Below are 288,358 nucleotides of genomic sequence, written 5' to 3'. Positions count from 1 at the left end.
TTGAAATATATTTATATTAATTGGTAGCAATGTGATTTAAACACTAGATATAATTTGAATTTTCACAGTACAAAAGCATTATTTGAAGTTTTTAATAAATGACATGTTATTTGCTATAAACACTCTACAAGAAGCCACAAGCCTGTATTAACTTCAAATCTTTTTAAATTAATATCACTCCTATTTATTGCATACCACACTAATAGATAATAAATTCTCACAGGGGAAACACTAATTTGCAAATTAATAACTTACCTCATAAGTCACATAAACAACCCTTTTATTGTTGTTTCATCCTTAGAACTCATTGGATTTGACATATGAAAAATTTTAAGTAGCTTTTATAATTTTGTTTGACCATAGTTTTAAAAATGATAGGAAATAATTTCTTAATGAATTCAAATGTAGTACATGGGCAAAATCCTGATATACATCAACAGTTACTCACAAATACACAGTAAAATGCATCCTAAATATATCTCAACAATAAAAATGGTCCAGAAAACATAAAATCTCTAAGGGGGTGAATATTCTAATGTGCTGTGCTTTTAGTCACATTACTCAACCAAACTGTGACTAAGACAAATCTGCCCTGTGCCTCTTCTAAGAAATGACAAATGGAGTGGTCCTTTTCTAATCAATTTATGGAACTGCCAACATCAATAGAGCTCCTGCTTTCATCTCTGGTTACACAAGAGCTAAAGTTGTCCAATTTTTTTTTTCTGAATTGCTGTAAAATGGACTTAAAACACAACATTATTATGAGGCTGCCCTGATCTGCAGAAATGGTTGTGTTTTAAAATGACAGGAGTCACACTGAGCATCCTTGGCCTCCTACAGCCTGAAGACAGAACTCTGTAGCTGTACCTTGAGTGCCAGACTTGGGATCTTTGTTTTGGTCTCATTACAGAGACAGGGAGCTCCCTCCCTCCCTCCCTCCCTCCCTCCCTCCCTCCCTCCCTCCCTCCCTCCCTCCCTCCCTCCCTCCCTCCCTCCCTCCCTCCCTCCCTCCCTCCCTCCCTCCCTCCCTCCCTCCCTCCCTCCCTCCTCCATCTGTGCAGATGTGCCAGACCTGAGCACATATTCAGCTCTTGATTTACGGCACACCACCCTGAGGTTGCTGTTGACTCTGATATCAGAAGAAAGTCTCAAAGCTTCAGTTTAGAGATTTTGGGGATTCGATGAGCTCAGCCTACAGTCTAGGATCATAATAAATCTCTAAACTAACAGGACAGGATGTTCCGGCCACAGCTGTAATTTTGTAGTGACTCAGGACAACAAAATGAGCATGCACATTTAGCATAACCTGTTATTGTGTCCTACTAGAAGTGAGCAGCTTTTTTGCTATGTACAAGGATTGGCAATATTAGTTCAGAGCCTACAAATGGCTAACGTGGTTGTACAACAAAACATTTGGTTACTTTTTATATTCCAAAGAATATTGTCAATGGCTCAATTTTGGTTCCAATTCTTTGTAATTGGTGTAAAGGCCATGAACAACTTCTTTCACATCTAAGTTGACTGAGTACACACTCTGTAACTGCTGTGTTGAATTTAATATTCTCTAATTTTATTTTCCTTCTTCCACTAAGACAAGCATTTGCAACATCTAATATTTTCTTTGGAAAAGGCTCTCCTTCACCTGAAACTTTCCTCTCTATGAACTCGGATAATTATATCCTTTTCAAAATATGAATTTTTATCATAAGACAAAAAAAAAATAAATTTAAGTCACAAAAAAAAAAAAAGTATATAGCATTTTGGTGCAATGAGTTTTCCCACAATGAGGGATTCTTCTACTGGATTTTCTTCACCATGTGCTACCATTATTATGATTTGTAAACCAATGCTTATTCAGACATGTTTTCATTTTTGTCTCAGAAATGTTACCATAGTTGAAACATATCAGTGGGGAACTACAGATGCAGTATAATGCATTTTCAAAAGATTTTATAAACATCACATATCAGGAAAAACTATCATAAAACTATACATTCATTTGTCCATTTGTGCACAAATTTTAAGGAACAGAACATGAAAACTTGCTTATTTTTGCTAACTATGAATATTTGCCCTTCAATATATGAGGTTCTTTGCTTCGATTCCAGCCAAAGTAACCAGCCTCACTCACTAGGTATGTTTGTGGCTTAATTACAGTTTCCTGCTGGAATTACTGAGTTGGAAAAGCCTGTCCAGAAAGTAGAGTGTGCATGTAAATCACAGACTTACCACCTGACCTTGGACTGAATATGTAGGCTGAGATCCTGCCCTTCAGAATTCTGTCAAAGTCCTTGCACCCCTTACTGTCTGCTGTTGGGAGTTTTAAAAGCGTATAATTAAGTCATTTTTGGGTTTAACCTCCTTGTACATTTGTTTTAGAGGCTGAAAATAACATAATTACTGAATTTAATAGGATGTTGTGAGGAGAGATACGAAAGTTGATATGTCTGAATATCTGTCTTGAGGAACATAAAAGAATCTAAGACAACTGGAGACCATCCAATTTAAATCTTGGATCTTCTAAGATCATAGACAAGGTAAGTGGAGAAACGAAGAATATGGCGCAAATTGCACATCTCTAATAATATCAGGATTTCCAGGTGTGAGAGAAAGAATGGGTGGTTTAGTGCCACACTCTGATTAACCCTTATCTCAGCAGGGCTTGTGCTCTCATGCAGTGCCACAGCAGGAGAAGAGAACTGGAGGGATAATGAAAACTGGAGCCCTTAGAGCACAGCAGGATGGGTCAGGACTGTTGTGTCCCAGCCCAGGCTCCAGGCCAGGGGCTGGGGGTCTGCACCAGGGGCAACTGGGGACACAGCAGCCTGGGATTTCAAGGGGTATAGTCCTTCAGGACCAAGCAGCCTGTTCCTTTCTATAACCTACAAGAGAAGATCCTTTCCCCATATTCACATCAAGGCTTTTCCCCCCTCTCTATCTAGCAGAGGGATCAGGAAAAATAGCTGGATGTTTGATCGAAGTCTTAATTGCAACATAAAACCAAACTGATTCGCAGTTTTCACCTCCTCTGCGCTTACTACTTTGCAAAATATAATTGCTGAAGTGGCATTTCATAAGAGGATTCTACCTGTGACATTCAGACATACTGGCGTTTGAAAGAGGACTAAAGATAAACAAAGGCAGCTCACAGAATGTCTCTGGAACTGCACAATCTGGTCACTTTATTATTTACCCATCAGTAGAAGCAATGGAATAAAAATAACCCTAATCTGAGGGGGAAAAATTTGTTTATAAAAATCTGATTGTCTCCTCTTGAACTCTTACTTCCTGCCAAGCACTTAGTTTATCCCGACAACTCTATCCAGCATGGGTTTTTTAATTCTGGGCACCATGCACCAGAGCTGCTATGACAGAACAGGGAGGATGAAATGAGACACACAGTCCAACAGGCCACAGTATTTTTCAGAAACCTAAAGGTTGTGCCATTATACCACGTTTTGAAAATAAAAGTAAATAGCCAGTCTCAACAGGAATATGGTGACTGAGTGAACCAGCATAATAGATGCTTGAACCCAAGACCCTTTACTTTGTAGAACTCCTTATTAGCTAATTTTCCAAGCTATGGACATAGAGGAAAATGAATTAATGCTTCAATGTCCTGGAAATCCCATGGCTTTAATTTTAAAATACTGATTCCACAAAGTGCACATTCTAATGATGTGGTAAAAGTGGAAATAACTATAAAACAGCTCCTCATTAATATTAGAAAGGTAAAAAACCAACAAACAGAAGCTAAGGCAGTTTTTCTAAAAACGTCTCTCCCCATTTGAATTCAGAATTAAACACAGAAAGCACTCCAGTTGCATTTTTGCTATATCCTCACTTTCTCCAACAATAAGAAAGTGAATATAATCATATGTGGCAATAAAAAGGTTAGACAATTTCAGGCAGTGGGACTCATAAAACAAAACCACTAAAAAAGCCCAACCACTGCACAGTAAAGATATCTGCTGTAGCTTTTAAATTCTGTTCAAGTACACCAGTCTCAGCTATGCCATGTTTCGGAATCTGGTGCTGTCATTTTATAAATGAATAAAGTATATCCCTATTCCTCATCATGAATCATCAGTTTGCATTAAAAAAAAAAAAAAGGGAAAATAAAGCAGAGAGTTTAAAGCTTAAGGGAAATAGGGGGATGGGGGCAGGGAGGAACATCTTGAAACAGCCCAAAGAATCTTTGATGTTTATTGTGAATTGATCCTGTGATTTTTGAATTGCATAGGAACATCAAAGTATCTTTTAAAAATTTATTTCAATATGCTTGAATCAGACCCTTAAAGCCTTGTCAGATAATTAATGCTTTGCAATGCAGTTAGCAAATTTTTTGAGCTTTATTATTATTTTGACTTTTATTCCTTTTTATTGGCTAAAACAATAGCAGATCACTGTTTATATTGCTAAATCTTGTAAATTCAAACAGAAAGACATATATTTATGATGGGGTTTTCTTTTTAAAGCAACCTTTGTTTTCAAGCCAAATTTCTGTGGGTTGCTACTCAGCACATTCCGAATAAAGTTAGATCCTCCCACACTGAAAAGATTCCAAGTCAGGCAGGCAAAATTGATTGCCTATCATTTTTAGCATCTTGCTTCTCAATATTGAAAAGTTTGCACACAGTCTGCTCGATAACTTGTCTCTGAAAATTAGGTGAAGCTTCGGCTGAGAAAGTGATTTGTTTTCGATGTGGAAATAATTAGTAAGAGGTACTAACAAACAAGAGAACTTTTCTTAACTGTACATTACTAAATGCAATTTAGTTATAACCAAGTAAGAGTCTTTCCATGCATAGGCTTTTGGTGAAAACACAAAGCTAAGCAGCTCACTTGAGACATTTACATTTCATAATGATAAAATAAAATGGAAAATGTACTTTTTCAACTCCCCATAGGTTTTCATATTTGTAAAAGTTGTTTGCTCAGCTAATTTTATTAAAGGTCTTTAGAAAATACTGAATCCATAATTATGTTTTTTGGCTCTTTTCTTGTGAAATGGTGGAAGAGTCAAATTTTAATATTTTAAAAAACTAACGTTTACTATACCTTCATCCTTTGTGCCCAAATTTAGTAGTAGTTCTGTCCATTAGTGTATATTAATACCAGAATGTATTTCATTGCTGCAGAGGAAGGATTCTGCATCAGTTCAGAAATGTACTTGAACAGGGACAAAGTTCCTTAAGATCCAGGATATTGCATCAAGAAAACCAAATGTATAAAGTGAATGGTTTCCAGTTAAATAGGGGGTAATTTTATGGACGATACCCAGTGGGTCAAACTCAGTTGTGTGTTCCCTGAATTCAGGGATTTATGAATAAATAATTGAAGCCCTGTTGCACCAGCAAACAGATGAAATGATATAATTATACTCATCCCTTGCTATGGCAGAATACATGAAAATGTTCTATGGGTCTGATTGTAGGACACAAGATAATGGATCAAAAGTAACTTTTAAGTCAAGAAACAAATCAAATAAACCACTGCAAATACAGGTCAATTTTAGGAGATATGCAGGAATAATGAAGTATAATACAACATCTCTTTATCCACCAAAATGGATCAAGTAAGAAAAGTAACGTGAGTATGTTGTGATTATACCATTCTCAGAATTTGGGATGTCACTGTCAGTTTTCATACAGGTGGGGTCTTGAACCTGTTTTTAAAGATGTTTTTAATGAAAAATTGACCCACTTTTAAAAACATCAGCTCCAGCCTCTCTGGGGAACTGAAAGAAACAGTTTCCACTGAAGAGACAAAATAGCAGTGCATTTAAAGACTACCAATCACTGAAATTGGAGACATCTACAGATGCTCTTGGCAATATTAGCCAAATATGTTAGGTTTATGTTTACATCCCTTCAAGGAGACAATGTTCTGGAAGTATCATGTCATTGATGGCTGTTTCTCTTGCCAGGAGAGTAAATAAAATTTTCTGGCAGGAATTGCTCAGCCCCTGAGCTTCTGCTTGTTAGTCCCCTCTTCTCGTGTTTTTATCTCTTTTCTTAGGTCTGCCCTGACAAAATATTTAAATTGAGGTTCTATGTGCATTTTTAGTGTAATTTTAAAAATAAACAGTATATTTTTTTCTTCATATAAATGCATGCAGCTGTATTTGGAACACACAATAAGGTATTTTTTTCATTCTTTTTCAGATTAGCTTTCAGGTTTACAACATATTAATAATTTAAACAGTAGAAATCAGAGTTTAGAGAACAAGAAAAAGAAGGCTATAACATGGCAAATATCAGAGATCCCAAATTCACCTGTTAAATAAGAAGAAATTTACAATAGGCTGACATTTGGAGGGCAGCCTAAAGGGCAGTAAATTAAATTAATGAAAGATTATGAAAGCAAGAAAGACATTTAGAAGTATATCTGGAGGCTGAGAAATGATGATGTTGGTCCTTCTAGCCAAGTAGCAGGTGAAGCAACATGTGGTGAAGGAGAATTTGGACTTCATGGTGATTATGTCTGTGAATGAAGCAACTGAGGTAAAGCTTATAAAACAAATGCATGCTATGCATTGTATGAACTGCAAAACTAATTTCCAAATTATAAACCCCCATCAAAACAGCATTACTTGCTGTTTAGCTCTAAAAAAACCCTTTAGCAATAAAAGCCCTTAAGCTCTCAATTTGCTCTTTCTCTCTCCCCATTTTTTCCAGAAGTGTATAAATACATTTGATAATTTTCTGGAAACTTTATTCTCTTTTGCACACTCAGATTTAGTTTGAGTAGAAGTGCTTTATGGGGTAAGAGAATCATGTGTGTTGACCAAGATTCCACATAATTTTACATATTTCAAGTCATAGTTGTTTGAATCCCAGCATTTTTCTATATATCAAAGAACCACTTCTTTAACTGAAAACCTTTGGTAATGCACATAAGGTACCCTAGTGAGATGTTGATTCAATAATTTATTCAATTAATAACTAATAAGTTATCAATGGAGACTTGCATTCAACTGCAACATTTTTAATACATTTTCAAAAGAAGTTAATGTTCTTAAAACTTTCAGAAATGATGAATTTTGTGTCACCTGCCTTTCCTGGTATTTAACAGCTGTGGTGATTATTCAGTATGTTAAGACACACAAAAAAACCCCAAAAAACAAACCATAAAGATTGTTCCACTGGAGCCTTAAACTGATTTTTTTTCTTTATGAAGGAGTGCGTTAAGAAACCCTACACTAAAACTTTATTTCTAGATTTTTGTTTTCTTGAATCGTGTCTAAATCGGTGTGGGGTTTTTCTTAAACATAATTAACACATGACGCAGACCTTAAAAGATAGTGATGTACTCTGAATTTTTGTTCCTTTTGAGAAGCTTTTTCCTCACAGACCATGCTTTAAACCATGCCACCTTTAATAAAGTTATTAATTCCAATTAAGACTCCTATCAAATTCTGTTTAAAGCCATCAATGGTAATATAGTTCAAAAATTGCAATATCAGTGTAGAATGAATAAGAAAGAAGAAATAAAGCTTTCTTCTATTTTTAAATAAATATATTTTAGCAGTTGGGATTCAGGTTTAAAATGATACATTAATTTTGCTAATAATGACTGCATTTTATCTACTGTGATCTCCTTTGCTCTATAGTTGATTTTCTTGGCATTCAAGTGGATGATCAACCTGAGAAATAATGGCAATATATCCAGAAGAAAAGTCAATAGAGCAGCTTTATCAAAAGTTAAAAGCTACTTTTATAAAAGCTACTAATGTTACAAAGAAGTAGCAGCATTTCAATATGCATGTGATCCTGAGTCACACCATGAGGAGAGTTCAAGATTAACAGAGCACAGACACACATTCAAAAAGAAAATGAACTGGCTGAAAGAGGAACAGAGCAGCATCAGTCAACACAGCAGCAGGAAAAACAATTTATTGAAGGTACAGCTGCTTCTCCAGCACGTATTTAAAGGACTCCTCCAGAAGAGCATAATGGGAACGGCTCCTCTGAAATAATTAAGCTCTGTAGCAGCTCATTAGTCAGTTGAATTATTTTCTACTGGATTACATAAAAAGATTTCTTAACAACAATGTCATTAAAATGAATTGAAAAGGAAAAGCAGAAAAGTCAACCACAATGCAAACCTGGTCTTGAAAAGAGTGTCGTGGGAGCTGCACTAAAGACTGTAAATAATTTGAACATAATAAATAATTAATTTGAACATAATAAGTGATGTTTCCTCACCATCTCCTATGATTTCATCCTTTCTGACTTCAAACTAACCTTCATTTATGTTTGAAGTGCTGGTTTTGACCTTGGCTTGGAAAGAATCTTATGATGGATTATAGACAGTATCATTTATTCTAACTTCTGGTTTTCAGAATTTTCTGATGTAGCTGCTGCAGGCACCTGCAGCACATTGGGCTGTGTTCTCTATTGCCACGCATACCCCACAGGTCTGGCAGAAATAACTTTGGGGACTCCTGATTTCAGTGGGAATAACTCATGTTTCTCCATCTGTTAAGACAAAATTAATATTGCCATGTGATACTGCACTGAAAAGGAACACATGCACATTCCATGGTGGGAATAAATGATTTTTGTACAGCTCAGGAAAAGAGGAAAGGAAAGTTGACTAATTCACAAAACCAATCAACTACTATAGATAACACCGGAGACAGATAGTGAAAGTGTTACATTTCCTCCTGGACACCATTTGGAAAGGTTTGTATTTCAATTTATTGAATTTTACTTCATGGACATTGTAAAATTTACAGTCATGAAGCAAAGATTTCAAAACCTCCTTGTTTTCTTAGCGGGCTGAATCACTGCACTTTACTGTACAGCTCAGATTGCCTGAACAGCCTGGTCAGGGCATTTCAAGTACCATGAAAAGTGTCTGGTTATCCACACTACCCCCCTTAGAGCTCCACACTACCACATCTGAAACAGTTCTGATGCTTGATATCTGCCCAAATTACTTTACAGGTTTCAGAGGAATGCAGGCATATTATGCCCCATGTTCAGCAAAATTCAAGGCTGGAAGACATTTAGAGAGATACAAGATTCTTAGGCACTGGAGGCAGTTCTCCATGATTTTGAGGTTTCCTCCATTTAATTTTAAAAAAGAAAGATGAAGCATTGTCAAAGCAGAAGGAAGCACGGGCACGGGGTTCCACAAGTGTATTTTCTTAGTCCCTAATTTCATATTGTCCAGGCAGATAAAATAAAGATTAGGTTTATTAAATTTGCAGACTAAGAGAGATTGCCAGTAGATAGGAATATATGCTCAGAACTCATATTGATCTCAACAAAAGGGAGATTTGGCCTGGAAAAGAAAAATTCTATTCAAAAGAGTAAGATAAATACCTAGCAAGAATTTTAAGGCACATTAAGGTCAGTGTGAGCATGAGTTCTGCAAAAGATGTTAAAGTGACTATTATGGAGCCTTAGCTAAGTATACGTCATGATAATGAGTAAAATCAGTCACTGTATTAGGACATAGAAACAGATCTGTATGAGGCATGAAGTTGGTTTTCTGCTCTTGTACTGACACTGAAAACACTCCAGCTAATGCTTTAGATCTGATTTTAGGCACTGCCAGTTGGAATACCAAGAAGAGAACAGGGATAAGGACACAAAATTTAGAAGCAGGTCCTAAATGTCCTAAATTTCTTCCAGAGGGACTTGAACAGATATGAGAAAAATATCATAAAAGGCTTCATAAGAGTCCTGGGGAGTGGTAAGGAGCAATCTCTTCTTGTCACTAGGTAAAAAACAGAACAAGAAATAATAGCAACAAATTTCAGGAAGGACTCAGGTGAGACATTGGATAAAAAGCAGTCAGGACAAAGTCTCCAGGAGCCTTCCTGTACAGTTGAACCTCCACTCACTTACAGAGCACAGTGACTGACACAATCTGTGAGGAGCAACACAGCCCTGCCAGCACCGTCCAAACAGGGAAAGAGAGGAGACAAGACAACCTTCTGCTGCTTGTCTTTTGTACTGAAACTGAGTTGTGACTGAAGAAACGTGTGATTAAACCTTGTTCTCTTTAATAGGGGGGGCTGGTGTGGGAGAAGGGAAGAAAACCCCTAAAATATAATGAGTATATGAGCTCCTCTACTATATCAACATGCACAGTATATCCATACATCTGCAAACAGACATCATCCTTAGTCCTGAAAACTGATCTCAGGACGTGAAACACAGATTCCAGGGTCACTTTTAAGTTTCTTGTTTTAATTTTAATTTCAGAAACCTTGTTAGAATGATTCATGAATGTCTTGTGATTCTGAATATTTTTGCAACATTACCATGGTAACCTGATGTGATAGAAGCAGTGAATATAAAAATATATTGAGACATCTTTTAAGAAAAGAAAAAACAATGAAAATAGAATATAAAACAATTGGAAATTATACACTTGCAACATTATATATGTACTGAAATTCAATAAATGGTTCTTGTGGAGGCACTAACGATATATTCTTCTACCGCTGAATACAGGTGCAAAATTACTTCTCAATATTGACACCAGTTCAGGAATAACTGGTCGAACTGAACAAAAAAAAGCATTATTGACAAGGAAGATGGCTGCTGGTTTCTGATCACCACTGTGAAAGAAGCCTTCATCCATCCTTCACCCTCCTTGCAGTTATAAAATAAAGATAACCATTATTCTTACTGCTTAGCTCATTTGGGGATTTTTTGCTTGCTTTTGGGGATTAATGTTTGATTGAACTTCCCAACTTCCTCAAGAATTACTCTTTCTTTAAATTTCACTATTTATAAAAATATGGCTTAAGCTTTTTTTTTCTTCCCCTGCTTCTTCTCCTTTCTTATGCACCATTACTCAAGTTGAAAACAGGTGCTGCAGTTAGACATGTTAGATTTAGACAATTCAGAATATAAATGGCTGACCATCTCCCTTTAATGTCTTAATCACTGTCTTCTGGATTGTGGCTCCCTCATTTTGAATTTAAGAGGTCTCCATTTATCCAATTTCTCTAAGAGTTATCAAAAGTACTACTGAATTTCAATATCTCTAATCCTTCATTTTCTTTTAATTTCCCTGAAATATAAAAAACAGGCACAATTCATTTTCAAACATACCTCTTGATTTGGGCCTGATCAGACCAACTGTCTCACAACTACTTCACCCTTCCATTCTCACCTAATTCCGAAGTGGTTTTGTACCTGGATACTCAGTTTCCACTGTGAGCTGACTTTGAGTTGAGTCAGAACAAGTCCAGATAGGGAGACAGGAACTTCTATTACCTATACAGCCTGGATCCTTTCTCCTGTGAGAAAAGTGGTGGTTAAAGTAGGGAAGGAAAAGAAGAGCAATGATGTGGATTCAGAGACCTCCAACAGTTCTGCATCGTAATTGCAAAAGGACTTGAAAGCTTATCTATTAACCACAGGACAGGTAGGTAAAGTTCATTCTTCCTTCCGATAATTATTTCTAAGTAGTGCAGAGTCAAAATGTATTGGAGTGGTAGAATTACATGATGCTGACAAGTTTCTTACGTACTAGACACTTGGTGAGCATGGAATTCCCTCAGGAGGTAACTCCCACCTTGCCCCTCTTCCAGATGGCTCCATCCCTTCTCTGATGTGCCTTAGGGTTGCACTGAATTAAACACCAACATGTTATGCATGAATTTGCTCAAGGAATTTCTTCTCTGTTCATCAGTGATGGTTAATTGACCAAGAAATTTCATCTGTATATCAAAAAAAGCTCAAAAATATTTTTCCAGAAAAGTTTTAAACTAAAAAATATTAATTCTAGGATGACTTTTCATTTTGACTTATAAGGCTAGTTCACTTTTCGTGTGAAACAATACCATTTGCTTTAAAAATATAGTCTGAGTTTGCAAAAATTCTTCAATACTGTCATGTAAAGAGCTCAGCATTTACAGACTGCTTTCTAACAGGTGTTTTTGGTAGCAATCAATTATTAATAATCACAATATTATCATATTATTATATTACATAAACTGATGTGAATCTTTTGCTTTGGCAGAAGCAGAATATCATGAATCCCACTGAGTTGCTGGAAGCTTTTAGGGTCACTCAGAGGAAGCAAGAAGCTCCTTGAAGATCTGCCTGCTACTTTTGCACTACTTTTTATGTTATTTATATGAAGTCATATACATGAAGTCAGTTTACTGACTTCAGAGCAGAGATACATACATACTACTGCATTTTCCTGTTCCCACCTCTCCTGATACACAGGACAAAACAAAAGCCTTTGCTCTTCCTGGCCTTCTGTGTCCCAAACCCAACCTGATTAACTGGAATTACCGTTTTAGGGGTCTTTCAGGATTTCTGTATGGACTGGAAAGCTCTGTGCATCAGCTCTACCACAGGAGTGAACAACTCCCCAAATACCTACCCAAATATCTTCTGCTTCTGAACCGCTGTTAACAAAAGCACCAACAAATCCAGAACACTTCTTACATACCACAGTCCTGGAATTATTATAAATCCTGTCTTAATTTAACAAGAGTTTATCTAGTTAATCACAACATCATGTCTAGAACATTCTCTTTTCTAATATATTACAGCAGACATCTTATTTTCTTACATGGCTCCAAATGGCAAAAGGGAGGAAAGCACCTCTAGCTGCAAATGTGCAAAGCCATAAGCCATAAGCAGAGAAGTGTGCCCAGCCAGGAATAGGTATTTTAACACTGCACTGCCTGTAGTCACGAAACTTTTCCATAAGTTACCATAGTACTGCAAAAATACTGACTTATTGCCTTCATGACCCTTTTACTCGAGGCCTCCAGGGTCACTAATACTGCTGCTCTGACTGGAATGTGAACTTTCCCCAGCTGTGGCACAGGCTTTTCAACTATATTTTCTGCACACCTGGCTGTTTAGTGTCGTCTCAGCTGTGTCAGTGACACACATATCAGAGCAAAGTGTTGTAACAGGCAGATCAAAGTGAAACAGCACAATGGACTCTGGAGTAGCACCGCCGTGCTTTCACTAAAGGTTCAGGGAATCTCCTGGCAGATGGAGGCAAGTATACTCACATTATGGCAATTCCATTTTCCTAATGAGGCCATTGCAACAACATCAATATAGAGCAGACCAGCTGGCTGCAGTATCTTGTCATCTCTGATTAGGAAGGTGCAAAAACATCCCTCCTGCTCTCCTTTGTCGCCGTAAAGACTTCTTGTTCTCACATAGGATGAGCTAGTGGATGGCATGTTGTCTCCCATTCTTCAGATGAGAGTTTCTTTATTCCTCTCTACTCTTAACTAAATAATTTCATTACTGGAAGCTGAAATTTCTTTTATTGAAATACAATTAAGTGAGAGGTTTTTTTAGAGAATACTGCCAAAGCTGTTTTCATCGAGTAGAATTAATCAACATTGTTCTTTTTTGTGTTTCAATGGGAGATTATTAGCTGTATGTAGAAGTGTAGCCCCTCAGTCCCCCCAAGGGCCTCAGAAGAGCTCTGAGCATTTTTACAAGCTTGAAACTTGCCTTTAGCCCAGAATAAATAGGATGAATATGAATTAAACATAGACTTTTCCCACATTGCACCAAACAGGCTGTATCTGGTGAATGGGGTAGCAGACCTGTCAGCTGGACATTTCAGCACAACACTGTTGTTACCTCTACATAAAATCATGTTCATAGGAAATGAACTTATTAGAGATACAGTCAGCAATATTTTCTCGGTTTATTTCCAATTCATTTCTTAGTTAAACTAGATTTATAACATATATAACCCATCCATAATGTGCACCCTTTTTTATTGTTTATAAAAAAATTAAGGAGATAAAGTGCATTCTCTACATTATTCGTATCTATCAGCATGCCCCCAATTCCCTTAATCTCCATTGTTAACACTGTTATAATGATAAAACAATAGGGGAACATCTGGTTGGATTTTTGAAGCAAATAGCAAACTAGGTTTAGCTTAGGACTTCTAAGGTGCTACCAGAAGGTGGAGGATGCACTGCTGTCCTCATGTATGAATGTATTGAATTTTCACTGTAGGAGAAATTTCCAATCACAGAAATCCCAAGAAGCTCAGGCTGATTACAGTTTGTTTGTTGTGCTTGACACCACAGGATAAATGAAAAGCTTTTTGGAAGGATACCCATTCCCCCTGGCATAGCATTCATTTAATGATGTTCACAGTTATCTTTACAGCAAAGATACTGGCTTATTATGAGCTATCACCGAGCTTGTGGTGCCATGGCTCTTGGAAGAAATTGCCAAAATTGATACAGACTGCATCAAAATCAAGCTGTGTAAATTAGCTGTGTAGGGAGTCACAAAAAAGTGCATGTTAGGAATGGAGCTGGGGACACTCAGTCTGTTCTGTATAGCACAGATCAGTATGCAGTCACACGGTAAAAGAGGAATACAGGGTTTTCACACAGATGTGTCCATGGCAACTGACAGACTATTTCCACTTGTCTCCTAAGATGTTTCCAGCATAAAGGACTCCATTAAAACTCACAGATAAATCCACACTCAGAAAGGATACCAACCAAGAGTCTTTGTTAAGCTTATATTCTGTTTTGACAGGGGCATGGGACTTCTTTGTTTCTCAAGCCAATTACCAGTCCATTTTTATGGCAGAAAAAAAAAGGCAAGGTTTTCTATACCCAACATATAAAAATACAAGAATTTAAGAATATTGTAAAATGATATTAAATTTAGATCATTCTGTACTCACCCTCACAGTGAGTTATGACAGAAGGTTGAATGTCATCTATGACCACCAAGAATCAAATAAACAAGTAGATGTTGGAACCCTTGACTGGAGCACACAAACAAAAAGACCCCAGAGCCTTTCTGGTCCTTCCCTGCCTGAAATAGCTGCAATGTTACAATGCCCTTGAAATAGGTTTCCCAGAAGTGATGAAAAAAGCTGAAAGAACGCTGAGGAACAGCATGCTATGAAAAACCTGTGATCATTAGATTACAAGGAAATTAAGCAGTTCAAGACAGTATGAGGAATAAATCACACTGTTTGATTTTTCGATTAAGATGGCCATTGAACAGAACCATTGCAATGGATCATAATATTAAAGGAAACTCAACATCCACTTCTAAAGCAGAATATCTATTACAAATTCCTACCATGAATATGACACATCATGCAGCAAGTCTTTTTTTTGGTCTATAAAAAACCCCCTTGAAATTTTTACCCAGTGTAGCAACTTTTCAGGGCTCTTCTGATTATTTTTATCATGGAATGACCTGTCTCCTCTTCCAGTTCAACATTGCTTTCACTGAAAAACAAGCAACGTATTTCCCATTGAAAGTAGAAATTATTTTTTATGGCATGGATCTTTCATTATTAGTTTTTATTTTACTGGATTTAATTGTTTTAATTTTAAAATTAAAAATTTTATTAATTAATTTTTATTTTAACCAGAATACTTTTTTTTTTTTTTTTTTTGCCAGTCCTTACCTTTTATAATAAGCTTTCTGACTTCTGACTCACAACTGTTTGCTGATCAATCTGCCCCTCCATTCCCTACAGGCTCTCTGCATAATTGTGTTAGAAATTGTTATGAATAGTTGTGGGGTTTAGATAAGTCTCTGCCTTTTGCCCAGGCCTCTGGCAGCAGGCAGTAGCTTCATTGGGGTGGCCAGCACCCCAAAACCCATTCTTGTACTCAAATTCTTTAATAACAGCTGATTCAGTCTATTATAGAATGAATTATTTATTTAATAGATACAAAACTAACAGACATAAGATAAAACAAACTAATACTACACAGGAATAAGGACAAAAGGAAACTACTAGTAGATATATACAGCGTGAGGTTAGAGGTACCATTAATTTTATAACTAGTGAAGAATATAACTTAGGATTCAATGTATCTTGCCATCCAGTTTTTGGTGAGGCACACATCAAGATCCTTTCCCTCAGTTCCCAGGAATGTAGCCATGGAATCTGTGTCCAAACTCCAGGGAGAAGTGTCCCGCTTCTTCAGGGTGTGTGTGTAAGAGGCATCTGCCTCTGTGATAACTCATGTGTCCTTTATAGTTTGTAAACAGTGTCTCTCATTCAAGAATATTTCTTTTATCTCTGCCAGCATCTGCTTTCCAGACTAAGATATTGGTTCTTAGCTGGGGCTGGAGCCCTTTTGGTGGCAGAGATGACCCCTTTGGGCCTTTTACCATGAGTTCTCTCTTCCATATGCACCAGCTATCTGTGGTAGAGAGCAGGGGAACACATCCTGCCACAGAAATAAGCTCGCTTTTGGAGAGAATGAAGTGGGGGCAAAGTCTATGAAGCAAAAGTAAACTGTTTATTTGTACTGATTCAGCTGAGCCAGCTGTGTGCCTCTCCCCCCCAAGCAGAGCGCACACACCCTCCAACAAAACAGCAATTTTTTATACCCTTTTGCGGCCAGGGTGGTCCCTTCCCTCTTTCCCATCCGCTGGGTACTCAGGAAATTACATTCTCTCCCGAGCACCTACTTCTGTGTTCCCTCCCCTCTCGTCCCACTTCCTTTTGGTCAGGTCTAGAACCCTGCCCCTCTCCCAGCTCATGGCAACACCCAACAGATTACCTGGAACAAATCCAGTTATCTATGTGTAACAACACATAGAATCAACAACTTTCATTCTTTTACCTAACAACCTTTTGGCTGCACCAAAATATTACCTCATCTCTCACAACTGTAATATTTTTCTCTTGAGCAGTCATTCACCCAGTAGGTTTGAAACTATTTCCTGCAAGAAATTCAAAAGTTTATAAAGAAAACTCTGGGAAGCTGTGCAATATTGATTAATAACAACAACCTCAAAAATATCAAGCCTCATTGACACTGAAGAGTTTGAGCTCTTCAGCATAGCTGAATTCTCTGATGAGCTCTCTTAATTTCTCAAAGCTTGCCCTTTTGAAATAATTAAAAAAACTGTAATTACTAATCCACTTGGTTTATTTTTCTATTAATTTGAAATGGACTTAACTCAGGGTCACTCAATCTGGAATAATTTCCTGGGAGCAGCTCTTTTCAGTAAGTTATCTCCTAACATTCAGGCTGCAAAATTATCCAGCCTGTTCTTGGTTCGATGGTTAGTAACAAGTCTGTCATCTGGCATAGTCAGAAACTCATGGGACTACCCAATACTGTCAGTATTTTGTCTCCAAGCTATACAGAGGAAAATTAAGTGTCCCACAGTGAAACAGTGGCATTTCGAATAATCATTTGTTCGTACTAATATTAAATTAGTCCTGAAGTTGTATAATAAGAATATATCAGAGATATGCCTGTGGCGTATTTCAGAATTATAGTTTACAGGAAACCTAAGCTTGAGGTTTCAGTCTTTCAGGCTCAATCTAAAACTCGGTGTATTTAGTGTCCAAATAAGTCAAATGGTCATGAATATTCCTCATCTCAAAAGACATCAAGCAAAACGCACCCGCAGGATTTCTTTTCTTCTTATCGTTTCTCTTGCTCATTTATGGTTAAATAGATTGAACACATTCTGATGTTGTGGTCTGGCGTGTACCAGTTGAGACTTCTGAGTCACAAACTGGAGGCAAGATATTTAGCAGTAATTATTAATAGACTGTCAGTGAAGCCAAACCATGGAATCTCCCATTCACCTCAAAGATATCTTTTCACTGTCATTTAAAGTCACAGGTCCCCTAAATTTATCATACATTTGTGAGCATACAACAGGGAAAATGAGAAAAATATGTGTCTCTGAACTAATTTCACTATATTTCATCTAGAAAATTACCCCTTTAGTGGATAAGATATATTTTTCCTATGACATTCAAGCAGACTCATACATACTAACTGTATTTGATTCCTCTGCACCAAAATAGTCTCCTAATATTCATAAAAGCCCCTCATCAGACTTGTAGGCCTTTTCTGTCATGCACATTCAGCCAGGAATCAGATGTAATAGGAATAGTGCCTTTTAATAGATTTTTAAAATTCCTTTGGTACTTTTGAAAAATCCTGATTTAGTAAGTCCCCAGCCCTAGTCAGTCTGATTTATCTTGATGAGAATACACACATGCTAAGGGTACCAAGCTGAAAAGAGATACAAAATTATACTGAAAACCTCGATGTTCCCTTAGAGAAGCTTCTTAAGATAACACTTCTCCATGTGATAGAATTGCTAATGCAAGGCTTTCACATGATTAATTTAATGAATATTAAAACCGCTTTATTTTCATCTAGTTCTCATTACTTTCATAATGAGATATTTGCATGCATATGCATTTGTGTGTAGGATAATGTGCTCCACATCATGACTTAAGGACAGATAAAATGGTAGAATGCGTATTCATGCTGTACTTGTTCAAGGTCAGGTCAAATATGATGGTCTGGATGTATGAGCAGGTTCAACAAGCAATGGAAAACAAACCAAGACTTGCAAAAGAAAAAATGAACTAAAGGAAATGTACAAACATATCAGAGTCAGTGAAAGCACTAAGAAAAAGACCTGTGGCAATATGAACAGTTATCCTTTTGAATGACCAAGAGCATAGTTGATTAAGACAGAAAACTTTTTAGTATCTATTATTTTGAGTGAGATTTAAAGTTAATTATTACCCACCACTTTAGTCCCTGCAAATCAGTACAAAACAGCCTGTTGTGTGGCTTGTTGCCTCTGCCTTATTTAGGAGTTAAGCTGCTTTTAAACACTTTTCTTTTTTTTATTGGATTGTCAGTGTTCTTCAGCTTTGCATAGTAAAGCAGGTTCTTTTAAACCTATTTGCATTTAATTGTAGGAACACAAGTAAGTAGAGCTTAACTTTTTCTTAATTAAACTCCAAACAAAAAATCATCATTACTACAATACCCTGCAGGGACAGAGATTAGAGACACATACCCAAACCTTAAAATCTGTTTTTGTGCCTGCAATGCGATATTTACAAAACTATCAGAACAGTTTGTGTGCTTGTTAAAAAGGCAAGAATATATTAACAAATTATGTAAGAGTAAGTACTTTATGCAGTTCCATGTTCTCTTCCCCAGGGAAAAAGATCGCCTGTCAGGAAGCAGCAGACACAACCAACAGTTATATTGCCCACATTACTAATGAAATCTGACCTTGAGTTTATCCTTCACTGAGTCAGGGATCATCAGCACAGTCTGCCACTCGATGCTGGTGATCCTCCCATGGCTTGAACCATCCCTATTAAGTCTGCCCAGACCTGAGGTATGTGTAGAACAAACTGCCAGCACCAGGCACAAAGTCCTATCTTGCTGATAGGCAACTTTGGCCATCTGTGATTAGAAACAAATTCAGGACAGGAACAAAAGGGTTTCAGATTTATTTCTGCATCGCCTTTGCTTGGAGCAGTTCAAAGGGACGTGTTCTACTTTTCAGTATCGGAGGATGAACCTGAATCATAGTCTGAGCATTTCAGTGTGGGCCAATATAATGAAGACAAGAACTATAATTTATATGGTGCATGCTAAGAGTGGCTGCCAGGCCAGTCCAGAGGACCACTGACTTCCTCATTACACTGCATCTGTTTGGCCACGGACACTTGAGTGCCCAGCTTGAGGTGCCCTGGTCTACGATTAATTTCTGGGAACTAAAATAAAATAAATACTAATGAATTTATATAGTCATTTCACCAATATTCCCACTGAATCATTGAGTGCACCAAAGATTTCTGAGTATTTGTTAAAGACTACAGTTTCTTTGTTTTTAATTTTCTTCTAAAACCTGAATCATAGAGCTACAGGTCGCATTTTCAAATGTTCATTACCACTGAGATGTCTATGATCTTACCTGTTTTTCATTTTTATTTATTTTTGGAAAGTTGATACTTTTAAATAGCTAACAGTACCCATACTTGAGTTTTAAGGCAAAAAAAGACATGCTATGAGTGTCTGTGATTCAGAATTCACAGGATCATAATTAATCACATTCACTGAAGTGAAGGACTCGCCCTGCAAATAATACCTCTTTATGATGGTGTGTGAGAGGAAGAGGAGAGAGACAGACAGGTGGATGCAGATTCTCTGACTTGAGCCAATTGCAGAGAGTCAGGAAGCACAGATGCATGTTATAGGATTTTCCTGTGAATGTTTTAGTTGTGAACTGTTAACAATTGCAGTCTGCCTGCTCAAATTAGTCTTAACGGTCACTTGAGATTAACAATTCATGAAATAGCAATTCCTACCCGTGACAATCACACATGAACTTTAAATCAGATTTTTCCTTTCACTTTTAACTTCTTATTCTCTAGAAATGCTTCTGGGTATTGTATTCAATGCTAATTAAAGAACACAGGTATCATGCCTGTCCCAGGGGATAAGCTTTTTCCTTTGGGAGACCTTTTGCCATTATTTGTGAAGAGCTGAGTTGATTGATATGACCTATCCAAGTGAGTGATGAATGCATATATTTATTAAGTTCCAAAACAACACCACTCTTTGAAGTTTGAAAACATCAGAAGACAGGATTAGAACAAATTATTACATTATTGAAGCAATCTGATGTTTATAAATGCAGGTAGTCTCTTTGTCAATAGGCAATTTCTTCAAAACAGGTGTTTGATTTCAACTAGAGAAAAATCAAAAATATTGCACTTCTGGGAGAAAAGCAAACATTGTGGGAAATAGGAAAACCAAAGCAATCAATTCACTGCATGTGGTACTTGTAGTATCTCATCTGCAGACTGTGTCTAACTTAAGCAATAGGTAGAATGTCTGGAGAAGAATCCAGGGAATGCAAGAATAATAAGCAACCTGGAAACATAAGAAATAAGTATGGTTTGAAGAAATGGAATTTGTTTAATATAGGGAGAAGAGGTGAAATATAAAACTTCATATACACAGCAAGTGCCTGAAAAGATGAAGAAAATAATCTGTTCTTCCTGTCAACACCGATAAGATTAAAAAACACCCCAAAGGTCTTTAGCTGGACAGGGAAGACAGCAGGGATTGCTAAGCACTGAAACAGATGGACCACATGGGCTGTGAAATTATCCCCCAGCTAGCCTGTTTGGGTTTTTAAAGTAAAACTAATGAACAAAAGGATGGTTCTTCTTGGTATTAAGAGAAGCAAAAATAACCCTATAAATGACACTGCTTTAGTATGTTCTGACAGTAGGACACGATGGCAGTGTGTGTGTAGGTGTTGTAACACTCAGATATATAGGACAGCAGCTTCACAAGTTTTCCATTGTGACTGGAGCTATGTAGTCTCCACCTGGTAGTTCTGAAAAGATCACATAAATTTGTGACCAGAAAGCAAAATACAAATGATTTTTGTTGCTATTTATTGTGAATGTATAAATATTAAGAGAAGAGGGAAGCTGGATTGCAGTGACTGAGTTGCTACGTTTATGTGGTTTCCTATTTTGCTTTATTTCATATTGCCTTAATCCTGTGTAGTGTCATTCAAGACAATTTGATATAATCTCACCTTTTTTTTTAGTATAGATTCTGTGTTATGATATAGCTAAAGAACATAAAAAAAACTCCAACAAAAAATAAAAAAACCACCCCAGACTACACTTAAAAACCCTCACTTTTTTAACATTTCAAAACAGTCACATACCTGATTAACTTCAATTTTTAAAGATCAGTTCTGCAATGGTACCCTAATGATGCATTAATGAACTACATGATCAGAGAACTCAAACATCTCCCTGCAAGTGTGAATTTCCTTGTGCAACTCTCACCCTAATCATTCAGGAAGGACAGACTCTATTTTCATGCCAAAGGTGCAACTGTTAGAGGCCTTAGGCAATACGAGGGCATTGATGGACATCCTTGCTGCAGTGAGGGTGGCTGTGACAAATCTTTGAGTCCCCTGACTCAGGGTGAGCATGGCGCGAAGAAAAAGGAGCAGGAACAATGGAGTACCCTAAAAGAATATTACTTTAATGAGAAATAAAAATAGGAACGATGCCCAGAAATCAAACACAGTATAGGGACAAGCTCCAAAGACCAGAAGCAAGTGAGAAGAAACAATATATAGTCTTGGGGTGAACATTCTAGGAACAATACCATATATAGAATATAAGTAACCAATAGGGGAGTAGACCTTGGACTAATTAACATAAAAACTCCAAAGGCTCTTGGGAGGGGATCTCAGGCTCGCCCTGAGTTAGACGAATGTTTCCCAGGGCTTGAAGCTAAGGCTTGGCTGGTTAGGGGTGAAGTTTGGCTGATCCTATGTCCCAGTCAGGCTGACTCCCACACATCCTCAGGATAGACCCATACATTCTCCAAGGTCTTGTTTTCCAGGCATTTTAGCCCCGTTTCATTCAACAAAGATACTTTATTTCTGCTTTATAATCCCAACTGCTGCCTTAATATAAGGTAGTAGGATATAAGGCACAGGCCTAGAAGTAAAGGCAGAGGAAAAGTGGGCTATTCTCCAGTCCAGTCTACAAAGGGATAGGACACAAAAAGGGTAAGGATATAATGCTTTCTTTTTCACATACTTACATCAGTGGGACAACTTGTTTGCCAGCATCAGACAAAATGTTAAACAGCCTCTAATAATCTGCTTCTTAGACAGGAAAAAGAATGAGACAAAGAGATGTATGTTTCTAGAACATATATACATGTAATGCAGGCTGGAGTAAGAGTAGAAAGTGGAGCCCTCTGCATGCCCTGACATTTGCTCAGCACAGTGGATTAGACCTGACTGGACAGAGGAGAAGGCAACTTTTAAGGAAAACACATAAAGAATATGCTTCTAGTCAGTGAGTCAGTGCTGTTATTTACTGGAAAAAAAGAAAGAAAAAAAAAAGAAAAAAAAAAGACACCCCCTTCCATTTTTTTAGCTCACTGATGATTTTTAGGCAATTAATAGCTTGTTTTAACACAAAGCATCCTTAACCTCTTCCTGACCTGGGTAAAGACTTATTTGTTCAGTGTCACTGATGTGGGGGGGTTTGTTATTTTTGATCCACCATCAGCACAGGTCCAGTCAGGACAGAATACTTTGGAATTTCACTTTGGCTTCCTGGAAGGTATTACTAATCAGAACTGAAAGAGAAGACACCAAACTTTTTCCTCTGTTATCTGGATAAAATGAGCTCAGTAAGAGAAACAAAAATTAATTTCACCTTAAAAATGCTTTTGGGAAATGGAAACTTTGATTCAAAGTGGCAAGTCTAATAATATTTCCCGTTTTATTTTGAGTTTTCTTCAGGTTGTGAAAAAAAAATTAAAAAATAAAATGAAATTATTTGAGCAGAAGGAAAATAAAGAAACTTAAACAGAAGAGCACAAAACAGAGGTTATAACCAAGCAAAAATATGAAATTAAGTATATTTTAGGTACATTTAGTCTTTCATAACAGTAATTAAGCCTAGTAAACTTTTTGGGGAATAGATTTTTAAGCAGTTGCAAAGCAGATTAAAGTTGTTGTTAGCCACTTTTATATGGCCAGTATTTTCAGAGACAAGGATCAGAGCAGATTTTAAAGTTTACCCCTACAATACCAAATAACCCTTTCATTTCAGTGACATATTATACAATACTTATATAATACCCATCAAAAGAATAGAGTCAGAGGATTTCAGGTTCTGAAAATTGTGTTTCATTCTGCTCTAGGAATTTGTCATGTCAAGGAGAAAAAAACCCAGAATGTTTCCTTCTATGTACTACACATCAGAGTATCTTTCCTTGGAAAGCAAATCTGCTTAGTGGTAATCAAGTCAAAAACAACATTGACTAAGTTATATTTAAGGACACAGCAGTCTAGGATAAGATTTTTCTCACATTAATCTGAGGGTACTCTAATTTGACATCCTTTTATTATTCAAGGTGATTGCTAAAGTTAAAAAATAAAGTAGATATCTTTCTCCATGTATAGATATGTTTCCATAGAATGACATGATGTTTACAATTTTATGTGTCCATCAGAAGCAAGAAACAAGAAGAAATAAGGAATAGGAAATTTAAGGCTCCAGCACTCTAAGGGCTAGCTTTTTAGCTCCTGTATGTTTATTACTTTCAAACTTGATTGAAATGATGTAATATCCAGTTTCCATATTTTATTATTTTACCCTACATACCTTTCACTCAAGTGACTGACCATAATTCCCTGCAGTCATTCGAATAATGAAAGAAGTCTCTTTACATGATTTCCTCCATAGATAATTTAATATTCAGAAGACCTAGATAATATAAATGATTTATATTGTGAAAGTGAAAGGAAGACGCCTTTAGTTCTGTTCAGAACTGAAATTTTCAGGTATTTTTAACAGTGCCTTATTATATCTTTAATATGCTGACCCATTTTAACTTCAGATCCATTGGCAGAAAATGAGCTTTTGGCGAAACTAAGAAAGAGGTGAAACTAAATTATAACTATTATGTAATAATATTGTCTGGTCATAATGCACTTTTTTCATGTAGGTCTGATTTCATGAGGGCAACTTGATTAATATATGAATGGGAAAGAAAAGGGTTTCCATAGAGTTGAAACTGCAGAATTAAATCCTACTTCCATGGAATTTAATGAGGCCGGAATTTCATCTCTGTCCTTACATTTTCAAAATGAACCTTCTAAAAATATTTAAAATATTTAGGCCTGTTGAAATGCTGGGTCTAAATGCACAAAAATCTCCTCAGTACCTTGAAAAATGCAGCTGTGTTAAATTCAGGCTATGAATCCATTTTAGAAGGAAAAAAAAAGCATTTACTGGTAGGAAAGGTTTTGGACCTAATATTCTTTCTTAGATTTAACAACATATAATAAGGTGATAAAACTTATGGAAATAAAAAGCAGTGGAGATGGTGTGCAGGAAGCGATAATGGAACTCTAATACTGGAAGGCTTCCTTGAAGTAAGTTCAGGGAAAAAAAAAATCTGAAATGGACAATTTCATCATATACTAAGGAAGAATAGGAATAATCTTGGCAGTTCTCTCTTATGAGCTCGACTTCAAGTGGAAAATTTTCATTTCATGTGAGTCAGAAATGCATGTAGCATCTCATGTTCTTATCTTTCATTGAATGTTTGCAATATTTGAAACTCTGGAAAAGAGAAAAGGGGAGTTTTTTGATTGAGTACCCTAGACAATGTCAACATTTCTTAGGAAAAAAAAAAAAGCCAATGCCAAGAACTGAACAAATTTACAATATGTGAGCTACTTTCTGTGAAAACCCACTGCAATTATTAAAGGTGATAAATTAAAGATAAAGATATGGTGTATTAAATATTTACAACAAAATAGGAATTATGATTTAAGTACCTGGAAATCCAGGAAATCAAGACTTCTTTGCAGCTACTTAAAGACTTTTTACTAGACTATAAAAGAATATATCACCTCGATATATTTCAAATTGTATTTGATAATTTGATACTATAAAACATCTAATCCAGTCAGTATAATAACTGAGGTTTTACCATACATAAAGGAAAGAGAGGGGGGCAAACCTCTTGCTAAGAATCCTAAGGCAGAGAGATTGTATTTAGTAGTGAAGATGGTTCACTAGATCTCTAGAGCAAACTTACACCCAATTTTTTATTGTGCTTCCCATTAGGTCAGATTACATCTTGGTCCCTAGGCTCCATTGTCTTTAGATTTTCTATTTTATTAAGTGAAGATAGCGAAATTCAGCTTTCTAGTAGTAGACTGGCAAAATACTTAATATTTTGAGCCTGTTTTAAAGGAGATTTCTTATAAAGCAGACAGTTTTTCTATTTTTTTAGTTGACTGTCAGAAATGTTTTGGAGGCAACAACTTATTTTTTCCAGTTTTGAATAAGTGAAAAATTTTGCTGAGGAAAATAATCACTGACTTTTAAATGTTCTTCTTCATAATGTGAGGAATGAAAACCTTCTAGTCTGAGTCTGTGCAAGGCTGTGTCCTTTATCAAAGTGTTCTTTATCAAAGGTCTTCTGATGTCCTTAACACAACATTGGGCTACATAATGTACTTGAACAAAATGAATTCAAGGATTTTCATTTTAAGAGTACAGCCTGGCCTGAGATCATACAACTCCCAAGATGACTCTTTATTGCTTTCATCACTATAGAATTCATTTGTTGACCAGGGTGAATGAAAAGACTCACAATCTATGCATTCAGTTTAAAGGGTGATGGTTCAGACTAGCAACTTGTTCCCTGGCCAAGATTACAGACATGGATTCCTGGATTCACTGTTTTACATGTGCAATCCTAAGAATTAAAACATGCTTTTAAACGAAATCACTCACATCACTAGGGGTTTATTATCTTTAACTGTTTGCCAAAATGTGTGGGAAAAAAACATTACATAAAAGGCTGTTGAAGAAAGATTCTATTTTCCATGTCAAATGGGTACAGCAAGGTACTGAACATGGTGTTTTGGATGAATTCTATTAGCAGCATCTTTCCCAACCTCCTCGAGCAACTGCACTTACCACTGATGTAGTAAAACCTGTAAAACAAATTGGAAGTAACTCCTATTTTGTACCCATCGGTAAATTACATGACATTTCTGCCAAAAAAGCCTCACAAGCTGCCATACCAGCTGGAAATCCTTCAGTTTAGTATAACAAGTGCAACCCTGAAGAGCTTTTATAGATATGACTAATTCAGTTTATCTTCATTCTAAATTAATGCATTGGGACAGCCAATAGTAAAGCTATTAAAAGACTGAAATGATGGTGTAATTGTCAAAATTTCTCCCTTAGCCAGCATTTAGAAAGACAGTTTTAGCTACATGGGTTTCCAGTCAGTAGCAGAGACAGGCATACATTACATTCAAAGTTACATGAGTTTTTTGGGGACGAGAATTGAGGAAAACAGTGTTACACACTGAACAGCACTTTATGCATGCACATGAAATTTATTTAACATGACAAAAGGGATGACACTGAAATTAGACAAAGAAGGCCCCCCATCAGGCAAAAGCCTGTCCAAGCAGATGGGCTTTCCAATATACTTGAAGGTCAGGAGATTCTAAATCACCGAGTGTGTCAGTAATCATGATGGTTAATAATCTCTCTCTGATGTACCTACTGGATCTAATCTGTACATATCTCAGCAGTTAAAAGATAGGAAAGCAGCTGTCCAAGCAAATTGAAAAAGAAACTCTTTTTTTTTTTTTCTTTGGAAAAGAGGTAGATCCTCTTTCCTAGAGAGAAAAGAAATCTTGTTGGCTCCATTTGGATCACGGTAAATAGGGAGGTTTATTTCCACTGTGGTCTTTCACATAAGCAATGCTATGAGAATAAATTCTCAAAGACAACAGGCTGCCTTGGCTTGAAAGACAGGTGTCTACCAAAGAAGGCGGGAACCTCTCTTGGAATAGAAAATATGACCCCCTTCCCTCTAAATTAGTTTAACTTTGAAATTAAGGGGCTTTCGGGCAAAGATTTGGGAAAAGGAATAGCAGCGCTTCGCTGGTATCTGTGTGTATAACGAGGCAAAGAGAGTACAACAATGGTACCAACAACAAACCAAAGCAGAAACCCACCGGGAGCCTTCCCTGCGCTGTGCGGCCGTTCCCCTCGGGTGCAGTTCCGGTCACGGCCGCCAGGGGCGCTGGGGGCTCCGGGCCGGGCAGGGCGGTGCGCTGGTTCCCCCGCGGCTGCAGGGGGCGCTGCGGCGCGGGCGGGGCCCTGTCTGCCCGCGGGCAATGGCGGGCGGGCGGGAAAAGGGGCTTCCCCTGCACCCCCCGGGGCGGCCGGGCCCTCAGGATGGCGGAACCGGAGCGGGGATGGAACGGCACAGGCACCACACCCCGCGGGGGCAAACAAAGCGTAGCAGAAACTCCTCAGCCACAGCAGGAATCGCGGGGGCTCTGGCAGACACGGGTATCTGGTTAAAGTGTCGTGCAAAACCTGAAGTAGTGGCAGAAGACAGCAGCGCTGTGCAGCAGCAGCCAGGTTCCACAAGCAGCCGTGAGAAGCTCCCTCAGAGAAGCTCCCTCGGGTTTTCCCCTGGGGCACCCCAGTGGATGGTGAGGGCCCTTTTCCAGTGAGGTCAGTGTTGATGAGGTCCCAGTTCAACAGCTGCTCTTACAAGCAAAGGCTCACCCACCACAGGAGAAACATTGGGAGGACAAAAGCTCTGCGCTGGCAGCAAATCCTCTGGGCAGCAGCAGGCCATGACCAAACCCCACCTGTCTCCACTCCAGTACTGAGAGGGAGAGAGAGCAAGGAGCCCAGCCCCTCACCCCCAGCCAAAATCTCAGGTTTCTCTGCCCTTCCCAAGGGAAAACCCCTCTGCTAAGAGAGTAGCCAGCTGCACCCTCACCCCCCTCCTCCTCCCCCCATCCATATCTTTTGTTCTCTTAAGTATCGGTCATTATCATCTCTTGGGCATCAAATGGAACAAAATTCCCTGAAAGAAAGAAAGGAAAAATCTTAACCCTCAACACATGCAGTGGATGCTTAATCCCAAATAATGATATCAATATTATAGTTTAAATAAATAAATAAAAATGCTATGTGTTTTTGCTCTGATACAAGTCTTGCATAACAGTAAAAAAATACATGACATTAAGTCTATGCTAAAGCTGTAAATAAAACCATAATTTAAGGTTTTCATAGTAAAGTTTTCCAGGACTGGATAGTCAAAAGATACCAGAAAATTCACCTACTGTCTAAGTTGTAGTGGTTGATAAACGCTCATTCTTCATGTACCCTTTTTAAAAATCTGTGTCTTCAACTAAATTTCCTTTCTGTATTTAGTTTTTTTTTTTTTAATCTTGTGTCTTAAAAGACTGCATTTGAACAAAAGCACCTACACCCACTGATCTCCTGTTTTCAGTGAGGTTCTCTTGACTCTTAGTCTTTGCTCTTGATTAATCTGTGTTTACTTTCTCTTTATCCACTCTTTCTCTCCTCTCCTTCTTGAAATGGTCTTCCTTTGTTTCGGAAGAAAAAAAGAGTTCATAGAATGATTAAAACCCAGCCTGAACTCTGATAAATTACCATCATCTAAAACTCAATGAAGAAAATTTTAATCACCTGGAAACACTCTTTCTTACCCTATTAATCAAGCCCATTCCTACAGTGTGGTGAGAACAGAGAGGGAAACTATTTCTGTTTCTTCACTGTCTGAAAGGATATTCCCCTCCATTTTTTCTCTTAACATGTTCCTCTTTATGTCACAGGGGATCTTTGAATCTACCATGCTTAACTTGGACATGTTAAGGAATGCACACACGCTCCCAGCCACTCATCCCCCCAACATGCCAGATGGAAAATAAGGATGTAGTACTTAAACACTGGACACAATATGACTCACTCAATCTTCCTAGATGTTTACCGTCCCTACCAGACCTTATTTCCTGATTTCTTGCCTACATCTCAAAGCTATAGTTTGTTTTGAGAACCTGAATGACTGTTACCAGCATTCTTAATAGGACCTTGTTTTGGGATTCCCTTTACCACGCTAACCTGTTGTAGTAGCTCTGCTGTCTGTTTCTTTGTAAAGAAATACTGCAGGGATTTATGTTTTAGAATAATGAAAGATTCCTCTCTGCATACCCAATATCACTACAAGTCAGTATAAGGACTGATATTCTTTAAAAGACTCATCACTTCTGTCAACTCAGCACAAGTGTGTAGTCAATATTATAGTTTCAGTGCAGGGTTTTGGTCAATAAAAAGTTCGTTTTTTCATTTTAACAAAATGAAAAGTTTTGAACATTAGAGAAATAAATAAGAGAGCTGATGGCAAAACAATATGCATGTTTAGCACTTCTAAGACATGTTTATAACTTCCAGTCACCCAAATGAAAAAAAAAAATACAGAAAAAACAGAAGTGTGAGGACCAGGGTGACAAGTAACTATACAGGAGATTGTACAGCTGAACAGTAAATGGATTGGAAGCTATTGTGGTTTGGACCAAATCTGGTTAAAAACAATAGTAATTCATTAGGTCAGTTCCACCATCAGATGCACCATATGGTCGTACAAGCACTTGTGCCAGAACAAGTGAGAAGGCAGCATGGAGACAGGGATTAGATGAATGGAAGGATACTGTGATTACACCTTTCAGGGACAGTGCTGGATTTAAATGTTTGCAAAACAACAGAGTAACTAGACCGTGACATTTCAACTCAGAAAAAAAGCAACTGAGGAGAAATATAAAGATGGCAATACAAAAATTTAGTAACTCCTGAATAAAATTTCGTGAAAATCATGAACTGAAGGCAACAAATTCCTACTTCATTCTTCATAATGGCTGTGTACCAATTTAAAATTATCTGACTATGCTTTCTGTACAACACAAGGAAATTATTCAGGATTATCTTAAGTTAATTACAATGCGTTAATTCAGCTACTGAACAACTTTTTTACGTACTGGAAATTTTTATACACAATTGCCTTCAGTCTCAGAGCTGAAGGACTCTAAAGTCTAAAGGACTTGAAGTTTTTTCAATAATTCGATCACCTCTGGGACTAAAAAGGAAAAAGTGGTTTCAATTCTTTTTCTATAAAATTTGCTATTTTTAAAAATATTTGCATTTTTTGATCTACGTCTTGTATTTCTACTTTTCTGCCTTCTTAGATCATAGTGAATGAAATAACAAACTGGAATGGATAACCAGAAACTTATAACAGATACTCTCTGCAAATTTCTTTCAAGTTCAAATACTGACAACTTTCTTTTATCCTTCCTCTACACAGGGGTAGTTTACATTTAAAGTTCCATCTATGACAGGTTCCATGAAACACACAAAGGTGTTTAAGCTTGAATGTATTTGTGATGTCTATTAAAATTTGAAACTTGTTTTTTCTTTCATTTATTACAGTGCTTTGTTTAGTTACAGATGATATTAACAACACTTTTTGATATCATCCTCATCCTAGAACAGGGTAAAGACAACATTCCAGTTTTCCAAGATCATTATGTCTCCAAAAGCTTAAAAGAGAAACACGTCTTCAAAACGGAAACATAGGTTAGAAAGCAGTTGATGATGAGCAACCCTTATAAAACACTGCTTCTCACAGAAGTTCACAATTAATGACAGTTCTAAATTTAGATCTGAGTCTTGATATCCATTTTCCTTGTAGTGTTCCAGGGATATTTTTGTTCTTGAGGGAAAATAAACTCACAGCCCATTTTCAAGCTAGCACATAATCCTGTGGCTCTCAAAGAATATAAAATAAACAGCACTAAATCTCCTTCAGTTCTTTATCTTTCCCACTTCATTAAAAAAATTGCTTCAAGTGAAAAATTTAATAACTGAGGTTCTTTGGTCTATGAGAAATTACATAACAACTCAGGAAATCCATATGGCCAAAGTTTCAAAGTTGAACCACAGTTGAATTTGATTCACCAGAGATATCTTTAAATAAAATTAGTGAGAGAAAGATTAAGTATTCCAAAGGGCTATTTCTGCTTGGTATGATTCATGCTGGAAAACAGCTCACTTTTAAACTAATAAGGCCTAGCACAGAGCCTGGTGAATTAGGCCACCATCCTGCTGAAGGAAGGCCCTGAGTGGCTGATCCTGATGCACCTGTATATTTCTGTTACAATCTCAACAAAAAAGGAAGGTGAGCCTTATATATTAAGGCTCTATTAGCAGGAAGTATTTTTCAGATTATTGCAGAGTGTCTTAGTGAAAAAAAAATTTTGCTTTTTTGATTTGCTTGACAAGTCTTTAAAACCTGTCTAGGGATTCAGGGGCAAGTGTTGCATAATACAGAAAAAATGCAAAAGTCAGCATTCAGAAGATCCAGTAGCAGACTGGTGTGTGCAAAGCTATAACTAAAAAATTGGTTGACAGTGAGAACATTCAGTTACGGGAGTGTCACACCTTCACCTGTGTGACAGCCACTTTTGTGCTCCGTGGATCTTAGTCCTAAGCAAGCTGCAGTCCTGAGATGCATAAATAAAATCCAGAAAGCAAAAAAAGTGAAATGTTCTTGGGTAATTTTTAGTTTCTTTTTAAATACTAAACAGCATGTTTCGAGCTTCAGTCTGTGTACAGTGAAAACAACTGACTGAATTAAATCAAGGTGCATTTTATTTCTAAAAAAAATCAGAAAAATTCCAGGGTCACTTAAAAAAGTAAAAAGAAGAATAGGAAAAAAGAAGAGTAGGCCTGTTACCGAGAATTAAGTGATAGGATCATATTCTCTTGTCATTTTATGTGAACAATTTTCAGCCTCTGCAAGTTTTTATAAATGAACTATTTTTAGTCTCCCTTGACCTGTCTAGGGAATAGATGCTGCTCTCCGTTGAAAGGATAATTTGTATTAAAACATGCAATCATTTTGCACAGCACTAAGGCCTCCCCACCTCTTACTTCATGTTTCACACACTTATACTGGCCCTTCCTCAAAAACCTCTTTTGAATTAAACACCCAGATCTTAAAATCTCTCTCAGAAATGTATGCAAGAACGAATTCCTTGGCAACGTGAGTCACTCCAGTGCCTTAGCCTCATTAGTAAGCAAGGCAGATGTCCAGATACCAATGCTGTCTGTAGCACATACATTTTTATATAATATCTCATAATTTATATATAAACGTACAATGCCTTATCCTGGGCATACAACACCAATTTTTGGTGAAACATTACTAAGATTCACTCAGAAGTGTCCTGTTTATTTTAGTCCACTTCATGGTTTTCTTCTTTAAATTTTGCCATGAATTATGCTTATTTAGGAGAAAGCAACCCCCCTTTGGGATATTTTCCCCTGAATGCATTGCATATTATAAAATGTCAGTGGCAGAATCTCTTATGGTGTAGCAGTTGACAGTCTGCATACTTTAATCAAGCCTTAAAGTTTTAATTATACTGTTAGAGGCACTGCATTTACATTTATTTTCTTTAATAAAGACTCTGTGGGAAATTAAATAAAATAGAAGAGGAAAAGGTAGAGTTCCTTGGGAAAAAAGAGGAGGGCACTCCTCGGTTTCTTAAACACAGACAAATCTGGTCACTGTCACTATGAAACAGTCATTAAGTGTTTTAGGTTGGAAAAGACCTTAAAGGTCATCAAGCCCAACCTTTTTAACCCAGGACTGCCAAGTCCAGCAATAAACCCTGTCCCTAAGCTCCACAGCTACAAGACTTTTAAACATCTCCAGGGATGGGGACTCAATGACTGGAATCCTGTTCCAGTGCTGGACAACCCTGTCAGTGAAAAACATTCCTAGTAGTATAGACTAATAAAACATCCTGAGTTGAAAGAGATGCACAAAGATCATCAAGTCCATCTCCTAGTCCTGCACAGCACACCTCAAGAATGCCACCATGTGCCTGAGAGGGTTTTCCAAATGCTCTGTGACCTCTGGCAGGCTGGCGCTGTGACCACTGTCCTCAGGAGCCTGTTCCAGTTTCCAGTGAAGAATCCATAGTATCCAATTAGAAAACTTCCTCTGGCACCACTTAAGGCCATTTCCTCTTTACGTCTTGAACTATCACTTGTGACTTGGGAGAAGAGACCAACAACCACCTGTTCACCACCATCTTTCAGGGAACTGTAAAGAAGGATAAAACTTCCTCTGATATTCCTTTTTCCCCATGCTGAATACCCTCAACCCCCTCAGCCATTTTTTGTAGGACTTACTCTCTAGGCCTCCCCCAGACCTGCTGCCCTTCTCTGGACTTGCCCCAGCAGCTCAATGTCATTCCTGAATTGAGGGGCCCAGAACCGGACACAACACTCGAGGTCCCTCCCAGTACAGGGGGACAATCCCTGCCCTGGTTCTGCTGCCACACTATTGCTTATGCAAGGCTGGAGTCCAGCCTGGAGCACTGCAGGGTGTTGCAATGACCCAAGAGCAGGACCTGTCACCACTGGTCTGAGCTCATCAATCTGGCCTGTCCAGAGCCTTCTGCAGAGCCCTCCTGCCCTTCAGGACATCAGCACTTCCACCCCACTGGGTGTCCACTGCAAACTGCCTGAGGCTGCACTCAAGCTCTTATTCTGGATCATTGATAAAGATGTTAAATAGGACTGGCCTCCACACTCAGCTGTGGGGGACATAATCATCTGACACCAACTGGATTTAGCCACCACTCTCTGGGTCTGGCCATGCAACTTATTTTTCACTCACTGAACAGTGCACCCAACCAAACAATGAGCAGCCAATGATATAATTTGGTGGTTTTTACACCAAGGAAGAGAAAAATGCATGTTTGGTACTATTAAGTATAATGCTTTTGGATACTGTAACTGTTCTAATAGCAGGACCTTTAAATAAAATTCTCCTCCCTACCCATTTCCCTTTTTTCTGTCTTCTGGCATTCAGTACTGGGAGTGGGTAGCCCCATGCAGTTGGGAACTGTGCACCTGAACAAATACAGCTGTAAGAACAGCATGTGTCTTGACCTATTTAAGCTCACCTTGAACAATGTTGAAGCAGGGGATTTTAGCTTGGGAAATATAAAGTCTTACCAGATGCCTGCTTTAGGAAAGAAAGGCACCATTATGAAATATCTGTTGGACTTTGAAATTGATTAAAGAAAAAAAAAAGCAGAAGGGCCCTGCTGTCATCTATTGAAATAGAATCTCTTCTCAGAAGGACGGCACAGTTTCTCATCGAAATTCATTTTAGATTTAAATGTTATGCTATCATCATTGAAGTCACTATGTCAGATCCTGTTCAATAGTATTTTATATATATATATATATATATATATATATATATATATATATATATATATATATGTATTTCATTAAATAAATTTAATTCATGATCTGTTTTTGATGGACTGTACTTTTGGGTCTGAGTTCATAATTTACCTTATGGTGTTTTTTTTTTCCCCCCAAGGATGAGCTCATTAGCCATGGGGTTCCTGATTTCATTCCAAATCAGGTAGTTCTTTCTCTACAAATTCTCTTTAATCCTCATTTGGATGCACTGTATTTCTCTCCCTAGTCTCAAAGTACTATTTGTGTGGCATTACTGTTAGAAGCTTTTCCTCATTCTTTCCACACCATAGGTATCAGAACCGTAAGAGTGAGAAGAACAATCTATATGGGATGAGTAATGGCTGGAAGTTAGAGATACAAGATACATCATATATGGGACTATTAATGTATGTCACAGTAGCAAGATAACAGATATTTTGATTAAAATTGCACTTAAATACCAGATCAGGTCTCTTCACAGTTGTCTTGTTTGACTGAGCAAACAAATACAGCACATATAAAATGATTTAATCGCCCCAAACCAGATATTCCAGCTCAAAAAAGGATTTAAATGTCTAATACATAAATTACATGGAGTTTAAACTCCCATATGCAAAGACACAGTCTTGAAACTATGCCCTTGGATTACACAGACTCTAGGTAGCATAAACTGAAGAGAGAATTCAGTATAAAAGTTCTTCAGAAAAAAAAAAATCTAACTTCTCTAAATGATGACAAATAATTAATTCCTGGAAGAGTTAAGTGTTATGTACCTACCTCACTGCAGATGACTAACCTGCATTTCTCTGCCTCTCCTTCTAAAGAACTTGTGCCAGAAGGTTTTAAAGCACACTGCAGACTCATTTCTTCTTATAAAAAAAAATTCCATAAATTGTTTTCTTTTTACAAGATGACTAGAAAAAGAGTGAGATTTTCCTTTCCCTTGCTTTTAGACCAAAGCTCGCTCTTTGGAACAGTGACCCAGGGTTCATTCTCTTTCTGCCTTTAAAATGGTGTTCAAACCTATGTAATTACCAGATAAGAACATGCACAGAGGTAAAGGCAGAGGTGCTTTCAAGCTTCCTATGGAGGCTGTGGCATTTTCCATATGAGAACCAGGCACCACTCGTTGGGTGTTTAGAGGAAGGAGAAAGGTTGAGTCGTATTCCCTGACCTAGGAAAAACAGCAGGCAACTGGGGAGATGGATTTCCAGGCTGACCTACAGAATAAAAAGGCAAATGTAATTCAAAACATTAAGGAAGATATTTGAAGGAAAAGGGATCCTTGTTTAGATGAAATCCATCTCTCTTCTTTTACTTTTTGTTCAAATGGAACCCATTCCCCATCTTATGCTGATTCCGGCAGCAAGTACAGTGCGTGACAGTGCACTGACTGCTTATGTAACATCTGATCTACAACTGTTCCTATCTGGAACACAGGTGTCCTCTTGTGATATTTTCTTGGCTAGACAGACAGCATGTTAATTTTTTTGGACATCATCCACAGCCATTTCATAAAGACAATTGTACATCTTCTCTGCCACTAATTATAGTAATCATCTTACTTAATAACAAGCCAAGAGCCTGCGCCAGAGGCTCAAAGCAAAAAACTAATTTTGCCTTTACTCCCAACTCCCAATTCATGCTACATTGTTCAACCTTGTCTCAATTAAAATTTGTCTAAATGTTTAGTTGGACTTAAAACAGAGGAAGTAATAATATTTCCTTCAAGATGTAGGTTGCTTCCTGGCATAGATTGTTAAGCAATACTGTATTAAAGTGTGAAGCAGAACAAGCAACATTTTGAGGTGTTTATTTTCCAATACTATGTTTACAAAAAAATACTCTTTTTTGTTAAAAAGTACCTTAAAAGCACTGCTTATCTCAGTGACAGCATTTAAAACAGCCCTTAATATTATTTCAGTTTTGAGATGAGAAGGAATAAAAAAGTCAGTTGTGCCAGCAATGTAATTCAATAAAGTGTCAAAAGTTTTATGAATCTGTTTGATATTAATGCTCAGCACTCTGAGAGCCAAAGAAATGCAACAATGGAATTAAACTGATGATGGATATACTTGGTAAAACCCCTGAAATAATGACATTTTAAAATGAGTAACATTCAGAAAATTCTCACAGAAATGATACGACTGATCTGAAATTTAGCTATGACGTTGTGAACTACAATGTATGCAGGAATATGTCAAAAGTTGGAAATTATTTAGAAAAATTTGAATGGTGATAATATAAAATATTACATAATTACTGTCTCCTGTAAATTCCTTATGTTATTTCCTGTATTTTAGGATAAATATACTTTGTCTGACCTGTAGGTGTCATATCCATAGTCTTCTTAGCTTAGTTCTGTTCCATACTGAATCAATTATAAACATTTTGTGGGTTTAAAATTATTTATACCTATGCAAAGGATACATTTTTGAGTAGTATTGAATATATTGCCTCTGCATAGACTATGAGAAAAGGCTGAATTTTCTGTAGCCTGCTTGAGCTACATTTCTTTGTTTACTAGGTTAGGAGCTTAAGTTTTGAGCTCAGAAATTATTAGTTAGACACACAGTGAGGGACTGATCTGTCTTAACTCAGATATCTAAGCATCAAATCAATAAATCTGAACCAGTCACACCCAGTCCCTTTCCTAACTGAAAACAGGCATCTTTAAATGTTTTTAATTTGATCAGATAAATTGCATATCTATCTTTCTCTCTCCCGCAGCCCAACAGTTTTCAAATAAAGGAATTATTCTTGAAAACTAGACCTGTGATTGCCTTAAAATTATTAAAACTTTCCGTGTCACCATTATGCAGTGCTTTGTTCACAGCTGAGAGTGCAATGAGAGCAAGAGTTTCTTGAAGGATAGTGTGACATCTCCATATCTTTTCTATACTCTTCAACGTTAAAATCTTGAACTTACTAGCTTGTAATGGAACTTCAGTTGTCATTCTCTGTTTCTTCATAGCCTTACTGTCCTTAAGTGTTCTTGAGAGATTAGGACAACCTTGAGAACAAAAGAAAAAGCAGAAGTAATTTATTGCAAGCAGTACAACTGCAGAGGGTTTTATGTTGATAAGGGAATAGCCCTGGAACATGACAAATGCAAATAAGGCAGGCAGTAACGTACTGCATGTTTAAGAACTACTTATATAATAGATAAACACTGACGGAAATTATTTCATATTGAGCATGGCAGCTTTTGATATATTTTGTGAACACCAAAATGCTATTCTTAGAGATGAATCACTGCTTATCAATCCTCTGTCCCTCAACATATAAATACATTCATACATGTGCATTTGGAAAAAATTATTAATAAGAACAAGCAGAATCAATTGAAAAAACCTATATATTTTTAAGAGAGTGTGCTTGTTTTCAGTCAGACAGCCAGCTCAAATATGCTTCAAACTACTGCAACCACAAGAGGTAATCAGAACAGTATAAGTAGAGGTAGGCAACTTCAAAAACATCCCCCATAAATTCTATGAAGTTCTAAAATTAAAAGGGGAAAACATGAATGTTCAGTAGCTTAGGGTTTAGCATAGGGAATACAGCTTTTTATTGCTCATGCTCCACTGAAAACATTTCAGAACTTTCAAGTGTAGCAAGGCATTTCATGTAGCTAATGGACAAAGAGGGTTCTAGTCCATCCAAAGTGGTGTTAAGCAAGCAGGAATTAACACAGAATAATGAATTCAACATTAATTTTTCATCTTTTTACTCAAGGATCAGATCTCCTTTTGCCTCCACCTGACTGTTTCATTGTAGTATGCTGGTCTCTGCCATGTCCAAAATTTTGATATGCAAGGAAGCAATATTCTCTAAAAAGACTTGAAGCTTCCATTGGTTTGCCTGTTACAAAAATCTGCAGGGTGGAAAATAACTCCCACAGGACACTTTCTTCTTTAGAACTTCTACCTCTAAAATGTTATCCTTTTTGCCTTGTTCATCTTGAGAGCAGAACTGCAGAAGATGTTAAGGTATACAATTAGTCACTTCTTCAAGTGATCTGGCTAACAGAATAGGAGACATTTAAAATGTATAAAATGCACAAAAATGTCTTTCAGATATGCTATGAAAAAAGATTGATTGTCATCAATGAAATTTGATCCAAAGTCAAACGTTTCGCTTGACAAAACTGCCACGGAAGAAACATACATTTGAATTTCTGTGTCTGTCAGTGATAAGTTCACAGTGACATTGAACATCTTACCCACATCAGTTAGCTGAAACTCATGACACTTTCCCTGCAAAATCAGGAAGGAATTCAGCTTGAACATTTAGTAGATGTGGAAACGAAGAAATTTTGTATCTGGTCTTCCAACTAAAGATGAATTGCTCCAGATTTTTGCTTGAACTGATGACAGAAGTATTTGTCAAAACATGAAAGAGTTTTCCACCATCTTGTTCAGAAAAAGTTATACCTCTGTAGCTATTCCACATATTTCTATTTGGAAGTCAGCCTAGTTAATCCTATTTTATCCAAAGAACTGATTTGCTCAAATCTGTGGTTAAGTTACTGGCATTTGTGACAAAGTAAGAATGAAATCTTTGATCTTTAAAATAGAAAAATCTTTGTTCTACTGGCCAAAGATTCTATTTCTGTTCCTTACAAGTAAAAATTTTTTTACATTTTCATATTCCTGTCTCTATTATCAAATAATACCAGATTTTCTGAATATTTTTAAATTAAAATTGCTTTTTAAAACTGAGTTCAGCTTTTCAATCAGAATGAAATTACATATTCTTTAGCTTTCCACTTGGTATTTAACAGAGACTTTCCTAACTTTAGATTTTCTAATTATTTTTGCCTAGTGAAGCTAATGCAGGTTTGTACAGTATATGGAGATATTTCTCTTTGCTCTACAGTCTTGGACCTCAACGAGGATGTTTTCTAGCAATGCATCTATCAGAAGTTTAGAGACTTCTTTGCCAAAGAGCTGCCACAAGGTACTAATGCACAAAGAATTCCAATGCATAAACTATTGAACTGGGAAGAATTTGTTGTATTTCTCTCCTATTTCCTGGTATAATTCATCATGTACATCTTTACCATACTTATTTCTATACACTAGAATATATAAACTTTTCCTTCTCTTCTTAAAACAAGAATATTTTTGTCTACTTTCTGACAGTATTTGGTTACAATTCACTCACTAACTTGGAAGTAATGAGACCCTGGAAAAATTTTATGCACTCTCTCCTTTTGATTTTCCTGTTTTGATATTTGTGGGATTTTAGCTATGCCACTGCTTTTTTTCCTACCTTGTTTACAGTGAAGTTGAATGTGTGTGTGCTGGTTTTGAGGCTTGAGGTGTTGGGGAACATGGAGCCCTGGAAATGACTGCTGAAAATGCAGAAAACTAACTTGAGAATTTAATCCATTTTTGTGCTGAAGTGAAAAAAAACTCTTAAAATGATTTTTGGGCAGGTGTGCAGTCTGTGAAGAAATTTTCTTCATTCCAGTCCAACATATTTCCATACTCTAATGTCTGTGTAAGAAAGCTTATGTTGAACAAATTGTGGCTATTGATATTTGTATTCCCCACACAGTCAGGGCACCCACACTATCTAGCTCATTACTGAAATTGCTTTAGAATGCCTTCAGTATGAAAGGTGTTATTATAGTATCAAATTCTACTCTAGTCTGAATTTCAAATTCTTGATTAAAACAACGTTTTGGGCTAACAGGTTCTCTATTAACATCTCACCTATATACTTTACACTGAATAATTCCAAATTATTTATTACAGCTAAGGAAGATTAAGGCTGCTTAAAATAATAATCTGCTATTACTGCTTCAAATGAGATGTTTATTGCAACTGTGGATTCAATATTATAAAATATTATATTCTATCAGCTACTGCCAGTGAAAGAAACTCCTAAACATCTGTGGGTAGTGGTAGCTATAAGACTGAGGTTAGCATCATACACTGGTATCATTAGTCCTTTGAATATATAAGTGAACAATAGATCAAGAATTAACTTCGTCATTCATAGCAGAAAGGAATAAAACTCTGATTACACACAGACTGTCTTAGAAGTAAGTATTATATATAGTTACAAATTCAAGAGATCTCAGTCCTATCCTTACTTTTACTTGTGGGAATCTAATCAGATGCACAACCTTAATACATATATGCCCATTAAGGCAAGCACATAGATGGGTTTAAAGGAATTGAAAATAAATTCTGGACACAGAAAGGCATGGCCTTTTTGTGCTCTTGTTTCCATGATTTAGCATCTCTTTCTGTGGCTAGAAACAGTTCAGTACTGAGGGAAAAGACTCCAGGCTGGGTCAGTGCCAGGCCTGGGTGGGACAGCCTCAGGGCTGGCTTGTGGCCATGTCCTGCCACAGATTGCATCCCACTTGCAAAGCGTGGCCCAAGAGACAATCATGGAATCACGGAAGAGTTTGGGTTGAAGAGATCTTCAAAATCATCTCATTCCAAGTCCCCTACCATGGTCTTCAGAAGTTCTCCCTTATTGACAACACAAAGTCTCTTATTTCTAGGTAAAAGCAGATTTGCAGTATCACACAGGCAGGGTGATGCACCCCACAGAGTCATGTTCTTCTGTGTAGGTGAAGCTGTCAGAAAATGTCTTGGTTACATGTTTGGATCTTGTCCATAAACAGGAAGCCCCACAGCCTGGAATACAGAAGAGGAAATCACTGAACCTGCTTCAGAAGGATTTGCTGCTCAAGCCAGTGAGTAGGCTGAGACAAAGACAGCTTCAGAAGGGATCTCAGAAATTAGGTCAGACGCAGTTACCATCAGGGTATGCCAATCCCTCCAAGTGACTCAACCGCGTCTGTAAACTGCTTTATCAAAATACGTCTTTGACATGTTTACACACAGGAAAAATTCTTTCTACTATTCATACGGTTGATTTCTAAAACAAAGAAAAAAATTGTAAGGTATTTTTCTCCTCTCCCTAACTCCCTAAGTTCTGCATAGCAGTTAAATTCTCAATGATTCATGGTCCCCAGGCAGGCACCATCTCCTCAAGTGCCAAGTGCTGACCATGCCTGTGCCCTGTCTTGCTCTGAGTTTCCATTGAGTCTTGCTTCTATTTTGGTCTGAAATTCCAGTGCAGCCATGAACTGAAGGAAACAAGGCCAGATGCTCATTGTGCAGCCCAGGCACAAATTGCAGTCCAAGACAGGCCCAAAGGAATCAAAGCTGCTGCTCTGAGAAAGCTGGGAAGGAACCAGCAGTGAAATGTAGTGATAGAGAGGGAAGTGCTGTGATCTGGGAAGGAGGGAAGACACACAATGCATAAGCCACCAAAGAGAATATAATGAAATACTATGATGAAAGAAAAACTGGTGGGCTCAGGACACCATGACCTGGACAGTGATTCTACAAAGGAGTCAATAAGCCTGAGAAACAGAGCCCATAAATAAATAGGTAAAGGAAATGAAGCAAGACAAGCTGAGAAGATATTCCAGAACCAGAATAGGTTGGACAAAAGTTATGCAAGAGAAAGCAGGAAAGCCTTTGGCTGCTAGAGGAAATTCTTTGGAGTCCACATGGAAGCCAAGATTCCTGACACTTATGGTTCTGAACACTAGCATAGCCATTAGCCTGCTGCTCCTTCATCACGTTCAGTGCCAATGAGCACTTATCAGAGCCATTACTGCTGTCAGTTATTTCAGTTCATAGGTCAAACACCTATTGGGTAAATATAATGGGTTCCCTACATGCTAATCTTGTATATAAAATTAATATATTTTTATAGTTTTAGTGCAGGTTCTGTGTGTACAATTTTTATGTTATTTTAGTAAATGTCTTGCCTATATACTCAGCAATATAAATGGCTAGAAATGAGTGAAAGCAGCATGCCTTTGAATTTGAACGTACCTGCTTTTGAATTGTTGAGTAGGATTGACCAAGCCCCTGTTGTTTCGTGTTGAAACCTGTTGGAAGGTCTGCATAAAACTGCAGAAATGGAAGCACTGTATTTAATTCCTTAATAAAACGTCAATTTAAAACTATGAATGAAAAAGGCACCTTCCCAGAGGGTAATAGGACTCAATAATCTTTTAGATAACCATGTGAATAAGCTACAACAATCTGTCACAAATTTCCTACATGTCCAGTGAACCCTCGAAGCTAAGCCTACTGCTAACAAAATTCCTTTGCTGTGGAGCTCAGCTCCTACACTGCATTCAGGAGCACATGTGGGCAACACATGGGAGAGACACTACATTTTAGAAGGCAATCAAGAGTCAAGGTTCCTGTGTCTGGCCTTGCCGTCTTTGCCATTCTTATTTGCTTTTGTGATACCATTTTACATTTCATATCAGAGAGACAAGGCTGAAATCCCCCTGTACTGACAGGCAGCCCAGTATCACGTATCTCAAGAGTAAATGAGGTGGGTAAGTGCCTGCACTGAAATTAACTCAGAGGTTGATGGTGAAACAATATGAATGCAATACATTTTATATTATCTGTTTCAGGTAATCAGTCCTTCAAATCCAGATCATGCTAATTTTTATCACTTATTGGGTAATTTCTAATGTATTAAAACTTCAAAACTATCCTAATCTGTGTTTCATCCTAATCTGTTTTAGTCTTGTGGTCCACATATAGGATGAGGGCCTTTGTTTTATATTCCCTTTCTTGTCCAGCTGTGGAGGGCAGTGACAGGGAGGCTTTGGTGGGTGTCTGACATGCAGCCAGGATCAACCCACTACAGGAACAAAACTATTACCAATTATTGATATTGATCTGGTTGGAATAAACTGTAGAAAGAAAATAGCTGAAGATTACACTGTGTAGAAGGAAGCAGGGCTGGAGCTGTATTGCTGCAGACATTAGAAATTTCAATATTCCCACTGTGTATTACAACAAACTAAAGCACTCTCAAAGCTTTTCCTGACAAAGAAAAGAGGGCAGAAGAGGAAGAAAAGACCAAAACTACATTTTTAGCTACTATTTGGATGTTCTCTTAGGCTGTAGGGAACCTGCATTGTGGTTTCCAATCTTCTGTACTGAGAGCAGGAACTTTGAAGATATTTTTCCTTTCACAGGCACTACAAAGACTGCGGGTAAGAAAATCCTTTGTTTTGCTCAGAATCAGTCTCTTGGTTGAACAGAAATTACCTTCAGGACAGAAAAATGGTTCTTTGTAAAAATAAGAAAAAAGTGTATTCCAGTAGAATGTTTTCTTTTTTATGAACTTTTCCTTATTGAAAATATATATAATCAGAAAGTTCCTACTTACCTCTAGGAAAAAAATTTTTCTTCATACATTTGTTTCAGTTGCAAGCTTTGTCACTATAATTAAACTATTTCTTTTGCAAGATAAATCTCTTTAAGAAACTAGCGCTGCATTTGCATTTCTATTAAATATTCTATTTTCATGTTATCTTGAAAACACACTGCTTATATTAACAGCATTTACTTTTTCGACTGTTTATTTTGAAGGCATAAGATTTTCTCCGTGCAGCTATCTATGAAACTTTTAGTAAGTAATTCAAATGTTTGGTTATTAAATGAAACCGTTTCTCATTTCAATTTAGAATTCAGTGTTTGTTCATTTCTCTGGTTCAGTGTTTGGAATCAATTTGCTCTGTGCTGACACAATGTTTATTTTAATGCTCAGCCTTAAAAAAAAGGTTTCTGCAACCGTAAATCTATAAAATGAAATGTTTATGAATGTAACCTATGTTCCAATGTTTGCCTTCTTCCAAGCATGAATGCAAAATTCACACTTTGAGGATCAAACTCAAGCAGTCCAGCTGACAAGGTGTAATATGACAACTGACTTACCTTTCCACCCACCTCAAGCTAGGATACTTGAAATGTTAGTGGGGTAAGAATGCCTAGACGTAAAAGCAGGGACAAAGTTATTCAAGCAAATTTCTACCTTTATTCTTTTACAATGTAAGCAAAACTAAATTGTCAAATTACTGTCTGGTGTTGATTTATGAAGACAGCCACGTTCTTTTTCTAGGCTTTTTTCTTTAGTCATTCAGATTTTTGCAAGATACCCTCCAGTCAATAAAATTTTGTTTCGTTGATTTTCAGGAATTGTTGTCTTTCTTGAAAACACTCAGTTATTTGCTAAATAATATATGTGGCAGAGTTTTCTCTCCACCATACTAATAAAGATTAGAGGGAAATAGAGCTCCTGTGATTATATTTGCTTGTTAGAGGATAATATATTATAAATCAGCAGCAATAATGGCCTGTTACAAGTAAAAGACAATAATTAAATGACCACTTTATGACAAAACATTCCCAAAACCATGAAAACTAATCTCATTAAGAAGCATAAACTAAAAAAAAAGAAGAGTAGAGCTGCATATGCCAAAGACTTCACATGATTTTGAAGTCAATATATAAAAGCAGTTGCAAAAAAGGAATTTCGTACCAAGTCATTCACAAATTTAAAGGGATATGTTGTCATGTATTAACATAATTTGTATTAACTCCTGTTGTCAAATATGAATAAATGTCAATAGTCATCTAAGTATTATGTTAATACTTTAACTCAGTCCCTGCGCCTTAAAAAACTTTATAAAAAAAATCAAGTCACTTTGGCCTAATTTACAAATAATAATAAAAAGAGCAGACAAGATGTTGATGTCTGTAAACTGGTGTAATCTCTCTGCAGGATGGGAGATCACACTATCACACATCTGAAGATGTGGCCTTTACTTATTTTCCTCCAGGAACTGGGTGTGATTTACCTTGTTATGATAAACAGCAAAGATGTCTTGGGCTTTCTGCTTGCCAGATGCTATTTAGAATTCTAGAACTAAGTCAGAGGTAGTTATTGGGAGAAAGCAAAAAAGGACTAAGCTAAGAACAGAGATAAAGCTTCACACAGAAAAGGACATTTCTGTACATGGACGTGCAGTTAATCAGCTGTTATGGCCACCATGTCTGACAAAAATCTTAAAGCTAAGACATCCCAGGAGACTAAAACTCTGAATCTGTGGAAATCAGGTAGTGATGAGAGGGAGCAGAAAGGTATTGGGGAGTTTGTGGGGCTCAGAGCGGAGACTCCCCTTATGTGTCAGAAAATGCACTGTACTCCTATCCACAGCAGCTTTAGTCCTTTCACATCATCTTCATTTCTGTAGAGTAAAAAAAAATACTTTGATTTGAAAAGGTTTTGAATGTTCTTGATCAGGTATTTGCTTTTAAATGATAACATTCATAATTGCTACATGTACTTTGTACTTTATATCCAGACTTTTTTGTCTGGATATACAGGACAAGTTCCATACTGTATTTAAATGTAGGGTTACTGACCTACAGAAAATAAGTTATGTTTATATTTTATCTACCATGATTTATAAATTATTTACCATGAGAATTGCTCTTCTTGGCAACAATACCCATTTATTGGTGTAATAAAACAGCTCAGTGTAGAATAAATCTCTCAGGGCAAAGTACAATCATAAATAGGATAAGTATTATTCAATTTACATAAACTAGTCCTATATTTCTGTCTCTCCAAATCCAGTTTTTTTCCTTTAGATTTAAATAAGGTGTAATTTTACTCTAAAATATATTCTAACTTTGTGTTCACTTGAGTAATTTTTTCCTTTATGGCCAGTTTCAGTGAAATCTTAGTGCTCTACAGATCCTTGTGATTTTTCAGGTGAAAATTATCTTAAATGCCAAAAACTCTTTATGAGGTTTCAGTTGCAGCAATATTATCAGCAGCAAATCAAAGATAATCCAGGAAATTCTTGTCAATGATCTGGTCTCCCTCAAAGGTTTTTGACAAAAGGTGAAATAGTGAAAACTTGAAAATTAATGCAAAGTATATGTTTTAGCACTGCAATGGGACTGTTGTCTGCCTCGTTCCAACTGCCATTGTAACACATCATTTTGGAATGACCAGACATCCTGCAAACTGTGTACAAAAGGCCTCTTACCTCTCAGATAGCAGTAAGCCCTGAACAAAAATATCAATTACTTCAGGGTGGGTTTTTTTGCTGGTAGGGTTTGTTTTGTTTTTAATTTTTAATCAAAGAATCTTCTAGATAGAAATCAAGCAGATTAAATTACGGGCCCATTATATAAATAAAGTTCCATTAAATAACAAAAGCTAAAACGAAAACATAAATTACTGTAAGGCAAATCTGTCAGTCTTTCACTGCAGGGTGCCACTTGAATGTGTGGCATTTTAGCACCATGTTTGATTCCGTATAAATGTTTACATTTTTTGTTCCCAGGAGACAGAAGTTTCCCTACTCTAAGCAAAACAGTAACTAAATCAATATTTTTTAAACATATCAAACACAAAAGGTGCTAATGTTTAAGGGGAAGGGAAGACTTTGAAAAAGGAGAGGGGTAAAAATTAGTTCTACCCTTCTGCTTGGATTTTTGTCCTCCAGCCAATGTCCATTTTTTAATACCTAGTTAAAGGCTTCCCACTGCTGTTTATGCCTGGACCACCTGTTCCCATAATGCACTTAAATCAGCAGGGTTTGGCACTGCATTAGACACTTCATAAAAACACTAGTTCAACAGTAGGCATTTAGGGTGACCAGTCTAGATCCCATGATCTGAGTGCCATTTCACTTCCATAAAAACCTAAATGGTTATAGTTAGGAAGAATTAATTTGATTGTAAGCCAGGCTGGTGGAAGTGAAGGAAAAGAGACTTCGAAGAAAAGCCTCAAGTATATTTGTAACATGAGTGTTAGAGTGAGGGAAAAAGGGACAATGAAGAGTAAGGAATGTAGACCATAATTTCTGCAGTTAAAGGAATGTAAATGATATTGAATAAAGAGAAGGAAGAAGCAACTTGTCTATTGATAGATTAGAATAGGAAGAGCAGGTGATAAATCATCTCACATAGAGAGGTAAATGAGTGGTGTATAGAGGAACAGAGACAAGAGGAGAAGGTGAAGTGGTAGGTGACATGGAGATTAAACAGGGAGGTTAGTTAAGTAAATAATTATTGAGTGCCAGTTTTAAAAAGTCTCTGAATTTTAAATTTTAGTTCAACCTTCACATCCAGGCTCTCACAAAACTTTAGTATCCATAGGTATATATTCATGTCTGGAAGGAAAAAGTAATGAAGCACAGTTACAAGTCTTTTCTGTTTATCTCATAAGAAACTTTTCTAGCTGCAAAACTGGAGCTTTCTGGTTCCTTTAACTTCCTCTCATTGCTACAGACATTAGACTGCCTAACAGCTGACATGTAATGGAATTAAGGTACTATTGCCATTCCAGGAGATGAGGAGGAAAAGGACATCCTCCTCCTTTTCGAATGAAGAGCTTTTCATTCCCTCCCATTCCAGTAGCAGCCTCAGGCTTCTATCATTTGACTTTTCATGAAGAAAACACTTTATTCCAGGTCTTGGCACTGTGGTGTCCTTTAACATTCAGTCCATGGGGGTATTATCCCACACATAACACCTCACAGAGGGATATTCCAACCTTTTAAGTAAACAGCACTAGATCTCAAACATTTTATCCACTAAATCTGAAATCATTTTTTACATACTTTCCCAAGTTGGAAGTGAATGTAGACCCTGACCAGGTCTGCCCTCAGTGAATATTTACTGGTAAAATGAGATGCTTGCTTGGATAGAGCCAGCTTTCTCTGAAAAGAACATGATACTTAGCTAAGTTAGTTCTGGAACTTGAAGAGGCGTTGAGAGAGAGGTTAAAAAGTCAAAGTAAAAGGTTTCTTTGTATGAAGTTCAGGAAGGTAGAAAAAAATATTAATGATGAAATAGAATAAAAAGGTTTTATGAGCCATCTTGTACCTGGTGAGGCTGATACAGATCCAGAGCCAACAGTCTAATAACCTTCTTGCTCATTCACTCCTCTGTCTGTACTTGGAGCCTTACAATTATGGGTAAATAGGTTCATTACAGCTGGGTATGCAAAGAACTGGCTCAGATCCACGGTCCTCAATGTTTTCATAATGTACTTAATGCTTTCTTCATACACTTTAAAAGCTTTTGTAGCTCAAAGATTTCCTTATCCATAGTGATTTGCAATCCAGAAGATAAGAGAGTTAAAATTTTGATATTTTAAGACAGTTAAACCCAGACTTTTTATCCTAGACAAAGCAGAAATCTAACTTTTCAGAAAACTTTCAAGGAAACTAGCACAACATGAATGCAAAGTATTACAGTAATGCAATTCCTCCTTCAAATACACACCTTCCTTTGGGATTCTGCCCATGTAAATACCACCATGTTTTCTGTTTTGTGATTTCACCATGCATGTGAAGTGGATATTAAGACACACTGCTGAGTTAAGCAAAAAAAACCTTATTTGACTGAGGGACAGCCAGCACACAGTCTCTTCTTTTGCCCCGCCATAGAGGAGTTGGGACTTCTGCCCCTGCCTTTCCTTTGGTCCACAGCCTTCCACTAATTCTGAACATGTGCATATTTCCTACACTTTTTGACATCATCAAGCTGGCAAGTGTCTCATCCAATTTGCTGGAGCAAACCAAGGTGCTGGCATGGCTTTCTTGAACGGTAAATATCATCACTGAGTGTGTAACAGCTGAGAATGTTGCCTCTAGCATCTGCCCACTGCTGCAGGATTATCTGGCATATCCACAATCTATCTGCTAGCAGGAAAATAAATAAAAAACCAACCAACAAACAAAAAACACCCCCCAAAAAACCAAACCAAAAAAAAAAAAAAGTGCCACAAAAAACTCCAAAACAAAATGAAAAAAAAAGAAACAAAAACAATACAGACACAAACGCAAGCATTCAACTCAAAAGGAAGTTGTCTTTCTTTAATCAACACAGAAATATGACCATATCTGCTTCAAAAAGTAAAGTTAACAATGAGATCACTTATGCAGCCCACACACTGCCTCCTGCAAAGCAGCAAACATGATACAGATCCAGAGGAAGAAATTCTGTCAAATTTCATGTGGTTACCGTTGCTTGGGAAACCACTTCCTTGGTAACTACAATGCATTCTCAGCACGACTCAGTATCAATTTCTCTCTGTCTCTGAGAGACACAAACCTGCAGTATAGTGTGAAGTGAGAACAAGAAAAACAAAAAACCAATAACAAGAAAACCAACCTGAAGAAAAAAAGGAGAGAATGAGCAAAAGATTTCTTGTTGCTGTTTTTTCAAATGTGTCTAAATGAAAAATAATGTAATCAGAATTCTCTCTGGAAGTTGTTTTTAATATTGTTTGGAGGAGAAATCATTGATATATGTCAGAAAGTGTGTCTTGATTCATAAGTGTGAGGTTGGAGACAGGTTACTGTGTGCCTCTGGAGAATTGGCACTGAGCCTGCTATGGAAACTTGGCTTTCACTGGTGTTTTCTCTGTTCCACTTTGTCAGGACATTTGTTGCTGAATCCACACTACTGGATGCAGTTTAAGAAAAGATCAGTAAAGAGTAACTCAATAGTATTTTAAACATAATTTCTAAATAAAATGTTTGCAAAAAGAAGATATAAACCTTAGAATCCTTTCCCATACTGCTCCAAAAGAGTGGCTTGGGGATACTGCTGCTAAACCAGTGACAGTTTCCTTACTGCCAAAACACAGTGACCTTTCTTTTAGAAGTATTGATTTGAGTTTTTACATAGAATTCAGATTTTGGTTTAGTCATTGTTTCACACCAAAATCTTATTTTCTGCTTACCTGGACCTCCAACTTCTCTTTGACCACAGGCATATAAGCAGCTCAGCACAGTTTTTGTTATTGAACTACATAAAAGAAATTTAATTTTTATATGAAACAAATAGAAGAAATTCTCTAGTTATAGCACTGGCAATCTGGGTTTTTTTTTTTTCAGTTTGTCTTTTTCTGGGCCTTCTATCAGAATCATTATTGTGTTATTCCAGTAGTCCAAATTAAGTAAGAGGGGAACAGAGAGAGAGGAAACACTGAGAATTAATGTCATTTTAAGTGTCCTGTTCTTACAGGTAAAGCAGACTCACCAGCCTGTACAGTCCATAAACATGTGTGCACTGGAGGTTTCTTTTAACACAGCTGGAAGTGATTAGGGTGGCAAAAAGGAGACATCATGACTTCTCTACTTCTTCAATTTATATTAAGTAGTTTAGGACAGAGTGACACTAAGGAAGGATGATAAATAAGTAAGGATGCTAGAGAAATCATTTAAATCACCCTCTTTCTCAATGCAATGAGCTACTCCTTTTATGTATGTCTGTTTAAATATGTAGATTTCCCTCTGTACAGAGACATAGACTCACTTGCCTTTTCAAGGACAGTAATAAATTAGTTTTCTACTTATTTGCAGACAAAAAAAAATCTGGTTGAAGTTATTTTGTTCTTACAGAAGGAGCATCAGCAAAAAACATTAATGGTGTCATTTTAACACCTTTAGTTCAAGCATGCCTTCCTCCCACACTCCAAATGGCAGAGGATATACAGAAAACACATCTCTTCCAGGAATTCAGGAACTTATTGAGTCAATGCAAACATTGGTGCTAAACTGCAATAATATACTCATCCAATTTCCTGGTGCTGTTTCCTGGATTAAATGCAGGGACAAATCAAGAAATCTGAAAATTAGAAGAGTTTATCATTTGTTCTCTGGAAATACGGAAGTTTGTATATCTGCTCTGGAGTATGTGGCGGTGGGGAGAGGGCAGGAGGATATCCCTGGAATACTAGAAAAGATACGATGGAGAGATGGGATAGATCTGGGTAACAACAATGGAAAGGGCACTCTCTCTTTTGGTGTTGACTACCTCTTCAAGTATAGTGTCTTAATTCAGAAAAAACAAATTAGGAAGTCCAGAGGAGTTGAACCAATATTATATTGTGTTACTATTCTCAGGCAGTTGAAATACTTCTTCACCATATGTTTATGATACATTGAGAATGAAAAACAACAGCGGGAAACGCCAAGTCTTCCACATTGCTGAGATAGCACTTAAAATGTTTTGGCAGTACTCCTTCCCCTCCCTGTGAAGTTTAGTTACTCTATCCAAAAGCACCAAGTAGCCATTAGGATCAACATTATTTGGACACTGATGCCATGGAAGCTCTAGACTTGAATGTGAAGCTGTAGGTCTCCTGGTGCATAATTACTGTTTCCAAACTATTCTTGGATTAAAAGCAGGAAGTTACATATAGGTTAGCTTTTTAAAAGTAAGAATTTGTATATTTGATTTCTCAAAGGATTCAGTTATGTCTGCAGTCTGTGGGATTGAATTAAGATAATTATTATTGCCTTTCAGGCATTTATTTGCAGGCACATCATGTTTTCTGTGAATTTTTTTAAAAGCATGTTTGCCATACATCTGACGGAGGAATTTTTCTTACATGGAATGAGTAACAGACTTCCATTTATCTTTTACAGTGGTGCAGATCAAGGTACTAACTTGTTACCTCACTGTCCAAGAGATAATAAATTTTTTTGAGATGAAGTACAGTATGATTAAACCTATTTCAAGTATGGTCTCATTACAGAATTTTGTCAGTATTTGTCTTGAGGTTTTCCAAAGCATTCTCAGAAAGCTTTATGGCTTTTAAGTATTAGAGTACATGGATAAATTTTCAAAAGAATTGTTTTCAATATATGAGGTTCCTGTGAACAATTTTTTCACAGGCAAACAAGATGTGTTGTTCAGAGAAAAACTGCTGGAATAACAGGGACCTGTAGTCAGACCTAGGATTTACACAAAATAGGAGCAAATATCCATCTCTCTTGTACCTTTGGTTGAAATCCTAATCACTGGGATATTGGTATTCTGTGCCGTTTCTCATACTTCTTTAAATATGCATCAAACTAATGAAGGGTGATTTGGAACGTCGCCCATGACGTTAATGAATCAGGAAGAGCAACATCTCAAACCTTGGGCTCCCAGCAGCCAGCCCATTGTCATTCTCTGATGTTTTCACAAACTTAATTTGCATGGTTTTAATTTGTTTCGGGTCAGAATAAAGAACAAATGTCAAACCCCTCTAATTTTAATAGAGCTTCCATTTTTCAAGCAGGCTTCCCTACCATTTCTGAAGACTTTTTCTTCAGAGGATTCACACTATCACAGAGAAAATCCAAATACAGCCCCATGGAATATAGCTCTCCTCCAAACCAGTACAAATGGGCAATTTGTCTAAACTCCGGTTAAACCTTTCCCTGAGGCTGCAGGGAGCACAAACACAGTCAGCTCCAGGCAAGGACTGATTTGCAGAGGAGCACACTGGCCCATTTAGGCCAAACCAAGACCCTCAATTTCCAAACATCCTTCTAAACCCCAAGCAAGTAGCACCTTTAAGGAATTAAGAAAAGCATCAAGGAAAGTCCAAAGAACACCAGTGGGCAGTAGGAGCAGCTAATAAAGAGGTAAAGCAGGGAAATTCCAGGGAAATATTCACAGAGTCTTAATAAGACTCATTATTTCCAGTCCATGGCCTCGCCTCTCCTGATACTTGCACTTCACCCCCACATCACATCTCTCATGTGTCCCCAGTAAAATTAATTTTTGTATTGCAGCAACTCTGTTGCCCCTTAATTCCCTTTGGATTTCTTCCCACTTACAGTGTATGTTTTATCTCCCTCATTGGATAAGTTTAAAGGGAGGAAAATGTAGTTTCTGTCATGTTGTCCTTTTCCCTTGTGTTTTTCATCCACCACTCTATTCATTATCACAACGCCCATGACTATTAGTAAGTAAAAGTAACTGGTTTTTCTGCTGTCACGAACTGAAGTGCAATTAAATTGGTGTCACTTCTAGCAGACAAGTTTTCAAAAAAAAATGGCAAGAGATTAGCTTAAAGCATTAAAAAAAAAAAGTTTCTCCCTTAATGAATAAAAATTGACACCCCAGTTGGCACAACACCCCCTGGACTGAGCCACCTGATCATTTCAGCCTCCTCTCTCCTAATCACCAGGATATTCATGTGACCACAGTCTCAAAGATCTCTTCAGTGCATATTTGTATCCCACAATTTCATAGGCAGAGTGGCTCAGACCATCACAAATGATCAAATAATTTTCTAAAGCAAATACTTTAAAGCTAATGAAAATAAGAATGCAGCTAAAATGTTGTGGCTAGCATAAGGTTATTTGCTTTTTGCTTTTGGCTTCCTACATAATAGTGCTCCTATAACTGACATTGTTTATGATACTTCTGTTAACAGTTCAAATACAACCAAACGCTGAACATCGAGCCAAGAGTCAGAGATCTTTCTTCTCATGTTTTAAAACTTGAGTGACATCATTAGTCAGGTAAAAGGAGAAAAGAAAGGATACAACAGAGCCATAAAATTATGAGTATTATGAGAAAGCTTAACAGCAATATTTACTCTTTCTTATAACAAAACGACTAGGATACAATTTCAAACCAAAATTAGAAGCAACTTCACACAAAATGAACTATGGAGATTATTGCTAATACATGGCATTGATCCAGTTTATATGGATTCACAAAGTACATCTATGAATTCATGGAATGAAATTTGGGATAAGTACAGCTTTTCCTTTACTATCCTTAAAAAGTGGCAACTCTGTGATAATGTATTGACAGACAAGGGACCTGAGAGGTAGCTAAGACAGCAGTTATTAAGATGGAGGATGGCAGTTTCCTGAAAAATCAAGTAAAAATTGATTCTTTCATGCAGCTCCTGCCAAAACAAGAGCAAACCACAAAGCAATGTGTTGCTTGTATGAAAAAACTAGCTTGAAATTTAAAGCCTAAATCCCCAGAAATTGCACAGTGCTTAAGGATCTGAGTCACACTTTTGCAGATAAGTAGGCTTTTGTTTCATGTAATGGAACTGAATGCTTGAACTCAGAGTTTTTCCTTAAATGTAGCTTATTTCTTCAAATAAAATGACTTGTTCTAGATACTACATTTTCTTAACATTGGGATGACATTCAATTCAGATTTCCACAAAATTGAGTAAAGAGATAGTCTAGTCAAAAAATAAAAGTTTTCTCTCAGTAATTCTTCTTATGCCACAGAAAAGTGACACTGTAAATACAAATCATACCCATAATTTTAGGAACTATTTGTATGAACAATGAGCTTAATTATGCTGCTTGTATTGTACTTCAAGTAATCCCAGTTGCACTGAATTTTCTATACCTTTATCAATGAAATGAAAAAAAGAAATGGGGCAAAATGGACAATTTGGGTTTGGAGCAGTAGTTTATTTTAACAGACCACTCTTTTTTTTTTTTTTTTTTTTTTTTTTTTTTTTTTTTCTTCTTTTTTTTTTTTTTCTTTTTTAAGAGGACTTTTTGACCACTGTGTGTTGTTAAAACCATCATATGCCAAGAGGGACTTTCCCCTTTGGCTGCTGCCTCAAGCCTTGCTAGTACTGCCCAACACAATGCTGCTGGTGTCACAGTTGCAAGGGCACACCACAGATCTGCACACAGCTGATTGTCCCCAGGTCTCCCAGGACACCTTCTGCAAAGCTGATGCTTTCCAATGGTAGGAAATGGCTACTCCCAGCAAAAGTGTGAATTTGAACCCAAAATTCATATTCTCATTCTCTTTTACAGTACTGAAAAGGGTCCTTTTTAATATACTTCTGGACTATTTTAAACACCTCCTGTGGAACCATCAGATCTAGTCAAGAAATTCTAATGTTTCCAAGTCTGACAAGACTTCTAATCAGATTGTTGAACTATTTTTCTATCCAGGAGTAGCCCAAACAAGAACAAAAACCAGTCACTAATTACAGTCTACATTAACCTTTACCATTCAAAAACTAACCCATGAACACCCTGCTTCTTCATTAAAATCAGCTTTAAAAAACCTTTTTTATTATTTACGAACCTCCAGGTTATGCATGAACTTTTCTGAGGTCCAGCTGATCAAGTAGAGCTTGTTAACTTCCAGACTCCACACAGCCTACAAGGTTCAAACTTTAAACCCTCAAAAGTTTTTGCCCCAGACTCCTGACATTTTCACTTCTTTAACTTCATTTGAAATGGTGATAAGTATGTACATTTCTCTGACCCTCACTTGCATACATCTTTCCCTAAAATACTGTAAAGTCAAACGAAAGTTGCAAACACCACTGTATAAACAGGGTTTTTCTATTGCAAGTACAGAAAGGGCAAGTTTAGCAAATGGCCTGAGCAAGAAAAGTGGTTGTTAGAGAATATGTCTTAGTGTGTACTTTAGTACCATTTCAAGTCTTCACACGAACAAAAATTATTTAGCCCTCCCATTTTGAAAATGTGTTTTAAATTCGATTGAATGCAATTTTTCCTGTGCATTACTGGTAACAAACACAACTGATTTAAATCTATTTTAAAAATCAGGAGACAGGACACATGATGTTGTAAAAAGATCAGGATAACCATTCTGAGTTCGAAATTTTTAATTAAAACATTGGGATATATGATATTCTCTCTCTTGAACAGTGAAACAGCAGAAGCATTCAGAGACAGTGTGGAGTCCTTCCCCTGGATTCCTTTAGTAACTCCACAATTCTCTTCTGTTTTAAAAAGAGAGATTATTATTCTCTTGAGAAGGACTCCAAGAGAAGAAGAAGGGGTAAGAGCTGTTATTTACTACTGCAAAAACTACCACTGTACCATAGCCCAAAATTCAACTAAATATAATACATGAAGGCAAGACATCTGGAGGAAGAGAACTTCCATCATCCATCTCTGCCTGTCTGCACTAGTTTGAGAACAAACCAGTGGCAGATTCCAAGTCAGAACTGTAGTTTAATAGGAAAAATAAAATAAAGGTGGACAACACTGGCATAAACTGACAGAGTCAGGATACAACCTGACACCCGGTTGGTCAGAGTGGTGGTAGCAGTGTGATTAAATGGTGGCTGCAGTCCTGCTGAAATGATAGATGTGGTTCTGTGGAAGCTGTGATCCTGTGGAAGGGTCTGATCTTCCTCTGAACGTCCCTTGGTAGTCATCAAGCTCTTGTCCTCCGGGAATGCAGTAGGTAAAGGCTACCCGTGGTGTTCCAAGCCGCAGATTATATCCAGGTAGGAATGCTTGGCTCCTCCCCCTGGGTGGAGCATCTCACAGTGGGATGATGTAATTTTATCAGTCATGCAGTGTGTCTTGATGGTGCCAGATAGCCCCCCAAAGGGAGTTATCAGGGATGAGTCATGTAGGAGATAAGGAACACTGCCCCATCAGTTTTGACAGCTTATGAAGATGGTGATAGAATATGCTCTGCGACTGAGGGACAGGACTTCAAAAGAGGGGGTGCAAAAGTTGTCCAAGCAGAGAGCCTTAAACCAAAGCTTGAGCAAAAACTGGTCAGAGGTCGAGTTGAAGTCATTGAAATCCAAACAAGTAAAGGGGTTGAAGTTTATTTTCCTCTCTGTTCAGTTTTATACACTGTTGCAGCTCTGGGCAGCCACAACCCTAAGCAATCATATCCTCGAACAGGAATTTCCCACTGGTTACAGAATTAGCCTATTGTTTTCATTGCTTAGCAGCCTTACAAAACTTACAAAATTTCAAAAACCTTGATATCTGCATATGCTGCACTTTCCCGGTTCTTTTTCATATCTGTGATTGCTTATCCCACGGATTGGGTGTTTCTGAGGCCAGGATATCTTGATCCGTAAGCTCCACTGTGCTTTCTGTTCCATGTCTCATCTGTTCTCCCATAGAATACATACTCCAGAGGGAGTTAACAGGGATGAGTCATGGAGGAGATAAGGAACACTGCCCCATCTGTTTTAACAACTTATGAAGATGGTGATAGAATGCATACTTTTGGTTACATCTTACACTGTAACCTAAGACACTGGCCAAGCACGGAAATTCAGTTTATGGCCCAGAAGAGTTCATTATCACAGTACATCAGTTCATTGGTTTTCAGGACCAAGGGTTGCCATGCCATTTTCTCAGGACAAAAATGAATTGAATTGAACAGAATAGAATACTTCAGTTAAATGGGACCAACAGCAACCATCTAGTCCACCTGCTTAGATTGTGTGCAATCACTTAAGACCAAGGAGATATTTTTTGGCCTGAAAGGAATAAATTTGCTAGTGACCATTTTTGACCATCTTAAGGTGATTGAGAAAAAAATCAAACCGGAAAATTTTTAAATTTTCTCACTTCTTTTCTTCCATGTATTCACTTATAAATTTCTACAGAGGGTAATATATTATCATCTATTTAACCCTGCCAAGAAGCCATATCAATTAATAGCATAAATGTCTTACTGTATATTTTTTTATTATAAGTAAGCTTTATGGCAGAATTCCTGTGAACATACTTCTTGTAGATAATGATTTATAGTACATAGTGTCCTGAAGGCATTTTAAGCTGAAGTCTTCTCCCTTTCTCCTCTCTAAGAGGGTGAAAATTTAACATGGAATCAGAGAATTGTGTTTGGTTTTTTTAAATGTTGTTAGAAACAGGGTGGCATTGGAAGGATTCTTACTCTTATAAACAAAAAAAGGCAAAAAGCTTTTGAAACTGTCAAATAGGGCACATTTGAAAACTATTCATGTAAACTGCCATTATCTGTATGTTAGGATAACTTGTGCTTTACAGTCTTTTCTGTCTATTTGCTGTGCAAACTGCTTTGGAGCAGAGGAAACCATAAGCTCCAGGAGCCAATCTGCCACTGTTGTCTGTTTATGTAGTCTGATAGAATTTACATGGGCTGGCAGAAAAAAAATTTGCCCTTTGCATGCTTTGTCTCTAGGGGAATTTGGAAGTATGTCCAATTTTTATAAAATAATGATAACCACACAATACACCATGCACAAATAACCGATTTTCTAAGGACTGTTCTAAGCAAGTTAAGTCTGTTGACGAACAGAAGATAGCAGATAATACTTAAAAGAAAAGGAAAACCAACCCATTTATGCATCAAAGTTAAAGTGGGTCACTCTGCAACATAAAGCACATTTTTAGTGGATATAAATTTAGCAGCTCTCTGCAGCATTATGCATGACAGCTGTCTTGTGATATTTCAAGTATAGAACAGGTCCCTGGAGACACCCTGTAATTTATAATGGACTAAACCATGATGAACCATAGCAGTCAGAAAAGGAGCTGGTTCCAATGAAATAAGGAATGTTGGTGTACTTGTCTTATAGGAACATCATGTTGAAGATCTCATCTGGGATCAGACAGGAACAGTGGGGAGGTCAGTCACAAGAAAGGAAAAAGCCTAAACAGAAAATCTCCTCTTTGTCTAGAGTAAGAACTTATGATAAAGAAAGCAAATACAAAGAATCACAATACACTTTTCCAGCAGACTAATAACTAGCAGCCCTTTTCTCCAAGTGCACAGCAAATGCCTTTCTGCTGTTTGTGCTGGCAGTGCTTTATCATAATTGGTGCAGTAACAAAATCCAGTGGTACCTGCAGGGCCAAGGGCTCTGCCTTCCTCAGCTGTGCTGCAGATTAATTAGGCCCCAGCTGTCTACAAAGGCACTCTTTATTTGTGATGTATCTGTTACTTCATTATTTCACAAGGTCCTTGCAGGTAGACTGTGGGTGTCTGTTCATGGCTATCAGGTATTATGATACCTAACAACCTGCACACAGTATGGGAAATGATAAGCAGATTAAAGGTGCTCTTTTCCAAAACAGAAAGGCGTCTTTAGCGTGTCCATTCAGTGCAGTGATCTGCACACCTTGTAATTTATGAAAATTTAGGTTAACCTCTTGCTTTTCAAGGCCGGGAAACTTGATTTCTATATCCTAATTTCTTACAAGCCTTTGATGACATGAAAAATTATCAGAGATATTATTAACATGATGAGAGTTTCACTTAACAATCTCCCATTCTGTCACTTGTTCCTTCAAAATAGCAGTTACAAAGTGCTCTAGTTACATAATACTTTGCAGTTATCAATTAATGACATAATTAAGGCACAGGTATAACAATACTATTAATGTGATAGCTAACACCTAATTCAACAATAGTGGAGGTAAAGTGTCTAGGAGAGAAGAAGGGGGATGCCACATGGGATGCAAACCTGAGGCAAGTCCCAGTCTGATAGCAGGCTTACTGTCTATCAAACAAATGCTTTTGAAAATCCTGGAACTTCTTTCCAAATTCACAATATGCAAAAACGGTGGTAATCTCCATTTAATTCCTCACAGCGAAGTGTCAGTGCTTGTACACAACTGTCATCCTCTTTCAGAGCTGGGTCTCAAACACAGAATCCAGCAAGAGGCATTCTGCCTCTGCTAGAGAATGGTGCAGGGGCATTATAGTTTGACTTTTTATGTTTTCCAATGTCCATATCATTCTGTTTCATTAGAATTAAATAAGTCATTTTTATTCTTGCAGGAAAGAGCAAAGCCAACTCTCTTCTCAGCAACTCTCAGTGTACAGATTTTGCATAAAGTGTAGTTTCTATTTCAGCAATATGCATGAGTGCTTGCAAAATCTAGGCAAAGCATTTTCATTTACAGGGCAACAGATTTGTCTTGTTATCTCAGTTTTTAAAGGACAAAGTTCTTCCCTCCCCTCCTCCATTGATACAACCACTCAAATATTTTTCAGGGTGTGCACAATTAATGGAAATGGGTGCTCAACACCTTCAGAAATCTTTTGGGCAGAGTAAAGGGAGCAGGATATGGTATTTGCTTTGAAGTACTGTCAAATAAAAAATACATTTTAGGAAAATACTAGGGAAAATGTAAGGGTTTGGATGCTGGACACCCTTTCCTTTTATCAGCATCAGGAGCTATTTTCTCATATCACTTTCCTGTAAGCAATCTGAAATGGGAAAACCCAGGTGATGGATGGCTGGACTGCAGTTAAAAGACAGGGAAACATGTTATGCCAGAGGACCAGGTAGTATTTACTTAAAAATCTTACAGCATGAGTGAGAAAACAACCTTTACTTTTCATCTGCCTGTCCTTTCCATTTTTATGTTTCTTCCTTTTGTCCAGACCTCATAGAAAAATTTCCCCCTGCCTCTTTCTCTCATCCTTAACTAGTTTGAATGTCAAACCTTTTCAGTAATCACATTGCTTTGGGTACTAATGAAGGCAAATAAATAATGCTTAACATTTCTTAAAGAGATTTAGAGACTCTTCCAAAACCAATTAAGGCTTACATTTTTTGCTGGTATTAGCTAAAGTCACCATGCTAAATTTCCAAACTTGTCTAAGAAAAAACCCATTAAAATTAGGGTTGGGGAAGGAGAAAGAAAAAGTTTGTCCTTCCTCCAGTCTTAAAATCTTCTAATTTTAAAGTATGTTATGAGTGGGAGAATAAAGAAGAAAATAAATTAGGTGATCATGGTGCACTTCATGCTCTCTTGAGAGAGTGGGAGGGAATTTGCTGGACTTCACCACACTGGTGGTTTGTTTGTTTGTTTGTTTGGTTGGTTGGTTTGGTTTTTTACCCCCCTTTTTCTGTCCAGCAATTTTTTTCCTGTCTCTTTGGCACATATTTCCAATTCAGACATCTTTCGAATGACGACTAACAACACCAGCAATAAAAAGCCCTGTTTTTTCATAACACAAAACATAAGAAGCATATCAAAACAATCCAATTTGTCTGCAAACCTTGCAGCTAAATCTCGCTGTCGTGACATGTAGGTTTTGATCTGTTTATGATCCACATTCCTTCTCCTGTCAGTGTCTTCTCACCCGAAGAAACAATTTTTTTGCGTGACATGGAAGTGGAAATATCACCCCAGTAATGGAACTGCACTGACCCTACCATGACCTCACTACCTTTTGTGCTGTGGGTTTATCACTGCACATCTTGCCCTTTTTGCTGCTGTCAAAGGACATATGACAGGACTTCATTTCCTGTCTCCTGCATGACATTGCACTCCTGTGCTTGCCTGTGATGTCTGTTCACAGCACCCTCATAAGCATCAGTGCCATGAAATGTCAACAAAGGCTGGAAGAATAAAGACTGATATGATCAGCCAGACTCTTCAGAAAAGATCTTTGGGAACGTTTAACAAGGAGATCTCAAAGGTCACAGTCTAGTGTCCTGTGGGCTTAGAAACCAGTAGACTTCAGACGTATCAACCCAGCTGAGAAATGTGAGTACGTGTGACCATAAATACCCACTTACACACAGAGCTCTACTCAAGCCCAATCTGAAAACATAACAGCACCAAAACCAAAAGTGTGCGGTTTACATGATTTAGTTTTTAAAGCTTTTATAAGGGAACTTATGCAAGCTTTGTTTCCTTGGCTATATTTTTTCCAAAAAAGAGAAAATTTTAAAAAAGTGGTCTCAGTTGGAAGCATGCCCTTAGCCATTAGAGTGTCAAAATGAATGCAGTATGTCAGCTCTGACAATCTGTCAGAAAGAGAGAAAAAAAAAAACAAAACAAAACAACCCTTTCATTCCAAGAATAAGATGTATTCAAAAGTTTTGCCCAAACATTGAAACGAGCACTCCTCCCTCCCCAGAAAACCTGGCCCAGAGTCTCAGCCAAGGGAAGAACATCTCCTTTAATACAAGCAATTTTCATCATCTGAATAGCCAACCCACATTTCTTGACATTACCATATTTTTTTTTAATATATCCGATGATTAGATTCATATGAACACCATAATAAATGAGTCATTCCAGACATCCCTCAAGAATAACAAGCATTATGTATTAATAATGTCATGCTGGTCATTAATTTTGATAACCACAGAATTTATGTTTGTGAACATACTTGCTCTGTAGTTATAATGTTGCATTTATTTATATGCAGCAGTTACAATGTGTTAGATGCCAGTTCCCATTATTTCACTGTTTCACAGCTGTTCAGTATTTGACAGATGCATAATTTCATTCTTTAAAATACTCCTTTTCCTTTTATAAATTAAGAACTGTGTTGTTAGATGATTTCTCTCATGTTTCGGTAATCTTAAATTATCAATATATATTCAAGAGTGCAAGTTACCCATAAGAAGTTGTTATTAAGGATTCTAATTTGCAATCTAGTAAATCGAATGATGGAAGAGGCCATGTTATGCAGGTCATGAAGTGTTAAGACTCAGAGTAAAGGAAATAAATTATTCAAATACCCTATAGTAGTAGCCTTATTTTTGTGTCAATTGATTTTATATAACTCCTGTTAGGATGTGATAACATAAAATGCATTTATTTATAAACACAGACAAATGAAATAGTAGTTAGACATTTTTGATTTGGAAATGACACTCACCAATTAATATGAATATTTTTAATCTCTGAAATCATGAACCAGTCTTCAAGTTGAAATACTTTGCTTCATAGCTTGTAATAATCTTGAAAATAAGGGGAAACAGTATATCACAGAGTTGTAACAAAGCAACTGTGCTGACATTTCAGTCTTTTTTTCAGAATTTTGCTCTCCTTTTCAGAAGCTTCAGAGGAAGATGTGGTATTTTAAACAGTGAGGGAAGAAAGTCATTAAGCTTCCTTTACAGTCTGGAATATTTTACTTCTCATGTTCTATGTCTCCTGACACAGACTCAGCACCCTGCACCCAGCAGCTCCTCACCTCGGTGCCATCTGTAAGACTCAAATCGTCCCATCTTCAACCTCTGCTCTTTCTCTGCAGAACTGGAGCCCTTTATCCACAGAAAAGAGAGACAGAACAGATCAATCATTAAAGCAGTGCTGTTGTGGGACTGGTACAGAGAATAGCCAGGTGGACAACTTCAAAAGGAATTACCAACTGCTGTTTGCATTTCCAGACAAAAATGAGAATTTGGCAGTTTTAGCTCTTGGCAGCCTTTTGTCTGATGGCCATTTGTTCCCTTTTCTGGTGCTCCATCTGCTCCCCCTGGTAGGATCCACCAAAGAATCAACTGCAGGAATGTGTAGCTAAAGCTACCAATAAACACCCTGTAATATCCCCCATGCAGCAATACTTGGGGTTTGGAAACACTGCTATGGATTTCCTTTTATTAAAGCTGGGACAGCAGACAAGAAAAACTATTAGACATGAACTGTTCACTCAGCTCAGCCAGCAAACAAGTGTAAGTCTGAAGTATATTTAAGGCTCAAGATTCCACTAAGACAGAAAGAAGCAGCAAAACAAGACCTGTATTAGTGGACATTTCACTGCTTTGGAGCACAATGAGAGACCCTGCTCCTAATCCCTGCAATGGCCCTGTCCAAAGCAGTCAGAGCCTCTTATGACCATGCCTGACTGCTCTCTCCTCTGCTCATCTTGAATTGTGCTTCAACTGAACCACACCAACAGGAAAATCTAAATCCACCGTCCTGAAAGGGACAATAATTTGTCATCCAGAATCTCTTCTGTTAGTGCCTAAGTAGGAAGAGGAAGGAATGAAACTTGGGACTTCTATATCCAAAGTCCACATATTCAGATTTAAGACCATTTACTGTAAAAGGAAATACCATCCCCTGCAAACAGACCCTTCCTTATTTCTGTAATGAGGACACCAGCAACTCACCATGGGTGACAGATTCTCAAGAGTTGACTCTGAGGAGGCATTACTGAATTTCTGAGATTTTTCAGCTGTTCCCTCTCCTCTCAGCATTTCCTCACTGGCCAGCACCAGGCTTCTCACTGTGCACTGCTTACACTCCCTAGACACTCCAGCCACCCAAGGCCTGCACAGGCAGATTAACACCATTCCCCCTTCCCATCCTACACCTACATTTCAGGTGCCTCAACACCCAACTTCTGACCCTTTCTGACCCAAATTCAGAGTTATTCACTTCCGTTGAGAACTGAAATCTGCAGCTTTGAGAAAAGAGCCTGCCCAACATAACACAACTACATGTACATATTTTAGGTTTTCTTTATTTATATTTTTAAATTCAAGAATTACACACTAGCCAACATTATTATATATTTACATGCTGAAACTGGCTGCAATAATTGTAAATTCAAGAAAATATCTCTTATGTGCTACTCATTTACAATCATCATTTTACTACCTCATATATCCCAGAGGTTAGCAGTCCTTTTGAGAAAGACATGAAGATCTGATGCAATGATATCCACTAGTATTTTGCATTTTCTAGCCATTGGAAAATGTGCATTATGTGCATATAAGAAAGGCTACAAGGTCATTAGTAAGGCTGATGATTACTACATTATGAAATAAATAGTACTAAGTAAAAGATAACTCAGAACTGTGCAAAGACAGTACTAACAGAACCATTTAAACACCCATGCCAATAAAAACGTGATAGAAGTCAAATCATAGGCAATTTGTCAGAATTAATCATGTTTCAAATGTTCTTTTTGTCTTCAACTGAAAGTAACAGGACAGACCATGAACCATACAGCCTGGTGAGTATCTGCCAAATGACAGGAACAGTGAAAACATACAAAATGCTATCAAATTGGAATAGATGACCTCATGTCTGAAAAACATTAAAAAAATACAACCCTTAGTATGAAAGTAGAGGTGAGATTTTTCATCATTTAAGTTTCATTTTTTTTGTCAAAGCACTTACAAAGAAAATAATTTTATATTTATGAAATGCTAGTGTTGCATATTCTTGTAGAGATGATCTATTTCAATTTTATATAACGGATATTTAAATTATTAGTATTTTTACAAAGTAGAATAGGGCAGTCTTTTTGATCAACAACATTCCATTTGCTTCTTAAAAATTTAGACAAAGTTCCTAGTGCATTTTACTAAGCTTTACCTTTGGTGTTAAGCAGAGACTTTTTAGATTTCCCTTTTAAACAATTTCTGGAGTGAAGATTCTTTGGCTTTGGGGGGACTATGCTATCTAACGACAGTCAAACATCCAGTTGGCTTTTTTTTTTTTCTTAAAGAAAAATATAAACCTACTATTAAATACCATAAGAGACAGATTTCAGAATCAGACAGATGCAATATGCAGGCTTCTGTAATGAAATCGCCAACAGCTGAATTCTCACTTACCCTGGACACCTTCACCTCTCCTCTCACTGGAGCAACATAAAGGTGCCTTTACTGTAAGTGAAAACCAGGCCCTGTTTGTTTTGGCTAATCTGAGTACTGAGTGTGTGGCCTGAACATTTTCACCATACAAAAGAATCAGCTGTGCCAACAGGAACGTTGCCACGGTGGCTATTTTACACTACAGCACTTCCTGTACTATTTTATATCTGGAGTCCAAATCTGTTTATGCAAAAGGGTGTTTAAATTACTCTGCTAGAGCACTGCAATTATTGTACTTAGTAAAAAAAAGTCACTGAACAAATACTGTATCTATTGACTGCTCATTTACAGCTTATTTAATTATTTACATAATTTTAGGACACATTAACCTAAACCATAAGTAGAATTAGCTTTTTGCCTTACCATAAAGTACAAATTAGAAGTTAAAAATGTTTAAGAAACCTGATAATATTTACACACGTTCAGCTTAAGTTATGGTTGCTCACATTGTATGTTCTATGTACACATAGCAAAATGTTTTGATCACTACTGATATAGTATTGTACCCTGGCCATCCCACCCTAGATTATTTTCTAGAAATAGTTACTATTTTTGCCTTTTATTTTCTTGGCTCCCTAAGGAATTTGTTGGTTTTGAAAACTTACTAGTGGACAATGCTGTTATAAAAAGAGAGAGAAGAAATAGGCAAGCAATGTGAGGACTAGTCTAATTCCAGATGCAAGGAGGTACAGTACTATCATCATGTCAAACAGTGCAATACTCCATACGAATCATAAGCATTGATCTGCTGATATAGAAATGCCCAGTTACCCTGTAGAGTAAGTTGTTTGGTTTTTTTTCTAAATACATTAATCTTTTTTTTTTTTTTCTCAAAAATATATTCATACACTGGTTGATGGTAGAAACAAAACTATTATTAGCTTATTCCTTTAACACACCAACATGTGAATGTGTGTGCATATATATATATATATACTCAGCATGTGTATATATACACACATATGTCCATACAGACATTTGGGGGTATGTCCATATGTACATACAGTTGGAAAATGTTTCACATCTGTTCACCTATGTTTAGCACTGTGTTACAGGATTGGAACACTCTCTAATAATTATAGTGAAAATTAATTGAGGGTTAATTTGAATGCATGTTTTTCTGAAATAAATAGGATATTTTCCCCAGGTGTAAAACCTCCACTCATTTTCTCTACGCATTGTGCTTTTGTGCCTTACAGATTTTATGTCTTTTTTTATTAGAATGTAAAGAACTCTCTGAAGAACTCTGCCACATGCTGTTATCTAGGATTCTGTTTTCCTCCCCTGGGAATGAGAAAAGAAATGGTCACAATGTCATTGCTTGAGTCTTTCTTCCCAGTCATTGAACTGCGATAGGATAGAAACATAACATTCCTTATGCAAACACAGAAACATGTTGCATGAATTTTCAGTTCTGAAAATGTGTATCATACTTACTAGCAGTCATGTACAGTATATATTTACAGATTGATCTCAAAGATTTCATTAAAACTGTGCCATGTTATAATTCCCCCATGAATTTCACAAAGATGAAAAACACCTTAATTGCTGGCTATTATGTCTAATAGAACAATAAAATGTGCAACTATAATTATATTACAAGTTTTATCTAAATTATTAACTTTGCTATTTCGTTTATTGAAACCAACAATTAACACGGTTAAAAAGAGCTAGAATATTCATTTTCGGTCAATTCTAAAGTAAAGTAAATTTATTCTAGTTTACCTGGAGGGTAGCACACATAGCAAACCCCGTTATCTCACCTATGTTGCCATCATTTCCCACTTTCACTCAAGTATCTCAGGAGTAAGTGCTTACCTTGGGCTCGAGTTATGCTTTTCCCTTGATAGTGCCTCACCAGCCTTTCTCACCCCCATCTTTTTATATCACAGTGTTAAGCCTTAGTACAAAATGGTAGAATCTTTCTCTTTCACTAATTTTATACATCACATTAATAGCCAGAAGAACATAGTAAAAGCAAAAGTGCTCCTTCCCCATAGATAATTTATCTTTCCTAGTGACACCTGAGCAGAAACCAAACATTTTCTTTCACTCCCTGAATTGCAACATCAGAGAGTATTATGGCTTGTACTGTAGCTTCAGAAAAGTGAATGTGCAGTTCCAGGATTCGATCTCTGTGGTTTTTGTAATAGCGAAGCAGCTACCAATGCAGAGAGTCAACATATTCCCTGTAAGGTTTTATATTTGATGTGTATCAACCACAGACTCCCTGTAGTCACACTCTGCTTCTGTGAAACAATAAAAGGAGCTGTCAGCTATCTCTGAAATGAAAGAAAAGCTTGTACAGAAGAATACTATAAGACTGCTTTCATTTGGGATAATTAATATAATTTTAAAGAACAGATTTTGAAGAGAAATGCTGAATTTTGATATGTTCCATTTCTTAAAATTGGGAAAAAAAATCCAACATAACTGATACCTATCAGCTTAAATCCGAAGTGCATCTACAAAGGTTATTGCGTTATGCATGAAATGCAGTCACAAATTAAGTATTTGAACAAAGAGCAAAATTTTGACTTGGAAAGTTAATCACAAGAGGAAAACCTGTCTCTACGTATTGCAGAGTCTGAGCCTGGAGGCAGTGTGTGAATGTACACAACTTCCTGGCAGGTAGGGTGTATTGCAAATCCCATTCCAGGCTCCCAAACGATCCTCTCTTATTTGAACCAGAAATAAGCATATGAAGTGCTTAAAAAAAAGTCAGAATATTTACCTATTAGCTCCCAGAACTATTCTCCTCCTATTAGTGTCATTCACGGTCAAATGGGAGGGGGGGAGGGGGGGGAACCCAAAAATAAACCCACAGAAACTTGTAGGAAAATTCCTCTTTTAAAGTAAGAACAAAAAATTATTTTATGAAAAATATTCCAAAGAATTTTTTTTTAGTGCCCTGAAAAAGACTTATACTCTCTAGTTTCTTTCAAAATTTTGTACACGGATGAGAGGTAGTATGGATGCAACAGATGTGGCTTTTGCTTCTTGAAACATTGTGTCAAACAATATTGGGATCTGATCTAGTAAAAGCCATCAAAAATTTTTAGTTTTTATACAATCCTTATGACTGCTGTTCTCATTACAGAAAAAAGTTCCACAGTGGAATAGATGACAATTTTTTTTCTATTTTTTTTTTTCTATTCTCTTTTGCCTGTAAAAATAAAGGTCAATGGAATGAAAAATACTCAACCTTTTAATCCAAGAAGTTTCCCAAAGAAAACCGGAAATTTTCTAGTTTTTCAATGGAAATCACCCAAAAGCAGGAAACATTCAAGAGTGTACTTAAACTCTTAAAGTGATGGCTATGAATTTCTTTCCTTTAGAACAGTGCATTAAGGAAAAAAAAAGTGAAATGGTATTGCCATGGTAATCCAGACTGAGAAAACACCCTGTCAGTACCTCTTGTATGGAAATACACATGCTCAGATCTCAACTGCTGAAAGAGGTACAGAACCTTTAACCAACAGCAGGAAGCATAATGCTGGAAGGATGAAAACTTGGAAGAAATCACACAACTCCACATGACTATTTCAGACTAAGGTGTGTACAATGACAACATTCACCTGCACTGTGTATCTACATATAGATATGTACACACACACACACACACACTTTCATGTATATGTAGCCTCCTGTCTCCTTGCCCCTGCACTTTGTAATTGCTCTCTCACTCTCCCAGCCCTAGAGAAAGGCAGGGCACCACTGGTTTCTTTCAGCCATCTACAGAATTACTATTTGGGCAATCAATTTTGGCACTTTGGACAGATTCCCTTTCCCCAGCACAACCCAGCAGCATCTACCCATTCAGTGCTGATGCATTTTTATACTGTCCCTACATTCCTCTATTGATCCCAAACACAGTCACTGTGACTGTGAGCATATGTTCTCCTCTTTAAAATACAAACAAACTAGTGCTTCTTGCTTCAGCTTCTGTGCAAACACCCCAACCCCAATATTATCAGTCAAAGGTTCAGTTCTTTCAATAAATAAAAGGAAATACCTGAATATGGTTGGGAAACCTCTGACCATCATCATCTTGGAAAGATGATAGGCACTACTTGTTTTCAAGTTTACACATTTAAAAAGTAAAGTATATGTGTTCCACAAGCGTGATAACTTAGTACACTCTCTTAAGTGTATATGCATGCCTTGGATATGCACTTTCCCTAGAATGGCATGTACTGCTGTTGAAATCAAAACTTATTTCTCAAATGCTGCTCTGTAATTTGTACCACTAAACTCAAATGGCCATTAAAAAAAAAAAAAAAAGAAAAAAAAAAAAAGAGACAGAAGTGATTTTCAAAACCCAATTTGCCTTTACACTCAAAATGCACTTATATTTTGATAAGGGGATATGTCCATACTGCAACTTAACATATATACGGTTTAGCAGATACAACCAAAACATAAAAACAGACCATAGAGTGGGCCAGCAACTAAGGTGTTTTAAAAGAAATTTTTGTCCTGAATAGAATTTTTCCAAGTCCCACTTTTGGCTGTACAACCGATTTGAAGAGAAATCCAGTTCTTGCTTCCTGCGTGGCTTTGTTTCTTAGTTCACATAGTAAAGCCAATAGACGATGTTGAAGAAGGAAAAAACCACGGGGAAGAATATGCGGGACCATCGATCTATGGCATTGACATCAGTCAAGTCAGGGATGGTGATTTTCAGCTGGGAAGCACGTCTCCTTAGCCTGCTCTTCTTCTGTGCCACGTGTCGCTCCAGGGCGTTGCGGCCGAAGCTGTGTCGAGGCAATCCAGCTTTCCGGTACTGGATGCTGGAAGTGTCATAGGCCAGCATTGTGCTCCTAGGGTCCCCAAGCCCCATCACAGCCTCCGAGGCAGCCATCTCGTTCTTGATTTCAAGCGTGCTCAACAAAATATTTTCATGTGGATCCATCTGTAAGAAAGTAAAGAAAGCAGATTTAGCGGGAGAGAAAGGAAGCCTGGTCAGCTGCAAACTGAAGCCATGCTGATAAGGGCCATATCTAACGTTACTAATTTATTGGATGTCAGCCTAAAAGACTCTAAGCATAGCTGTGATTATGTTTATAATCATTTATTTGTGAGCTCGGGGAGAACTAGGGCCAGTGTAGTATAATGCAATAAATGGTGTTTCCCTAGACCCGATGTTCAGCAAGCACAAGCAATACCTGGGAACAGAGAACACGCTCAGCTCCTGAAAGTGGGATTCTGCCACTGAGTAGGATATCTGGGGAAAATATTGAACTTTTCAGGGGTTTTGGAAGGAAATTGAATGGGAATCGATCTGCTTTGTTTTGTTTTTTTCTTCTTTCAAATGAAAGCTTTGGCTCTGACATAAACATTCATTATTCATGAGGTCTCTCTGCCTCAACGAATGAGACACAGAGCACTGCACAAGAGAATGCACATTTTAGGTCCCCATATTCCAAACAGGAGTGCTGGTTACATGGGAAAGGCAATTGTCTAACCACATAGTCTAACTATAGCTATGTGGAAACTCCACGCCCCAGTAGCAATAAATTTCATAAATACAGTGCATGCTGTAATAGCATGCTGCTGAAATAGCAGAGAACTGCAATTTCAAGCAAGGAAAAAGATATGCAGAATGTAATCACATCAAATGTACATTGAACAGTTGTTTCAATGGGTAGATTTAGCTACTATGCATTCTTTAAAGGCGATTCAGTGGAAAAAAAAATAATAAAGCAACATTGTAGAGAAACCCCTTAGACAATCAAGAGGATTTCAAAGATAAGGAACTAAATTCTACTCTTAGGCAATCTGGAGAAGATCTGGAGTGTGGTGGGAGATTTTAAAAACTATCCATTTATAGAAAACCAATAAAAGTTATTTAGGAAGTTCGAATTCTTCTCAGCCTTCCCTCTAAGCATGTATTTTGAATTGTGTGATAACAGATTATAATTAACTAAAAGTACTTAAAAACAATAATAACTAATGAGAGGCTAATTATATTAAATTGGTGATGGTAGTGCAGATGTACTCTGGGCCAAATAAGAGAAAAAAACTGTCCCAGAGCTCCTTTAAGAATAACTCAGCCACGTTATTAATTTATCATATACAGAACATATTCTATGATTATTATTCAAGGTGCAAAAACTGTGACTTGTGTGGATTTCTAAACAATAACGGGGTATTAGTCTATTCTGTAATATTTAGAAACTGTCAGCAGCAGGCACCTCCCTGCACTGCCCAGTGCAGGCTGGTTTTTTTGCCATTATTAAAGCCCCTATGTGATATTTACCATGGCAAGATGAGAGAACTGGGTTTAAAACCAGTTCCTTTTTAGTAGCACCCCCTGCACAGTGTTATGAACTGAGAAGTCAGACACTCACAAAGGTACTTTGGACCTACTGAAACACTGTTATTTGAGTGATTACATCTGTTCAAGTGATGCACAAAAACTAGAGTTGCTCAGATGACACATTTCCCTCTCTCTCAGTTTTTCCCACTGGTCTGTGTGAGTTTGCACCCCTCTGGTTTCATTATATTTTAGCTATAAATCAAATGTCATGACTCAATATGAATCAGAGAAAATCTTTCATTTTTGTTTGGTTTTCATCAAAGCCACATGAAATTTTTGAAATTCCTAGTGTGTTAGGGAAATCAATCTTTACATGATAAGCACTGTAAAAATGGGAAAGTTGAGCTGGAACTTAAGAAAAATTTCTTTAAGAACTCTGTAGCATGGTGAGGGAACGCTGCTTCTATCCAGGAAGGCCATCAAATCAGTTCTCATCTGCATTGGACAAAACTAAGGTAAAAGTAGTATTCCAACAAAAGCATATATCTGCAAAAGCTTTCAAATACATCCATGAAACTTCTCAAGATGGATTTCAAACATTATTTTCTAATGAGCGTATTTATTTGTAAAATTATTTTGTGATTTTTGGGCTAAAATGAAAAGGGACTCATTTTTGTTATTAAATCTCAGACCAATCAATCCCTGACCAATCTCAGGGTCCTAAAATTAAAACAATTAATTACAGGCGCCTGGCATTCATTGATCCCAAAACACCTAAAATCATAAGAGGTACGTTTCCTACGTGAGGGGTGCAAAGTCATTTGGAAACTCCATTTTCTATATTTTCATATAACCTCAAGAAAAGAAGTTTTACTTCCAGTGACATCAGAGGAAGTTTGATACAACATCCACTAATGTAATGGGTTTACCCCTTAGCCCAGAGCCTGGGTTATTTTCACCTCAATGTTGTGCATTCTAGGATACTATTTTTGGAAAGATTTTAGTGCCAAAAATTTTTTTTTTCACATCTTAAATCTTCTTAGGATGAATCTACTTTAAGCACTTTATCCTTTTGATCTGCAATGATATTAGAAATTTGAGTGCTCTTTACATATTTGCATACATTCTATGCAAGACACATGCAAGAAAGGCTATTTTAGTCTGCTAGAGTTAGACACAGACATGTTTCAGCAACATGATATCACTCCAGTCAACTTTTTTTCTTAACGCAGCAAAGTGCTGCAGATGTCTGATAATCTTGGAAGCAGTTAGTAAGATTAGTGATGCTGGGCAGAAAAAACATTAAGCAATATTCTAAACTATCTTCTAGGGAAAAATGTCTTCTTCTGTACAGATCACACTCATAGAGTTGAAGCACAGCATTTCTCAATATTCCAAGACTTTTTCAGAAGAAATAATGCAAAATACAGTGAATAATAGTGATGGGCGAATCTTCTTCAAGTGTTACAATACCCAGGTAAACACCACAAAGTTCAGCTGCTTCTTGAAAACTAAAAAAATTTTACCCTCCTGTATCTGGAATAATGAATTGACCATAAGAACAAATGAATTTTTTTGTGATATTTTGAATTTCCAACCCAAAGGAATGGGAAGGGAAGGGAAGGGAAGGGAAGGGAAGGGAAGGGAAGGGAAGGGAAGGGAAGGGAAGGGAAGGGAAGGGAAGGGAAGGGAAGGGAAGGGAAGGGAAGGGAAGGGAAGGGAAGGGAAGGGAAGGGAAGGGAAGGGAAGGGAAGGGAAGGGAAGGGAAGGGAAGGGAAGGGAAGGGAAGGGAAGGGAAGGGAAGGGAAGGGAAGGGAAGGGAAGGGAAGGGAAGGGAAGGGAAGGGAAGGGATGAAGAGAGGGAGGGAGGGAGGGAGGGAGGGAGGGAGGGAGGGAGGGAGGGAGGGAGGGAGGGAGGGAAGGAAGGAAGGAAGGAAGGAAGGAAGGAAGGAAGGAAGGAAGGAAGGAAGGAAGGAAGGAAGGAAGGAAGGAAGGAAGGAAGGAAGGAAGGAAGGAAGGAAGGAAGGAAGGAAGGAAGGAAGGAAGGAAGGAAGGAAGGAAGGAAGGAAGGAAGGAAGGAAGGAAGGAAGGAAGGAAGGAAGGAAGGAAGGAAGGAAGGAATCTAACTCTTCAACCTTTGTCAAAAGGTTCCCTGTCAGATTAGAGAGAGCTGGGAATGTTTTTTCCACCAAGGAGATTCGCCCAACGCTAAAACATGCTTTTGTAACAAAGTGACTCCTGAGATAGAATGACAGTGAACTACATTTATTGTAAACAGCACCACCCATTCAAAAGGATCCCAAAGCGCTTTACAAGCATTAGAAAGAAGAACCACTTCACTTCCCAGTGAAGCACAATCACCTCTGAGGTGAAATGTGGTGACTGACAGTGCAGAACAACACACTTTATTTTAGTCGAGGAAATGGAGAATGTTGTAGCCAATTGAAACTATGGGGTGGGTGAGTGGTGGTGGGGAATGTTGGGTAAGCAGAACAGTTACATAAATTGAGATTTGGCCAGGTGCTTGGGGTTGAGATGACCACGCTATAAAAAAGTGCCATGGGATCTTTAATGACCATAACTGGTCAAGACCTGAATTTTACGTCTCTGAGGATAAAAACATTAGAAAACAATGAAAGATACCTTTGTTGAATACATTTCTGGACAATGATATGTGCCAATTATTCTTCTGTCCTGTAAGTTAATAAAATCAAGACCAGTTTCCTTAGAGATAAGGCAGCTATTATCTTTCATTTAAAATTAAAGCACTGTAGGATAATAGTAGGACAAGTAATTAAAATATATAGGGACCTCTAAGCCAACAATTAGCATAGGTACATTCTGGCTTCAGAGGTACTATTACTGCCTTGCTCTGCTCCTCAAGGTAACATAATGTTGTGATGTAAATGTATTTTTTCCAACTGGTCATTTGACCAAGGAAGATATGATGATATGAAAACAATTATTAAAATTATTTTGGGGGGAAAGTAAGTGTAAAAGTGGTTTCAAAAGGAGGTGGAGGAAGGTTAAAAAGATCTCTTGGTGCTGAAGGATTGTTCAACCATAGAACTGGACTCTTTATGGTGAACAGGAGAGCTCAAACTTAATGGAGAAATTCCCAGGACAAGAAAGGAAGGGAGGATGAAGATGAAGAAAAAGCAGCAGCAAGTACTATGGAAATAAAAGGTGAGGCAGAAGTGGAGGAGAAATGATCAGAGCTCAGCAACCACGCAAGACACTGGGGTTTTTATAAATCAATCTTAAATGTGAATGACAAAATATATGATGAAAATGATTCATTATAGGTCCAGGTCAAATGGAAGAAAATCTGACTCTGGAGCCTTGAAAGCAGCCATGACTTTTTTGATGGTCTCAAACAAAGGGTATACAGAGGAAAGCACAGAATTGTTACCATTATATATTCTTCCTGACACCTAGAAACTCCAAAATGATGGCTTTCTTGAGGAATTCCTCTTACAATAATACATTAGCAACTGTAAAATACAAGGAAATTACAACTCCCACACACATTCACAAGGAATCCTCCAAGGATGACCAGACCTCTGAAATGATTAATTTTCAGTAAATCAGTTCCTTGGTGATTATGCTCTGCTGTTCTGCCAAACACAGCTTTATAATACAAGGGAAATTTATGCTGATGAATCGAAAAGATAAAACTTTGACACCTCTCCTTTCTCATAGAGTGTTCATTTTCACCTGCACCCTTCAACCACAGGCAAGGTCTGATGGCTCCTTTTATGGTAGAGTGGCTCAGATACTGTGTATAAAATAGACAGTAGGGACGGAATTCCTGATAGAAAAAACCTTTGAAACAAAACTTTTTTTAAGTAGAGCTCAATTTACTGCGAGTATTGCAGTTACTGTTTATGAAACCAGGCTAGTATGCATTGTTATACGCCTGAGATTTGGGTCAGGCTGTCAAGAGTGCAGTTAGAGGACAGTAAAATTATAATCTCAGGTTGCTTCACTCGGTTTCAGGTCAGAAAATTCAGAGAAACTCTGCAAATTACAGAAGGATTTTCTTCAGGTTCTTGACTTTCTAAAGACTAAAAATCTAAGCACACCCTGCCCCCCACAAGAAACATGTAAGAGTTTAAAAAAAAGGGTGAAGAAAAAATTACGAGATCTGAACACGGAGCTTTAACATTGCTCTAAATACTTGTAAATCAATTTCTAGACATCCATTTTTACCTTCTGATAAATGTGACTTGTTGACGCATCAATAACTTAGTTGCAGGTATTATAGGATTCTGGAGAAATGGTTGAAGACATGTCTTCCTGTTGGTACACATTACTTAAATATGGGATTCTTTATATAAGGCACTGAAGAATGAGTGCCCAGATAAAATGTGAGAGGGTAAAGAATATTTGGTTTGATGGCATTTTAATAAAACCCATGAAATATGGACATGTTCAAACCGCTGCACAGAATCCAATAAGCTTGAAGTTTATATTGATGTCTTCTCAAATACAATTTTCAGCAACAATTTTTTTTAGTACTGCGACATTTAGGAGGAAGCAAAGGCAGGTGACAGAAGACTTCTGGGGTAGCAATTAGCAACAGCTTAAATCCTACTGTTTCACAAGAACCAAGGTGTTAGGCAATCCAGATTCTTAGTAATACTGCTCTGATGAAGTTGCTATTTCTTTTTTAAAATATCATCCCATTTGCAAGTAATACAAGTAATTTTCTTGAAGATAACATAAATGAAGAATTCATCAGCAAGAACCTGCATTTAAGAGCTGCTGACTTCCATCTGTGATGAATAAAATCAAATTTTCATCAAGTCTTCATGACAATTTTAAGTCTCCCATTATGGTGTCTTACAAAATACAAATTAGTAGATATACCTAGCACCAAAAATCTACTACAGAAACAGAGAAAAATTGGTTATATAAGAAAGTGTCATGAAAGATGAAAAAATGCATCGAACACACGATTATCACCACAACTGGCAAAATTTTTAGGGTATGATTTGGATCTAGCTATGATTTTGAAATATGAACTAGATTGTAAAAATAAGGTTGTTAAGTTGCTCCTCTAGAACAGCTTCTGTAAAATATACTAAAGATGTTATTTTTCTTGTTTGAAGCCAAAAATATAACGTACAAAGAAGTGTATAGCACATCCTTGTCATGGGAGTGGGTGGACTGAATGGCAGTCTACCAGTTCCATCCATCTGACCATGATATACTTACTTGTCAACACATTTAGGCTTGTGGTTTTGGGGAAGACATAATTCTTGGGCCCAGCACAAAGACAAACATGTTCAGAGGCAGCAAGAGGTCCAAGGATAAAACTCTGGAGAGAAACTGCGACTAATTCAACAACAACAACAAAACTAAAAGAAAATTCCTGAGATTTTTTTCTATGGAAAAATCACTGAGAAGATTTTCTACAAAGAAAAGAAAGATGAATTTCTAATATTTTATAACAAATGTCCAAATTAAAAAAATCCAGAAAACTATTTCATATGATCATGTTCAGTGCTGATTTATAAGCCTGAAACAGAGACAACTCACAGCTATAGATGCTGCAGGGCTCAGAGGACTAGTCCAGACAATATTAAAATGAACATTCTTCTGCTTTAAAATTATGAAAAGAAGAAAAAAGCTGACTAAATTAAAATGTTCCTGCACTTGTACACTGATAGTCTGGTTTTTCTGGGAGAGTCTAACACTTTGTCACTCATTTTGAAATGAAGAAACTTTCTCGCCAAGACACGGTTAGTCATTTAAAATCTGTTTCTGAGTAAATTTCTCTATATACAAAATATATACCAATATTATGTATACTTAAAAATATTCTATTATACTTTAATTGCTTTTATGTATGCATTAATTCTAGGGAAAATAAAAACTGGATTATAGCTTTCTTCATGACATGGTGGCTTTTTGTGTCTGTACATTTCAATCAAATTTGAGTTCAGTTCGTCAAACATATTATATTTTGAATATTGTAAAATACATGGATAGAAAGTGGCCAAAAAACCCTATTACATGAAAAAAATCATAATGATTTAGGCTCTGTGACTTTTACTGTTGCATCCTTCAGGCCACAAATGTTGAGTTTCTGACAACCACATTACCAGAGTGCGGAGCTTGTTTTGAGAACACAAGCAAGGACAGGTATTTAGAGCTTTCTGCACACAGCTGCAAGATGCACTAAGTTCAGGGAGAAGTCTCAACAATTTTTTGCATGGGGAATAAAACTGTATTCAAGTCTCTAACCCTTCTTAAAAGAGGAATAGAGACATGAGAATAAAAAAAAGACATAGAATTCCATGTTCCAGTACAACCTTTTATCATTACGGAAGTAGTCTTAAAACTAGTTTCTAAGGAGTAAAAAAGATATATTCACATACAGACATATATTTTCTCTGTATTCACATATTTGAGTTTAGGCATAATCCTACTGATCTACCTACCTAGTGTTTTCCTAAGCTACACAAAACTAACTCCTGGTGTTCATCTTTCTCCATATGCAGAGTTCTGGGAAAGCAGTGGAACCCAAAAGAATTTGTGACTAAGTGAATTTACCAAGAAACATAGGTCTTCACAGGCCAGCTTGACTGTTTCACTAAATTATCACATGTGTAAGCAGTACAAACCCTAACATGCTTTAAAAAAGAAAAAAGTAAGCATTCAATCTCTGCATGTCTAAACGGATGCCTCCAAATGCATCTAAATGGATGGAGTCTTTAGAATGTGTTCTTGTATGAGTAAAGAGACTGAAAAATGGTCACTGCAACAACATTATAATAATATTTTTGCCACTTAGTGACATCCAAGTGTACATAATCCAGTGATCTCAAAATTCATGGGCACAACTAGGTTAACTTCTCTAGAACACCCTACTTACAGTTACAGCTTTTGTTTTGGATAGAAATTTTCCAGCTCCTGGCTGCTGAACTAAACCTCGATAAACTCTTTAGAGCTGACGTGTTTCAGGAAATCAATTAGCCAAATTCCCTAGCCAGACATACCTCCTGGACTGCAGCTACATACATTTCTTATACTTCTATGTACATAATTTGTGTTTTTTTGTGTCTTGTTTCTTCACAACTTGATATAATGACCTAAGCTGCACTAAGGGATTCTTTTATGAAGTAAAGATTGTTTTCACCCCTGTGCTCAGGGTCACAGGCTGCAGATGCAGTACAAAAGCTAAGGGGAGAATGTGCTTTAAACAAGTGTACAGGCACTGGTCTTACATTAATTAAATATGGCATTCAAAGGAGTGCAACTGGAGAATAAAAAAGCCTCATGCAGTTGACTTGACCTTTATTCAGATGTCATGTGGAATACCAGCACAGATCGTGGAAAATCACCTTCTGACTGCTTCTGCAAAGTGCTGTGAGCTAAAACTGGGACCTCCTCAAATTTCCCTTCTATCCAAACTCTGCTTTCATAAAACACAAAGAGGCTGGCCAAACACCCTGTGCATTGCTGACTGTTTCATATGCAAGTTGTTTCTTGAGAATGCATGAATGTAAATTTAGGAGAAAGGCTAAGCTTTTATAATCCATGCCTACTTTATTACAAGTCCTTTAATAAACTGCTGTGTAAGGAATACCTTCTGATCCTGAGTTAACAATTAGTCCTTGTGCAGCTTTACCTGTACTGCAAACAAAAGGAAAACTCTCCTTGGAGAGAAAGAAAGAGGATGAATTCTTACACTGACATCTGGACAGTGGCAGCATTAGCTCCAGCAATATAAAGCAGTAAGGATTTGAGACTGAAATTTTAAGAGCTTCCTGTTGCCTTAGAGTTTTAATATCCTGTTCAGTTTATTAACCAAGTCTGTGCATATAACCGTTTAAAAATCCTCTTTTTACCAAAAGCTTTTACATCTTCTTGTAAACATGTCATATGTGCTCACTCATGTTTTATACCAGAAATACCTCTAGTCCATAGGGTATAAAGTGCCATTTTATGTAATAGGTACTGACTGGTTTTAGGTGCCTTTGCAATAGTTTCTTCTCCCTGGAGATGCATTAAATGATTTCTTCAGATAGAAATGAACAAATATTGCTATGAACTGAGAAGGCCAGTGGCAAGCCAGCAGTAAATCAGTGGGGAAATAAAGGCATTAGCCAAGTCTAATTGTTTTGGAGCATTGCTTTAGAGCAAGGTCTATTATCTCGGGCCTACAGCCCTGCTAATGCATCTTCACACCACAGAATGAAAATTGAAGAGAGTGACCTTGTCTACTGAAAGCCATCACAAGCTGCAAAAAGCCACAGGTACAGACCAGTGCATTCACTTTGGCTCAGGCTAACACACTCCTTCATCTAATCCACCTCCCCTTTTCTAGAGACATCTATGAATATGACAGAGAAAAAAAAAATTACACAGACTCTTCCAGTTATTCCCTAGTAAAGCGGTGAAAAGAAGTTTGGGAGCTGTCATGGGAAATGTCAGCACCTGAGCTGACTGTGCCATTTGCAAGGGTGCTGCTGTAATGGTGTTACTCATGCTGTGAGGGTATTTCTGGCACAATGGACTAGAAAGTTCTCAGTCTCCCTGCTCCAAGAGCACCCCTACAGCAGACAGTGAATCTGAAAGTGGGCATCTGGGGAAGGAGGAAGCAGTGGGAGCCCCATTTCCCTGCTAGATTGCACAACTGCCAGTCCATCCTCAGCCTACCAGTTGTGTAGCTAAAATAATCAGGTGTAATCACTTGTGAAACGGGTAATTTCATGCTCTTATTTCTCTCAAAGCTCTGATAACGCAATGGAGTTCCTTTAGGGGGAAAGATCTGAGGAAAACTATTAAACTTGTCCAGCTAAACTTGGTCAGATTCCTTTCCTTGGTCAAAAAGCTGTAGGGAAAAAAAAAAAAACCACAAAAACCCAGCAGCTGAAACATCTTGAAGGGGAAGAAAGTTACCAAGTGCATCTGAGGGCAGGTTAAGCTTCTATTTGTTGTTGGTTTGCTATCTCACCTCCTTTAGCAACCCTGTGCTAATCCAGATATAACAACAGTGGGCCAGGAGGGCAATGAATTGCAAAGATATCTGTATTTGTTTAAACCTTCTTAGCTCCCTAAGCCCTTCATTAATTTTTCGAGAACACTTCTATTGTATTCAAATCTATTAATGTGTGTTTAAACTCACGGTCATATTGACATTCCATGTTCTCTGTACCCAAATTTTGGATTGAAAAATGCCATTAGTCTGACAGCTTCCCTTGTTCATGATTTGCACTATGAGCAGCAATGCACTGTCTCTTTCAGGTGTGCTGACTGAGTATCTTATGTAATACAAAGAGGTCTGAGTAAAGAATTACTCATTGTTTTAAAAATACACTCAGTATATTTTAAAAAGTGTTTGTGTTCAGAAAATAAACCTTATCCAAACATGCTAGCAATGTCACTTCACATTTATTTAAAGAAAATGACTGAATAAATCTGTATAAACAGTTTTACAAAGCATTGCATAATACGCTGACATTTTTCCCCTCTTTCCCAGAGGGGAACTGCTGTGTTACTGCTCACAATAACAGAAAATGATTGCAAAATTAAAGGTAGTTTTATTTATGTGATTTATGTTACCATGTACTTCAGGTATATTGCCTTTGCAATTGGAGCATTCTCTGTGCTTTAAGCTAAGTTGGAAACATGTAGACTTTAATGATTACTGCAACTGCATCCAATCTAAAGCCACATTTAGTGATGTATTTACATGTATTTTACATTATGCAAAACATAATGCTGCTTCTGTGAAGTGGCAACGAAATTATTTGGAAGAACATAGCTAAGAAATTCTATATAAGGAATGTTAATTTGCAATAATTAACTCTTATAAACCTAGATGATTTAACCATAAAGAAAAAAAATTAAATAACTTAGAAATAACTTAAAATAATACCTGGGTGACATACAGGTAAGAATTAGAAAGACTAGAAATGGAAGAAAGGTGCACCAAATCATTATGTGGTAATGCCTCTGTAAGGTTTGATACCTGAGTTGAAAAAAGGAAGTATCATATCCTGTTTCTAGGTAATATCCTGGTAAGGAAACTATAGGGATGTTGAAGAGAAGACTGACCAGGAGCTCCTCAAAGAGACAGATCTGTGGCTCTTCCTTTAATGAGAGTCTTCACATAGGAAATGCTCCCAACACTCACTATGACTATCACCTCTGCTGCCTGACATGTTTCAGCCTCTGATGCTGTGGAAGAGGATGGCACAGGGCTGCTTTTCCATGGGAATCACCTCTTGTCAAACATTCATTTGCCAAGAAGCACTCCTTTACAGAGGAAGAAGAGTCAGCCTTTCATTTACCATGATCTTTAAAGTGGCAGCCCTGGTTTTACCACTTTAATGGAGGTTTTCTGATCTATCCAGAATAACAAATGTAGATTTAATTGATATTGAAAAGCATTTTCACCCTACTTACACCTCAAGAGTAGTCAATTAATGTACATAGTAGTTTGGTTCAAATAAGTCGGATGAGCAACTGTAGAAAAACCAGCGATAGAATCCAATAGACATAACAGCAGCTTATGCAGCTGTTTGGCAGGAAATTTAGTAACACAGGAAAGGAAAACACATGGAAAATATAGAACTTGGCAGGTGATCAGACAGCAAATGTCTAGAAGACATATCAGACTCATCACCATAGTCAGCATCAGCAAGCCCATCTAAATCAGAGTTCCAAGATGGAAAGATCCAAGGTAAAATTATTAGAAACAACAAATTAGGAATGAATTTAAAAAGTCTTGACAGGGACATGATGAGTTAGACTAAAGGAGCAAACTGCTAAATGCAGCTTGAGAAGTTTTAAGAGTAGAATGATGATACTCACAGCCATTTTTATCTGAACTCACCGCAGAGAAAATCAAGCAAGTCCAATATGATTTAACAAGTCTGTGGCAATGCATCTGCTGGTAACTGAGTCTGAGGCTTGAGTTTTATGTTCTTTTAAATTTCTACATGATTTTATTACTCAGGTTTCAGTATCCAAGAAGCAAATCAAGATATATGCCCAATTCTTTCTCTGCCTTTCCATTATCCTAAACAGGATCAAAAATCTTTGAAAATGGAGTATATCTTATGAAATGATTCAGACTAGATATATGGAAGAATTTTTTTTAAATGAGAGCGATGAAACACTGGAAGAGGTTTCCCAGAGAGGTGGTGGATGCCCCATCCCTGGAAACAGGAATCCAAGGTCACATTGGATGGTGCCCTGAGCAACCTGATCTAGTTGAAGATGACACTGCTCATTAAAATGAGGTTGGAGTAGGTGACCTTTAAAGGTCCCTTCCGACTCAAACTACTCCATGATTTAAGAAAAACCCAAAACAACAACCCCAAACTACCATATTTTGCATATGATATAAATATGATATGAAATTTAAATAAAGATTTGGCCACAGTTTCATCTGGAACAGCCCTGGGGAAGCTCTGAAGCCAGCCTGATGGAGTTCACTCAAATGGAAAAAACAGGACACCTGAGTCCACCAAATCTCCAAGAGATTGCAATGGATTCAGCAGATACGGCAGTCATGGAAAAAAGCTTCTGTTGCACACTGTGCTGTAGGCTCTCTCATATCTTCTGAATAACACCAAGCAAAAACAGAGAGATTACCAGTGCCCATGTCCACCCTGGAATCTGTCCATGAAAGAGAATTCAACAGCATAAAGGGAGCATGAATTAACTTCTTTGATTTTGCAAACAGTTGTGGATCAGAGGACTGACCAGCACTTCTCCTCTCACCAGCTTCTGCTGATTGAAAATTGTATGAGATTATTACCAAACAAGAGTGTTTGAACTGCAAAAAAGCCAATACAGATTTTCTGGTCTATAAAGTATAAGCAAAGATGCTGTGCTACAGATAGCAGTTTCAATAATGATTTCTCCACCTGTTTTACAGGGTCAATGCTGAATGCACTAACAGAAGTTGTTTTGTGCAGAAGTTTTCACCCTCATGTTGTGAGGTTTATTCCTCATGGCATCAATCTTCTCTTGTACGGTATCTGATCCTGATAAATTCATAATATTGCAAAGAGTGATTCAAGAGGAATCTCATAATATCACAAAAGAACACTCATACCTTGTAAAATGAGACCTTCACTATTGGAGCCTAGTTAAAGATGGAGTGTTTGTATAATCCCATTTCTAAAATATGCTGGATTTTATGAAAAACTGTTTCTGAACTAATTTCAGCAGTTCAGACCCCTTTTTGATTCTTATAAATGAAACTAATTACATAATATTTGTCTCCCTTTAATAGATAAAATATTCAAGTCCATTAAATATTAATATGTTTTCTTGCTGCTGGTCAAACAACAAAAACAGCTGTCAGCTCCTTTCCTTCTCCCCAGAGCATCAGGACAAGTTATCTGATCCTCTCCTATTTGATTCCCTGTCTATTGGTTAAAGGATTGCAAACTTGGTTACCAGATCAGAGTGGATACCAGAGCAGAACTGCCACAGACTGTTAACCATGCTGGCCTAGTATATCAACTGAAGGGCTCAGTATAAAAAATACACGAATCATGTGAAGTTGTTAGTTGTGTTCCACAGTAAACCTTGTGTCAATCCTGTAAGCTGGTAAATTTCTGCAGCAGTTATTGAAATTAATTTACTCTGCTTAGTGAATTGGATTAGCATACCAGTTAGTGCTTCCAAATTCTTATTCACGATCAGCAATTTGCCACTGGACTTTGGATATTCTTTTACACAGCTGAAAGATCTATTGTATGAACAAGAGTATCGGAAACACAAGTGAAGCAGAGTGTACAAAAATATACCTTAGCTAGTGGTGGCACTCTGACGTATGGATCTTTAATTTCCATTGATGCTAGAGGAAAAACATCAGGTAAATGCAAGTCTAGTCTTACAAAATTACTTACAGGGTAGTTTATAGCATTTTTAAAGTGAAATTTAATTAAAAAAAACAAAGCCTTGAAAAATTAAATAAAAACTCACAGATTTTTTTTCATTGCTTAAAAATCACCAATAGAAATAAAAACATTTTACAGTGTCTTCATGAAGTTTACAATGCTAAAAGATGATGTGTGGTAACATAACATTGAAATTAAAGTCATCATTATGAGTATGCCTTAATTGATTAAAATATGTTTCTCTCCAATCAATAAGAAAAACAATATAAACCATTGAATGGATGAGACCTGAACCACGGCGATACAATTCTCCTTCTTAAAAAGCTATAAATTATAACCTATAAGACTATTTTGTGCTAACAACTTGTGATGGATTTTTGGAATAAAATCTTCTTCTGTCTGCAGGATCATTATGTGTGTAGGGGCTCTGAACAACAGAAATTTCACTACTAGAGCTTAAGTATGAAAAAAAAAAATCCCACAACACCCTCACCCTTCCCAAAAACCCCCCAAACCTCCAAAGATAACTCAGCCTTATTTAACTTTCCAATTTTGCATGTGTGTGAAAGTTTATACATTTCAGACTGAGAACATTTTGCATTCAGCACAGATTTGCCACTGCGTCAAATTCATCCCAAAATGGTCAAAGTGATAAATTACAAGTGCTTTATGATAAGTGCCCCATTTGGATAATGGATAAAGCTTAATGGATACTTTTCCCAGAAGTGTGTATCTTGGCAAATATCTTTTCTGCCTCAATTCTCCATCCCTAGGGCGCAACTTGTAGATTCAAAATTAAGTACACAGCACACTGATGGTTTATTTCTGAGAATTTCCTCATTCAGTCAATAGTATCCTGGCCCATTATATATTGAAAATATGCAAACTTGTCAAGCTTTAAACACTTCTGTGGCAAATATTTCTTATCCGGCTCATCTGAAAGATTTATGAAAGCAGGTTAAATTTAGGTTTTAGTTCCAATGTTCCATACAGCTCTTACTAGAATATACAGCCATCATTTTGGATTTATTCCTTTGAAAACAGATAGTACACATTCAAGTCTACATTCTGACTAAGAAAACATCTCTCAGCAAAGCTCCACTGACTGCATGCTTTAGAGACAAGTCATTCAGCTTTCCAGGCTAGAGGGCAGCATTCACTGCTGAGGTGGCTAAGAACACTGCTCTGCAGAGCTAAGACAAGGTCATCATAATTCCACTCCACTCATTGTCTACAAGAAATTATATTTTAAAGCACTGTCTGACAGAAGGGAGAGTCTGCCTTCCTGGGGAAATGCTTAAAAATTTATCCCCATTACAGTTTACCTTATTGACATCCATTCTCAACTTCTCATTGTTGGCACTGGCAGCTTTTTCTGCTGCTTTCTTTTGACGTTGAGGTCCCCTGCCAAAGAAGATGTAGTTGACCAATGCATACTCCAGCAGAGCCATGAAAACGAAGACAAAACATCCCATAAGGTACATATCAATGGCTTTCACATATGGAATTTTGGGAAGAGTCTCTCGAAGATGGGTGTTAATTGTTGTCATTGTGAGCACAGTTGTGATTCCTGGAAAAAAGAATTGACAAGTCTAGTGATTGAAATAATTTTAATTTATTTTCTAGAATAATAATTTATACTATTCAAATGCTAGAGTTGAAAAATAATTTATTTTTCCCCTGGTGGAAAAAAGATATCTCTAACCTCTGTCCAGATTCATAGAATTCTAGAAAGGTTTGACTTGGAAGGGATCTTCAAAACCATCTAGTACCATGGGCAGGGAACCTTCCACTAGACCAGGTTGATCATAACCCCATCCACCCTGGCCTTGAATGTTTCCAGGGATGGGGAAGCCCCAACTCCAGGCAACATGATCCACTGCCTCACTACACTCACAGTGAAGAATTTCTTCCTAAGATCTAATCTAAATCCACACACTGTCAGTTTAAAGGGATTCCCCTTTGTCCCAAGTCCCTCTCCAGCTCTCTTAGAGCCCTTTTAGGCTCCCAGAGGTGCTCTAAGGTCTCTCTGGAGCCCTCTCTGCTCCAGGCTGAACAATTCCAACTCCCTGTCTTCATAGAGAGGTGCTCCAGTCACACAATTATCTTTGTAACATTTCTCCAGCCTGTTAAGGTCCCTCTGGATGGCATCCCTTCCCTCCAACACATGGACAGCACCACACAGCTCAGTACCTTGCTGAGGATGCCCTCGGCCCCATTGTCCACGTTGCTGACAGAGATGTTAAGCAGCACCAATCCCTACACAGACCCCTGAGGACACTTGTCACTGGGCCCCACTTGGACATCAAACTGTCGACCACAACTATTTAAGTGCAACCATCCGGCCAATTCCTTATCCACTGAGTGGCCCATCCAACAAATCCATGACTCTTTAGTTTAGAGAGAAGGATCTTGTGTATAACAGTGTCAGATGCTTTGCACAAGTCCAGGTAGATGACATCTGTTGCTCTTCCCTCATTCCACCAGTGTCGGGACCCTGTTGTAGATGGCCACAGACTTTGCCAGGCACAACTTGCCCTTAGTGAAGCCAGGCTGGCTCTCATCAATCACATCCTTAGTTTCCATGTCCCTTGGCATAGTTTCTGGGAGGATCTGCTCTATGACCTTGACAGGCACCAATGTGAGACTGACAGTTCTGTAGTTCCCCAAGTCTTTTCTTCCCCCTCTTAAAAAGGGGGGCTTTGCTTCCACTTTTCCAGTCAGTGAAACTGCCATGGCTTCTCAAGTAAGACGTGTAGAGTTTTAGCCAACTCATTTGCCAATTCCCTCAGGACCTGAGGGTGCATCTCATCAGGTCCCATGGACTTGTGCTTGGGATCCTCAGGTTCCTCAGATGGTCTCAAACAAGATCCCTTAAGCAGATGGGTTTTCATCCTCCCAGTCCCAGCCTTTGCCTTCTGCAACTCAGGCAATGCATCTCGAGCACTTGTCCATGAGTACAAGGCATTAAAAGGCGTTCAGTACCTCAGGCTTCTCCAGATCCTGTGCATCCAGGCCTGCTGTTTCAGAGAGGACTCCCATTTTGCCTTATTGTCTTTTAGCACTGATGTACCTATATAGAAGCTTTTCTTGTTGCCCTTCACGTCCCTGGACAGATTTAGTTCTTTCTTAGGGCTTTAGCTTACCTAACCTGATCCCTGGCTGCTCAGATTATTTTTGTGCATTTCTCACAGGCTACCTGATCTTGATGCCACCCTATGAAGGTTTCCTTTTTGTCTTTGAACTTTTTCAGGAAAATCTTGTTCAGTCCTTAACTTGGACTTGGATTTTTTGCATAGTGTAAAAAAATCACACCTGCAATAAATTGAGCTCAATCAAGCAAATAGTAGTTGGATTCCATAAGTATATTTTTAAGCAGCTAAACTGCAACCTTCTGTAATGAGAATCAGTTAAAAAATTACAGGCTACAGTCACTTAATCTTGCTTTTCTCCAGCATTTTCAGGATGTCTGCAGTCTCAAATTCTTAAGGCAGAATGCTACACAGAAAGGTCTGGTAAAACTCAGATGTATTCTACAACATTAAAATGTCATATTCTCAATGGCATCTTTTATGGGGATTCACTCATTTTAGCTATACAAGAGCTGTACTGGCAGGAATCCATCTGATTTAGACAAAATTTGGCAATAGATAGAGATACTTATTTTTGTAACATGCTCCTTTTGATGAGGGGCACAGAATAAACAGACACACATGGGACTAGTGATGAGATATACAAATACTCTAGAGATTAATTAGGGAGACAGTTTTGCTTTTGGAATGTAAGGTAACTGTAAGGAAAAAAATTAATCAGACTCCTATAACCGGTAAGGTTGGAAAAGACCTTTAAGTCCTTTGAATCCAATCTTTAACTCAGCACTGCCATGTTCACCACTAAACCATGTGCCCAAGCACCAAAGCTACACATCTTTTAAATCCCTTTATGGATTGTAACTCCACCATTTCCCAGAACAGCCTCTGCCAGGGCTGGAAGCCTTTTTTGGTGAAGAAATTTCCCCTAGGATCTCATCTAAGCCTCCCCTGGAATAGCTTGAACCCGTTTCCTCTTGTCCTTTCACTAGCTACGTGGCAGAAGAGATCAACTCCCAGCTGGCTGCAACCTCCTCCCAGGGAGTTTTAAGAGGACAAAGGTCCCCCCTGAGCCTCCTTTTCTCCGGACTGAGCTCCCCCAGCTGCTCCTCACCAGTTTTGTGCTCCAGACTGTTCCCCAGCTCTGTTCCCTTCTCTGGACATGGGACACACTCTGGACACTCAACCTCTCAATGTCTGTCTCAAAGTGAGAGCCCAGAACTGGATACAAGGTTTGAGGCACAGCCTCCTCACTCCACATAAGGACAAGGGAGCTATACAACCCTAGGAAAACTTTATTTAATTCCTGAAAGGAAAAGTAATTTATAATCCATAACACAATGATGAACGTGTGTTCTGGACTGCCATGGGCAAAAGCAAACTAAGTGCATTCTTTCTGGAGAAAAAAAAAAAGCAGCAAAAGAACAACAGAATATGTTGAGACAATTAGGCTAATTTTGGTTACAATGATTATACAGTTAGTTGATTCAGACATGAAATCACTTTAATTTTTATTTAAATTCTGATGTTTTAAATGCTGATTCAAATAATACAAAGCTTAACAAGCCAAACATAAAAAGATCTAATACATATTTTTTTTTAATTTTCAAATCATGCACTATCCACTCAGCCAGAAGCTAGAAAAACCATTCAACTAATGCACACTGCATGAGATGTGTAAAAATGCCTACCTAAAGCAACTCTTGCAGCTGAAGCATCATAATTAATCCAGAAGGAAACCCAGGACAGGATAGTGATCAGAATAGAAGGCATGTAGGTCTGCAGAATGAAGTAACCAATGTTTCTCTTAAGTTTAAAGCTGAGAGACAGCCTTGGGTAGGCACCTAAAAGAGAATATTTGGTATGGCCGTAATTTATTTGCGTAATGCCTGAAAACATTTTTTTTCTGTCATTTTGGTTTTATTTTTTCATTCAACATAGAGTAAACTCAGAGCTGAGAGATCCAGGATATTCAGCTGCAGAATTTCTAGCAAGAATTGGGATTAAATAATCTTTTATGCTAAAGGTACAAAGATGCTCTAGTTGCTTATCTGCTGGTAATCATAACATTCAACAGTCAACAGCCAAAATACACATCAGAGCAACAAAGCACAGAAATGCCTCTTCCCTGACAAACTGCCAGATGCCAGCTTCAGCATAACCCTCATCCTAAACTTCTGTCCAAGAAATCTTATCCTAATCCTAAACTTTTGTCCAAGAAATGCAACACTCATCTTTTGTCACTGGACACCAGAAATATTGTAGTGTATGAAACATTTGTCAAAATGGGTGCCTAGAAATCTTCAAGTCCCACTTCTGATTGATTTTGAAGAATTTGGGATGTACAATCCCTCTACAGTCCCTCCAAAGATGATTTCTACCCATATCTGGAAAGTGAGTTTTAAAGATAATTTTTTAACACATCTAATGGGTTTCTCAAGTAGGTAGAAAGCATCTCCTAGTAACAGCCCAATCCAACTCTTGCTTCTCTTGAACAATTTAATGTGATTGAAATATATTAGCTTTTTGTTGTTGCTGGTTTTTTTTTTTAATTTAAATTTCATGAAATCCAATCTGATTTTCTGCTCCTTCTCAGAAAGCATATTTTCAGCCTTCAGAACATCATACACTTGCTAGAAAAGGCCAAACTGGAAATCCTGGAACAAGCATTTAAAAGATTTTATATTGAAGACAAAATAATTAGTCTAATACATCCCCAACTTGGCAAAAGGAACATCTAAAAATACAGAGAAAAAGGTTCCTAAATTTCCTACATTCTGGGTTGGGATTATGGCACAGAGATGTATAAATGGCTAAATCAGTTTTCATAGATAAGAGAAAATACAGCTCATTTGATGAGCCTTAACATGACAGATTAATGTGCCCTCTTCATATGTTAATGAATGATGCCTTACACACTATGGAAGCAGTGATAAAAACTCATGCTTTCCAAATTCACAGTTGTTGCTGCTCTATTTTATTTCTCTTTGTAAAAATTTTGCTCCTCAACTGCACACTGAGAATTAATCCAGTTTTACAAGTCTTTAAAAGAATTCCCCTTTTAAGTTCCCCTCCACAAACCTGTAGAGAAAACAACATTCTTGGTGATAAGCTTGTAGTCTACAATGGAGAACTGTGGCAGTTCGATCTTTGTCACTCCTGTGACTGCATTATCACCCCCACGCCAGTAAAATTCAATGTCATCTGTTGTATAGCCATCTATAAAAACAGGAATAAACAAGTGAGATGCACATCTCTGCTGACATCATGGGGAACAGTTTATTAACTCAAAACATACCCAATATATTTCTAAAACTAAACCATTTATAAACATACAGACACAGGTCATTCCAAATATAATTTCAAAAGGCAACCCTAGGTGTATTTTAGTACTTGTTTGATTCGTATTTTTTTTAAGATATATTACATGAATGTATTAACAAAACAGACCTTTAAAACCAAATAAAGACTGCACACATCCCATCTCTAGATAGCAGCTGTACATCAGCTTAATGCAACTTCTGATCCCAAGGATGAATAAAATGGCGTGAGTTAGCTGTAATTTCTGTCCCTGAGCTGAAACATCAGCACTAGCAATGTTTAGCTTTTAATTGTAAAAAACCAGCATAATTCTTTTTTTTGAAATGGCTTGAATACAGTAAAAGACAGCCACATTCAGTAAGGCTTGTAAGAGTCCTCATGGGAAGCAACTTTAGCAGATGCAACACCCATCAGTGGCAAAAAAAAAAACAAACAACAAAACACCCACAAGAAATCACTAAAGGAAAAAAAAAAAATCCTACCACCCAAAAAAACCACCCCAGAACACAGCACATGTTCACACAGTCATATAACAAATCCATGAAAAAGGAATCTGGTTTCCCACATGGCAGCTGAGCCAATCTGCATGCTCCAGAGTTGGTGTACAGAAATGATCATGAGACATCAGAAATAAATCTACTGCAAAACCAGGAAATAAAATATTCATTAATGTTTCATTATATGTTAATCTAAAGATTTTTGTCATTGAAAGTTGTAAATAAAACCAACTAAAACACAGAATAATGACCATTACTTTTTGTGCAAATTGAGATAATAAATATATAAAACACCTTGATTTTAAGTCCTCATCCACAGGCAAAGGACAAAATTGCACACTAAACACCATTTTAGAGTGCTCAAATACCACTGGATTTCTAGGAAAAATGCAAAGAATCTATAAATCTATTCCTGTGCATCATTAATTTTTTGATAATCCAGGTAGAATCCAAGTTTGAAGGCATGAACGAAATAATCTGTAAAAACACTGAAACAACTACAAAATTCTATCTAATACACACAGTTTAAAAAAGTATTTTGGTAGATACATTCCTATAATCTGTTGACAGCAATTCCAGAGTTTTGTATAAGTGACTCTTTTACTTTCCTGGTCACAAGTCTGTCTTCAGAAAAGAGGCAGACAGCCTACTCTGCCTAGCAACACTTTATGTTTTTCAAGTCTTTCTCTAGGCTTTCAGAGAGAGAGAAAAATATCTAAAATAAAGTCCAAAATCAAATAAAGTCTAAAATAAAATAAAGATGAATAATTAAATTGGCTGATCTTGAGATGTAAAAGCAACTTATTGCACTTCATGTTATGAAAAATATAAAAGAACATTCTTAGAAAGTTTAAGAAGGTTGATATTACTTTTGTAGGAGTGTCTTCATGATATTATCAAGTTTTACTGATATTCTGATATCTACCCTGCTTTCCAAAGGCAAGTTCCAGAGTCTAATGCCATTTACTGAACTTGGTGGGATTAATCAAGGTAATTTATTGAATTCTGAGATAACTAAACTACTTAACTTCACAGCTAACAAATCAATATTTTATTTTTATTTTGTTTATTTCTGAAAAAAACCAAATCCTTAAATATGTTTCAGAAGGGAAATCCCCACTTTTCTATGTAAGAGAAAAAGTTGATTTGGTTGTGTTTTTAAGAATATCTGTTAGAAGAACTTTTTTGCTGAACTGCTTATGAACAGTTTAGCCTTGAACAGTCTAATCATACCGGGGTTCACACAAGAGAACACCAGGATTTATATTCCATCTGACTGCCAAATACTTCAGCATTATCCTCTACTAGGAAAATGTGGTTCAGCTTCTCCCTGGATTCTCACAGCCTTAGCACTAAGCAAACATTGACAACGACTTCTTAGGAGAGAGGAATCCTTGGAAACTCTCACCCAAAAAGTGAGAATCTTCAAACTGAAGATTCCAAACTCCACAGCTCTGGGTGGCCTTGGGGAGAACTGAGCAGAATTCCCTGCTGCTTAAGGGACTTACACTGGGCACATGATAACCTGGAACAGGCCCACAATGACAAGACTTGTTAGTAGGTATCAATAAGGGAATTTCAGGAAGTCTCTTTAAGCTTTCATTAAAATACTTCTCTTTCTTTCCAAAAAGGATAAATTATCCCCTTCATTACAGAGCATGGAGAAGGAAAGCAAAGAATATTACAGTCATCTGCACATGAATGCTCTTGTGTTAGTGCTAAAGTACCCAAAGATAATTGGATATAAGTCTAATATCTGCAAAACATCTGCCAAAAGAGAGAATGGGCCCATTCATGTCTCTAGTGGATGTTTTACAGTAAAGTCCAATTACCTATGGCTATAATAAACTCTTTCTGCAGGTATCTGGGACTCAAAACAACCCCACTTACAAGCTAAAATTACTTAAAGATCAACCAATATTAAGTAGCAATAAGCAGTCTAGAGAAAACAATCTATAGCTCTTGTCAAGAAAAGACAAGAATTAATAAAGTCAATTCAATTTTTTTAAATTATCAGACCATGTGTTGGTAAAGTAGAAAGGAGAGCATACTAAACCCAGAAATATTCCAAGTAATCTTTGCAGGAATATGAGTTTAGCACAGAAGACTATTTGATTTAGACTGTAAAACAACTGTTGGTTTACTATATATTAAATTGTTTGTAGCTCTGCTGCCAGCAGAGAGCATCTGATTGATTGCTTTTCCCTCAATCATTATATATCATCATCAGCGCGATTTACTTCACGTTCAGAAAGTTCAATTTCTCATTTCTGTCATGCATCACACACTGGCAGTCAACCAAATCAATACATTGTCCTGGTAATATGGCACCAATCCTGAGAGAACAAAGCATTCTCGACTCCCATTAACAGGGACAGGGAGTTTATCATCGTGTATACATTGAGGAATGACAGATGATGAAGAACTGTAGAGGAAAAACAAACAACTAGTAGAACATAAAATAAAAACCCCTTCACATAGAAAGTATAAAAGCACCATTTTTTTCCCAGCCTATTCAAGACGAGTCAAAAATAGGAAATTATTCTAATACAAACAACCTAAAATGAAAGCTTAAGTGTTACTGGCTGAAAATGGAAACATTTAGACACAAGACAATTATCAGAAACACCATCCAATGGAAGAAACGAGGCAGATTTTTCTGAAAAACTCAGGATTAATCAGGATGCACTGCCCCACAATGCTGCAGTTTATACATGACAGCCGGGAGGTATTTTACATCTACACATCTACAGGGTGCACTGTGTGGGAGTTCAAATGCTCCACACTGCCGACACTATGGTAGCACCTGGAGACTGAAGATAACACATCTGCTGGTTTAATTTGGTTTTTTTTGGGGGGTGGGGATTACATAAACATGCAAAACAATGAAAATGTCCCTAAAACAAAGGGAGGATTATGAGGCCATGCCCTAATCTCTCTGCTCTGACCCATCAGGAATTTGTGTGAGCTTGGGCAATACCTGCGCACATCCTGCATCACCCCTGAGCTAAGGAGAGCCACTTCAGCATTGACAAGGAGACACAGGAGACAGAAGCCTCCTCTTGGCAACTGTCTAAATCCTACCTCCAGCTGCTAAAGCTTATCCAAATAACAGTTCCTCTAGTTACAGCCTGTGTCTGTGATTCTGAGAGCATGGAATTATGATGAAGCACAGCTCAGCTACTTCCAAATTTTTTCTGAGCAGGTCCAGAGTCTTGGTGAAAGCTGGGAGCACACCATCCCTTTGATCACCTGAGGTATTTGTCCTTTGTTCACCAATAAAAACCATGTGAGAACTCAGTTTACAGCAGATTCTGGACTTAAATACTGTCACAAAGCAACCATTTACAAGATGAACACCATATACCTGGTGGAGAATAACAGAGCTGCATTATACATGTGGCATTTTTGGGGAAAAAAGTATCAAAAATGTACATTACTATATACAAAAACCTATGGCCTCATAGATAGGGAATGAGTAACAAGCTACTTAATTTCTCCTGCTGCTATCAAATGGATTTGCTCTGCCTAGCCACTCCCAATATGGTAGCTTCCCAAAATAAAATGCAGAGAACTCATGTATGATATCTACACCCAAGTGAAAGTTTTGATTACAAATACACAAAAGATTGTTACCTAACAATCATAATACATTAATTTATATAAATGCAGGTCACAGACTTTCAGAGTAATTGAAGAACTTGACATCTACAGGCCCTGTAAAAGGAGATGAATATTAAGTGATTAATCCTGTTTGTATAACAGACTGTAGAATACCTTTAGCAGAAATATCTATGCATTTCATTTATTTTTAAACACAGAACCACTACTTCCCTCCTTTTTCAAGATTTTCTTCAGCAGTTTTGCATTTACTCAGAGTAAACAGTAAATTTTACTTTTATAAGTAAAATTACTTATAAAATCAGAAGTAACATGCAAAGCATATTTTGAAATTCCGAAGCCTTTCAGATCTCTCAAATTTGTTTCACTGCAGCACTTCACCACATCAGCCTTCACTTATTCAATTCACTTATTCATTCAAAAACATAGCCAGAAAGAGTAAGTTAAAAGTGTTTCTTGGAATTTGCAGAGATGTTTAATGCTGAGGAGAACACAAGACATGAAGTGCTGAAATCAGTGGGGTGATACAAAGGTGAGTAGGACAAACAGAGTCTGTGTGCCAGAGCAACTGGAAAAAAGCCCATCATACTTGTTTCTTTCTCCTCTTCCCCATCCCCTCTAAATTCTGTATTTCTGCATAAAACATTAAAATTCTTCTTACATTTCACTTCAAAGGGTTTTTCCCCTAAGGCTCTCAGGATTTGGATACGAAGAGGATGTACAATTTTCTGACTGCAGTGAAATTCAATTGATTTTTAGATTGAATTGGCAACATTCTCAAAAAACAATCATCTTCAAGTTGTACAAATGGCTCCTTACTGTGGAGAGTAGGGTGTGTCAAAGAAAGAGACAGAAATGTGATGTTGTAATTACTATATACAGCAATTTAAAAAAAGAAAATGTCTTTTGATGAACAAGTGAAATGAGGAAATTGATTTCAGGCCTTAGAGTAGGATTTTAATGATAGCAGAATCAAGTTGAATTTTCATGTAGGTACTTCAGGCCAATTCTTGCTTACAGGAAGCCTGGTAACTTACAGAATAGGTATCCTGGTGGAACTCATAATTTTTTTTTTTTTCCTAATGATTTCACTGAAAATCATTCATACTTTAGAACACCTCCTGCAAAATGCTTTCATAAATATATTTCCACTGCTACAAAATTTCTAGGAAAAGAAAGAGAGATCAGAAACAGACAGGGAAAACTGTATCCAGGCAATAACATTCAAAAACTTTTCATCTCCTGGAACACAGCGATTTCTTGCAATCTTTCTGCTTCCTGAGTAAGTTCAGTTACTCCCACCAGCATGAATGATCTAAAAAGTTGTTGGATTCAACACTGTGGCGATTCTGCAAGAGCTCCTCACCCAGCAGAGACAAGTGTGTGGAGCAGAATGTGCATGGTGAAGGGAAGGCAGTGGTGGCTGACTGGCGCAGGGAGGGGGCCACAGCATCAGGACCAAATTCCTTCTGGGACTCCAGGGACAACTGGGCACTCTCTGGGTAGGCTGGAGCACAGACCTTTCCCACATCCTGCAGGCAAGAAGGCTCTTCATCTTCTTCCTTCTGATTTCCATCATAATTTTTTCCTGCAGACCAAGTGCTATATTTATGCATTAAATATATCCCAGAACACAATAAAGTACAACACATCTGGCTCAGTTTTTATTCATTTGAATGGCTAAGGTCCAGGGATTTCCATCACTGTGGAAATTACGTATCTGATTTCTGTAGGCAAACAAATAGCATTAGATAATCATGCATGTTTTATACAGTACACACAAACATCCTATCCCCTATTTCTGCCACAGTTTGTATTCCCTAACCCACTTACTTCATTTAGCAGATGACCTTTTCTGAGGATAAGGTTGACAGCATTATGCCAGCACATTGATTAAGTCTGGATCATCTTGAAGGTTTTTTCAGTGTAGCATGGGTGACATTAAGCAAATATGTGAGGAAAACATGGGTGGCAACAGTTGTCAATGTAAAGTTAGAGCTAAACATATTTCTCACTTCCACTGCTACTAAAATTACAAAGAGAAAAACTCTTAATCTTTAAATTTAAAAAACAGATTAGTATACATTAGACTTCTGCAGTAAAATTTATTATTTCCCTATTACACATACCACAGAAAAAAAAGGAGTTCTGGAACATAAAAGTAAGTACATGAGACATGACAAATCTGTCCTAGACATAAAAGATGGTGGGAAGCTTCATTTGCAATTAAAAGTAGAATATGGTAGAAAACTGTGAAACTCAATATCAAGAAACCCAATATAACGAACTATTTTCTTAGATCTCAGTTTTATTGTCAGTGACAGAGAAGAACTAAGAAATTTACTTTCACTTCTCACGATGCAGGATCTTCAAAGATGCAATAGGAAATTGCAATATGTAACCATGAAGATGATACCAATCATTGCTAAGGAAAGCAACATTTGGGTGGAAATAAATTTCTATTTAAATGTGAACTGATGTAAACAGGATAAAAATGAATGCATGAATACTTAAGTGATCTATTTCAATACCATTAAATCACAAAATAACAGAACTCAAGTGAAAATAACCATTGAGAAAAGACAAGTGCAATCAGGTATAAGCAGGCAATGGGCTTTTTTTTTTTCCCCACAACTATCAACAAAGTGAAAATATAAATTATTTCCTATGTTTAAAGACTTAAGATTTTACTACATAATTCATAGGTATTTTCTTCCACATTTTAATCAATGAAAACAAGTCAAAGGTAAATAAAAAATAATAAAAATACCCTCAATATCACACTGGCACAAAAAACTGCTTACAGCAAAACAAATGTTTTTTACCCTAGTTCATGAGATTTAATCTCAATCAGAGACAAAGCCCATGTCCCAGATAGCTGAATGACCAAGACACTGAACTAGGAGATCTACATGGAAGAGAGAACTTGGAATGCCAAGAGACAACTCAAGGTCTGCTTGAACCTTCTGCAATACCCAAACCCTCCAGTTTAAAGAGCATGAGAGTGACGTGCACACACTTTAATAAACACGGCTAAAAATGTTCAACTGAACAATTCAGTAAATGAATGGTGCCTCTCATATATTAACTGGATCATTTTATAAAGTCCATAAATTTGCATAGGTAATCTCATCAACCCCACAATCAAATATGAAAACTCTTCTGTGTTTTTAAATGAATGATATGTATAAGTAATGATTCAAATAGGAAGTATTGTGTTCTTTTGGCGTAATATTAAATTAATTTGATGGAAATGTCTTAACCCTCAACCCTTTGTGTAAAACTAAACACTGTTTCTTCTCTTTAAAATTAATTATTAGCAACTGTCTTCTACATTTGAAAGACCATATTTCAGGAACAGAATTTTTATACTAAAATGTACATCCATACTGAGTGGGTGTAAATGAAAAATTATTTTCTCCTCTCTCTCTTCAGTAAGGACAAGGCTCATGTAGGGAAACCAAATACTTATATTTGCACCCATGAATTTTATCACTGCAGCCTGTACTTCATGATTTGAGCAAATTCCTATATTTTATCTCATTTGACTACATTAACTAATTTATGCATAGGAAAGTTGCTGTCCAAAACAATTTTATGTGATCTGGAAATTATGAAGGCCATTGAATATTGTCCTCTATTAGACAAACAAATCTCACAATTTACTTATTTCAGAGAAGACTTCCTGAAAAGACAGTGTATGCTGTTTGCTCTTTTGTCTGATTTAAGAATTGATCTTTTTGAAACTGGAAATAGAAATGAGGGGTATATCCAAACAAATGAATCAGCAAAGCATCATCTCCACAAGCTCAATTTTTAATACCTTAGATATGTAAGACCAAATGTTCTAAGCTTCCTGCAACCCACTATCAGCCTACATTTTGAATACTGATGTACATTAAAAAAAAGAGAAGAAAAATGAACAACATCTGGCAACCTTAACCTTATTTATAAAATTGCATTAATACTCCACTCTGCTTAATTATTCCATTGCTGTATTAAAAATTCAAAGCCACAAGGAGAAAAATGCAATTTGTAGAAGGAAGCCCTTCTGTTTGTGGCTGCGCTATTTTTCAATTTAGAAAAATATTTATTCATTGTGATATGATAGCTTGCAATGCACTGTGAGGTAATATTCTGAAATATTATTCCATCTTTGACTGAAGGACATGACAGGATCTAAAACGCTTCTACTTTTAAGTAAAGATCTGGGGTTATGAAGGTTTAGGAACACTGGTGTCACAGTCTGTCCAGCAGGAGCATGCTAAAAACTGTTATTGCCAAGAGTGAAACACCATTAGAATGTAAAATGCCCCGCAGGTTTTTACACATGTAGGATAAGGGTTGGGTTTGGACTCTTAATTGAACCCTCAGAAATTAATTTTCTTTTAGTAATGAGCAAGCTATAATTAATGCTCCTTCTAAATTCATCCACATGTATAGATTTGGGAACTTTTTCTTTCCTATCTGGATAAGTCTTCTGTCATCTACAAGTTTTTCAAGGATAATTACATGTACCTTTGATGTGGAGAACTATTTATACACTACCATGTGAATGAAGTTCATAGGAACTTTAATTATAGACCATGATATTGTTAGAACTACATCATTATTTTCTAAAAATTGCAATAGTCCTGTAACATTTCTAGATGTCCTTCACAGAGCTTGCTTGGTATCAGAAACCACATCGCAGCCTCCTTAAAATATTTTAGTGGGAGCTGTGTGCCTCAAGGCTCAGAGGACTTTCGTGCAGGAAACTCTGTTGTGACACCTCTATCAGAAAAGACAGCACAGGTTTGTTGGCAGTATCCCAGCTACTTTCCTAGCATGCTGAAAGAGGCCAGGATAAATTCTTTTGACACCCATCTCTCCTGCTTTTAGAAATGGTATGCAGAGAAAAGTTATTTGGTGGATAACAAGATGCTAATGGTTGTGGATGGGTATGCACAAGGTAGCAGGAGTTGGAAGTGTTTTAACAGGAGATGGGGACAAGGCCAAAAGAGAATGAAAGCTTCTTCAGCTCGCTGCATTTATCCGGCACAGGAGACTAACCCTGAGAGCCTCAAACACACTGTTAAGCAGCTACTTCCGTAAATCTATGGCAGATGCAACCCCATCCCACATTGTTTGCCCTAGAAAAGTTCACTTGCCCTAGTCCAGTTTAAAGTTTTGGCTTTTATGTACCACAAAGCCACGTTAAATCCTGCTGTATAGGTAATATACTGTTTTAATCAGTACCTGGTATACTCCTCTGATCTGTACTGATGTATCATACTAGGTTTCATTACCACATTTCAGAAGTTTGCAAGTTCACAGAATTGTCTATAACTTTTCTAACATTCACTTTTCTTCTGAGCTGTAACTCCAGGCACTGCTCGAGGCTATGCCTATTTCATGACATAGATGTGACTGAGACAAGATAATGCCAACCCTTAAAGGGACTTTTCCCTGCAAGCAGATTTTAACACACTGTTGACTTTTATTCTGTTTTCCTCTAGCTCTAGTATTGTAACTGTGTCAATATGCAAATATGTATTACATAAGGTTGCCTCTTGGGCTGGAAAAGCAGGATATCTGCATTAAATGTTCATTAAGAAGAAGCCAGTACAATATTTTAACATACATAAAAGGAAATCAGCCTCAAATACAAAAGTTAAAGAACTACAACTTTTTGCTGAGAGCCCCATGTGGACTGCACCTCTCTCATGCTTTTGAAATAAATACCCTTCTTCAGAAAAAAACTAAGAGAAAAACACATGAATAATACAATAATGTATAATAAACCACGCAGCAATGGAATATGTTAAAATTAGTACTTCATAATCACTATAGCTTCCTGATACAACTGCACTGAATCACTCTTGAAGGAGTTATGAGTCAAATTCACCTCCATGCTACCAAAAAAAAAAAAAATCCCAAAACACCAATGTTACTATTTTCAGATAAACCTACAGTATTCTATACCTGTGGCACAGAATCACAGGGTTGGAAGAGACCTCCAAGATCATCGAGTCCAACCCAGCCCTAAATGCCTCAAGTAAACCTTGGCACTGAGTGCCACATCCAGTCTTTTTTTTAAACACATCCAGGGATGGTGACCCCACCACCCCCCCAGGCAGACCATTCCAATATTTTATCACCCTTTCTGTAAAAACCTTTTTGCGAACAACAAATCTAACATAGTTCCTCCGCCGGTGGGCTTACTTACCAGCTGCGACAAAAACTTGTCTCAACACACACTAAAAACTTCCTGGACTGCCTCTTTTCTGCTGTATTAAGTTCCCAGCAGATGTCTGGTAGGTTGAAGTCACCTACAAGAACAAGGACTGGTGATCCTGAAACATTCTCCAGCTGCTTGTAGAATAGGTTGTCCACCTCTTCTTCCTGGTTGGGTGGACCATAACAGACTCCATAACTGACAAGGAAGTCAGCCTTGTTGGCCTTCGCCTTAATTCTTACCCACAGGCATTCAACTTCATCATCACTAGAGTTCCAACACCTATGGCACCAAAAGCCTCCCCAATATAAAGGGCCACCCCTCCAGCTCTCCTCCCTTTGCTGTCTCTCCTGAAGAGCCTGTGGCCACCCAGTGCAGTCTCCAGCCATGTGAGTCATCCCACCACGTTTCTGTGATGGTGACACATCACAGCTCTGCTGCTGCACCACGGCCTCCAGCTCCTCTTCTTTGTTACCCATGCTGTGTGCATCGGTACGCATGCACCTCAGCTGGGCCGATGGTTTCACCCCTAGCTCAGGCCTACCACCCTTGGTCCAGCTTCCAGGCAGCCCAGCTGCATCCCCTTCTCCCTTCAAACCTAGTTTAAAGCCCTCTCAGCAAGTTCTGCCAGTTCATGAGCTAAAACCCTTCTGCCCCTAACAGAGAGATGGAGCCTGTCCAGTTCCAGCAGCCCAGGTGCTGGAAACATTGCCCCATGATCAAAGAACCCAAAATTCTGCTGATGACACCAACCCTTGAGCCCCTTGTTGATAATGTGGGCTCTCCTATTCCTTTCATCAATTTTCTCCACCACCAAAGGGACTGAGCAGAGCACTGCCTGTGCTCCTGCCCTATCAACCACTCAAGTCAATGCCCTACAGTCCCTCCCTGTCTGTTCCTTATTTAAACTGCCTTTTCCTTTACACAGTGACATTCATTCCTAGCTTATCCTTACAACCCAAGGCTTATGTGCATCACACATGCCATTATCTACATTTATATTCCTAACATCGTCTTTGCTTCGGAAGTGTTATTCTGTATGTGTCTGTGGGCTTTATGAATCAGAAAAGTTGCTACTTGTAGGGAACACATTGCTTCAGTGCAGAAGCAAGAAACTGAAAGTACAGAGAGCTCTGCTACTATAAATATGAAAATTGCATTCCTCCTCTGCTCTGCAGCCTCCTTGGTGTCCAGGAAGCTGTAATGGCTCAGGAACACATCCATGGGGAAGGTATCTAACAGCCACCTCGTAAACATGGTTATCAAACCATTGTGGTGCTCCCAACTTCGCTGTACACTATTAATGTTACAAGTATATGCATGCCGTAGTATTTATAAGGAAATATTTTATTACTATTATTGCATAAAGCAATTATTTGTTCAAAGCTTAAAATGAAAGGACTCTTGTGTGGCAAAGAATAAATGTGAAAAAAAAAATCATCTTTGGAAGGCACTGAGTTGAGGACAGTGATCTCTCATATGAGTTTTATCATGTCATTGTGTCCCTAGTTAGAAGTGGGAATACTGAAAAACTGACCAGTCCCAAGTGGCTTTTAGCAACAGCCACTCTGACCTGGAACATCTCACGGAGCTCTTAGACAAATGGAAGGTATGCAAACCCGATGTTTTCCTGGGCACAGGATGGGTAATAACATCCAATTTGTGTGTAGAGTGGTGAAGCTAAAAACCACTTTCATTACCTTTCCTGTACCAAGCACAGATGCAGAAAGACAGAGTCTGATTCTTGCTTTTGAAAGTATCAAGAGCTATTGAAACAAAAAAGTGTTGGCAAGTCAATGGGGAAAGCATAGGACACTTTTTCTTCAAGAAAAGTAAAGGACTCCGTGAGTCCCAGATTAAGAACCAGAAGGATGTTTCTCTCTTGACACCTACCTGCCTCGCTAATTCTAGTAACTCCCAGAACAGAGTGGTGCCTTGCACATCCTTAAGTTCCCCAGGTCTGTTACTGACAGTAAACTTAGTCTTGTTGTACTGTCACAGCCCACTAGCTGCAGAATGAGAGCACAGGGGAAAAAATAGCAATAGTGATCAGCATAACAGCAATTAAATCTTCTCTGATGGGAGACAGGGCAGTAATGGAAAGTGGAGATTCGAGCTTATGCCACAATTCTTTATTCAGTGTGACTTTTGTCAGAGTTACAGCAATTCAGTTTTTAGACGCGAAACCCTCTTTAAGGTATCTTAAGTAATGTTTTAGTCTCTTAAAAGTGTTGATTCCTACACATTGCAGAGATTTAACAGCAGTGCTGCTGCAGGAAGAATATAATAAATACCTGGTTTTATAGATGCAGGTTATAATTGGTGCTAGGTGCACACACAGGAATTGAGGCATTTCTTTAATCAACAGCTCGCAGCCACTTTTCAGCAGATAATTAAAGTCACTTGCTGACTGAGAGCTGAGTTAGGGTAACCAAATGCTCTAGGTGAGAAGTGGGTTGGAAGGAAATCCACAGTGCACAAACAAATAGCAATCACACAGCACATATCAGGCCCTGGAGGCTTTCTTGCCAGTGTAAAAGCAACTTTACAAAAACAAACATGTTTTCAAAAGAAATCAGATTTGTTAAAGCTGAATATATTTAATAAAACTGCTTCAGAACATATAGTAATTTCTATTGCTTTGGATGGCTTGGTGAGTTGGACTTCTAAAGCATTCTTTTTTCTGCTCAGGATTACAAGTAATTGCTTTTATTTCATCTACCTTTAGCTGAAGCATTTAACTTGGACAACCAGTAATATATAGATTTAATTCATAATTTCCCAAATCACAAGGCTTTATTTTGCTTTCAGTAAAATTAATTGAAAGCAATAGTGTGCATACACCTTCATATTATGATGAAACTTTATATTTTCTAAATTGAATTAAAATTCTTGTGTGAGAATTATAATAATGGTGCTCCATATTTCTGTTATTCAAAGGGCAGCCTTGAAGCAAAGATAAATTTTTTTTTGAAACTCTTGTTTGCTTCGAGGTTTTAAAAATTATTTCTCTCTCATTATTTATGTAATTGTCAAAGCTCAAAGCTTTAATCTTGATGCTTTATTTGTTCTGCACTGTAGCTACATGTGGATTTACTGACAGTAGGGTTCATTAATGCTGGGTTTCTGATATGTATTCCTTTCCTTTCATCACTAATAGGATAGGATTTTAACTCATAAGTATAATGCTGATGGATATAATGAACGGCTTAATCAGTGGCTTCATTTTTCATCAGTGGGGTAGTCCAGTGACTTGATGTTAATGATAATGAAGTTGCCAGTGAACCTAGAGAAAAACATTAACTGCAGTCATTAAAGATAGTAGAATTGAATTTGGATTTTAATTCACAATGTTAGTGAATGTAACAACTTGCCAGATGTAGAAAATGCTCTTATTAGACAATATATCCCTTCTAGAACTGTAAATGAAGGGTAGGTTGCCAGGGATGTTTTGCATGTGTATCAAAGCAAATACCAACTTTCTCCTAAGCAAGTAAAAAAAAAATACCAGACCAATATAATGATGATTCAGTTCATGGCTTTAGTTGGTTTTTAAAATTTCTGCTGCTGGGAACACTTAAAAAAATTAGTCATCTGTATTTCAGGAGGTGTTCAAATATCTTTAGGTAAGTAAGCATCCTCATTGCTACTCTGGGCATGCAAAAGGTAAAGAGTGGAATCTGAGAAAATCTTAAATTAATTCAACTTGAAAAATATGATAGAACTGAGTTTTCTTGGTTCTGCCTACGTGGCTGGGAAGGTGCTCTTGGCTATCCTCCCAGACGGGACATTCCCAGTGAGGCAGCCAGTTTCACTCCCTGTTTATCCTCTGTTCTCTGACCAAGGGAATGACCTCAGGGTGGCTCACTTGCCATGTGCTGTGGCCAGTACTTTGTGTCCCTGTGGCCACCACCTTGTGTCCCTGTGGCCACTGGCAGGGCTCACAGGAAGCTCTGCAGTTTCACAGGGGGGAGGTGAATAAATGGGATTTAGACGGTGTGCAGAAATACGAAGATCAGCATTTCAGCGCTCCCGCAGTGCTGCTTGGGTTGGTGTAGGATTTTGGGATGAGTCAGAGACTTCTGCAGCAGCACTGGTAGCTGAGAAAGCAGCTCTTCCTCAGTCTGAGGGAAACAAAGACCTAAATACAAATGGAGGGTAGCAAATACAACATAAATTACCAAAACGTTTGTTACTGCATATTCACTTTACACCTCAGAACAGGTGTTAGCCACAGTCTTCTGGCAAAATTTTATCTTTGCTAATTAAATTCTGCACTGCTAAATTCCCCCTGTAATTTTAATTGGTTTTTGTATTCCTCACTTTACGCCATAAATTGTTGTATGAGGCTATTCTGTGCTACTAAATGGCTAAATTTAATTGGTAGCTGGCATACTCCTTAACACCTAATACATATAATGATAATTTGGGAAGTGATTTAAAATTTAAAATTTAATAATTTTTGTAGCTAAAATCAATGAAATCTTCATCTGACTAAACTCCTTCTTGGTTTCCCATAGTTTTCTCCAGTGATTTTATTTGGCTAGAAACCGTGTTAGAGAATTTTCTCTCTGGAATGTGCAGGTAGAATTGTAAAGTGTTTCTTTCTTTCTTAAAAAAAAAAAAAGTCTGTCTATCTATCTATCTATCTATCTATACTCACCTTTGTCTATGCTAGGAACTAATTTAAAAACAAAGTACTGCAGTACAAAGACTGCTAAAGAAACTAAGCTGCAATCACTGAGAAATTAGAAGTCCTCCATCCTCAGACCTCCTCCCCCTGTCCCAGTGATGTACTTGAGAAAAAAAAAATCAATAATTCAGTTAATAGAAAAGAATAATAATAATTCCAATTTTTTTTTTCTGTCTAGGAATAACCACTGCTAAGCTGGACCAGCTCTAACTGAAGATTGGAGAAGTCCCACCTTGTTGGCATTTAGACAGCTTTGATCAATATGCAAGGCTCAAATAACTTTACCATGTTATTTTTTCTCATAATATTGAATTCTTATATGAACATAATATGAATTTCTTCTTCATCCTAATAACAAATTGCCTTAATAAGAAAAGGCTTATAACTGAAATGGGGCAAGGCAGCTGTAAGAAAATTGAAAAATGTGCAAGGAAAATGCTTAAACACATGACTTTGCCTCTATTACATACTTATCAAAACCATCAGATTTCATCAATGAAAGCAAGATTTATTCATGATTTAACAGTGCTCTATCACTTTATCAGTACTCTATTACTTTAGGCTTTACCTTGGAGACTTAATATATATGGCTTTCACACAGTGAAGGCAGCTATATCAAATTCAGCCTCTTTCCAAAATCAGATTTCAGTGTCAGTGATCTCAAGCAAATATGCTCTACACATTCCACATCAATTTTAGATTTTACTCTGTAAAAAAAGTAGGTAATAGCATAATCTCATCATTTAAATTTGTAACCCCATGTCAAACAGAAAGCCTCACACAGCATCATATTTCCTCTAGATCTTTAGCCCTCAACTGTTCTGACCTCTCACCTGTGCTGTCAGGATTTACACTACAGGAGAAGGAAAAAACCCAAACAAAAAACTCCAACAAACCACTTGCAAACCCATCCTACAGATGAAAACTGGCTGCTTGCAAAGATGAGAAAATAACTGCAGTATTCAAACCAGCATGACCTTGTTGAGCAAGTTTTGCTAAAAACTCTGACCTGAGGGCTTCTCGTTGAAATATTCCAGATCTTCATGTCTCCTTGAGCTCTGCTGCTATTAATAACATGGGCAGCAGGGCTTATTCTCATCTCTGGTTTGGGGTTTTTTTTGTGGCATTTTTAGTTCTTCAAAGGAACGTCTGTTTCCTGTGACAAACATTTATTCTCATACTTGATACTCTACAGTTTTATAAGAAAAGACAAAAAATTCTCTGTCCTTGTTGGAGATTGACTGAGACACAAAAGCAGGATTTTTTTTCCTCATTGCAATCCCATTCTGACGTGCAAGTGCCCTCGATATTCAAAGTGTTTAGTTTTAGTCAGTCAACTTCCTATACAGTAAAAAATAAAAGGCACTAACAGAATGTTTCAGATAAAAGAAGGCTGGCTTGAATATTTTTGAAAATTACACTCTCTTAGCTAGCTAAATTCCAAGTACTTCTGTGTTTTGTAAGAGAAAAGAAAAAATCCAAAGTCAAAGAAATAGAGAAAGGGGACTAAATCAGGAATTCATGCATATGTTATATAAATGCAATCAGGTGGAGTGCATTTAATCCCCTGGATTTCAATATACCTGCTCTATTTTACAAATCTTGTTGGTATTGAAAATCTCTTGATTACCTGAAACAATTTGCTTTTATTCAAAATATAAACACAAATAACACTGCATTCCTTTTTAAAATGTTATATGCGAATACTGATAGGATTAAAAAAAACGTATTTTAAGTAAATGTGTTGCAAAAATATAATATAATCTGTTAATTGTGTTCAAGCAGGCCAGACGGCATATAGCTTGTAATCTTCAGGGAGAGACAAATCAGATTACTGTGCTCCCATACACTGCCTAATGCTATCAATTTCTGCTTGCAATCTGTAAGAAAGGCAAAAAATAATAATTGGAAAATTAATGTGTAAAAGTCTATAGTATTATCTTATTATGCAGTTTGCACTGATGGGGCCAATCTGTGCATGGTCTGCTTTCTCTTGGGGGGTCATTAGGTGCCTTAAACATAAAACTTGTGGAAGAGGAAAAGCTTTACAAAACCAGCTTTAAATAAAGAGGGAGTTACATGCAAAGGGCATAATGTTGATAGCAATTATTGCTGCTAACCTGGAAATAGAATTGACTTAAGCAGTTCTCCCACAGTAGTACTGTTTCCTATGAGAAGCTGTATGATATTTCACTTCTCTTGCTATGGGCAGCTTCTTCCTAATGTTCTATGCTCCTAACAACTCAATCATTCTAGATTACAACAGCTTCAACTCATGCAGCGGGTTTGCCAGAGAAACATTAATACAGTATAAAAAGAAACTATAGCACAGATAAATGTCACCACAGGTCACAGAAGTGACCAAATTAGTAGTAAATGTAGAATCAGAAATCTGTTTCCCAGTCTGGTGCTTTTCCACACCAGCTGCTCACCCTTACTGGGACACAACTCTCACAAATGGGCTTTCTTTAGGAGATACAAATTTTTGTCAACCTAATAACAACAATCAGTGACCTGATCTTTAAAAAGAAATGCACCTTGTTCTACACGTTAGAGCAGCACTCCTTAAATGGGAATTTTCATCAGGCGGAGTCTCCAGGGCCTGGTGCCAGTGTGCACCTCTTGGAAGTGGGTTACACACCTGAGATATTTAGCATTTCCTGCTCCTTTTCTTTGTAACAATTGTACTCACATATTCATTAGCATTTAGTCACCAGTTTTCTCTACAGAGCACAAATATAACTAAAGAAATACCACTCATACTAGTATGGCATGCTGTCACCCAGGTAGGCTTTTAACCCCTGAACCACACAGGAGTGAACTGCAAAGGCTCTGCTCGACATGTAGGAAACAGTGCTGAGTGATGGGCTGTGCCTAGACACCCTGGAAATCGGAAAAAAAATCAAGGAAAAAGTGCACACAATGTCAGAGACACTAAGCCTTGCTTCTGAGGTTATGGTATTAGCTCCTCTAGCCCAGATGACTGATCATTCCAAAGATTACTTTGGAATTAAGAAATTTTCTCTGAGAGAATCTAGAGATATAAATACTTATAACACATAAGAGGTTTTTTTTTTTTCCTGCGATAAAAGAAGATGACTGAAGACACACAGTCCCTCAAATCATGATTATACCTAACCTGAAACCATTCTCATTTTGAATGAACTACCATGATTAAAGCTTCTTAGGATTCAAATATATTTATACAAAGACAGGTACTCATGGGCAAGCACTGAGACACATGATCAATTGTCCAGATTATAGAGTTGCTGCCTGGATATAAAATGTACATTCCATAGACACAGAATATGAGGATTTGAGGAAATTTCCAGTTTCACCAGCAGAATAAACAAGACAGAATATATAAAAAATGTTGACAGTGCAAAAGGCCAAAATTAACATAATAAGAATTCTGAGGATTTTAACAGTGCAATTCAGGCTAGAGAGAGATTTAGCATCCCTAAATTCACAATCCTAATCTTGAGACTCAGACTAGACACCTGGACTCAATAATTCAGGAACTGGAAACAATTAACCTCCACCTTCTGGAGAAGAAACCTTGTGAGCCAGGTTTGACAACCTGATTTTTGGGGGGGATGTACAACTTTCCATTGGCCATACATGTAGACCCAACAATTCATTTAGCTTTCATTCATTCATCATACTTAGGTGATCTAAACACTAACGCATCAGAAAAATGCTACTCTGAGGCTGCTTTTGTATTTCTCTCAGCATTTAGGAGATCTCATCAGAATCCCAAAACACAAGGACATTCTCCTGAACCAAAGGATGGAATTACTTTTAATATTGGTCTCATAGGGAAAAAATGAAAAAAAAAATTATGCAGACACAGCCAAGCCACAGTCATGAAATAATATGTTCAATTTGCCTGTGAACTGTGCCATTTTTATATCTGCTATAAGCTGTGAATATTAATCGTCTCAAGAATTGTAAAGCATCACAGATACATGGAGTGTGCTGCTGGCATGTACCTGAACAACATTAAAAGGACTTTTACCCTCCAGAATCTTTCTTCTCTAAACTTCTCTAAAATAAAATATGGGAGCTCTTAAGCCCAACAGTAGATCCTTCTAGCTGAAATCTGTTTAATTCACTATGCTGTATGCATGCACTGACACAGTCTGCAGTAAGTTAATCACATGGCATTTTACCCACACAACTCTCCCTACCACATATAACAAGCCAACAGAGACTTATTGTTCTCTCAGATACAGAAAAGATTTCAACAGCTAAAAGTAATTGTGGACATGGGTATCTTTTGTGGCAACCCCGTGCTTTCCTGTTACAGAATCTACAAAACTGGGCATTGACTTCTCTCACACAATCATGAGGTTTTTTAAAAAAAAGAGAGAGAGAAAAAAGAAAGAATACATGAAAGAGGTATAATATTCAGTTGCATACATCTTTCAGGGTCCCAAAAAATCACTCAGAACAAACGTGATCGGAATACATATGTAGTAATAATTTCCATCCTTATTTAAAAGGACTGCTCTTCCACAGCAATGTATTAGACAGGATTTCCTCAGTCCTCCTGTAATCTATCCAAGATAATTATTAAATGAAAAACCTAGCTTTTAAAAACTGTCTGGAATCTATTTAGACAGCCCTACAAGTAGCCAGAATCATTTGTGAAGAGCTGAGCCCTTCCAAGCCCTCGCTGTAACAGCACGAGGAGAGATGGCAACTCTCCCTCCTGGGCACTGACCTTTCCCTGGTGCTGGAGCATCAGGGAAGTGACAGGGCTGTCGTGCCTCCCCAGGGAGCCCTGAGCTGGCAGGGACAGGGACATGCCATCCCTCCACAGTGCTTTGCACCTGGTCCCCCCAGAGCCCTGCCAGGAGATGCCTCCTCACCTCAGGCACAAAGAGCAGCAGCTGCAAAGGGCCTCTCACAGAGCTCAGCACAAGTTTACCTCTGGAGGAAAAAAATGGTAGAGAGATTTCTCCTCTCTGTCACAGTATTTGATTAATGAGTGCAAGTATTGCCACTAATGTAAAAATATGAGGAAACATTTTAACTGTATCACACGTGGGATTTTGACAAAATCGGATGGTTCGTTAGTGATACATTACAGCCTATCACATTAAAAATCACGTCCACCAAAAAAATTTGAATTAAAAACCCTTCCATAAGACAAAAAAAAATGTTTACAAATATTAATTCTGGAACCTCACTGCAACTCAAAATTTCTTTTGTAATTTCTATGAAACCAAGAAGCACAGTAATAAAACCCAGAGTTCATAAACTGCAGGGTGTTGAAATAACTTAGGACTTTTCTTCAGGATTATAGACAGAGCTTTTTCAATTCCAATTCCACTGGAAAAGACCTTCACTTGATTATTGCCATTCCATATTTCATGGAATATTCCCATGAAATTATTTCTGTCAGAGCTTTTTTTGAACAAAGTTTGTCTTTCACTTTTATTTCTATCAGGTCTCTTTCCTGGGAACACAAACTAATGCCCAGAGCAGAAGTCAGCAGCAACACAGATTTCCACAGAGCAGGCTGCCAGTCTCCAGCATGCTTCAAACTAGATGCATCATTTCTCTTCTTCATAAACTTATAGAGAAAAAAAAATCATTTGGTTATGAAACTAAGATTTTTTCTGAATCAAACTTATTCTTTGCATTGTTCTACAAAGATGGCAACTTTCATTATCCTAATAAATTAACAAGAAAAGACATCTCTGTTGCAATCATGTTACATAAACATCTCACCGATAGAGATATATCATTAGATTATATTTTAAGCTCCCATATGTCACTAGAATTCATGCTGAAACCACCTTACAATGCAATCTTTATGACAGATTTCTGTGGATTAACCAGCTTCCAGTTTTCTCTGACATTTTGTTAAAACTTTAATACTCTAAGCACTGTCGTTTGACATGCTTTCTGCCACTACTTTTGCCAAGCACAAGCATATGCTACAACACAGCAAAGGCTGCTCTTTGACTTATGTCTTTTACAAGAGAAATATCTTGCACTGACAGTGCATATTGTTTGAAAAGTACTTAGCTGAAAAACACTTTATTTTATACATGTGGGACTTTGCTTCCACATGTTTTGTTAGTTTTATTATAATTTGTTTAGAAAGAGCACGTTAATAATATAAAGCTCACTGAGTCTTTAAATGTGCCATCACTGCCTTTCCCTGTCATAGCAGAAATCTGCTAAGGTTAATCACAGGAAAAAACTTCTTTAACTAAGGAGCAGGACAGAACACAACACACATAAAATGATGATGACTGAAGACAGGAAATGGACAGGCTCTTTCCCTTTAGGGGATAGAGCACATTTCACAACCATGCTGTCAGAGGAGTTCCCTGGTATATCCATATTCGAATAAAATGTATTGTTCTCCCTCATTGATAAGGCTGAATTTTCTATTCTTGAAAAATCTGAGGTTAATAAAGATGACTTCCAGATTTGAAACTACGGATAATGAGAAGTTGCAGGGCACGAAGCAGCTAAAACTAGATTTGTTTCACTCCTACATGCTCATCTGAAAATTCCTGGAAATACTTGCTGCAATACATGATCCTCAAATGATGCAGCATGTCATTCCCTCCCTTGCTGAGTCAGCTTTGTAAAGAAAAACATTTCTTCTTCGCACTGGTCTCCTTTAGGTATCAGGACTAGCTAGAACTAATAAAGAATGATTCCTATTAAGCAGTGATATCTGAGGAAACTAAAAAAAAAAGGTGAATATCCTCCCACCCCCCCCCCCCCCCGCCGCAATTTCCAGGACATTGGAAGCAAAGTTAACAGGAATAAATTAGTTCTTAAACAGCAATCCAGAATAGTGCCGATTTCATGAACACCTAAAAGCCAGATATATGACTTTTATATGAATACTGACAAACTGAAATTGCTCAAAACCCAGCAATGCCACTATAAGTTCCTGAGGACATTTTAAATAATATTGCACATTTTAATGGGCTTTTTCTTTCACTATTATAAGCAACAGGAACAAAGAAAACACACACAGTACTGATGCAGGGTAGTAATTTCCCTCTCAGAAAAAAATCAAAATAGCCCAACCGTCAGAATCTCTAGTATTTGTCCTCTTTTAAACTTTTTTCATAGCACAAAAACTACACACACAAGGTAAGAGAGAGGATAACTACCTCCCATAGCTCAGAGGAAAACCTGAGATAAATTTACAAAGTCACAGCCTTTTATAAAGCTCAACCTGTCCTGTGCCTACAAATATTGAAAACATATCTATGCATACTCAAATACTACTCAATACGTACAGCAATACAGTTGTTATTTGCTGATGCTTGTATGCACCTGAAGAGGGAGTGTACACCATCAAAAGGAGAAAGTGCAGACAACCTTCTACTAGAAAAGAAATCAAAACAACCTTTATGATCTTGATTATACTCAGAGACACCCATTCTAGCTCTGCTTCAGGCTGGTAGGAGGAAAATGCAAATAAAGTCTTTGAGTAAGACATGTTGAGTTCTTCATCTGTTTATCAATCTTTACTTTTGGGTTTTAATCAACTGTCTATACAATGATAATTTCATGCTGGTGTATCCATCATTCATGCAAAATCTATTTACCAGCAAGGTTAGGGGCAACTGTACCTCCACAGTTCCTGTCAAATGGTTTTCCGATTGTCTTGAGAGCTCTCTTGGTGTGGACACAATGGATCAAAGTCCATTCCTGCATCTCACTCTGGTTATCCTTGTATTTCTCATTCCCACCACCTCCACTTTGAACTTTCACTGCTGCAATTTCAGATCTTCACTTCTTGCCCTGACCAACATGATAGAGAACAGATTATCTTCTTCCACTGCAGTACGTTTTGTATATTACAAGACTCACACACCTCTTCCTTAAATTCCCCTTTACCAGAACAACTCTTTCTTCTAAGTCATGTTTTCTAGGACTTGGGTTAACTTTCTTGCTATGCCTTGGATATTCTCTAACTGATAAAAATCTTCCCTGAGGAGCAGCCCTTAGAAGGACACAGCCTGACCACCACATATTGCCACTGCAGGACTGAACAGAAAAAATCAGTTATTTTACAAATAGCACTTCCATTTATAGACCCTGATGTCAGCCTTACTATTGCTGCCAAGTAATCAGGGTCACATCACAATCCATGGTATCTCCCCAAGGTTGGGCTTTTATTTTGTTTGGATTCCCACACCCTGCCCTGGGCTGCCATTTACACCTAGTTATTTCCCAGTTCTGAGATGTCAGTATCAGACATAAAATTGGGAATTTGATTTTTTTTTCAGGCCACCTCTCTAGCGAGAACCATGAAAACCTTACTCTATCCTTTCAAGCTGCACAAATGTTTTGAAAGTTCCATAATCTTCAGATCATTAAATAAAAACAGTGAAGAGGGACTTGATAAAAAATTGTTTCCTTCCTGTAAACTCAACAATCATATTAAAGTTATTTTCCAAATGTGGTTTTCTCTAATCTGTGTTTCCCCACCTTGTTAATAAGAATGTCATTCAATACAACATCAGGAATTTTATTAATGTCAAAATATAGGACATCTACTGCCTCCAGCAAACAACTCTGCTGTTCAGAAATCATCCAGGCACCACCACATGGGATCCACTCATGAACAGGAGCGTTAGGTTCAAAATGGAAAAGCAGTCACAAAAATAGGAGATATTTGCATTGGCAGAAGGGAAATACAGACAGCTGACCATTTTTGCAGACTAGAGGTTTAAAATTTCTAATTGCGCAAATAATTCTGTTGCTCATTTTAAATCGTTAACATTTCCAGCTCTCACTGTGACTGCCCAGAGGTGATTTTTCTCTGGAGACTGTGCCTCTAATGGTGCCATTGTACTGGCAGCAGTCTCAAGGGCTCCTCAGCTGGCACAGAGGCTGCAAGTTCTCCCTGTGCTGTCAGCTTTGCAAACACTCTGGTGCATGTTTTATTAAAAAAGGTTTAGAAAGGAGAGCAATCCCTTACTGATGATTCAAACACAGGAACTCAAGAGAACAAATATCAGGTTCAGCATGGAACAGTCAGTAGTGAGATGGAGTTATGGGGACACTCCCCATTATGTGGCAGGGCAGACACACTAACTGCATTGACTCCTGATATTTGTGCCAGAGCCCAGGATAGACTGTTAAAGGCAGGGAGGAAAAATCTAGAAATAACATTTCTGAGCGAGGCATGCTACTACTCCACTTAACAGAGCATGGAGGCACAGACATACATGCATTTACTCCTACAAAGGCAAGTGGTGACAGAAAACACAGACAAAGGCAATGACAATCAAATATCCAAACAGCTCAGAACTTTCACAGCCATGAAGGTTACTTGCCAATTTTCTGTGGGCTGACATCATTTTAGGAAAATACTCAAGAAAAAAATTCTTGTTTGGTCATATGTATGGACATACTTCACAGGACTTTAACGTGTCTGGAGTTATGACACAAATCAAGCAATTCAAGTAATAAGTAATAACATGGGAACATGGAAGAAGTCAACTTGGTTGTATTAGATGGATAACAACTGCAAAGCTGGTGCTGGGCTCCCATCCTGACATTGTGAGATTGCCAAACTGTTGGGCTGAATGCAGACTTTGTGGAGCTTTGAAAAAATTCTGATAATTTAGGGATGGGTGGAATTTTACAGATATGTGCAAGACTTCTAATTGTTCAAGAGGCCTGTGATGACCTTACCCTTCTTTTATATATGAGAAAAAAAGTGGTCATCTATGTTCCCCCTCTTTCAGGCACTGAACATTAATAAACAAGAATGGATATCCTCAGAAATTTTTATATTTCACTCTAACGACCTGAAAGTTCAAATCATCAACATCAAGCACACAGCAAGTGAAATGGCTGGGTTCTTTTTTAGGAAGATTTAGAGCCCTTCATGTTCAGAAAAGAGAATATTGAGACAGGCACCAACTCCAATTGACCGCCTTTTCTCTCTTAAAATACCCTGGAAGTTACAGAACTTTTTCGTTCTTTACTATCATGACTTTTCACAGAAGTCATACTGAGCACACAGACAGGTAAAAAATAGATATGGAATGAATAACCCTGTTATTGAAACATTCAACCATTAGCAAGATTTATGGAAGCACAAGCATGTGCTTTCCATAAGCCAGCATGTCTACTCTTACAAAGCAAATTTCTGAGATATCTATCTGATCATACACTTCCTAAGGCCTTTTGCACTAGTTTGAACTATGTAAAATGCAAAAATATGTAAGTTAGCTGCAGACACACAGTAAATAACACCCAAGATTTTCCTCATCAAAAACTGTTACAACTAAAGAGAGCTACTATTCAAATGTGTTTAACTAAATTGTAACATTTATTCTGAAAACCAGACCAATTTTAAATATTAGTATTTATTTTTGCATTTCATCCCTTAATTGTAATGCTGTATGGTCAAACATTGCCATATTGATAGATTGAGAACTATCAGTCAGGAAGGATTTCATGCTGTGTACACTGAGGCACTGATGCCAAATTTAGGAAACAGTCACAGGACGCAGGATCCCCTTGAGACAACACAAAGCATGAAACCCTGCCTTGTCCAGATGGCAATTGGAGCAGACTGACCTCACACCTTTGATATCTGAGTAACCATCAAGAAAAGACTGAGCAAATTTTTGTCTGAACAGTAAAAATAAAAATCTCATTTAGCCACTCTGTCCCACAGATGACAGCAGAATGCTTCCATGGGTAAAACTCCATACACTGATGATACGTTCCCAAAAATCTGGAATACAAACCCATTTATTAAAGACTCTGGGTGTCACCACACATCAACAGTATCAGACATTATGAGAGACCAGCAACACTCAGCTCGAAAGAGGTACAACACAACTCAGACTGCACATTCCAGTTGCAACAACGACTTGAGATGGGAACATCTCTTATACAAACCTCTTTAAAGGGTGAAAGCTTTTGGTTAACAATTATTTGATCAGATTTTAGTGAGTGATGAGGACTCTGAATCTCCTTTAGCTATATTGAGCAGAAAACTACATTGACATCAGCCATTCCCATCACAAACAAAACCAGAACTTTAAAGTTCTACACGCGCTGTAGGAAATAACACTGGCTTATTGATAGATCTGCCTTCTGCAGACAGCTGCAATGCAGTGGACAAAATCTAAGACAACCAAGGGGCTGAAAATAGACCAGGTTAAAGTACACAGAGCTCCACATCAGCTCATCTGCCCTTCTTTGATTCTGTAAGAACAGATGTACACTATCTGCTAATTATCTTCCTCTATGCAACAGACTCCGATATTTTGCTCGGATATTTTTATAGCGTACTTTGATATTTTTATCATGATTGGAAAAACAATTTAGATAAGGCAAGATCTAACTAAAAGGCTTGCCTAGTCATCATTCTCATAATTATTTAGGGCTTACATTCATCCTTCCTATGGAAGCAGTTTGCAATCTATTCTGAACAACTCACTAGGGATGATAGTGCTTGAGCTGAGAGCTGAGCTTCTTCGAAGGTCAGACACTCATGGAATAACCATTATGCATAAGCAAATTAGGAAATTTGGATACATATTTGTAATAACAGAATTATAAGCTCTTAATACAACGTATTGCCTCCTTTTTTATGGATTGAGTTAATTTTTGGCTGGTCAAGAGGCCTCATGTGTTGACTTGTGAACATGTGGAACCAAGACTGCTGTATTTTGAGTCCCAGCTGGAGTCTCCTTTGTGAGCTGTGTTCTACCTTCTGGTAAAATACATGCCGTACTCATCCAAATCCCTGAAGGTAAAGATGACTTTAAAAAGCCCCAAAAATGCAAAAATATTTTAAAAAAACCCCACATAGAACAAACAGCTGCTCTAGGTTGCCGTGTGTTTAGAGAAAACATGCTGCATCTCAAACCACACAGTATTTTCCCTGTAAGAGAAAGAAAAATCACAAAATTACATTGTTTCTGTATAACCTGACATCCTACTCACCTCTAGAGCAGCCATATTAATATCTCAGTATTCATTCACAATAACATTTTTCTAGTCCAAGAAGAAACAAACTCAAAGAAGTAGTCAGAGGAGCTTGGCTTGGTGGGAGGTGCTGGCTAATGCTCAAGCAGGAAAGACATGCGCCAGCCCTTTCAAAAAAAGCTCATCTTCCAACAGCAGATTTCATACCCAGAAAAAAAGTGCAGTTTTAATCAGCCTAGAGAGTTCCCTGTAAATGCAAGTCATTCTAAGATATAAAGTATGAAAACATGTACAATACCTGTTCATGTGGCCATTACAACTATGAAAATCATCCTTAAATGATAATTACATCACTGCTTTTACAATTTAATGTCTGGCAAAATTATGGACATACCATATGTAACAGGCATATTGACCTAATTTATCAAATATCTTTTTTAAAATTCCTTAAAATCAAAAGCAATTTGGCATCCAGCCATAGAACAAAGTGTCCCTGAGTACAGCTTCAAGGCCACATAAGAGCTAGCACATGTGTAAATATGTGCAAATAGGAACTCACTGTTCAGTTACAAAGACCTAGCTTCAAAAAAAAGTGACTAGAAGTCTGTTCATGGATCACTCAGCAGCACAAGTTGACAGGAATATGCACAGTACAAATACTACTTATATTTACGTCATGTTCAAGAATCTCCATCCAAAATAAAGATTTTTTAAAGTATATTTTTTAAGATATAATTTTTGTATGTAGAAACAGAAATACTAGCTGACTGACATTCAGACCTCACAGTCATTTCTCAGCAGATTTTAAATATTTTCTGTGTTTTGCTGTGTTCATAATTCCATTACACTCATAATGAAACACAGAGATACTGAAGTTAAAAAAAGCATTTTATTTTTTAATGAAAGTTAACATATAAAGCAAGCAGCTTGTAGTTTTGTAATGCAAGCAAGTTTCCCACACCTATACAATCAATTCTACAGTAGTATCAGCAGTACATAAAGGGTCATTGAAAGGGGAAAAATGGGAAAAGGGGAAGGAGAAAAAAAGAGAGGGAGAGAGGGAGGAAAGAGAGAGTGAAAGATCAAAAGGGCAAAAGAGAAAAAAGAGCTACGCTGTACATAGTACAGTATAGGGTAAAATGCTAATTTTGGACATAGTGAAATTTTCTGCAGCTTTTCTGCCATCATAGCATAATGTAAAACCCAGTTGTTTAGTACCATCTTCCCAAAAATGAATAAAATAGAGAGAAGTAAAAGATCTTCTTGGGCAGCAAGACAACAACTTTGATAGGATGTTAGGTTGATTTTGCAGGAGAAAACTGTCATGCATTTAGCTAAAGTGCTGTGGAGCTTGCAGGACTTGAAGAAAGTTGTCCTTGAAATCTGAAAGGAAAGCAATACTCTAACTAGTACAAGTGCACAGTACCATCACTACCTACCTATTCTACAGCAACATAAACAACTTACAGTGTAAAGACATTACTCTTGGAGCACTTTGATGCACATCTGCTCCCCTGTTAGCTGCATGTGGAGAATGAGAAGTCCCTTGGCATGGATGCCATCCCTATGATAATAATTCTCATAGAATAGGTGTCGCTAATGTTACTCTTTATATTTCTCTTTTGGACTGCAAAGAAGATAGAGAGGTGACGGAGGAGGTACAACTGACACTGAAGAAGGCTTCAAGCATCAGCACTTTGTTTATCTAAAAGTTCCTCACACCTTTTCTGTGTAGCCTCCCATGGGCAGCTCCATGGAGCTCTGGCTCTTTCTCTCCTTCTTCTCTCTTCCTTCTGCACTTCCAGCTGGCTCCTTCCTGTCCCTAGCACGGCCACCTAACCCTGTGTGACTCTTGATGACATCTGACCCCTTCTGTCCCTCACACGACCTCCTGTCCCTTCCTCCTCACAGCACAGCCAGCAGACTCCAACTGACCCCAACCAGCTCACTCACTCTTATCACACCCATGGCTGTGAGGGCAAGGCTGTTCACTCTTTGGTAGTTAATACAGCTGCAATATATCGGGGACAAGATCGCCTTCAGCACTATCTCCATCTGTCCTCCTACAGAGAGGGACCATGGGTAAAATTAAAAAAGTCTACTGTTGTGCTCTTTGTCCTTTATAGAATTTTCCCCATGTATTGTGTCAGGAACAGGTTACAAGCATCCAGACACAAAAAGTCCCCAAAGGAATAAAATCATAATTCACAAGCAAAAACGTAGCTTACCAGCATTTCAGTATCACTCAGGTTGTCTGTGTAACATTCGAAGATCATTCTTCCAGAAATCAGCTGCTGAAGGGATGATTGTTCCACCAACAAACTGTTGGTTCCTTGGAGTCCCCTGATTTTCACTAATGGGCTCCCATACAGTCAGATTCAGGTGTCCGCTGTGCTTTTATGAAACTTGTTCCCATAGCAGCCCACAATAGGTGTGTTTGCCTTGAATAAAGCTGTGTCTGATACTGGACAAACATCCACTTCTAACGTATGCTGACTGTCAATTAACTGTGGCTAAAAAGTGGTGATTTATCAGGAAACTGATGCATAAGTTTATGCAAAATTCACAAAATACTCAAGTAATCAACTTTGACCCATCAATGAAGTGCCTGGATTCAGCAGAATACTTGATCCCATTCATGCAATTGCAGACTCCTGCTGTTAACAAGGTGTTATTTCCAATGTTGCATGGCACCAGTACACATGATGTCAGAGTGGAAAGTTGTTCATTACACTGAGACAAATACTCACTCCCACATTGTTTTTCTGTTATATTACCCTGTTTTTATGTGAGATTATTGGCTGGGCTCAGGTAACATCTTGAATTCTGGCTGCACTGACACATCAGTCTCCAGATGAGACTGGCTTGTATGAGAGGAAATTCACATAGTGGATTGCTCTGCAGCTGAGGAATAGAAGTATGTTATACCACAAGTTCCAAATCTCTGCATTTCCAACACACTCCTGCAAAACTGACCCATACCATACCCAATAAAGAAAACGTGTATGTTGTTCAGTCATAGAATATAGAGAATTTCCTTTTAAATGCGTATAATAATGAAGATGTTACTGAGCCAAACAGCATAATGAAAATTCTGAGATCATTATTGAGGGGAAAAAAACCCCTTATTTTGAGAGATTTTAAACCATAACAAGCAGTGACAGAGACACTTCAGTCTATATAATGGGAATAGTACCTGTGTAACTGAACAGAGAGATATGGAACAGATTATACCACACCAGGTCACACATGGAAGAAAAACTCTATCGTTAACTCCTTATTAAATTACAAGGCTACTTGTACAACATACGGATTTATTCAGAGCATTCTCATTACATTGTCATTCTGTTACATGACTTATAACTTTTTCACAATGCAGGTCAGACATTGTGAAACTTAGGTTTTATTTCAGATCAGTAATGGTAAATACTTATTCCTGATTCTGTAAGGAAGATGTAGCATCCCAGGACAGGATAAATCAGACAGAAAACTTCAGTTAAACTTCTTCACTCTTATGGTGAGGCACTGGAACAGGTTGCCTGGGAGGTTTTTCAATCTCCATCCTTGGAGTTTTCTAGGCCAGATTGGACAAAGCCCTGAGTAACTTGGCCTGACCACAGACCTGACCAGGCTCTGGATGGTTGGAGGTCAGCTGGGGGGTGAGAGGCAATTATGGACAGCAGCTGAAGCCAGTGGTGCCCTTCTGTTAAATTCTGGTTTTGTCTGGTTGAGATTAAAGGTATAAAAGGAGAGTGATTTCTACAATAAACTAGATGGATGCATAAGGGGGTCTGTGTCTATTTGTTCCCCATTGCTACAGTATACTGCATTCCCTTTTAGATTTAACTCCAGGTAGCTTGAAAGCATTAAGAGACTGTTGCAGAGCTCCTGTACAATTCTTTCTTCATTTGCAAACACTGCATCACCTTGTTTGTGCTGTGAGAACTCCCAGGATGCAGGGACTTCTGCAAAGATGTATTGAGATATAATGAAAAAAGGAAAATACTTCCTTCTTGCATACCTGTAGGGTAATATATCGCGGGTGTTTTTTGAGCTCCAGTCTGAAAGCCCCAACCCCCAGCTGGGTGTGGGGGCGTGTGTTACCAAAACCTTACAAACACTGGTTCCCTTGCACACAGCCCACCCTGATCATATGCACTGATGGTGAATCTAAATTTCCTTCCCCTCTTCAGACTACACAGAAGAATCATCTACTGCTGGAGATTATTTTAGCTCTTCCTGAATCATCCTATCTCCACACTGAAGAGGAGTCAAGGATTTCCTGTTCATTTTCAGTGCATCATGCTGCTGAAATTACACCTTTTCTCTTCTCAGCATACTTGAGATGAAATTACTGAGGACAAATAAAGAACAAAGTACCTGTCCCAAGGAAGCCACACTAGAAGCTGATGGTGCCAAAATGGCAAGGGACCTGTGTGGAATTCACCACTGTTTGCTAAACAACCCACGTCTCTGCTCCACACACACTGCTGTATGAGTTGGATTGGCACAGAATCTAAATTAGGAAATCTGAATATGGAGATGATGAGCAACATGAAAAAAGGGGCACTTTGATAAGACCACCTTCTGCTGATAGAGGAATATCCTCTCTGCAAGGCCACGATGCAAAACAGACTCAGCTGAAGAGAGAAAGGGGATGGAACACACACCACGTTTGATAAAAGGAAGAAAAAAAAGAATTAACAACTTTTCAAATTCTAGTTGTCAGTGGCCCAAGCATCATGTGCTTACCTTTTCCACAGTAGTTGGAAGTCCCGTGTTGCCATGGTATCCTCCTAAGCTGAACACCCCTCTACTGGGCACGGCAGCTCCTTGCCTGGCATCAAACACATTCCCCAGAAAAGCCTTGCCTGGTCAGCTCCTGGAGCTCTCCCATTTGTCCCGTGTGACCTGATTACAGCTTTGATCGATGGCCAGAGCAGCCATCTGCAAAGTACTCAAAGCTTCAGCAAAAGGCTGCTTTGATTTCTTTTCAGTGCCTTAAAAGTACTCATAAAGTCACCTTGAGCACACAAAGATGACTTCTCTTTCTCTTGTTGATGAGCTTCCACAGATGATCTGATTAGAAAGTGGTTGGTACTGGGCCGCAATGCCACGGGGAGGAATGATACTGGTTTGACTCTGATTGTGGCTTTTTCCAGATTCTCTCACTGAATGGAAGTTTTTAACCTAGTGTGCTTCTCTGGTGGTTTTGTGATGAAGCAGAAAAAAAAAAATCTATTGATTCCTCCTGCGAGCACCCCAGGCTTTTACATAAATGAAATGTCCTGAAAACAATTATTTCTCATTCATCAGCAAAGCATTCCCCCTGCCCCTGAGTGCTTTTCCCTGGTCAGCACAGCTGCATGGGGAGCTCCCTGCCTGCCAAGGCTGAGGACAGCACGGCTTTGATGTCTTTAATGACTCTTGGTTAATACACTATGGAAAGTGTTTCTGAGGATATGCTTCTGAGGAGAAACTCAGTGCATTCTTGTTTGTTCCACAGCAACAAAGAAATCGGAAAAAAAACCCAAAACCAAACCAAAACAAAAAAACAACCCCAAACCACTGTCACAAGGCAGACCCTGAATTTTACCTCAGTATAACACAAATATAGCCAGGCCTAACATATTACGAAACAAGATAAGAAGGAATTGAAGTAAATTTTTGTCTTTATGTGCCAGCACATAATTGAAATGGACAAAGGTCCAGATGTACCAGATGAATCTTGAACAATTTTGTTCAAAAATATTCAAAAGAACCACAATAATTTCTGTTAGGCTGAGGATTTGCAATATGATATTTTATTAGTTTATAGGAATATGAAGTACTCATCAAATTCTCTTGTACTTGTTATTGCCTTTGAGCTCTCACTAGTCTTACGGATGATTAGCTGAGATATTCCTTTCAACAGTTACAATTCCAGAGAGGCAGGAAACAGCAGAGAAGTAAAATCATTCTCAAGAATCATCAGAAACTCAGCAATACATTCTGCAGTGGCAGAGGTAGGGTGCAGAACAGACAGGTATTTACTGAGTGAAGTCCATATTCAACTAGAAAAGTAAAAACTCTCTGTTGCCTGCAAGTTGGGAAACTAAAAAATTAATATATAGGAAAAATGGTTTCTCTTTGAACCCTGCTGTTCAGTATGTTGGAGAATAAAAAAAGAAAGGGAAAAGTAGAATACCTCAGAGTAGACCTCCTTGGACAAGAAAACTCACAGGTTTAGAAGCATTTTAGCAAAACTGAATATTCAACAAGCTTCTGCTTTTAAAGGACCTCAGAGTGTAATTAGTTATACATGGTAAAAAACAGGATTTCATTTCTCAAAACTGATCTTTTTAAAACTAATGGGGAATAGTCTTCTCTTATACTTTCCGCATCTCACTAAGACTGCCCTAGAGTGATATAGGAAAAATGCTGTCTCTTGTATCTTAATAATGGCATCACCCCCTCTGTGTCATGTTTTATATTTTATACACCTTTTGCACAAGATTTTCTAATTTGCAAATTAATCTATACTTATGCAAATCTAGGTTAAAAAAACCTTGATATTGGCCACAAATTTCAGTAAACACAATGACATGAAGAAAAAAGAGGTATATCTAGTTCGTGAATCCCAGTAAGACTTAGTCATCCCAGCAATGCAGAGAGATGTCAAGACCTTGTTGGCCATTTAAAAATGCTGTAAACAGAGAGAAAGGATTTGCTCTGACCCTCCAGCTTCCCACCTTACACATACAAATGGAAAATAGAAAAATACCAGGTACTTGCTATGAGTTAAAAGACACTGTTATAACAAAAAATTTTCTCAGTAAAAATCTCTGTAAGCTTGAATTACACCGATAGTTTTCTCACAAATTAAAATCAGCGTAATATATATATTATAGATAATATATATTACTTATCTACTGGTTGTGTAATAGCTGGATGCAGGCAGGAGACTCTGAATCAAATGCTATCAATGGAAATTCTACACCAAACTACAAAAAAACCAAAACAAACTAGATTTTATCCACTCTCAGTGCAAAGTCCATCACTACATTTGCTGCTTGTGAATATAAGTACACAGAATTTTAATGACAGCCTCACTCTGCTTACTTATGCATGGAAATTATTTCAGGCAACAGTGTCACAAGAATTTTAGCATATCTGTAAATTCCAGTAAAATTAATTAAATTTGGACACAAATGCACAGCATATTCTTAGATGCTTTCTCAAAAGGAAGTTCAGCTGTACTGAGATCTTACCAGACTATAGCACAAATTAAACACAGAAATCCCACATATTTCATAATACAGAACTTATTTTAAAAATACACGTACTTGTGTACTGTATATTAAAAGGTGGCATTAATCTTGAAAATTCTGATACAATCTTAATTAGAATATTAAATAACATGTTTGCAATATCGTCATTATAAAAGTGATCATGAATCTTTTTCAGAGAAAAGAAAGCTTTTACTTCACAAGTTTTATCTACATAAAAAGTTCAATGGACACCAACCATTAAATCAGTATAAATAAACAGACTGTGTATCTGCATTGAAAGTTTAACTACAACACAGTGGTTAGGAAAAAAACCCACAAAACACCTATTTCAAGGACAATTCTAACCTCTTGCCTTCACTTATAAATGGAAACAAGCTGCCACACAGTTCAGCAGTAAAGGAGGATAAAGAACTGATAATAATCCTTGTGCTCCTCACATGAACTCCAACAAGGCATTTGAATGAGACTTCTAAAGCTGTAAATTGTCCATCAAAACACAGAATAACTTTTGCCTCAGAATAACTTCTAATCCTCATGCCACAAATTACTAATCCATCTGGAAAGCTATTTTTTTTTGCATGTGTTTACAAGGATCTAAACATCATCAGACAGAAAGACAACTGGGTTAGTAGCATGGGGGGAAAAAAAAAAGCAAACTGAGCGAAACCTGAAAAAAACCAGAACCCGACAGAAATAAAAACTCTAAAGCAGTTGACGAGAGAATAAGTAGGATTTGCAGAAGTACTTACAGCTTTCAATCTCCAGCGTGCAGTTCTGCTCATCCAGCGGATATCTCCGCAGGTCCATCATACAAGCAGCTGTTGTCGTAATTCTGGGAAGGAAAGAGAAGAATTTGTTAACGTGCCTTGTGCCAATCTTGCCTTGATCACACTTTGTTGAAAGAAGAAACTGCATTTCTATATAACTGATGCTCTGCCTGGTTTTACTTGGGTATCATGTGTGCTGCTTGCCCGTAAGCAGTGCTGTCCCAGGGAGGTTATCCCAGCCTGGTGGCCACATGCAGCTTCCCCTCGACATGAGTATTTTCTGCTGACTGGCCAAAGCACCTGGGGAACCTGCCTACACACCATTAAAACAATGAGAGCACTGGGCAGCAGCCATTTGTCCAAGCTTTCTTCGAGCTGAACGGCTGACCAAATGAATTAGCTCAAACTGTAAAATCCAAGAGGATCTCCACAGTGGCACCCAAGATGGAGCAGATGGAGTGGCTACAGCACATGCAAGCACTAAGACATTACAGGATCAATGTCTTTCCAAGGTATTAATGAGAGACTGGGTGACCAACAGTTTCCTTCTCAAAATCCTGTCTCATGTATGAGGTTTACTACTGGCTTTTCATAGTAGATGTTTAGAATGTTCAATAACACTTCAAACAATTCTTGTACAATCTTTGTTCTGATAAAAAGACTTCAGAGAACTCTTTCCTTTGATAGATCTCATTATTTCTCCTTGAATACCTAAAAAGTGTTCATCAGTGGCAGAAAATTAGTGTTGCCTGGTCAAAATTCACTCAAAATTGACTGTAGCAACTACTTCTGCATGGTACTTAAGAACCTCCATAAGTATGCTTACTGTCCTATCCTACTAATCTCTTGGAGAAAAGGAACATCTTTTGGCACCAAGTTCTTTCTTCATTCCATACAGGGGTACTCACAAAATTGCTTTGGATAATATAATGTTTATAATCAGTGTGTGTTACCAGAGATGCTTCACAAGAAAGCTTTTTGGAGTGGGACAAAAGCAAGGGTAAAAAGACTCCTTTGGCACCATTCAGTGAAAGCCTTCCAGCTTTTAACAAAATCAGACTGCTGAGGAATGCGTGTGTGTTGATAGCAAATGCAACTGCAGCAAGCAGCAGCACATATTAGTAAAAAAACCTCTTGGCAGTTCATAAGGAACCTCCTGACTCCTTATTTTTAAATTTTAAGAAAAATCAAAGAAATTGCCCTGTTCCAGTATCAATGTAAGACGGATTATTTTGGGACAAACTTCAAGAAAGGTATAGTGAGACCAGAAAAGAATTACAGCCATAATGCAAATCCATTGAAATAAAATCAGAAATCTCTCCTTTCCTCTACTCGTACCTCCCTCATATTTTTAGCCTGGCTTCTCACATTTATAGTAACGTAGAAAAAGTTCTCTTTCATCTTCATAATTATTTAAACAGCAAAACTACCTTTGGATAATTCTTGGTGGTTCCCAATTCATGGTGATTAGCTAAATCAAATTCTCAAAGAAAGAGAGTGCAAGAATTACCACCTTGGAATACTTTTAAAGGCAAGAGACATGACCCACACTCTTTCAGACAGAGAAACAGCAGTTCATTTTAGAATTTGGGAACACTTAAAACAGGCCCAAAGCCTCTCCCCCAGAGCAGAGCTGTTTCAATTTTCACAGCAGGATTAAAAATATTTTTATACAGTCTGTACTAGTGCAAAAAATGTAACATTGTGTTTTGCATAATGTAACCTTGAGAACAAACAATGAAAAAGTGAAAGCTTTTAAAAAAACAACTCTGTGACTCAAGGCACTGCAGTCATTAGGGATTATACACAATAACAGGACTCTGAAGCACCACATGAAATGAAACACATCACAGAACTGTCTCTCTCATACACTCATCTTTTCATCTGCTGCTAAAGAAAGAGAAACCTTGTGATATTTTATGATTCCTAACAATGAAAATGAGTTTTCATCTTCTTCTTTTATGAACTATATTTTGAATGTTGGCTGATTATGAAGCACAAAAAAAAGCAAACCCTGAAGCATCACTAAACTGACTAAGTAAAGTATTATGAAGTAGACCTAGAGAAAACTTCATGTGTTAAAACAAGCACAGCTACACTGCAAAAAATCTGCACCACCACTGACTTTCAGGGAAAGTAAAGTTTGCGGTCAATAATTCAAAATAATTCAGATAAACTCTGAGAAGGCTGAAAATCTGCTCCCCTCCAGATCTTTGGAAGGTTTGTGATTTGTCGGAAATTCGCACTACTTTCAGAGGTCAAATGTGAAGGCCATAAAGAACTTTTTTTAAACACTTCCAAACTTAAAGTGAGGCAGAAAATACCTGTATTATAATACTATTCCAGAAGTGCTAGTAGATCTTATTTTTCAGTTTTTTGCAGGGAACAGTTTTGCAAAATTGTACAGATTTTGCTTTTCTGACAAGTTCAAGTGGGATTTGAAATTCAAAATAGCAACTTAAACAGTTCTGACACCACTAGTGAAGAAACAACAGCACTGGAAGACAGGAAAGCAATGCTAATGACGTGTGGAGATGGACAGAATCCAACTCCCTCTTGGAGCTGCAATGGCTTTGCAAAGCTGTGGAGAATAAGCAGTAAGAGAAAGTTATCTCTGCCCTGGAAGGAAGCAGCCCTGACCTGTAATTACAGGTTTACAGACATGCAGAAATGATAAGCAAGAGGATGACAGTTTCAGACAGCTCTCCTGAGTGGTTGTACAAGAACTGTGTAACACCCTCCTCTCCTGTTCTAGCTCTAACAGATCACAATCTTCTGCAGTCAAAGAGAGAGTGAAGCCCCGGAAAATACAAAAACTAATTATTTCTCTAAATGTATGCACATATATCCTGTTGAAAGCAGAGTGAGATTCTGTTTCAGATTCGTGTATCTGTAAGCTGACTGACTACCCATTAACAGCATCAGGAGCAATCCAGAGAGCTCACAAGGACAACAGACTGAATCTCTTTATCGAGGACTTTATAAGAATTCTCTGTGTGCGGTGACTGGGAGTCAGGAACTCTCTAAATTAGTTACTGAATAATGTACTGCAGCCAGACCCACTGTTCATCTTTGCTTCTTGGAAAAAGTCCTCCTGCATGACAGCTGGAAATACCTGGGGCAGCAGCAGCCAGAAAAACAAATCTTAAATACCTGGAATTTCTGGGAACAAAACATCAGTGGGATAAATCTCTCTCCTGGATGAAAGCATCGGATTTAAACATATGTCAAGGCTGATAGACATATTAACAGATCTACTTTTAAATAAAATAAATTTATTGCTAATCAAAGTTCACAGAATTTTTCCTCCTTCTGTTATTCACAGAAAAGAAAAGCTTCCCTTGCAGGTTAAGAGTTGGTTTTAGGAAACACCAAACAATAGTGACGTTTCCAAAAATTCAACATTAAATCTAAACATTCAGCTACTGAATCTTTCAGTTATAAATCAGCTATAAACTTTCAACTGTAGACAGCATATTGAGTCTAGTGTAGTTTTACAAAGAAAAAAGAACAGCTGTTTTATTGATGTTGATGTCTCTATTTGAGATGAAACAATATACACATGCTACCGAGAATCTGTAAAATGCTCTCTTCTAACACTCCTCCTCAACATTTCCTGAGTATTCCAACCGAAGTGCCAACAGCTCACTTTTCTTACTCCATTTAGAACTCATTATCTAATGACACGTAGATATTTCCCCCTTGTTTCTGGAGTGTGCAATCCTTAGGAAGGTGCTCTCCGAACGCACTAAGTGTATTTGTCAAAGCTGAAAGGCATAACCATAATAAAAGTTAAGAATATGAAGGATATGATACTAAGGCATTATCTAAATGTAATACAAGAGACTTGTATTTGTAAACTTTTGTAGCTGATAAAACACAGAGTCAGAACCCACACAGAAACTTTGACCTCATTAAGTTTTTTTGTTGCTGAGACTGTTGGTAAAAGAAGCATACCAGATTTTTAATAGGAAACTAAAATCTCTATGCCTCTGAGCTTTCTTGGGAAGATGTTCTGCATTTCTCTGCCAAAGTACAGCCTATTGTGCCATCTGCATGCCAGCAGGGAAGAGTCATGAAAAAACAGAGAAGTGGGCTCTTATTTCATGGTTTAAAACTCTGTCACAGAAGAATCAGAATTTTGCTCCAGAGTCCCACTCCATCTTCTGCTACACTGCTACATATGCAGCTCTATAAATTGTTCTTTAAGTGAGATAAAATTTCCTATGAACCTGTCATTGCGTCCAAAATTCAGCCACAGCATCATCCTAATTTAAATCCTTGCAAAAAGCACACATCACGCTGCAGTAAAATCTTCTGCTACAATAATCTCAGCTTTAGATTGAATTCATTCAAACCTTTCTCTGAAGTAATAGGCTGTTCTCTAGAAAATAACACCTATATAAAATGGCAGAAGAGCTCAGAGGAGCACTTCGCAATTTTAATATTTTATCACTAAGAAACGTATCCTTGTCTTTCAGCATTCACTTCACTTCTCCCTTTCAAAAAAAAAAATAAAGAAAAGGGAGAATGCTAAAATGCTAGAGGACTTACAGAAAATGAAACAATATGAGCATGATCAGTAGTAGGAAACAAGCAACCTTGGAATTAAGATTTAGTACATCTCCTCCACTTATCCAGAGTTAATAGTCCTTTTGCTTTACTAACCACCACTGAAAACCTGAAAGTCTTACTTTCAAATATTTCACAAAACATGTTCCTTATTCTGGCTGGGAAAATCACAGGTCTGCTTCACTCAAATAATGTCAGCATTAAAATGAAAAGTGCATTATTTCACTTTCTCTTAAAAATTTATACGGTTACCATCAAATTCACACTGCATAAAATAAATCATACATACAAAACATTTTTAAACCAGTTGTTCTGATATTACACCCCATTAAATACAGACTCTGAAACTATGGAAGAGAGCTAGAACTTTCCAAGGAGACACATGCATTTGGTGGGTTTTTAGTCAGTTCTCACTACCTAAAACAAGGTGCTTAGCTCTAACATGTAAATTACACTGTAAACATACCCTATATTAACAGTTTTTATTCCAGGAAGATAAAGTTCCTAATTAAATGAAGTCCTAGAGAAAACAGGGAATATCTTCTCCACAAAATATGCACTGCTTCAGTGCACTAATTGTGCAGGTAATACTGCATCTAAAAACACAGGAATAAGAAAGCACAAATTATCATGGGTAGAATAATATGAACTTTGTCCCTTAACACGTCTTAACAGAGTAACAACTGCAGTAGCCCAATGCCTATCTTAGGAAGAACAGTGTCTTGTTTCACCCCTGTGAAACCTGTGTCAGAATGTTCTGTTTTGTGGCCTTAGAAGTTAGCAATCCTCTCCTCCAAAACATCTGCAGGAGCCAACCTCCAGCAACCTCCCTCTGTTAGTGAGGAGCTTGTGCTCTGGAGAATGAGCTCATATAGAAACTGTAGTCACTTCATTATGTTCTTGTTCCATGGTTTCTGTGTATCTGATTTCTTCAAAACCCTCCCTTCTCACAAAATGCCACCAATCAAGAATATTACCCATCAGTTGCCTATTCCAGGCAACTGAGTGGAAGGTGTTTTCACTGTTCTGGAGGAAAAAAGTTCTACTTGAGTAAGAAACTAATGTGAAAGTCAAAACAATATTCAGTAAGAAGTTTTATGATTGCAACTTATTTAGTAATTCTTACAGAAGTAGTAAGATGAGAGCCCAAAACTCCCATTTCTCTGGCTTTTGTGAGTCAGACAGCTCATTTCCCACAGGAAAGTGTCAACAGAAATAATAAATGCAAGTGGAGTCGTAATAAGCAGAATTACTCCCAGATCCAAAAAGGTGGGGAAAAGTCGGTAAAAAAACCCTATAGCACAGACCAGAAATTATTAAGTTTCTTTCAACAACCCTTACAATAAAGCAGTAGCCCATGCAATTCTTACAAAGCATTGAAACAAAAGTAAAATGAACTCTCCTTGCCCTAAAACAGGAATCACACTTTAAAAACAATCAAACAGGGAGACAGTTAGGAGTCAGCATGAAGGTGAGCTGCAAGAAGCATAGTAGAATACCAGAGACAGGTTGTTACTACCTAACTCCATTTTTATTAGGAATTTTTATCCACACAGACTGGAATGCAAAGAGAATTGCACTGCCCCAGTGCAGGATTTCGGTTAGACCATTTACTTCCTATGCCTTTTCCCCCACTAGACAATCTACTATATACCTTTGCATTTCTAGCAGAAAAGGAAAGCTCACAAATATGTAAGTCCTTTCCTCTTCAGTCTGCTCTGAAAAACTTCACCTGAGCTAGTAATGAAGTGTTTGCTCACCTTTTCTTAACATCTTCTTCTATTTTCTGTCTATAGACAACCTGACCTTACCTAAAATGCACCAAAACCTATTTCAGTAGCATGTCAAAGTGACACACAACCATGATTTTCTCACCACAAGAGAGAATGAGTAAGGGAAAAATCCTTTTTCAAGCAGATCCACAACTCCATCATTATTGTTAACCCTGCTGCCTTGCAGTTACCACCATTGCTCAGGATGTCTTGAGTGCCCCAGTTACTGAAACTTTCTAGAGAGCATTGCACTAGGCCACCTTTATCCATGATGAAGTCTTATAAAAACGTAGATTTTTAAATTTTTTTAAAATTTTTTTTGGTTCTACTTTTCCTGATGTCAAAGAGGTTGTTGTCCCCCATTCCTTTACTCACTGAATAGGTCTCAAACCAAACTGTCATTCACCAGATACTCAGTTTAAAAATACAGAGCATGCTAAGGGATCTCCCAGAGTAAGAGCCACTGATACGTGTCCCAGGGAAGCACATCCTGAGCAGCCTGACCCACTGCAGCTGTAATGTGCTCTCTACTTGCCACAAAGAGCTCTTGCAAAATGCATCTCCTTACCTCTGGGAACACATCCTCTTTCATTCTCTCAGAAGTGAGCCACTATCAGACAGCTGTGGAAAATAATTTTATTTTTTTAAAATATCTCCCATGAGAGCTGCAAGCACATGCAGTTGCTCAGCACATCAGAAGGAGAATGATGTAGCCAAAAATCTCCTCTGTCCCCACACTTCCTCTCCCCTCATGCATCTTTGAGGCTTAAAACAGTGCCACAAGCAAAAAAGAGAATGAGAAACAGTCCCTTTTTGTCCTGCTATAGCACAAGCTGATTAAATCTCCTGTAATCTTACAGTAAAATAACCCAAATATCCTTGTAATTGACTATTGTCATAAGATCAATATCTCTAGCTTTGCAAATAAATATTTCAGCTTATTTCTTATATTCAGGGCAGAGAAAGAGACACGTACCCAAATATGTAATTTTACCCTACTGACATCCTTTCAAATATCACTGTAATATCAACTGTCAATAAAGGCCGAACACACACAAAAAAATAACACAAATGATCTTAAAACTTCAAAGCATCTGAAGTCCAGCCCTCACACTTTATGTCTACAATGCTAATGTATTACACTACCATTGGCTAGATTAGCACACTGACACTAATATCTCAGTTTGCTTTTAATTTTATTGAATGACCATTATTTGTAGTTAGTAGGTCATAATGCTTCATCCCTCTGTGGCAATAAGGGGATGGGGATGGTGAAGTGCATGGGTAGGTTGTGATGTCCGCAGCAGATTTTTTAAAACAAAAAAAATCTGCAGTGCACAAAAATGTATGTATATATGTGTGTGTATATATATACATATGTGTGTGTGTATCTCATTGCTACAGGTAAAACAGAAAGTAATATAAGGGATATTATATTTCAGTGAGAATGAGACTGTCCATGCTACATTTATCTTGCATCTACAAAGCCAATGCACATAATTTTAATTGCAAGCATGTTTGCATATTCTCACCTGATCAGCATCTCCAGGGGCTGTGTAAAAGCTTTTAAAAGGAAACAAGAAGAAACCAGCTTCCCCCACTCTCCTGCCCCTTTCTTTTGACTGCAAGATTTTTGACTTGATACTTTAAAACCCACATCTTTCAGGACTCAGCTCAAAGGAAAATGGGAACCCTCTTTTGCAATACTTAAAAGTATCTGTCTTCCTATATATATACAGTGGGTCTCAAAGTTTATGAAAGCATGATTTGAAAAGAAGAAAACAAAAATAGCTTTGAAACACACAGAACAATTCAATCAACTGTGCAGCCGTATCAGAAAACACTGTTAATTCCATTTTCTGTTCATATTCATCATGAGTGACAAGCAACACAAACATTCACACACATATATATACATAACAACATAAATAACATGTGCTTCTTCATCGCACTTGATGAATGCTCTTTCTGACTTTCAGGGCTTATCCCTGCAGCTGCATTTTCCTTTTTTTTTTTTTGCTGCCAAACACCATTTTCAATCCTTGCCAAACAGGCTAAGGATTGGGTGTCAGTGATTGGGAAGTATCTCACCAAGTTTTTATCCTTGATTTTACACAAATCTTTATTACTAATAATTCCTGAACTGTACTTCACTACTGCATCACCCAAGTCAATTTTTAGATTTAACACAGAGAATAGAAGCTTACCACAATATTAATGTCACAAGACCCCAATTAATACCTAGCACTGATCTATAATTTCATTCCTAAGAATCCAACTTTTTACCATTATTTTTCATCTAATTCTTTTTTTACACAATTTGATTTACTGATTGCTGTAGGTGTTAAAATAAACAATAAAACTGCTGTCAACACACCTATCATCTTATCCCAATTGGATTTAGATTTTGTTTTTTATTGCAAAAATTTATCATCGTATGACTGCAAAAATGTAGTAAGTATAATTGGACTAAATTATTCTTTTTTTTTTTTCCCCCAGCTCTGATGTCAGCAGATCACACACACTGCACACAGGGACATCATTGGCCAGTTTTTAAAACTCTGTTTAATTCATGCCCTTAGGAGTGTCTACATGGCAGCACCAAGGGCCTATTTCCAGATATTAGAGTGGTACAACTGACATAATACATAATGACCTGGAACATCGCACAGAATTAAAAGATCCAGTGTAGAATTACAGATAAGCCCTTGGGGGAAGGTTTTAACATTACTTTTGCAGCAACTGTTATGTCCATAGAGTAGTGATTACTGAATAGTGTCGAGTTTATCACTCAGGAATGAGAGCATTTTTCCCCTAGAACAGGGAGGAATTTAATGGGTCAACAGCACTCCAGGTAGTTAGATACCAAGAATATGAGAAAAAAAACCCAACTAAAAGCCAAAAAATATACATATAATAAACCCCAGCTTTGATCCTGGTGTTAATGTTGAGGCTGCACCATAGAGGTAGCACTTCACACGTCCTCTTGCACAAATACAGGACTGCAAGACCTGGAGATCCAAGTGTCACAGCACATTACAGGCATCAGACACTGACACCTCACCAAACTGCAGAAGGCTAGGATAAAGAGATTTTTAAGACAGAATGAATACTTTCAGTGCCAGAACTTCAATTAAGATTCAAATCTTTTAGTCCAATGTGGCTAATTACAGATGACTTTCAACTACTTTTCTCACTTTTTTTCTTTGTTAGAACTGAATTGCTCCTCCTCACCTGCCTGCCATGATCTACAGAAAGGCTGACACTGCACTGGTAAGTGGGCAGGAGACAGTATCAGCAGACAAAAAAGGACAAGCAACTGAGCTGCTAATTGCTCCTGAATTGCCTCATTTTTTTTTTCAGTGATGTTTTTATTTCCAGAAGATTTGTTTTGGTTGTATCAAGGATATCACATAATTTATTCTGCAGACTGTTAATTAATATTTTTAAAATTTGTATTATTTATCAATTAAAGGTTCAGTGCCTACGTTTAATCCTACAAGCTACCTAAGGAGATGTCCATGTATACCAAGCAGGACACCAAATTCTGCACAGAGTAAATAAGATCTGACAAACATGGACAGTAAAAATGGACATATTTTTCAGCCTAATTCACAGCAAATGGATTTCAAGTTACAAATTTCTATTATCATCGAATGACTTTAGGTAAGGCTCCTGCAGAGAGGGGAGTAAAAAAAAAAAAAAAAAAAGACAAGAAAAACACCTACAGATAATTTGTATATAAAATGCTGTAATGGGAGTTGGGAAAAGATCCTCCTTATTCATATAAATGCTTTAGGATAGGTCTGACATGGGCAAAGTATTCTGCACATTTTATTCTTAAACATTGCTATTTTTCCTGCTCAGGCTAATCTGGAAGTGGAGATCTGTGGGGAAAACCCATTTTACAGCTATTTCTGATCCTACTTCCTCTTTTCTCTCTTCTGACAGACAGGTCTACTGACATGCCCAAGCCAGTACAATTCTTTTTTATTTTGACAATGAAAAAATAAATTACTAGAATTGCCTTCTATCACATTCCAGATGTCACGTCTGGCCTCAGGTCCCTCCTCATCTATTATATCAGGTTTGTATTGCCCATTTCATATCTGATCTGTTTGGGACACCAGATACACTTACTGCTTTAATACATTATTGAAGCAGCAAGAATATTATTTTGAAAATGGGAAGCCATGTTCTCCTTGAACATTTCAAAATCATTACCTACATCAATTCAACTCAGCTTTAGGAAAGAGTTTACTGGATGTGTGAGAGAAGCATAACAATGAGTCAAATCTAATGACTAAAATTAACAGGCATCTAAGTTAACTCCAGCCATCCTTCTGGAATCCAATTCCCAAGGGCTTCATCTCCTCCTGTGCCAAAATTAGGATGCACAGTCACGACCTTTCTCTTCCTCATCTTAATTTCAGAACATTTGTAACTCTGTTCCAAACAGAAACAGGAAAACCACTCAAAAGACTTCTGACATATCAGCTGCATCATACCAGCAAAAAACTGAAAGCTTGATAAGCTGTATGACACACTGAATGCAGGAAATCTAAATAGAAAATCTGGATAGGGAATATTCAGTTGGTCCTGTCCTGTTTATGAAATAAAACCTTTGAAAGTTCTCAGTAACAGATCTCAGTGGCCAAACTCTAACACATACACTGCAAAATGCGCTCCCCCCAAAAAAAGAGTTTCCTCTTCATTACCATATTTTCCTACAAAAGATGCTTTTTAATAAATTAAATCTGTATTCCCTTAAGACAAGCTTCAGAAATCTTACGAAGGTCCCTTCTTTTCCATTCTAAAGCTAGTAGGATCCATCAGTTTCTGCAATCAAGGTTATTTGCATTTATGATGAACAAAGCCATTAGACTTGGAAGATCCGTGACTCTGACCTGCCTAGGATGACACTGCTCACAATCCCATTAGCAGATAGGGTGTGACCCGAGTCAGATTAGAATCACTTCAATTCAGATTCTTTGAGACTGAGGGTCTCGAAGAGAGTCTAAGTTCAACTGATCCTAATCAGAGTTTAATCAGGTCTCTGCTTCCCACAGGCTTATGCAGACAGTGGGTATCACTTTTAACATTCTGTGCAGCCAGAACTGCATTTTAACACTTCACACTGCTCTGAAAATTGAATCAATACAAGGCCTACATAAGAAGGATTTCTTTGTATTGTGTACATTTATAATTTAATTTATAAAACATCTGCCCCATTGTTTTTTCTGGTACCTTGTCTATACATGAAACTTCTCCAAGAAACAATTTAAAACTAGTTCACATTTGAGGTAGATGAAAAGTCAGCTGGAAAACGTCAGTCCTACCCAACACAGCAAATTTACATCTGATGAGAAATCAAATGTTTATCTCAAATATATCAGACTTGTCCAGGACCCATTCCTTCAATTCAGGGAATTTTTAAAGTGATCACTGTGTAGAAAGTACACCTTTTTCTTTCTTTCCTTTTTTTTTTTTTCTCCAATCAATCTCTGAAATTACTCCTATGCTTTACTTAAAAGTCTTTTATACATCAACAATAGGACAACACATGCTGCAACTCAGTAAATCAAATACAGAACCTCGGGAAGCATTTACTTGATTAAATGCCCAGGTGCTTTGAGGTGACTGCAAACACTGGCAATAAAGCAAAAGCACCACTGGCACAGCAGGTTCAGCCCAGAGCCATCCCCGAGGCACAGCAGGGAGACTGGAGCTGCTGTGTCCCCTTTACACATCCTCACCCACTCCTGAGCCCATGTGAGCAATGGCCATCCAGCCACAGCCCTTCAGCAGAATCTGCAGAACCACAGAAACATCTACATGTCAACACTATCGCTTACCATGGTAAAAAGTCATGGTAGCTTCCACTGTCCACCTGGCAAGAAGACCTTTTAATTTGTTTAATGTACAAGGACAACACTAACACAGTAACAAACCAGCACCCCTTCCATGAGGCAGAGTGTTCATGGGAAATATGCTGGAAGAGCTCTTTGAAAACAACTACTCAACAGCAAAGTCTTAGCAGACATGGGGACTTCAAGTTAGTGCTGCCTGCAATATGAGGTCAGAAGGAGAGGATGCTGTGAACAAAATGGCCACACTTTTATGGGTGAGCAGGTTTCCCAGGAGACAAGCACGGGATGATTAATGAAAATTATCTGTGCCATGTTTTAAATGGGTAAGACAATTCTCTATAAGCCAGTTTAGCATTTCTCATTTCCCAGTACGTGTTCTCTAGTATGTAGTTAAATGCTGTGTTAGGAGAAATATCCATCTATTTGAGTTTCACTGGGTTCATTCGGGGGTTTTTTAATTGTCACAACATATCAGTATTTTTGATACAAATTTACTTTCAGATATTTCAAGCACTGACCAGAATTCATCACTACTGTCATGCATTACCTGTGTTCATTTAACCTAATGCTAGAGCCAGTGACTCTGCAAAATCTCTCTGAGGCGGTAAATCTCATTTTTAACCATAGACCAGAAATTTAGTGGACAATGTCAGCAGTTTAATAACTCTCCTGTTAAGGTTAAATGTTTTTCTCCTGCTGCCCCTCCAAGCTGACAAAAGAGAAATCACATGAACATCAGTACTGCATTACAGAAAGCATTCTTTGGAATTTAGATTGGAGTCTGTTTATATTGTGATCCACATTTCATAGAGACAAAGAAACTGAGGCAAAAATCAGCTTGCTCAAATGGCTCCACTTTGCAGAATTTTCAACAATAACCATCTCAAATTTTTGATGCTGAAAGCATTGTGAGTTTGTTAGTGGTGCAGTGGATCTGTCTCAGCTTTCCATTTACTCCAAGTCTCCTTCTATGAACAGATTCAAACATGACTGCAGTGCCTTAAGAGGGTATTAGTAATTTCTCTGTTCTTGGAATAGCAGAGACACTCCTAAATTCAGAATCCCAGCACCTCACTCAGAGAGAAAACTTCGTATTATGCAAAGCCTTTGCATTTTCTGTTAGGTGACAGAAACCATGCTCTGGGTCAAGACTACAACTCTGTGTGGAGGAAAACCAGGCTCCTTTCAGGTTCTTACTACTCTTTAGGTCACTTCTTCATTCACATTTCTGACTGTTTATATCCTGGAAACCTTGATACATGCCAGACACAGCCCCTCTCTCTCAGCATCACTTCTTTGTGTCACTCCCAAAGGCTCACCATCCCCTGGCCCCTGCATGCAGCTCCAAGTTGAGGAGTATTCATCCCTGTATGGCCAGAAACAATAAATATGTTCTTGCTAAGGAGACACCTGTGGTAGAACTCTCATTGCTAGAAAAAGAACTGCAGCTTTTAAAAAGAAACAATCAACTTCCTTTGATTCTACCTGCAGCACGGGATCTTTCCTAAACAAAAAGCAGAATAGACCAAACCAAATTGCCCTTTGCCATTATTTGCAAATAATAATCAGGAACACAGCAGTGATATTTAAAAGAAAACAAGCCTTTAAATTATAGGGAAAATAAATAAAACCTGTGACTTCTTCGGAGAACAAATGCAAAAAATGTTTGAACACAGAAATGTCAATACTATTGTGTGAAAGAAGCAATACTAGAAAATCCGGGGAGTAGAACGACCATGAAAGATAGATGAAATCAAAGAAGAAATAAAATTTTAAGGAATTGTCTTCCTTAATTGTGCCTAAATTACTCCTGTTGTTTCTTGCAAACCGTAAAAACAAATGAATGCATGAGCAGAAAAGAAAAGCAAAACAATAAGGCAGTAGAAGTATTTATTTTCTATCTGTCATATACAAATTATACTCAAATTCTAGTAATTAAAAAAGAAATGCTTATAGTGAAACTTCAATACCTGTAAATCCTGACTTAAGTTCTGGCAAGTTTACAGACTGAAGAGTCTGAGGATTTCTTGAACACGTAAGGAATGACTTAGAGTTACCCACATAAACCTGGCACTGCAAATTTCACATGTAGCTAGTAGGAATGAAGATGAAAATTCAGTGCTCTTGGCTGTGATTTGCTTGAAGGTTTCAGGCAAAGCTTGGCACAGGTGTACTTACAAGAAGAAAGTGCACGTGCAAATTCTGCCTCTTAGCAACAAGATGTCATCATAGTATTGGATTTAAAAAGCAGGTGATGAATCACAAAGCCCTAATAAATACCAAGATGGCAATACACCCTCTTTGCACAGTGTAAATGCCACGAGAGGAGGAGATGGAAAGGGAACTATCACACAGCTAAGCCACTACCATCTGCACAATTAATACATGCTCTAAGCAATGAAGGAGTAGGAGGAAAAGCATCATCACTTATGACTATGTAGTCATTAGCCAAGATCCTCATCTTCATTAGACAAATAAATTAAAATTCACATTTACTGAAGCTATCGCAGTGGCTCCAAAACAATACTCTAAAAACGGTCCCACTGGATTTGGATGAAAAAGATGCCTTTTGAAAGAGTAGTTGGTAAGCAGAAACATGACATCAAATACACTGACAATCCTGTGCTAATAATCTAAGGCAACCCTCCCTCCCCCCTCTTCTACAATAAGGAGGAAAATAACCAGAGCACATGCTAAATTTTAGTGAAAAACAATGACTCGGGATAATAAAGGACTCTAATTCCATGAAAAACTGACTACAAAACCACCCTGCTTTCCCAAAATTTTAGAGCTTGGAGAGATTTTCATTAGAAAACTGCTAAACAGAAAGCATGGATGATCACAGTGATGAGGTAGAGTAGTAAAACTAGGGAAAGCCGGAAGGGGAGATGATAATGCATTTTCAAAACTATCATAAACAAGCAGGAAAATTTGGTCAGTGCTGACATTGTATTTGATGAATTAAAATTTGGGAGGCAATTTTTAGGAGGGGTAGGGGCACTATTTTCAATACTACTCAATATTGAAAATAACACAAAAGTTATGCTCAAGAAGACAAGGGGAATGTTTTTGCCAATGCTGACCCTTTGTACCAAGGTTGAGAGGGACTTTACCTAAATGGAAACTCTCCCATGTTCCTGGGCACAAAACATCCTCACTAAAACATTTTTAGTAGATAAATCCCCTGGTGCAGAGCTGACACCCTGTTCTCCTGACTGGCATCAAACTTTCAGAAGGGAAGACAATGGATTGTCACACTAGGCCTGACCTGCCAATGTCTTTTAAAAAGCACTTTGAGCATCATGATTTCCAGGGCTGGTAAGAGGTGCTTAACAACAAATAACTGTGAGGAATAAAACTTTTCACTGGCCCATCCCTGTCTAAACTAATGAGAAACATGAATCCTGATACCCTGATCATTTCTCTCAACTGAAACAGAATTTTAAGAGTCTCAAAGCACAAGGATCCTTTATAAACAGGGGTTTAGTTTAGGGGTTGTGCCGTGGGCACAATATTAAATTTGCCACATCCCTTCCCTATTTTGTAGGAGTGGGAAATTCGGGATTCTAGGAGTGATGTTCAGCCCTGCAGTCTCTCCAGGTTTATCAGCTTGGCCATCACATATCTAACATCAGTCTACTGATCCAATACTTTAAAAAGCAAAATGAAAACCTGTTCTTATTACATACTGCACTGACAAATACAACTTAATAAAAAAGTTATCCAAATGAAAAAAATGCTTTACCAATGCTTTTTTTTTCTTTCATATGGGTAAGTAATAATTTTCTCTGCCTATCTGAAGTTTGAGCATTGCATCCATTAGTCATGCATTTTCTAATTGCTTTATATTGATGTAATATCCACACCTTCCTCTGAACAAATTACTAATAAGGTTCTGTAATACCTGTAATGACAGGTAACATTTAATATTTACTTGCATTCTAGACATTAAACAATAACAACCCTCCATGCTCTTTTACTTGTCTTCAGTTCTGTGGGGTAGTGTTCCCCACTGCTAACAATTTCAGTGCCTTGGTTCAGGCTTACCCCTCTTTCTAAAACCAAGACAGAAAATTTTCTTAGGAATCCTATAAATCATAAATATAGATTGTACTGAAATTAAAGCCATATTGAAACAAAATGGAAAGATGAACCCTAAAGAAAATTAAAGTAGGTGAAGCAGAGAAGATCTGACCAGATAAGACAGCTGGGAGTCCATCTCCTTCAATAGAAGAAAAATACCTCCAGTACTCATGGAAACAAAATATTAACTCAGAAAAAAGCCCCAAAAAGTGCAGATAAACAAAACTAAAGAAACTACCAAAACACTCACCAACATTTCTATTTTGAGATATCCCTACACATAACCTTTTTTTCATGGTTTTGGAACTAGTGTTAAGTGTTCAGTTATAAAAATGATACAGGCTTTGGGTTTGTCTAGTTAAATCAAAGGAGGACCAGAAAAGAGATGATGACTGTAGGCCTGACTTAAATGGCAAAGTGCAACTGCTGTTGATTTCCATGAGTGAGACCCTACCTGCATCAGTGGTAACCTACAGAACCTGTGAAGGGAAAAGGTTTCCTCCTAATCCTTGTCTACAAAGATCTTTATACACCAAATCAGATTTTAATTTCTTCTAGGATTGTAACTTGCCTCCTTAGATTTTTCAGGGTTTTTTGTTTTTGTTTTCTAAGCCAACTATATTTTAAAAAACATCATAATTTTGAATACTGCAGTATAAGCATCTGGAAATTACTCTAGGACCCTTCAAGCCAGGCTAATTTTTTTTTTGTATTTGTGTTATTACAGACATATATAACTTCAAAATAAGAACACCTTTCTGAATAGCAGCATTCAACATTTTATCCATATCCTTCAGTTTTACTAATGGGCAAATAATTTGCTTGTAATTATGCTGTGACTTCTTTATAACATAAAACCACCTTCCATTAGAAGATGAAGACAGAAGGCAATGAAAAATTAATCTTGAGTATATCTTCAGTATCTCTTTCTTCAAAAAGAAATAAACTTCTCTGTTTGGTTGGGAGGAGGAGTGGATGTTTCTTTAATATGCAGCAGTGTCCTTAGAAAATTCTTTTTCAGATAAATATTGCAACTCTCGAATGCATTTCTGGAAGGCATAGCAAAGTTACATGAAAATGACTAATGGCATATCTTTCTTATAGCTACTCTACCACCTCTTTAAAAATCCAACAGCGACAAAAATCATCTTCTCTCTCTTGTACATGACATTTCTCCAGCAACACTAATGCTGTGAAACAATATTCAAAGGCATTTCAGGATAACCATAATGTAATATTTGTGATACATTCCAACTGCTTTGGAGACCCCCTTGTAGAAGCAGCCCACAGACTTGGTGTTTAAAGATGCACAGTGCTGCACTCTCAGTTGTTTGCCAAGAATAAGATATACCCTGAGATGGAACTATGAAATAAGCTCCTGTTGTGTGTAATGAAAAATAAAAGAAGAGAGGGACGAATATTCAGGATTTTCCTCCTTGCCTTCGTCTGGTTTTCCATCTCGCGCACTGATGGTCATCCCTGCTTTTTACAGAGAGAAAGAACCAAAGGGAAAACACATGAGCCATCTCCTAGAGAGTGAATGACATGATGAAAACACAGGTGATGACAACCCCTGAAAGGATAGAGCTTATCAGCAAGGTCTAACAATAATTCACCTCCTCAGCTGACCACAAACAAATGCCCTGCAGTCATATGAGTTCAAGGGATTTCTAAGTTCTTTCCAAGTTGTTTTCATCGCCTGAAATTTGTAACATTTTGGTAAAAAATCTATGAGGTACACTGTAACAAGCTTTATGATTACAGAAAATTAATGTTTTCTCAGTTTCGTACATCAAGCAGAAGCATTCCAAATTTTGTTGTGTTTCTTCCTATGCAGTATCAGCCATATTGTCTTGTTAAGGTACAAGACTATTATTCTAAAGCGCACATCTTGTTTTTAAGTTAAAAAGCCCCAGTGCTACACAAAGATCTACTGCTGATAGCTAATTTTTGCTAGCATTTCTGCCAGTAACAAATGCTGTTAAAAACCTGCACAACAAAGAAATTCACAATAGCAAAGGACAAAAAGGACAGAATTTGTGGATGTCAACACTGTGATAAAGAATATTTTCCTTCTAGCGCCAACATTTCTGATACTTACCCAGATATCTCCAAAGGGGGATAGGTTCTGGATTGACGGAAACAACCCACTGAAGTAGGTTGAAAAGTTATGATCCCTAAGAGAGAAGCCAGCCAAATAATTCTGGACCCCTTGGTCTTAACCCTACTGTTCCAGTTTCCATTAATGCAAATTAAAATGAGATCTCAGTGCTTCCCCAACAGCTACACATCCCTTGTTTTCCTCCATTCTAACACTGAAGAGAATGCACCATAACATTTTTCAATATATATTGAACAAATTTTCCATTACCACTTTAAATAGGAAAAAACTGGCACGCAACACCTTCTACAGTAGAGATATCTCAGTCTTGCAGGGATTGTTAAGGTCTATCACTACTTTTTTATGTGAAAACAAACGTTAGCTTTATAATCCCCAGTGGCTTTACAACCCTGCAAAGGGCTTTGGGAAAAGGAGATTTTTCCACATTAAAAGGTCATATGCTTTCATATGCCTTTCACTTTTCAAGATAAATTTTTGGAGCAAATACTTTAAAATGTCAGAGTTTTAATAAACAGTCGGAGACAGATCCCTGTCAGTGAATGATAACAAACCCATAAGCTATAAATATTTTTTTGGGCAACACACATGAGGAGCAGGGGGCCATTGTGCAGCAAAAAAAATTATGATGTAGTTGCCATTGTGGAAAGACAATGAGATGACTGACACAACTGCAGGGCTCAGTTCAGGACCCCTCCCTGCAAGGAAGACAAAGAGGTGTTGGAGAAAGTCCAGAGAAGGGCAATGGAGCTGGGACAGGGTTTGGAGTCTGTGTCTTACATGCAGCACCTGAGGGACCTTGCGGGGGGCTCAGCCTGAAGAGGAATCTCAGTAGACACCTTCTCTCTCTCTACAGCTCCCTGGCAGGACAATTTTAGCCAGATGAGGGTCATTCTCCTCTACCAAGTAACAAGCAAAGGGCAACAGTAAACAGCCTCAGGTCTAACTGGGAGAGATCTAGATTGCACATGAGGGAAAATTTCTTTACTGTAAGGGCTGTTAAGCATGATAAGAGGCTGCCCTAAAGAGGTGGAGACACCCTTCCTGAAGGGATTTCAAAGATGCGTGGATGTATCAGCAGCAGCCACCATAAAAAAAGATATGGTAAGCTGTTGAAGGATGTCATGTGTATGCGATATTCTGCAGTTATTGCAGTATTTTTAAAAAGGTGTTCGCAAAAATGACATGCTGTACCACATGAAGACGGAAAAAACAGTGACCTCACGATTCAGAAGCTGAGCAGGGTAAGGTACTCTGGCAAACCCTCCCTGTGAAATGCTGAATGTGGACTTACAGCCCGTATGTGAGAATCATTTATGGTCCTGAAGATGTGCTTGTTTCTGAACAGCTGCCAGAAAAGATCATGCCCACAGAATACAAACCCTGGGGATCCTCACTGTATTGATTACACCACCTTGAAACACCTTCTGCCACTGGAGCAGCATGTTCTGGGGGAACAGTCTCCAGGTCATGTCAGGGAGGGGATTGCTGAGGTCCTTTTTGTTCTGACACGAGGAACATGCCTCATGTAGCTCTTTCCTTGTGACTTGATCTCACAGTCTCCTCCTGGCCCTGAGACATTCTTGCCATCTGCTCCTACAGATGGCACATTCATGTGGATGTTAAAAAAGAGTTTTCCAAACATTTTCTATTCTCTCACTTCTCAGATAGTTCTAGACTACCAGATGCAGTAAATGTTCAAGGAATGACTATTCAGAGAGGGGAAAAAAAGCAGCAGAAAAAAATAAAATTATGATCTTATACAAGTAATTTAGAGGAGAAAAAAAAAATTCTAGTCACTGAACAGCAAGTAGAAATATGTGTGTTAGAGTCTAAAAATCACTGATAGGCATAGCTTTAAAGTGCTGTTCTGCAGAGGCTTACACACATCCTGAGTCTGGAGAACTCACCTGGAAGCACAAACCCCCAAAATTCCTTATAACTTATCCGAGTTTCTCTCCTAAGCAGGACTGAAATCTGTTCCAAGAAAAGCTCTCTTCAATTACCTTGCACATTGAAGACCGTAAGAAATTTCAATTTTCAGAGAAATGAAGAAATAGACCCAGGAGATGCAAGGAAAAAAAGAACCCAACAAAGCCCTTACACTTGAGGAGTTTAGGTAATTCCTATCTCTCAGAAAACATTTTACCGTTCTGTAAAGTTTAATAATAAAGTGGGATAAAACATCGGGTGAAAAAATCAGCCATTATCTTCCCAGAAAATGCATTAAAACATAAAGGAAATGTTTTTTGGTTGAAAAAAAAATCACCCGAACTAGATATTTAACTAGAATCAAAACTTACACCTTCAGATATGACATTTGGTAGGGAAAAAACGCAATGGCCTTTCATCCAATAAATAGTATTCTACAATGTCTTACATTAAAAGTGTAAAAGAAAAGCTCCATCTATAAAATCACAACAACTAGAAAGTGATTATGCATGACCCAGAAGAGGTATTATTGATTCTACAGAAAGTGTCTTAACTTTTATTTCTCTTACATATGCAAGGACCCCAACCCTGCTCCTACTTCTGAGATCCACCTCAGTTTTTACCAATCTTAGTAAAAAACCCCAATATGTGCAAATAGAATTTATACCTATACAAATATACTGTATTTAGTTATCAAATATATAACATACATTTAAGCATGTGTTTGTAGACACACATTTAGCATCTATCTCATTAGCTGAGTCTTGATCAGAGCATTCTGAGATTTTATGATTTCCTTCCAGCTGGAAAATCTCTCTTCTCAGGATCACCAACTGCCAGCTCAAATGATATGATCAAAGACATTGCAGAAGAGAAATGATACGCTGCTGTAATTCTAAATTATATAAATTATTACATTTTAATTTAATATTGAATGTCTGATGACCTCTATTTGTTTTTGGAATATGCAATACCCTTGGAGCAACTTAAAGTATTTCACGGTTCTCTAGCTGATTGAGTTTTTCTTAGTAATAAAGACTAAATGCCACAGTCTGTCTGTTAGGCAATAAAACTTAGAATTTTTTTCACTTCATTGCAATGTAATAATTTTGGATAATAGGGCTTTTAACGGAAAGGATTCCTGTGACTTAAAGCTTTTTTTTTTTAATTAAGCTTAATTGAATTAATTATTCACATACTAATGACTTAACAGCCACTTCATAAAAAAATAAAAGCAAAAGACCTTTCTGAATACTTACCATTCTTAAAATCTAATAAAGGGAAATAGAAAGATATCTTTGTTTTCTTTCAGATAGGGGAGATATTTAAACACAGCTACTCTCCCTCCTGCTGAGGATGAATGGTGGAAAGATGCCATATCCTACACAAAAATGCATAATAATGTATGAGTCCTTAATTGAAAAGAGATATTTATGAGAGTCAATGATCTCCTTTTTTTTTTTTTCCCAGAAATTGCATCTTTCCTGCAACTGGCTCATTTTGTGAATGGGCTGCTATGTAGAAAAAGTGGAACAATGTGATTCTGAGAAAATAAACCAGGTTTGTATCTATAACCTGGCCATCCCAAGGTGCACATGAGGGCTGGCATTTTATAATTCTTCATAATAATGCTTGGCACTTATGTAGTGTTTTATGGGATCAAAGCACTTTACAAACTAATTAATTAATCTTCACAACACCCCTGTGAGAAGGTAGGTTTTAGCATTCCAATTTACCAAATGCAGAGAAGCTGGATGATTTGTTTCACGTCCAAATCTTCAGTTCATAGAAACGGTGCTATTAGAAAAAACAGTAGTTGCATTTCTCTGCTTTATTCTTTGGAACCTACAAAAGAACTATTTTCATGAGAAAGGTAAACAGCATCTGGGTCGCACCTTGGGCTGATACCTTGTTTATTTAAAACAACAATTAATTTACTTAAGTGACATGCTGGGATTCAAGTTCCTTCCCTTATGCTGGATCTATATTGACTGTGCAAGTAAAGAGCCATGATCAGATTTCTCCTGCCCCAGGAAGTCCAAATAATGAGACTGGGGCAGTAATGTTTCCTTGTTAATGCAGAAATTCTTTGTACTTGAAATTCTACATAATTGTACAGTATTCAATTTTTTCAGGTCTTTGCAAGAGCTGCATGACTTCAGTTTGAAATGATGTTTTACTACATTTGCATTTATTTCTGCAAATTTCCAAAAAGTTCTTGCTTTGACCACCTGCATACAAGATTTAAGGGTTTTTACACATGTCTATGTACACTAACAGCCTTGAAAATCTGGACACAGAAATTGAATTCACCCCATTTCTTGTGCAAGAGTAAACAACTGCATGTCAGACTGTGAATTAGCTTTGGCGAGTGTTGGCAAAGGAAAAGTCAGTAATTGCATCTATAGGTGTGAGCGCCAGCACAAAAAAATTACCCACTTAACACAATGGAAATGCTTCTTCACAGATTGATATTCTCATGTTCAAACATGTCTTATAAAAATTACTTTTTACTTCCTCTTTGCAATGCCTATATATCCAAAATTAAGAAAACTTGTATTTTTAATTGGAGAAAAAAAAGCTACTGATACTTCAGACATCCTAATAAAAATATGCATAATATTTACTTATTTATTTTAACACATGGCAACATTTCTCTGAGATACTATTGATGCTATTTATGCTGCAGAGTACCTCATTATAATGTTTATTTCCTCTTCTTCCCTGAGGCTGGGCAAGGCCCCAGTTGGTGTGAAGTCTGCACAGCTAAGACAGATGATGACCACAAATGTGATAGAACCAGAAACACCTGCCCCCTTGACAGGTATCGTGACCAAGAACAGAGCATCCAAAATATCTTCTCCCCTGAAAAGAAGTCCAGTACTTCTTACCTCTTCTGAAACCTCAAAAGTGAGAAGGATTTCGAGAAAATCTTTTGCTTAACATGAATGTGCATTAAAAGTACTTAAAAACACCTTCTGTCCAGCTTCTGGAAATATAATACTGTAGCACAAAGGTAGGACCGGTCTCTTGCTTTCTTGCAGAAGATATTTTGGAAAAACAAGGATATTTGAAATATTGCAGGCAGTCCAATGAGTTAATTTTAATTCACAGAATCACAAAATTTTAAGGGGTTAGAATGGATCTAATGACCCTACAGTTCTAAACCCCTGCCATGGGCAGGGACACCTCCCACCAGGTTGCTCAAGCCCCCTCACACCTGCCCTTGAACACTTCCAGAGTTCCAGCTAGTCCAAATGATTGTATGATTTTAAAACTGAAAAATGGAGCTTAACTTCCAAATTATGCTTAGGATTTAATTAAAATTAATCTCTATCAGAAAAAAAAAAACCCCAAAAAACAAAACCAAATCCCCAACCTCCCAAAACAAATAAAAAAACTCCGAAAAAACAAAAAAGTTCCACAGCCGCCCCCCCCCAAAAAAAAAAAAAAAGGCATTAAAAGAAACCAGAAAACAGAAGAAAGTAGCAAAGTAAAGAACACATGCTTTACTGAAGGGTAGCTGGTGTGAACAATTCACCTCTCAAAGAACACGGTCTGAGAACTAAAGATATTTGCAAAGCAATCGCTTTTAAAATTGTCGGATTTCACAGACAATAAGCTGCCTATGAGCAGTTAAACTGCTGAACAAGCCTAATAATACAACAAAAATGCCCAAAAAATGCTGTTTTACCAGAGCAAAATGTGGGAAAACGTATTTTACTTGCAGAAGTGAAAATTTCCAAGCAGCTGAAACTGAGTGAGCAGACAGCAGAAGGCACAGCTGAGACAACACAAAATACAGTCATCCAGGACTGCTTAAGATTCATGTGACTCAATGCTGGTAGCAGGAAAGAGAGAACAAAGCAAGGCCATCATACACATAATTCTCTCATTTGTGGGAGATTACTGTGTTCCATCAGTCAAATAGGAATTACTGCTGGCTGAGTTGGATACTCAGAGTTGGTTATGCATTAGATGAATCTTGGCAAGTAAAACTGGGCTTTCAGATGGGAAAAGTCTTTAATTTCTGAAAAAAAGCTCCTCTGTTCTGCTTCCTTTTGTTTTCCTTTTGGCTAAAAAGGATGGGAACGTCATTACCTCACAGAACATGGCTTGTATCAGGAGCTCTGTATATATTCTACTTTTTTGTAAAAAACACCCACAAACTTCATTTACAAAAAGCATAAAACCATCCTACTGAAGAGATACAAAAGCATGCAGTGCTCTTGGTCATGTAATCATCAGTTCTGTACCCGTTGTCACACAGCTCTCATGTGAGGAATGTTGGGAGAAGTGTATGCAAGAGTCAGTATCTCTGTAAACAGCCTTGCAAATGGTGCAAAACCACACAAAACATCTTGATCTTCAGCCACTTCTTCAGCTGTATTTAATCCTTGTATTCTAAACTAAATTTCCCCCCTTTACTCTGACACATGGCATTGCAAGACTCTCTACCAGCAAAGAGGCAAGTTCCAGAACGACACCATAACACAGTTACACAAAAAGCAGTAATTCTAAATTGGCAAATAGAAGGATCTCACTCGTCACCATTCTCAAATCTTGCATTCCCATCCCTAGAAAAAAATTCCAAAAGCTTGGTTTTTGCAGCTTTCAGAGGCTGCAAAAATCAGAGAAGTGATATTTCCGCAGGCTTAGACAGAAGAAAGCAGAAGACAGCTGAGCTTTCCATCCACATTTTAGAACAGGTTTGATGTCAAAAGTCAGGGTAAGTTATATATATACACATATATATATATATGCAAAAATAAATCTAAGAAATAACAAATCTCATCTACTGTAGCACCCATTTCTGCTATGTGTATTATATAAACCAGATCTTTTAACACAGAGAAATTTAGTTAAAGTCATATCTTTTCCTCAGTTCTGACTGCATATCTTATTCAAGCTTTACTCAACCTACTGTTAAACTATTAGCTATCCTAGATTTGAATGTCTAAATTTACTGTTCTAAATGTTGTCATATCACAAATATCCTCTTGCAAGTCATCTTAATTTCCAACACAGTAATTTTCCCTGTAAGGACTCTTCATTTAAAACTCATGTTTACAATTTTCTACCATTTAGGTGATTTAAGTGGATCATCTATTGAATGTCCTGGTCTTGGCAGCAATGAATAATTTTCTTGACAGATGGAATATGAAAAAAAAAAAAGTGAAATAAAACATTTTCTCAAAACATAAATAGCTGGCAGTTATCCCTCAGAAATAAAAGTCCTTCTTAACTTAAAAGCAACCAGCATGTCATATTCTCTGTTAAAAAAAACGTCAAGAATTTAGTTATGCCCTTAACTAATGAAGAAGGCAGGCTACGAGAACAACACACCAACCATTTAGATGTCTCCATTTATTAACCATTTCTTTTTTTTCCTTCCTTTTCTCCCCTCTTTCAGCAAGAGCATAATCCAGGTGCTCACAAAACCGCCTCCTCGTCCTTCCTGAAATTTACCTTCCCAATGTCAAATTTGATCAGATGTGACATGCACACCATGTATGGATTCTGCTCACAAAAACAAAGAGAACAACGTTAAGGGATCACTGCTTGCTATATTAAATAGATATTCAACTACAGGGGCACAAAAGAAAGGGATGGTCATGTTTATACTGATAAGATCACTTGCAGTTCAATGAATTTGGTTGCAGCAGTCAAGGTAAATGCAACTGAATTCGCAGCAATATTTATATGTCTGTGTATATGGTGATGTTTATGAATAGATGTATGGGCAGGTAAAAAAAAAATCAGACTGATATTTAAAGGAATGTCAGTTTGGAAAAATTATTCCCAAAATAAGAATTTGTGACTGCAAGTATAAGGTAAAGTAAATTAATGCAGCAACAACAGTAGTGATTTTCAGAATAACAGTGTATAGGAGGTTTTAGATGTGTGAGAAATACAACTAAGCAGGCATTTTTTTAAGATATGAAAACTATTAATAAGCAAGAATTAAATATATCAGTACTGTGGACACTTGAAATAACAACTCTGAGTTGAATTTAGACGAAATAGATAGATAAAGTTACTTAAAGCTATTAAACTAAAACCTTAATATTAGAATGAGATCTCTGTCACTTGGTCCAGGGAAGGCAAAGGCAGAATTATGGCCAATCACATAACCCTGCTCTGTTACCACTGGTGCATCTTCCCCATCCAGCCCAGGGAATGAAAGATGTTTTAGCCAGAAAGCCTTTCTGACACCTGCTGAGCTGAGTCTGAGGAGGAGGATTTGATACCACATTTCACAAGGCTTGTCTGTGGTTCATTAAGAATCAGAACATGTCAAAAGGGGTTTTCTTACCACGTCGTCTATTAGGTATCTGTAATGTTCCATAGTCTCTAGCCCAGAGCACACAGGAAGCAGCAGTGCCCTTCACCTCTACGCTGCCAGGTACATAGTTGTCAGAGGAGGGAAGGCAATTGCAGTCCCCAATGTCAGGGCTGGCTCCGGCAGTGTGGGGTGACAATCACCTGCCCCTGCCCTCAGTGACAACTCATTGCATCAGAACATCAGAATTCACATCCACCATTCATCTTGTGCCAGCTCGCAGGGCAGAGAGAACGCTTGAAATGCACCAAGCAGAGTCTTAAAAGAGATGTAAGAATTGATAATCTCAAATGTGAGATTGCTGGGTACACCAGAATACTAGAAAATTATTTCCTAAAGTGAAATTTTTTACCTAGAAAAAAAAGTTGTCTAAATACCTTTAACTCTGGGCTGTACACAAGTCCTACAATAGAAAAAAAATCCCATTTTAGAATTATTCTAAAACCATTTTGGATAACATATTGTGATTGCAGATACTGAAGAAAATAACTCTGGGAAATAAAGGCTCAAAGCATTAATAATGATTCTTCTAATTACATTAAACTGCTTTAAGTAAAAAATAGACACAATTTCACTATATTGCATCTCATAAAAGACATTAAAACTGATTCACTATTTATGCTGAATGAAAAGGAGGAAAGGTTTCACCCAAAATAATGAAGCAGTACCAACACCGTCTCAGCTCAAAAAAAAAAGAAACAAACGAACCTCCCAAACATTAAACAAAGCATATTTCATGAAAGGTTTTAAGTTTTTGGAAAAAAAAATGAACATCAACAAGAAACCCCCAGTAAACAAAGCTTTCTTTTACTTGATTCTTCTACAGACAATTTTTTGTGAGCTCTACTTACTGTTTACCAACCCTTAAAAAACCCCAGAAATTATTATAGATGGTTAAGCAGCCAGAATAAAAAATGCCACAAATAGCAAAAAAACCATTAGCATTATTGAAGACATTAAATCTGGTATTTATTTCTAATTTGTTCCAGAAGATAATAATAAAGATTACAATTTCAGAATCTTAAATTGAAAAGTACACCAAAACCATGCTTATGTTCGCTCTCGCTCCATTAATATAAATGTGTGTTACGTAGTTGGTTCATGTTTCACTTTAAACTACAACTGCATTTCAAGGAACCAAGGATCTGTTGGTTCATTGAACAATCACAAAAACTCCAGACTTGCTCCCAGCCATAGTGCCAGAGCCTGAACTGCCCCCTCAGAAAACACAATTGGACACAACCCTCACTGGTAAATACAATACCAGCTCTGCAGAGTTTTCTGTTGTTAACCCAGACAATGCTTTCCTGCTATTTTGTTACCTACCCACACGGCATTGCCAGCCACCTTTAGCAGCTATATTTATAAATCAATTTCTCAGCAATTATTTAACCTGTTAACATCACCAAACAGACAATTTCCCAAATTTTCAGGACTTCTCTAGAGTGAAGCCCTTTTGCTGATTTCTCCAGTCACTCCTCTCCATACAGTCATACAGAACAGGCTGTAAAACATTTCAAGTCATACCTGATCTTAGTGAAAATCAGAAAGCTTATTCGTCTGGTTAGCATACAAACCAATCTAATATTCAGTCAGAAATATTTTTAAAATGTATCAATTAAACTGTCAGTTCAGCTGTCTGAACTATATAAATATTTTCTGTTTTTTCCTCTAATCCTCATTTTGTATTTCATATTTCAATTCCTTTGAAGAAGCAGTTCTAAACCAGGATTTTTAATCCAGAATGAGTATTTCAAATAATATTTACAGTCTTATCTGTTCTTAATACAAGTCTCTGAACTGTACTAAAAATGGCAGTTTATCTCAAAAAATTGTATTAAAAAAAATCCTTAGATTTAGAATACAACGTTAGAATACTTCTTTTTTTTTTTCTGGAATATTATCAGCTATATAGAATACAGCAATAAATAGAAAACCATAAAAAAAAAAAAAAGAGCAAGGAATGGTTTTTATTTTTAGCTTTTTAATCATGGTTTCAAAAAAGAGGCAGAAGAGTTAGAAATGGTTCATACTGACCTGAGTCCATAAAGGACTGTTCCATCTGGATGCAGGCGAATCATTCTGTTCTTCACAGTGACACCATGAACAAATGACTTCTTGTCATTCAGGAAATAGGTGTCGGGCACCCAGAGCTGGTCAGCTACTCTGTTGTCCAGAGTAAGGTTTAGAGGTATTACATTATAGGACAGCCTCTTATCCCTCCATGCTTGCTGGAAGTACATTGTCAAGGTATAGTCCTGTGATAAGGAAAAACAAACAAACAAACAAACAAGGTTTGCATTGAAACAGATGGCATACCTATGCAAAAAAAAAAAAAAAAGACAATGCAAATTCACATGTGTTCATTGTAACTGTTCCTAAAGGCAAATGTTTCTGCTCAGAATTTCCATAAGTAGATTTATTTATTTTTACAGTACTGAACATCTTGTATACACTTGATAACAGCAGCGAGAACAAAAAGAAGATGGGGCATTTACATTTTATGAATGACTTGGAAGTTTTCGTTTCAATATTTAAAAATAAAATAAAAAAAAATTGTAGACATTTAACAGCCTGCAATTTCTGTAGCACTTTACAAGCCTGGGAGTTCTAGGAAATAGGAACATTCACAGATCCAAATTTAATTTCAAGGTCTCCACTGTATTCAACAGAGCTCTGAATCAAGCCTTCTGTCTCTGAAGATGCAGTCACCACCCAAAGACTTCCCTAAATTAAAATCTCTTCAAAGTCTGTTAATTTTCCCCTGGGCACTGAAACCAATGGGAATTTTTTGAGGTTCCTATGCTGTACACTCTTAGTCTTAATTGTACAAATGAAGTAACTGGTTACTTAAGGGGGACAATTCAGAGAGCACAATTAGCATCTCAGTAAATATTCACAGTATTAGGAGACTTGCATTGTCTTGATTCTGGCCACCACTGTACAGTGCTTCAGAGATGCTTTGATCTCTTGGTGTTTTAAAGAATAATACATTTCAAAGGTTACATCTTTGTAAAATCTGTTATACAGATGCAGAATAATCATTATATTTAGTCAATGATAAAAAAACCCTCTACAAATTATACAAAAGATATATTGAGAGCTGTGGAGAAAGACTTGCATAAATGGCAATAATAGCTCTTATTCCCTGTTTTATATTGTAAAGGAGAGTCCACTATTTAAAGTATTTTTTATTACAGGTGGGAAAGAAAAAATTATCTTCCTGCTGAACTACTTTAAAAACATAGGCCACAACTATATTTTACAAGCATTTTCATTTAAAAGGATATTTGACATATGAACACAACACAGAAGTTCTCAGAAAATGCAAAAATAGATTTTTCTTATTCGGCAGTTTCACAGACTGAACACCCCAGTAAGAAATCACTGAAATTCGGTTGCTGTAATTATTCTCTTTACAATGTACACTGTTCCCCCTTGCACTAGGGAGAGCCTGTGAGAAATGTGGCTATTTCAGCAGAGTTCTGTAAGCAATGACACAGCACCCTGAAACTAAGTGACCCTGCCTCTTCTGCAGAACAGTGTGCACTCAGATGAATCAGTACAATCAGTTTTTTAATAGAAATATGCATTTCAGTGGTGGAAAAACTCTTATTCTTTGCCTTATCCCTCCCCAGAAGAGCCCGTGTACATGGGCTTGAACACGCCTCTTCAATTTTCAGTGAAGCAGGGAGAAATACATGTTCTGTTGTGAATAGTTACTGCATTTCTTCCTTACCAACACAACCCACAAATGGGGACAAACACTGTCCCTTCAGTGTTCCTGTCTGCACTGGTTAAAGGTCAATCCCCTTCCCTTGCTGTGCCCCTGGAACCCTGGCACCTTTGGCTAGGTATCACCACAGCGACTCTGCAGTTAGTCCAGTAGATAAACACCAAATAAACTTCCCAATTGTTTTACTACCAAATATATTCACCTGGTAGGTGTTCTACAACCTGATCAGTTTTAATGATCTGAAACCTCCTCCCCTTCTCCCCTCCTCAGAGTCAGGATGAGATTCTGCTTGCAAGAACGTTCCACCTACACGTGAAGAATTTTACTGCCATGCTTCATCACTGTTCTGCAGGATTTGATTCATAACCAGCTATCTGAAAATCTTCAGTGGGAAAATTTATTAGTCTTTATTATACTAATATATCACATCATCAAGTAATGATCTGTAGCAATTATTTCTCTATTATCCTTGGAATGCTGCATTTTATTCCTATTCCATGGAATAACCTACTTGATATACTTAATAACCTACTTAATATACTGCATAAATACATAGGACATGCTTTCCTTTTTTTACCTCAGTAAAAGAGGAAAAGAAGAGGAGGAAAAACCCTAAACATACATGGTTCATTGCATAGAAGTGAATTACATAAAACTGTAAATTTGGAGCACTGGCATTGCTGAAAGAAAAGCCAAGTCACCAGGCTGGAGTTTAAAATCAAACACACTGTGTTCCAGAAAGAGCTGGTTTTCTGACTAAAAATTATTTGTCATCTGTTGGCCCTAGTTTTCAGATGTGACTGGAATTTCTGATGGTCAAAACAGAAATCCTTTGAAATTGTCATAAAACTCACACAAGCTTTTGAATTTAGGTTTTTATTTTAAATAATTTTGATAATTAAAAAAAAAAAACCCATGATGTTCCAAGCTACATATTTCAAAGTGAAATTGATAAGATATGAAAAAAGCAAAACTTTTCACAAAACTGCGATTTATCTTAGAAGGGAAAGAGGCATCTGTTTTCAAAATCCCAAATGATAGAGTCATTCAAAAAAGATGTTGTGCTACGAAATGTCCCTAAAATATCCCAAGACCCTTTATACTTTGAGATTAAGAATATTCTCATCTAATAGGAATACTACAAGAAAAAATCTGTTAAGCTCACATTAAATATGGGCATTCCCCTCTATTCTAAGGATAAATATCAAAACAAACATAAATATCTTGTCTCTAGGAAGAGAAACACAAAAGAAGTAGAGGAATAGAAGTAAAGGATGATTTTAATTTGTTAAGTTTTAGCATCCTTTTAAATTCACAGGGTGGGATTGTTAGAAACAATACAAGTTTGAAGAGGAAACAGGAGCAAATTCATTTTCACAGCCTTGCACAAGGGACTAATTATAATGAGCAGAGAGAACTCCAAGCCCAAAGATCCTGATGATGGTGTCTGTGTAAACCATTACACAGAAAGTACAAAAGTACAGACTCTTTGCAGCACAGGCACATTGACACATTTCTTCCATAGAAATAAACAGTTTCCTCAGTTGCCCTGGACATGAAATGCTGTATAAAACTGTATTACTGTTGATAAAGTTGCAAGAAAAGCCTAGAATATAAAGAAGCAAACATATTTTCTGTAAATAATATCAAATTTGTAGCTTTCATTATTATTCCACTGTTTTCCTGGATTTAAATTTGATAAAGTTTTTGTTCTGTCCAGAGCAAAAATTTAGGCATCAGAAAATGGATCATTACCCCTATTCTATTGTGAGGAAAGAAAAGGTGCCTCCTCTTTTCCTCAACTCACCTTTCCACTTTTCCTCTTACTTCAAACAATGAACAGAAGAGCATCAAATATAAGACAAAGTTAATCTTTATGCATAATTTTCCATATGAATAAAAAAGTATCGAACAGTTTCATTAGAAATAGCATATTCATGAGTAACTTATATCCTGCACGTTAACTGTGCAGTGGTTGCCTGCAAACATTTTAGCTGCTGGAAGTGTAAATGCACAGAGAGACTTAAACTCGTACTTCGATAAATAGAAGTATCACTGACAAACATATTGTCAGTGAGTGACCATCAATTTCCGTGATGTAACAGAAGATACTGGACAGGAAAGCATGACATTTGAATACTGGTATTCTTATTTATATTCTCACATTTCATTCATGCTCTCAAATAAATGTTTAGGACAAAAGAAAAGAAAAATCAATGTGGGGCTATTATTAGTCTAAAAAGATTAGAACACAGGCCTTAGCTAAACCTACCCATAGGCCAATAACTGAGATATTGCTGATCCTCTTTTTATATTGGAAAAAGGATCAAGGCAAAAAGGGAAATACAGGTCATGAATATTCACAATGACAGTGGGTGTCTAATGCAAAAGACTCTACCAGATGTAAATTTTTTCAAAGCATAATAATAAGGTCCAATGTGAGAAAACACATTTAAAATATAGCTCACTCGTCTGCATTACACAAATCAGGACTGATTCACACTGCGGCTTAAAACTGTAACCAACACTTGTATTAACAGGGCTAGAAAACAGCTACTGAAACACTGGAAGCAATAAAGGCAGGAAACTTCAGGAGAGAAAAAAAAGCAGAAGGAATATACATTATCTAATGTATATAATATACATTCTGTATATTGTAAACATAGTATAAGACAGCCTGAAGTTGAAGAAGCTATTTACCCTTGCTCTGCAGTAATGAATGGAGAACTCATTTGTCATTTGGCTTAAGTCCACTCCTCATCAAATTCCTGGTTATTATTAACTTGTAAAAATGATTTCCTACTTTTTCCATGTATGGCTATTTTAAAACAAAATTATTTTCTTCTGAAAATGCTTGAAGCTGAAGTTTTTGCCTGAACCCTATATTTATTTAACACGTACATTTAAAAAACTGTTTGTTGATAACATTTAAAAGTGCTGATTGACAATCCTTTCAAACCTCTTTTTGTTTAAAACCAGCCACTACAACATGTTTGATTCAAAATTATCTATCTCTGTCTCTCATTGAGAAAAAAAAATAAGTTTAAAGGTCTGCTTAATGCTGGAGACACCACAAAGTGCACAAAGTGATTTATATAGAAGTAGAAACTACAGTTGAAGGAACTGGTGATACCAAAGAAATGCCAAAATAGTCATATGCCCTTTCAAAAAAAGTATTTTTCACATTCTGTAAATCTTTACTTCAAAATAAATTAAAAACGCCTCAAAACAAATAAAAAAGCCACAAACAATGACAACAGGAACCTTACACAGAATTCAAGCTGAACTCTCCCAGTCTCCCAAATCCCACTTCCCAAGCTGGCATGAAATCTGTGAAACATTAGTAATTAACTGAACTAAAACTTTCTAGGGGAGTTTTCCGCAATTGGAATTACATCTTCTCAATTTTATGATCTGTCTGAAAATGAGAAGATCCCAATATCAAGCTTACCATTTATTTTGCTGCAACTCTCCTGAAATTATTCATCAGCAATTCTCATTTATCAGCTGAACAAAGCAGCAAAGATGGGCTGTTTATCTCCCACTACAGTTCTCAGAAAAACACTGTCATAGAATCAAGCAAGAGACTTGAGTAAGAATGTCAAATGACTGTCAGCAGAGCTTGATGCCTTAGCATGAAAATTTTGATCCTGATTATATGAAATCTCTAATAAGAGACTGTAGGATTTCAGCAACAAGAGCATGAATTTGTGTCTCCAAAGAAATACTGAGGGTAGCCAATATTTATCTTATTTCTCCATGGTGATTTAGGTAATGACACAGCATCACAGTACAATGCACTGAAGTGAAATGGAGCAGTTCTGACTGATATGTTTCCTGTAACCTTAATTAGTTTAGCAAGATGCTGTGACACTTGATTTTCACTTCTGACAAGTCATCCAGACTGAAGCATGAGACTGCACTTTTCCTGAGCCAGCAATCTGCATGTCACTCCAATCAACAAGCATCTGCCATAGGTTTTTTAGCTCTCTCTGATTTGCTGTCTCTTGATAATAATAATAAGATTGATTAAAGTGAACCTGGACTGAAAACTGTAATCTAACTGCTACTTGGTTAAGAGAGTCATGTGTCTTGAGATCCTCAGATTGTTCTCTTTTGAAAGGCTCTCATCATCCTGATACAGCACTGCAGGATTCTCAGATGAATAAAGCAAATGCAGAGTATGATGAATAAATGCAACTGTACTCACTTAAAAGAAGTTATGAAAACAGTAATTTTCTGGCTCAGACAAAATTATTATTTAGTTGTGTCTTTGAAGTAAAATAAAATTTCAGGCCACAAGAAACGTCAAAAAGTTTATTTATATTTGAATTTCAAAGTTTTCTTTACTCAGGTATCTCAAGTTATTTCCCAGAGCTCACAGATCATTCACTATGTAACTGTATAATTCCACAGATCTTCAGAAAGGTGAATACCTTCAACAGAAATCGTGTTTATAATGCTTTTTATTATAGCCTATTATATAATTGCCTTGCAAAGTAGTAGAGAATTTGTTAAAAATACTAAAGAACGCAAAAAAATCATAATAATCATTAAGGAGAGTGGAAATAAACCTGTAGTTAAGAAGAAGTGGAGATCCAGCTGAAAGTTTTGATGAGAGCAGATGGTGGCTTAAGATATTGTTTTGCAGAAGAGACACAAGAGTAAAAAACCATAAACAACAACCAGAACCCTGAGTGTCCAATACTTTGGGGGGGGGGGGGGGGGGAAGGGGAGAGGCAGGAATTCCAGGGAAGAAAATAGATTAAATCTGGCTTAAATATGAGAATTCAAGTTTTGCCTAGATGCAGAACTAAACTGGCACAACATTTGAGTAAGTACTCTTTTTCCTTATGCCTTACAGATTCCTAAGTTCCTTCACATATCAGCAAAGCCTTAAAAATTCATTCAGAGACTGAAAGGATTGGCAAGTTATTGCTGCTCTGGATCATTGCAATTAACTTCTGAAAAATGTACTAAATTAGTATTAAACCAAATAGGTGTTAATCTAAACCACATAATACTTACTTTTAATACAAATAGTTTGCAATATTTTTCAAGGAGACTTATGAAAATGAATAAATATTCCCAGAATTTATTTATTTATTGTCACGCTGATGTTGGAGACAGGAATGCAAGAACACACCGAACACATCAACAGCCGAAGTTTATTGTATGGCGGCTTCCTTTATAAGGCTTTCAAATTTCCCCTGCTTACAGACATCATCGGTCAAGGGTCTCAGCTCTGCCCAGCTCAGTGGCCAGTGATATACCTGCAGTTAGGACCGAATGGGGTTGGCTGAGGTCCCTGCTTGGGTTTGATTCCAACCTATCCCCGCCTTATCTGGGGACTTGTTTACTTCTGGGCTGGTTGACTTTGGGGGGCAGCTCCAGTGATGGTTCTTGCAGCTAGGGTGTGGGCAGTCCTGGCACTCTGATGATGCACGTGGCGGTGGCTTGGGCGGCGGCAGCACTGGTGAATCTGCGCTCAATGCAAACACGGCCAACACTGGTGGCTCTGCACGTACTAAGGGCACGATGGCACCGGGACGGCTCCAGCGGTGGAGCTGCCGGCTTTTCTTGTGATTTCTGGTGTGCGTGCTCCGCCATCTTGAGCAGGCAGCTCCTGCACCATGTGGCAGCCGCCATCTTGGGTGACCCACATGATGACCGCCATCTTGGGTGACCTGTGTCTGAAGTGCATGGCATCCGCCGTCTTGGGGTTTTTTGGCGGGCTGTCTCCGTGGTGCGTTATGGGGTGCGAAGCCCAAAGATGGCCCCTGCAGCTGGGGCGTTGTTGGCCCTGGGCATTCTGAGGAGACACCCGGTGGTGCCGGCTCGGGCGGTTCTGGCATGGGCGAACCTATGCGCAATGCAATGACTGCTGATGCTGGCAGTATGGTGGGATGGTGCTGCAGGGATAGGGAGCCTAAGTAACAGCTGCCCCCACCTCAGTTTCTTGCCTGTCTTCTTTGCCTGTCTTCTTTGCCTGCACGCCCAAAATTGCATCTGCTCCCCTTGTGGCTCTGCCCGGCATTCTGCGCTTGCAGGCAGTGTCTGCGGCATCTTTGCTGTCTCTGTGTCTCGCTCGCCTTCCAGCTGCCCCAGAGTGTCTGAAACAGTTTTCCAAGGCTTTATAATATTCAGTCCGTGGTTCCCAGACCACACCAGCAAGGCTAGCAACACCTGCTGCATATACTTTACTCCCCATTTAGGTGAAAGGAGAATCCACACCTTGGCGAGGGGTTTTCTTTCAGGGAAACCCATCCTTTCATATTTCCTGGTGCTGTTCTTCTGTTTGGAAGGGTTATATACAAAGGAGCTCCAGACTTTGGTTGGCTCTTAACACCTTTTTTGGTCAGCTCTTTATGCCATTTTGGAGGTACTCCTCACTCACCATATTTTTATACAGCCTGATGGGCTGCTCTGTCTCCCGCACTCTGCTGATAGGATGGCTGTCATCCTCACACAGGGTCACCACATGTTATGTGGGGTCGTAGGTTGGAGACAGATTCACGACTCAAGTCCAACGATCATGAGATAAACAGCAAAGAATTTATTACAGCAACTCTTTTTTATAGGGGTTTTGAATTTCCCAGGTTTAGACAGCTGATTGGTCTGGGTCTTAACACCACTCAGCTCCTTGATTAGTGACACGTCTGCACTCTAGACTGAACATGATTGGGTGAGGTTCCTGTTTGGGTTTGAATCCAACCTATCCCTGGCTTATCCAGGGATTTGTTTATTTCTGGGCTGGTTGAATTTGGGGGTCAGCTTAAGACCAGCTGCACTGTGACAATTTATAAGCATAGATTACACTGATTAAACAACAATCACACAGAGAATACTGATGTAAGAGATAGGCAGTGAGTGAGAGAGCATGAGTTGAAGAAAAATATTTATAAAATAATCCAAGACATTTCCTTTAGTATTCAGCTCATTGCAGAATTAAAAAAAACAATGGGATACATAATATTTCCTTTAATAATGTGCTGTATAACAGAAACACAATTAGACCAGTTCATTTCTTTAGCTTATTACGGTCTCTAAAAGCTGCTGGTAGTTCACACAAATTTACAGGACAAAACCAGCCAGGTCTGTGCATGACATTTCCTGAGTTTATTTTTGCTTTATTTTTCTTCTAAATGAGCTCAGAGTTCTCCCTTTGTCTGTATGCATACATTTTCTCACATACTACTACTACGAACCATCATAGATCTTTATGCCGATTTTCTTGGCATTTTTGCATTGTTTTATTTGTTTTTCTTTTCCTTCTAAATCTTTTTCAAATGCGTGCACTTTGGAAACAGAAACAGAGATGTTTGCAGGCAAGGGTGATCTGGCAGTTTTCTCATGCCATTCCCCAGTCCCATGAGGAGCACCAGCAGCAGTTCTCTCCTGTTAAACACTGTCACATTCCACAACACTTCCTCCCTCTGCCCTGTTGATTCCCAGCTCTCTAAAACGGTTCATTAATTCAGCAGTAACAAACCGACACCTTGAAAGAAGCAATGTGCTCTGGAGACCACAAATCTCCTCCAGAAACATCCCTGGAAGTGTTTCTGAATCTTGGTGCAATATGCCAGAGGCTGTACTGCAAACTGATGGGTTTCCTCCCCCTTTACATATAAATCTTGTGGGAATAGACAAACCACCCTGATTCAGCCCTTCCTCAGCCAATAATCTCTTGCATACTGCAACCTTATGTACAGATTTCATGAAATTTATACAGTGAAGAGTGTGAGGATGAAAAAAAGCAATAATGTCATGTCACCTAGACCTTTTCCTGTATTTTAAATGCTCTCCTCCCTGAAGCCCAAGATGTGACAGGCTGTTTCCTCTCAAAAATGTCAAGCACTGCAGAGAACTGCCAGCACTGAAGTAAAAAGGACAATTTATTATAAATACATATCATTTCTTTCAGTGATGACAAGCCTGTAGAAGCTGGTAGAAGGTCCAATTTGCATGACAGCACAACACTTCAGCGAAGAGAATACACTTTAGTTGAGACACTGCAAGAGAATAAATGATGTATTCAGATGAAAGAAAAATTAATATTATTATGCTCTAGTAAAAGAATCTGGGGAAAAAAAACACAGGTGGAAAAAAATTGCATCTGTAATAGTCATTAATTATACTTGTTCATGGTTCAGCGAAGCCAAAACCTGTTGGAATATCTCACAGCAAAAATTTCATTACAAGTGCCTCTGTTACAAAGGTGTATTTTCCTCTAGTTCAACCTCATACTCAAAGTAAGATCAGCTGTGAGATCAGACCAAGTTGCTCAGGGCTTTATCCAACCTGGTCTTGAAGACCTTGAAGAGTGGATTAGAACAAGACATTAATAAAAATGAAATTGCTACTTGCATTTAGAAAGAAGCTCCCTATGCTTCGAAAAGGAAAACCCTAATCTAGCAGTAACTGCAACTTAATTTCAGTTTGATTCAAAATCACCACTGTCTGATTTTTAGAGCCATTGCACACGACCGCTTTTATCTGTTCTGTTTAGTGTATTATTATTCCAGTCTTTTTGTGTCATTTTCTCAGCAATTGCCTCCACTCTTTAATCTCACAACTATTTGAAACACTTAGAAATCAACAGGATTCAGTTACCACTGAGGTTTTGAATGCATCTATTGTTCACTATTTCCTATATGCTTCAACTGGCACCAATACTTTCTCATGAAAATATTCCCTGTAACTATACAGTACATGATTTTTGCCCCTTTTTTTGTTTGTTTGTTTGTTTGTTTTTCTCTATTAAACTTCAAGGTTTCCATCTGGGCCAGAGAACCTTCCATGCAATTAAAAAATTTTTTTCCACTTTCAACACTGTTAATAGATACTTTGTAAACCATCCTGATTGTACTTTATCAGACTGAAGCTACCCTCTCATCAAGAGCTACTAATGTCTCTACACTTGTACTATCAGTTCAAAAATATATTCCAAGAATCAAAAAGAAAAAAATCATTTGGCATTCTTTACTACCAAATGGGTTTATTTATTTGTCACTGATTAAATACCTCATCTCAACCTTCAAAATATGTCACCTCCTTTGTGGTTCACTATTTCTTCCAGAGTTCAAGTCAGACTTGTTCAATGACCAAGTGGAAGTAACTGTTTTGACAGCTGGACAGATCAAGAACAAGTCCGAAGAGAATATTTTTTCAAGGAATGAAAGGTATATGATTAATGGAAATGGCATGGAAAGTATTTCTTACTTGGCATTAATACAAATCCAGCCTATTTTAACAAAATAAGGATAACATTTTTTTTTTTTTTCTGGTCAGACTGCTTGTTGGGAAAATGGCAATAAAAGTATTACTGGTTCCATGCTTTTTAGCCCTTCCAGCAAAGACTCATAAAAGTGCATCAGGAAATTATTGAGGAAACATGGATCACATTTTTAACTAAGCTGCTTCATTATAATCATACTTTAAATGTATTTGACTTGGCAGACACTCTTCTGAAAACACGGCTGGGTTTTAAGCAATTTTAAGATCTTGCACAGAGCTAACTTTCAACTTACACAGCAGTTCCCTCCAGCTAATCTTACTGGAAGGCATTTACACAACCTGCTGGGACTCAGTTTGACATCATTCCATCTGGACATACAAACCAGCAGTCTGGATACAATCTTTCCTGCCTTCTCTCTGCTTCACACACTTGACATCCATTGAAATTTCTGGAAAATGAAATGCCTAAGAATCAGACCTCCATGAATACTTCAGAACCCCTTGAGAAAGGGTTTTGCTTTTTCTTCACAACTGAAAGAACACTAAACCAGTGTTTCCAAAAGTAGTAGTCATTTCTTTCACAGGTAAAAGAATGCAATGCATTTGGTTCCTTTTTTGACATGTGGACTTGGATTATTATTCTCACATCTTCATATATTTGGAAACAAATCAAAATTAACCAAGTCAATGTGCTCTGTTAGAAAGAAGTCTAAGGGCATATTCCAACTTAAAACCTGTCAATTCTTACATTAAAAACTCTCCGAAATTTGATAAAAATATGGAAATCAACTAATCCATGAATCAGAAATAAGCGCTAAATTTGCAGGAAAAACTATCATCAAACATTCCTTAAAACTTACACAAAATATGTTTTCATTCAAAAGATGACCTGGCAAAAGATTTTCAATCCCTCTTTATGACAGAACCATTATTTCCCTTTCCCTCCAATGGTCAGTAAATACCAAACATATTTTGCAGTCTTACTATTGGAATTTTGGAGAGAAATGAAAATTTTTTTTAAAAAAATCAATCACACAAACACAAAAATAATCAAAGAGCTCTGTGATGACTCCACTGAGACTGTCTTGAAAACAATGACTCATCTCCTGGCAGCTTCATCAGTCCTGATGAGTTTGTAACACTGGATTTCTGAGTTAGTTTTCTACCTTCACAACAAAGATTTCGTTAAACATTTTAGTCATAATAGGTTCAAAAAGACATTAGCTGAAGTGCTTTGCTTTTTCTCTCAAATTATTAAACCACAGTAAATAAGTGCAGGGCTGTAGCAAGTGCTACACAAGCAAAACCTCCAGTAGCTCATGTATCTCTAGCCATGACCTCATGTTCTGGATATAGTATTTCTGCTTGAGCACATTCCATATTAGCTGGGAAGCAGCACACATCGATTTGGTATCTACTAGCTAGTAGCTGGTTAATTCATGCATGAAATGCACTTATATAGCAGTTCACTGGTTTGATTGATGACACATCTATTCTTTTAAAATAACAGCATACTTCCTGTCTCGAGTCACGAAAGTGCTTTACAACATATTCTTATGTTGCTGCACACTACTTGAAATTTAGGATTTTTTTAAAAGAAACTTTTCTTTGAGATGCATTCTCCATCATGTCCAAATGAAAAAAAAAAAGCACTATAAAATTTTCCAATTATGAATTATTTTGTTTTATGTTAAAAAGTGAATTCCTAAGTAATGCACCTGCCAGAAAGGCTATTTCGCTGGTGTCAGTAATCTCTTTCTCTTCCTCATTTTCCTCCCTCCCATTAAGTCAGCAACAAAGAAAGTAAGCATTAATAACCCAGCATTACACACTACATTTTTTTTTTTTTTACCTACTGGGTTTTTCTTATCAACACTCTATTCTAGAATGCTGATCATCATCTTCCCAGAAAGTCACAGGGAAAATGAGGAAGTATTCAGATCCACATTTATAAGCAAACACAACAGAACCCAAATTTGATACCAGCATCACAGATAAGAAGCCCTTCTTTGTTTTTACAGAGAGGGCTTGGGGTTTTTTAATGTTTTGCTTGGGTTTTTTTTTCCAGCTAATCCATAACCAACCACCAGGAAGCTTGAAGCCTCCTTTGTTGTGAAACAATTAGAAAAGAAAGGAAAGAGCTCAGAATAATAAAAAAAAGTCAATTGGTAAGTGCTGCCCGATATGGTCTGCCCTGTTCTTGAGTAGAGAGTAGTTGTACAATTATTTTGAGACAAGAGTTCCATACCTAAGGGTATTTAAATTAAAGGTATAAGTTTATCAGAAACTTTGCTTGGCAAATGAGACTGGTATATGGGGCTTCTACCCATAGTTCTCTCTCTTGTTTGTAGTGCTTTCCTGAAATAATTGTTACATCTCAGTTCATTATAATAAATAACATATAGACTAGATTAGGTAAGAGTTGTAGATCTTGAAAAAAGGAATCGTGCTAGTGAAAAGTACTGGCTTTATATTCTTGTAACAATATTCTTTCTTCCCAAATGTCTAAAAATCAATTTAAGTACAAAGAGAGGAAATATAGATGTGGATTAAATCAACACAATGACTAAAAACTGTTCGCATGGATGAAACTTTCTTTGTTTTGACTTAAAATATAAAAAACATTATGAGACTAAACCATGTTTTCAAACACCAATTTGAATCATAAACATGCAAAGGAATTTGAAAATCCTATTTAATAGATCTGCCTGTTAAAAACAGGTATTTATATTTTCTCATGGCTCTATTATCCCAGTACCTAGGCCAATCCTAAAGTTAAGCAAAAATCTTCAAACAAACAGTAACTATTCATTCCAAACAGCATTTCAGAACCAGAACTTACACACTCCTCCTGAAAATGTCTTTATTGATTCTACTCAAAGTAGCTCATTTATTGTCACCATTTGCATACAATTTGGTTTGAAGTTCTGATTTATATCAATGCAAACTGTTTATGGTTTACATTTTGCTGTGTCACTTCATGCAACATTTCTTCCTTACCTGTCCCAAAGGTCTCCTCCTGAGCACTACAGAATGTTACAGACGCTTGGAGTGTGTTGTAATAGCACTGATTTCACTAATGAAAATATCACCCAGACACAGATACTTGAATTCTAACACGTGGTCTTATCTGGAAAACTGGTGCACAATTTGGCGGGTTTTTTGTTTGTTTGGTGGTGGTTTTTTGGTGGTTTCTTGGGGTTTTTTCCCCTCAGAGGGTGTGAAATGGGAAGAACAGGGAATAGAACCAACTACATACGATCCTTCAAGGTCCTTCTCAACCTGGGCGGTTCCATGAACGTTTTGAGACAAGCATACCCGAAATTAATTGCTTAATTTCTCGTATTAGACAACTTGTTATTAATGTCACCAAATATTCCAATTAAGAACTCCTCTTAAATTATCTCCTCATCTCTGCAGTGTTCAAAAAGTCAAACTAGACCTCAGCTGGCCTACGGCATAACATGATTATCCACAGCAGCTCACAATTAACGAATTACACTCTACAATGCATGCGCTCTCACACACAATTATTTAGAAACTCACTGAAACATGAATTTAGTATCTGCTTGCTTTAGCTGTTCAGCAAGGAATATTTACAACTGGAGATGCTCTCTGAGCCTGGGAGAATTAAAGACTCTTTAGATTAAATAGGAAAAAACCCTAAAATTAATTGTAGCAAAATCTGCATAAACAGAAGGCAAATGCAGTCAATACTTCATAAAAGCATTTTTCTTGAGGAAAATATTAAGTGCTTAAAACTAAGCATGTAATTTAGGGTTTTACAAAAGAGCACTTTATCAAATCAATAGGGAAGGGTCTTAAAAACACCCCAAAAATCAAAAAAACTCCAAAATCAAACAAGACAAACCAGATAAATTCACAGTCAAAACCAGATCTCTTTCAGTTTCATGCAGGACCAGAGATTTTAAGCACAAAGCTTCACACGTCTGCTAATCCTGTACCTGGTGAAATCGTGGACTCACTTCAGTATAGGGCTTGGAAAAAAAAAACCCCAAGCAAAATTTCTAGGGAGTTTTGATGCAGACAGTGACCAATTCTGAGTTTTGTTTTTCTCATAACTGGATATGCATGTGAGCCACTTAAAAATGGATTCTTCATTATATTCTCTTTGATTTTTAGGTTTTATGTGGATCCTTATTTCTTTAGATCTGTGTTCCAGACAAGCCTTTTTGTACTTTATTCCATTTCTAGTAACTTTATTTTCCTTTCTTTTTTATTTACATTGTTATCATACTTTTTAAAAACGTATCCATTACTCAGTTAAATAAACAGTAAACAACTTTTTTATTCCCTAGTCTAAGTTTATTTTAAATCTTTACATGAGTGTGATTCCCTTGAGCCAAATATGTATAATGGAATTAAAAATCAAAAAAACTACACAGCCCTGAACTTCTCTATTTTTTCTGAGAAAGAAAAAAAAAATCTCTGCACTCTGCTATATAAAGATGTGTAATTTTAAATAGCTTTTTGGATGCTTTAATCAAAAATGTACCCCTCCATATCACAGACCTCAACTTTTATGATAACAGCACATTTATTTAACTAAAATTTAACCCCCTCTTCTACCCAGATGAAGTTACAACAAAACAGACAGAAATACTAAATTACTGAGTATCACTCTTAAGGATATCGTGACACTTTAGTACCACAACATATGAATTTTCATTAATTAAAAACAAGACAACAACTGCAGTGAGTGAGCTGGGAAAAGTTGGTATTTCTATGTTATTTTTAATTTCTATGTTCAAAACCAGTGCAATCTCACAGTAAACTCCTAGTTAATAGGAAAACTTCAGTCTATTGCTTCATGCATATTTGTAGCACAATAGCAATTTTTAATATTTATCTTAGTTCAGTATAAGTAACCATTCTGCTTAGAATTGAATAGACAACAAAAATAAAGAGGTAGAAGAGGATTCCAACTGCAACCACTGGATAATTTACACAATATCCACACATATTATCTGTTATTAACACTAAAAATCACATTTTAAAAACTGAATGTTGAAATCCAATATTCCTGGCTGCCACCCAGGAATAGAAAACAGACAGGCTAATGCTAAAGAAAACAATTTTTTATTCATTTACCTTCTGTGGGAAATGAACTGTGTAGTGAATATTTTAGAAGATGAAAATTGTAATTGCGTGTGTAATAAAGCTGAAAATTAAGGAGAAACAGATGGAAGACTTAAAGTTCTTTTTTGTAAGTGATAAGAGGATGATTCATAAGTATTTGACATTAGTTAAAATTACTTTTGGAACAAATGTTTATGGAAAATGTTCTGCTTAGGACAATGTGCCATCTCACAATCAGCAGTGAATTATTCTAATGGTGATCCCTAATCAAAAAGAGAAAAGGAAATAAACTAAGAAAGAGGGAAAAAAAATCAAAACTTGTTAATTTCTCCTGAACTTCAGTGACTTGTGCCTTAAATTTCTACCTCAAGAACCGAGGCATTGTAGATCACAGTAATTCTATTGATTTGCAGTTTTAAGATCACTTTATAATGTCACTAAATAGTAATTAACTTTCTAAGGTCACTTCAACAGAATGTGAGAAAAATAGGTGACATGCTTGAGACTCACGGTAAAGTTACCACACTTTGTTGCAACAACTCCAAGGAAGCATTATTTTTAAGTCTCCATCTACTACTTCTTAATAAAAATTGACAGGAAAGCCAAGGATCTTATCCACGCTTACATGGTTGCATGACTTGAAATATATTAAGTGTAGATATTCACGTACAGCTAAATACTTAAAGTAGTAATTACTTTAAAAATTAAAAATACATGGAATAGTTTATTTTCATTAGGGTTAAGTTAGTACTATTTTAAGGTTATTATTTTACAGTTAGGGTTAGGTTAGTATTATTTTCCTAATACTGTATCATGAAAAATGCAGCTGCCATACAGCTGATGGTTTAGTTCAGACTAAATAGGCCAGAACTTTGATTGTGCAGTCAATAGTTCTCTTTGACATTAACGGATGATTTCCAGGCAGTGCAGCACCAGCCTTGCTGCAGGAGTGGGTAGTGCAGAACAAGACACAAGTGGGTTGCTGTGGTCTTTAGCAGCAGAGAATAGGTCCCAGTCCATTCTAGTGTCAGCAGTAATCATGCTGCAACCCTGATGCAAATCTGCAGGTAAAATCCAAATTATATCTGGAGCCAATAATGCAGTAAAACATCTTAATTCATCTATGAATTTTTTGCTTTAAAATATACAGCAGAGTGCTGCTGTCTCTTCACAGGATGTCCTCTCCCAGGTCACTTTCTCAATCACTCACAGGCATACTGCTATGCATAGGTATTTATAAAATAAGTTAATCATGTCGCATGTGGAAGGGTTCATTGAGCATTTCAATAAAATAGACTCTAACCTCTATTAACTGTTAATAAAATATGGAAAAATATCTACATCTTGGTCTTTCTCTTCACACTGGCCATTTAAACTGATTACTGATAATACAATAGGACCAATTTGCTCTTCAGTGTTGTTTGAAGACAGAATATAAATAACAAAATGAAAATTTCTTTCACCATTTTATTTCAACCAGCCACTCAAGTTTTGCTTCGGCTTAAAACCTAGAAGGGAGTGTCACGTGAATAATTAATATTTTTTTGACATGCTCATCAGAAACTCTGCATTGCTAGTTTGACCACAGTTATTTTCAGATCTCCTACAGAGGGTTACAACCCCAAGACGAGTCTGCAATATTCTGCAGCCAAACAGGCAGAAGGTCTGTTTGGTCAGGGGAGCTTTGATTCTGGTCTTGCTCCCCATTACTGCATACTTGGTCAAATACACCAATTATAGCAGTTAGGATCACCTGTCAGCTGCTTCCAATTTTTCCCAATTTTTTTACTCTGCCTATATGTTCCATATAGTCACGTCATCAATATAGAAAGTTTAAGAGGTTAAGTTACTCTAATAGTAACTAAGGGGAAAAAAAAAAAAAAAAAAGTCTTGACCTCTTTTCTGTGGTGGTTTGGGTTAGTGTACAATAACTCTTCAGTCTGTTTTGTTTAAGGAAGGTTTTTGGTATCAAAGAGAAAAGCATCAGCAGAACCTACACACCATAATGCACCACAGTTATACAACAGACAGACTCAAGCTCCCAGGAAGTTTTAAAAAAATGCAATATTAAGTGCACAACTTGTGATATACCCATAGAGCCAGAAAGTCTTTTCAACTGTGTAAAAGAAACCTATAGATACACATACCTAACAGAAAATTACTTGTCTGTAAAAACAACCAAATGTTAGGAATTTCTGGTTCTGCAAGACAGCATTTTCTATCTACTCTTACAGATCAACAGTAACATTATTATGCATTGAAAATATCTAAGTGAAGCACATATGTCAAATGAAAGCTCAACATTGCTTGTTACAAAACAACTGAAATTGATACTTTTTAATACCCAGGGAAATTTACCATGAGTCACTTTATTTTTTTGCCTGAAGGGGTTCAAAGATATTAAGCAATCTCTCCACACATACTGATATTTGGATGTTTCTATGCATTAATTTTAATTAGTTGTTCACATTTTGATTTTTATTTGTTCTTTCAATGATCCATTTGCCTACATAATCTCTTGTTGTTTTTTCTGTCTTCCCATAAAATGGGATTTCAATGACTATATCTCACTCTAACTGAACAGGTTATTGAAACCTAGATCACAACATTACATATGCAAAATCAGTATGAGAAAATTGAAGAAATTTTCCAGACTACAGCACAGAATACAAAGTCTGGAACATCAACAATTCAAACCATCTTAAACAGCAAGTTCCAAAATGTCAGTTAAAACACTTAAAACCCTCACTCTGTTATATGTCTGATGAAGAAGAACCAAACATCACACTAAAAGCAAGAAGTGCCATTATTACCCATGAACAGCATGCTGAAACATGGACATAATAAAATTCTAAGAAGTCACTTTGGTACCTCCAATTGACAGACTGCTTCCAATCTTTCACTGATGGATTTCACTGCACGTATTGCAGACTTATCATCTCATGTTCTGCATGGTTACTCTTTAAAAATATAGTTTTGGTATGCCAAGCAAAGTTATCTGCAACTAGGTAAGGGTACCCCACATCTGGCAAAAACCCAATAGTGATAGGACATTAACTATATTCATTACACAAAAATAAACTACAAATTTGCACATTCAAGGAAGAAAAATTGCAATGAGGCAAATACAGGAATAGATGAGCACAAACTGTGAGGTTTGAGAATATAGGTCATTCTACAGAGATCTCTGGATACAAATATAATTTCAGCCGTAGAACAGGCTGAGAAGTTTATTCTTTCTTTCTTCTTTTTTTTTTTTTTAATTTCCAAATCTGCTAGATGATTTTGCACCAATCCCTTCAATTTTGGTGAAAAAGAGGAATAAATAGGCAAGAAAATTACTGCAGAAAGTGAAAGGCTGGTATCACACATGCCATAATTCAGGACCTGAGGCAGTGAGTAATGTTGTTACCAAGACTGAAGTCCAAAAAAAACCAAACCAAAACAGAAAAGGACCAACTGAACCAGACAACCACATATCATAATACAGCTTTCAAAAAAGTAGAAGGTTAGTTGTGTGGCTTTCTAATTAAAGCTTTAAGATCCCACACACACTCGTCTAAAAGCACCATTAAAAAAAAAATCCTTCTTCATTTGTTCATGCCTTAAGAACGTCTTAGCACAACCATATCACAATGAAGGGGAAAGGCAGATCAACAGTAATTAGCTGCACGAACTACCACAAACACTTCATGTTCTGCATAGAAAGAAACACACCTGGAAAATTTCTTTCTGCAATATGTGTTAAGAGATAATGTCAATGAAATAGCGGATTCTTAGGGGATAATGGTCTCCTGCTGCTATTAAATGCCAAGGCACACCTAAGCCATTTGCAAAGCAAGGGACATTATTCCAACGACAATATTCTAGTACAAATGGCATTTCTACTATACTGAATAGGATACGTTGATTCCGTCATTTGATCTGATACCTGATATTGTGACAGACAAACAGTTGCTTAAATGTGCTGCTCTAAAGTTGCAGCGTTTGAACAGACCACCTACAGAACCTGTAGCACTTGCAACATTTAATCCAAGCACATAAGCATCAGCCAAGTCTTAAATGACATTGGTTATATATTTTTATGGCCGTTTGGCACACAGAGAAACTAAAACTGGTTCTACATTATAGTACAGCTTAGCAGAACAACTAGAAACAAAAGGGAGAAATATTTAACCTCACAGGAGAGGTACACCCTCCTGCTGGGGTTCACAAGCATTTACTAGCACATAGAAACTTGGATGTGTTTTATACCAGAAGCATGAAAGGTTTGCACCTTTAAGCTTTCCAAATGAGGTACTCTGGACGCCAAAAAGAGGGCATGGAGGACATGTGGACATCATATTTCCAAGATTTCACATATCCTAAGAAAGGAGATTTCTCTTGCCTTCAAGTTTTCCTTCATTCCTCACTCCTACACAGGTGGGGCCTCAAACCACACATAACTCAGATTTGTTCAGTCTTGGAAGCATGACTCTATCACTACTTTAAAAATGTTTGCTTTCTGAATTTCTATGCTGAGATGAACAAGCAACTCCTTGAAAAGGTCCTGCAAACCCTTCTTCACCGAAGGGCAAAGCAGATGATTGGAGTGAGGTTAACATGTCCATGAAGCGGCTGGACCTTCAGAAATCTTTTCCATGTGGATGGAGATTTTAGGATGGCCTATGGGGAAGTCTAGTGCAAAAAAAGAGAGAACATGGGCAGGGCTTGTTGGTGATTGCCTTGGTGCCTGCCCATGGATCCTACTAAGACTATACCACAGCTGTAGGTAGAATGAGCAACTGCGGCAGTGTCAGCGCACCAGGAGCAATCCTGAAACACACACAGCATGGGCAAATAGGGAGAGCAACAGCTGGACGGTGCTGCTGGAGAAAGAAGCATTTATTCCATATTTAAAAGATCAAAAGACCCTTCATTGAAAATGGAAACCCATCAGGGGTCCCAGAGCCACACAGGACAAGATCTCAGTGACAGCAGAAGCACCTTGACTCTCCTTGCACAAATGAGTGCTAGTGAAGAAGGTCTGCCCTGTGCTGCTGGCTCCTGGCACACAAATGAGGGGACAACAGCATCTCTTCTGATACACACAGTGGCCTTGGGCTGGCAGGGCACCTGCGGCCAAGAGATTTAGCAGTGTCACACAACCAGGAGCTGTGAGCTGAAGAACCCGAGCCTTTCTGTGCCCCGGTTCATAGCCCAGTATTTCAGTTCTGAATAAGCACCTCCAGATTTCAGAAAGAACTGCCAACTGGCTGCTTCTCTTCCCTAACAGCTGGTGAGCTGGTTTCCCAACACAAACTTGACAGAGTGGATAAGCACCACAGTGCAATGCAAACTCAACCGTGATTGGTTGTGCAAAAACATAACTGAAAAGCAATTTACTAATTAAAGCAAGGATTCCCCGGTGGTCCAGCTGAATAGAGAAAAAATTAAACTTGACTGTAACTCAGACACCAGGCACTTGAGAACAAAGGCTCAAAAGCTCTGTTTCACATTTTAACAACTAAAAATATCTTGAAATTTGGGAGCTTAAATCACATGCATATTCACAGCAAAACACATATACAGACAGTCATGGGAAGGAAAAACAAGACTGTTCTAATGATAATCATGTTCATTTCAGCAACTGATAGAAGACTGCTACATTATAAACTTCATGAAAATGTTGATTTTTATAAGCTTGCTTCCAATAGTTTATTTTGTTTGGTACAATTTTCATTCAGCTACTTCTAATCCACAGCCATAGATTTCATGTTTAGAATTACATGTTACTGTATAGTTTAAATTCTTCCTATTAGGAACTTCAAGCTCCATTATATTGTACAGAACTCTATTTATTGCATTATTTTTTTCTTTCAGTTTGCATTAGAATTATGAGTTATTTCTCAGGGAACTTACAAAATAAGTGAAAGCACTGAATTTTTCACACGTAAAATTATTCATATTAATCAGTCATTCAGAGGCAACTCATCAGCACCTATCCAGTTCAGACCAGGAAGTGGTACTGTGAAGGCAATATGACATAAAATCTTAAAATGGTTCTCTCAAGGTACTCCTTGATCATTTTTAATTTTTCTTTCATGTTCTAATCTGGAAGAGGACATTAGGCCCGAGCATTTTTACCCTCTTCTCTTTTTATGCAAACCTCATTTTATGGTCTAATGTTCATCCGGTGATTTGGGCATTAAACCTCAGTTACATTCCTCTACCTTCCACAAACTTCTGTGATCAGGAATAAACCAGTTAAGATATTCTGTAAGTTCACTCTATTTCCCTCCTGGGGGAAGTGTCTTAAGTACATTGTATGACTTGGACATGCCAAAATTTGCTAGAATTTGACCAGAAATTTATCAAGACTTGAATTTATCTCAGCAGACATCAAGATACCACTAAATGCTCTGGAGGTAAGCTAAAATTGCACATGCTGCATGTTTGCGTTTTTGCTTGTCTCAATAAAGGATGGTTATTTCCATTTTTGTACTCCCTAGCATAAGGTAATGTGGCAGCAAAAGTAAACAACACCAGACAGACTTAAAAATTGATCCTACAGTTCATTCTATGTGTTCCTAAGGGTTTTTCATTAATAGCACCCAAAGAGTAAAAAAAATAATTTACCTTATGTAAGGTAAAGTTAATTATCTCACATTAAAGCCCCAGTGACTAATCCATAAAACAGCTGGTAGCGTCTATTTTCAATTGCAAAACCATTGTCTATCTATCATTTTGTTTCCAGAACATTACATGCAATTTTTCTTGGTAATTTTTCCCTCATAAAAAGTTGACCCAACTGTCATCAGATAATACTGCATTACTAATGTCAGAGCTAAACAGACTCTAATACATGCAAAAAGCACCTCCTATGGTTCTTACCAAACCATTTCAGATGGTTCAGAGCATCATCTATCCATAAAATACACTTTTCCTTTCAGGTCTGTCTCATTTTTAAAAAAATTCATTGTGCATATAACACCAAAACAATTAGAAATCTTTGCTGATATTAAATAAATGAATACTGAGGGACAAAGAAAACTCTTTTGTTCAGGGATGAATAATAATGTTACTGCTGCATGACTACACTTAAAATTATTTTCATACTCATATTTCTATGGATAAGAAGAGAGCTTTGATGAGAACAAAACTTGCTCATTTTTCTAAAAATGCAATATAACACCTTTCTTTCATTTTTCTGTCTCATGTACTTCAAAAAGTCTAAAGCACTTCTGAAAAGAATAACTTAAAACCTGCCACTGCTGCAGAAATGTTTAAGTGATATTACTGGTATACTACAGAAAGAAATCCCATAATAGTAGCAAGATGTAATAGTCACAAAGGGTGCAGAGACAATGCCAAATTTTAATTTCAAAACATGGTGATATATGTTAATGAGGTACTGTGAAAAACTCCAAGTGTATAAACTTGGGGATTACCACACACCAAAGGGGAAAAAAAATCAGAAAAGAACATGTGAAAAGAAACGGGTGACCAAATTTATGTAGCCATAAATAAGCTCCTTTAATCTTAAACTCAATGCCAGTGAACTTATCAGTGTAAAAGAGAGCAGGATAATGAACCAGAAAAGACTCTTACACAGGTATTGCAGTACCACCAAGTCAAATGCCTCCCTTTTGCTGAAACTGCTCCTAAGCCGCAGATATTTCCCTCTTTTCCTCTGACCATTTTGGATCACTCCCCTACAATACAGACGCATTTTTCAGAGTACATAAAACTGTTCAGATTCTTGCTGCTTCAAATTAGGTGTGAAAATAATGTACAGCATATACATGATAATTTGGCCACTGAGAATCTATGGACGTGAATAGGGAAGTGTTCTGTAGCATTCTTAGTAATTCATAAAATGTCATTTATTCTTGTAATATGCTTAAAAGCTATCTTTGAAAGAAAATGATCCCTTGAGCAATGCAAAACCAAATTCTGAAACAAGTATTTACAGAAAAATAGCAATCAAAAAATCTTTTACCTGTCAAAATAACAGTCTCCCAGTTAATGTCTCCCTCTAACAGAAGCCTTGCAGGGCAATGCAAATCTCTAAATAACATGTTTTTGTTCTTCCCAAAACCAGATGCTCACATGAATGTTACCTTGAAGCTAAACGACTCTCCAAATCACCTAATTTTTACCCTAGTTAACATAACTGCAAATGCTCTCAGAAGTAAGTCAATTGAAAAACAAACAAAAACCCCCAAAAAGCAGAACCAAACACAAAGCCCCTTAAAAATGGTGCTCAAGTAGCTCTTGAGGTCCAGACTTCTCTACCTTGACCATACTTGTGTGGCTAATGAGTGCTGCTTTGGCTCAACAGGATATTTGTCTTTCTGAAACTCCTGCCCTATAAGCAAGACCTTCCAAAAGCCACTTCATAGCATTTATAGATAAATTACTCTTCTTAAAAAAAAAAAAGAAAAAGTTTTAATAAAACTCTGAATGGAACAGATTTTCTCAACTGCAATTAACATTCCCAGGGATGCAGGTAAGATTACATGTTTCTCACCTTGTTGAACGAGCGAGGAAGGGAGGATGATGCAGAAAGGAGGGAAACTAAAACAAGGCCAGCATCTTTATTGCTACTGAGGTGAAAAATTAATTTACTTTTATCTGAGGCCTCGGATTTGTAACTACTGCTATTCAGTGCTTTTTAATGTCTGAAACCATGGAAGAAGCGTATTGATTTCACTTAAATTTCTAATTTCAGCATTCCTCCAGACAAACAGCAACTTTGTCTGCCTGAAGATTTATCATGAGACAACAAAGAATATTACAGTGAGAAGAATGTAAATAGTTGCAAAAATGTATCCCTTTCTCAGCAAATATGGACAAACCAGAGCTAAAACTGCCAAACTACCCAGCTTTGGGCTAGGCAAAAAATATTACTTCCACACATCCAAAAACTAAAAACTACTGTGAAATATAAACTATTATAGTCTTTAAGAAATTGAAAACAAATGGTAGACAAACTTGGATAAATCTCCTGTCATTGATTTCCCTTGGGTAACATCATTAAAGTCTGATTCTTTTTAACACAAATTTCACATAGTCGTGTTCTTCCTCTACTGTATAAACTCTGAAAAAATCCTATTTTCTTCCCCCATAATAATTCTTCATCCCTTAACCAAAAGGCTCCATTAAATATCTTCTTTGTTCTTGTTCAAGCTGTCTTTTTTTTTGCTTCACACCTCCTGAAGTGCCTCCCTATACAGGTCCACTCATTTCCATATAGCCACTGGGAATCTTACAGCAAGGTGTCTTGCATTCCTTACCTCCTACCTTCTAGTAACGTAATGCCTCTTTGCATCCCTGCTGCTTTTACTAATTACTGTATAGAAATGTTTCAGTGTCTATTTAAACTCCTTAGTAGTACAGGTTAAATTGTGATGTATAATAATAGCTCTAAAAATAAATTAACTGCTTTATCCACACGATTATAGATTCATGTCTTTTCCCAAAGTCTACTTGCCTCAGATTCTTAGTGTGACAGCAGTAACTCCACAAATGTTCTTGCCTTTGGATAGTACTCTAAGACTCTCCCTGCAAATTAAAGCCCTAATAGGCTTGGATTGGGCCAAACACACAACAAAAAAATTGGCCTATGCCTCAAAATGTCAGCTACTTACCACACCACTCAACTGTGCCAAAGTTGCATCTTCACAGATTTGACCTCAAAAATCGGAAATGCTCTGCTTTTCAATTATACACAGCTTTTTCCACCAAACAGTCATCAGTTTTGCCTGACTCCCCACAGGCCACCTGCTTGGCCTCCTCATTGTGGTCCTCAGTTAAGTACCTATATGTACCTTCTAAAATAGGTCTGACGCCGTCATTCAAATCACTCTCTAAACCAACCTCCTCGGTGTAATTTTGCACTTCTCAGCATTGGCCAGATGACTTATTTCTTATCGTAGTGCTTCTGAATTACAGTGCAAAATGACCAACAGGAACACGTGCAATTATATGCACGACAGAATGCCCCAGAAATTACTGTTTCCCTCAGTAGAAAGTACAGGCATTTTACATTTTAAAATCAACATTTTGTCTTTGGTCTCAACATTCATTTTATGCAACAAGATTCAGAATATGGCAGGTAGAAGAGAATAACACACTTCAAAAGAAGAAACCCTCAGACTCTGTGTGGTTCTGACACAGATACCTGTGTCACCACCTGCTTCTAAGAATGTTGCAAACTTGAAAAGACGTGTTCATGAAACCACAGCTCTCATTTCCCATCAGAAAATCCTCAACAATCTCTCTGCTAAAAGTCATGAGTAAGAAACGGGGAATATTCCGGAAAGCGAATTCCCTGCAAACAGGAGGCAGCAGCTGTCAGGTCACAAGCCCACACAGAAGGGTGGGGGAGCAAAGGCCCCTCAGAAGGAGAGTATGTCAGAAGCTCCAAGCAAAAGCCAACTCCCTCATTTTTACAAAGGTTAGCTAAAGGTTAGCAAGAAGAAATGAAGAACCTGAACCTTGTTTTAGAGTATTTAATTCCTCCTATATACCTCCCAATTTATAAACTGAACGTGTTACCAGAGAGGAAAAGGTGGAATTTCCAAAAAATGGAACAGATCCACATTCAACACTGGAAAAAATCCTCATCTCCCAAATGTCCAGATAAAATAAAATACGAGGACAGAAAGGTAACACAGTTGATATGGACAGTAAGATCAATTATTAATACATAGAGATCGCAGACAGAACTGAGATCTCTCTCCTCACTCTCATCACATCATGAATCAGTTATATATTGCTCACAGCAACAAAATAATGTCACTAATTTGAGTTTATTTTGTTAAACTTCATTCACTTCTTTAGCTCTTGGTTCACTTGACTTCCTGTCATAAAAATTATAAGCAGAATTAAGAAACAAAGCACTTTTCTGACTACTAAACATCAGCTAAAAAAACCTGACAACATGAAAGATAGTGGCTTCTGCTCTAAAATGAGTATTTCATAGTTTTCAGACTCCAATGTTTTCATTCTTATCTCAACTGAAAACATTTCCACTGAGATACTATGCAAATGGATTGTGGAAAAAAAGAAAAAAAATTCTACCATGAGGACTATTTATGGAATGGAACCAGTCCACACTGATGCTGAGGAGGGGATTAAGGCATGCAGCTGTAGTCTGGAGGAACCATCCATCACTATGAGCCTGCTGCTTTTATATGACTCACTTCACTTATACTTTTTTTTTTTAAACTTCAAATCCAAAGTCAATTACTGAGATATTGAAGCTTTCTTGAACCACACTTTTTCACATAATTAAGGTCCCCTGAAATGACAGTGATTTTTAATTACATTGCAAATACTAGTTTGGATTGTGTTCCCAAAAACAGAGGTGATGGTTTCTAATATAGTACACGCTTCTGTCTTTCATCATTACTCTCAATCTCCAATTCAGAGCTGAGAGATAAGAAGTAATTCCTGGGAAGCCCAGGAAGCCCAATTCCCATCAGCTCCAGCACATGCCATAAGAACACTACACAGCTCTTGGACCCTGAGAACAACCCCACAGAGCTTAAAGCACAGGTTGATGAAAACAAGTCTGCTATCATTAAAAGTGACAATTTCATCAGGAGTATGGATCTGGAATTATGTGACAAGTCTAAAGTGCCAGAAGATGTTTGGAGCGCAAGAATTTTCCTGGAGATTGTTAGTTATGTTATACTGAGATTTTCATAATACATAAGCCAAATATTTCCTTTACAGAATAACAGAATATTCTGGATTGGAAGGGAGCCACAAGGATCACCAAAATTCAACTCCTGACCCTGCACAGGACATCCCAAGAGTCACACTGTGTGCCTGAGTGTTGTCCAAACACCCCTTGAACTCTGCAGGTCGCAGCTGTGACGTCCTCCCTGGGGAGCCTTTTCAGTGCCCAGCCACTCTCTGGATGAAGAGCCTTTTCCTGTTATCCAGGCTATTCCTCCCCTGGCACAGCCTCAGGCCATCCCCTCAGGTCCTGTCACTGGTCACCTGTGCTTTCCCTCATGAGGAAGCTGCAGATTGCTTCAGCCTTCTGTGGACTTACAATGGAAATTGGCTGCAGTCTGCCAGCACATCACTTGTCAGCTGCACATTGCCCTGAACAACAAGCAGGCCATTAGCTGGTTACTAATTTTAGCTCATTCTATTCATTCTCTCCTTTTTTTTATTCTTCTCTTTCTTTATTTTCTGTTACAAAAATTAATAAAAAAATTTCAAGAGGCTTATTTATAATAATTTAGGAATGCATAAAGAATGAGCTGTGTTTTAGCTAAGCAGAGCACAGCCCCACTGCTGACTTATTTCCTGCATTGCTTTCTACAGAGTACAATACATGCTTACACAAACATACAAGGCTATGCCAGTTTTTTTACATTGCAGCTAAAAGAGATAATCAGCTGGGGTAGAAAATATTCAAAGAAACACATGTCTCAGCTCAGTGAAAATCCTATAGATTGTAAATGTGTTAGACAGGAACAAGGCATACATGTTGTACCTTGAAAAAAGAATTTGATGCTTACTTCTGAAAATGCCTAGTCATATATAAAATTCTACATAAAATAATGTACTCACCAATGTAAGGACAGCAACAGTGCACAGTTCTAAGTTAAATTTTGTATTTCCAATTTTCTTATCTATGTTCCTGCACATACTCTTTCTCCATCACAATGTAATGACTCTAAAGGCTGCTTATATATGTGTGTATGATCCAAGTGCCCTCAAACCCAAACTGGAATTATTTTTAAAGTGCATCTATATTTTCTATTTGGACGATAAGACTGATAAGAGCAATGCACATTTCAATATAGTTAAAGAAGAGCAGGTAAAATTCTGCTGTAGGCAACTACATTAATTTTACACATACTCATTTCAATTTTTAAAAGTACATTAACTCCAGACAATCTGCTAAAAATAACATGGCATTGTACAACTGCAGAATATTGATAGAAAAAGCCTGACAAATTGGACAAACTCCTTTTACGTGTCCATTATTTACTCAACTGAACTTCTCATTCACATCACCATTTTTCGTACAACCTAACACACACATATAATGAAGTGACCCCAGACACATAACACCTCTTCAAGGCCAACCTGACTTGCCCTCTACCAGCACGAGAATAACCCCAGGCTGCACTAAAGAAAAAGTCTATGTCACAGGACTTAAACATCTCATATTTAGAATTTTATAAAAATAAAAATAAAAGCTCTCCTCTTTGGAGAAACAGCACACAAACATCAAAGGCATATTATTCTTTATCGCAAGTGTCACTCAAAATGTGTTGCTCCTCTGTGACAAAGTCTGCTGCAATCACACTTTCTGATCCACATTAATAACAAGATCAATAAAATTACCTTGGCCATAGAATAATGGCATGTGGAAAGCTGCTGAAGCTGAAAATTATGTTCTCCCAGCAAGTTGAAAGATAAATTAAATCACTGAACAACAATAAAAAAGCATGACTTTAAGATAATCCTGCAGAACTAAGGCTCAACCACTGTCTATCCACAACTTGAACCATTTAAAAGCAATAACTTAACTGTCATTTGCTGACCTAGATACTTGGCTTGTACTCCAGATGTTCTCACATTCCCTGCTGCTGGATTTGCTTTCTTACAGGCAGTATGAATGGGTACTCCATTAAAATTCTCAAAGCACTGGATAGTCACAGTAATACAGAACTGTTTTTCACATTCTTTCCTAATGCTCTTATCCTCCCTTTTTTTTTTTTTTTTTCTTGCACTGTTTTCATTCAGCAACAGAGGTTTGGAAAGTGTTAGGAAAAAATTTGAAACCAGCTGCTTAGAAAAAGGGGCAAACAGTACCTGGGGAAACTGTTAACAAACAATTATGTGTTGGTAATATTTAGTGCACAATCATCTCTTCTGTGAAAACAGACCGTGGAACAGAGCAACCTCTAACCAAAGTGCTACTGTCATTACTTTTTAGTTAACAAAACATACAATTACATTAGTGATTCCCTCTGTGCTACTGACGAGGGAATCACTCATCAGCATGAGCACGAGGACAAAAGTTCATCATTAGCCATTTAATGTTAACTAGTTCACTCATTTAATTTGCCTTTCAAGCTCGAGGATTGAAAGCAGAAATAGAAGAAACTGGGGTTCAGCTCCTGTAACCGAAGGACTTTTATTTATTATTTTTTACAGAACTGAGAGGAACCCTGGAACAGTATCCAGATGATCCAATAGAGGAGGCACTAAAATTGCCCTTCACAGATTATTTTATCAGCCCAGAGAATTGCATGCTGTATTCCAGCCATATTTCCTTCTCTAGCCACACACTGACATTCTACTAAAGGAGCATTTATGAAGATGCGAGAGGAAAAGGAACAGCACAAACAGTATGCAGTTGATAAAAAATGAAAATAAATTCTATCTACATGGGGAAATAGAAGGGTGCATTAGAAGAGTCATAAATGGAAAAAGCAGTATTTATCTGGAGCTGGTACTCAGTGATATTTTAGAGTGTTTACTTCTAAACATACAAATGTTCGAGCTCAATTACTACTGTATACATGTCAATAGCAAGTGACGACTTTTTAAATGCAGTCATCGCAGAAACTATTTCAAATCTTTTAAAATAACCAAGTCGAAATTTATGGATAAACACACATAAAGCTAAAGGTCTTATATCCTATCTGAAGACTGTTACAGCTGTCAAATTGATATCTGAATGAAAATAAGTCTTAATCAAAAAAAAGGGGCATAAGCAGCCAAAATGAACGGCCCCCAGAGAAAGCTGCTGACAACAGATGTCTAAAGAAGAAGGCATTTCTTAAGCCAAACCCCCTCTACTGTAGCATCATGAGACAAGGTTTCCCATTATTACAAAAACTAAAAGTACCTCCAGAAAAATACTGGGGTTACAAAACAAAACAAAACAAAACAAAACAAAACAAAACAAAACAAAACAAAACCCACCAACAAACACCCCAGAACCAAAACATGAAACAGAAAAACCCCACACAAATTTAAAAATACCAAAACTAAGAAAACGAAAACTTTCAGTTCTTAGCCATGAATCACCTTCTGCTATTGCCACACCTTAATTAAGAAGTGTATCGGTAAGATGGACCCAAAAATAAAAAAAGAAAAATCACACAGAAATAAAGAACTGCCCAGTAACAACAGCAGTGGAGCCCCAGCCAAAGAGATCATCCTGAGGATTTTGTGTGTCACTGTCAGGCAGATGATTTCCTGGGAGAACTGTAGCCACAGTTTTGGTTTGCAATGTAATGACAGCATAGCCTTTCTCAGTAGAAGAGAGGAATACTGAATAGTGACCTACAAAATTTGAGTGATGGTAACTAAAAGAAATTTACTTTTAAATGACTGCCCTCACATTTGCAGGTCTGAAGAATGAGAAAAGTTTGATTATGATTAATCATTACAAGCAGAAATACTGGTTATTTTATTCTGCCTGTGTCAAGTTAAACGGCTGTTTTTTTTATAAAAACAGTGATTTTTGAAAACTGATATTGCTTATATGCTGGAACAATTGGCTCAGCTGAGTTTCACCTGTTCACTTAAAACCTCCTCCTGTCTGCTACTCTGGTTCACCTTCAGAGAAATCATTACCCTTTTCCTACAGACAATGCTTTAGGCTGAAAAAAGGGGAAATAAAAATCTCAGAGGAAGATGAATAATTACTGCTCTCTCGAAATTAGGTCTTAAAATATTTTGAAAGCGCTTCCACAGTTGGGTGCTATAAACAGAAGAGAAGCACAATCACTAATATTACAAAACCTCTTTGCTGTAGCTCATTAATAATCCCATCTTTGCTTAAAAAGGTATTTCATTATGAAATTATTTTTATTTTTGCCAAGTTTTGCTCACTTAAAAAAATAAGTGACTAATATGATATTCTATTTTCTGTAGACATATTAATGAAGATGCCTTCAGGAGCCAGGCTGCTGTTGAGTTATATTTAGAAAACATGAGGGCAAATAACCCACCATTGCAATTATTTTCTGCTGGTGAAGACTTTATTTGAGACAGAAGCAATGTGGCAACTGTTCTTACCTTCATGAATAAAGATCTATATAAATTCTAGCTGTGCATTAGCAACCAATAATTTTAGAAGAAAAATGGGGCTGAAGGATGGGAAAATTTTCTAAGGTCACTAACAAATGACATTTTAAGGTTTGCAACCTTAAATTGAAGGTGAAATTGAAGCGTTGTTGATAATGTGGCCATTTGTGCAAAATCCTGTGTCAGCGGTGAAAAGAGGTAATAGAAGGAACAGCACCATTGTTCCATAGCACTTAAAAATATACAAGTAGCATTTTGGAGGCCCAGGCACATAGAACAGGGAGGTTTCACCATCAGAGAAAAATCTGATCTCACATAATTTATAACCACTGGATGGGTAACAGTCATATTGCTAAAAGTCCAGCAAACAAGCTAATTCTGTGAAATAGGATTAAGCTCAGAATGATTGAGAGGTCTTTCTGAAACCCACATGTTTTTTCCCAAGATTTTTAAAGTTTTCATCATATGTTAGGATAATGAAAAGCAATGATTGTCATCATATTGATAAAAGCTAAGAGACATTGCAGCTAATGCCCATTCACAATTAAAGTAATCAAATACCTTCATTCTCTCTTCCATTCTTTCTTTAAGTAGATGAAAGGGTAAATTGAAAGTAAACAAAAACTCACTGCCCTCTCCCACCTTGGCCAGCTCTAGAAGGTCAACCAGTAATTTAGTACAAGAGATTTGAAATGGGTGCACCTGAAACAACAACTGGGAAACAACAAAACACTATAACACTGGTCTAAGTCAAGAGAGAGCTCCAAGCTTTAACATATGCTCAAATTGATAAAAAATTACTTTGAGGTCTTCAGACAGGAGGAACTAAAACCTTATTTCTCTATCACACCAACGCTTTTTTTGACAGTTCATCTAAGACTCAAGTTCTCTTAATACCAGGAGTGCAGCTACACAAGCAGAAAGAGAAAAAAATAATCCAACACACCAGAGTAAAATTCTGCCCATAAAAATATACAATTCCAGCCGTTTCACTATTGTAAATTGTGAACTTACCTGTGCTCTAAGGTTACTAAAAAGTAAGTGTTGTTTAGGGGTTTTTCCTGAATTCATTGTTTTGGTTTGGTTGTTTTATATACAGAAAAAAAAAAAACAAACAGGTGAGATAAAACTTTGCCTCTCTAGAGGGAGACGTTTCCACAGCGGAAAGTTTGCAAATCTGCGCTACACTGCCACTGGTTCTAGAAACACTTTTCTCAGCAGAGAACTTCAGAAAAAAGTTTATCATAAAATACTGCATTTAGTGACAGCCCCACAATGTTTCTCTCGCTTTTTGTAGAAGCTTTTAGACACACTTGAAAATTAATCTTTTGGGGAATCTTTCGGATAGCATGGGAGCTGGATTATTGGTTCCCACTTGAGACAAAAATTGCAGTTCATCTCCTTCAAGCAAAAGATCTTTGTCATTTTTACAAGGGGGTCATTACCACAGCTTGGTGGCTGCTACTGAAATATAAAAAGAAACTGCAGCATTTCATAACCCACACTTTGGAAGCTCTTATTGGTACAAGAAAAAGTCCACAACACTATCAAGCAAAAGTAAAAAGCTGAAGTCAACTTTTACAAAAATTGAATTAGGTCTTAAATTAAGCAATTCTTCTACTGATAATATGTGATATAATAATACAAATAATTTTTCTTCCACTGCTGTCCATATATTACCAGTGATTCCAAGTGCAACCTGATTATTTTTTATTCTTTAAGATGTTTGTGACATTGGGCCAGCAAGACAAAGCTCTCACTCACAAGTCAGCACCTTCCTCCCCTTTTCCCCAGAAGAAACTAGTTCAAGTTTTACTGACCTCTCAAGAACTAATGTTTCACCTTGCAGTTCCAATTTTTTCAACTCAAAAAATTTAAAATTTTGAAAATTTTTAGTTTAGGTGCAAATAAAAACTTGCATGAGTGCTTGCCTGCAATGGTGGCAATGACACGTTTCTGTACTTACAGGAAGTTCAGGCCATCACAAAAGCAGCAAATAACGAAGGTTAACTCTGCCCATGCCAATCAGATTAAATGATAGCTGCAAATTTCTCCCCAGAGAAAGATTGTTTTTCCATCTTCCCACTTGGCCTCTAGTGTACCTGGACACTGTTTAATTCAGCATAGTCGATTATTTAAAACACCAGTTATACCCACCTTTACGAATTGCTACACTGCTCCATATTCTAAATGTAATACTCTGCAGCAAGGTAAACTTTTCTAAAAATAATACTAATCATATTTTTAAAAGTCTATGGAATATGATGACTATAATCAAAACACTTCTTAAATTTGCAACTCAGGAATTGTGAATTTTAAATACATTAATTACTTCATATTTGCTACTCATGAGTCAGCTTTGATCTGCTAAAATAACATACAAAAGGCATTCTTTGCCCTCTCAAGATTTTTATTTCTGCATTATAAACAAAATGCTTTTGTTAGTATTTAAAAATGACATTAAGATGACACAGCAAAGTAGTGTGGGTGAGAATGTGTGGGAAGCTGATCAGAAGCACAACGAACTTCTTGGATGTTCAGAGAACAGAGGATCCCTCCAGGGAAATTTGGAAAAAATATTCTGCATAGAAACAAGTCTGCCTATACATCACATTTTATCTTTTTCTCCTAAGGTTCTTTATCACTTGGAATATTTGCTGGAAAACAGATTTTCTGTCTTGATGGTTGTCTAATCTGCTACTTACAACTGCAGACATAATCCTGTTTATGACATTGCCATTGGTGACAACGGAAAACTCCCCCCACATCCACCTCCACAGAGAGGTCAGGATGATCCAAAGGACATGGTTCAGCAAAACACTTAAAAGCCTAACCTCAAGCATATGCTGATGTCTTATGGGTGTGTGTCCTCACCAAATGAGGATATGAGGACAGAACATGCAGAACTCCCGTTTGTCCCTGGGGTTGTCATTGCTGCTGCAGTCAGAGCCACGATCCAAGGGCAGTGCCAGAGAGATTAGGGCTGATGGTCAGACATTTACACTCTACAACTTCACTGGTTCTGTTTGTAAACACGCTCACACTGATGCTCAACCAGCAACTGCATCAGCCAGAATGAAATAAGAGACTCGGGTGTGTGAATAACTGGGATCTCTTACACACATGCAAGGGGAAGAGGCAGACACAGTTTAACTCAAGAGGAAATTTAAGTTACACGAAATAATAAATACTTCCTTAATAAAAATAATTGGGACATTGATTAAAACAAGCCCTTTACATATTCAAAAGCAGCAATTTTGATTGAAATCTCATATTCTCAATCTTTACTAAATAATTTCTGCCTTCATAAAGAAACAAAACTGTTATCCAGCCAGCATATTACTGGGACATAGGTGTCTACCCTAAACTCCCATATGCCATATCAAAAGTTCATACACCTTTGCATTCTCAAAAAATCAATGCAACTAAAAAATTAATCAAAATTTAGTTCTATGCTTTAGACTTTGCACTGTCATCTAGCTCACCCAAGATGATTCTGTGATTTTAAAAAGTTCATTTTTATTCATTTAACTGAAAGTAAAAAAATGATGCCAGGGAGATTTTGATGTCAAGTGATATCTCCCATTTAAAAAGAGGCAAAGTTTGACCCTGGTAGGAACCACATGAACCTCCTAATGCCATCTCAGCAACGCATTTGGTTATAGCATTCACTCAAGACCAAGAGTAAAAAAACTGTACTCTTCCTATGATTGGACTTACTGGGTTTTAAATATCCTTAAATCAAAACTGTCACCAAGGTTTTATGACTTTCCAGCCAATTAAAACCACCAGTAACATCTTCTCACTTCAAAAGAGTACCTATCGCACAGCAACAATTTTGGAGACTATTACCCAGTGCCATTTACACTTAGAGGCTGAGACATTACAAGAATCATCTTGTATTGCATTTCAAGTCACTCAAGTGCCCACAAATCTTTTAGAAACCAATGCAGAAATAGCCTCCATGGAAAAATCAGCTTCACATTTACACATTTTAAGAGTTCAAAACAAGGCTCACGCGGGACCTGAGATCACAAAAGCATTCTGCAAAACCTATGCACAGAAGTGGGTACTTTTAACAGTATATTTGAATGCAGCTGGTTAACCAGAATTATTATAGATTTCCCTGTAACTGGTCACTTGTGTCACATAATAGTAGATTAATGAAAACTGTATTCATTTCCAGGCTTTTACACTAACACAAACGATTATAGTTAAGGGTCCCCTGGCATTTCCATTACAAATCTATTTTTTGAGGATTTATATATCAGCTATAACAATATATTTTTAGCTGAAACTCAATATGAAAGGTCTCAGCTGTGCATTATTCAGTAAATGTTCCCACACCTTTGAAAAGGCTTCTTTCAAAATTAAGAAAAGGGAGTAATTTTACCTCATTCTCCTATTTATTGTGGTTGTTGAGCATTTTATTTTGAGCAACCTAAGATAGCATTTGCTGAAAGATACAAACATTACATTGTTAATTTTAGTATGGATGGACTTCCTATAAGTATCTTGCATTGCAAAATGTCAGTGAAAAAGAGCAATTGAGTAAAAAGAGTAAAACAGATTGAACAGTCACGTAAGTTTTAGGAAGATTTCAGGCCGATTAAAAGGCCTCTTTGGTCATTTCTGGACCTACATGATTAGAGAAACAATGATGAAATTAGTATAAAAAAGCTTCTTTCCATTTGTAAATGATGTGCATATTTGTTTAATCCTATTTCCCTCTTCCCTGTATATTATCTAAACAAAAAAAATTATTTTCTAATAAGGAATAATGAAAGTTACACTCCTAAATTATTTAATTTATGAATTCAATCTACTGGATCTTCAAACTATTTTTTTTTCCACTTAAATTTTATGCCTCCTTTGGTGCACATCTTGTCAAACATGGATTAACACTCTTATTCTGACACACCTGAGAGAGCCAGCAGAGTCTATTGGGTCATCAGTCCTTGGGAGAGGAAAAAGATTCCACAATGCTCTACAAGTTCTTTGGAGCTGCAGGGTCCATTAACTCAAAAATACACTTATAAAAGAAACTAATAAGGATTAGACAGTGGACCATAACAATTTCTGGACTACTGGGTGATAACTGTTATGCAAATGACAACACATCCACCCTTACTGACCAAAAGAAATCAACAGTATTTCACTACTTTCACTGTGGTTGCAATAATGTGCCGCTATTTTTAAACAATATACATTTTTAAAAGTTTATGCAGAAAATTTAAAAAGTCTGAACACTAATTTTACTCAGTCAAGCAGAAAGAATCTCTTCCAATCATTAAAAACCAATTCAAACTTCCATAGAAAAAAAAATTTATATCAATTTACAATAGAAATTAGGATCAGATTTTCCAAAGGCTTCTGCATCCATGCAAGTGAATGGTTTTTAAAAAGGCTTCAGTATCTTTTCCAGTACTTGATTACTACATTTTAATAGCTGGTTCTCACTGAGAAAAAAATGCCTTCAGTTCCTTGAAAGCAATAGGAACTCCTGGCTACTTCCCAGCTATATGTAATGCAAGAAGTAGAATGAGAAAGACTTCTGAAATCTAAATCACAAGTCACCATTCTGAGACATCCCAAATATATGAATATCCACACTCATTTCTGGAAGAGCTTCTCATCTCAGTTGGGCTTAGCATGACCTTTACTTAACTCTACACCTTAAAACAACTTCTCTCCAAGGGTTGTATCTAAAAGTAAACAACACTTAGAGCGTTTTACACATCAGGGGCTTTTGTCCCAAGTCAATCAAAACCAACTTTTTAAGGAAATTGCGATGACTAATCTCTGAAAAATATTACATTCACAAGTTTGTGCCATTTTGATGATTCAGTTTTCCCAGTTCACAAAGATCTGTACTGCACATCTGCTCAGGAAGGAACTGCTCCAGGTGAGCAGGCACGTTGTCCCTACTGGAGCCCATTCAAACAGGTTGACAGTACTTAAATCTCATGCAAATATAGACAAAGTCAGTGTGCTTAGGTAATGTCTAAGGTAACAGAAAGTCATGGCTACTCTGGTTCAAAAATATTTCCAGTGACAGAGAATGCAAAGGTTGTGTGATCAGCCTTTCACAGGCTAATTCATGACATACAAGGCCTGTTTGTCTGGTCCCCTTACATCCAAATGCTTCCACTCCCAAACACCATGGGAGGTGTTTCCATCTAGAACATTCCCTACAGCCAGGCTGCTCTGCAGCAAGGGATGCAAAACACATGGCCATGGAAAAGAGACATTCAAAAGCAGTAATAATGACACTCAAATGTAAAGGAAAATTTGAGGTTTAATCCACTGTTGCAGAGTTGTTTGGTTAATAGAAAAGCCTGTTCATTAAAGAAGAAATGATAGAAGAAACAGTCCAGAAAGCAGACACTGGAACAAGAACTTTCCACTTCAAATAGCTGGGTTTTTTTGAGTAATGCTTTCACTAGGGTGATTTAATATGGTGCTCCTGTCCAAGGCCAAGCTTTCTGTAAATTTCTTATACTTGTTCAAAATTTATAAAGCTGAGTTTGTCTTTCAACACAATCACAAAGAATCAATGGTTTGTTTATAGGAAAAATCAGTGGAAATACTCAGAAGTGACATATTTACTATAACAGCACACACTTGAATTGCAAAATGCATCTCTCAGAAGGGTTGATTTTCTCCCCACACAGTTAAATTCTTATTACTTGAAAACTAACAAACTAATCCCTCTGTCAGTATTTACAGAATAAAAATTAATAGGCCTTAGCTTTGATGGAGATATGCAAAAAGAAGCTCAAGATACACAGAAATAGCACAGTCCCCTTTCTCTTTTAAGTCTGGGGACAGGGGAAGAGCTCACATTCCCAATATTTTATCTGGCCTGTAATAAACTACATTGAAAATATACATATTCTGTATTCAGTTGCATATATGTCAATTTCTGGAATATTAAATGTCTTCTCATTTAGAACAGAACTTCTAGTTTTTACTGGGAATTAATTACACCCTTATTTGAAAAACTCATACAAAAATGTCATATGCAGTTGGTGTGATTCCAAGTCTTGGGAGGATCTTTGCATTGTTCAACTAATTTGAAAATATTTAGCCAGAAAATTTGCATGCAAAGATTTTTGTAGGGAAAAGCTGTGAAATGAGAGCACTGCTACTTCACTGGCCTTCAGACAGGCAAGGCTGCAACTGCATATATGCCCCTATGTCACTTTTCCTCCAGGGTTTGTGCTGTCCTGGCTCTTATCCACCCACTGTACACAGCATCTCTGTCAAGAAATGGGAGCAGGATGGGGATCCCTGTAGAAGCATAGTTAGAGTGATTACAGTAGAGTACAAAGGCTGATTCTGTCCTGGTTTTCTTTTGCAAACCCATAACTGACACTTGTCAATACCCACAATTCATATGTAATTATACACAGGTACAGACAAATTGCATCCACTCATAGTAGCAAATTTGTCAGTTTTAATAACTGCAGACATTTGACTATTTCTGAAGTTATCATCTCTGAAGACAAACAAGATGCCATCTTCCATGTCTTAAAAGGGGACTTATAAAAATTACCTTGTGGATGAGTACCATCCCTTGAAATGAGGGGACTGAACGCTGCTTACTTAATTCTTACAAGCACTAGCAGAGAACTACAGCATTAACCACCAGAAGTCTACTAGGAATCTGGATTACTTTTGGGAAAAAAAAAATTATTACTATACGAGACTGTACTTCAACATGATTGAATACTAAAGGTTCTATTATAAAACTTGAAGAGGGTTGCATGATGTATGAGGATAAAAAAGGGAGGGAGGAATAATAAGGATTTAGTCATGATGCACTGACAGACTTTGGAGTCACTAAGGAGCACAAATACAACCACTGGAATAGCTTAAACTTGTAACAAGTTTGTAGAGCACAACATAAAAATCTTTTATTCTACTACATGGCTCATCTATAAAGATTTTATGTGATTTTCAATCGAGGAGTTATGAAATAAAGCAGCCTATAGCAGGAGCTAACAAGTGCACTTCATGTTCATTCCCACGCATTAGCACCAAGACACTGCCCATAAAATATATTAAAGATAAATTTATCTTTTCTTCTGTGGCAAGAGCCAAAACACTTCAATATTTATAGATCGAGGCTTTCTTACAGGAAAAAACCAAAAAACCCCACAAGACAATAATTATTAATTCAGTAGTACAAATCACCTCCAAAGCAATCTCTTTAAATTACTAAAACCCATCCCCTGGTCTGCAGAAGGGAGTGATCACTTTGAAAAATCACCACTACCAACCAAACAAGATTTTTCTACTGATTAAAGTCTTGCAACACTGTAGCACACTGAAAGTGCAATCCAATTAACAAACCATTTATATTGACCTTAAAGCAAAATGAGAATTATGTCATGCTTCTAGAGATGTATAACATACATATCTTAGCATGACATAATATATATATGTATCTATACATATATATATATATATAATGTGTATCTATGTTATTATATATAACATAGATACACATAATATATATAAATATACATAATAATTTATTACTTGTGAACTATCTTATAAAAGTAGTTACAAACTCGCTATATTCCTGCATACATGTTCTAGATTAATCTTTTAATGCTGTGGCTCTATATATTCTAGAAAAACCAGCATGAAAACTTGAATCCACATGTGGAGCGTCAATAAGAAGACTCATTTTGGTCCTCAAGCATAAATATTTTCTTTGGACATAGGAGATCTTATTTATTTTCACATACCTTTAAGCTAAGAAAGGAAAATGCCTGAATTAGAGACACGTAGTAACAGAAAATGGAAATCCATACTAATGAAATTTAGTTCAGTTCAAAAATGTCATGTGATGTTATTCCAAAGAGTAACTGGAGGAAAAGGTGAAACAAGGTTTTCAGTAAAAAGAAGTTCTCACTTCTAAGACATACATCACCTGCTCTGCATTCACAGAAGTCTCTGTAGACACATTTCAGTATGAGTCAGTAATGTATAAGCACAATAATTTGACAAGAGTCAAATTCAAACTGTCTGCTGAGAAATGCAGTTTGATGTGAGGAAACATATGCATTTATGACACAGAGAAACTAATAAAACCAACTGTCTCTGGCAACAGAAGTATTTAGTCAAGCAGCACCTTCTCAGTATTCCAGTACTTCACTTTCAATGCATTTTCAGCCCTGTTCTCTCTTTTTTCTCTCTACAGAATATGTGCAGCAACATAAACAACTAGAAAGGATTAACAAAAGAAGATATTGCTGACAGAAACCATTTTCATGACCATTTTCCTCAGCTCTTTCTACACCAGTGTATATAGGACATTTTTTCCTGTTTTCATTTTACTCTATCAAGACTTTTCCACGGAGTTTTGGGGTTTGGAAGAGCTCCACTCTATTGCCTTTCCACTTAATCCCCATTTCTTTTTATATCACAAGCCATCTCTTCCCTTTACATACATACAGATAATTGAGAGGCAGCAACACAGCTCCTGTTGTTTTCTTTATCTAAACCTATTTCATAATCCAAACCTGAGCTTTGTTAATGTCCCCTACTGAAAATAACTCAAGAAAAGGGAAAAATTTTAAGAAAACCAGTAGTGGGTTTCCATTATCAAGAGCAACTCAAAATCAGAGGTCTATCATCAAATTACAGCTATTCCTGCACATTTCTGAGAATATTCTGATCTATGAGTATTACACTTATTGTTTTGTGTAACTTTGGCATAACTCAAATACAGAAGTGAAATATAATATATATTGAAAAAAACCTTCTCTTTTTAGAGCTTTGAAGCTATCAGGCTCTGCTATGTAAAACTTGGCACACACTAAGAAATAAACCTTTCCCTGATAGATGGTAACAGCTCCTTTGTTTCCCCAACTCCCTCTTGATGGAAGGATTATGCTCTCAATCAACGGTAATGGCTCCCACTAAGACAAACCAATCCATCGTCTCTAACCTCATACACACCACTGACTCCTGTGCCAAAACCTGCCCACTAAGCAAGCAAGTACTTGGAATTAAATAAGCAGTTCAGATTCCTCTCTGCAGATCCCAGTGACCCACAGAGTGAACAGTTATATTTAATTATACTTTTATCTAGACAAAAAAACCCTAGACAATAGGGATTCTGGACCATACAGTCACCCCAGGACACGTACACAACCCATTACCTCAAAAAAGTGTATATTTCCTGAGCAAAATCTGTAGCTACAGAATATTTCTCTCTCTTTTCAAGACATTCTGTACCAGAATCCCAGAATAGCCACAAGCCAAGGGGAAAAAAAAAAAAAAAAAAAAAAAAAAAAAAAAAAAAAAAAAGGAAATGTTGACCTATTTTATAGAGAATAAGCCAAGACATTGAAAACTAACTTGACCAATATTATCCATAGAAATGTCTTATCTAGAGATCAAATGTCCTCATGTCTTATCTAGAGATCAAATGCACAACATGTTACACAGAATCTTCAGGGGTGTCTAGGGAAGAAAATTTATTTCTGTACTTCTTAATGAACCTGTACCAATTTTCACAAAGAGTTTATGAGGGAATAGTTGGGAGAAAAAGGAGAAAATTAGAATGGAGAATAGTCTTCATTGCTACATTTTCAAGGGGTCTATTCCAAAAATTAACTGAAAGGAAAATGTCGAAATGTAAACATTGCATTAGACTCACTGCAACACAGCTAATCTTACATAACATCAAATTCATTAGCCCAGGAAAACCATTTAAGTAGCCTTCACAGATCTCCATCTTTGTTCTCCATCGTCACTTGAATAAGAGAAACCCTAAGAAAATCTGTAGTATAACTAGAATAAAGGATACACTCAACAATATTGCAGGACCTGGTGGAGAGTGGAATTAGCCATAATCATTACTGTATTGCACAAAATACCTGCTGTGTACTTTTTCTTTGCAGAATACCAAGAAAATAATTCAAATAACCATGATATTTGTTGATAACCACACACACCTGAAGTTCTCACTTTTCTCATGTGCATTCAGTGCATCCCCCAGAGCTGGAACAACTCATGTTCACAAGCACCAGTACTTTGAAACCATTTCTGTAAACTCAGATAAATGCTAGTTCAAGTTTCTCACTACCCAGGGTAAAGAGCTTACACTTTCAGCTCTGTTGCATAAAAGAAATAATTATAAGGCACCTGTAAAGCCTAAGACACTCTGAGTTTTTTATGATGCAAGTACTTATGACCTCTTTAAGAATTCAAAGTCAACAATAATATTCCTGGACATCCTTAACACACTTTTACTTCCTATAAGAGCCAGTCTAAATTCTCCTGTTCAACAAAGTGAAAACTTACTGATGTACTTCACGACACTGGAGTGACAAAAACATTCTGCCAGTAGGGTGGCACAAGTTTATACGGTAGATGCAATATATCAAGACTGAGAAAAAAAATGTAATTTTAAAATAAATTAACAGTAAAATTAATAGAAGTCATCTCAAGCTGAATAACCATGCTTATTCAGCCTTTCTCCCAAGGCAGAAGTTTGATCCCATTAATATTAGTACATGAGTCCAGGCAAAGATGTGCCTTTAGATAAAGTCAGTAGTGTTTGCCATGACGACAAACAAAGCTACAGCGAGGCCATGCTTAGAAAAAAATAGGTCCATAAATCCAAAAAATTCAAAAGCTGGCATTCCTTGGTATTCCTCCTGGTTTCTACTCCAAATTCTGGTGAATTTGCAAGCAAAAAAGGCAAGGCCTTGCATACTAAGTATTTTATTGTTTCCTTGTATGTCTCTCTCCTCATCCATTTCAGGTTATATTCAGGGTATTTTAGGACTTGCTACGTTTTACAGACCACTATAAAATCAAGTGCTACATTTTGCAATTAAACAGATTATAATCTTGGTTTGGAATCTCTTTTGAAACTGGAAGTGAAAAAAAATTATGTAACATGATTGCCTGGTTTTAAGAAATAGGTGGCTTCTTAGAGTAAAATAAGCCCAGAGCTTAAATGCTTTAGGCAAATTAGTAGGACAAAATTGTCTATACAGTCCCTCCTCTGAGTTCTGCAGATAGTCTGAAAAGACTTTTTTTTCAGAAAGGTCAAACATTTCATTATAGAAACACAATAAACTGACTACAGAATACTAAAAATAATACTGCTTTATATAGTTGGGCTGTAAGTGTCAGATCACAGTATTCTGATATGTTATCACCTTTAATTGGAAACCAAATGTCTAGAAACCACCTAAAGAAACAAAGAAAAGATTCATGAGATTTTTTTACAATTTTTTCCCAAGAACCTTCCAGTTCTGAAGGGATGGGATGTAACACTGACCTGGTAGATTGCAGTCCCAGCAAGGAGCCCTCATCATTTCCTCACTGCTCAGGGCTGTCTAAGAAACAACTCTATGTCCCTGTTTCTCCTACCCATAGTTCTCTTAATGAAAAGCAAGTGGTTTAAAATACTAAGTACTTTTCTTTCTCTGCACTTAAAGCTCCTGGAGGAGCTAGATAACAAGTTTAGTGATACAATGTTTGGAAGCCCCTTTTAGCCACTTAGAAATTTTCCTAAAGTAATGTTTCAGAAGGTGAAATTATTCAGCTTTCCTGGTATCTTGAAAAAGAGCAGCATCAAGCTCTCTGTCACCAATACCTCCCTGTCGCACAGTAAAATCACCTGTAATGTTATCCATAAATTAGGCCAAGGGCTTTATTTTACATTATGAAAAAACTCCTGTACATCACATGAGTCACGAAGTTTGAGAACGAATGTTTGCCAATCCATACAGTGCAACATCTCTGAGAATCCAAGCACGATACTGAGGAGTTAAATATTTTAGTAGTACAATGATATTAAAACAACTGATAACTTTCCAGGTGTTATTTTCAAATGCATGATTACAGCCACAGCAATAGCCCTAATATCACACTTGTATTTAGAAAGACGTTTACTTGAAACCTCTTTAAGAATAATGGAAAGTTTGCTTCAAACAACAAACTTCCATTCACTAATACTTGACAAAATCACGTTTATTTTGCATCACTTTTGTATCATGTGCTACTATGTTTCAGTGTCTTTTTGAGTGTTGGGCCAAATTTCGTGTCCTTAACCAATCAGCATGCAAATTAAGATAAAAACTTCAAAACTTGACTCCACACATTTCCAAATAATAAAAGTGAATGCTTGTAAAGTTTCATGTAAGTCAAGAACAGCCTCTTCTAAAGCATGAATCAGACCTGTCCAATTTTCTCCACACCTCATTAGTCTCCCAGGTGATGAAAGTGAAACACAGGAAGCGTCAAATTGCTAAGTTCTGAACAAGTTCAGTATCTGAGCCAGTTCCAAGTATTTCGGTAAGAGAAACAAACATCTTGGAAAAAATAAACTTCTAAAATCATCGACCCTTTCATCACCATCCAAAACAATGCCAGGCGCGGGGGGGGGGGAAGAAAAGGAAAGTTTTGAACACACACAGCAGTAAAAACCACTTTGTTTTGTTTTGTTTTTAATCGAAAGTGCTCTGCTGAGAGACACGGCACTTATTGATTTTTGTGTGTTTGTTTGTTTGTTTGTTTTTCCCGAGGCCCGGCCTCAGGAGAGGCACCGGGCGGGCCACGGGCGAGGCGGGCGCGCGGGGCGGCGCGTGCGGTGCGCGCGCGCGGCCGGCAGGGGGCGCCGTTGCTCGCGGAAAGGCGCTGAGGGCGGGAGCGGCCCCGGAGCTGCCGCAGGAGCGGCCCCGCGCAGCCCGGGCGGCCCCGCCGCTCCCCGCCCCGCCATCCGCCGCCGACCGGGCAAGGCCGCCCCCGAGACCCCGCCGGCCCCCCGAGCAGCCCGGTGTGCCCCGCCCCGCCGCCTCCCCGGGGCGGGAGGCCGCGCCGGCTCTCCCCGCACGCCCGCGGGCACCGCTCCGCCTTGGTAGGGGCGGGGGAATCGACGGCCGACCCCCCCCCCGCCCGCTTCCGACAGCAAGCAGCCCCAAACCCTAAGTACTCACCATATTGACTTCCGACACCATATCTATACTGGCAATGTCTATGTTCATGCCAACAGCCACTGGGGGACCTGCAAACCGACAAGATGGTCCGCAATGTGATCTCTAAGAACTTAACTCATTCTTACCAGAGTTAGCAGGGCGAACGCAGCCCTGTGAAACACATGAAACGACGTTTAAACATAGCCAGAAAGTCAGGAGGGAGGCATAAAGTGCTCCCCCCGTTTTGTTTTTTTTCCCCCCCCTCCTCGGCGGGGTCCCACCGTGCGCTGCCGGGGCTGTGAGCCGCGGTGCTTTATGTAACACACACACACACACGTGCCGGCACCGGCTCCGCGCCCCTCCGCGCCCCCGAGCCGCCCTCCGCCGCCGCCACCCCCCGCCACACGCCCAGCCCCGCGCCCCGGCGACGGCCAGCACCGAGCCCCCGGGGAGGGATGGGGGCGACAAGGTGTGTGTGGGGGGGAAAGGGTCACCCGCAGCGAACACATCCGAAATAAACAAACTAGTTCGAAGTAGGAGCACGCAGGGGGTTAAATGACATTTTTGTATCAGTTTAACAGCACATCTTGTACTCGAAAATAGTAACTGTGATCACAGGCACATTAGGCTGAAAGGAACAAACGTCGGGTGAACTTAAAGAGAGATTTGCATCTCGGTAAGAACAGTTAAACAAGGGATTAATTACAGGTTAGTAAAGTATCATCACACACACACAGTGATGGACCGATTATGAATATACAAGTAATTTAAGTGATGGCATTAAGAGCATCCTGTGCTAAGAAAATTGAGAAACAATGGGCTTAACTTTGGATCATCTACAGGAAATGGCAACACACACACACCCCCCAAAGCAACAGCACCCACAAACCGTTTGAAACCGCCCCCACACAAAACGCACCCAGCCCGGATATGCAACCTCTCTTATGCAAAAGCAGTCAAATTACCTCCAAAATCTGGCCTCAAGCGAATGTCATAGCCCTTCAGCAGTCTATCCACGGTCTCTTTCACCAGTGACATATTGCTAGGGTCATTGACACTAAAGAAAAAAGAAAGAATAATACTGTATTATTTCTGATTTCTCAGCCCCCAGCTGTACATTCCTCTCAGCAGCAGCATGCACTGCAATTCAAAGTAAAGGAAAAGAGATGCCTTAATCACTTACCTCTGTGCACACACCGCAGCTATTATTAAAGGGAATGACCAAATCCCAAAGTAACCCTTTTTCCGGACTCTCAGCATCCCTTTAGCTTTCGATATGATTTAGGGTTTCAGTGAAGAGAAGAAGAGATCCAACTTATTCTGGCCAGTGCAGTAATTCTAATGTGAAGCGCATGCGCACGGCGTACCACAACATCAAAAGGAGCAGTGGTTGCTGCTGGAGATGGAGCAAATTTCCTTGAAAAAAAAAATTAAAGGGGAAGAAGGAAATGCATTATTTAAAAAAATATATAATAATCCACAGGAGGATCCAGTATATTTTTGTTGTCCTTTTTGTTATTATAGAGTATAAATCACAGCACGAAGAGAAGTTTTAGGAGTTGCAGGGTACAGCGGCTTTGCAACCTAGTTTAAGCGTTGGGGGGGGGCTGGACGGACTCGGATTAGGCACAGGGAGAATAGTTAAAAAGGAGAATGCACTGCGTACGTATGGGGGCAGGTGGGGGGAGAGAGGGGGCAGCTTAACTTTTTAGTCCCTGGAAAGAACCGGCTGAAGCGAGGAAAGGTGCGGGCAAAGGAGCCGGCGCTGGCAACGGAGGCGGGCGGTGGGGGAGGAGGGAGATGAGCGCCTACAATATTTCTCACGGAGGAAAAAAATATGATGACGAATAGTTTCTTGTAAGAGGGGATTAGGCTGTTTCTTTCCTTTCTGTGATGCCAGGCGCTATTCCAGGAGCAGAGGCACTGGGAACTGAGGGGGTCGCCGGCTGCGACCGCCGGCTCCCACGGGTCACTGGCTGGTGCCTGAGGGGCGGGCGCGGAGCCCCCACGACCCCGCTCCCCCCCGGCGCATTTTCCCTGTATCGACCGATGGTTAACCCAGAGATGCGAGTTCTTCAGGTAGAACGAAACCTGGCCAGGGAGCTGGGGGAGGGGGGCCAAGGGGAAGAAAAACACCACTCCGAAAGGCTTTCAGTGACCATCCAGACCCGATGTAGGTGCGTAAGCCCTCTTACCTTAGTGGGTAAAACACCCAAACCAAACTCTTCAAATGCAGCGTGTGATCCAATTAATGCCTCGGAAGAAACCGGAGACGAGCGGAAAGCTGATCTGGGGATGCTTTGAGTGACATTTAAATCCTGAACAGAAAAAAAAGATAAGAGAGAGAGAAGGGAAAAAACAAACCCCTGAAAAACAACAAACGCCGGAGTTAAATTATTCCTCTCAAATCTGCTTTGTGCCCGTCGCTCCTTTTACACCACCTCCTCCTCCTCCTCACGCACATACCCGCTCGGCCCCGCGGATCTGTGCTGCTTCACCGAGCGGATCTGGGCGTGCACACGTCCTCGGTCGGCCCGGGCGGCGCGGGGAAGGGATTGGGAACACTTTGGGCGTCAATTAACAAAAGAAATATTTAACTCACTGCAAGAGAGAGAGTGGAGGAGCGGGAAAAAAAAAAAAAAAAAAAAAAAAAAAAAAGGAGAAATAAAAAGAAAAAAAAAAAAGAAAAAAAAGAAGAAACGGCGGGTGGTGGGGGAGGGACAAGGGTGAAGGTGTTGCACAGAGATCGAGGCGGGCTGAAGAGCCGCTCGCTCCCCGGCTCGGCGCGGTCCCCGGCGCGGGGCTGAGGCGCTCCGGAGCTCCTGCCCTGCCCTACCCCGCCGCCCCCGGGCCGGCCGCCGCCTCCTGCTCCCCGGGCAAGCCGCGATTCGCCTCGCACGGCCGGGCCGGCCCCAGTCCACACCCAGGCGCACCCCGGCCGGGAGCAGGAGAGTCAGGAGGGGTGCGGGGCCGGGGGATGCTCGGAGAGAAGAGGCGGCGGCGTCTCCCGGGAAGGGCGAGGAGAGGAAGGGCTGAGGTGGGGGCGGACGGGCAGGCGCTGGGATGAAGCCTCACCTAGGGAAGCGGCGGGGTGGAGGGTGGGGGGGGGGGGAACCTGCTCCCGAGAGACGGCAGAGCTGCTAATAAAAATAAACAGCCAAACCGTGAAGCAGTCGGCAGCCCCGAAAAGCAGGCAGCCATTTAATACAGACCGACAGCTAGGCTGGCCGGAGCGCTCGGGAGCGGGGAAGCCCCGCGCCGGGCTCCGCAGCATCCACCTGCCGCTGGAGCGGGGCCAGGGCGGCCCCCGGCCTCCCCCCGCCGCCCGTCCTGCCGGCGGCCACCCCGGCGCTGCTCCCGGCGGGGGGACGCATCGTGCCCCTCTCCCCGCACTGTCACTGCCTTAAACCGCCACACTGTGCCTCTGGGCTCGAGTAAGTAGCTGCTCGGGTTTTCCTTACAGAAACAAAATAGCCATCCTTTGGGGGTGGGGGCTGGGGGCAATTCGTCAAGGCATTTTCACTACCTTTACCCATTTGTAACAATTGGAATCGCACAAACTGAGAAAACACACTTTTTTTTTTTTTTTTTTTTCCCCCCGCTGAAAGACACAAGATTGTGTGGGTGATAAATTTCTCGTTTATGTGTTCAATAGAAAAAACCCAAACAAATAAGTTAAAGAACGTTTAAGCATTTTTAAAATCAAAACACCCACGGCCCCCACCCCATTTTTCAGCTTTTTGTTCCGTGGCTAATTTCACAGAGCCACTCTCCCTGTTCACCAGCGGAGGTTTCTGTTCTCACACAGCCAGGCTGTTTCACTGCCAAACCTCGTGAAATATAGCCCTGAAAGGAAGATGGTGGATATGCTGTGCAGTGAATCATTTGACTTTAGATATATAATAGGCACTTTTTTTTTTTTCTTTCTGCAATCATATGATAAGACCAAGAGATCTCAAGATAAAACACTTTAATCCTGCACTGTGAAATTCACCTGCAAGTGCTGACTTGGGACCACATCTGACACTCCTGAGCTGTTTCTGGGTCTCTGCTATCAATTGCCATTACACCACAGAAATGTGTCATTTGCCACATCTGAATACGAGCAGATATTATTATGAACCTGATGCTGGTAATATTGGGTGCTGGACTGACAGGAATTTTTGATTTACATATTAAGAACAATTCAAGCAGTGCCAAAATGTCTCTGATCTGGTGTAAGCACTGATAGTCAGAGAACACTTGCTCCAGGCCCAGAGTACCCCTGTGCCATGTGTAGTAAAACCTACTCTCAGTGTGGCTATCCTAGCAAAAAGGAATGGAACAGATCCCAAATAAATTCAATATATGTGGATATCATGGTGCATTATGTGTGGAAAATTAATATATATCCTTGGGTTTTGGAAATTTAAAGGTTCTATTGAGCCATGTTTGGGTTGATCTGCATAACTCATTATTTTTGCTAGCTGTAAATACACTGCTATCTAAATGTGTCGATAACAGTAAAATTGTCTTACCATCACTGCAGGCGCTGTGTGCCCAGACAAGCCTATGGGGTAGGGGTTTCATCATTATATATTGACAGTGTACAAAGTCATACAACACTTTTCCTTTTACAAATGTGTTCATGCCTTGCTATCCACTTTTGATAATACCAATTTTTCTCTGACCACGGGGCTGTGTTCTATCTCTGCCACTTAAAATTTCTTATCACCTTCAAAATTTCCCATTTATTTTAAGCACCTTCTTGTCAAAGAAATTGTTTCCCTCTTTTTCTCACTTGCGTCTGTGTGTTTGATTGAAAAGTAGAGGAAATAACTGGTGTGAACACCAGTATTGGCAAAATGCAGACCTGTTCATGTGACATGTTTAAGGATTGCTAAGATTTTGGGTGTCTTACAATGGGCAAACAACCTGGTTTCCAGCTGGATATGGTACTTCTGGTTCTAAAAATATATCAAGTCTACAAGTACTGTAATCTCACACAGAAGCCAGCAAAGATGGTCCTATTTTAAATGGCAGTTGCAGAGTATTTTGATTCTTAGCTTTCAAGATGGGAAAAAAATACCCCTCAAATACTCTTAAGTATGGCCCACAGTCCTTGCTGAGCAGAATGTGATACTGTGCAAGAAATGGGCAATAAAGTAACATCATTCTTTTTCATCTTGTCAGCCCTTGACTACAGAATTATTTTCCTGTCACCACAAGTAATATCCCGGGCCATGTACTAAGACCTCTAAAAGGTTTTCAAATGGGTTGCTGTAAATGTGTTTGTTATGCAAAATAAACTTTCAGATGGAGTAAGAGTTTCAAGATAGGTTCTCTAGAGATCCAGTCACTCAAGTCAGTAGAAACAGGAGATGCTGATTGATGGTAGCCCAAGAACAGTAGCCCTGTATCACAAAGAGTATGACTACAAAGTGCAAAATCCCACTTAAAAAAAGAAAATTCTTTTCACTGCACCTCAACAGGCTGTTGTGTTCTGTCAAAGTGATGTTTTCTCAATTTTTTAGCATTTGGATAAGTTGCAACAGTATCAGAAATATGCAGGTGATATTTTTTTTCCCATGTATCAGACAACATTTAATTCTCTAATAGAGAGAAGAATGTTAATAATAAACTACTTTGAAGCATGATTTCATTTTTCAAATCCTGTAAAGGTATAAATTCATGTGAAACACAACACAATATAGTCAACTGTTGTAGAAATTTCCTGAATAAGGTTTCAATATACTTTATCTTGGTCTCTTAACTTTCCCTGTAGGTCTTCAGGTCTAGTGTGTCACAGTCCATGCACCATACACCATCCCATTAGCAATTGGCATGTCAGCATAAAGATGCTCGTTACATCACATACATAGAAAAAAATATTCATGCAAGTGTTTTGATTCTACTTTTCGTGGGGAATGGAATTCACTTTTTCATAGCCACAGTTTTCTGGGATTCACATCAGCTTCAACTACTGTGTATCTAAAAGAATCCAAACTGTTAAATTTATTGACAAAAGCAATATTGTAAGACCTTCCAGTTATACTGCTCTTGGCATCTTAAAAATGATCTTTAAAAAAGTATCTTAAAAAATATTAATTTCTCAGTATTGTACAGAAAATGAGTCCAATAAGTTGCTCAGGAAACAAGTAACACTTGATACAAGCATGACTGTCACTTAACTGTAAGAGAAGAGCAAATGGGAGGGGCAAATAATAATCTCTAATTGGTTTGCATAATTCTGTAGGACTTTAGATGTTGGAGCTCATATTTTTTAATTTTGTAACTCACTACATGCATCTCCACAGGGTTAAAGACACTATAGGTAAGACCTTAGCCTGGTTCTTGACCCAGGCAGTATTTTATGAGTCCAGCACCTCCATCTTTAAACAAAAATCTTTTTTGTAGTTTGAAATCAGCAGAACTTAAGTGTATATTGAAGAAAGTCTTTTAATGTGAAATTGAACTACAGATTTTAAAAAATAATTTAAAAAAAGGCAAGTAAAAGTTGTTCAAAACATCCCCAAGTGCTTTGATTGCAGACAGTTGGAAGCAACTCAGTGAGGACTGGAACAAAATACCAAGTGTCAGGCACCTAGAATTACGATGGATTGAGAACTGAAGTCCTCTTATCAAATCATGAAATCACCACAAAAAGCTGCCCTAATTCTTTCAAAGTGGTGGAATAAATTAGTTTAACAGCTATATAGACAGCAATTTTTTTAATTCCTTGATTTTAGCTACATTGGCATTAAGCTAAGAAATATCTGCAGCATCCACATCCTTTGATAGGAAGGCAGGGCAAGGCAGAATGAGCAATTGCATAGGGTGAGGATAGTAAAACACTTAAAAGACAGCAAAAAAATGTGCACCAAGATTATGTCACTCTGTGTCTAAATCTCTTTCATGATGTTTGTGTAAGATTCATTCCTGAAAGCAGATTGCAGAGTCCTGTTATTAAATTAATGGAGTGGCATTTTTCTGCATCAATTGATGCAGGATTTGGTCTTCCTTTCTAAGCTTTCTTGGACTGAGAGTTGGTTTCTGAATTTTTTTACATTCTGAAATACTACTATAAAAGATATCTGAGGGTTCTAAAACTGTTAGGTTAAAAGCTTTTGATGAAAAAAAGACAAAACTTTTCTTTTTAAAGCCACTCAGCTTTGAATATCAGTCTCGGGTCTGGTATAGCTGTGTGCAAGTTTTAAGATTAAAATAGTTTTAGCCGGATTTTTCTTCAGCGGGAAGGTCTTCACTTTTTCAGAAAACTTCTCTTCTTTATTGCCACCACTTTGATGAGGTGAGGGGAAGATGGGGACAACTCAAAAGAATTTAAAAAGAAGTACTGTCAATGGGTTAAAACAATAATCAAACTGCATTTCAGACTTAATATTTTAAGAAAGAACTGGAGAACGGAAGTTTGCATCTGATTGTAAAATACATTACAGTCATCCTTTTATTGGTGTTCTAGAAAGGGAGATGAAAGTGCTTTCATCAAATGTAGAGTGTTATTAATTCAAGCCTTCCTTGAGAACTGAGAAAACACAGTGCTCTTCACTGTCTTCCACTTTATTGCATGGCCATCCCAAGTGTGCTTGTGTCCGGTTCTTTACCTGCTACCCTGAAACCCCAGTCCTAGAGAGGAGATGTCCCCCAGTGCTGCAGGAAGCATAAATACAGGTTCTGTAGCACATTTGCCCCCAACTAATTCTTTCTAACTTGGAGCATGCAGGCCAAATGTTTATGGAACCAATACTTGCTTTACCCGGGATCTGCCTCTGTTTCCAGATGCTAAAAGGTAAAAATTTCACTGAGAGATGTTTCTGTTCAGCAGCAATCGCCAAGTCTGAATAAACCAGTTTTGCTGAGTTGAGAGTGTTTTTAAAGAGCTGCATTATCCTCTACAGAAAGAGTATTGTTGCCTGAACGGTATGGCATGGAGGTGGGCTGAGGGCCAGTCAAGATGGCAAGGCACCTGTGCTACAGCTTGGGCCTAGAGGATATGATAATCCTGGGAAAATTCAAAACATGGGGACAGCAAAAAAACCCAACAAACACTCAAACTAATCACAAAACTTACTGTGGAATAATCTCTTTCAAGAAGCTATATACAGCAAAAACCTCTAGGAATACTGTCAATATTTACCACTTTGCGTTCAAGGATCTCTCTCAAATATCTTGGTGTTACTTTGGAGAGTTATCTTTCGTTCTCTCCACCCATCCCATTTTGTGCTCAGACTCGGTAGTTTACAGACAGCTGTGATCTGGAAGAGATCTCATTCATGCAAGTTTCCACAATAGTACCATGCTGAGTTCATAGATGAGGTAGAGGAAGCACACACTGGCTCAGCACCCAAGAGAATCCCTACCGAAATTAACGGCAAAATCCACTTCAGGTCAGGAACACTAACATCAAGGCCCATCATACAAAGCACTGAGTGCTAAAAAACTGTAAGACACAACATATATGATTATTCAATCTTTTTGCCAGCCTGGTCTCTACCACATTTACAGGGAAATTAAAAATACTTTCTAACTTTTTATCTAATCAAGTACTAGATGGAAATGAAAACATCCTCAGATTGTTCTATTTTTTGATGCTACAGCTTTCAAACTAGAAGATGTCTTAGATTCTCTAAGGTCCTTAGTATTTCAAACTAGGTGTCTTATTCGAGAGGTCAAAGGCACAGGTATGCTCAGTCCTCAAACAGTGATAGGGCGAGCTCAGCGAGGGTGTGAAGCCTTGATGAGTTTGTTTTGTGTGACCTCCCCCCTAATGCCTGGGGATATTTTGTCTTGATTCCACACAAGCCAACCATGAGGTCACTTCAACAACTATCAATCACCTATCCAGACATGGGCAGATCAGTGAAATCCTAAACAGAGGGACAAAATTGTCTTCAGAACCACTTTGAAGAGCTGTGAATGAACCAGTCAGAACAAGAGTCTGTCACTGGAAGCAGAACAGCAGCTCTGGGTAGTCATACTAATCAAGGTATTAACTTTGTAAATTTATTCTCATATGTGGCAAAAGCAGCTGAGTAATATCCCTACTTGATGTTGTTACACAGCAAATTCAAAGTACTGCTTTGCATTTTATCTCTCACCATGGCAACTTTAGACATTTCTTGCCAGTGTAAATCAGGAGCAACTCTACAGGTTTTACACCATTACAAAAAAACCCCAAATACACCCACCCCCACCGACACACACACCAAAAAACAATCTAAAATAAAGTTAAGGGAAAGACCTGTAGAGAAAGACTTGCTATATCCACAGAAGACTTGGCCATTACTGCTACAAATAATTCTGCAAGAATTGCCTTTTTTTTCTTTTCTTAAGGTCATTACAATATAAAAGTTTATTATGATTCTAATTTACACTTCCTCTACTACGAAAATTATTTTTTCACCATTCCTTCACTTCAAACTCGGTTTTGAGGAAAAAATAAACTACTACCTTCCATTTCCTTCTCCTTCAAGCATTCTCACAATAAATTTATTTGCATCAATAAACTTCTTTCCTGCATGTAATGCAAGCACTGCAGTGTCATGCGTTAGAATATCCTCACTAGTAACCCTTTCTTTCAAGAAAAGGATTTTCAAATTCTCATTTCTAAAGCCTATATCAGAATGGTATAATAAATCCTTTTGAACTACATGCATTAGTACAAGAAAGAAATAAATAACAACATCTGAAAACATGAGAAGATTCTGGTATGCTTCAAAGGATTTAGGATAAAGTTTGTACTTCGAAAACATGACAAGATAAATATTTGCAGCCAATAATAAAAGACACAAATACATAAACAGGTTTCTGATGAAAATCAGGGTCCATGTGAACTTATGGGAATACATACTGTGTTCATATTGTATATACAAAGTTAGACAGGCGTATACCATGAATTCTGAAAAGAAAAATACAAATTACAAGTCAAAGGCTGTTTATTAATGTTACCTGCAGCACATCTTTGCATTGCCCTGATGGCAATGACTCTGTTAATGCCTATATGTACACAATCCAGCAGTGCAAGATTTTGGGGGTCACACCAAGTTCTATTGTCTGAATATAGTACAGTATCAATGTGACACGAGAAGTGCAACCATCTGTCCTCCTCACCCCAACAATGCTGCCTTTTTTTCCCTCACTGCATGGGCACTGGACTGCTCCATGAAATTTCTGGTTCTGTGCACCTGAGAGATAACTCTTAGAAAAAGATGGTTTTCCTTGGGGCAATTTAGAGGGATATCTAAGTAAACAATATTGTATATGTTTGCCTCATGTCAGAATCTAGATATGTTCATACTACACTACAACATGATCCACGTGGGAGAATACTTGTACAGTTGAGAGTGTTTGCTGGTTTTCACAGAGATTAGAACAACCTCTAACAAAGATTGTGAGGACAACTATCATGCCAAATATATCCCAGCATAAAGTGGAAAGACAATTTTGAAAGTAATAAACAATTGCATCTTGCAAGGGCTCAGTCTGAAGCTAAAGAAGAGTAAGGCTATTCTTGACTTTGCCTTAGGTAACTTTCTGAAATAATTCCTGTAAGTAAGTATGATTGACCTGTTAGAGAAAAAAAACTTAATATAATTAAATTTGACATGTTTTGTGAGACCAAACTAAGCAGTACTTTGCAACACTGGAATTCAGAAGCCAAATTCTTTTTAAATGAGTAGGCTATAGCAGTTCAAAAGACAACGAAGTAAAAAGAATAGAAAACTACAATCCATAGGAAGCAGCCTGGACAGCATGCTGTTAGACCGTGAGGGGAAAGCTCTGAAAACTCTGGTATACCAAATCAACAGAAATGCAATGAAAGGAGTAGGTTTAAATATAAAGTGGTTTAAATATAAAGTGGGCCTTCAAGTTGCTTTTTATCAATGAAACTCAGATTACGGCAGCAAGGAAGATTTGTAACAATGGCTGCCTTAGGAGGCTACAGTTCCAATATGACTGCCAAAAATAAGAACTAAATAGAGTAAAAACCAAACTTTGGAAGCTTAGCAGAATGCATGTGGGATGTCAGTACCCCCCGAGATCTTTCAGTGTGACAATCATTTCACTTTGCTCTTTAGACATAAGTGAATAGGAGAAACCCATATACAGCAGTGAAGTAAAAAGCAGCTTTTGAGGCATCCCCAAAGATACAGATATCAAAAAGTCTGCGAGTAGTGGGTATAAGAAGACTGAAGCAGTGCATTGCCTCTGAATTTTGTACCTTTCAAAATACACATCTCCACTACTGTATCCTTGGAGGGGTTTCTTGTGGAATTATATTTAGCCTAGGTATCAGGAGCTCAGCTCTAGCAGCATGAAGCTCAGCATGCACTAATTAGTCAGGCTCCTCAGAAAGCACTTGCGGGCCATGCTCAGCCCTGCGATGCTGCAGATACTGCTGGCATTTGAAACACACACCAGCCTAAACAGTTCATTTGGTCTCGTTGTAACTGCACTAGGGAAGATCCTGCAAAATAGATGCATTTTGCCCTTGTGTGCAGGTCAATGCACTTGCATTGATTCAATGTGCTTGAAAACAAGACACCAGGCAGTTGGGGATGAACAAATACATTTATTACATGTTATGTCATATTTTAATTGTATCTCCTCTATGGATATAGAGACAACATATACCTATATCATGTCTTCTGGCTTTTTCTTTGCTTTACTTCAGCTGGAAGTTGTATGTTATGCACAAAACAACTGCATAATGAATAATAAAAACATGTTATTTAATTCTCTTGGGGGAGACCAGCAATTACTGTATACTGACTGTTCAAGGGTGTTATTTTTGTAAACAAGAAAGAAAGTAAATGAGCATAGAATTCATCATTAGGAAATCTTCTCTTATTCAATTAATACACATTCAAGAGAGCCCCATATGCATGTGCTCTAGTCAGTGAAGTATTGCAGGAAAATAGGAAGAGATCTCCCAGGGTGCAGCACACCCTGCTTTCTCTACCATATGCCTTCTAAATATGTTCCTCTGTGTCACTACACTCACAAGGCAACTTGCTGATTCTTGGCAGATTGATTCTGATACATTAAAAACATACAATTCCTAAAGAATAGGATTTTCCCTTATCAAAAAACCAACAAACTAAAACAAACAACAAGAAAACAAACCTGCCAAAGCATCAAACCAACCACCCAAAGAGAAACACAGTTATGAAAGTGATTGGTGAATTCTGGCAACAGGCAAATACTCCCAAAATCTGGAATAATCCACTCTTTCCAAATTACAGTCTCAACAAGGTCCTGAAAAATAGAGTTTAAAAAACTTGAGAGACTCCCTGGTGCATGAAACGTATCAGGTACATTTATTTGGTTTATTCTGTAGAACAGAAGTATTATAAATATAAAGAAAGCATGACAGATACAGGGAAACCATAAACACTTTTGAGATTAGCCTAAATGTGGATAAAATAAATTAGCAAATTTTCAAGAAGAAAATGCTAGAGGAAGGCTAAGGAGTTCAAATGATAAGCTGCTGGTAAAACACAGATTTTAAATAACATACTAAAATTTACATTTATGGTAATTAATTTTCAGCGCTGTTCCACAAAGTTGTACAACAAATTGAGTAGAAAACTTTTTTCTTAAAAAGAGACTTTTAAAGGCCCTCCAAATAGTCATAGAATAAGGAACCACTAATTAAGAGGAGATGGGAATATAAAGGATGGAAGAAGAATTAAGTGATTTTTATTCAAGATATATTAATACATTTTAAAGTGTGCGTGTGTGTATTACAAAAAAGAATAAAGATGAAGAAGGAGGAATTAAGGCTGGATGAAGGGAAAAGTAGTAATAAAATAGCATCTACAGGTGTAACTGAGATTAGAAATGCAAGAGTTGAAACATTAGCAATCACTTTTAGAAACTCTTTGAGGATTGAAGAGGTAACAGTTGATTGGAAACCAGTGATTTGTTTCAGTACTTTGAACAACTTTCTTAAAATTATTTAAAATAGCTGCACATCTGCAAGTTCTACATATCTTTACTGTGGTCTTTAAAAAAACAAATTTCAGCTTCTGTGTTTTCTGTTTGCCTCCTAAACTTAAAATGAGTAGGAATGCTTTTCCCAGCAACTCAGGAACTTGAATTTCTAACCACACAGCCTATGGTTTTTCTGAGAACTGGCTGGATTTGGGGATAATAAAATGTCCTAGTGCTTACCATCCCTTTGCACAGCTATGAGTCCCAGAATATTTTGTCCTGTTTCATCTGAACTTTTGCAGTAACTGACATCTTAATTATGAACTGTGCTGGAAAGTAGTTTTAAAACCAGTTCTATGAACTAGCAAATTCCATTGAGTCCATTGGGCAGAAATAATAATTAAAGTGTGTATAAATTTTCAATGTTATTCAAGAAACAGGCTTGGAAATAGATACACTCACAAGACTGCACATAATGTGATATAATAGATTTTTTTTTCTGCAATACCAAGCAATTCATTCTTAATACAGAACATTTTTACAAATGGCTGTTTCAAAATATGAGCAGAAAAAGTCCATCTGCAAATAAGATAAATCAGGGATGTAGTGAGTATTCACTGGGTAGAATGATTTATTTCCACTGTGCTCCAGAGAATCCATCAAAATCTATCACACACGATGTATAAAAGATGGGATCTCTGTTAAGAAGATTTTAGTGTTTAGAAGGCTCAATATAAATCTTTTTGCAATGTAAAGCAAAAGCTAAACAATGTATACTATGGTAAAGGGAGTCCAAGGAGGATTTTGGTTACAACTTGACAGTGTCTCCTGCTATAATATCATGACTCTTAGAATTCAACCAAGTAATAAAAATATCAGAGAAATGGAGCTGTCTAAGTTATATTCAGAACAAATCACATAATGTGCAACACATTTTATTTATCTTGACTTAAATTCTAAACAAACAAGGCTTCGTTCTAAAATAACACATAATAACAAACTAATCAGTGACCACTGATAGCATCAGTAATATAGGGCATTGCTGGAGAGTTACTTTATTTTTTCCATGTTTGGAGAGTAGCTTTCTGTTCCTCAGAAAAATACACAATTGGACATTTGAATCTGAGGCATTTATTGTGCATCTATAAATGAATCTGCTGAATTCTATGCTGCTTTCACTAAGTTTCCACCTATAATCATTGTGTTTTACCTTGCTGTCCTTGACACCAGTGAGTCCCTGACCTTAAGACTGGTCTGTTTTTCATACTCAGAATTTCCAAAGTAAAAAATTCTTATTCAAGCATTCTAAGAAAATTGCCACCTTCAACAACAGGAAATAATGTAAAATACTTCTTATTAAACTGTTCAAAGACATTGGTATTTAAAGTAATTTTTAAAAATAAATAATTTCAAGCTGTTTGCACACTCCAAATTGCATTACAGTTATTCAATGACAACACTAACACTTGGTATCTAATTCTTCCTTCCTCAAATTTTTGTTCAATTTTATCTATGCAGATATTTCTCTGGCTATTCCCATTTAAAAATCATTGAGACCATTTTTAAAATGCAGCCGCTAATGAGAGGGATGATTAGGAGGCTTAGTAGTTTGCTATTAGCATATAGAAAAGTGAAACAGTTTCCATCTGCATACCTATTTTTATCTCTCTGTTTCTTCTCCTGCCCTTAAAGCAGAACTATTACATCAGGTAATCTGCCTTGTAAAGGCATTAGAAAAGCAATGCAAAGTGAGAAGCATCCTATGATTGCTGATGGAAGAGCCCAGAGATGCAGTGGCTCATCTGCACATTATCATCTTTGTGCCACCATAGAATGAGCAGTATAGTTGTCTCAACTGACAAATTTGATTTTAAACTGGGGGGGACTTGGTCAAATTCTTTGATAGTATTTCAACATTTCACATAAATAAAGATGTGTACAAAGGTGTCACATATTAACAGAAAGTACGTTAACTGCTGTGTGTTGTATGCCAAAGATTTCCTCCAAGATCATAATTTAACTTTTGGATTTGAGCCTATGATGAATAAAATGTATTTGAAAATTGCTTGTGAATATTCAATGCAGTACATCAGGCTTAATCTCCAGCCTCCAAGGTTAAATCTGCTAACAGTTTCTTATTAAGCACCAGACCAAAAAAAGTAAACAAATCCATCTTTAATTAGACCTTCACACTTTTTTTCTTCTTTTTTTCTTTTTTTTTTTTCTTTTTTTTTAGTAACAAAGACTATCGAAAGCTTAGGAGAATTAAGAGATTGAAGAGTAGTGACAATCTAAACTTTCAAATGAGTCTAATGTTGGATTCAACTTAGATAAGACATTAATTATTCTTCAACATTAAAAAAATGACAATAATTTCCAAAACAACATGCATGCTAAAACCCCCAAACTTCATCACAGTCTGAAGTACAGGCTTTGAATTTCTTGTGCTTAGGTTGATCCCAGTGAAAAGCCAGCATTGCTTCTCTCCCTTATATATTGTCTCTTTATTAAAAGGGCACAAAGGGACCAAGCTCTGACACATCATCTGCAGATGGCATCTTTCAGTGAATATGCACCAGTGGACTAAGGGAATTTCTGAATTCCTTCTTTACTGCTTGACCATGCCTGAGCCAGGAAAAGACATCCTCAAACTACACCTCAGCATCCACCAACAGACCAACTGCAGTTAGAAGAGCTGTAAGAACTTAGAGAAGTTCGAATTGTGTAGCTTTCCTACATCCTACAAGAAAATGCCTGCTAGGGATTTCAGATTAAAATATCCGATGATGTTCCTGTAGTCTTTTAGTTACTAACTATCCTGACCAATGTCTTTCAACATGAACAAACAGGTAGCACTTCCCATCTTCAGTGCTTACGAAGAGTCTCCTTCCCTGCAAATGAGATCCATTGGTTGTCAAAAAAAAAAACAAAACAAACAACAAAACAACTTAGGAAAACAAAGATTGAAAATTCAAAGGATGCTAAAGACCAGAATATTAAAAGTTACAAGTTTATGATAGTTCTAGAATGAGAAAATTTCAATTCAGTGATCAGGTGATGGTGGAAATTAGAGTAATAAAAAAAGTAAAAGAGACAGTAAGTAATAGAAATTAAAAGTTATGTGGCATGGATAGAGATATTATCCTTAGCCCAGCAAATCTTAAGATATTTAAGCATATCCTTAATTTTCAAGTTTAATTTTCGGACTAGTGGTACAAAGAACTTTTAATAAGCTCTCTTCTTCATGTTTCAATAAGAAATATAATCATCTCAATCCACTCTGTCTCAGTTAGAATCCTCTCCCAGAAAGCCAGACTTCTAAGATTAAGTCAATTCTGTAATTTTTAATTAATAAGAAATTTCAAAGATTTTTAATTAAAATTAGAAACCCTTTCTAAATGAGAAAAAAAAATAGCCCCAGTATAAATACAGTAAAAAATTATATAATTCTTAGTATAATAGTTAGAGATACAACTTTAAAAAGTACAACCAGTAATGCTTTATATGAAAAAAAAAATGCAAACAACAATAACAAAGCACAAATAAGAAACCCCCGAAGAGTACTAAAGGAGAGGAATCAGAGGCAATCTCCTGTCTGCTAGTATTACCTTTCTAATAAATCATGGAAAACTGGAATAACTCCAGAAGATCAGAAGACAGGCAAATGTTGTGTCCACACTAAAAATGCCAAAAGGGATGAATCAGGTAACCACAGGCCACATGCCCAAATTCAGTTCTTGGCAACATAAAGGAAAGCTGCTGCAGCTGTTTGACAAATTACAGAAAAATATTTAATTCCCAGCTAAATTATTTTAGAGGCAATTGGTCTGGACTAAAAGCTTGATTTTATTCTTTTAAAAGATTACAAACTTTGTTGATGCAGGTAATCATGTACATGCAATAAACTTAATGTTTGTGAGGCATCAAAAACAAGCAGAATTCAATATTGTACACCGTCCATGCAGAAAAAGGTATCTGATTGCTCTGGAGGGTTAGCCCTTAAATTCCTGGGACTTTCTGCTTTAAAAGACTCAGTGAAAGAAGCTGCAGCTGAGCTGAGATTGGAGCAGCCCTGCAGATCCTTGTGTCTGGCTGCCTGTGCTTAAAGTCTGACTGCCCAGCTGGTGAGGAAAGTTGCGAAAAATACGACAGAATTTACTTCAGATTCATTTTTTTCACACAAGAAATAACAGCTTAAAAAGTTGCACAGAAAATTATTTGAACAGAATATTTCTGATTTGGAGATCTGCTTTGAGTATTTTTGGCCACCTTGAAACAAGAAATAAGAGAAGACTTCTGTGGCTGCCACTGAAAACTCCAACAGGGGAATTCTGCACCCCACTTCAACATATGCATTTTAATAAAAGTTTACTTATTTTGTCCTGCCTGTCCAGGGCAAAATAGAGCAATGACTTACATGGCAGACAAACCAAGTGTCTGTCCAGCTGTTAGTCTTGAAACAGGCTGGGAGTTGGTTTGCTTGTTGTATTTCAATATTCACTCACAATGAGAGAGGCATCAAGTACCAAGTTCCTTAATAGGACCATGAGTAATGGAAACCCAGGGCTAAAAGTTACAGTCAGATAAACAGTAGCCAAAAATAAGACACAGTATTCAGTGAGATGGTTCACAGCATAGGATAAATCAGGCTGGAAGATACCTCAGGGGTCATTTAGCACAATCTGCTAAAAACCAGATCAGCTCTGATCACTCAGGGTTTATCCAGTCTGGTCTTGAAAACTTACAAAGCTGGAGACTGAAAAAGCTCCTTGGCATCCTTTTCTATTTCTATTCACTACTATCAGAGCTGAGCATAGAGGAACAGATATACTACAGCTATACGTTGTTTTCTGAATTGAAGAAATGTCTACAACTCTGAGAATATTGGCATCATTCAAGGATGAAATGAAATGCTACTAAGAAAGGAGCAGTTGAAAAATAAAGACACGAAACTATCTCTAAATGGTAAAGGGGTTTTACTTTAAACCCATTCTTTACTCCTAATATAATCATAGAAGCATCCAAGAGTAATTTGGGCCATAAACTCTTTGCAATGTGATATCAACTCTTCACTAAAACCAGGTATTTCTGTAGGCAATGATGGTCAAGTAAAAGCAGATACTGAAGGCAACACCAAAGCATAGGGGAACTACATTATCAATCATGACTTTCTAAAGATATTCCCAAGACAATGATTCTGCTTTATGCTATCAAGTTGCTTTTTTCAAAAGTAACTGAGAAAAATTGACATAAGGAGGCCTTAGTCACCAACAGATTTTTGGTTGAAAACAAAAGATGTGTTCCTACATTGTTGAAAAAAATGTATGTAAAGCACAATCAAGATATTGAATGCATCACTTTGCAGGATATCACTATTTATCAACTCATCAATGGGAACAGGACAGGCTATTAAAAAATTCTGATATCAGTTTTTAAGACATAGAAAAAGGGGAAGCATATAAGAAGCTCAAGGGATGTGAACTTCTATAACTCCGACAATATAAAATAAAAGATTGTATTTTTAACAGATCTAAGAAACTATTTATTGTTTCAGTATGGGGTTCTGGGTTTGTTGGGGCAGGGGAGGGGGTTGAGAGGTTTTTTTGCTCCTTTTTTTTGCTCTCAGTCATGCTGTGCATGTCTCACAGTAGAAACAGCCAGGAAAGGAAAAAAAACCCCAAAACAGCAAACCACCAAAAACCCAACCAAAAAACAAGGCACATGCCCCTAGAACACTATAGTTGCTACAAAGAGGAAATTTGCAATTCATTACTCATTCCAGTCAAACTTTCAAGGCATTGCAGATGTACTGCTTCATGTGGCTTACTTCAAAATAAAAGAATCTTAAACTGTGAATCATTTAGTGCTACTTACTTGTGCAACCTATGAGATGTCTGGCACTTGAAACTGCCCACGACTATAATAATCAATTGGAGGATGCAGCCAATCACATTTCCCCCATGACAGTTTCCAAGGTAACCAACAAAGATACTGACATGGGCTGCATGCAGTGCAAAAATGCACAAAACCACTGCTACATTGCCACTTTTTTTTTTTCCCCAATACTTTGGATTGTGTATTATAAAATGCTAAAAATCCCCTAAATTAGTATCGACAAAATCAGTAGCAAAAAGGCCGAAGCAGAATTAAAAGACAGTGATGACGAACTTCTGTCTGCCGTGATTCAGGAAGACTCCAGAGACTTCTTGAAGCTCTGCTTTTCATCAGCTACAGTATGGACCCCTCCTTCCCTGGTCAGCCACAGAAAAGGAGAGCTACAGCTCATTTCCACAATTAGGACACCTCCTCTGTTTTGTTCCTGTAAATACTTTGCCTAATTGTTATCTGTGAACTGCCTTCATCATGAGACAGTATGACACATAGTGCTTTTTACATAGATTTATGCTAGAACTTTTAGTTTTCAGCCCCCAAGAAAACCCCTCCAGACAAAAAAAGATCAAGAGTACTTCCATATAAAGGAGTCATCAGACTAATCATTAGAAAAGCTTTCCCCCCTCCTCTCCTTTCTCACCCCATCCTGTCAATCAAAGCAGAATTTGCAGGGGGGAAAATGTTTGGATTATTGTTTGGTTTTTCCCCCCTTCACGCTCACACTATAATTTCAGGCCCTAGTTTCTTTTAATTAAAATATCTCAAAAAAAAAAAAAAAAGAATCTTGGAATCAAATTGAGCTTCTGTTACTTAAAGTCTAAAAGTTGGGATTTAGCAACACATGGGTTCTATGAAAATAGAATCAAGCATTGGGACTTTTTTTCAACAGCTATTATTAAGAATAAGTAACTCACACCTGATATTTGGCTCTGGTACATGAATGTTTTCCTGAGAAGCACCTTGGCACATCTTCTCTAATTCTGAAGCTTTCCTGATCAGAGAATGTCAGTCACATTTCTTAGTGCAAAGCCACATAGTGGATAGACATCACTTTCCCTAGAATCTAATACAATCCTGAGGCTTGATTTTTCTTGTGAATTCATCAAAACCCAAACCTTTGATCTCTCTTCTGCATCAGGAAAAAGATGCTTTGCCTTATCCAAGAAAGCCCCAGAAAACAAATTAATCAACCCCACACCCAAAACGAACAAAAAACTAAAGCAGAAAACCCAAGCTGATCCACACACAAACACACACAACAGACTTCAGTCACTGGAACTATTTCTCTCTACTCTCTGATTATCATGAAGGCAAGTCCTTCATGAAGGTATTCAACTGTCTTTTATTTTATAAAGTGCAGAATGACACAAGATGTTTGATGATGTCTGTGGAACTGACTCTTCAAGCTCACAGATTGCTCTGAGTAATTTGAAATGTATTAGAAACTCAAATGATTTGAGTAATTTTAGGCAAACTGGTTAGGTTATTAAATTTGAAAACTGTTCAATAACTGCTAAATAATTTTAAATGCAATAGTACTTTTCAATTACTGAAAAATTTAACACCAGCACTCTCTGAGATAATCAAATATACAAGCATTAGAGTAGATCCAAAGTTGGCAATCAAGTCCTTATTTTAATTACATGTACATCCTATTAAATCTTGCTGTAAGATAAAATGGTTTCAGAACATAACCCTAATTCATTTATATTCTACAACTCTTGTTAAAAAAGAGGCACAGTGAAATCTACTTCCCATGTTGTTTAATAAACAGCTTTGTAAATAAAAGGAAGGCCAAAGTTTGAAAGCAAGGTGTAGGCAATGAGACTTCAATAATCTTTGTTTGCACATGCAGACAGGACAACAACATCCTTAGCCATCTGTCAGCACAAATACCAGCTTTTATTCTTCAGCTCTGAAAATAGAGTTTTTAAACTGCACCCTGAAACTTCATAGAACACAATAAAAAGTAGGATTTATTTTTATTGTCCTCACACTATGTAGTAGTAAACAATAACAACATTTCTTGGAAATATAAAGATGCAATGCTCCTAGCTTGCCCATTTGCTTTATATTTCCCCATCTATTCTGACTGCATTGGGTGGGAGAAAGAATGTGTTTATTAAAAATTTGTATGAGAACAGATTGACCCAAATGTCTGTTACAAAAATAGATTATATTAGCTATAATCAAGTGTGTTTCTTCCATGAAATCAGCAACAGCCTTATGAAAATGTCAGTTCTTATGTATACATTCTGATGCAGGATACGTCAAATTCTTTTTCAACTCTGAAAAATAAATACATTAGAAATACTTTGCTTTGCACTACGAAGCCAGAATATAACACTCCTAGAAATACTGTTCTTGTAATCAGTTTCTTTCAATGCTGAATTTTATTCATCACTCTTGGTAGACTACCAAAATAAATCAGTTTCAGACAGTCCTTTAAAGTCATTAATAATTAAAATTAGCAGATAGATATTTGCCATGATCAGTGGTGATCTCTGGTCGACCAGTCTAGAGCTCCTCACGTCTGGTCAAATCATCCGCAGCATGAAAGCACAGCAGCTCATTCCTGTAAATTTCAGATGTTGTATACTTCCACTGTAGATTTCAAAGGATTGGACAACTGCCCTAAAAACCCACCAGCACTTCCATTTCATCCTGCAAGTCAGAAGGAAACCCTGCATACCAGACACCAGAGCATTTAAGTGTATGAAGACATTAAATACGTGTTGCAACCAGCCCTATCCAAGACTGTCCCACTTGCTGTATTCCACCCTTTTTTCATAACTGTTTTTCATCTAGGTTTTTATTTAAATGCATCTCTGTCAGGACACATAAGGGAGAGCAATGCCTAGTTCAGTCTCAATAGGTTAACAGCTGTTTCACTTTTATCCAGAGTTTTCTAATAATTAGCTAACGCAAGAGTTCTAAGATCTGGGTTAGATAAAATTTATTGTAGAGCTTGGTGTCAGTTTTTTAATAATGATCTCCAGAACGTTTCACTGTGTCACAGAATCATTTGCAAATGGCCACTTGATTAATGTTAAAAAAAAAAATACAGCAGAGAAAGAAACAACACAAATAAAACAGGAACCTTTTTGGGGCCTAAGCATCCAAGAGCTGCTGACAAGAGTTAATGAGGTCACTTACTATCACTATATATCATCCATAAGCTATTTCTCTCAGTAGACCCTCCTCCACACATTGTACTTGCTAAAACATTTACAACTCTATATTTATGTCCAAATGATCGATACATTATTATTTTTTCCAGCAAAGTATTTTACAAGCCATGACTCTTTAACCACCTTCTGTTTTCTACAAAAGTATGCAGGAGAAATGCTACTGGCCTACTTAAAAACTACTAAGTGCTGTTGCTTTATGCGTTCACCCTTTACACCTTTCAGTTAATTCACCTACATCACTGGAATTACCTCTTATTTCTTTCATTTCCTGAATAGATTATCCCAAAACCTATTGGGAAGCATCCAAGTATTTACCAGGCACCAGGCGTAGTCACTTGCTGTCAAATTTATATGCTACCTTTTCAATAATAATCTTGCAAACAGGATTTTTCTTCCTGAAATGCAGGTACCAACCAGACATGGATAATGTTCTGTGTTTTATAGTAAATTAAATCTTTAAACACCCTTAATGATTAATATTAAGGAAAACTCCTTAGCCTGAAAGCTCAAAGTTAAAGTATTAATGTTAAGGTTCTAAGTTTCTGGGTTTTATATTAATTGATTCATTATAAGAATAGGTGTTTAAAAAATGAATAAATAGTACTGGCCTGAGACCTTACCAGCATCCCCAGTAGCCTTATCTGCACTTTAAAGAATGAAGATTTGTATTTATTGGGAAGCCAGGCATTTCCTGCACACAGATTTAGCTTTATATGATGAATCTGGAACCCTGATCCATGCATTCAGTTGAATAATAAGAAAAACAAATGGCAACATCAATTGAAACTGGAAAGAAAAACACTGTCCACTCTCCCCTTCTGTGTTGTGGCATCATCATAACAGATGACTGCATGTGAAGATGTGCTTCCCAATGTGTTGGCTATATGAGTGATCTGTTAACTAAATCCATAAAATTATTTGGATACTTGTTTTAGAATAAAAAACATTGCAGTGGGAGCTTTATTCATCCCTAGTCCCTACTACTGTGTAAGCCTAAAAGTAGAAAGGCTTAATATACACTTAAATGAAAAAGCAAACACCAAACACAAATTTATGTCTCTCATTCTGTAGGAGTTTGTTACTTAGCAGATTCCGTTCCTACAAGGAAATAGCTATACTTACTTAGATTTATGATTATTTAATTTTAGAAAATATTAGAATTGGTATTCAGCCAGCAACATTTAATAGTCCAATTTCTGAAAGAAAAAAAGAAATGAGAAAAATGAAAGCTGATGAAAGCACTGCAGTTGTGGTTACATTTCTTACAAAATTAATTACATTAGTGAAAAGTAATATGCACAGATGTTTTTACCAGCCCATACTGACTAAATGTCACAAATAATTTTAATATCCCATTGAACAATGGTCTCCAAGGCTGAAATTCTTGTTAATTTGAAGACTAGCCTTAAAAATGTGATTTTCTTCCAGTAGCAGAAAACAGAAGTCTGCCTATAGCTTTAAAAGATATTCAACTGTCTTTGGGCCAGATATTTAAAGTGCCTAAAGATGTAGAAGATACATATGGGATTTATAGAAGTGACTAAGTGAAATTCAGTGGGAAGTAGATACTGCTGTCTAAATTGCCTTTAAATAATTCTGTTAAACATCTGACTGTATCGTCAAAGCACCTAAATAGATCTTTCTTTAGTAAATGCTTCTCTTCATTTTCAGCATTGCTGGACAACGTGCTTAGTTGTTAAAGATATTTTCTTTTTGCTTAGCAATCACACCAACTTTAGGATGTTAAGGAGCAATGGGTTATTTAGAAATATTATTTGCAGTAACTAAAAAGTAGAGTGTCTTGCAGCTTGGAAGTCATATTCCATTGAAGCCTCTCAAATTCAAAACCAGAATACTACCAAATTTTTCTACATAGCGTTCACTGTACAAAATGAAGTCTTAATTCAGTTTTACTGCTTTCAAAATAAAATGTCTTTCCAATGATTTGGTTACACTTATTTTATCATCACCTTCTGGGGGGGGTCATGTTTTTCCAAATGATGTCCCCGGTGGGGGAAGAAAAGAAGAAGAAGAAATAAGAGGTGGCAGTATCATAGGCATACATCTGACAGAGCAATTTACTTCTGGATTTCTTAATTCAGATTCAATTTACAAACCAACAGGAAAGTTATTTTGTTATCATTGGACCTGGGTTATTGGAAAGAAGAATTTGTACCAAGGCATCCTATCAGACAGATTTAATGCAACAGAAGAAAGTATTTTCCAGCTGCATCTTCCACTTTGTGCTCCATGACTGAACTGAGACCAGCTATATGGGACTTTCTATCTCCAGCCATGGAAATCCTCAGAACTGGGACAAAACCAGCTAAACATCATCCACCTGTACATGGTCACTCAGAGTCAACACTTCATACTCAAATGGTGCAAAGAAAATAATCAAGTGTGGGCATCCAGGAGGACTTGAAAGATACCTATCTTTCAAAGACATGAGCTGCCATTAACAAGCATACTAATTTTTAAAGTCACATGTCCAAGTCTTGATAAAAGAGATCATATTTGCTATCAGGAGTTGAAGTTAAAAGCAAAAGGCAGAAAAAACTGTTGAAAACTCAGTACACTGGATTCTTAAGTGACTTCTTGAAAAACATTTTTAAAAAGATGTTTTTTGTTTTATAAAGGAAGATTATTAAAATACATTCCCTTCATGTACTCTAGTTATCATATATGGCTTTCCCTTCCGAGGGTTTTCTTATTCCCACTTGAATGAAGGGAGAGAAGCAATTTCTAATGCTCTCTGAAAATCCAGGAGAAAGTGTGAACTATTCAAAGCCAGGTTCTGGTTGTACACATTCACCACAAAAGCCTCACTTATTCCACTCGCTCTTCTCCATAGATACTTCTGGCAGCCATGAATGAAATTTCTCCTTCCAAATAAGTTGCTGCCCAGCATCTGATGAAAGAATTACTCTATAGATCTAAAGATGTGTTTGCAGGTTTTGCCCACTGCCAAGGAGTGGTGATTCTACCACAGCTTAGAAACCCAAATGTGATAAAGTTTTGCTGTTTTTGGTGAACTTCTACTGTCAATTTTTCCATGATCAGGAAAAAGATATGTGCTTTAAAAATAGGAGTAATGAGAATGTTCTAAATAAAAGATGTTAAAACAACATTTTGTGCTCCAGAGTACTGAAACGGTCATATTCACGTTCACATATTCACATTCCATGACCCTATCTAGTCATACAAACAATGGTTATTTATCTCCAAATATCTTGTGATGGTATAATTGCAGCTAGACTTTAGTAAATCTCTGCATAGTAGTGCTCATCTTGAGTGCATTAATGAGCTTCATTAATGGAGTTACCACAGCCTGCAGAAGGGAAGGGTGGCAAAGCATCAACACTCCAATATATATATTTAATATTCACGGCCAGAAATAAAATGACAGGAAAACTGTGCATGAAACATTTGTACCTTAACTTGCATTACAAAAAGTAAAAAACCAGACCAGTAGGGGAAGCCTTACCTTATTTTTACTAAGCAACAAATTTAGAGGTTTTGAAATGATCAGGAGAATTAGACTGAAATCTTGAGCAAAAGATGATAAAGTTGAGAATTCCAATTTAATTACTGTAGGGGTAGTTTTTCCTTGAATTATGTTTTAGCTTTCAGTTTGGACATTTCAAAGCAGAAGACAATTTTGTTAATTCTGGTGATTATATTATTGAGTTCCAAAATAAAACCAATACTAACATCCAATGCTTGCTCACTTACCCGGGTGAGTTCCCTCATAGTGGGATAGTCTCTGTTTTAGAAATGACGGGGAGAGAGATTTGTAAGGAGGATTTGCTTATGTTGCAAAGGCTCCTGAATTCTAAGTCTTCTCACATAATGGAGGTCTTCTTTAAATAAGGAAAAGTTATTCTGAATTATCAGGTCTCCTTCTGCCCCATTAACACAGTTTTACAATTTAAAAAGCTCTCTCATTTACCTCGAGAATTAATTTTCAGTACCAAAACTATATTTTCTGACAAAGCTGACAAATTTATCACTTGCAAGAACTAAAAAAAGACTATAATCTTGAGATATTGAAGCTGAGAAAAAACAAATAACTTGAATACACACAGGTATGTTCACCTGTACTGAACATAACACCTGTGAATGTGCTTAAAGAAATAATTGTCCTTATAGGGAATGAAGTACATGTTACAGAGGCAATTTTACACATCAAACATTCAAGACATACCAAAAAGGCCGAACATTTTTCTTTCTGTCCATCTGCAAACTTCTTTTCAGTTTTAATCATGGTCCTATAACCATCAGAACTATTCCAAAAGATCTGATTTGCTTCCTCCATCATCTCTGGCATTATTAAGGAAACATAGGTACTGTATGCCCTAATAATCATCCAAATAACTGAAAAGATTAGGGGAAAACAAAAATACATTAAACCCCTCATCCGAATTCTTTTGGTAGACTTGTACTGAAAAAGACAAGGTAGTTCCTAAAGGGACTCCACATATTTTAAGCTAAATCATTACCATATATCTCTACTGTAGATCAACTAATGATTTTACTGAACTGCACTTAAGCTTATTCTTCAATGTTTCATTAAATTGGACTATTTATTTGTGCTATGATTCTGGGAAAAAATTTAAAGACTCATTTCTTATTGGAAAAAAAGATAATAATGGAAAATCGACAACAAGATTTAATAGAAGACAAAATATGAGAAAAACTAACTAAAACATTTTTTTAGAGTAATAAAACGTTTCTAGCAAGGTAATCACAAAACAGACTTCTCTAGCTGCATGAGATGCCAATATTTTAGGAATTATGCAAAGATTCAGATAGGGCAGGTTTTGCAGACTAGGAGGAAATTAACTGCACTTGCTTGTAGTATACACATTTAAATTACGACAATCTGCCTTTCACTTGGTTATATAACATCCAACTTAGTTGATTGTTAAAATAAACTGAAAAACTCAGCAGAAGGCAATGAAAGACCAATGTAATTTTCTTCATATCTCAAACATCTTTGCATCATTGTTACTGACTTTGGATCAAAATGAACAAATCCTGGTATAATGAATGCCCATCAAAACTTGATTTTTGATCATAGTTCAGCATAGTTCAGATAGAAGACAGCACATAAATAGTAGCCTGATCTTCATCTTGAAATAAGCAACAAAATATTCAGACTATTAACATTAAAAAAAAAAAAAAATCAGGATCAGTTCTCCTAATGAGCAAAAGTTACATAACCATGTTCAGATAAAAGTAAAAATAAACTGGGAAGTTCAAGCAAGAACTGAGTAGATGGCTGGCTGGATTCACATGCAGCTGTGTACATAGTTTTTTCTTAGATAAAATATTTTAGTAAAATATGGCACAGAGTAAAGACTGGGCACAAAGATATTCTTCTAGAATTGTTCTCTACACTCAGCCAAACTGGGATTCTGGTGTACAACAAAAAAGCAAACTTTAATTCCAGCAGCTTTACTGCCAGGAATTTCTAGTGTCCCTGGAACAGCTGATCATCAATAACCATGCAAATCTCAACCAATGAGCTAAAGATGTCAAACTCCACTCTCCTGTGTCTACAAAACAGAAATTCAGCAGATTGTGGATAATAAAACCAAAGATCACAACAAAAGTTTGCAAATGAAAGTATATAGTGGGCATAAAAGGTAACTTTGATAAGGGTCTGGAAAATTATGAACATTTTATTAGGACAATTTTGAAGCACTAATACCTCTAATTTAGGAAATTTATGAGCGAAATTCCACAATATTTGCTGCTGTAGTCATAAACAAACTGCAAAACTTTAAAGACCCGCATTTTAATAATTTTTTTGTGAAATATTTAATAAGTGCACATTAGTCCTTGTACAATAAATTAATGCCATGAAGCAAAACCAATTAATAAAAATAAGTGATGCATTAACAGTTAAAAATAATAGTTTTCATTTTGAATGTTACTTTCCATAAGATTGTGCCTATATATTATAGGGCAAAGGAAGCTGAAAATAGGATTTCTGCAATAATTTGAATTAAACCAATATGGTCTTTATGCAAAGTATCTTAATTGGCTCTAGCACACATTTGATACGTTGCATAACATGAAAGTTTAGCTGTGTGCTAAGGCAGCCTCAAAGGCTGGGTAACCACCCGTCAGTGCAGGCACCGTGCAGTACTGCCTCCAGCAGATGGAGACAGGAAAACAAATGAGATGGATGCAGCAGGAAACTGCTGGTCAACTTCTGGCAACTGACAATGTGCTCTTAGGGGTCTGCATTTGTCACAGACATAGAAAAACCCGTAGTTTCTTTTATTACTGTTATTTCCATGAATACTTTCTCCCCATCAGGTACTTGGGGTGCATTCAGTGGGAATATTTTTGAAACTGCACTGTGGCCTAAAGGAGGCTTGTTGCTACTCTGTGATTATTACGCCCCACTCCTCTCCCTTCCCATTTCCCTCTGTAATTTCACATTCTCTGCTAAACTCACTGTCACACAGACTGCTGTTATTTCTTGTTGTTCCGTGTGTCAAATACTGATTGTGTTGTGTTCTTTCAGGTGTTTCAGGCACCTCGTGCAGGCTGGCAGCATCTGCACGTGTGAGGCACATCAGAGAGGGTGGGAGAAATCACAGAACAACTGGAGTTGGAAGGGACCCAGAAGGATCATCAGGTCCAACTCCCGAGTGAACCCTCGACTCTGGTGCTGTCAGCACCATGCTCTGACCAACTGGAAAGTTCCATTTCACACACAATAAGAGTTTCTCTGATGAGAGGATGAACTTTTGGTGCAGGACAGAAAGACTAAACCCAAAACAAACCTTTTCTCCTAATTCTAGCTATGTTTTGTTGCTATGCCTGGAGAATATTTTTCTTTACCCTCTGGTAAACAGTATTAAGGCACTGATACAAAAGATGAAGAAAACAGAACAAGCTGCAAGCACAGAAATTCCAGGTAAATAAATAGAAATAAATGGGAAGATTGGTCAAATATTGGAACAGACTAGGCAAAAAGGTTCTGCAAGTATATCCTTGGAAACACTCAAAGCTGAGGTAGATTTGAGCATAAGCAAATTGATTTGACATTGAAGCTAGATCCAACCTTTGAGCAGGGGGCTAGAACAGATTATCACCAGCAGTTCCTTTCAACTTAAATTATTTTAAGATTTTATGAAAGCATATGGTTCCTTTTCTCATCTCAGATATATCAAAAGAGAAGAAAACAATATCATTATAATAATACAAGGAAAAAGTAAGAAATTATGGGGGGGTTTAATATTTTTCTTTAGGACATAATAGAAAATAATCAGAACAATATTTTACTAGGGCTGAAATGTTAGTACCACTAGTATTTTTATCTGTTGATGAAAAGCTACTTGTCAGACAATGACAACTGGGAATATTTAGTAGTCTTTCGTTGCTGAAACTGACAGACATTCAACAATACTCCCACAGGAAGAATTTTTGATTGAAATTTAGCTGTTATATCTGCCATTGGTTTAAAAAATGCATTATTGAGGAAAGCTGGCAATTCCCATGAGGCATTTGATTAATAATTTTCAAGCTTCAGTAGATAAGCATTACCACGTCAATGAAGGCTGTTATGCAGAAACACCTCAAGAGCTAACTGTACCAGCACTGTAGAAACCCAGGTTATCATAGACTTCTGCAAGCTACATCATCTAAATCTGAAAGGCAGACACATAAGGGGGAAAAAGGACAAGGAAGGCAGCATCATAATTACCTTTGACTGAGAAAAGACAAAGGGTTTTTTTGCAATGGAGTTTGACATTTGCATTTATGAATGATAACAAAATCCATAAACACAAATATTTCCTGCAAAACTTTATCTTTATAGCAGCCTTCCAAGAGAGTTTTCTGATCCATGGTTAATGGGAGCCTAGATAATAAGACATGGCAAGAGTTCAGAGATGCTGTTGTAAGAACAGAGTCCTTACAGCAGGTTGAGATCACATTCCCCTCTTTAGGGGACAATGTGCCTGCTGAGGACCTGGGTCAGCAAAGCTTCCAAAGCCTACAGATGCTCCTCACAGGAAGAAGTCCAAGGTTCTCTGCAGCTGAGACAGAACTTGAGAGTTTTCTTTGAGTATTTATTCTAATAAAAAGTCATGAATAAGAAATTTTATTATCATCATAATTTTTCCAGCTGGCTATTGCTATAACTTATCCTTCATCACTAGTGTGGACTTTTATAGAAAGTGGTACATGAAAACAAATTTCAGTAAGAGCTGGGCCATTAACAGACTCCCATGTCTTGTCAGCTGTAGTTTTCTCATGAGACAAGATTTACATATACTAGTTCTTTCTCATGAATCAATTTTCTTGCACTTATGTGAACTTAAATATGTGTTCTTGTAGGTTCACACTCATTAATATTAAAATTAGAATAGTTTACCCAAATAAGTACACCACTAATAACTTCAGATTTTGAGGCAGATAAGCTAAACCAGAAGTAGTTGAGGCTTCAAAATGTAAAATGATGAGTCTGCAGGGAGACTGGGACACATTTGCTGGGATACAAAGGAAGATGAACACAATAAAAGGGGGAAAGAGTCAATCTAAAATTACTGCTGCTGTATTTTTCAGGCACTACCTTTAAAGAAAATGCTACCTGGGAAAAAAGTTTAGAGTTTGGTGATGGACAATTTTATTCACATAAACTTTGGGTAAAAAATTGCATAAAAAATAAGCCCAGTAATAGAATGTACAAGCAGTGGAATTGAAGTCTGGCAAAAAATTAATTGGGCAGGGGCTGTTTTTTATTCCACCCAGGTCTGAAACATGTCCTAGAGAAAACACAGTATTACCACTTCATCATTTCAGAAATTATACACGATATAATTTTTATAATTATACACAAAGTAAGTTTTCATCCACTGATCACCAGTTTCACTCATAGATCTCAAGGCATTTCAAATAGAACCAGTATCCTTCTTCCCAACCACTCAAGCACTCAGACTTTAGAAAACTGAATTTATGTTAAGAACTTAAGGCCACTGTGACCCAACACCCTGCTTAAACTGAGAGGAACAGCATCTGTATCTAATTTTCTACAACTGTAGCGTTTGCACGGGGAAATCATGTTTCAGATTGAATTAGGAATACCACTACTGTTGTGAAGAAAGGGCTGACATGTCAAAATTAAAATAATGTAAGCATTTAATGTTTTTTTTTTAACGCTATAAATACTTTTGTGAGAAATGGAGAAAACATAGCTATGCAAGTTGGGGAAAACAAATTGAAAAGGTACATTAGAGTAAAGGGAAAAAAAAAAAATCAGTATCTTCACAGAAGCCAGCATGCAAAAAGGAGGACACTGATCCAGAAATAATTATACTAGGAAATAGGATAAAGAAGATAAAAATAGCTGTCATTAAACTGTTATTTTTCTTCCAGTTGTCCTATAATATACTGGGTTTTGTCCACTGCCTAAACTATTTTATCTCTTATATATTATATGTATGAGCACATATATGAAAAGATGCCATAGCTGAATAAGACTGTATGTTTATATGGTTATATATAAAAATATATTACCTACCATATACAAGAACTAATAAACACAATACTGCAAAAACAGTGGAGGAAACAGAAACCATTTAGGTGAAGAAAATATGTACTTTCAGATGGATTTAATTTTAAATTGATGGGCTTTTTCACTATTGTCAAGTTTGAATGAGGCTGTGGCAGGCATTGTAATAAGTCTGCTAAACTATAGCCTTGCTGGACTGGAAAATCCACTGTCCATGCTCATGCTGTAACCACTCCCTGTGCAATTTAACACTGTACAGTCTTGGAAAAAAGCACATGTGGGGGTTTTTAGTTGTTGTGAGTAGTCATAGCCATTATATTGGTCTTGCTGTGAGAGGCACAACACAACTGCTGGCTTGGACTGTCTTTATTCAAGGGGCTAAGGTACAGCCCAGCTCTTACAGGTGCTCTGTGCCCAAGGTCTGGAGCTCCTCTGCACAGAGCAGTTCACTGCCAAGCCTTCAGAAAGTGCAGCAAACTCAGGAATTCTGGATTACATTGCTCCTTCCTTAAATCTATCAATAAGAATGCTCTGCATGAAATTTCACGCTCCAAATCAGATTTCCTAAGCTTTGTATGCATTTCTTTATTTGCAAGGGTCCTGGTGATGATAGTAGAAGATGGGAGAGTTCACTAAGTCATACAAACAGGGCTAGAATATCGTGCAGATATGAAAATCTGTCAAAGATCCACTTCAATCCACTCTTGACATTGTGCTTATTTATCTTTCTAGTTAAAGACTAAAAGGATCAATTTTTCATTAGTGTAGGAGTGTCAGCAACCTGATAAGCCTCTGAGTATTATATCTGTTGTAATAAAATTACTCTGGAGTATATTTAATTATTTTTCCATATATCATGTCAAAGAACATCTGGCAAATATTTGAAGCAAACAATTTTTCTATTTTCTTTCTCTCTGTCTGTCTTTCATTTCAGCCACTGCCAGATCCCCTTTCTAGGAAAGGCTATAAATACCTAGAAAGCACTTATTCTAATTAGTATTTCCATGTTTTATAACCAGTGACAAATTCCTGATTCCAAGATGCTCATCCAAGAAATACAATTTATCCACTGTAAAAATAGTAGTAAATAGCATATACAGTAACACAAACCTTTGAAGATAGGAAAAGATCTACAGTAAGTTATAATTTTGAAGGCTGGTGTAAAAGAGGGGCAGATGATTCAAAATTCTTAAGAACTGGAGGACTACTAAACAGCACATGAGTAACATTTTTATAGAATATACAGGTTTATGAAATTCAACAAAAATTATTTTACATTAAATATGTGGCAAATACATGATGAATATAATAATCTTTTTGGATTTGTGTAATTTTCTATATAAATAATTCTGCATGGAATTTTTGAAATAAACCTGTATCTTTAATTATCTTTTTATTCAGGATTGCACTGGAAGAGAGTACTTATTATATTTATTGAAAATAAGTTACATTTCTCTGGTTGTGTCTGGGTTTGTTTTCCTGCAGCTCACACTATAATTTTGGTAGGGTTGTTTTTTAACATTTACACACAAACAATGCTTACTTTTTAAGCTTAGAGAAGATACAAAAGTAGATACTTCCTTAAACTGCATTAGATTACGGCTTTATTTGAAGCTTTCAATCCATATGTCAATTGGCTGAGACAGTGAGCTCCCGTTTAGAGCGAGGCATTGTTGGAGACTGAATGTTATGATTTATGGTTTAAACATCTCCATGAAGCACCTTTGCCTATTACAGCAACACTGAGTTACAAAAACTGCAGAGAAACCACCACACCCTGAACAGGCCTCCAGACCTCCACTGCTCATCGATGGAAATAAGACGAGGTGACTCAGGTCTGGGCTGGGGGAAGAAGATACAGTCACAGAGGGATCAAGGTCAGCACCTCTGGGGAGGAGACCCCAGCCCAGGGCTGTCAGCTGCCAGGCTGGCACAGACCCTCACGCCCAAGGCGGGGTGAGGAGAGGTTTTGGGGGGCTGGAAAAGCCTCTGGTGAGAGGCAGGGCCCCCGTGCCGGGCTGTGCAGAGGAGCTGCTGTGGGGCCCCCGGGGAAAGCTGACCCACAGCACGGGGGGACACGGCCCCGAAAAGCCCCAAAGGGGCCCAGACCCTGCCCCAGAGATGGTGCCACAGACCCTCGGGGCTGCAGGGACAGGGTCAGACTGGCCCTGCAAGGGAGGCACCGGGGCGTTCCCACCTGCCCGAAGCGTGCATTAACCCAGGGGATTCGGAACTCTTTGGCGTGTGGCAGCGTGATGTGGGACCCTCACCGACAAGAGACCAGAGAGAAGGGAGCAACGAGACATCCTTGGGATCCTTGGATGCGGGATGTGCTTCCACCTAACCCCTGTCACTCTCTCCCTCTCTTCCCCCACCCACCACGCACAACTCTTTTTCTATCTCTGCCTCTTTTACTATTAAATAAAATATACCAATACTTTTTGGCACCAACCATCTAACCTCACTGGATTTTAACCACGCTTTTTGGATATTTTTTGAACGTTCCTGGGTCTGATCTGTTTTATTCACAAAACCTGAGTTTCCCTTGTTCTTCTGCATTTTCATACCTGTTCGTAACAGGTATTTAGAGACAATCTTTACAGATGTACACAGCAAAGTCACTAAAAGTGTTGTATTCTCTAAGAGGCCTAAATTCTGTTAGAAAACAAATAAATGCAGCACCTTGCATATAAATATATAGTGATTAATTGCAACATAAGAAGGGGTAGAATTTTTTTTGCAGTATGAGAAATTAATATTTTAGTGCATCCGTTTGATAGTCTAAAATATTTATGGACAGGTAAGCAAAAAAATTGTAAAATACCTCAGGAGATTAACAAAGACAGGCTACATTTTCCAAGATGTTTGCTGAGTTAATCTTTTACAACATCATAACTTTGATGATGCTAGGACTGATGTAAAATAAAAAGTCCATTCAATATTATTATGATTAATATGCAGGTTGGGTAGCTACTAGAGAGAGAAAAGAACTTGCTAACTCCACAGGGAAAATGTGTGACAAATGTAATTTGTATTGGCTTTAATACAAAATTTATTGCTGTGGTTGCATTTCCTAACATTAAAACAGGAAATTTCAGAATAAAATGTTTTTGTGATTTTTTTACTAATGCAGAGCACTACATGCACATCTTCCTGCTTTCTATAATGCAAACATCTTAACTTTTCTAATAACTTCAAACAACTGTTGGGAATGAACCTAATTAAGAGACACTTAAGTGGCTTATCTCTATCCAAACAGTCAACAAGAGGGAAAGATTCAGATGTCAGATGGCGTGTTTTATGCAAGCATTCCAAATACTCTCCAACATGAAAGGTAAAAGAAATTTCAATATTTTGAAATCAAGGAAAATAAGGAGAAACATTTAAGGATTACCAAATAATCGACCAGTAATACTTTCAGAAATCTTGCTCCTTCCCCCTCCCCTCGTTTTTTCCCGAGATGGCAAAGAAGCAGGGGAAAGCCTGATGGTTATAATTACAGAAAAATTATCTGCCACAATAAAAAGGAAAATTAAACATTTTCATTTCAAATATTTATCTTAACGGATTTTGTATAAGTTGAGGTCTACAGTATGCAATATTTAAAAGCTGGTCTAACTTGTGACTGCCAAACAACTTACAAGAGGCTCTTGCTTTCTGTTTGAGTACCCAGCTAACGACACGTTCCTAAACGCACAGAGCACGTTACTTTGGAACTTATGCATTTAAATTATGTATTTCAATTATATAACCATTTTTGAGAGAATATATAAAACAGAGACAAATATAGATGAATTAATTTTGCTCAAGTGCTTAGGTGAGTATCTACAGGGAAGTGACATAAATCCAATCTCTGATGACAGTCAAGGAGTGTGTGCTGGAAGGGGTGACAGTGGTTATCAACGTATTCCACAGTCCCTCCAGAGTGAAATATTAATATGTTTAGTATAACAAATTATTGATTTTATTTATTTATTTATTTATTTATTTAATTCTGGACCTAACATGTATTAATCTTATTCAGAGAACCTAAAATAAATTAACACTGCTACATTAGTTTCTTAGCTAACATACAACCCAAAACCCAGCAAACTGTGAGATTTCAAGAGAAAAATATGGATCCCCTAGACACGTTAAAGTCATCCAGGCAATGCAGGGGTTTAAGTGACTTTGAGTAAGAGACCAGCAGGCTCCACACACACTTTTTTTTTTTTTGTTTTTTAAGTCTTGTGTAAAAGCAAATTTAAAAAACCCACTGAAGATTAAATCAGAAGTTAATTTTTTGACTTTGTTTGGGTTTAAAATGAGTTGAAGGGTTTTATTCACATTTTTGGAAGAAAAATCATGTAGACAAATATCCATATCTCAGAAGTAAGTCTATAAAAAAGTTACCTTTGTCTAAAACTTATGTGAAAACAAATTAAATTTAACCCTAAGTTTCTACAATAAAACAAACCTCATTAGGTAAAAGTCTTATTAAACACACATCTGAAAGTTGGTTTGCTCCTTTAGGCTAATTTCTAGATGTGGGTTCCTAAAGACATGTGCTCAAGGAAAGAATACTAACCAGCACATTACAATCTCTTTAATAATTTGTCTGATTTATGTATCTTGTGCACGCATGCATATATTTAACCAGACAGCTTTACCTTTATATCAATCAAAGACAAAGATATTGAATGTGTCTATGCTCTGTCTGTACATCCTTGCCAGTGCACCGCCTACATGGCTGAATAGAAACCCATTTAACTACTACGACACAACTAACAGAAAGACAGCACAGATTTACTGGGCTTCTTTTCACTGTGCATTTGGGCTCAACATTGTCTCTGGGCAATATAAAGAAGGATTGACTTCCAAAAAAGCAGAAATCTTGGGACTTAAGAATCTGTGTTCACTGATTCTTCAAGTGTGAAGGATGCCAGGCTGGAAATCATCTCTCTCTCATCAAAGAGTTCCTCTTCAGTGAAAGGAAAGCATTGTCACCACTATTACAATGATATAATCACAGGCATTACTGTTGGTTAACACTGTTGAATTCACTAAACTTCACACCAAGTCAGGTGAGGTGAGCCTGCAGTTCCCAGGACCTCCTACCCCAAGTGCTGCTGACAAAGAAGGATTTCCTTTTCATTTGGAGCTTGTACCTTACACCAGTTATAGAAACTTATCCAAACAATCAGAGAATCACCGTGTCGTGGGTTGACAGTGACATAAGGAGAACTTGCTCTTGCTACATTAGGACTTGGACACTTGCCAGTACAGTCAAGAGAGCAAAGTTTATGCAAGATCCAGAAAAACAAGAGAATATGGAGCAGAATTTGTTTCTCCCCTACTATAAATGTCTGTACTCAGATAAAGGATATTATTCCTGATAAATTAATATTATGCCTCATTCTTTAGTTGTGAATGGCTCAGTAAAGATTACTTAAATTGAAATAATAATGGATGGTTACTACCAAATACAATTAGCATAACCTGGTGAATTGGATTTTTGCTTTCTGAATTGTGTCTCTGATGTACAAGAGAACATCCTCTTTTAGAACTGCTCTGCCTTTGAAACACACTCCTCTGAAACATCATAAGAAAATTGGGAATCTGACTACATAGATGAGATGACCCAGAGAGCCAACAAGGCTTCAAAAAGTTCACTGACAGAATGATCACTCTGCCATCAGCTCCTCTGTTGGTGCTTAAAAAACAGGTGACTGAGACACAGAGAGGCACATGATGACACAGACTGTTGGATGGTATTGCTGTCACTCCGCGATTCCTTCCCTGTGCAGTTCAGAAAAAGAAACAGTTGCTGTCCTCTTGTCTATCAATATTGAGAGGTGATTGAAATGGCACGTGGCAAAAATGCCACCAAAAGAAAAGGTTTTCTGATGTCTTTAAGCACGTATAAATGAAACAACACACATATTCGAGATAATATTAGTATAGTTGGTAATATAAAGGTTGATCTTTATTGAAGGCCTCCAAGGGCAGGTATGGAAAATGTCCACAAAAGCCTAACCGTCCACAGGGTGAATAATGTTTAATAAGTTTAGCAAATAAGCATAATTGACAAAAATCACCTATTACTAGCACCAGTGGTGATGCAATTCCCTCTAGTTCAAGCCCTTTCTAAATCCTCCCTCCTCAGATGGGACTGAAGCTTATTGATGAAAATGTGTCAAAAAGAGCTGTTTTTCCACGTTGGTTTCTAAGGAGAGCCCAGACAGCACAGGGGTCTTGGAATGTGTTTTGTCTTTCTGCCTACCAGGGCAGGGGAAGCACTGGGAAAACTAGCTGTGAGTGGAATAACAGGCTACAGAGCTCCAAATATATGTGTAATGAATACAGAGAATATAGAAAAAAAAAAAAGGCAAAAATCATTAGGCATCATTTCAAGTTCTGGGGTAAAGGAGGGTTACACAGTTTATTCCTATGTGGCTCCTGCCAGATTTGTTTTGTGGAGTTTCACCTCTGTACAGCAAGTAAGGAGCCCAAGGCCTTCAGTTTGGTTTAGGTTGTTTGTAGATGCCTCAAACAGGGACCTAGAGAGAGCCCTCAGCTTTCACAGGATGATTCATGGATACCTCACATTTCCCAGAAATATGACAGAAATCCTAAGAAAAACAAGCAACCTCACAATACTCGTATCGATTTGTACAACGTCAGCCAGTTCCATCTGTACTTTGAAATGCCATTTATATATCTGCACGGTAGGTGGAACAAGTACTAACAACTGAACAGCAGTCTGTCCCATATCCTTCAAAAATGCTTAATGAAGAATTTGTTCCATTTTTCTGCCCAGTAGATCTGGCAAAAGCAAGCTTCTTTCCATTACTGAGGTGTTCATTCTAGACTGCACATTGAATAATGTCTAAGGATTAGCCTGAGATTTCAAATGTACTGGTTTCTTCTGTCTGTTTGGACCAGACTTCCCTGGACATAAAAGCAAACTCAGGTTCAATCTCCTATGCATACAGGCTCAAATGTTGAAGCATTTAAAATGAAAAATAACAGTGTATGTCTGTATATGCCTTTGCAGGTGCATGAATTTGTATGTATCAATTAGAAAATGTTTCACTGTGCTTGAGCTTTGTACAAGACAAGAATAAATAAAACAGAAGCATCTTTACCTCAGTGTGTTCCCTGAGTTCTGAGAGCTGCTCTCTCCTGTGCCAGCTCCTGGTGTTACAAGGTACCAATGAAGCAATTTGTGAGCAGATGACTCATCCACACTTGGAATTATCCGTGGCAGGGTGGGGTGAGCAGCACAGGTAACAATATGTGCATACATTCTCCCTGAAGGTTTTGGAAGGCAGAGGAAACTTTTGAAAGGGTAAACAGAGTAAACACTGTCCAGTGACAGCAAGCCGAGCATGAAGGAATACCAATCTGGCAGGCATTCCATTTACAGAGAATTGTACAATGTTAAAACTATTTTCCTTATATCTCTGCTTTATATTCCCTGTAAAAATAATTAATTTGCTCAGAAATAAAGCTTGTAAAAAGAAAAGCCAACAAAACCGTGAAATGCAAGCTTTTCCCACAAAGTAAGGACCGTTTCAAAATAATGACCCTTGAGTTAATTTATAATCACATCCACAGCATAAAATCTTATTTCTTATGTAGTATGTAGATGCTGAACCAAAAGAAATGGGGGACACATTTCTCTGTCAGAGGCTGAACAGACAGCAGGTATCAGATTAACTACAAATATGAGAGAATCAATTGCAATCTTGTAAGCCTTTGTGCCAAATTTGTCATATTTTAACTTCCTAGTTGCCACAGAAACTTCAGTCAGACTATTTTCATTTCAAAATGCCTCAGTTTCGAGATGAAAGCAAACACATTTCTCAGGAAGTTTTCAGCTGTTTCAAAGGATCTAGTTTTCCACAATTGTGTTCCCAAATGAATCAGAAATTTCATTTTTCATCTCAGTGCTAATGACACCCTACAAGGTGATAAAATTAGCAGCTGGAAAGTGTAATCCTGCCACCACACTTCTCAATTTGCCATTCACTTTTTTCAAGCCTGTTGTTCAGTTCATGCCATTTTCTCAACAAATTTCCAAATTTTTTGTGTAATTAAAGGCCCAAAGCATGTGTTGCTGACAAGCCTTTCGTAACATTTTCATTAATCTCACGAGAGCTTTGTCTACCAAGAAACATCTCTTCCTGTCTCCATGATTACTATTCCCTTTTCAAGTATACTCGGTTCACTTATAAAATTCTAATTTCTAACTGATTTTCTCAGATATGTTCCTTTTGAAACTGGTTTGATAACCAGTCTCAATGGAATTTGCTGGTTTGATCTTCTCTGATAAAGAAATTTGCACAACTGACAGTATGGACATTTCATAAACGGAACACAAATACAAGAGTACAAAACTTCTTGGTGCAGAGAATTTCAAAACTGCTGAGAAGGGGAATATATATGTATCACTCTTGAAAGTTTGAAATCCACAAAAAGAAAACATTCACTGAAAATTCAAGATAAATTAGATTTAACAATCTGTCCAAAGCCTCTTTCAGCTCCTGAAACCATCTAGTTCTGCAACAGTAAAGCCACTTCTACTGCCTTTACCGTGCAAAGGCTGCTTTTAGCATTTTAGAAGGTAGGCTGGAATATTTTGAGTGACTTAAAGATTATTTTTTTTTAATGTCTTTGAGTCTAACTGCAAATTTCTTATGAAGAATACAGTCATGTCATTTTCTTGCAGGGAAATCCCATACTGAAATGATACAATTTATTCAAAGACTGCGGTCCCTTGCCCAACTCTCCTGCTTTGCCCTCGGAGAACCTTGCTGCCATGCAAGAATTGCTGGGCTAGACTCAGAGGTGAGATAATAATAAACAACTAGGGGAGTCCAGAGAACATTCCAGCCTGGGATGTATCCCAACCTGGTCCAAAAAGCAAACGTATTAAACTCCCCCAATTTCCAGACAAATGGGGGGGAGGGAATTCTCTCTCTGACTCACATCCCAATCTACTCTTAGTGAATGAGACAGATTATGTTTTTACACAATAGGAGTCTAATTTGGAACAGTTGCTATTGAACAAAAGGCAATTCACAATTATGTGATTAACAGAAAATATGACTTACCTAATTCACAAGAAAACAAAGTGAAGTAAAAGTAGTAATGAGTGGTTGGTGGCCCCATATAGCACTGGCCTTTTAATACTCAGGAGATGCTTATTAAAAGAAGCTGCAAAATAAATCTTTTAAAAGAAGACAAACTGGATGTGTTCTATTCAGCTGGGGGATGCTTGATTTTCTAAAGTTAGCTCCTCTTGCACATTTTGTGAAAGAAATTTGAACACTTCTGTTAATATTTTGCCGAGAATTTTTTCTTTTTTTGAAAAAGGAACAGAACATTAGTCCAAGAGGAGATGCAAGGTAAAACACAGAACATAGAACCCTTAGAAGTAAATAAAGTGATCCAGTGAGTCCAGAAAAATAAAAGAAAAGAAATCAAGAGCCCTAAACTTTTAAGTGCATTTACACATGTAATATTAATGGAAGCATATTTAGAAAACAGGGTTATTAATGATGTTTATGTGCCAAGTACAGTTTTAATATTCTGAGAAGAGTGATGCACACAAATAACTCAAACATGTCTAAGATTAAACATATATGAAAAATGGGGTAAAGTTTCAAGTGGTAGATTTTAATCAAGACCAGAGAGAATGTAACCCCAGAAGGTTCTGATTCGTTGAATTCCCTTTTCTTCTTTTTCCTGTTCCACTTAGTATTTCATACAAACCTTTGATTTTTCATGGATGCAATAGTATTTTCTATGAATAAATTAATGCAAATAAATAGGTCTGACCATCAACAAAAATCCTGAGCGATACCAGCCCATGATGAATTCACAGAATTCACATCTTTGGTGTATTCAGAGAGCATTTCCAGGAACTCATGTTTCCAACTGTTCAAAGGCACACTTGGAGCCCTGGCAGTATGCAGAGCCCACCTATGTGGATTATGTCACGTTACTGCCCATGACAAAAGGGAAAGGGACTCAGTTACAGAGGGCATCTTGTATTTTTAATTACATCATTGAATTCTCTTAGTTTTGTAGCATCACAGTCTCTCTTAAACACAAAACTTGAGCACAGAAACCCAGTGTTGGTCTGAATGTAACTTTACTCCTGAAATAGTACATGATTTTTCTAGTTGCAATCAAATTCATTTTTCCATTTTTTGATAATTAATATATTTTCTGAGAAGCTTGTTATGAAAATGAGGTAAATGCAACAAAGTATTATGAAAACAACTGATTTATTTTGGTGTATTTATTTGTCCCTCTGTGTTACCATAGAAAGAAAATGGACCCAATTCCTTTGTTTATAGTGTAGCTGAACGACATAGATGTTACATCATTCACTGGTTTTTTGAGAAGTAATAAGGCCACAGAAAATGCTGGAGCAGCGTGAACTTTTTTTCCTTCAGGGCTGACCACATTAACACATTTACTGAAGGAAGGGACAGCAAAGATCCAGTCAGTACTTATCAGGACAAAATTAGTAATGATAAATAATCCCAGTGGTTTAAAAGCAAGGAGCTCCAGTTCTAGCAAAAGTCCTGGTAATGCCTTGGTTTAAAGTCTGAGCAAAATCTGCGTGTGTAACCCTCCAAAACAGCTTAGTATTAAAAAAACAAAAACAAAACCAAAAACAAACAAACAAAAAAACCGCACAAAAAAAAACCCTCAAAAAAAAAAAAAAAAAACAAAACCAACAAAAAAACACCACACCCCCCAAACAAACAAAAAAAGAAAAACAAACAAATCTAGAAATCTGAACCAGAACCATCTTAGAGCGTTCAATGTCCAGATACCAGCGTTTAGGTACTGGAGATCTCTGTACTGTTCCGAAGAATCGATCAACAGCAAAACTGTTGAGAAAGGTGAAAACCCCCAGTAAATTGTGAACTGTCGGGTTCCCCCCCCCCTTCCCCCAAAGTTCTAATGATGTAGAAGCTGCATAATAATCTCCCTGTGAACCATAAACATAATAAAAGCTGAGGCCATTTCTAACATAATCTCTATCAGCAAGATGCCAGAGCTTTTCCAGATTTCCTAACGGGTCCCTGCTAATTCCATGCCAAAACTAGCAGTGGATTTCTTCCTTTTAATCTCCCCTAATGCCTTATTCGATTATTGTCACTGCTCTCCGACCGCGCACCGTCCCTTCAAACCCTAATTCCCCCCCTGGAACAGTCAGAGGAGGCTGAACGGCGGCGAATCCCAGGGACACGCACGGCCGCCGACACCCCGCACGTCCCCACCCCGGGCAAAGGCCGGCCCAGCACCGCGGGGCCGGGGCTGAGCCAGCCGGGCTCTGCCACTGCCTCCCCCGGGGCCCGGGGCAAGCATGAGCGCCGACAGCGGCTCCAGCTGACGACTCTGAGGGCACCTGAGCGTCCCCGCACACACCTGCGGCATGGCTCTGCTGCTGGCCTGGGCTTGTGTCGCTGTGAGGTGAGTGAGAGCCCCGGGGCTCCCCGCGGCCCGGGGCAGCGGCCGAGGGGCTCTGCCCTCCTGCGCTGCCCGGCGCCGCGGCCTCGCCACTGACGGGGACTCGCCTCTCCCCGCAGCGTGGGGACGGCGCTGGGGGACCAGGGCGACGGGGCGGACCTCTACTCGGAAAACATTACTCGCATCCTCGACAAGTTGTTGGACGGCTACGACAACAGGCTCCGACCGGGATTTGGAGGTAGCGGGGAAGCCCCGTCCCCTCGGGGAGCCGGCGGGTGGGGAAGGGCGAGCGGCAGCGCTCCGGCCGCCCCGGGCGGCAGCGGCTCGTCCCGCACCCGTGGCAGGAGGGGAGGCGGTGGAACCCCAAAAGCGGCAGCAAAGCAGCAAAGTTTCCCGTGCCCCGCAACCCCCGGCTCTTGCGGGGCGTCTCCACTGCCCTCGAAGCGGGGGCCCCGCAGCCCCGGCCCCGCTCGTCTCGCAGCCCCTCTCTGTGTCCCGCAGGCGCCGTGACAGAAGTCAAGACGGACATCTACGTGACCAGCTTCGGGCCGGTGTCCGACGTGGAGATGGTAAGGGCCCCTGCTCGCCGCCCCTGCTCTGTTTTCCCGGGATTCATTACGATGGCATCTGAGTTGACCGTCATTAAAGCAGATTACGAGGCTTAATCTCTTTGACAATCTCTAGGGCCCAGCAGAGCAGTTTGGCCAGAGCTGCATACAGCTATTTCCCGGCCGCGCCAGCCGGGGCTGGGCGCTCATAGCCTCAGGTGAGGTAAAAGATACCTCTTTAACCCTGTGAAGAAGATGGTGAGCACCCGTGTGCCAGGACAGCTTTCCGGAGCGCAGTCTGGTAGGAGGCAGCCGAGCGAGCAGCTGCAGGGAATGGTGCCATTGGCGACACAGCCGCCCTTGGCCGTGCTGGCTGTCCCCAAACTCGGGCTCCTGTAGCCTTGGCTGAACTCCGGCAAGTACAGCAGCAGCCCCTAGGAACATGCTAAGTCGTGGAAGTGAGGAAGACATTGCTGCTCTCTTTCTGGAGATTGACTTGGGCTGCTATTTTTGCCCTTGTGCACTCCTCTAGCACCGGCTCATCTGAGCCTGCGGTCCAGTTTGCAGGCCAGGAGCTGTGGGCTCCAAGGACTGCCAGAGTTTTCCCCCTGTTCTTCATCAGTCAGTCGAAGAGAAGGCATAACCTTGCATTCTTACAAAATTTGCCCTTGGCCAGGTTGAGCTCTGTTTCCTAAGCAACTTCTGCAGAGAGCTCTTTTCTGAAGACTTGTGAAAATATTACTAAGAATTCTTGAAAAAAGTCCCATCGATTAATATTAACTTGACACCATAATCCTGCTGTGATGTGACTCAGATCAGTCCTTTGTGACTATCCAAAGGAAGCTTTAGAAGAGTCATCAAGCATGTATTTTTGTTTCTTTTTGGCAATTAAACATTGGTAGTTTGGTCTTGCACTTTGAAAGGTAGGCATTTGTACTTCCTTAGCCCTCAGGCACTTGAATGAAATTATTTTCTATGAAAGTACAATGAGGGCCGTTTTTTTCCCCTTACTCATGTCAAATTATCGATTCACTGATCCATTTGGAGCTATTCTTCAAATAGTAAGAAAATAAGATATGTTTTCATGGATGACTTTTTTTAGTAACTACTTAATGATAATAGGATTGAGTGTTTAAGCATTATTAAATGAAGTGCCACTGACATGTGTGTGAGGTTGTCTCATGGAGCTACTGTCCCCACAGCCACTTGGGACTGCTGACCCCCACACAGAAGGCAACCCCTATTTATTTTCCATAGGAATACACGATGGATGTCTTCTTTCGTCAGACATGGACTGATGAGAGGTTGAAGTTTAGTGGGCCAACTGAAATTCTGAGACTGAACAATTTAATGGTCAGTAAAATTTGGACACCAGACACATTTTTTAGAAATGGAAAAAAATCAATTGCTCACAATATGACAACTCCTAACAAACTTTTCAGAATTATGCAGAATGGAACTATTCTTTACACAATGAGGTGAGTGCTTGTTTTTCTGCTTTTGGTTGACCTGTATTTTTGATTCTATCAGCATTTTCATACATACCATATTTTTTTCATTGTCTACAACTGTGTATTCTAGACTAACCATTAATGCTGATTGTCCTATGCGGTTGGTGAACTTCCCAATGGATGGACATGCTTGTCCACTGAAATTTGGAAGCTGTAAGTTTTTCTGTGTCTTTCAGTTTGTTAAAGTAACACATTTGGTCAGAAGGTCAGACGATCCTAAGATACCACGTATTGACATAGCTGAAATTTAAAGTTGTATTTTTATACTCGAATTTTAATTTTTTCTCAGACTCAGACCATTCATATGGATAAAGATTTAAAGATTTATTCACTGAAGGGTGACTGTTGAATGTTTTATTGTTTATTATTCTTCCTCTTCTGGTAGTCAAAATTGGTCCTTCAACAAATCATAAAACCTTTGCTACATTTACTGTATTACTTATAATTTTGAAAATATGTAGTCTGTGGTGATCAGTTTTAAACATATTTAGTTGAGCTATATGGTAATCAATGCGTATGTTTTACAGAAAATTAAGAAGCGAAAGCTGGTTCCTTTCAGGTGCCGCCTCAACCTTTCTCTTACTGTTGCTTTTTAAAAAATTTTGTCACTACTGAGGTTAGGGAACTTACTGGAGTAGGATGCATGTTTCTGTGGGCATTTGAGCTACAATAAGCTACAGTTATTCTACTTATTTTTTCAATTGCTTAGAAAATACATAATTAGTAATAGCAATTTTCCCCTCTGTTACTCAGATGCTTATCCAAAAAGTGAAATAATTTATACTTGGAAAAAAGGACCATTGCATTCAGTAGAAGTACCACAGGAATCTTCCAGTCTTCTCCAGTACGACCTCATCGGGCAAACTGTATCTAGTGAAACAATTAAATCTAACACAGGTAAGATGGAGCCATGTGGAAACTACTGGTGTTGTGAAACATCTTGATAATAAATTGCAGGGAGGTTTTGTTGGTGTTTTCTTCTTCTTCTTTTTTTATATATATCTATATATATAGAATGAAATTAAGCATGTTTTGCCATTTTAAAAAGTAAAACCCTTGGACAGACTCTAACCATTGTTTCTTAAAAGACAGCTTTTTAATACAGTCCCATCAAACACAGAATTTTTTATGAGATTCTTAAGAATTCCCATTGGCTTTCCACCCCAGTAGAAACAATACATAAAACGAATATTATTCTGCTCTGTTTCCATAAGGTCACTTTACCTTTTTTTAAGCAGCTTATTTCTATTATGCACTAGGAAGTCTTTGATTTCATCAGAACATATTATGTTGGGTTTAAGCCAATAATGTTCACTCACATGTTGCCAAAATAATGCTGACATACTTGTCTCTTAACAGGTGAATATGTAATCATGACAGTTTATTTCCACTTGCAAAGGAAGATGGGCTACTTCATGATACAGATATACACTCCTTGCATTATGACAGTCATTCTTTCTCAGGTGTCTTTCTGGATTAATAAGGAGTCTGTTCCAGCCAGGACAGTTTTTGGTATGCTGCATTAAGGTCTTTGAACAGCTCAGCATCACATCTACCATCCATTCATTCATTCCTTTCATTACTTGTTTGTTTTAGGTGAATATTCACTCCAGCTGCTCTATTTCCATCTGCAGAGGAAAATAGGCTACTATCTCATTCAGACATACATTCCATGCATCATGACTGTAGTCTTGTCTCAAGTTGTGTTTTGGATCAACAAAGAATCTGTTCCAGCAAGAACCGTGGCTGGTATTTGTGTTTTTCCTTTTGTCATTCATTCCATTCACTGTATTGAATCCATTGTATCAATCAGATGCTGTAATCCAGGGCGGATTAGCAAAGGCAGCTAGTAAGTTTCAGTCAGCAAAATAAATACTAAAGTGAAACCAAATGATAGTCATTTTGCCTGTAAGGGTCAAAATTCTTGACTCAGAATGTTTGGTTAGCCAGACTTGTTTGTTATGATCTTCAATATATTTTTGTACACAGGAAGGGACAATTTCAAAGTAAATGCCAACCTATTCATTTTTTAAAGAGGATTTTTTTTCTATGGATTTATTATCTTGTGAAACCAATATGAGTTAAAGCTCTGAAAGAAAAAAAAATCACATGGAATGGAGTTATTATCTGACATGTACCTCATCTAACACTCATTCTGGAGTGCTCCCTTCTCCTTGGCTGCAGAGGTATCTAAACAACTAACAAGGACTTTCGATGGATAAAGATCAGTGAGATGAATAATGTCCCTAGCACAGGCTGAAGTCATAATGAGAGAGATGTATTCATACTGTGTGGCAGAGCCTTTTTTTTCTTTCCAGTGGTTTGAATTAATGCTCTCAATGCTTTGAGTCTCCTTATATATATACATATATATATATATATATATATGTATATGTATATGTGTACATGTGTATGTATATATATATATATATATATGAGGTTTATACTCCAGATGTGATGCTACCTGATTTGGCTTCATGTTGTATCTCTGGACTGTAGAGTTACATCCTCTACATTTTGAGTAAAATGTACTTGCAACATAGTGGGCATGGAAGGTAACTGTACGTGCTTGAAGAGATGTGCAAGTAGGTCTGTAGCCAATTTGGTAATAATTATATAAATACCTCAAACACACTGGAATAACAGCTCTTAGGTGTTGTACTGAAGAGTAACATGGACTTGAGCAAACATTTTATAAAAAGAGCAAAATAAACACCTTTCTGTATTGTGGAAAATAGTAATCTTGGCATTTTAAAAGAATATTTCAATCCTTATTCCATTCGTATTTCTCCCAGGGCAGAGTGTGAATTTGTAGTCCTGACTCGCTCAAAATCCCATGGATTCTGAATACCTTAGTCTATGGAAAAGAGAGAAAATTCCTTATGACAAAAAAAAGACTTCTGGTCTTTTTCAGTGAAAAAAAAAAAGGTTTTAAAATGGAAAAGGTTCAAAATACATCATACTGAACATACAAATGCTTGAATTATAAATTTTGACTTTTACTTGTAAGCCCCAAAACTAAGTTTGAGAGAAGAGAAATTAATAGAAGAAGAATAATGATGTGCCTAAACCAGTTTCTCAGCACCAAATAATTTAAGGACTTTGTTTACCTCCAAAATGGATGCCAGTAACCAGTTTTCAGTGTTTGCATTATGTAACATATTCTTCAAAACTTACTAAGAAATATTCAAAATGTAAAGACAAGGGTAAACAATCAGCAGTTGCACAGTTTACCAACTGTAATTTGGTATTCAGTTTGATGAAGTAGCTTTCCACAGTGCAGAGCATTTCATCAATATTCACTCCACATTGAGAGAATTCTTATCTATATCTGTAATAGAATAGGAGACCTATTCCTAAGTTAAATTCCTGCTGCAGTAAGTTTTTATTCAGACACAGAATATATCAACTTTATTACTAACTAGCACATGGACAGATTCTAATCTAATCACACATCATTTCAAAAAGTTCATTCTGGACCTTTGAAATTGAAATACATCTCAGCATAGTTGTATTCATATTGTAAAATGAGTCTGGCAGATTTGGAAGAAATAGGGATCCTACATATTTCTATACCATCTCCTATTTGTATTTCATTAAAACGTGTTAAGTAATGACATTGGGATGTAGTTAACCTTAGACAGCTGGCAAGCCACATCATGTGAAAGAGTTGCAGAGAAGTCTGAAAATAATGTCACCCTGTCTGGATGCTGCAATATGCTATGACACTGCATCCTTTCCTCTGAGCATCATTCACAGCATCTTGCTTCATCAACTCAACATGAGCATTACAATATGACATTATAACATCTTTTGCTTTGCCACCTACCCTTTCCCAACTGCAGAGAATAGGACAGGAGGATATTCTCCACCCTACTGTCTTTAAATACCCACAGTTTTTACATTCTAGCAGGCATAATTATAAGTAAATATGAGTCACAGGGGCTTGTATGTAAATGATTGAGGTTGTTCTTGCATTTTTTGCATGTATCAGGCAGCAGTAAGAAATAAGCATACTTCCTACATTATTAATGCTGTACACTCCAACACAGAAAGAATAAATTCATGAATTCATGTGAAGAACACCATGGGGCCCATGAGCTACATGACCAGATTTGCTCTGTGAAAATAGATAAGCAGCTCTAGAGAAGTAGCTTTTCTCTTCTTCACTATTTGTAACTACGGGTGCTTTCAAATCAAGATACTCTTAATGAATCTCAAAAAATGTATCCAGTGATTAAAGACAGCAGCTCGGGGGACCAAAGTGTTATTACTTGAAATGTTTGGATCAGGCTCTGACTGTTTTTAATGTAGAATTTGACTGATTTAGTGAGGCTTCTGTAAGCCATGGTCTGTCTTGTACAACAGCCAGAGAAAGAGAGGATCACTGTTGAGGGATGACAATATGTGAATCCAGGTTTCTGCCAAACATTCCACTTATTAACCCACCCCAAGGAAAACCTCCTTTTGAGGTCGTATTTTGGGCCTGGATTTTATTATAGCCATGTTTATAACAATTCTAAAAAGCTGCACCATGTAGAATTTTGTTACCCTGCTTTTCAGTCGGCTCAATGCATTAAGGAAGTTTTTGCAGGCCTTTTAGATGCTCCAGTTATGAGTTGTTTAAGGATACAAAATACTTAGAAGTCTTGTTGTTTAGCTGGGATGTAGGATGAGAGCTAAAATCAAAAAGGGTGTTGTGCTTTGGTTTTTTTCATATATATGAATTTAAGAGTAGCAGGGCTGAAGCAAAGTTCTAATGCCCCCCATTTCCTTCTCATGTTCCCAAGGAATCACCACAGTCCTCACTATGACCACCCTAAGCATCAGTGCTCGCCATTCTCTGCCCAAGGTGTCCTATGCCACCGCCATGGATTGGTTCATTGCCGTCTGCTTTGCCTTTGTCTTCTCTGCACTTATTGAGTTTGCAGCTGTCAACTACTTCACCAATCTCCAGACTCAGAGAGCGATGAGGAAGGCAGCCAGGGCAGCAGCACTGGCAGCAGCACTATCAGCAGCAACTGTACCGGCAGAGGACGAGATTGTCTCGGTAATTGCTTGCTTTTCTGATAATAAGCATCATATAGGAACAGGCAGCTGAAGCAGGGAATGCAAAACAATATTAAAGTGATCTTAACCTGAAACAGATTATGTAACCAGATTGTGTCTGTTTGTCAAAGACTTTGTTCTGGTTCCAGAAAACGAAAATACTTCATTTGTTTGTAGTGTTTATTTAAATTTGCAATATGATTTTCTAGAGACGTGTTTATTTGGCAAGATATTTAAGGAAAGCCATTAGACTGTTATCCATGATACTTCTCTCGAGCAATGCTGTAGGCAGTGTGGTCAGGCAGCTGTGGTTCCCAGTAAGTCTGCAGAATTTGTGGGACAGTGTACAATGGAAAGAACATGTGCATTGGCCAGACGATTATGGAATCACTGTAGTACAAGGGTACAGACCATAAGTGAGTCATCTGGAAGATGGGTAATTAGCCTTTATATAAACTTGGCATCTGTTACCTTTATGAAATCTGTGTTGGTGGAAGCTTGGGGGGAAAAAAAAACATAAATGAAGGATTTTATTGCACTTGAAAGACAGGAAGTCTTTCTAGTATCAAAAAAACTGCCAGAATTGCTTGCAAATTTTTCTCTGTAAATCTCATGCTAAATCGTGAATGCTGTCTCACAACATATGTTAATATATTTATCACTGTGGCCTTCCTGTTTGAAGATCAATTTTACTACCACCATGATTTCCATTTTTAGAGAAATAACAGAATTTGAATGACATTTTGCAAAGCCTCTGAATCTGTAATTGAATAAGGCAGTCAATCTGAGAGGTGCCCATATCAAGGCAACACCTTTTACCTGCCATATAGCAATTTTTCCACATTTGCTGATTAATAGCATTTCAAGTTACAACATTTAAGTACTTTCAAACTATTAAAATCATAATCAATAAGTTTTGCTGACTCTTTTTTGGAGGACAAACTATCAGAAAAAAACCCAAGAAGTTCACCTGGTTTTATATAGCATGAAGAAAATACTGAGAGCTGCTACATCTTAAAGAGGAAAAACAGCTTGGACCTGTCCTTCACACACCTTCTTATTCAAGTTTGAGTTAATCATAGGGATGTTTCCTAGAAAGGAAAATACAAACCAAAATACACTACTATTGTTTCCACTGAATTCCCTGCTGAGCAGTGTGGAAACAGTTAGTCTGACTCTGAATGTGCTGCTGGTGCATTCACAGCCACTGCCGCCACCCCCCTCACATTCCCAGTCTCAGGAAAAAAACTGTTCCAGAAAATAATCTTCTGCTTCTGCCCAGATAAGCTAAGAACTTCTTCCTGATGATAGGGCTCCTCCAGATTTACATGGTCTATGAATCACAGCAGACCAAGCTAAGCACCAAATATAAAATTTCTGTTGAACAAATGAATAAAAGATGAAGAAGTTAAAAGATTCAGATTTCTTATCAAGGTCTTCAGCCATAAACAAGAAAAGATCAAGCCGAAGACACTCCTTCCTGTTTTGTAAATATTAACTTGTTAGGTTTTCCAAGTAAAAACCAGGAAAAAAAATCTAGGAATAAAATCCATATCTAGCAAGCACCCTGCAACAATTTTCTCAAGGAAATTATTTACATCTAGCTGACATCATCCATATTTAGAAGAGTAGTAAATTCCACAACATTTAGGTCCCAAAGTAAACTCAATCTCTAAAACAGCCCACAATGTCCACAAAACTCTACAGACCTGATCTTGCTCATAGCAAGACAGTAGTTTTCAAGCCCTGTATGTCCACCACTTTTTTCTCCCAGGATCAGTTCTCTATGAGAACTGCAGTAATAGAGCAAACTCAGTGAGATCATAAAAATGAAGGGTACTTGAAATTGAAGGCAAGATGATGTAGTCATAAAGGCTTCTAGAAGAATTAGCTATTGGATTTAAAAGATTCCCTTCCAGAAGGGCATTCTGGGAAAAAGGAATGATTGCAGGATAACAGATTTTAAGAAGGTTTGTTTTTTTTTTCTTTGGTGGAGATAAGGGGGAAGGAACTTTTGTGTGTTGTCACATCAATAGATGTGCTGCAGTGAGTGATGTAATTTCATATGAAACAGACCTGAAGTGTCTAATTTGAATGCTAATAGTGTATTTAACACAGGCTGATTGCATGAGTGTATGACCATGTGCTCAAGACTGTCATTCTCACTGAGCCTTGTGCCTCTATAGCTACATTGCTGCAGCTAGGGCAGTTATTTTTAAGTAAGGTACACAGCATAATACTCAGTTTCTTTCTTAATGTGGTTTTAGGAAGTCCTTTCCGAGGTCCCAATTTACTCTTTGTTTCCCTGTATTCCACAACTTGTTCCAGTTCTTTACCTCTAAATCCTTTCAATGCTTTTGCTTCTGGATTTTTCTCTTTTTTTTTTTTTTTTTTTTTTTCTTGATTGCTACAGTGCCCAATTCTGATTCTTTGCCTCTTTGATAATTTAGCTTACTCTCCTACTCTTCCTTTTGTATTTTCTTCTCATTTTCTCTGCCTCTCTTCTAAAAAGTGTTTTCCAAGTCACTAGAAATAAAAGCTTAAGAGAATCCACATCTTATACATAATTTTTAACAGTCTACTTTATTTGATTTTAAAAACATCTTTTTATTCTTTCATACCCTGTACTTTGGTGCCTTTTCTAATCTATGATATTTTTTCTTTTTAACTTCTTCTTACTCTTTTAGATAGCATAGTAAAATTTTCCATCTATTTTGTAATTGTAATATTTTTATGTGTGATTTTTCAATGCATGAGAGTTGTTAGAATTTTAAGCATAGGAGGAAGATTAGCAAACTGTGTCAAAAATGCTGTCTTTTGCATTTTTAAAAGTCAGCTGATATTTTTACTTGAGGACTTAAAGGTTTACTTGGTTTCAGAGAGGCCATTTCTGCAATGAAGTCAAATGTACTTCATAATGCCAGTGGAACTCTCCTACCAGGAGCAACATTAAGAATAACACACAGACTGTATATTTTTAATGATCTATTATTTTATCTTGCCTGAAATGGTAAAGGAAATCATGGTGGGAATAATCTTAGGATGTCTGAACTAGTATTTTTTGTATGACAGGTAAACCCAGTACCACTTAAGAAGCCCAGGGAGTTTGGCATAAATGGGTTTGGTATAAATGAAAATAGAAAAGAGTTACAAAATAGCCAGTTAGAAACTTTTCCTGCTTGAGGGAGGGCCTAGAATCAAGGTTAAAGTATCTACAGGGTTGTTTTTTTTTTTTTTAAATTCCAGATTAAATGTTTCTTGAAAAAAAACCCACAAAAAAATTTAAAATATTATCCAGCAGCCTTCTTTCCTCTTCAATCTAGTTAATTTTATTTAAAATTTTGCTTTATTCAAATAAACCAAAGTCTCTCATGCTGGTTTTTATAATGTAGCCAAAAAGCCTGTACACTCAGGAAAGAAATATGTCAGAAGAGCAAATTCTGCTCTACTGTAGAATGAAAGTAGGAGAAAATGCTGCAGCCACTGAGCTGTGGTAGGTTCAGTGAGAGAGATGTGCCTGCCCGTGTGCTCAGCAGAGAGCTGAGAGCCCACCAGGCCTGGGCTGGCTCCAGGAAAGCCTCTTCATTTACCTCAGTTAACTGAGAGCAGGATTTGGCTTGCTCTCTTCATCAGCTGCAGGCAATCCCTGTGTGAAATACAAAACTCTGGGTGTTCCACTGCAGAACACGATGGCAACAAGCTGAGTATTCATCTGGACCCTGACACAAACCTGTTCTTACTCATAGCGTGGCCAAGCTGGTTTCAGCATGTTAATACCAAACATCTTACATATACACATATAGAACTGTGATGGCATTTAGCTTTTAAATCCATTTCAAATGTATGTTTTCTTTATCAGTTGCATTGTTCCCTCTTGATGGTTTTCTTTTCCTAGGGATAGTCCTGGAAGTTGTAGGGAAGGGGAATTAGTGACACAGTGTGGAGCACACCATTTGCAGTAATGCTTGGTGGAATGGTCTGGAAGTAATAAGCCCATGGATCAAAAGACAGCCTTTCCATGTGAGAGGCTACATGTAAAAGGCAAAAGATTACCACCCTGTAACAGCTTGATTACAGTTATGTTCTAAGAGACCTCGTGTTATAACAGGCATCAGCACAGAGCAGTGAAATACCTCTGGGAGAGCTTCCTTCTCCCTCCAGCTTTGTGTTTCAAAACAACACGGCTTGGGCAGGAAAGATTCTTATTCTCTCTAACAACCCTGACCAACTGCAGAGCAGCCATATGTCACTGGTATAGAGGATTTAGTTTCCTATAATTATGTCAGAAAATATTGAGTATGTTTAATGAGCATCCTGGTGTAACAGAGTTCTTCTATCTGGATCATCAACCACCCTTTAGGTATTCACCCTAGAAACAGCTCCATGCTTTAAGGTCTTCACTGAGAACATTGAGGCCTAATCCCTCAATGTACTTTTTTTGCAGGAGGGTAGTAAGAACAAAACAAAATAAATTTAATTATAGGAAAAAAACCATATGGACAGACACTGATAGATGTAAGAGCCAAATGTGGCTTCGAAAATTTAAATCTGTTTAATGTAAAAACAAATTTTGACAGAAGAGAGGCTCTGTGCCAATTATATGTTTTTTCTGGCATGCTACAAATAAACGTTAGGAAGAAACTGTACCACAGCACATTCCCATTGAAAAGAGAATGACCAGGGTTCCACTCTCTGGTCTCCTTACTGCATATCTGGTTTGTATGACAGCAATTTTAATACAATGGGCATTGGGTATTTTTCAGTTATGCTTCCTGCCTATATAGATCTTTAGATTTTTCCATGCAAAATAAAATAGCTTTGAAGTATTAAGATAACAGCCTCTCCCCTTATTCACCTTCACCTGATGTTCAGGCTATATTCTGAGAGAAGTGAATTTCACTTCCTGGAGGTTAGGAAAAGATTTGAACATGGTTTTCCCATGCTCCAAGTGAGTAATTTAACCCAAGTGATTTAACCCTTTTACTAGGGTAAAAAATAATGAAAATAAGTCTGCATGTTTTTCCTCAGTGTTTCTAACAAAGATAACTTAAAAGAGATGCCTAAAGCCAGGGCTGTTAATGACTTCTAAACTATATTCAGCTTTTGATTATGCAGGACACTGTTTATAAACAATACACATTATTTGCAATAGATTTTTTTTTTTAAATTCAGATCCCACAGATGAGACATTCAAAGAAGCATCCAGATTAGGGTTTGTGATGAATCTCTGCCATGAGATGGATACTGAAACTGCACAGTGTTGAATGAGGTTCCTTAGTACGTGGCCAACAGATGATGTTGCATACTGTAACAAACTTCGCTGCTGGATGATGCTGTGTATGGATTGTTCAATAGCTAAGGAGAGTTTTTATAGATCACACTGGTGGATGTAGGGGCTAAACTATGTTTAACTCCCCCTTTGGGAGATAGGTCACTAGCATGTGCTGTTATGTCTGTAAGGGTTGAAATTACTCGAACTGTATCAACTAATGAGTAGAGGCAAAAAATGTTACATATTTAATTAGGCGTTCTTCCTTTTACAGACACTGAGTTCTGGTTCTAGGTTGGTTTGTGTGTGTGTGTGTTTTGATATAAGGAAAGTTCAGTGTCTTAAATAAATGATGAAAAAAAGAAGAAATAACACATTTTTTTTAATCTAAACTTTTAGAGTTTATTCTCATGAACCTCTTTTTTACTGCATTGCTAACAGGAAAAAGATGTGAGTAAAAGGGAGATAAGGAAGGACATACAGACATTCATTTGTTTAAAGTTAGCCAGTATCTGGGTTGCATATATAAGACACTCATGTTACTGTTAGACCATAAACTAAACTGATAGTGAGAATATGCATTTGCAGTACAAAGCAACAGAGAAGAGAATTCTACAAATATGAATTACAGAAATCTCTTGAGGGAAAGAAACATAAGAACAAAGTGCATTCATAAATCACAGTTAGCATGCACCAAAAGAATCAGAAAGAGCAGACAAAGAATTCTGTTTACTCCAAGGTTATGTATGCTGTATTTTTTTAGATCTGGAAGGCAAGAAATTAGGTGAAAGCCTCCTGAGATGTTCTGAGTATAAGCAAATTCTAGTGATATTGAGGAGAGTTGTGAGAGAGCAGAGCTTTATAGATGGGATGACAGTGCTTTGTGAGTATTCCAGGGGATGAGATATCTTGGCTGCAAAAGCTTAATGGAAAAGCAGACTGTACCTTACAGGCCATCTACATACCAGTGTTTGTCTAGTCCAGTGGGAGGGTGTCTCACATTAAACAATGAACTGGCAATCTGGTCTGTGTCACTGCCTACTCATACGGAGTTGCAAGTTTAATTGCCTGATGGGCTAACATTCCACATGAGTGCAGGAGTACTCCTCTGAATCAAGGTTCAGTAACTTAAGAAAATCCATTATTTCCTTACGACACAGTATGCTGTGCCTCAGGCTTCTTGTTCTTGCTACTTGTTAAACAGTCCTTACTCGAGCAACTGGCTCGGTGAGCTATGCAAAATAGGCTATTCATTTCCATTTTCTCTCTGTTTTTGTTAACATTTCATGATGTTATTGTGTGTAATCTTTGTCAAAAGGAGAAGTTAAAGCTAGATATAGTAGATAAATTACTGTAGCTGCTGTTCAGAAGAACTGAAATAAGAAATTATATGGTCTCCTCATTGCCTCCTCTTCTTGGCTTAGCAGTGAATTCCAGTGAAAATATGAGTTGTGGTTCTGGGGAAGCAATCTTGTCTACAAACAACTCCCATACTGAGGAACGTCCTTATTACACATCTGAGATAAATTTGGACATAGAATTCCTTATTCTGAGTAGGGATTTAGAAGAAAATGGAGTTCACTCCAAGTTTGCTGTTATGAGGACACAGGACTATTAAAGACAGCGTAAAGAACTGCTCAGGGTTTTTCTTGAGATGAAATCACAGTGAGATAATCCTCCTACTTTAGCAATCCTCCTTCTATAGGAATGATATTTAATAAAAATAAATAAATTAATGACTAGGATTACACTTTTCCAAGTGCCTATTGAAATTATCACAAAGATTTTACTACCTCCACATTCTAAATATATTCAGTACTAAACATCATCCAAAGGTCAAACATTACATCTGTTCGACTTACTATTAACTCCATCACCACGGCACTGTAGTTTCTGATTCATGCTCGAATAATCCAGGGTAGAATTTGACCCACCTTGTACCAGAATATTGTAGATAAAAAGGGCTCAGATTCACCTTAACACTTGTATTTTTAGGAACCACATAGTCTTCACAAAAGGTCAAGTCGTTCCACAGTAAACTGAAAAACAAGATACCTTACAACTCAAAGCAGGGCATGTAGACTAAATGGAATAGAGGTTGAGTGAAAACAGGAAGGTTCAGCCAGCCAGTCTGTTTATAGAGTGGGATTATTATTATGATTAGTGCAAGTGGACATGGATAACCCTCTTTCTGTTTCTGTGACACATCTGTAGATCATCCTCCATTTAAATCTGTCTGTTGCTTGCTGTGTTACTGGAAAAAACAAAACTAAACATCTGTGTTCCAGATAGGCACAGGGCAGGAGTGCTGTTTAATACCCATTCATAACAAGACACTGTCACATAATGTATAGAGGGCAAATTGGAAGTGGTGATTGGTTGTAGGGGAAGAACAAGGGCAATAGGTAAGGGAAATACATACAGAAAAAGTACCTTTTTCCTTTTGAAATAAAATGATGTTCTTTTCATCTTTTATTTAGACTAAAATCAGCTGTGAGGAGTCCATCTCTCCCTAATTTTAGCTGGATACCATTCATTCATGAACAGAACTTGGCATCCTGTTGTGGAAATGTCACTTGTTCCTATTCTCTGACAGTAACAATGACTTCTGAAAGGATAATTCCTGTTACAACTATTTTAAGTCACCCAGGAGACACCGGTTGTGCTGGGTTAGCCTGTTATCTAGAAATTGTGTCCCAAGAACAAGAGTGGGCAATGTATTTCAGAAAATGCTTCCTTTCCTTTTAGTGACTCAGTCATTTATCTGATTGACTAAAATCTGTTTCCATGCTTAGAAATCCTGCAAGATAAATCCCAAAAATGCTGACAGCAGGCTACATTTAAGTGAATGGTTGTCATTAAATCACTCCCAATGAATGACTTTGGAAATTGCCTATCTAAAAGCATTTTTCTACCTTAAAATCCTTGTTAGTCTTTCATTTTACTATAGATGTATGTGCTGTTATATTGGGAGTTACTTATATTATCCAAGACTTCCCTCATCTGCTTCAGTCATTTGGTCATCTTGTTCTGCTGACCGAAAAAGCTTTGTATTCAAATCCAAGAACATCTGTGTATATTGTGTGATTTTTTGCACAAGATTTTTCATCAATAATCTGGGAAATGAGTTTTATGGACAAAGTTTCAGGCTCAAGCTCCAGATTAACAGAACACTACAGTACTTCATCTCAAAACAAACAAACAAATGAAGTCACTCTCAGCATCCTTCAGATGAACCTTAGAGCTGCTGCTGTGCATCCACTAATGGCCATTGTGGGCTATGGCAGTAGCAGCAAGGTTTTTGAATATCTCCTCCTGTTGGACACTCTTGTGATAGTGGCTAATTGATATCTATTAGAGCAGACTTAGAGCCTGTGATAGATCCTATTCCTAAGTCAATTCTGGAAGGAAGAACTCTATTACTTCCACTCTTGGGAAAGTAAAATAATGGCAATGTGGCCCCAAATAAAACAGATGTACAAAATGAATATACATGTTAGCTTTGTAACTAAGAGGAAAGCTCTACATGTCCCTGAGTTCTGGCTGAGTTTTCTTAAGAGCTTTAATACAGCTTTCTGAAGATTAATTGGACCTGGCTGTGAATACAGCACAAAATATGAGAGTAATTTGGTTCCATTTCACCATAAATGAAAATAAAAGTCGTCTCATTACAGTTAAGTATATTTGTCTTCAGCTGTATGCATCGAAGTGCTGTGGGAAATATTTAAAAATTAAATTTTATCCTAGAAGAAACAAGAGGACAATTCAGCATTCATGTCTTCAGCAGCTGTAAAGTTAGTCCATTGCCTTTTGTGCAGCAGTTTTCTAGTTCTGCACGACTGCTTGACTCCGTTCAGTGTTTACCAAACTCACCAATGGGTTCAGCCAGGGAAGACTGCACCTGAGCCAGCCTGTATTGCTGTTTTGTTTAATCTTGATTCATATCTGCACAAACTTCAGTCATACCAATCTACACAGTTACCTTCTTTTTCTCTTAGCTCCATCTTTTCTTTTTTTCTCTTGGAGCTTCCACTTACACAATGTTAAAAATATGAAAAGCACATATCCTTTCATGGCTTTACAAGAAAGCTTTAGGCCACAAACATATATATCCTTCTGTATAGATGGGTTACTTTTGTTATTTTCTGAGATTGCACTGTAGCAGAGAATCAACAATAAAATCAGAAAGTTAAGTTAAAAGGGGGAAAGAAGTCTAAAGATCGCAAAACCTAAGACTGTGTCCAAGTATCACCTTTTTTTTTTTCCGTTTTGTTTTTTCTTTCACAGCATTCTGACTCGAACTCTAACCTGAAGAAGCGAGTAAACTCCATAACATCTCAGGCAGAGCAGTCTCCTGAACCCAGCATAATATCAAATACTGCATCCCAGTGTCAGCCCCTGTCTGTTCCTCCACCAGCCCCACCACAACCACCAGCTATTGGAGGTGCAAGTAAAATCGACCAGTATTCCAGGATCCTCTTTCCAGTGGCATTTGCAGGATTCAACCTGGTGTACTGGGTTGTTTATCTTTCAAAAGACACTATGGAAGTGAGTAGTAAATTTTCTGAATACTCATCTGCAATATGTGATATGTTTATTTGACCAGTATTATTTTAACTGTTCATTTCGCTGTTGGAACTCAGTTCATCAGTCCTTTCTGAGTAATACTAGAATGTTTTCTCAAAAAAGTGAGCTGTAGCACTCAGCACAATGCAGAAAGGCTGTTTGAGGAGGGGAAATGAAAATACTTCTCTCTAACCCATGCTGCACTGAGCAGAAAATGCTCTGTAAGATAGCACAGGATGTCATTCTCAGCAAACAAACTGATCTTAAATCTTCTATTTCTTAACCTTTTGTAGGAAGGGTAGAAATATCTGTTGAAGCAATGAAGTGAAGGAGATAAGAACTTTAATATCCTAAGGTTTTCTCAGTGAGCTAGTACCATAAGTCTCCCCAAAAATTTTGTTATATAGTATAAAGGATTAATAACTGCAGTATAAAGTTTGTGAATCAAGAATCCCTATTTTTTTATATTTCAATACATTTTTCCTTTTTTTTTTTTTTTCCATATAACTGTACTGTCTTATGCAGATAAAGCTGAAATCTTTGCTTAAGTTTGTTTGAATCAGGCAGAGCTTGATTACATCTTAAGATATCCATGAGGTCCCGAAGAGACATGAGCCCTGAAAATTGAGCATGTCTAGAATAATCAGTCAGCAAGCAGTCATTAAACCTTAAGCCTTAAATCTTTAAATCTCTATTTTCCCCCTTTTTTGCCTAACTAAAGTTAATGGGGTCCTATTTCCTTGGTAAAAAATATATTCATTTGCCTCATTGCTATAGAGTTTTGGATCTCACTGTATATTGCAGTCAATATGATTGGTACATTTAGTTTATTTAGAACAGTTAGAGAGATAATGGTGGTATTTAGATAGCACCAAATGCACAAAGTCCCTACATCAATAAAAACAGAAGCTGGAAATCTGGTATGAGTGGGGGTCAGGCTGTACCTTTATTTCCTAGATTAAGGGTAAAGCAGGCTGAGGGAAATCTTGTGGGCAGCCAAGAGATGTTGCAATTGAAAGGAAACAAGGCAGTGCTGATCAGCTGATTGGTGGCACCTTACCTCTGCTGGAAGGCTGCTGCTCTACCAGACTCTAATTTTTGCTACCAGTATGATCTGGAAAATGCTGTCTCTCAGAGATGGAGTGTGCTGCCAGGCAGCTTCTATGGAATTGTGAGGGCAGGAAGGTAGGAGACTGTGTCTCTTACAAATGTTCCTGCAGATGTCTCTCAAGAGGTCACAGCTGCCAACTCCTGGCCACTCCAACCCAGCCCAGTGCTAAATTTAGCATTTGTGCCAGAGTTTCTGATCCTGCTGTTAAAATATTGACTATGTGTGCAAATTACTTATCTCAGTCAGAGAAGGGAGTTATTGAAAACGTTCATGTCTGATCATGACACCTTCTGTTTAGAGGCCACCTCCTCAGCTTGCATAGCTTGCCAAGACTCCAGTCATTTCATTAAACCGCTCACATTTTGGATCTAGAAATATTTGGAACATACTTGCCATTTCCCTTGGTAGTGATAAAATATTTACACTAAACCGTGTATATTAATAATAACATTTAGAACCAGGCTTTTAAAATACTTCCAAAGTCTAGGACTAAATGCTGACTATAAATATTTTTAAATGCTACTGTGCAAGCTCACAAACAGGCTCAGAAGCTCAGAAATTACGTTCTGTAGTAGCATTACAGAATGACAGAAACCCAGCAGCAAGACTTAGAAAAGAGAACAGTATTGGCAGCTGGGGTGTTTTGAATTATGAAGAATATTAACAATTGTGTAAATTTTGACCAAGCTCTTCTTTCTAAATTACATTTCCCCATTTGTGTATTCAGTTATAACTAATAATAATTGTGATACACACTGTTAGGTTTCTAATTCAAATGTTGTATCACCAGTTGTTACTTTCAACAACCAGGATTCTTTTTGCTTTCAAGATATATTAAAAATATGTAAGCTTTTCATTTCAAAGATACGAGATGCAAAAGTTAGGTGAACAAAGCATGGCGTGCTTCAAGGACAGTTAAACATAATCTTTGGCTCCCTCAGGCCCAATAGATTTAACGCTGTTACAGTATCATTCAGCTTATTCAAGTTAAAAAATGTATTTTGTGCGTTATTTCAGTCGTATTAGCTTTCTTAAGTTACTTTTTTGAGTTCGTAGGACTTTTGCTTGAAAAACAGAAAAAGGAAAAAGGTCTAATTAATTAATTGAAATAAATAATACAGTGCACCAGTTCTTGAAGCTTTCCAGGATTTTTGTTAGTGCAGATTGGAGTGCAGAGCATCATTTACCAATTCATGGGCTTAAACCGAACAGCTACCTACTGTCTTTGGAGGCACAGAGAGAATAAATCAGGCTTGTCATGGACCTGTTTGTAAAAGCTGGTTATTAGCACTGGAATCAAAGGTCATTTTCAACTCCTATCATTATTTTCTGGCCAGGCTCCTCCTTTGGCTTTGAAAGAAGAGCAAGAACAGTTTTATACTTCATGTTCTGGATTCAGAGCCTCAGGCGGAATGAGCAGCCTTGTTACTGTAATGACACAGGGTTGCATGAAATGAGGAGCTCTTTTCTAAGCTGTGTGGTACTAGTTCAGTACAGTACTAAGCAATTTTCTTATGGCTTAAATAATGGACCATATGTTACAGAAATGAAAAAGTCATTTTTGTGTATTGTATCTTGTAAGATTTATGAGAATTTTGGGGACTGTACTTTTCGAAGTGCTCCTTGGATGACTTTTTCTTCCCCCTCCATTCAATAATTTTCTCTTCAGGTTAATCACCTTTTCTCTTACTATATATGTAAACTAAGAGTTTGTAAATTACACAGACATTTTTTGATTAGGAAGTTTGTATAAAGAAGAAGCTGTTTTTAATAAAATGCACGCCTTTAAACATTTGAATGTTATCATCATAGACTGGTTTGGATTGGAGGGGAGCTTGAAAATTATAGAATTCCATACCCCTCCTATGACAGGGACACTTTCACTAGACCAGGTTACTCCAAGTCCAGTAAATCTGATCCTGAAAACTTTCAGGGATGGAGCATCCACAGCTTCTCTGAGTAACTTGTGCCAGGGCCTCACCACCCTCACAGCAAGGGGCAGCCAAGATTGGACAGACAACAGAAATATCTTAGACTGAGCTCTGTATTTATACTTCCATACATACTGCACCAAGTCAAGCTTTGCAAACCATGAAGCTTAGTAGCAAGCTTTCCTTGCAAGATTAATATTTTTCTATAGTTTAAATCAAAGCAGCACCATTCTCTGAAGAAAAAAAAAAAACAGGTTAAAATGAAGTAATTTACCTAAATGCTTTTTATACATGGATTGGGATAACATTCATTTTCTGGTCTTAATATTTAAATAAAGGGTTCAATTCTCCATTGGAACAAGTGGGAAAACACTCAATAGCAGCCGTCCACTTTGCAGCTTGGTACATAAGATATTTCAGTGTGAATGGTTTTGCACTGGGGAGTAGCAATAGCATTGCAGAACAAAAATTATATTGGTCAAAACAAAGAAATTAAACTAGTGAAGTTCTCTGTCTGTGTTTTGTTAGACTGTGTATTGGTACAACCTAATATAACCAAAGGACTACAAAATATATAAAATATAACAGATGCTAGTTTTTAGCCCACAGAAAATGCTGTAAGATACTTGTAAGATAAGCCCCTTTTTCTCTCAAAAGCTTTTATAAGTTAATGCTGATGGGTGCTAACTATAGTGATATCCCTGTGCTATTTAAACTATGAAAAAAATAAAGCAGCAGAGTTACTCTAAGAGGACTTACTCCCTCTCTGTGTAAGGTCAATTAAATTAGGTGGAAGGTTTGAAGATGTGGCATCCCCATGATTTATACATGATGGGGGGAGCAGGCACATTTCTGTGGTTCATGTTCTTCTGCAGGGTACAGTAATATCTGCCATCCACAAGAAGTCCTACACAGTAACAAACAAGACCCATTTGTTTAAATTACACAAATAGAAAACTTCTCAAAAGAGGAGCAAAACTTTCTGACAAAGGAAAAAGATATTCTAGCTTTTTATTTTGTCACATAACATATTTTGGCTTTATTTTCTCTTTTAAATCTTCCTAAGTCCTTGAGCTGAATACTAATTTATGACAGTGACCTTGGCAGGTGAATTGCACACTTAGTTTATTTTAAAATTTGCTTGATTTGGAATGCAAAGAGTCGCTTAAAGAGCTGCTAATACTACCTTTGCCGTATAACTCACAGTGCATATGCCACTGCCATATCATCTTATGCATCTTATTTCTAAACTTACCTATCTTAATTTTTATATTTAACATTATATTACAGTTTCTCATGTAATAAAGCATGGAATGATGGTGTGAATCAAACTAGATAAGGAGATGATGTTAAAGTTTTGATGATAAATTCAGAAAAAGAGGCAGAGGCCAGCTTTTTTGTTTGGGAGCACAGGAAGAGACAAAGTCACTGAATCGACCAAAGTTGCAGAGTCCTGGATATTATTTGGATGCCGAGAACATAGCAGGATGGCAGGAGAAGAGTTACATAATAAGTCAAAGATGCTAATGACGTCAGGTGGGAAGAAAAAAGAATAGAGAAAGAAACAAGAGCAGGAAAAGTATTAGCCTCAGTACATTGATATTATAAAGCCTTTAGTGCATATTGTTACATCATTTTTCTGTTTAAACATTGCAAAAAAAAGTTTAGGAGGAACAGTCATTGCCATACATACTTAACAACTGAGCTTTCATGATCCAGGTAATGAGAATCAGATTCTAAGAGGATTCTCCTTGTAGTGCAGTTCTATTTTGAGTCTGCTGAGAGAGTTAGAAATCACGTGGGTTTGTTGGTTAACTCAGTTGTTGTTAACAATGGTTAACAGCCCACATCTTAAACTTCTCTAAACTTTTCTTCCAGTTTTTTGAACCTTCAGCAATGCATTTTCGAAATGACCCTCAGTCCAACTGAAGAACAGCTCCAGATTTCAAGGAAATCACTCAAGGTCACAGAGGATTGCAGAGACTGCAAAGGATTTATCTGTCCACAGGTGCTCTCAGTTTTCAAGCAGGGAATATTTATATTGGACATTACCTGGATGCAAACTCTGGACAAATCAAGAGCTGAAAACTGCTTAGGGTTCTAATTTTCTTATGATTTCTTACAATGATTCTACTACAAAAGTTCTTGTTAAATTATTTGTTTAATTGTCAAAGGAAAGAATGTTCATTTATTCTAAAACATTTGTAAACAATTGAATGTTTCTATTTATATGAAACATCAATAAAAGAGTTTGGGTTTTTTTAATAGAATAAGGATTACTAAACTCAGCTGTTTCTGAAATGGTATAACTTGGCATAGTTTCACTGAAAATTTAGGAGTTGTACTAATTTCCAGCACTTGAAATTGACCCAAAGAAATTTTGGATAGAAATCCTATGAAAAGGAGCTGTAATTCCATCATGTTTTAATGCTTTCATATAAAAGAGATTAGTTCTTAATTATTTTTAATTTAATTTTCATATTTGAGATGACACAAAGAATGAGATACAAGATAAAAAAAATACGAAATATAAGCTATTTGTGTGTACTTTAGCTGGTTGGTTACCACAGCGTGACTTTGTTGAAAGTCACCACTGAAGTACAACCAGACTAATAATAACCAGTTTCTCGGCAGGATCTAGAATCGGAAGACTGGAATTTCAGGGAGTTTTCAAGGTTTAAAGCTGGGCAGACAGAAAGACACAGCTATCCATCAGGCTGAATGCAGGCCTCCAGCTCCAGGGAACTTCTGGAAGCAGGCCTCGATAACTAGCTAAGGAACAGCTTTTTATCAGCTGATTCCACTGAATTGCCTGTAGCAAACTCCCTGGAAATGTTTTCTAGAACCAAAGTACTGCCAGCACATTCAGAGTTTAAAGGTCATAATATTTTGCTACTCTCAACACAAAACAGTTACAGAATTTCTTCATTCACCCTTCATCTCCACTATCCTTTTCAAGAATGTAAATAGGAAACATACGCCTAATCAAATCAAACCCAAGACCAGATTATTGGAGGTGTAATGGACATTGGGAGGAGTCAGGAGCTCACAAAGAAGTTTTATGTGAAGCCAAATAAAAATTAAGGATTCCATCCCATCTTGAAATTTTAGTACAATAAAATTGACCAGAAACATGAAATAATGCACATATTCAGGATATTCAGGGTCTTCTGCTTTGTCTGCACAAACATCTTTATGACTGTGAGAAAATACTTACAGGCTGACTAATTGATTCTAGTAAGTCATCAACTCTATTCTTGGTACTATAACCGTTTGAACTATTTGAAGGCCTTGCTCCAGCTGTTTTCCTCCTCCTATTTCAAGAGCTCTTACTGGTGTGATAGCTGGAGTGATCATGGGAAGTCCTTTCTGTACAACCTGTTCTCTAACTCGAAGGACTTAAATGGAACAATTTAAGGATTTAACTCAATAATAAATATTGTTTGTACAGAGATGTCACATTTGCAATTTCCTTTTTCTGGCTGGCACACTTGTATTTCTAAGTGCATGAAATTCTTTATTTTGCTTTCAAACTAAAATTGTGAAAAATTTTCCTATTTTCAGCCTTTCTATACTGTTGCAAGAAAAAATTAAACTATGGATATTGAGCAAGTATTTTATAATTTGTAAATACATCTTATTTTGAAAAAAGCAAGTTATGCTCTCGGGACCCAGAAGTTATTTTTTGGAGTAACTGTATTCATTCTTGCTTCACTGACTAATTTCTATTTTGAGTACATTAATATCTGTAAGAGTTTACAGAGTATTTTAAAACTGGCTTATGCACAAAATGAAAATGTTTAAAAGCTATGGTAGAACAAGTGACACTAAAAGAGCTAAACTTTGTATATGGTCTTCGCTTAAAAGAAATCTAAATATTAATTTTACAGCAGATGCAGAGAGTTACTAAATAGTGACTATTTTCTTGAAATGTAGTATTTCAGTGTATAAAATGGTGGTAACTTCCCCATTAGGAAGCTTTATCAGCATCTTAAAATTGTTTTAGTAGCTCTTGGTTTTTAACAACACATTTCAACATGAGCACAAAGACTGTTTTTTTTTTTCCAAAGAGCTTTTCATGTGGATATGACAGAGAAGGGTTGGTTCTCCTCAGCTTTTTGAACAGTAGAAAGGGAATGTGTATTTATCCTGTTACATACTTTGTAGAGACACAGGCGTAATCTGTAATGTTAATAATGTCAAGCTATATCTTAGAATAAATGTAATTACTTAAAATTAATGTCACTTCTTAACAATCCTGGTTATAGTCAAACACTAATCAACCAAGCAAGACAGTAAAAGAGCAGATAAATACAAAAAGGTTTTATATATATATATGTGTATATTTCTGTATGCATATATACATATGTATTTCTGTAGAAAATATAAATAATAAATAAATAATACTATAATAAATAATATATATTTATTTCCTTAACACAAATCAAAAGGAAATTAAGGGATATGGGTTTCTTCCAGTAGTTTTGACTGTAGTGCAATAGGAAGAGCAGGAGCTAAAGCTGCTCTAAGATGGGAATTCCTGTGTGTGAAACAGGGCACTGTGGGGACAAGATGTGCAATTACAGTGAGCTATTGAAATCTGATGCACATTATTCAACACCAACTTACCTTTGTGTGGATCTTGCTAGAAGGGATGCTCTGGTTTTAGCCCACACAAAGTGACCAAATTCAGTTTTAGCGTGTTCTGCTTGATCAGAAGCGCAAGAAACAGGATAACTATGAACAAAATTACAGAATTATTTCACAGTAAATTAGAACCTTGAATTACATATAAATCTTTTTTATTCTTGGTCTGGACTCTACCCCCTGCCATTTTCTAAATCATTTCTAAGCCAAATGAGAAGCCAGAAGTTTTAAGACACAGAAACTATGCAATGGCACACTAGATCAGCCTTGAGATCATCCACTCCTGTGTTCAAAGGGTAGCCCTCCCCAGCAGCTAAACCAGGAGCTGCATAACCCCCATAAATGTGAAGAAAATGTCTTGATAAAGGGTACTGTCCAGTGTTTTGATATTTTGATGCTACCTGTCAGGTAACAAACTCAAGGCCTTTTTCTTGTATGCAAATAAAATTCAGAGGTGACTTTGTCATTGCTTAGTTCATTACATTCTTGTTTCTCTTCCAGTTCATGACAAGAGCAGCATTCCTCATCTGCCTTCTCTAATGAATTCATTCTTACAGGATTTTCCTCTAATTGGTAATCAATCAAGGGCTTTCAAGTCTCTGCTTAAATGATGTCTGTCACCTGGCTTTATGGAGAAATCTCTGAAGGAAAAGTCCTTCTCCACAGCCAGAATGGGTAGGGACTTCAGAAGTAAACAGTTGTGTTCTGCATCACTACTTCAATAAAATCATCCCTCAGCCAGTGCTGGACTGCTGCTTGTGTACAAAGAATAAAGCCCTGCAGCTCATTTCCAGGCTGCAGTCTGATGCAACCCACAGCAACTCAGAAAAGTATATTGGAAGTAGAAGTTGGTCACAAAGCACAGATGAGACTCAGCCATGCTTTGCGATGCAAGTCATAAACCAGAAAGTGTTACCAAGACAAATGGGGGAATCCAAAGAAACCAAAGCCTCCCCACAATTGTAAAGTAGGAAACAATTCCATACCTATTCAGAGTCCTTGAAACAAACAATTCTTATTTTAAAAAGACCAGCTAAAAAAAAAAGTAGGGTGACCTACAACTTTCAGTAATTACATAAGTTAATGCAAATGTATCCTTAAACACTGTGTTAAGAATGCCTATTACAGTACTTTTTATAAAGAAAACAAACCCAAGCCACTGTTTATGTACCCTATGAAGGCAGCATGAGGAGATTATAACACTGAACAAAGGACAAAGCCCTCATAGGTACAGGAACTTAAAAAGCAGAAGCACCACAGAAACACACAGTCTTCGTAAGAAGGTCTGTATAGCGTGGACCTATTTGTACTCCTGCATACAAAAATTTTATTGCAGAAATTCACTTTTTGTGTTTGAGATTGTTCATTAACAGCTCATTTTAGAGTAGTCACAGGAGTATTATTGTGTGCTTGAAATAAATTAAAACCACTAGGTAAATGCTCTACTCAGGACCAATAAAGAACAAACAAAGCTAAGTGATCTTGTAATTCCAGCTGCACTAGAAGTTAAGATCCACATGACTCCGACAGCCTGCCTTTATTTTAGGATTGGAAAGTAATTTATTCACTCACAAGGTATCATTCCTTTGTGGGCTGATTGTGGAGTCACACATTTTATAAGTGAACTCCTTAATGTTCTGAAATCACCAGGAAAATATTCAGGCCAGTGATGTGCAAGCTAAGACTTTTTCTCCCTGCAAGTTCTGTTTGAAGGTGCAGCAATCTCAAAACATCTCCCATGATACGCTTGCAAGGAAAAAATAATTTCTGGAGTTGCTAATGGGAAAAGAGTCATTGGAAACTGTTCTGATTTTAGTACTAAAAGGAGAAGGCAAAACTGGATTTTGTTATTCTGTATTTCTGCGAAGGAGAGTTTGCTCATTAAGATTATTCAAATAAATGTCCTTTGTGATGGTCACCAAAAAGGAACACTGACAATTACAGACAAAACTTACATTTACCATCCAAGCCATATTCCTTATTGGCCACACTAACATTTCCTCAAAGGCTGAGAAGATGGAAAAAGTGTTGGCATGATTACAGAGAAAAGAAAGAGCAAAGAGCCATTTGTTTATGGTGCTGAAGGACAGGGAGCCTCCTAGTTCATTCACATCACTGGAGCGGCAGAAATGTAATAACACTCGGACCTGAGTGCAGTGCAAGCACGTGCTGCTAAGTGTTCTTTCACTGACATGTCATTGTCCATGGAAGCCAAAATGTCACATGAAAATCAGCGTCAACAAAGGTAAGCAGAAAGCACTCAAGTCAGCACAACTCTGCTTGACATTGCTTTCAAAGAAAAAACGTTTTGTTCCAGAGACAGTAAAAAATTTCCTCAGAAGTTGTCAGGGCACAGTTTTACTCTGTCAGTTCTCATTTTATCCTGCATTCTTTTGGAGGCAGTTTAATGAAAACTGGATAGGTTATGTCAGTCTGTGGTCTCCAGGAGTGACACCACAGATGTGTCACTCCCTCTTAAGCCATTTTTCATACAAATGCAGGTCCTTCTGTCTAGGAGGAATTCCGAGTAAGGTTTTTATTTTGGTGAAGTGCAGCACGTCCCATGCAAAATGTGTTTGGATCTGCCTGACAGGACTGCACAAAGGCTGCTGGAGGGATTCTCCAGTAGGGGAAAGGAAAAAAGAAAGGGCTGAGGATCCAACACACAGGGGAAAGGGTTCTTGAACTAGAAAGCTTAAATGTAGAACTGGATGGAAAAATGAGCCTGCCTTCCCTCTGTGAGATTTTGATCAGCACAGATCATACAAGGTACATATACTGGGACAGGCCAAGTTTGGAGCAATTTGAGATCTTACACAGACCTTTCATTACCTTACCACTAATTTAATGCCAGTTCACATCCAAGGCTATTAATATGATTTTAATAGTACATACTTGTCACATAAACAGTGGTTTCTGCCCACCTTAGAGTGAAAGGCTCAGGAAAAGACAGGTTATCTCTTTGGTTTTATTTAAATACAGCATTATTTTCTATGAGTAAAGTGACATGAACCCTTAATTTTTTTATGACACATACAATATGGAAAAAAAATAGCATAATATATTTAATTCCTGTCACAATTTAACTGCTAAAACATGAATTACCTGCTACTACAAACTGTAGAAAATGGCACATCTGATACTGCCAGTGAGCTTCTCTTCATTAGCACCACACCCCCCTCAGTTTTCATGTTCTTACAGTCCTTTGACTCCATCCCATAGCAAGTTCTAAACAGGAGAGAGGCAACTTAGAAGGGTGGAGATATTTCAAGTTTACATGAAACAGGAAAAGGCTACTTACAAATCCCATAATTCCAAGCAATTCCATCCAATGCATATCTCTTTACAGAAGGAAAACCCTCTGTTAAAGTCCCTTCACAATTGCATCCAAATACAGACATTCATAGTAAATCAATATTAATTCACTGTTACAAACCTTGAACAAGACTCCCATCAAGTTGATGCCATCACTTTGTCTTAAAAATATTTTACAAAAGACTCAAAGCTACTTTTCCGTAATAGTTTCTTCAAGAGTTCACTTCTACCTTTCACAATTAAATGTTCTGATTAAAAGACTCACGATGTCCCTGTAATTTATCGAACCTTTATTTAACTTGTAGACACATATATGTTCATCTGGTGTTTCAGTGCATGCAATTAAGTGCCCATAAGGCTGGTTTATTGACTGAAATGCCAGGGTTTGCTGGAACCCTGACAGTATTTCAGGTCAATATCTTATTGAGTTGGTGCACTTAAGTAATAGAATAATGCTAGAGTTGTATGTACGTGCCAGGTGAATGCACAGATTAATTAATCTCATGACAAAGTAATCATGCAGAAAATGTAGAATTTAAATGTCCCCAGTCAGAACAATAGAACAGGAAAATAAGCTGAGAAACCTCTGAAAGACCTCATCATGCAACAGATGGATTAACAATTTCAATTTAACTCTCCAGTACTATTTCTCTAAATGGTATCTATGTAAAAAGTGTATACTGATCTGTGGTGAACAGGAAGAGGAGAGCTGGGAGGTGCTTTTCAAAACAGAGAAAAAATTTGAATGCCTAAAATCTTCTACTGAAACCCCTGCCCCCACTACCTGATTGCCTACAAGATTGCCAGAAACAGATTTGTAAATTTTAAATATACCAGGGCTATCTTGTTTTATTGCTGTGGTGGTATGTTGTGTAATGCAGGGTACAAAAATGTATTCAAGTACATCATGAAGCACTGATGAGTCAAGAGTTCAGCACTAAGACAGCATCTGATTTTCAGTCTAGTTCAGCTCCCAGTCTGCTATCAAATCAGATTGAGATAAACTGGGACTAAATAACACCCATTAACTTTGCTTGGTCTCTTTATGACCAGTATTTTCTCTCTGGAAATATTTAGAGAAATTTTAAAATGGAGCTGTCATTTTTGCACTGCTAAGAGCAGAGTGGTTCACTTCAGAAAGTGCCTTGGGTAACTATCTGGCTGCAAATGTCACTTCGAGGAAGGTCCAAGGAAACATTTCTTTAAAGTGTCTTTTATATCTTGTTTCTATCTACTTGGCGCCCATTTTGCACATTTGTTAACACAACTGCTTGATCCTTCAGATGGATTTGTCATTGTAAGAAAGCAGTTTTGTATCTCATCCATCAGGTCTCTGCTGACAATGTAGCACTCACCTGCTATCAGCTCTTTAAGCTGGGTTTATTATCCTAGTTATAATATTCGTACCATGACAGCTTAAACCTGCAGCTCATTACTAAGCAAAAACAGTTCTAGCAAGTAAACCTCTCCAATTTAGTAACAAAAAGGAAGTTTCTTTTCCTTCTAAACCTGTTAAATTGCTGTATAGCCTTTGTGGTGATGGGGCACTTTCTAAATGTAGATATGTGCACAGTTAAGTCACTTAAATTGTGAAGCTTATTGGACTCATGCTTTTCCTACTTCTGTTTAGGTACACCTGAAATGTCCCTCCAGTGCTAATAAACTGGCAAAAAATGAATTTCCTGTAGCCATTATCTTCTACCTTCTGTTTCTTCACCTTTATAGCACTACTGCAAGTGGCACATTTCACCCCCAGTTAGGGGGCATCAGGACAGTAAAGATAGATTATTTTCACAGTGTTTTCTCAGGTTTTGGTTGAGTATAAGGTCAAGAAGAGGCAGAAAATGAGGGGAGGATGAGGGCATCATCCCATAGACAAAATGAAAACAAAGAAACAAATCCAACAAAAATCAAAACCACCAAACCCAAACAGGTTAAATTCATGAAAGTCTGACCACTGGCATTAGAGAGTAACCTCTTATTTTGCCATCTCATGTAATGTTTAGGTAGGGTGACATTCCCTACCCACTGCAGGAATGGAGCAGGCAGTGAACTCTGTGAGAATCCTAAACCAACCACGAAGACCCCCTTGGCAGCATTGTTCTGTTACTTTTAACAAGACAAAAAAGAGGGTACAGAATACAAAATGTATGTCTGCACAATCAGCCCCTATTCGAAATTTCTGAGCCAAAAAATGCTATTTGGGAAAATAATTCTCAAGCAATCCAGGTTACTAAACTTTACAGGGTTCTGTGAAGAGAACAGTGTTTCTGCTTTAGGCTTGTTGGTCTTACATTTCCATCTCATTACTTCACTGCAAATTGTGCAAAATTTGCAGTTGCCTACTAGCAGCTGAAAGCTGGTATCAAAGCCCTGCTTTAATTAACAGAAAACTGTACACAGAGCTCAGGGGCTTCACTCGTTTTGCTAAATAGAGAAATTGACAGAGGTACTTGTTAATATAGAAGATAATTATGGAAACTCATATATAAACACACTTTTCACAGAAATTTTCACTTTGTGGCCTTATTAAAAGTCTTCAGTACTACTCTTGCTAGCAAAGACATGCAAAGCCTGAGGGGTGTGTGGAGAGCACCTCTCCGCTGGTTCCATTCAGCACTTCTGAGACTTAACCACTGAAATTTTCAAGGGTTAGAATGAGCAATTTTATTTTGTATGTTGATAAATAATTTTTTACATCTAATGTAACATAATCCACTTTCATGGTGTCCTTAAAATAGGAGATTTTCCATAGGCTTCACCAATGTCAAGTCCCCTTCATTTATCTTCATAGAGAACTCCATATGAAGCGGTGGAACACACTTGGCTGTAAGGCTCAATATCTTCTTTCCAAAAGCACAGGAGACAATTGTGAAAGTTTTCAAAACTAAATTCTGCATGCTGTTGAATTCCTTATAATTAATTATAATTTCTCATCATCTAATTTACTTCCACCTGATGCAGCTTTCATTATGTAATTCTAAAAACCTGCATTTGTTTTAAACATTTTTAAGATAAAACTATTAATGTGAATTCAATATTCCATGCAAGATTATGTGTTAAATGTATGTATTAAATATAACAGTAATTTGAACACATTGTAATGACAGGTAACATTGAAGGGAGCAGCTCCTGGTCACAGGACTTGTTTATCTTCAGTCATGAATTATTTACTGTAAAAAAATATGACATAGTTGTTTGTTTTGCAATTCAGATTGTATTGGCTGTTTGTTTCAAAAGAAAATGGAAGTGTTCTCTGATTTTTGGTCTCTACTTTTTTTTAATGGTTGTAGTCTTAATGTGGATTTACATACCCCCCCTGCTTTCCCCCAAGCAAATACACTAATGTTTGTTCTATGCTTCTTGATTAAAATAAGAAAAAAACCCACATTGTGTTGATGAACATCTGTTCAAGACAGTTAAATGCAGATTCATGTTTATTGTTTAATTTGCTGGGTGGGCTCAACATCACTGAATTCTCTCCCCATGGGAATTCTACGCCTACTGATATTTAAATAGGCCTGCATTGTTCACCCCTCACCCAGTCAGCACATCCAAATATTCACAATTTTCTTCTACCACTGCCACACCTGTAGCTGCAATGAATAAGAATAAGCAATGTCCTTTGAAAAAAAGGCATTGATTATGTCTATAAATAGGATGAAGAAATGCAAGTTAGTAATCATTTTGGAAACAAGGGGCTTTCTGAACATAAAACTTAAAAGATTTGGGTCCAAAGTGTCTGACAATTTTTTCTAATATCTTTAAAGAATGCTTAAAATTAGAGCCATCATTTCAGAAAGCCCACGTTATTTTGGTCTTGCCCAGTTTTACAGCATAATTATTTTTAGTAATAGATTTTTTCAGAAGACTTTTCAAGATAAACTACTTCATTTTACATCATTCCTGTGATGTGAATGCAAATGTGGTGGAGGTTTTTTTGTTTTTTTTTTTTTTTTTTTTTTTTTTTTTTTTTTTTTTGTGGGGTTTTGGGGTTTTTTTAGCTCTTTTTTTAACTGATGAGAAAACAAAGATGGCAGTGTCAGCAGCACAATATGACAGGCAGCACTGGAAAATTCGCATTCTTAATAATTTATGTTAAGGTTGTGTGTACATCTCAGATGACATAAGACATTCAGAATTACAGATCTCAATGCAATTTTCCAAGGTCTGATGAGTCAAGACAGAAAAGAAATGAGAATTCAATTCAAAACTTCCCTCCTCTGTGGCACATTTTAAAGTTACCAATAGACTCACAATAAGCATACAAGGAACTCCAAGAGTTGTACCATTGCAGAATAAAACATTGTGCAGAAAAGTCCACCTGTTATTCTTTTGGCTGGAATTTTCCAGGAAAGGATAGCTCTCACCTACCCAATAGGTGGATTTGCTCCAACATTCAAAGTGAAGAACTAACGCACAATTTTTTCAGGCACAGTCCAGACTCAGGTATAGCAGTGTGGACCCAGTTCTCATCCCAAAGGATACCAGTTAGATTGTAAAGTTTCCAGTAAATGCACTAAACAGTGTTGAGGATGTTTCAATTTCTTTTCTGATGCAGTCAAAAGTCTCACAAGTGACCTTGAGAAGTTCATGATTTCTCTGGAATTTACATCTGGGAAATCCTCCCAGTAATGATTTCTGTCTCTTCTACATAGACTGTAAACTCTTCAGATCAGGGTCTGTGCCTTCTTACATGTTTATTTCACTAAAAAATCCCAATTACCACCAACCCATCACTACTCTCCGAGTTTTCACAATATATAAATACACTAAGAATTATTTGAGTATTCTAAATCATGCAAGTCAATGTCAGGAGACATTTTATCTCATTAAAGAGAATGTCAGGAGCCTCTTCATCCCACTTATTCTGCAATTGGTGAACATTCATCCACCTCACTGTGGGTAGAAACACCTCTCACTTTCAGAAGATATGATATTTTTATGCACACACTTATATGCAGCTGTTATTAAGAATGCAGTCACATCATTTTTTATTCTAATAGTGGGAGTACATAATCAGTTCAAGTGCTTCACTAGTAAGGAGAATTCAAGACAAATTATAAGTCATAGATAATTACTATTAATAGAAAATATGCCTCAAGGAGAATGGAGTTATTAGATAAACATCATTGCAGTGCTTAGTCGCTCAGGAGTGCATAAAAGAAAGGAGAATGACTTGCTCTGGGATTCCTTCACCCTGTAGTAGTTGGAAGGATATTTTTTCAGAATCCTTTCTGCTCCTAGCCACATAACTGCAGATTTCCTTTAGGAGGCACGAGGAACTGCAGAAGTGCCATCTTGGGCAGTGCAGTGTTTTGTGCCCTTCTGCAGGAGAGGTCCAAGCTCCTTGGCCAAAGCAAAGGCTCTCTCACACTCCTGCCTCAAGGAAACACAGCAGACCTCCTCACAGCAGCACTGCTAAAAACGGGAATTACTGACCAAAAACCAGATTTCATGTGTACGACCTGGCTGCTTTAACTTGAATTTGCATAGAGGTGACACATTTTGCTAGCTGTGGTAAGATTTATACCCTGTACTGGACGAAATGGTTCCAAGCTTGCTCTTCTTCTCTTCTTCTTATAATTTCTTATAAATGTTTTGTTCTTCCTCTTGTCTCCACCCCAAAAGCTGGACAGGGTGTCTAACTGAGGCAGTTTAACAGCAGGGAGACAATCGCTGGGGAATATTGCCCTGCACAGGGCTGCTGGAAGCTGAGAAGGAGCACTTAGGCAGCAGGAACATGAGAGCTGACATTAACACTAGCTTCTCGGTGTTTTGTGAGTGAAAAACAGTCTCCATGGGAGTTACAGAAATCACAATCTATATCTCTGCCTGTCTGAGTCTCTGACACATCACATGTGACTTCCCAGACACAGTTCTGTGGCTTTTCTATCAGCATGAGCTCACAGACACACAAGTCCCCCGTTGGACTGGAGAGCAGTGCCAGGTTTGGCACAGTTGGATCCCCCTCTGTGTAAAGATGTCTCGGGACATCTGTGAGCTCAAGTGGGAGGCAGTGCTGGCCCTCTCCTGCCAGCTGGCTGAGAGGCAGCAGGGATGGCAGCTATCAAACATCTGCTCTTCCACCTGCAGGAGTCATGGGGGCAAAGCTGCCTTCTGACCAGTGGGGGGAGAGACAAATGGATATTTTCTAATTATGCAATTGCACTCTCCTGCTTATTTTCTATTTGGGAAAGCGGAGAAAATTGGCACAACTAGAAGTTTTGCTTACTAAGGCACACACAGAGTCAGCACCACATACCAGAAACAATAGTCAAGCAATTCTCAACCTCTAACCAAAGTAATGATGAGAGTTATGACATCAAGCAATTTGATGCAAAGAAACATAACAGTGGTGTAATAGCAAAGAAAGTACATGAGGAAATATTTGAAGCCAAAGGCTAGATTCCATGGTTTATATACATTTTTAAGTCACAGCAATCAGAAGGGGCATGATTTGTCTTTGAGACACTTCACACAAGAGCTAGTTCATGAACTGAGGAACTTATGGTGGCTTTATTTATTCCTTGGAGGTGTGCCAGAGCAGCCCTGTGGCCATCACTGGCCACCAACACACCTGGATAGACATTTCAGTGTGTTCTGCTCAGCTCAGCAACTTGACTTGTGCCTGACAACACTGCAACGTACACAAATAGGTACTCAAATAGAATCTGTAACAGCTGGTTTTGGCACTCACAGGACAAGTTTTCTCCCCCAAAATACTGTGCATTAAGAACACCTTATTGCAGTTTTGGACTCTAAAATACTTCATACAAATACAAAGAAAGGTGCGACAACAAAGACTTGGGCAGCTTCAACAAACCTTCTGAATTTTCACACTGCTCTCAGTCTCACTGAGTGGCATCCTAAAATTCTCAGCTAGTTGTTCCTAAAAGCCCTCATATGGAATAAAATGCTGTATCACACAGTAGTAAGTTACCTAAATTTACCCCTTTAAAATAAATATTTTTCTAAAAGCAGGTTCTCAAGTAAAGGAAAACCTATAGGATGGAATGTTGGGCAAATAAAACACAAAAGAAAAGAACTCTTTCTGCCAGCATCCTGGTGATAGGTAGCAGGCCAGAAGCCTGAACAATGTGAACATGTACAGAAAGTGGAAGGATCCCCGTTAAGAAGAGTGAGCTAGGAATCATTAGATAAGGACTTAATATTTCTGAATGACCCTTGCTTCAAATCAAGGGAATGTACAGTCAAATCCATCTTTGGAGCTGTGCCTGTCAAAAGCTCTCAGAAGCAGGTTTTCAAACTCTCACTGTTGGTGTTAGGAGCTGTGCTGCCAAGGGAGGGGAGCTGACAATGAAGTGCTGTCATTAAAACCATGCAACTAAACTCCTCTTTCAGGAAACAAGCACCAATGTAACATAAAAATAGTTACGGATATTCAGGATTGCTTTGTTGTGGCTTTATGTATATTTTGTTGGCTTTCTTAAAGATGGGAATATCTCTTCCAAATCTGATGCTTGAAAAGTACCCTCATAAGGCTGGCTAAAATTAGAATGAATAGAACTAGAATAAACACAATTTCATATTAGTTTTCATCTGTTATTATTTTCAGCTCTCCATTTAACTGTGAATGATCATGAACAAAATTTATTTCTCTTACTAATGATACAGTCCTCTTACTCTTTCATGTGGGATCACTCAGATTGAAACACACTAATGAGGCTTTCAGAGCTGAGCTCACATTTCCCATTTTCTTTGAGCATTGCTTCAGAAAGCAGATTTGCTATTCGTGGAAGCAGAGAAGATGAAGAAGCTTTAAAAATGAACCCAGGGTGGGTCCAAGGGATGATCCTCAGGATGCACCAAGCAAGGACGTGGGGGTGGGATAAGAGGAGGCAGTGTGAGCAACCTGCACCCTACAACATTCCAGCAGTACCTAATGTTTTGCTTTCCAAAGGTGCATAGCCTGAGTGCTGACTTATTAATTCATACAGAACTAGGGAGGTGATGAGCCACTCAGGTCCATGCTACACCAGAACAATTCAGTGTAAACCCAGCACTTCCAACAGGCTGGGAACAGAGAGACACCAGGAATGGGTAAGAAAGAGTCTTCAAAAGTTCATTTGTATGCAGCAATAACAAAGCACCTTGGTGAAACACAAAATAAAACCAAAACCCAGAACACTCACGCAGATACATTTTGAGTCTGTAATTGGTTTTCGCTCAAGACAAAATAAAAGTTAGAGTAATGACATCTGGTTTTCAGTAGCGTCTTAAGACAGCAACAGTAGCTGTATTATTAACAAGAGGCTGAGCAAGCTATACCTGAATGATTTAGGTTGGGAAGCTTTTTCTGCTCTTATTTGTACACTGGAAATACATTCAAAAACCTAGAATAGTGTGGTTAGGAATCAAGAAGACTACAGAAACAGTAAAAAAAATAAGAGAGAGTCAGAAAATTACACAGAAAAAGAATTAGAAGAAGCCAGTTCTAAAAGGGCAAAAATAAAAACCTGGGAATATTAACAGGAAGGCAGGAAGAAAAAAATGAACACTAAACATAATTCCAAACCCTTGAGAAGGTGATTTCAAAGGAAACAGGGAGATAAATGGATGACAACATGCATATTAATGAGCCCAAAGCAATTCTCAATTACAGTTCATTATCATTAACCATTTGAAAAGTAAAAAGCAGATAAACAACTCGGCCTGCTCCAGCAGGAGTTGAAAATTGCCTGGCAATAGATGCTTCCCTCTTAGGAATTTTAAGTAAAGGCAAAGAGTGTTTCTCTGGATGTAACACTTAGGATTCAATTCAGATAATAAAAAAAGACTGGGGGAAAGGGGAATTGAGTTGTATTATCCAGAAGACAACACACTAGTCATAATATTCTGAACCCTCTGTTAAATACATCCTCCCATGCTGGCTTGCAATAATATGCTGGTCTGAGCACCAGGTTGCAGTGCAACTCCCCTGACATTTCCACCTTCATTTAACCTTTCCATCTCACCCGGCCCAGCTCCCTCTGAAGTAATGCCCTGTCAGCAGGTTCCAAGGTCCACTGATTGTTTTCCTGCTGCTCTCTACTGTAGGAACCTTCCCTGAGGATTGCTGACCAAATACAATTCCCATGCAACGGCATACATGCTGGGCATCTATTCACAGCACACACATTATAGGTTCAATGTCAAAAATTTCTTGCCTTGTAAGAATGAAACCACATGCCTTGCTTAGGTTAGGTTTTGGAAGGAACAAGGATATCAGAAGGGGGCAGGATTTGGAAACTAAAAGAGACTGGTAGAAAAACTTTGGGAGACAAGGACTCATGTTACTTGCTGTAAAGAGTACAGTATGCTCTGTTTGTCACACTTAAGTTTTAGAAACTCCTTCTCCTCTCAGAGCCTCTGACTGGCTGCTCCGGTAAGCCTAAGCCATTACAATCTCCTTGGAATGAGTGCCAACAGATTGATAATTGCAGAAAACCTGGAAAGATTTGGTGACCTGCTGGAGCTGGAAATGAAAGAAGGAAGCTCAGCAGCTCCTCAGCTTCACCACCTACCAATACAAACAGGTTTTAGTGTTGGTAGTCTGGCATCAAGCTTTTTATTCACAGAGCAGATGAGGTACTTAAAGGAAAATTCTGGAGCACCCTCCTGCAAAATAATCAAGAGTTTGGCACCAATGAAGAGATTCCCAGAGTGCTGCCTTGGAGCCAGCTGACAGGAGGGGTGTAACTGTGCCTCCCCAGGGATCCTGCCCTCCCCTGAGGCCCTGAAAAGGGTTTGTGGCTTGAGGATGCTGTGGGTCCCTGTGTGGCACAGGGGATCCAGCTCCACCTCCCCCAGCTGCAGCACCCACGAGAGGACAGGCCTTTCTGCCACGGCACCAGGAGCAACTCCCAGCCAAAACTTCATTAATAGTGCAATCTATTCTAAACCTATTTCACCCATATTCTAAATCTATTTCACCTGTATTCAAAATTTTTTTTTCTATTTCAAAGCTTTATAAATAAACAATTTATAAATCTGTTTTCCACCAGACTTTCCACCACACAGAGACAGAAGTCTCATGAGTGACAATTTCTGTTTCCAACAGAATAGATGTGTTAATGCCCTAACTGTCCCTATAAAAGTCTGTGACAAGAAAACAGTGGGTAAGAGCATGGCAAAGATTGAGAAGTCTTGCAGTAATTTGGTGTGAAAACCAGAGATCAATGCAGTACTTATTTTCATTCTTTTACTTACTAAATCTTATTTACAAACCTATAATTTTTGCTAAATTCTATGCATTCTTGATATTTTTCCTCTTTTGATGTTACAAAGTCTTCTGCTTTCATAGCTCCCTTCTAGACAAAATAGGAGGCTATTTTGCTAGCCTCTAAATTTTGTAAGGTTTTCATAATTGGAGCTTGAAAGAAATTAATATCCTGCCACTGGGTCCTCAGTACAATAATTAGTGATTCCCTTGATGTGAGAAACATTCATTTTAACTTTGTGAAGTAAGTTGCTTTAAACATTTATTACCATCCTGCATATAGTGTAGAGGGGATAAAGCATTTGTGCAACACTAGACCATTACAATTTCCAGGAACATTTTATTTCTTAGTCAAAAGCCGAGAGTTTGTGCAAACCATCAGAAATAGAAATTGTTTGGGTTTGTTCAATGGTGCTGTGTGATAAAGTTACCAGACAAAGAAATTGTTTGGAAGTTCCATTTCTTTGAACATTACAGCATGGTTCTTGCTCTTTGTGGCGAAATCAGGCAACAATTTGGGTCTGTACAATAGAGACTTCATTATGCTTTTCTTACCAAAGCTGGTATTGTCCGGTCCTAGTCAGAATTTCAGAACAAGTGCTAGGACTTGGAACAAAGGAACAAATCCATCATTTTGAAACCTTTTCTCTAATGAAATTAGCAGTTTTGATGCCCAGTTCTACACAAATACCTCCATCACCTCTAAATGAGAATGATCTAAATTTCCAACTTTTTTATAAAGTAAGCAGAAAACTACATATATGTTGTCCAATATTTACATTTGATCACTAAGATTTAGGAATTGTATCCTGGTATTTTGAAAGCATTTGAGTATTTCTTGAAAGAATTGTTTTAAACTAATTACACAGCACTTTCTGTGTAGTACATCAATCTGATTTTGTTTTACTTTTTAATTTGATGTTGGAATACTGTGGGATGCTTTCCCATAAGAATAATTATTTTCCAAAGCAGTTGAAATGTATGTGGTCAGTACAGGGTTTGTGAAATCAGAACAGAAATAATAAATCTGGATAAAGAACTCGAACTGTAAGACTTGTCCATTTGTGCAGACATCCTCCAAACACTTAAAGCAGAGTTAACCTGTTATAAGCTCTTTGTTGAGAAGGGCTCTAATGACATTTCTTTTAGCAATTAACAGTACCTCTTCTGAATTCAAATTTGTTTAAGCAGGCAGGGCTAGGGTGGCAATCAGGGAACAGAAGCATGCAATTACAAGACCTATTCAAATAATATACTCATCTTTGAAAGGACCTCCCTATACACCAAGTCCACCATGTTCAGGTAGTAATTGATAAGAATGGTCTGAAATTACTTTCTGAAGCAGAAATTTCTACATAGAATTAAGAATTATCACAGTTTTATATTTGCTCTTTAATTGACTTTTCACTTCACTTATAGGAGACCTACATGAATTCACAGAACTCACTGGTATCTCACGTTTATGAAGTTTCATTCGCTCTTCATTGCAGCAGCGTGGTTTTCATGACTTCTGGCAAAAAGATGATATGGAGAAATCACACAGGTCTTTACCAAAGCCTCTACAGAACCCTCAACAACAGTTACTATTCTCCTGTTCCAAAATTCGCTGTCATATGTGGCACTAGGAAAATAAAAAAAAAAAAGGAAAACAAAGCCATCCATAATTTATTTCATATTCAATTCCTTTCCCCGCAGCTTTGATTAACAAAGTTCACTATTGAAGGCATTTTCTGCTTGATTGCTCAATATTACAACCACACTGTATTTTTTCATTTCAGAACACATTTCAATGTAACATTTACTATTGAAAATGCCTTGACTATCAAGCCAACAAAAGTTTCACCATTAATTTCAATAGGCATAAGCCTTCACATTCATATTAAGAAATATATTTTGCTGATGTGCCAATAAGCAATGTGATTAGGGGGGGGGTATATTACCCACTGATCATCTCAATGCATAGCTATTGCAATAAAACATTGGGTTTAACTAAAAGCTTTGATGTCATCAGCATCCATGAAAATGGAGCATAACGAATGTGTGAATGGGAGACCTCTCCAATCTGGAAGTTAATTTGCATGACATTATGACCTTGTTTGCATAGCAGAATATTAAAATATTCCTTTTAGCAAACACTGGCATTTTGAAAACCCAGGAAATGCCATGCTGAGATCTTAATAGGTTGTTAGTTATATTTCAGCTTCCCCAATTTTTTCCAGATGGATGTAATAAAAGAAAAGAAATCCTTATTATTATAGAGAAAGGGTAGGATTTTTTTCCTTTAAACATCCAGAATAATGTTAACATATATTAAGAGACCAGTATTAAGCTATTGTCAGTCCTCCTTGTTAATATTGCACTGTATTTTAGAGTAATACACATGCTGTCATTTCCATAAGAATGTCTATTGTTCAGGATAAAATAATTTTCTTTATAGAAGCTGAATATTTTTATTATTATATTCATTAATGAATGAACAGAAGGAAATAAGGCAGGAATACATTTCATCTGTCAGCACAAAATCTTCAGCACTCAAGTTAAGCAATGATGCCTTATTACCCTCAAAGACAACTGTAAAGAAAAAATAAACTTTTCTCACTTAGGGTAACTAAGCCCTAGTCCTTAGTTACCACCTTGGCTGCTGCCCTGCCCTCCCTGGCTGCTGACCTGAGGCCATCAGACCTGGGGCTGCTGCTCCAGTGACAGCAGTGAAAGAGGAGCCTGTGGCCAAGGAAAAGCTCGGCTGCTCCCAGGCCCTAATGATGGCAGCAAATGACAAGATTCCCAAATGGATCCCCTCAGCCTGCTCCCATCTTGCATCTGATGGTGACACTCGACTTCTCCAACAGGAAAGCCAAGAAAGAGACAGCGATGTACATCAACTTTAGTGTGTAAGGGAAATGGTATTTTGATATACTGAAGTCTTTGTTAGTGATGGAATCTAAGCTCCAGAAATATTTTCAGAAAGTATTATAAATCTCATAAATCCTTCAGTTCTATACATAATGTCACTGACATGCATATACAGGTTGTGCTTGGGAACTCATCAGAAGATTCAGGATGCAAGACTTTTTCCCTAAATACCCAGCTTCCAGACTGACTCTTTGGAAAGCATTCATTCAAAACATAGTGAGAAGGAAAAAAAAAAGTTTTATGCTTAGGTTAAGCATTTCAAACTCTGCCTCAAAAAGGGACACAAATATCCCAAAGGCAGACAAAAGATTATCTAATGGCAGTCACAACTAGACTCCTATTTTCATGCAGAGCTATCTGCTCCTTCAAAAAGAGCCCAAGAAAAGCTCTTGTTTGCTGGAAAATGGTGCTTAAATAACAGTCTGTTCTTTTCAAGAATTTAGAGGTATAGAATATTCCAACCGATGGCCCAAATGTTCTTGTTTTTCTATTTATTCTTTTGCCTCTGTTCTCTCCAATATGTTAGCATGCTGCTGTTAATGAAAGTATTACAACCTACTGTATGATTCTGTGATTACCAGCAGTACAACTGCAAGATCAGGGAACAGTGGAGTCAAAAACCAAGAGTCATTCCCAGTCCTTGGAGTGGAGGGGAATTCAGGATCCCTGGCAGGCCCACACAGCCCAGGCCCAAGGGCAGGCTTAGCCCAACCCCTTTTAAGAAGGATTCACACATGGCTCAGACATGCAAGGCACCTAAGGAGTATAGAATCTCTGACATCAGACATATATCCAACTCAAATCCCATGAGATTCTCCAGATTCATCCAGCCATTTCATCTGCAAAACAAATACTAGCTGTCTTCAGAGAAGGGGATGAGCATTTTGCTCAGAAAAGCGGAGACAGTTATTGGAAAGGAAATCTAAAGCTCTTCTCAGAAAGCAGAGGCTCTGACAATGGGAGAACAGGGGGCCTAGCCATAGTCAGTCTGCTGACAGAGCTGCAGGGCCATGCACCAGTCTCTCTGTTTCCCTTGTACTTATTTTCTCTTTCCTTTTTCTGCTGTGTTGTTCTTCCCCTGCGCTTGCTGTCTTTGCTGCTTTCTAGACTGTTTGGGCATTGTCCAACTGCCAAGTGTCAAACCTATTTGACTGTGAGATCTCCCCTTCCCTGTGGAAGGACAGAGCCTAGGCTATTCCAGGCTAGTCCTCTGATCTTGATGTTAGAGAGACCATCTTGTGCTAATTGTCTGGAAAAGGTAGGGGAAAAAAAAAAAAAAAAAGCATTCCGAAGTGACTTTATTTTCCTAAGACTGACAACACCACAGAATCATCAGGTCCATGTAGGACACGGAGCTGTCTTTCAAAGGCAAAAGCCCCTTTTATTCTTTATGGGCATAGAGACAAGTTCTGAAATTTTTGAAGAAGTGTTCAGCACTGGCTGACAGCATGTGCCAGCAGGTCTGAGTTTACGTAACAAATGTGATAAATCCAAACCCCAGCTCCTCACAGCACACAAGCCTTTGAGGACTGCTGGGTGCATAGCAGGAGTGAGCTAATGCTGGAGAATCTGAACAGAACAGGAGCTGTGATTCACAGCACATCTAAAAGCACTGGTCTTTCCCCATCATCTCAAGAGAACTTGGGACTTCGTCTCCATTGTGTGCCTGCTGCCTGCAGCACAAGGGGCTGGAGGGGTGGCTGGGAGGCACCCACGTGTCAGTCCTTGTCATGCTCTGGGGGCACCAGCTAAATGGCAGCTTCATGGCTGGGGTGTTCTGCAGTTCCAGCACGGGACACTTCATCCAGCCGAGCAAATGTCATTCAGCTGCTGCTGTATTTAAAGTGGTACTGAAAAGGGGACCAGTAACACATATGCTGCTTCTGACTTTTGCAACAATATCTGAAAGAAAATAGTGAGAACTTTTTTGTGACTTTTTTTTAATGGAAGAAGACAGTTCAACTTGAAAAGGAGGGACTAGAGCAAATTTAGCGCAAAGACAATTTGAATAGGGACTACAGAATTTGAAGGTAAACTAGAGAAAAGTCACTTAATAAATTTTCAAGATTTGGATACTTCATAAAGCCTCTGAGGTCTTGTAGACTCCTGACCCATCTACTTTCAGAGAAAAACACATTCTGATTGAATGCATGTTGCAAAGATATCTTGAGCAGAGTGCAATGTCATACTCTTTTATCAGTGACCTGAAAATGGAGTCTTGGCTGCTGCTCCCTGCAGTGCTACTGGAAGCATTATGCCCACTTTGCATGAAAATGGGACAAACTAGATGGGCCAAAAGTGCAGATAAGACCTGAAGCAGTTTGTGTTTGGTTAGCAGGTATGGCCAGCATGCTTGGCCTAGTAATGTTCTAGACAGAACCCAGGAACTTTTCAAATAAAACAGCTTTTCTCTTTTCATTAGAAGGAAATCAAATACTGAAACCATAACTTCCACAGAACTACACAAATAATTTGAAAATTTTTGGCTACATGAATTTGTTACTGGCAAAGTCAGTCACATACGTGTAGATGTAACTTCATGTAGAAATAGTAGTCTCTCCTTCCTGATGCATGAAATTATATTTTCTCTCAGAAATAAATACTACAGTCATTTCTTTCTATTTTGACATTTTTCTGAAAACAACATAGTTGAGACTGTTAGCAATGAAAGAATGTGTCTTTCCTTTAGCAGCAGATGAAGGAGCCTGCTTGACAGGAGTTTGTTTTAGAGAACAAAATATGAACATCCTAATTTTTACTGTGTAGATATTTAGTTCCTTCTGCTGGGAAATCCAGTCATCCACTTAGTCCTGTCTGCAGGTAATCGTAGATCTTGTCTGGGATATGTTTGTTACAGCAAGAAGCCAAAGACTTAAGGGTTTTGACTGAAATAATTATCATTTCAGATTTCTTTGGTCTGTACTCATTCAGTAGTGTTGTTGGCAGGTCACATCACTCTAGGCTTTTCTTTGAGTCAACATACAGGAATTTATCAATGCATGGCATGCCATGTCCATTTACGGAGTTGGGTTTTTTCCCCTTTTGCTAAGGCAAATACTCCACTTACTTTTCTTTGACCTTTCATTCCTTCCTTTCAGATGGTACAGAGGTGCATTTTCCATTCCAAAAATATTCCAACAGATGAAACCTTTAGGGAGATGAACACTACTACATCAAGGACTTGTGAACAAAACTCAGCTAGAAGTGGCATGTGGGGACCAAACTGAGGTTCTACACTCTCTCGTTGTCACTTAGAACCACTTCTTAACGAGGGAGGTTCTACAGATTTGGAAGAGTTTAGGTTTTGATTAAGACCCCTTTGTGAAACACCCATTTCACCTCACTTTGAAGGGTGCTTGGGCCTGGAGGAAGCAGAAGCTTCCTCTAAGCATCAGTCACTTGGCTTGAGCAGGTGCTTCTGATTTCAGACATGAATTATGCCCGTGGTTAGATAACACATCTGAAACCCAGAGGCTCTGCTGCCTTGAGATGGCCATTCCCCCTCCCCCCAAGCTTATATATAGCAAGAATATTTGTGTGTTCTGAATCATTATTTTTCTTTGAAACATCTAAAAATACTATTGCTGGAGGAAGCCAGCCATTTGAACTATGTATATTTAG

General features: G+C 37.7%; 2 protein-coding genes across 4 annotated transcripts; one reads left to right on the top strand and one right to left on the bottom strand.

The window, feature by feature from the left end:
• Positions 1 to 66,079: 66,079 nt before the first annotated feature.
• On the bottom strand, positions 66,080 to 203,188 carry GABRB2 (gamma-aminobutyric acid type A receptor subunit beta2). Of its 3 annotated transcripts, XM_066196849.1 has the most exons (12): positions 203,096 to 203,188; positions 202,825 to 202,947; positions 201,813 to 202,045; positions 201,595 to 201,686; positions 200,651 to 200,718; positions 154,583 to 154,803; positions 125,837 to 125,919; positions 90,603 to 90,740; positions 89,213 to 89,365; positions 85,758 to 86,002; positions 74,201 to 74,251; positions 66,080 to 70,210 (listed from the first exon to the last, which is right to left on the bottom strand). In XM_066196849.1, the coding sequence occupies exons 3-12, from the start codon at positions 201,887 to 201,889 to the stop codon at positions 69,863 to 69,865; spliced, it is 1,476 nt and encodes a 491-aa protein (XP_066052946.1). In that variant the 5' UTR covers positions 201,890 to 202,045; positions 202,825 to 202,947; positions 203,096 to 203,188; the 3' UTR covers positions 66,080 to 69,862. The 3 variants fall into 3 exon arrangements, with proteins under 3 accessions (XP_066052946.1, XP_066052948.1, XP_066052949.1); XM_066196851.1 differs by lacking the exon at positions 74,201 to 74,251; XM_066196852.1 differs by lacking the exon at positions 89,213 to 89,365.
• A 40,432-nt stretch (positions 203,189 to 243,620) lies between these two features.
• Positions 243,621 to 265,709, top strand: GABRA6 (gamma-aminobutyric acid type A receptor subunit alpha6). The gene is made up of 10 exons (XM_066196902.1): positions 243,621 to 243,658; positions 243,775 to 243,893; positions 244,157 to 244,224; positions 245,461 to 245,681; positions 245,785 to 245,867; positions 246,468 to 246,611; positions 247,074 to 247,226; positions 250,505 to 250,764; positions 260,320 to 260,580; positions 265,519 to 265,709. Exons 1-10 carry the CDS (start codon positions 243,621 to 243,623, stop codon positions 265,567 to 265,569), a joined length of 1,398 nt encoding a protein of 465 aa, XP_066052999.1. The 3' UTR covers positions 265,570 to 265,709.
• The last annotated feature ends 22,649 nt before the right edge of the window (positions 265,710 to 288,358 follow it).

Source organism: Chamaea fasciata, unplaced genomic scaffold (genome assembly GCF_029207755.1).
Source record: "Chamaea fasciata isolate MVZ Bird 193981 ecotype frontalis unplaced genomic scaffold, bChaFas1.0.hap1 SCAF_15, whole genome shotgun sequence".
Taxonomy (NCBI): domain Eukaryota; kingdom Metazoa; phylum Chordata; class Aves; order Passeriformes; family Sylviidae; genus Chamaea; species Chamaea fasciata.
This window is presented reverse-complemented; position numbering and strand designations above follow the sequence as displayed.

Excerpts from the sequence above, each read along its gene's own strand:
- GABRB2 (XM_066196849.1), bottom strand. The coding sequence starts at position 201,889 with ATGCTGAGAGTCCGGAAAAAGGGTTACTTTGGGATTTGGTCATTCCCT. Across the intron at positions 154,804-200,650 it reads TGGTGTCGGAAGTCAATATG|GACTATACCTTGACAATGTA; the intron begins GTGAGTACTTAG and ends TCCTTATCACAG. Across the intron at positions 125,920-154,582 it reads ACAGTCCTTTATGGACTCAG|AATTACGACAACAGCTGCTT; the intron begins GTCAGTATGAAC and ends TTTCCTTCCCAG.
- GABRA6 (XM_066196902.1), top strand. The coding sequence starts at position 243,621 with ATGGCTCTGCTGCTGGCCTGGGCTTGTGTCGCTGTGAG. Across the intron at positions 246,612-247,073 it reads AACAATTAAATCTAACACAG|GTGAATATGTAATCATGACA; the intron begins GTAAGATGGAGC and ends GTCTCTTAACAG. Across the intron at positions 260,581-265,518 it reads TTTCAAAAGACACTATGGAA|TTTTTTGAACCTTCAGCAAT; the intron begins GTGAGTAGTAAA and ends CTTTTCTTCCAG.